At 43.7% G+C, this 288358-nt stretch overlaps 2 protein-coding genes, 2 long non-coding RNA genes and 2 other non-coding genes across 13 annotated transcripts; 3 read left to right on the plus strand and 3 right to left on the minus strand.

The window, feature by feature from the left end:
* The first annotated feature begins 27699 nt into the window (after window positions 1-27699).
* EZH2 (enhancer of zeste 2 polycomb repressive complex 2 subunit) lies at window positions 27700-83556 on the plus strand. 5 transcript variants are annotated; one of them, XM_070460402.1, is made up of 20 exons: window positions 27700-27797; window positions 50837-50960; window positions 51515-51643; window positions 62851-62967; window positions 66616-66736; window positions 67504-67644; window positions 68614-68716; window positions 69236-69414; window positions 74068-74159; window positions 75520-75760; window positions 76366-76535; window positions 77085-77179; window positions 77864-77904; window positions 78250-78375; window positions 79056-79234; window positions 80371-80466; window positions 81044-81125; window positions 82098-82178; window positions 82306-82390; window positions 83231-83556. In XM_070460402.1, the coding sequence occupies exons 2-20, from the start codon at window positions 50844-50846 to the stop codon at window positions 83289-83291; spliced, it is 2256 nt and encodes a 751-aa protein (XP_070316503.1). In that variant the 5' UTR covers window positions 27700-27797; window positions 50837-50843; the 3' UTR covers window positions 83292-83556. The 5 variants fall into 5 exon arrangements, with proteins under 5 accessions (XP_070316503.1, XP_070316560.1, XP_020751385.1 ...); XM_070460459.1 differs by lacking the exon at window positions 27700-27797 and adding an exon at window positions 38887-39131; XM_020895726.2 differs by lacking the exon at window positions 27700-27797 and having other exon boundaries at window positions 69236-69399.
* On the minus strand, window positions 64139-64210 carry TRNAR-GCG (transfer RNA arginine (anticodon GCG)). Its single transcript has one exon. It is a non-coding gene; the product is annotated as a tRNA-Arg (tRNA).
* On the minus strand, window positions 82029-87741 carry LOC110138582 (uncharacterized). Its single transcript, XR_011485368.1, has 3 exons — window positions 85852-87741; window positions 83210-85758; window positions 82029-82680 (listed from the first exon to the last, which is right to left on the minus strand). It is a non-coding gene; the product is annotated as an uncharacterized lncRNA (long non-coding RNA).
* A 1006-nt stretch (window positions 87742-88747) lies between these two features.
* Window positions 88748-179000, minus strand: CUL1 (cullin 1). 4 transcript variants are annotated; one of them, XM_070460847.1, is made up of 22 exons: window positions 178933-179000; window positions 142611-142912; window positions 121949-122123; window positions 120121-120288; window positions 117255-117305; window positions 116952-117042; window positions 116047-116210; window positions 112528-112690; window positions 111526-111656; window positions 102504-102611; window positions 102316-102422; window positions 100789-100837; window positions 100296-100427; window positions 98618-98735; window positions 97236-97312; window positions 96662-96793; window positions 94892-94984; window positions 91543-91590; window positions 91381-91463; window positions 90762-90867; window positions 90125-90238; window positions 88748-89312 (listed from the first exon to the last, which is right to left on the minus strand). In XM_070460847.1, the coding sequence occupies exons 2-22, from the start codon at window positions 142748-142750 to the stop codon at window positions 89232-89234; spliced, it is 2331 nt and encodes a 776-aa protein (XP_070316948.1). In that variant the 5' UTR covers window positions 142751-142912; window positions 178933-179000; the 3' UTR covers window positions 88748-89231. The 4 variants fall into 4 exon arrangements, with proteins under 4 accessions (XP_070316948.1, XP_020751389.1, XP_070316817.1 ...); XM_020895730.2 differs by lacking the exon at window positions 178933-179000 and adding an exon at window positions 178706-178795; XM_070460716.1 differs by lacking the exon at window positions 178933-179000 and adding an exon at window positions 178412-178500.
* LOC110138585 (uncharacterized) lies at window positions 177615-192419 on the plus strand. Its single transcript, XR_002314228.2, has 5 exons — window positions 177615-177872; window positions 187307-187494; window positions 187631-187660; window positions 188027-188192; window positions 190537-192419. It is a non-coding gene; the product is annotated as an uncharacterized lncRNA (long non-coding RNA).
* Window positions 192420-192700: 281 nt separating this feature from the next.
* TRNAG-CCC (transfer RNA glycine (anticodon CCC)) lies at window positions 192701-192773 on the plus strand. Its single transcript has one exon. It is a non-coding gene; the product is annotated as a tRNA-Gly (tRNA).
* The last annotated feature ends 95585 nt before the right edge of the window (window positions 192774-288358 follow it).

The following is a 288358-nucleotide window of genomic DNA, read 5'->3' on the forward strand; positions in this document are numbered from 1 at the left end:
TCATCGGGTGACTTCTGGGCTGAAGACTTGCCCGGGAGTTCCCAGAGAACTGTTTCCATGTCTTCAAGAGGGACACCCTCCCTTCCTCATATAGGAAACATGTGGTCTGGGTGGCTCTGAATCATGCCACTCTGGCCCATCCCCAGGACAGTTCCATGGACCCAAATCTAGACCTGCTGCCGTCTTACTTACCCAGACGTCCTGAGGACCTCTGACCTTGCCCTTATGCCCCAACCCCGTACCGAGACTGTTCATGACAGGGCACACGTTTGATTAGGAAAGCCACCTAGTTTTAAAATGTGACTCTGTTTGGGCTGCAACCGCGACTTCAATTTGTAGATTTCAGCATGGCTGTGCTGTCAAGCAGTGTTCAGGTTTATTAACTTTATATGCACAGGAGTCTTTGAAATTGTTAGTTCATATGTATGGAAATAAATTTTCATGAAATGGACCCCAAGCTCTGTTACATGGGACATCTTTAATAACTAGAGTAAAATAGATTTTAAATGACATGCTAGAATGGCAGGTTTCCACTATAAGTTTGTGTTTACAAAGGAGGAGAGAGAAAGTATAGATGAAAAAAAAAAAGAAAAAGAAAAGGAAGTAGATGTCAAGTCTCTGTACTTGGGGTTACATTCCGGGAGATATTTCATTCCTGGTTTCCTTGAATCCCATCCTTTTCCCCACCCTTAGGAAGCCCTGTAAAGGTTGGGGTTATTTATCTCAACTCGAAGACAACTTGGGACAGCCGGGGTGGAGCTGGAAGGAAATGATAAAGAGGCTGAAGGAAGGTTGAATTGCAGGCAGCCTTCACGGAGCATCTGCTTCAGATCAGGGGTCTCAGCCTTGGAGGAAATAGGATCTTGCGGCCACTGGGCTGAAACCGGAGCCCACACCCCGCTCCATGGGACTGAGGCTGTGGGGGCTGATCCGTGGACCAGGGGGAAGAACTGATGATCCCTAAGATCATGTCGACAGCTGTCTGCTGGAAAATAAGACAGCTCAGAGCGCTCTTTCCTTCTTTGAGTTAATTCCTCCATCTGCCCTGGGCCACGACTCTACAGGAGATATTTCATAACTGCTTACAGAATGATTCAGGTCTCCACAAAATCAAAACTAGTGCAAAGCACAGGATCCCACAGAGACCAAGAGGAACTGTGGAGAATGTCTGCTGTTAGAGAGGAAATGTGCTAAGTTGAACCAGGAGCTTAGATTTTTTTTTTTTTTTTAAGAAAAAGCATAAAGTTGCACATGATACCACTTTATTGCACTGACAAAAAAGGAAATAAAATGGAAGAGCCAATTCTTTCACGTGGAGAAGTCAGGAGAAAGAAAAAAAAATTACCTTTCCTCTACACTTTTCTGTTAGAAAAGTCTCTTTATGTACCCTTTTCTCTGGCTACGCATGCCTAAGAAATTTTTTTTATTGCAGTATAGTTGATTTACAATGCTGTGTTAGTTTCAGGTGTATGGAGTGCCTAAGAATTCTGAATCACCATTCTGTTATGATCAGATATTGATCTCACACTGGTACCAGGTATGACTCCAAAGTAAGGATACTGATTCCACAAGCCATGCAGGGAAATCAGTGTTCTTATTTTATAATCAAAGCAGATACAGGCAATATATGCATATTGCAAACCATCATGTCGTATAAAACCAATACAATGTTATGTGTCAATTACATCTCATTTCAAAAAGCTGATTCAGTTTTCTGTGTTTCTAAAGTATCAGATGTGATGTAGGGCATCATTAGTGATCTCTCATTTTTTCAAAATCTTTTAAAAAATTATTATTGAAGTATGGTTGATTTACAGTGTTGTGTTAGTTTCAGGTGTACAACAAAGTGATTCAGTTACATATATATTCTTTTTCAGATTAGTTTCCATTATAAGTTATTATAAGATATTGAGTATAGTTCCCTGTGCTATATAGTAGGACTTTGATGTTTAATCTATTTTTTAAATTTATAATGTTTTTATTGGGCTTTTCTTACTACAAAACTATTTCTTTCTTTCTTTTTGTTTTTTGTACTTGACCCTGATCATTGCAATCAGAGAGATCTCTGGTTTTTACTTGTTGGAACAGGGAGGCAGGACTTAACAACTGATCCGGAACTTTGTATTTTCAAAATAGTTCATGCTTCTAAAAGTCATCATGTATTATTTAATGACTTAGTAACATTATTCATGCCTCTCCTCCATGACCCAAATGGGATTATCACCAGACTGTCTCTGATTGTAGGTTCTCAGCAGCAGGAACCGGAACCATGCAGTTCCCTGTGTGTAATATTTTGCACGGAGATGCTTGATAATGATCATGCTTTGAAGTATGAACTCAGTTTTTAAAGTTTGGTCTCTTTATTTTCAATACAATGGGCCATGAAAAGAGTAAAAATTTACTTTTTCTTGTTATTTATTTATCTTCATTTCATTTTTTGGCTGTAGTGTGTGTTTGTGGCTTCGTGCAGGCTTTCTCTAGTTGCAGCGAGTGGGGGCTGCTCGGGCTTCTCACTGCCGTTGCTTCCCTTGTGTGGAGCACAGGCTCTAGGGACACAGGCTTCAGTAGTATTGGTGCCTGGGCTTAGCTGCTCCGTGGCATGTGGAACTTCCTGGACCAGGGATCGAACCGGCGTCCCCTGCATTGCAAGGTGAATTCTTAAGCACTGGACCACCAGGGAAGCCCTTGTTACGGCATCTTAGACATTGTCAGGTTTCCTCCATCGCAGGCTTATTTACAGAGAGATGAGGTACTGCTGTGTTCAGAACTGACAGCCATTACCCTCACAATACAACGTACTTGAGACAGCAGAGTGGAACCCAGGAGCTGTGTGATGAAAGGTTGAGTTGACTGTGGGTTGCTTTCTTAAATGAGTCACCCATGGCGAGCCTCAGGGGCTCTGGACATGCCCTGAAATGCCCTATTTGGGAATTCTGAGAGTAGGGAGTAGTGAGTCTGTTGCTCACTCAGTTGCTCAGAAGAGTTCAGGCTGCCCTGCCAAAAAAAGTAAAGGTAAAACCACATTTCCATGTCTTCTGCTTCCCTGCTCCCATCAGGTCAAGAAGACGAGGGATATAAGGACAGGGAGACCATGTGCAGATGCTGTCTGCTCCTGCTTCTTAATGCCAGTAGAACCCTGGCTGCACTCAGGGTGACAGTGGACCCAGCGTGAGAGGGTGACTCATGACATTGTATACCAGTCAGGACAGTCCCATCCTCTTGCCTTAGACTGTCAACTGCCCAGCCTCCCTTAGAGGGGGTGTTGTTAGCACTCTCTAATGAGGTCCGTTTCTTGATGGTGAGAAGAATCAACAACCATTCTGAACAGTTATTGCTTTTTTTTTTTTGGCTGTGCCTTGCAACTTTTGGGATCTTAGTTCCCCAACCAGGGCTGGAACCCTTGGCAGTGAGAGCATGAAGTCCTAACCACTGGATCGCCAGGGAATTCCCAGTTCTTGCTTTCTTTGTACATGAGAAAGTAGTGACTGACTCACCTCCCTCCCCTTTCTTTTTGCCTTGACCTTGCATGTGATAGTTGGAACTGCTGCAGCCATCTTGTAACCCTGAGGTGACATGCATGGGGATAATAGGCCAATATGCAAAATGGAAAGGCAGAAAGAGTCTGCATCTCTAATGTCTAATGACAGTGGCAAGCTGGCAGGCCAATCTTGATATGGACCATGTTTGAGTTTCTTGTTAAGTAAACATAAACATTCTAAGGGCTTCCCACATAGCTCAGTCGGTAAAGCATCTGCCTGCAATGCGGGAGGCCTGGGTTCAATTCCTGGGTCTGGAAGATCCCTTGGAGAAGGAAATGGCAACCCACTCCAGTATTCTTGCCTGGAGAATCTCATGGATGGAGGAGCCTGGCGGGCTACAGTTCATGGGATTGCAAGAGTAGGACACAACTTAATACTATCTTTCTTTTCTTTCTAAACATTCTAATGGTTTCAGCTATAGTTATTGGAGGATTTCTGCCATCTTAGTGTATACAGTGAATAATCTTTTCAGCTTAAAATTAATTGATTCTGTTTGTTCAAAAATATCCTGCTTATAGCTAGATGACGTTTTCATTGGATGACAATAACCCTATTATTATACTAACCTTCTAAATATGCATTCGGGAAACATATGGAAAAATCAGGAGTGAAAAAAGAGATCCTCTGAACTTAAGCAGTATTCTTCCTTAAATAAAGAATAGTGGGTTTTACCTTATTTCTGGTTAGTAATACCATGATCAATGAACAGAAATCATTATATAGGCAAAGAGAGTACATTTCTACTTCCAAAGTGGGAATTAATTTTTTTAAACTTTTGTTTATTTTTGGCTGTGCTGGGTCTTTGCTGCTGTGCGCAGTCTTTCTCTGGTTGTGCCGACTCGCTACTGTTTATTGCGGTGTGCAGGCTTCTCATTGTGGTGGCTTCTCGTTGCGGATCACAGGCTTTAGGGTGCAGCCTCAGTCGTTGTGGCGCCCGGGCTGAGCTCCCCCGTGGCATGTGGGGTCTTCCCCAGTCAGGGATTGAACCAGTGTCCCCCACTTTGGGAGGTGGATTCTTAACCACTGGACCACCAGGGAAGTCTCAGGAATTAATTTGAAGTACTCAGGCTTTTTTTATTCTAGACATTTCTGTATCAGTAAGTATTTGTGCTATTTCATCACATAGCTCACATACCAACATAAAAGACAAATCTACTAATTAAGGTTTGCATTTTTGTTCTATTTATTTATTTTTACACTCCGTTAAAGCCATTTCAACATATAAAAGTCCCTTAGGAAATTTGAGGAAGGAAAAAGCCACTGAATTTAGTTAGCACATTCTTCTCCAGGGAAGTTAGTCACATGTATTAATATTTCTATGCCGTTTATATAAACTTATATGTTACCTCATATATATCTGTATACACACACACACACACACACACACACACATATATATATATACACACACGTGTGTGGGGTGGCATATTTTTAAAGTGCTTTATTGGTCATTCACCAGAGGTGGAGGCTTCGCAGTTTATCAGATAGCTTTAGCTGTGTAACAAGCCCCTCCAAGAGTCAATGGTTTAAACAGCAATGGTGTTGTCACCTAGGTGTCTGGTCAGTTGGAGTGGCCTATGGTTGACTGCGTCTTTCTTCAAGCTGAAGGTTGGATGCAGGTCTGCTCCACATTTCTTGGACCAGTAGGCTGGCTGGGACATGTTTTTCTTGTGGTGATGACAAAAGCGTGAGAAGCAAGAGGGCCAGCCCAGATGTATGTTTCAAGTCTTTGCTTGTATCACATCCATTAACATGCCATTGGCCAAAGTGAGTCAGAGGGCCAAACCCAATTTCCGTGGGGTGGGAGATGGGCTTCACTACCAGCTGGGAGGGGACACTGCAAAGTCACATCTGAGGTCACAGGAAGGGGGTGGGGAAGAATCGAAAACAATGACGGGAAGAGAGTTGGTAATAAAGGACCAGCTTCTGACACTGTCCTGACAGTTCCGAGAACCCACAGAGCTAAGAATTAAAGGAAGACTCTTAGGAAACAGAGATGTGTGGTAGTCCTATGGTGAAATTCCTCATACTGAACATGTTTACATTATTCTTGGAAAGATGACCTCACAAGACTTTTTAAAAGATCACCATCCCTTTCTACCCTATCTATGTGAGAAGGTGGATGTTGACTGAATTTATTGTGGCGAACATTTCCTGGTACATGTAAATCAAACCATCATGCAGTATACCTTAAACCTAATATAGTAATGTGGGCTTCCCTGGGGGTGCTAGTGGTAAAGAACCCGACAGCCAATGCAGGAGACATGAGTTAGATCCCTGGGTTGGGAAGATCCCCTGGAGGGGGACATGGAAACCCACTCCTACTCTTGCCTGGAGAATCTTATGGACAGAGGAGCCCGGTGGACTACAGTCCATGGGGTCGTAAAAAGTCAGATGTGACAAGTGACTTAGCAGGTGCCCATATAGTGAAGTGAAAGTGAAAGTCGCTCAGTCGTGTCCAACTCTTTGCGACCCCATGGACTATGCAGTACATGGAATTCTCCAGGTCAGAATACTGGAGTGGGTAGCCTTTCCCTTCTCCAGGTCTCCTGCATTGCAGGCAGATTCTTTACCAGCTGAGCCACAGGGGAAGCCCATGCTATATAGTAATGTATGTCAATTACTCCTCAGTAAAAATAAGAAAAAAAAATCACCATCCACCATTATCATATTCATGCACCTTTGTAGAGCTAACCTAGTATTTCTGTGAATATAGAAGTTATTCATATATTTTTTTAAATATTTATGTATTTATTTGACTGCCCTGGGTCTTAGATGTGGCATGTGGGATCTTAGTTCCCTGACCAGAGATTGAACCCTAGCCCTTGGTAGTGAAAGCACTGCATCCTAACTACTTGACCCAGAGGGAATTCCCATTTGTGGATTTTTTTAATGATGGCTATTCTGACCAGTGTGAGGTGGTACCTCATTTTAGTTTTGATTTGCCTTTCTCTAGTATTAGTGACATTGAGCATCTTTTCACGTGCCTGTTGGCCATCTGTATGTCTTCTTTGGAGAAATGTCTATTTAGGTCTTGTGCCCATTTTTTGATTGGGTTGTTTGTTTTTTGATTGTTGAGTTGTAGGAACTGTTTGTATATGTCGGAGATTAAGTCCTCGGTCACATCAACTGCAAATACTTTCTCCCAGTCCATAGGCTGTCTTTTCATTTTGTTTATATTTTCCTTTCCAAGCTGTACAAAAGCTTGTAAGTTTGATTAGTTCCCATTTGTTTATTTTTGCTTTCATTTCTATTGTCTTGGGAGACTGACCTAAGAAAACATTGGTTCAGTTTAAGTCAGAGAATGTTTTGCCTATTATCATTTCTAGGAATTTTATGGTTTCATGATGTTTATTTTTAAGTCTTTAAGACACTTGAATTTATTTTTGTGTATTGTGTGAAGATGTGTTCTAATTTCATTAATTTGTATGCAGTTGTCTAGCTTTCCCAATACCACTTGCTGAAGAGACTTTTTCTATTGTATATTTTTGTCTCCTTTGTCAAAGATAAATTGACCATTAACTGAGTAGGTTTATTTCTGGGCTCTCTATTCTCTTCCATTGACCCATGTGTCTGTTTTTGGGCCAATATCACACTGTTTTGATTACTGTAGTTTTGTAGTATTGTCTGAAGTCTGGGAGGGTTATACCTCCTGCTTTGTTCTTTTTCCTCAGCATTGCTTTGGCAATTCTGGGTCCAATTTTAGGATAATTTGTTCTAGTTTTATGAAAAATGTCATGGATAATTTGATACAGATTGAGTTAAATCTACAGACTGTTTTGGATAGTATGACCATTCTAACAATACTTCTTCCAATCAAAGATCATGGGTTATCTTTCCATTTCTTTCAGTCACTAAAGGTAATTTATTTCATTATTATTGCTTATTGTCTTCATATGCTGGAATTGTATAGCGATTGTATTTACAAGATCCATGATGTGTAATGGCCAGTATTTATAACAATAACTTAAATAGTAGTCATGTTCCTCACATGCATTCTTTCATTTGTATCTTCACAGTAAACCTGTGAAGTAGGAACTTTTCATCATGCCTGTCTCACAGATAAGGAAGCTGAGTCCTGGGTTAAGCAACCTACCTGAAAAAAAAAAAAAAAAAGAAAAGAAACTGTTAATCATTCAGTCATGTCCAACTCTTTGCAACCCCATGGACTGTAGCCCGCCAGGCTCCTCTGTTCATGGGGTTCTCCAGGCAAGAATACCGGAGTGAGTAGCCATTCTCTGCTGCAGGGGATCTTCCCAACCCAGGGATCAAACCCGGGTCTCCTGAATTGCAGGCAGATTCTTTACTGTCTGAGCCCCCAGGGAAGCCCCCGATCTGCTGAAGGTCACAGCTAACGCAGCCAGGAATCAAACCTAGTTAGTCTCACTTAAGACTTGCCTGCTTAACAGGACACAGGCTGCTCCTTGTGCCCCCCAGGAAGACACTGCCGAGCTGAGGCTGTCAGAGTCCAGTTTGGCACGCGAAGCCACTGCACCCAAACCACCACCATGAAATATACATACTGCAGAATAAAACAAATTATGTGTCTCTACTACATTTTCATGTGTCATAATTCAGAAAGTATCTTACCTAGATTGCTTTTGAGTGCAGCATCCTGAGGATTTGGGTTGACTGTTAGCAGAAGAATGCATATTACAGAATGAACGTGAATTTTTGAACACTCTTAGTTCCCTCATTGACCAGAGCACCAATTTGTCTGGCATCACTGGCTTCTCACACCAGTGTGGTCTGGGCCAGCGATGCCCCCAGTGGACTAGCAGCCCAAAGCCTTGCTCCCTGTGACCTGCTGCCCCTGCCCGGCAGGTGCCGGACTATGCCCCTCATTTACCTGTGGACAGCTGCCTGCAGGTGGCTCTTCATGTCCCCGCTGTCACCTGTAAGTCTTTCTTTTCCTCTCCTTGATTCTTTGTGTTCTGCCTTCTTTTTGGAAATCTGCTGTTAATTCAGCACATGGAGCAACTGGAGGACCCTCCCCAGAATTCAGGTCCATGGGGAGCCTTTTTCTGTGTCTGAATTTAACTCTTCCACATTCAATCTCATTCTTTGCTCATCTATCTGAACAAAGTGAATCTGAGCTTTTAAGTGCTTTCAGCAATCACTTATGTCTCATTTTCTTTTAAGTTCTATGAATTAATTCCTTTTAAAAGGGTATTACTAAGAAAAATACTTTGATATGAGTGGGAGAAAGTAAAGCACATTCCTTAAACCCAGGAGTGCTTTCATGTGACTCATGCCAACAGTCACTCCTTTAGCCAGCATTTATTTTTGCTTCTTTAACAAGAGTGGCATGATCTTGGGGATGCTTTGGAGATGGGTAAAGGCAAGGGGAGGGTGATCAAGGCCCTTAGCAGGGTGAGGTTCAAATGATTTTATAACCAAGATGGCTGGAGTGCTGACCATTCAACGTGGTGGTTCATTCAGCGTGACCATTCATCAACAGCCTATGTGGCCATATTGGTGTCGCCTCGAGACCAGATGTGCCCCTTTCCCGTTCACACCAGCGGTGGCACTCAGGTCCGTCACCCCAGCTCTGGATCCAAACTTCTGGGAGGTGCTTTTGTAAACAGAAGCTGCCATCCAAGGAAAAGATTTGTCATCATGTAGGAAATTCCGTTTCTGAAGGCAGTTTCAAAAGAAAATTTCCAAAGAGATTTTGAGCGGTGACTGGGTTAAGTTATTCCTTCTTCAAGGGTACTGCTGGTTGAGAACACAGAAATTCTGGCATGTTTATTCAAAGACAAGGATTGTTATTTTGTCATACTTCCTGGTGACTGATATACTTAATGGTGGCTTCCAAGAAGTGACTGTCACGTTGATGAAATATCAAGTCAGATGACAGACTGCCTGACTTATTTGGGGAACCTTAGTCTGGAGAGAAGGGGAGAGTATGGTTAGATTAGAAAAGGTGGTGTACCGTGATCACATTATAAAGGAGAAGGAGTTGAATTTGGAAAGAGAAACCAAGCAGCTCCGTGACACTAAGGGGACAGCCCGTGCCGTTGGCTTTCAGCGTGTCGGCTGCAAGTTGACGGAGTCTGCAGGAAGAGAGACAGAAACCCAGAGCAGAATTGGGAAGATCTCCACTGTAACTCACTGCTTCTCTGACTCTCCACGCCTGCAATGTTCCTGTCATTGTGGATTTGCAAAACACAGCCTGGTAAAGAAGACACTGGAAACCTGGGGTTGGCTCCAGAGTTTGTGAACATAATACAGATTTTCCCCAAGGAGACTGTACCTTTTTGTAGCAATTTATTTCAATCTTAACATAAAAAGGAAATGTAAAACTGCTCTTTGTTCTAAAATGCTCACTACTAAGGGACACATTAAATAATTATAGCATCTCTATAACACAGAACATGAAGCAAGCATTAAAAACCAGGTTTTCAGCAAAGCAATAGTATACAGTGTTCCATACAAACATAAACGTGGAAATGACAAAGGCCAAATTCAAATTGAGGTGTTACTTCTGGAGAGAGAATAGGGAAAATGGGGTTCAGGACCTGCAAATGGAGTTTATTTTTAGGAAACATTTTTATTTTAATTTTTTTTTTAGGCTGTGGGCAGCATGTGGGATCTTAGTTCCCGGACCAGGGATCAAACCCATGGCCCCTGCCCTGGAAGTGCAGTGTCTTAACCACTTGACTGCCAGGGAAGTCCCTGAATGGAGTTAATAATCTGTAATGTTTATTTCTGAAGCTGGTGGGTGGATGGGTCCGTGGAGTTTCACTGCGTTAGTCTGCATGCTTTTTGTATGCTTAATTATTTCATAATTAAAAATAATATTTCAGATTCTAATCATATGACATGGTCATGATAAAACATTAAATGAAGAAATCAACAGAAAAAGGAAATCAATAGGATATAAAATATATACACAGTATGATCTCAATTTTGTTTTAAAGTAATAGCTATACAGATACATATATATGTGTATCTATATGTATATATGCACATGTATATGAATAAAATAAAAGAGACTATCTCTGGTGATATCTCTCATCTTGAGAGGTATATATTTTTTATATCTGAACATTTTATAATAATATCTTTTATAATCTCAGAAGGGCTATTTTAAAATATTATGGTCTCTAATTATATGGTCTCTAATTAGTCAAGAAGTGCATTGTACAGTTTTGCTTTTTACAATTACAGAATAGGGGCTTCCCTGGTGGTCCAGTGGCTAAGACTCCACACTCCCAATACAGGGGCCCGGGTTCAATCCCTAGTTGGGGAACTAGATCCCACATGCTGCAACTAAGAGTTTGCATGTTCCAACTGAAGATCCTGTAGGCTGCAACTAAGACCTAACGCAGCCAAAAAAAAAAAAAAAAAAGAATACATGAATGCAGTCTTATTGTAAAGAGTCTGGCCAGCCACGACAACAGAGCTGAGGGTGACGCTCCCTCCTCAGCCGTGACAGTTTTGTGTGCATCCTTCTTTGTATATATGTACGTATGTGCATATCATGCTCATAGTGTGAAATGTGATCATACTATACCTACTGTTTTATGATTTACCTTTTTCATTTCATACTGCATCTTGGGAGACTTTTTTTTTTGATCTTTATAGGATTCATTCAGGCAAGTCACTAAACACAAACATTAAGAACAACAGACAGCAGGGCTGTCAATATGTATGATCCTATTACCATTTTCTTAATTGTTTGGGGTTCATTTTTTGTAGGCGTTTTCCTTCTCTTGTTTTCTGCCTAGAAGAGTTCCTTTAGCATTTGCTGTAAAGCTGGTTTGGTGGTGCTGAATTCTGTTAACTTTTACTTGTTTGTGAAGCTTTTGATTTCTCCTTCAAATCTGAAGGAGACACTTGGTGGGTGGAGTATTCTTGGTTGTAGGTTCTTCCCTTTCATCACTTTAAATATATTATGCCATTCCCATCTGGCTTGTAGAGTTTCTGTTGAGAAATCAGCTGATAACCTTATGGGAGTTCTCTTGTATGTTATTTGTTGTTTTTGTTGCTTTTTCATATTTTATCTTCATCTTTACTTTTTGTCGGTTGGATTACCATGTCTCTTGGTGTGTTCTTCCTTGGGTTTATCCTATTTGGGACTTTCTGTGCTTCTTGGACTTGGTTGACTATTCCCCTTCCCATGTTAGGGGAGTTTTCAGTTATTATCTCTTTAAATATTTTCTTGGGCTCTCTCTCTCTCTCGCTTCTCTTTCTGCGACCCCTATAATGAGAATGTGGGTGTGTTTAACGTTGTCCCAGAGGTCTCTTAGGCTGTCTTCGTTGTTTTCATTCTTTGACGGTGGTGAAGAATCCATCATGTAATGCAAGGGATACAGGTTTGATCCCTGGTCCAGGAAGATCCCACTTGCTGGGGAGCAACTAAGCCCATGTGCCACAATTAGTGAGCCCGTGCTCCAGAGCCCACAAGGGGCAACTCCTGAAGCCTGAGTGCCTAGAGACTACTCCAAGTAAGGGACGCCACTGCAACGAGAAGCCTGCACACTATGATGAAGAATAGCCGCTGCCCTCTGCAACTAGAGAAACCCCATGTGCAGCAACAAAGGCCCACCACAGCCAAAAAATAAGTAAGCAAATCTAAAAAAAAAACAGACAGCGACAATAACAAATGCTGGAAAGAAGGGTAATCTGATTTCCAGGGTTGCCACTTTTTTAATTTTGTCTTTTATTTTCATTTTTATAGGATCTGGGAGAATTTAAAATATCAGTATATGGGGGTTTACTCATATTTCTACTCCAAGAAATTTAAAAGTAAATTTAATTCTATTCACTTAATGATATTCATCTTACTATCTGCATATTATTTATAGTATATGAAAATAAATACATATTTATAGTATACCTCTCATAATTCATTTAACTAAATTACTTATGATAGACATTAAGTCATTCCTTAAAATTTTCTATTATAAACAATGTTTCACTGATGATCCTTATCTTTAGGTGTGCAAACATGAATTTTTCTAAGAAAGATCCCTAGAAACAGGTCTCTAGTCAGAGGGTACACATGTATTTAATGACAAATACTGCCACACTGCCTTCCTGAAAGGTTTTGTTACTTAGTACTCCCGACACATGTAAGTCCTATTTCCTCAGATCTTTGTATTTCACCAACAGCATGTCTTGAAAAACACAAGTTTATCAAGAACGTTTCACAGATTTCTTGAATGAGCGTGTATACCTTTTAAGAGAAAAAATGTTTTTAAATTAAATAGAAATGTTGCCTTTCAAGACTGAGAGCAAATGCAGCAAAATGGTAAAAGTGGTTCTTTTTGGAAGACAGGCTGTGGGCAATTTTCATTTCTTTTGGGTCTGCAAAAAAGGCAGTAATTTAAAAACAATGATGCTAACATTCAAACATAAATGTTATAGAAAATAACAGTGAGTGAGAGAGAGGCAGATGCAATAAGTCCCTGTCCAGTTAGCCACTGGATAGAACAGAATTGGTTTGTTTATACTAACAAGTGATGCTAGCTTGGTATTCAGTATACAAAAACAGTTATCTGGAACAGACATTAGAGTGGATTCTTGCAAATGCTATTAAAACACATATAATCATTATGCTCTGAGAGTAGAAATGACAATACCGTAGAAAAAACTTACCTTACCGCTTTCTGCTAGTTGCTGTTGTTCAGTCGCTAAGTCAAGTCCGACTCTTTGTGACCCCATGAACGGCAGCACACCAGGCTTTCCTGTTCTTTTGCTATCTCCCAGAATTTGCTCGAACTCATGTCCATTAAGTTGATGATGTCATCCAACCATCTCATCCTCTGTTGTCCCCTTCTCCTCCTGCCCTCAATCATTCCCAGCATCAGGGTCTTCTCCAGTGAACCAGCTCTTCGCATCAGGTGGCCAAAGTATTTTCTGCTGGAATCCAGCCTAATTTAAAAGGACATTGTCTTGTAAAACAATATGATATGAAAAATAAGAAAATTATGGATATAATGAATGTCTTTACTGAGAAGTTTCTGCCAGTGTACACTGTGATACATTATTTTCTTTTATATTTATAAGATAATAAACTATTAAGCAATTGGTCATTCTCTTAAGGTTATCCTAGAATAGTATTTGTATGAAAGTGTTCAAAAAATAAATTGTGAGGTCAATTTTCTAGTGCAGTATTCCAAGTTCAGTGATACTTTTTGCAAATGCTTCATAGGTGGTGTGAGTGTGAAAACACTGCAGAATGAACCCGCTCTGTCAAGGATTTATTGCCCTTGGTTTAAAATGGTTGAGTTTTGAAACATATGGTTCCCAGATGAAGCTTTATTTCTGCTACTATTTTTCTTCCTAGAAGATGATACACCAGTTTGATAAATTTCATCAGTGGGAAAATATTTTCTCCTCAAGTTAGGGATGAATTTCTGCAGTTGGAAACATTTCTTATATTAAAGATACTGATTTGGAACATGCTCTTCTTTGAATAGTAGGAGTAAGTCTTCAGTCAACAGTCATTAGAACATGGAGAATTGCAAAGCAACATGTCAGAAGGTTGCCGAAATCTTGTAGAAAACCAGCGCTTCAAAACAATAGAGGAACTGCCTTCCTTGGATGTATGTTAGCACATATGTTTCCAACAGAACTGTCCATCTGTCTGCAGGGGCTGGAGGGGATGAAGGGTGTGGGGAACCTTGCAGCTCAAACCTACTAAGAAGGTGCAAGAGGTTGAGGAGGGCACCGCCGTGGACTTGGAACAGTGGAAGAAATCAGGTGTAGGATCTTGTTGTTGAGAAGACTGACTAGCCAAAGGGTTGGTGCTCATCCACCCCCAGACTCAGGAAATCACGAGCCTGATCCTGACTGCAGGGTTCTAGTCACACACACTGCCTCTGAGATCCTAGATAATGATGCCTTTAGAGGCCAAGAGTATTAACTTCCTGCCACCCAGTCAGATCCCCTGGAGGAGGGCATGGCTACCCACTACAGTCTTCTTACCTGGAGAGTCCCATGGACAGAGGAGCCTGGTGGGCTACGGTCCATGGGGTTGCAACGAGTCGAACCTGACTGAAGCGACTTAGCACACACACCCCCTGTCCCCACCTGTCGTGGGAATGGGCTGCTGAAAGGACCCAGGTCACTATGCTCTTGGGAGCAGGAGGTCTGGGTTGCCTCATTGCCAACCTGATCTTCTCTTGGCATTGCTGACTCCGCTCTTCATCCCTTTATACTTTCATCCTTCCTTCTCTCCCTCCCTTACTTTCCTCTTGCTTGCTTGCTTCTTTCTTTTTTTTAAATGATCCTTTTGCTTTCTTGAGGAATCCTTCTGTGTGTCCCTCCCCTCCCTCCACTGGCTATATTCCTGCAGGGCATGGACGAAAGCAAACATTAAGTAAATGTATTTTGAATGAATAAATTAATGGTCATGTGTGACTCAGACTTTTAAACATTTATGCAAACATTTTAAACTCTTTTATGTTTGTCTAATTATGCTGTATTTTTACATAATGAGTTCTTTAGCTTGTTACTTACCAAATGAAGTCATTCTTAATTGTTTTCATTATATGTTATAGAGAATGCAGGCAGTACTTTTTAATTGAAACATCTTGGGATTCAGTGAAAAAACCTGAATTCACTCTATGCAGATTGTATATGTTTTCAGAGAATCTGAACACTTGATTCACTTCTCAGTGTTTGAGCTTTTAGCCTAAACTGTTCTGATGCTGTCTTTAAAAAATTTTTTTATCATGTATTTATTTGACTGCACTGGGTCTTAGTTGTAGCATGTGGGATCTTTAGTTGCAGCATGTGGGATCTATTTCCCCAACCAGGAACTGAACTTGGGTCCTTGCATTGGGAGTGCAGAGTCTTAGCCCCTGGACCACCAGAGGGGTCTCTGATGCGGTCCTTTTTTCAGCAGAACTTCTTCTTTTCCCTTTCCAACCCCCATCTCCCTCTCAATCCTTTTAGGTACAGTAGTTGAAAATGCTTCTAGTATTTTCTTTTGTGGACACCTCAACGTTTTTAAGTCTGATGCCAGGACAACTAATGTTTTACTGCCTTTTGGGACTTAAAAGCCCTTATTTTCAAGCAACTGATTCCTCCGGACAACTTTCCACAGGTCTTTGACCAATGGATCACAGGTCTTCTTTATTAATGCATAGAGGATTTATTTTATCTCTAAATAAGTCATCTGGAACTTTCCACCTGAGCAAATATCCTTTTTCTAGAAGTAGGATCTTTTGGTGAGAAGGGTGCCTAAGCAAGTTCTCCTGAGTAATCACCACTTCCTTCTTAAAAAAAAAAAAAAGCAAACTTAGAGAAGTGATTTACATACCATAAAGTTCACCCTTTGAAACTGTACAATTCAGTGGTTTTTAGTGTATTTACAGTGTTCTGTTTACACCACCACCATAATCTAATTTTAGAACATTTCCATCGTCCCTCAGAAAACCTTGTATAATTTAGCAGTCACTCCTCTTCCCCCATCCTCTCCTCCCCTTCCAGGCCCAGGCAATGACTACTCTACCTTCTGTCTCTGTATATTTGCACATTCTAGACATTTTATATAAATGGTCCCATACGATTGTGGCCTCTTGTGTCTAGTTTCTTCCCCTTACCATAATGTTTTTGAGGTTCACCCATGTTGTAGCATGTATTAGTATTTCATTCCCTATTACTGCTGAATAATATTCCACTATGTGGATATACCACATTTGCTTTATCCTTTCATCAGTTGATGGAAATTTGGGTTGTTTCTATTTTGGGGCTATTATGAACAATGTTGCTATGAATGTTCATATACAAGGTTTTGTGTGGCTATATGTTTTCATTCCTCTTGGCTGAAATGAAAATTACGCTCCTAGGGGTGTAATTGCTGGCTCATAGGGTAACACTTTCTGATTTACATTTTGCAAAGCTGACAGATTGTTTTCCAAATGGCTGCACCATTTTACACTGTACCAGCAATGTCTGAGGGTTCCGATTTCTCTACCTCCTTGCTAGCACTTGTTATTGTCTTTTTAAATTTTTTTATCTTTACCATACTAGTGGGTGAGAAGTGGTGTCTCATTGTGGTTTTGATTTGCATTTCCTTAATGACTGATGATATTAACCATTTTTTCATGTGCTGTTAGCCACTCACATGTCTTCTTTGGAGAAATGGCTATTCAAATCCTCTATTTGTCTTGGCTTCCCTTGTAGCTCAGTCGGTAAAGAATCTGCCTGCAGTGCAAGAGACCTGGGTTCGATCCCTGGGTCAGAAAGAGCCCCTGGAGAAGGAAATGGCAACCTATTTCAGTATCCTTGCCTGAAAAATCCCATAGGAGGAGAAAACCCCATAGACCGAGGAGCCTGGTGGGCTGAAGTTCATGGGGTCGCAAAGATTCGGGCATGACTGAGCAACTAACACTTCATTTGTCTTTCTATTATTTGTACCATTTGGGATATTTGGTTTTTTTTTTTATTGTTGAGTTGTTAGAGTTCTTCATATATTATGGGTACACCTCTTCCTTCTTCATCAACTGTTTTCACCTGGCTTTGGGGACATGACACTGATTTTCCTCCATCTTTGTTTACTCTCCTCAGTCTTCTTTGCTGGCTCTTTCTCTTCTCCTTGATTTTAAGGAAAACTTATTATTGAAAGATAACATATAAATAGAAATGGCTTAAATAATTTTCACCAAGGGAAATGCACCTGTTTACCCAGTACCCAAATCAAAGAGTAGAACATCCTGAGCACCCAGAAGTGACCCTCCCATTCTCTGTAGTCACTAGCTCACCAGGGATGACCAGTTGTCCTGACTTCTAACATCATGGGTATGTTTTACTCATTAAGGAATTTCAAATAAACAAAATCATATGGTACAAATTCTTTTTAATGGCTTATTCACTTGTATGTACTTGGAGATTGTTTGTTTACATTGTTGTACGGTAGTCCATTCTGTAAACTGACCACAATTTATTCATTCCACTGTTCATGGACGTTTAGATGTTTCTGATTTGTGCCTATTAGTACTGGCACTTTTTTAGCGTGTTTTTTATATAATTTTATTTACTGATTTATTTTTGGCTGTGCTTGCTCTTCATTGCTATGTGCAGGCTTTCTCTAGTTGTGGCAAGCAGAGGCCACTGTCTGATTACGATGCGCAGACTTCTTGTGGTGACCTCTGTTGTTGAGGAGAATGGGTTCTAGGTTGCTCGGGCTTTAGTAGTTACGGCATGTGGGCTCAGTAATTACGGCTCCCGGGCTCTAGAGCAGAGGCTCAATAGTTGTGGCACACGGGCTTAGTTGTTCTGCAGCATGTGGAATCTTCCCAGATCAGGGTTGAACCCGTGTCTCCTACAAAGGCAGGTGGATTCTTTACCACTGAGCCACCAGGGAAACCCTTGAATATTCTTGTGTGCGTGTTTTGGTAAATATACATACAGATGTACCTACCTGATAGATGTAGACCTTGGAGTAGAATGCTATTTATTGAGTATTCAATGTTTGTTCAAACTTTGCAGCTACTAACTCTCAATTTTTCAAAGTGGTTGTACCAATTTATAGTCCTATAGTCCTGATTCAGTGTATAAGGATTTTGGTGGTTTCACATCCTTGCTAACACTTGGTATCGTCTGTATTTCTTTTTGTTTTAGCTATTCTGGTATGTCTGTAGTGGTATTACATTATGGTTTTATTTCCATTTCTCTGGTAAGTAGTGAAATTGAGTACCTTTTTATACTTATTAGACATTTGTACATTTACTCTTTCAGAGTGCTAGTGTAAGGTGGGTTGTGTTTGATCACATTCTAACATTTTGTCTTCTTTTTCAAATTGTCTTGTAGGAGTTCTTTATATGATCTATTGATAAGGCTTTCGTCAGATACGAGTATAGTGGATCTATTATTTGGCCTGCCTTTTGAATATCTTAATGTTGTCTTCTGAAGAACAGAAGTTCTTGATTATAATATAGTTCACTTTATCATTTTTTTAATTATGATGAGTACTTTCTGCATCTTGTTTAAGCACTTTATGCCTACTTCAAGATCATAACAATGTTTCTCTGAGTTTTCTTCCACATTTAAATCAGTAACCCATCTGGTGAGAGGTAGAGGCCAAGATTTTTCCCCCTGAGGATATCCACGACCAACTGTTGAAAAGACTTGCCCTTCTCCACTGCAGTGCTGGACACCTCTGTTATAAATCAGGCAACCTTTAGATATGGGTCTATTTCTGGATGTTTGTGTTGTTCCTCACAGGTCCATTTGTCCATCTTTGTGTTAATATCACTGGCTTGATTACCATAGCTTTGAAAAGCTAGGTTTTGATATCTGGCAGTGAAGTCTCCAGGCTTCATTCTTCTTCTTCAAGACTGTCTTGGCTCTTCTCAGCCTTTTGCATTTCACATATATTTTAGAATCAGCTTGGCAAGTTACACACAGAGACACAAACACACTCACACCCCCATAAACCTTCCTGGGATTCTGATTGGCACTGTGTTGAATCTAGGCAGTTTCTTAAGTCACAGAAATGACATTCTATTTACTTAGGTCTTGTAAAAGTTCTCCTCAATATAATTTTGTAATATTCAGTATATAGGTTTGGTGCATTTTCATCAGATTTATTATTAGGTGTTTGTTTTTCAAAAGGTAAATGGTTTTATTTTAAGGGTTTAATTTCCTCTTTGTTTATTGTTGGTATATAGAAATTGATTTTTGTAAACTAACCTTGTATCCAGTGACCTTGCTAACTTCACTCATTAATTCTAATATCTGAAGATTATTTTGGAGTATCTATGTATACAATCATGTGATCAGTTTTGTTTTTTCCTTTTTAGCTCTTATCCCTTGCTAAAACCATGTTCTCTTTCCTATTATATATTTTAGTCTTTATTGATCATTTCTCTTGTTATAGTCCAAAGTCAATGGTAAGTAAGAGTTATCAGTTCTCAACTTCCCCAAATCCTCAGTCCTCGTTTGTAGGAGAAATTTCATATTTGTAAAATGATATTTTACCCAGGGGTCATTTGTAGTCATATTTTGGCCAAGTGTTCCTCAGTTTCATACTTGGATTCCTTTACAACTCTCAGATAATTTCTCAGTTCAGTTCAGTTTAGTCGCTTAGTCGTGTGTGACTCTTTGCGACCCCATGGACTACAGCACGCCAGGTTTCCCTGCCCATCACCAACTCCCGGAGCATGCTCAAACTCGTGTCCATCGAGTCGGTGATGCCATCCAACCATTTCATCCTCTGTCGTCCCCTTCTCCTTCTGCCTTCAACCTTTCCCAGCATCAGGGTCTTTTCAATGAGTCAGTTCTTCGCATCAGGTGGCCAAAGTACTGGAGCTTCAGCTTCAGCATCAGTCCTTCCAATGAATATTCAGGACTGATTTCCTTGAAGATTGACTGGTTTGATCTCCTTGCTGTCCAAGGGACTCTCAACAGTCTTCTCCAACATCACAGTTCAAAAGCATCAATTCTTTAACACTCAGCTTTCTTTATGTTCCAACTCTCACATCCATACATGATTATGGGAAAAACCATAGCTTTGACTAGATGGACCTTTGTTGGCAAAGTAATGTCCCTGCTTTTTAATATGCTGTCAGGTTGGTCATAGCTTTCCTTCCAAGGAGCAAGTGTGTTTTAATTTCATGACTGCAGTCACTATCTGCAGTGATTTTGGAGCCCAAGAAAATAAAGTTTGTCACTGTTTCCATTGTTTCCCCATCTATTTGCCATGAGATGATGGGACGGGATGCCATGATCTTAGTTTTTTGAATGTTGAGTTTTAAGCCAGCTTTTTCACTCTCCTCTTTCACTTTCATCCAGAGTCTCCTTAGTTCCTCTTTGCTTTCTGCTGTAAGAGTGGTGTCATCTGCATATCTGAGGTTATTGATCCTTCTCTCAGCAATCTTGATTCCGGTTTGTGCTTCCTCCAGCCTGGCATTTTGCATGATGTACTCTGCATATAAGTTAAATAAGCAGGGTGACAATGTACAGACTTGATGTATTCCTTTCCTGCTTTGGAACCAGTCCATTGTTCCATATCTGGTTCTAACTGTTGCTTCTTGACTTGCATACAGATTTCTCAGGAGACAGGTCAGGTAGTCTGGTATTCCCATCTCTATAAGAATTTTCCACAGTTCGTTGTGATCCACACAGTCAAAGGCTTTGGTGCAGTCAATAAAGCAGAAGTAGATGTTTTTCTGGAATTCTCTTGCTTTTTCTATGATCCAAAGGATGTTGGCAAATTGATCTTTGATTCCTCTGCCTTTTCTAAATCCAACGTGTACATCTGGAAGTTCATGCACTGTTGAAGCCTCACTTGGAGAATTTTGAGCATTATTTTGCTAGTGTGTGAGCTAAATGCAATTGTGCGGTAGTCTGAACAGTCTTTGGCATTGCCTTTTTTTGGGATTGGAAGGAAAACTGACCTTTTCCAGTCCTGCAGCCACTGCTGAGTTTTCCAAATTTGCTGGCATATTGAGTGTAGCACTTTAACAGCATCATCTTTTAGGATTTGAAATAATTTCTAGATAATTTCTAGATATCCTAAATGTTTAAATCTATATTAATCTATCCATTTGACTTGATCAACTTTCTCTTATAAATGTCAAAGTAAAATGGTAACAGCTGATCAATTTAGCTGAATTTGTGTTTGAGATATTGAGTAGTATCAATACAATATGGCTGGAATTAAGGGTGGTAGAGGTATGAGAGAGAAAATTGATGTGACAGCTTGTTTCAGGCAGAGCAAGAAATGAGAGAGAGAGAGAGAAGGAGGTGGGGGGGGGGTGGTCCTAATTATAGAAGTGACATCCCATTACTCTTGTGGCCATATTCTATTAATTAGAAGTGAATCAGCCAGTGGGTCCAGCCACACTCAAGGGGAGATTACACAAGGGTGTGAACACCAAGAGGCCGTAATGCCTGGGAGCATTTTAGAGGCTGCCTACCACTTCCCCCTCTGGCTTTCTAGAGGTGACTATTTCAGCCTTGTTCTGCAAAGGTCAGGCTCATTTAAATCATGACCAAATTATGCTATAATTTTTAATTAAGCTAGCCCTCTGTGCCACACTTTCCCCAGCCTCAGCCCCGGGTGTTTTCCAGCCTGCAGTACAAGGCCACTCTTGTTCTCTATTAGAGGTCATCTTTCTGAGGCCTCCAGTTGCTGCCCCTCTGTTGACAAGCTTAAATCTCTCACACAGATTTTATATCCCGTGGCTTTTCATTTGTTCTCCAAAAACTTTTAGTTTTTTCACTTTTGCTCTGTATTCTCTATGTCTAAAACCAAAATAATCAGTTTTCTACTTCTGTCAGGGCTGAGACATTAAGACCAAGAAGGGAGAACTGATAAAAATGTGATGCTGGAATATAATGGTCTAAAGATAGTTTTTTTCCCCCTAACAAACTGCATACTCATATACATACTGCCTCTTCTCAGTCAGGTCATTACCCATGGGTGTCTGTTGCAGTCATATGAAAACACGCACCAAATTCACTAAATCCACCCACATACCTGCATTTGCAACCATGTAGTTTGCCTTCTCTCCTGGCCATGACCTAGCAGAGGCCAAGTCCTCCACTCAGGCTCCAGGACTGATCTCCTTTCACCTGGTCTGGACTCCATCTCTTCTAACACCCCAGGATGTTGCTCCAGCAATACGCCGTCTTTCCTGAATCATCAGTTTTCTCATCTTCACTAGATCTCTCATCAGAATACCAATGTGGTATTTCTCTTAAAGATTTTAAAATCTTTCAATCCCACTTACTGTTCTAGCTCTATTTCCTCTCCTTTTTTTTTTTTTTAAGTAAAGTCCTTGAGAGGGTTGGCTACAATTGTTATGTCCAATTTTCACTCGCTACGAAATCCACTCCAACCAGTCTACTGAAAGTGTGCTCTCAGCATCACCAGTGGCCTCCATGTTGTTAAATCTGAGGGTTAAGTCTCAGACATCTTACTTAGCATGCGGTGGTTACTCTCCTCTCTCAGACACCGAGGCTTCCAGGCTGCCGCACTTTCCCACTTGACTGGTTGTTCCCTCTGTCTTCACTGGTGTCTCCTCATCACCACAAACGTCACAGTAGAACAAGACCTTCAACTTTTCTGTCTGCCTTTAGTCTCTTGATTTTAAACGCCATTTATATGCTGGTGATCCCTAAACTTACATTCCTAGGCGCAGCCTCGCCCCTAACTCCAGACTCCTGTAATGAAAAACAATTTTTTAATAACAGAAATGGTATAGGGGCTTTCCTGGTGGTACAGTGGTTAGGAATATGCTTTCCAATGCAGGGGACACAGGGCTGACTGATGATCAGGGAACTGAGATTCCCACAATGCCACGGGGCAACTAAGTCTGGGAGCCACAACTACAAAGTCCATGTGCAGCAGCAAAGTCCTAGGGCAGCAACCCGCCCCCACCCCACCCTCCGCCCCCTGCCAAAATGCTATAAAGATGACTCCAGAGTGGGAACATCTGAGTCTAACAGATGCTGAAAGAACTTATCAGGCTCCCCTCATCTGACTAAACCAAGAGCTTCATGAGAGTCAGCTACATGCCCTCCCCGCCCCCCCCCCCCCTTTCCCCAGCAAGTCTCCCATCAGGGAAGTGACTTACTTCAGGCACTGGGACATTCCAGAAGAAAAAAAAAAAAATCATTTAAACAAGCCTCATCAGAACCTCCATCCTTGGAAGACTTACCCCTCCCCTGTGCCCGTGCCCTTTGTTAAGCTGGTATATAAACCTTTACCTTGTGCCGTTTGGGGAACTACTCTCTCTGTAGAAGTTCTCCTGCAGGCATATTAAAAATTTATCCTGTTAATCTGCCATCAATTAATTTGCTGGCACTGGTAACCCGGTCCTAAATTGGTAGAGGACAAGTGTTTCCTCCCATCCGTAACTCACCACCTACTTGATATCTCAATTTGGTTGAAAACAGGCATCTCAGACTCACTCTGTCCCAAACTGAACTCTGATCTTCAAATCTCTACTCGCTCCCACTGGCTGTTCTTTCCAGACACACCCGGGATCTACCACTTCTCACCAGCTCCCCGTCACCACTTTCTTTCCCAGTCACAATCTTTTCTTGCCTGGGTTATGACAACAGACCCCTGACTGTTCTCTCTGATCTGGCCCTGCTCCGCTCCGGGCTGCTTTCAGCACAGCAGACAGAGGCTCTCGTTTGAATGATCAGATCACGTTTCTGCTCCCCATCCTGTCGCTGAAGTCCAGTCCTCACAGTGTCCACAGGCCCGAGAAGAGCTGCCTGTGCTCCCTCACCTTCTGCTTGATTCCCTCCATCCCCCCAGAACACCAGGCAGTCGCCCACGTCAGGGCCAGGTACCTGCCATCCCCTCTCCTTTGAACATCTTTATCAGGAAGTGCTCCTTCACCTCCAAGTTTTCCTGTTTTCAGTCTTCTTCTTTTATAAATGTTGACTCTGACCATTTTAAGTATTTATTTACTTATTTATTTTGGCCATGCCACGAGACACTCGGAATCTCAGTTCCTCGACCAGGGATCGAACCCGTGTCCCCTGCAGTGGATCTGCAGAGTCCTAAGCACTAAACCAAGGAAGTCCCCAAGTTTTTCTTCAAATGTCATCTTCTCAGTGAGACCTTCCCTGACTAAGTAGTTTTAAAATGGCAGCATTTACACTCACTCCTGGGAAAGATTGAGGGCGGGAGGAGAAGGGGACGGTTGGATGGTTGGATGGCATCACTGACTCAGTGAACATGGGTTTGGGTAAACTCTGGGAGCTGGTGATGGACAGGGAGGCCTGGCGTGCTGCGGTTCACAGGGTCACCAAGAGTCGGACATGACTGAGCAACTGAACTGAACACTCACTTCTCTCCTTTCACACTGTTTTTCTCCATTGTACTTGCCACCACCTCATATCCTGTATAATTTATGGCTTGTTTCTCTCCACCAAGGCAGGGACTTTTGTTTTGCTCACATTGTATTTCTAGACCCCGGAACAGTGCTTTCACGTAGTAAGCCCTCCATATTTGGGTGCAAGGTGAACAAATGAATGTGTGAGAAGTAGATCCCATTTGTGGGCTTGAAAGGGAAGTTCTGTGATGCCAATAAACCTTAATTTTGCACTTGACCTTCTCCTGTCCTTCCCCCTGGAAAACCCTGGTGATATACTGAGTGCAATGGTGGGCCCTGGGAGAAGAGCAGTGAATAAGGTAGATCTATATCCTGACTTCAGAGTTTGATTCTCCACCTTTTGGTTTTATCCTGTAATAGTGAATCTCTCTTTTACAGAGGACATGATGACCTGTCATTAGGAGCATAACTGTCCTCTGAGCATCTTCACAGAGGTAAAAATGCTTGGTGACTCTTACTGCTCATATCTACCTTTGTGTTCAACCTGGTTTTCTGCTTCACCTAGGTCCCTTTAGTAATTTGGGGTTCACACCCAATAATTGGGGGTTCACACATGCTTTCTTGCTTTCCCAGCTTGGAAATCTTTAATTTTTCTTAATATCAAAAATGAAATACTTCTTCCTCCCAATCTTCCTGTATTTGTGAATATACAAAGTTGAGTTGCACAATAACATATGTCCTCCATATATAATGAGGTCTTTTGGCAATGTTTTCAATGTATCCTCTTTTTTTGCCACACTGTAACCTAAAACATCTTGCTTAACTGGACAATGTTATCCCTGAATTAAGACTATTGTAGTCCACTGGCACCCCCACTTCCTGCTCCAGGTCAGCCGTCGTATTATATTTAACATAAATATGTATTGTAAATATAAATTCTACAATATTGGCTCTCTTAATTTGCTCTCTCACTCTTTGCCAACTGGAGTTCTCAGCTCTAATTATACTCCATGTAATCCTGAGGAGTACATGCTTGTTCTCAAGTGCCCTCACTACCCCATCAATCTAAATCTTATGCTTTCTTTACAGTCTTGGCTAAAATATCCTTTCCTGAGGTATTTTTTTTGGCGGGGGGTGGGGGGGACATCTTGATCCAACATCATTTCTTGATTCTAAATGCCTTAGCAACTCACATGAGATTTCATGATATGCTGTGTTTGTATATTGCTTGGATTTGCTTATAATCTCTGCTAATGTAATTTCCTTTTTCTTTAAAAAAATGCCCACATTGTTTTAACATAAAAGGTAAAATCAGTAATTTGATAAGTGATTTAGGCATAAAGTTAACTTTTGAGATGTAAATGGTTAAGCAATTGTAAATTAATGGTCTAGATGGAAGTCTTGTACCATGGACTATGAATGTCCGGTATAAGACAGGTGGAATTGTTACATTACCTTATAGTTACATCCCAGATGCATAGGGCTTCCCAGGTGGCTCAGTGGTTAAGAATCCACCTGCCAATGGCTGAGAGGCAGGAGACTCAGGTTCAATCCCTGGGTCAGGAAGATACACTGGAGGAGGAGATGGCAACCCACTCCAGTATTCTTGCCGGGGAAATCCCATGGACAGCCTGGTGGGCTACAGTCCATAGGGTGGGCAGAATCCGATACGACTGAGCACACACATGGACAGCCTGGTGGGCTACAGTCCATAGGGTGGGCAGAATCCGATACGACTGAGCACACACGCACTCAGATGCATAACTTGCTTTTGCTCTATTATCATTTATTCATGCTTTTATTTGGGCACATGATTGTTTTCTGTCTTTTGATTTACTCACTCCAGTATTCTTGCCTGGAGAATTCCATGGACAGAGGAGCACGGCAAGCTACAGTCCATGGGATCGCAGAGTCGGACACTACTGTGCGACTTTTAAGTTTCATACTTTAATATGTGAGGAACGGAATGGTGACTTAGGAAAAGGCGGTAGATCAATGGGTTAAATGACTGTTCTAATCTCTAGGAACACAAAGCGAGCGAATAGTTATTAAGAATCTTAGTCATTTAAAAATTAAATAAAATACTAAAAGCATGATTCCGTTAGACTTTTAACTCAAGCTCATAAGTGACCGTCTTCCCCGCTCCACACGTGAACTCTCAATATGGAATCTCAGTTTATGTGGGTGAGGGGGTTACTCTGCCCAATAGCTGCATCCTATTAAAAAAAAATCGGGATAACCTTAACTTCACTGCCAGATAAATCAAAAGGGGCGACTATATCCTAAGTGAAATATTCCTAACTCCGCTGGGTCGAGACAGGCTCACCCCATGATCTTTTTTTTTAATACCTGAAAAATGCTGGAATCGTAATACTTTGTATAGAAGTTAGCGCGAGGGACGTGAACGGCACGCATCCTTGATAAATGAATTTTCAACGCTGACACGTGCTTGGCACTACAAGCACTGGAAAGGGTCTGAACAAGGCGCTCTGAATGAGGAATTTGAAATAATCGTGACTTCTCTCTTTCCCAGGGTTTCTAAGGCTATGGGCACTGCGGGATCCACTAGCCAAAGTCCAGCGGGACGTGGGACCCGAGTCGGGCCAAGCGGCCGAGGGGCGGCAGCAGACAAAAGTAGCGGGCAGGGCGCTCCGCTCGGCTCGGGGGACGGCGCACCGGCCCTGCCGCAGCGCGGGAGGCTCGCTGCTCCTCGCCTGAGACTAGCCCGGCTGGAGCTGGGGCCGTAGAGGGCGTCTGGCCCGCAGACGGGGCGCTGCGGGCCCTCACGTCCGGCGCCTCCCGCCCGCCGGCCGGCCAGCCGGCCGGGGCCTCCGCTGCGCGCGCGTTGAAAAAGAGCGCGGCGGTTGAAACCGTTACCACCCCCGAGTTTTGAACTGGTTCAAACTTGGCTTTCGGCCCCGCCCCGCCCCTCCGGCCCGGGAACACCGAGGCGGCGGTTCCCGCCAAGCGCCGCGAGCGCGCCGTCCCGCCCTCCGGCCGGTTCCCGCCACCCCGCCTTCCCGCCCGCGGTTCGGGGAATCGGGCTCTGGAGGCCCTTCTTCCTCGAGCGCCGGACCCGCCGCCTTCCTGAGAGGCGCCGGGCGTTCGGCGAAAAGAACAAAGAGCCGGCGCGGCGCTTCCACTCGGGCGGCAGCGTCCCTCGGCGCCTGCCCGCCCGCGCGCACGCGCCGCCGGCCCGGCCCGGCCGAGTCCCGCGGGCGCCTCTGCGTGGGGCTGGCTCGGCGCCTCCGAGCCCGGCGGGCCCTGTGATTGGACGGGAGCCCGCCTCGCGTCCCGCCAATCGGGGCGGCGCTTGGTTGGACGGGGGGGCCAAATAAAAGCGATGGCGATTGGGCTGCCCGGTTTGGCGCTCGGTCCGGGAGCGTCCGACACCCACTGGGACGCAGAAGGCGGTGGAGCCCCGGCGGCGGCGGCGGAGGCGGCGGCGGCGGCGCGCGGGGGCGGCGCGCGGGAGCGGCGCGGGCTGGGGCGCGGGGCTCAGGTAACGCGCCGCTGTCGGGCCGGCCGGTCGGCCGGGCTCCGGAGCTCGGCGTGGGGCGGCGGCGGCGGGACATCCCCGCTGCCGCTCAGCCGGTCCGGATAATTCCCCCCACCCCCGAGCGGGCTTTCCCGGGGTTTCTCTGGGACTCGTGGGGGGTAAGAAGAGACCGCCCCTCACCCCCTTCGGAAGGGGCTGTGGGTCCGGGCCGACCCGCGCGACCCCCGCGGGCGAGCTGTGTGGGAGCCAGAGAAACCTGAGGCGGGAGCCCGGGCGGGCGCCGAGCGGAGGGTGGGGGGTGGTCCCCTCGCGCGCCAGCCCCTCCCGAGGCGCCGGGGCCGGGCTGGGGGCGCTCCGGTGCCCGGGGCGGGCCGGCCGCCCGAGCCCCGGTCTCCTTTGTGTGGAGCGGCGCGGTGGCGGGAGCGCCCGGGTGGGACGGGACGCACACAAGTTGATGGGACCTCGGCGCCGAGTGCGCACTCACAGACAAAGAACGGACTGTGTCTCGGGGGAGCTCGGCGCGAGTCAGGGGCAGTGACACCGGGGCCTGACAGCGGGCGGGAGAGGGGGCGTGGGGAGCGGGCGGGCGGGCTCGGCCCCACGCCCCCTCCCCGCTAGCGCGCAGGCTCGGCCCGGGGCCGCGGGGGCCGGGACGGCGCGCGGAGACCGGACTCGGGCGGCCGCGCTTGCTGACATTTCCGCGGAAAGCCGCCCCGGAGCCCCGCGTCCCCGAGCCCCGCTCGGACCAGGCGGTCCCCGGCCGCCTCCGTCTTCTCGGCGGGGCTCTTGGTTAAGTTTAAGGCAAGGGTTGCGCTGTTCTCCCCGCTTCCCCGACCTCCCCGGTTTTGTTAGTTACGGAGGTCTTTCTGTCGAGTTCCCGCGTCCTTGTGGGTCCCCCACCCCCATCTCCGACCCCCCAAAGTCGGTGCCGCAGGGTCACTTTGTGAAGAACGGGAGGGATGGAGAAGCGCGGTATTTTGGAAAACTTCGTGAACTCACGCCTGGTGAATCCCCACTTTCTGAAGAAATCATCATCTTACGAAAAAAACCCCAAAAAACTGTCCAGGCTGTTTTGGCCAACTCGTGTGATACAATTGATACTGGCGACAGGTGCTAACGAAATCAGCTGTCATTTAGTGAAGAGCGATTGTTCCCCAAATCCCTAGGGGATGAACGGGGAAGAGATGGTAGAAAGAGTCGGTCCAAAGAAAACGCTTATGCTAAACGTGTGTTTGGATGGTATGGTTAGCAGTTTCTCATTAATTGGTCTTGTTTTCCGTGAACAATAGCTTTGTTGAGTCAGAAAAGACTGGCTGCAGAAATGTTTGTTGCCTAAGAAATCGAACGTGTGCTGTCCGCAGTTAAGCTAAACTTCCTTTGTTTGTCGCACAGGATCTGTAAAATTTTAATTCATTTGGAAATAAAGATGTCTTTGGTATTTAAAAATGTTTTAAATGCTTCAGGGTTTGCTTGCTGGGTTTTAAAGGTCGTTGTCAGCTTAATTTTGTGGCGTTTCAGTGTCACATAAAACAACATTTAAAACAACAGTTTAAAAAAGCTTTTAAAAAACACTAATGCTAACACAGGTGAATGTAGTCTATACTTCTAGGGGGGTTTGAGATGGAGCGGGTGGGATACTAACCCTTAGATCACCAGGGAGCTGGGGGCGGGGGGTGGTTGTGGAGTTTATTTTCTATTACTCTTTATTCATGACCATTAGCAACTATTTTATGTTTGGAGATAAAATGTAGAGCAAGTGTGTAAACCTAACTATTGATCATTTTATTTGCAAGAAAACGAAAGTATTCAAGATACATTTTAATTTCCTTTTCCTATTCCCTAAAGTTAGGAATAGATGGGGTTTTAGTCTTAGATATAAAGAATCCTATTCTCTTTTTGGAGATGTGTTAGAGAATGTAATGTTTAAAGTCCTGGAAACGCTTAGGAAAATGGCATTTTAAATAGTAATTTTTGTGAAAAGTGAACGTATTCAAATGAACGAAATTTAGAAACACTTAGGCACTCTTCTTATTTGCATTGTTTTATCTGTTGATTTAATGTGCAGCCTTCTATCTTACGGTTTCAAAAAAATGGAGACAAAGAAATGCGGTCTAAAAGTATTACACATTTTGCAGTGTTCGACATCACTGAACTGACATTCCAGGTGCTGTTCCTAAGTATTGTCTACATTTATATTAGTTGTTGGTAATTATATGTTAAAAAGTCCTGTTGATAATCTTGCCCATTGTTATGAGATGAGCTAGTTATGCAGATTTTGGCAGAAATTTGAATCTTTTAGGATACAGAATTCCAGTTTTTCCCATCTTGTGTACATTATATTTGATAATTACTGTCTTTGTACTTGCCATAAGATTTTGTTTGAAAAGTTTTTTGGGGGAATTGGTTTTAAATTCTTTGTGTTTGAATTGAGAATGTATTTAGTTTAAATAGCAGTAATAAAAAACCACACTTGTTGATTTAGTGTAGTCAAAGAAAAAAGCTCAAATCCGCTTATACCAGCTTTGCCTTGCATGCATACATAAAAGTGGTTATCTTTGTGTTGACCGCTAAAAATGTGTAGGCAGATATCCCCAGGTTACATGGGGTTTTCCAGGATATCCCCCATCCTTTGAGCTGGCATGATCCAGGAGTCTGAATTAGTTTCTCGCTTGGCCTAAAGAAGTGATTAAGAAAGTTGATCTGCTTTTAAAAAACTAACAGCAAGGAAAAGTCCTCTGACGATCTAATGCATTCTGGGGTCGGTTGGAAATGATTTATGGATCTGCCTTGCAGTCTTTATGTCTGTACAGATGAAGAAAACATTTTCTGTGAATGATGAAGAAATTCTACGTGGGCAGGTGAAATGTGCAGTTTGGGGAGAGCAGGAGAGGAACAGCTTATTAGGTTCGGAGAAAGCTTCACCTGCTGGAGGCCCTCCGTGTCTCTGAAGGGCTTGGTTGGTACCTTTGCTGTAGCCTGTATCCAGTTGCAGTCACTTGCTGGTGCCTCCCCCCCTTCACTCTGAAGTGCCTTCAGGCAGGGGCTCTCTCTCAGTTTTCTCTGCTCACCTGAGTTGCTAGAGAGCAGGGATTAATAGTTGAATGAATAAAGGAAATCCTGAAAATGTAGGGAAATGTTGTGACAAAGCAACTTGCAAAGCGAACAGGATATATTCATGTTGTGAAGACCTTTGGAAGGTATTTTTCTCCCTGACTGGCAGTGGTTACAATGAAAAATAGTTATCAAGGTGTACAAGTTCCATGGTCTCTCCTAGTTATTAACACTCTAAGATACTGAAAATTGGATATGCTTTAGATGTGACTGTTGGTTTTCGTATTTGATATTTCAGGCAGCCAGAGAGAAGCTTGATGGATCATCTGGATATACCTGGCATATAGTGTCTGCTTAATTTGTGTTGAAATTGATCGAGTTGTACCGAAATTTAGGGGACGAATACATCTTTTAATCAAAAGGGGTTTAGTTACCATTAATGAATTCTTGGTTGGAATAACTTGAGCTAGGTTTTGAAGCTAAACCTGAAGAAAGTAGTGTTAGTGTAATTACAGATTATTTATTGGGATGCTCTTCATCATTCTTTTAAGATGATAAATGTAGTTGTAAATCCAATAATATCTCAAAAAGCATAGCTGATAAATATGTTAGATGGTTGTACTGTTTTTGTCTTGCCATTGCCCTGCTATGTGGTGCAAAAATATGATAAAACGAAGTGAAAAAAAAGACATTAATATTAAAGAGCCTACTGTTTGCCAGATGCTTCATTCGTTTGCTTGGTTTGTTTTTTATTTGTGGTAACATTCACATCAGATGCTTTGTTTTTGATTCTTGTGAAAACCACCTTGCACCCATCATCAGAGGTTTGGATAAACTGAAACATGTCATATACATGCAATGGAATGTTCAACTATTGAAGGAATGACATATTGACACATACTATAGCACAGGTGAAACTTGAAAATGTTATGTTAAGGAGAAGACGCCAGACACAGAAGGAAACAATTTTATGATTCCATTTATAGGAGGGAGCTAGAACAGGCAAATTCACAGAGACAGAAGGTGGAACAAGAGGTTACCAGGGACTAAAAGGGAGAGGGGAATGGGAAGTTAGTGTTTAATTGGGACAGAGCTGCTATTTGGAAGGTGAAAAAAGCTCTGGACATGGAAGGTCAATGTTTTGATTGTGTTTAATGCCACTGAATTATGTGTTTAAAAATGGTTAACATGATAAATTTTATGTATATTTTACAATTAAAAGAACTTTAACAACAACAGCACACTCTGCAAACATTTACAGATAAGTAAGCTTTGGTGTAGAGGGTTAAGAATTTGCCCAGGATTATCAGCTAGGAATTTGCAGGCAGGATCCAAACTTAGATTCTGTTTGGCTCCTATTATCAGCTTCATGTTATCTACTTGTCTTCTGGATGATTGAAGAGGCATGGGTTCCAAGAAGAATGAGTTTATTTGAATCAATCAGAAAATTATATTTAAAAGTAGATAAATTGTAGTTCAGATTGAACTGAACTGAATTGTAGTTTTATGGGATCTATGCTCCAGACTAAGAGATGTCTTTGTGGATTTTTTTTTTCCAGCCAGAATTGTAATAGTGTGCACTCTAGGGGGAGGACACGGGAGCTTTGAGTGTGGTCTTTGAGTCACATTGTCCTTGAAGTGTAAGTTCCCTGTCTGTAAATTGGTGTCTTAATGATAAGCATTCATTCCATAAGGTTGTGGAGAGGATTAAATAAATTAATACATGCGAAGCTCTTGGAACTACACCTGGCACAAATTGTTTAATAAGTGATTCTTAGTAACTGTGCCGGTATTGTTTTTTAAAGACTAGATGTACTTTCTCATTCATGGAACTAAACACTTCCCAAACTTAAATATCTGTATATAAAGAAAATGGTGCCACATATGATTTATCTGTTTACTTCTAAACAGTACTGTCTGCTGTTTAAAAAAACAGACAATATGTATTCAATTTAAAATACTGAAATAATTTAGATGTTTATAAAGTGAAATTTTCTTCATCCCTGTAACCCCATTCTGTCTCCCTTAACAGTTTGCCGTGTATTTGTCCCAAACTTTCCAGTGTGTTCATGCGAATATATTGGTTTGGCCAAAAAGTTCCTTCAGTTTAAAAAGTGAAAATAAAGACACATCTTTCATTTTCACCATGGACTTTTTTGAACAATATATTCACCATTTTGTTCTACTGCGTTTTGCTATTTTCAAGCAGCTTCATAGTTCTGTTTCCCCTAATCTTTTTTATCTTTTTGAATAAAGAACTGTTCCAGGTGCCTTTTATTGTCTTCCAGGGAATTGCAATTTTTTCCCTTAAAAGAATTTTGTGAAGACGGAAATAAATGGAAATACATAGGTGCAATGTCTGATGAATATGGTGGATGAATCAGAACTTCCCACCCAAGCTGTAACAGTCTTTGCCTGGTCATCAAAGAAACGTGCGGTCTTGGGTTATCCTGACGGGAGGTTATGGTTTGCTGTTGACTAATTCCAGACGCTTTCTGTGGAACGCTGCTTGCAGTTGTTCTGATTGGGAGCAGTGGGTGCGCGCATACTTATCCTTAAGTGGTGTCAGACTCCTTGCGACCCTGTGGACTGCAGCCCATGAGGCTCCTCCGTCCATGGAATTTTTCAGGCAGGAATACTGGAGTGGGTGGCCATTTCCTCCCCCAAGGGATCTTCCCGACCCAGGAATTGAAGTTGATTCTCCTGCATCTCCTGCATCTGCAGGTGATTACCACTGAGCCACCTGGGAGCAGTACTTGTTGGAATTAATCAGTTGGTTTTCTGAAAGAAGCTCATCATAGAGGACTCCTGATCCCACCATATATACAACTTCACCCTTTTTGGATGAAGATCGGCCTTTGGTGTGGTTGGTGGTGGTTCATTTTGCTTGCCCCATGATCTCTTCTGTTCCACTTTATTGTATAGTATCTAACCCCCGTCACAATTTGTTTTAAAAATGGAACGTTTTCGTTCTGTTTCAGTGGAGAGTTACAAATGGAAATATGGTAATGGGTCCCATTCCCCCCCCCCCCCCCCCCCCCCGCCCCCGCCCCCTTAAGTGGAACTCAAACATCATAGGGATTAACATAACCGAGCTGGCACAAGTGATTTTCAGTGCTTGATTTGGGTATTTTGAGACTATTGACTGTCTCTCGAGTGGTATAACGTTGATCTAAGACATTAGAGCATCGTCCAGTGCGAAATCTCTAGCAGGAAACTTTGAAAATTCCTTTTGATACGTTCAGTCACAGCACCATCTCGATACACTGCACAAATCTATTTTTGTGTTTCAAGTTGGGTTTTTGCCTTTCTTAACGTAATAAAGCATAGTTTGCTGAAAATATTCCTTTTGTCTTCCATCTTCAGTTTTAAAATGGCTACATAAAAATTCACCAATTTTGAGACTTTCCTGGCTCTTCAGTGGTTGAGACTTTTTCCTTCCAGTGCAGAGGATGCAGGTCGGGGAGCTAAGATCCTACATGCCTCTGGGCCAAAAAAAAAACAAATCATAAAACAGAAGCAATATTGTAACAAATTCAATAAAGACTTTAAGAAATGGTCCACACAAAAAAATCTTTTATTAAAAAATTGACCAGTTTTGATAAGTTTTTTTAAACGCACACTGTTAACGAGAGCTGTCACAATACAATCTAACAAAATTGTTTCGAATGAAGTGAAGAACCACTAAGCGCACTGCTAGAGCCAGAATGGGCTTTTTGGTCAACCCAATATTTATACGTGTATTTAGGTATTTTACAAAAGCAGGATTAAGTTGTTTTGATATAAAATAATTATTTTAGGTCAGTACAGAGGTCTGTTTCATTTTAAAAAGCTGGTCGTTCTTTAAAGCTTGCTCTGTGGTTGACACGGTTTTAAGTGCTTTCGTTTATTTTACACGGACACTAATGACAAGAGATGGCGGGATTGTGTTCCTAGTCAGTGGTAGGTCACCGATTTGAATTTAGGCCTTTGGGCTTCAAAGCCCTGATTTCTCAGCCTGGGGGTGGGGGGTGGGGGTGGTGTGTGTGTGTGTGTGTGTGTGTGTACAGCGAGCACTTGTTTTTTGTTTTCATAAGGCCCCTTGAGCTACCAGTGATTTTAGCATTTCTTAAGAGTTGTAAAACAACAACAAAACCCCCCAAAGAATATGCAAGGCAACTGGCTGTGGTCTGCCAAGCCTCGAGTGCTTAACCACCTGGCTCTGCAGAAGTGTACTGCCCTTTGCTCCAAGCTCTCAGGCTGTTAGGTGGAATACGTCTTGTGCCGGCTTCTGTGTTGTCAGTCAGTGAACCAGCTGTCTGTGTGGGTTCTGTGCTCGCCCTCTGAGTGGGGGGACATCCTTATGGAGCTTTGAACCTCTGCACGTCAAGATAATGCACATTTCAGGTTTTTATAGGTGTTGCCCAGTTGCTTTCTAGAGAGGTGTCTGTTTTTGGGGGGTACAGAATCAGCTTTACTGAAGTGTAGCTTATATACCTTAAGATCCCTCCATGTGAAGGGTGCAGTGGAGGAGTTCTGCCAGCTGTAAGCATCTGTGTGGCTGTCACCCCAACCGCGATGTAACCTGGCTGCCATCGCGGAGCTCTTCACGCTCCGTTCCCGTCATCCTCTCAGCTGCTGATCAGATTTCTCCTGTTGCGGATTTCATGTGAGTGGAAGTATGCAAGGTATACTCTTCTGTGACTGGCTTCTTTGATCCAGCATGTTCTCGAGGTTTATCTGTGTTGCTTGTTTCAGGAGTCATTATTTCTCAGTTGTAGTCCATGTGTGAACATCCTATGCATTTTTTCACTTCATTGCTTGCTGAATGGGCTGGTCCCTTTTGGCTCTTGTTATAGTAAATCCTCTGTGACCATTTGGGCAATCTTTTTGTGGATGGATCTTTTCCTTTCTCTTGGGTAGACTTGTAGTTGGACTGTGGGGTCACTGGGTAAATACTGATTTAACTACGTGAGAAACTGCCAGGCCATCTCCACAAGCGATTGTGCCATCCTGCGTGGAATCGGGGTGGTGGTGTCTGCCTGGGACCTGTGGTTCCGCTCCGTCTTCACTGATGTCTGTTGTTTAAGTCACTGGCATCTAATGAGTGCTGAGTGTCCTTTTGTGGTTTTGATGTACATTTCCCAAGTGTTCACGGTGCTGGATATCTTTTTACATGCTTATCGGCTATTTGTGTGTACTTTTCTGTCAAACCTTTTGCCCATTTTAAAAATTGGCGTCTCTCTATTCTGGGTACACTGTCTCTGTCAAATGTATATATTGGAAATGTTTTCTCCTTAATTTTCTCCAATTTTTTCCTCCAAATGTTTTCTCCAAATTTTCCTACTTGATTTTGTGTATTTTTGATAATATATAGATTAAGTTAAGTAATAACACTAGAAGCATAATGTTTAAATTCAGTAAAATTGTGTGAAAACAAATTTGTTCTTAATTCACAAGTCATTTAGTTCTTGGTATAACAAAATGTCATGTTTGTAGAAACATGAACATGAAAAGGATATTTATCTTGATGGTGTTAGGTGTGTGAGTTATGTGGCATGGAGAATTTTAAAATTTGAAAGTGATAATATTTAGTAATTCTTTAAATTTTCGTTTGGAGTAGTTTGGACCTTTTCATTTTTTAGTGAGTTAACAATTTGCTTTTATTTTTTTCTTCAGAGGATAAATGGGGATATTAAAAGTGATTTTGATCTTAGTATCTGGTTATGTAGAAGTGATAATAAAATTGTCAAGCTTGGTCTACCTGTTTTGATAGTGAAGTAGTTTTTTGTTGTTATATAATCAAATGGTTTTTCAGATTATATATACTTGATTTGTTCACTGCTTTATTTCTGCAAAATATCAGTTCTTTTGCTCAAAACCTGATTTACTCCCACAGTAATTTTTAGTTTTTCTTCACTATACAAAATAATGTCTTTTTGACACTCTTTAAAAGCTTACTAGAAACATCTTGAAATGCTATGTATGAATTTAGTGTGCATAAATGCAACAGAGGGATAAAGACCATCCTGAGATGGTCTCTTCTTTAATAAAGAAAAAAAAGTGCCAGGGCTTCTTCTGGGTGTTGTACACCACTGCAGGTGGGTTGTTTTCCATGGCTGTCGATTCCGTGAGAAACTCCTGAAGCGAGTGTTCCAGGCTATCTCGGAAACAGCCTAAGCTCTCTCAACCAGTCACACAGTGAACTAGCTGTTTTCTCAAGAGTTTTCTTGTACTTCTCCCCTGTTGAGCTCAGCTGGTCTTCTTCCTTGTCTCCAGGAAGGCTCACGTGGAGTCTGCTCTGTCCTCTTTCTGGAATCCCTTCCGTACCATTGTAGCATCTCAAGCTGCTGTTGAGCCTTTCTCTCTCTCCCTCTCCCCTTCACGTGAAGCTCTGGTCTCCTCATCTACATGGGAGAGGTTAGAAAAAAGTCTTGTACATAGCAGGTAGAAATAACATTTTGTGAAATTGATTTAGGACCAATAAAATTGAAAATAGCAGCAACTCAGTAAATAATTATTTAAATAGCACTCTACCCTTTAAAGCAGAGCCTTCAGAAGTCTGTCTCAAAAGTGAGTTTTGTTCTCCTTCACTGTGTATATCACCCAGTGAACTTTGCTACCTGCTGTCAGGTACTATTATGCAACTTTAATTTATAAATATGATATACCCTTGATTAAAGTTAGCTTGAGAAACATGGAAATAAGTGAGGAATATAAAATAATGATTCTGCAAATTTACCTCAGGATGGTCTTTATCCCTCTGTTGCATTTATGCACACTAAATTCATACATAGCATATCAAGATGTTTCTAGTAAGCTTTAAAAAAGTGTCAAAAAGACATCATGACTGTTTTATCCGTTTTAGTACCTTGGCTTTTGATACTCAAGACCTAAGTGCTTTGTAAGCCAAACACAAAAAATGACAAAAACTAGTTGATTTCCTTTAAACATTGAAAGAATCTCAATCATCATTAAAGCAGCTCTTGTGTGTTTTTGATGCTGGTGCCTGTAGTGAAGTTTCACTATACACTGTTCACAGGCTCGTGAATAGCTATCGTGTGCTTCCAAGTCATGCTACTAGCTACTGTTTACTTCGAGCTTGCTCAGTGCCTGATATCCTTGCAATTATAAACCAATCTTTTTACTTTTGAAATTTATTGAAAATCATACATTGTAATTATTCTAAAAAAATATATATAGCATTTGCTGAATGAGAAGATAGGTACCTGTTCTTTGAATATTATAAAAGATTCTATTAGGATGAATTTAATCATCTTTTAACAGTATGATGATCATCTAAAAGTAGTTGTGTTTCCTTGGCAAGTAGCTTTCGTGGATCTCCACTGCTTAGTGACTGAGATGAGCAAACCAACTGAGCAGCTTGTGATTTTTAGGACCTACCACTTGCCTTTTTCATAGGTTAAGAAATAGGAACTTGGTGGAGGTAAATAACTTGCCTGAATTCATACAACAAGGACAGAGGTCCCTTAGAGAATAGGGTTTTGCTGCTTCTAGGCTTCTTAGCTCAAATACTGATGTGCTAGGTGCTTTGCTACTGTAGGCACTTATGTCTGTTTCTCTGGAGACTGAGAAATACTGGACGTGAGTTCATATTACCTTCACAGGTGATTGTGATGCTTTCTAGCTGGCATTTGAGTTGTTCTGTGTACTTCTCCCATTCCTAAAATATCTAATGCTAATTATAAGCTGGTTCCCTGGTAGCTCAGAGGGTGAAGAATCTGCCTACAGTGCAAGAGACCCAGGTTCAATTCCTGGGTCAGGAAGATTCCCCTGGAGGGAGGAGGGCATGGCAACCCACTCCAGTATTCTTGCCTGGAGAATCCCCATGGACAGAGGAGCCTGGTGTGGGTTACAGTTCATGGGGTGGAAAGAGCTGGATCCGACTTTGTGACTAAGCACAGCACATGATGTTATAGTGATAAAATAATTAAATAGACAATTTACTTTGGTAACAAATACTGGAAATATCATTGGGTATAAATAATACTTGAAGGGTTAGGCATTTTCTAGTACTTCAGCAGTATATTTATATTTATCATAAACCTTAAGTATGGGAAACTCATGAAAAGACTTAGAGCTCATCATGACCCCTATCTCTTTTACTTCCATGTTGGCCCGAAACTACTACATTTTTAAGCAAGAGAATGAATTTCAGGGTGGAGATGAACCCCAGGAGTTTCTGAAGGGTCTCTGAGGAGTCTTGTCCATGATCTAAAGAAATGGCACTGACAGACATTTTTATCCCCTTGTGGTGGACACGAACCCCAGTGCTGAGATCTCCAGGTAAGGGTTACTTGATTGTAGAGTGCCTGGAAATTCTGAGAGAGTCTGTAAATACTTGGGGATTAGTAGCTTGAACTGCCAAGTCCATTTTATGATACTGTCTTCAGAATATGGAGGAAACTGGGGGACTTTTTCCTGGTGGTCCAGTGGTTAAGGCTCTGTGCTTTCACTGCAGGGGGCACAGGTTCGATCCTTGGTCAGGGAACTAAGACCCTTCCTGCTGTGTGGTGCAGCCAAAAAAAAGAAGAATATAGAGGGAATTTTGTTTGGGGATTAAGACATAAAGTCAGTGTCTCAGGTGACAATAGTATGTTGGCAGAATTGCCAGTGGAGAGTTTCTAGGAAGGTATTCTCTTCAGGCCCCAGAGCAGCCCGTCTTCCCTCCAGTGTGAGGACAGATCACTGTTCGTCTGTGGAGCACAGGTGCTGGTTTGCACGGATGGGCTCGTGCTGTGTGGATGCACGGGCGCCCTGCGCGGCTGACTAGTGTCAAGGCCTTGCAGAGTCTGGGAGAGTCCCGCCCCCCGCCTAATGCACACCAGGATAACTTAGCTAAAGTGGGTTTCTGTGAAAACTTTCCCCAACGTGTGTTGTTAAATGTGTACTGGATGTTGGCTTATTTGAGACATGAATTTAGAATAGACTTCCTCTAAGGAAGTATTAAAAGGAGTTTTGAAGAAATAAGTATCCCATGTCCCATTCTTGAATTACAGTGAGTTGTGTATCAGTTTTAATTTCTGGCGCATCAGTTTTTGTTCTGTTTCCTCTCCAGCAGTGTCTCGGTAAACTGAATAGTACCTAAGAGAATGAAGGGATTTTTAGCTCATTAAAAACAGATTTTGTACAGTTTTCAAAGAGAACTTCACCCTTTAGATGTCAGTTTAGCTCATCAATCTGTATTATCTGTTGTCCAAGCAAACTGTTTAAGACCTTTATGATAGTTCAGTTTTCCACCTGGTGTAAATTTATATTCCATTTCTTTTCTAAGACATGTCTGTGAATGGATAGGATTTTCGAATAACATAGGAATGCTGGTCTGTAGACTCCCGGGTTTAGTTTACTCTTCTGCTGACAGGAAGATGATCTGACTTTTGTAGAAAATACATTACTGCAGAGTCTACTTACTTTTGCTGAAGCAATTCAGTTAATGTTTTCAATCATTCACCTAAGATTGCTACATTACTGTAGTTTTCCTGTGCCTTTTTAGCTGGGCTCCAACCAGGGCTACAAATGTGATCTGAATTTTTAGTTTCCCTTATCACTAGTCATGGCACATTTGGTTCCTAAAAACATATTGATACAAATGCTGTTGATAATACTTTTGCACCTGTAGTTGTATGTACTGGTGATTGTGTGACTATGATCTGTTGAAGTTTAGGCACTAAGGTGCCTGTTGTATCTTGCAAACTTGTGTCTCTTACAGGGTTTGGCACTTTCAGAATGTTTTATAAATTGATTTTGATTGGTGGATAGTACCTCTATTCCTGGTTTACCCAAGTCCTTCAAAATGAAGTTTCAGAAATTTCTTTTTTGTAAATTTTCACAAGTCTTTTGGGCGGACTGTTTGGATGCAGCAGTAGTGAGCTTGTGTATTTTTGTTGCTTTTTTCTCCCTTTTAAATAAAAACAGAGGCATGCTAGAAAGTGAAAAGGGACAAGATATTTACTTTTATCTTTCTCTTACATGGGTAGGGCAAAGTGCAAGTGAGTGTGGGGGTTGGTCAGAGGGTAGGGGAAGCAGAGCAGGGGGTTGGAAGAGAAACGGTGATGAGGGATGATACCTTCCTGCGAGGTGAAGGGCAGGACAGATGGATGAGAGCAAGCAATCTGTTTAAGACAAGTTTTGTTAATGTTAGTCCCTTAATTTGGCACAGATGTATGGCAGCCTTTCCCTTGTATTCTATAGTTGACAGTTACAGTGAAGTATCCCTCATTAAATATTTTTAACATAGATTTGAAAATTTTGTATTTATTTTTGGCAGTGCTGGGTCTTCGCTAGTTGTGGCAGGCAGGGGCTACGCTCGCTGTGGTGTGGAGGCTTCTCTCATTTCAGAGCACAGGCTGCAGGGCGTGTGGGCTCAGTAGTTGTGGCATGTGGACTTAGCTGCCCCGTGCGTGGCATGTGCGACCTTCCTGGACTAGGGATCAAGCCCGTGTCCCCTGTATGGACAGGCGGATTCTTGGCCACTGAGTCACCAGGGAAGCTCTCACAGAGATTTTTCCTTTGCCTTTTTTTAAAATTACAAAATGGTGATTTCTAGGCTTTCATTCTTACAAACTTGTCTTTTAGGAAATATAATTTGAGTATATGGCAGCTCCAGGCTCTCTGCTAGGCAAATGAAAAGCTGGGGTACTGTTGGGATTTCTGAGTCACATGGTCTGGATATGCTTGTTGTCCAAGTGTGCTCTGTGGCCGCAGGGAGTGGGGCTTCCCTGGTGGTCCGGGGGCTGAGACTGCCCTCCCAGTGCAGGGGATCAGGGGGCCAGATCCCACATGCAGCAACTAAGACCTCCATCCAGCCAAATAGATACTTTTAAAACAGAATTTTGATAGTAATTTAAGATGTTACAGGTTGACGTCTGCTCCGGTGGCGGAACAGCAGTGGTGGATAAGGACTGTTGGCACTGCAGCACTTGGAGTTTAAAAAAATGTGTTTTTGAGAGTGTCCTCGATGAAGTGAAAACAGTTACTAGTTTTATATGCTCTTGATCCTGAGTGCACATATCTTAATATTCTGTGCTACAGGACAGGAATGTGCATATAGGGCTTCGATGCTGCCCGAGTCCGACGGTCTCTGGGAGCCACACTGACGTGATGGAGTTCCAGGCTGCACCAGCTGCTTTTTTCACGCGGAGCCATTTTCACTTGAAAGAGGGGTTTACAGACAGTGATTATTCCAGCTTGGGTATGGGGCAGACGTTTTTCAACAAAGTGAGCCTGTCACTTGACGGAGAACAACTGACCATTATTTGTTGCCAGTGGCGATGTTTGAGTTTTCGAGCAAAAATTAGAACTTTTAGAAAATTTGGTATGTCATGGTGAGGTTGACAGCTTTTCCAATAAATACTTAAAGACTTTTCTGATGACATCAGTGGATTTAACAAATAATGATTTTTTGAAATATGTGGACTTACGGAAAATCTGCATAACTCAGTGGACCAGTGTTTTTCAAATTGAGGAAATGATATTATAAAGGCACGAAATGGGTTAAAGATGCAGTCAAAGGAGACAGACCAGTGAATTTTAATGTAGCAGAATAGGAACGTTTATTGATACAATTTTAGATCCCTCATTGCAACTAATGTTTTAAGCAACAACCGCTGCTTACCGAAGGATAGGGGTTGTCTTGAGGAAAAGCAGCTATGAGGCTGCATCACAAGCTGCTCCAGTCACTTTTCTCTTAAAACAGTTCTGGAGGAATGTCCGAGCATGAGATTGCCCATGAGCTCAGAAGCCATGCAGACACCCTTCCCTGCTGTAGCTCAGTATTTGTTTGGGAAGGGATTTTCTTCAACCAAAACAGCATGTTGGAGCAGATTGAATGCAGAAGCAGATATGGGAATCCAGCTGTTTTCTATTAAGACAGATATTTAAAGAATTGGCAAAAATGTAAAACAGTACCCCTCATTAATTTTTTAAAAAAGGAAAATAGTTTTTTAAAAATAAAATGTCTTACATTAACATTTTATAATAACATTACATGTTATTTTTATATTATCATGTGACAGACTTGCTATTGTTTTTTTTAAATATGTTTTAAAACTTTCTCATTTTAAATTTCTAATATGAAAAATATCAGTATATACACCTTGTATAAACTCAAGGGGTCCTAAGACCCTTTTAGCTTGTGAACGGTGTCATGTTTTCTTAGAACGTCTGCCTGCGCTTCGTGCTGGTTGATTGCTGTGAGTAATTAATGTCTCAGTCTGGACCTACGTTGGGATTCTTAGTGGCTGCAGTGGCTAACTTAGGGCTTCTTAACCTCTTTTGCTCAGTTTCTCCTCTGCATGAGTGCATCAGGTTTTTAAATGTTAGAATGTCTCTTGCTGTCTGTTTTCTCCATTCACACTACTACCAACCCAGTCAGAAGTTTTTATCACTTTATTCCTAAATTACTTCAGTAACCTAGTTTCTAATATATTTTTCAACCTTGAATGTTGAATGCAACTGTTGGGTTTAGCTTTGACTTTAGCTTTATTTATATGCTCCCTAAAAATGTACAGATATAAACATCTTATGGTATCACCAGAGCAAACTGACAGGTTAAATAGATGCATATTTAATGATGCTGTTTTGTTAACATGAATAGCCAATCTATTTCTTTAATTTGGCTTAATAATGCTAACAAAGAGAGCATGTATGTGTTATAAAATGCTGTTAACTTTTAGTCTTTGTTTGTTCAGGATAATTGACCTAGTGGTTAACCTGAGCTGTGACACCTAGCAATCCTTGAATGCCAGCTTTAATGCCACTTGGAAATTCTGTAAAGCTGTGTTGATCACTGGAGCATTGTGGAGTTACTGAAGCCTGCTTTGGATAGATACGGAATCAGTTATTTTTGGAGTCTTTACTGGAAAGTATTATTGCATATTTTACGAGTGGGTTGGTGGGAACAGAATGCAGGTTGGTGAGCTCTCTGCGTCCTGTGGGCCTGTGCCCCGCACCGGGTGCTGAGCCTCAGCAGGCTTCTTTGTTTGTTAGCCCTAGCGGACCTGGCTCACCTTACTTTCCTGTTTGGTTGTTGTTTTTTTCCACAGCCCTCAACACCATCTCACATACTAAACATTTTTCTTTGTTTTTGTTTTGTTTCCATCCCAATAGGCTAAGTTCTGTAAGGTCATAGGTTTTTGTCTGTTATTTATTTCTGAGCCTTCCATTCCTACACGGGTACCTAGAATGTGCTAGATGTTCAGTAAATATTGAATAACTCGGTGAATGTGTATTAACACTTCTCTGTTAAAACCCCGAACTCACATGCTGTTTTCTGTGATAGGTGTTTACTGCTGTCTCCCAGCTGGGTCAGAGACATGCTTCTCTGTTCATCCTGAACAGGACTATTTGTACATGACACCTGAATTGTATAGAACTGTTTGATTTCTTTGATCAGTATGTGTGCAATCAGTGGAACAATTACTTTCCTTGGTTCAGAGTCTGTATTTTTATTAATATAGCCTATAATATAGCCGATAGCCTGTATTATCTTTTTAAGTAGACACCATCTTATAAACTCATGTGGAGATTCCCCCCCTCCCTTATATTACTCAAGTAATGTCTGAGTTTTTAAATAGTAGAGTTAGATGTGGGAATTTCCCCCTCAAATTCCATCTGTGTATATTTTTTGTTTTTTCCTATTTAACATTTTACATAGCATTTTAATTTTTAATATATTTCTGTTCAGTTTATCATTTAAAAAAGGTGCTTTAGAATGAAAGCCTTTAGGTTGTTGTATAACTTAATTTTCTTCTTTAAAAAAGAAATTTTATTTTGGAATAATTTTAGATTTCTGTAATCATGGTATATTTGTCAAAAATTAAGAAACCATTACTACATTGCCGTTACCTAACCTGGAGACTCTATTTGGATATCACCAGGTGTCTTACTTAGTTCTTACTCTGCCGCAGGACACCAGGTTGTATTCAGCTGTCTCCTCAGTCTCTTCCGATCAGTATCAATTTCTCAGTCTTTCCCTGTTACCATAACCTAACTTATTGGTCAGGTGTTTGGTGGAAATATTCTTCAGTTTGGGTTGATACATTTTTAAGCAGCAACTGAAGTGACAGGTTGTGAGGTTAGGGGGAAGATATGAGTGTCTTCTGTATGTGTACCTGTATGTGGCAGGTGTCATGGGGTGCAGGCAGAGGGTGAGCTAATAACCCTGACGGGGGTGTCGCTGGTTTCTGCACTGGGACCCTGCCCACCCCAATTTTGGAATTCCGTGTAAGGAAGACTTGCCCCTCCACCCCCATTTGCTTATTTAGCTTTCACTTCCTTCGCTCATAGACTCATGGATACAACTAGGTTGTAATACTGTTGTGGTTTCCTTTGCAGCTAAAACCCCTGCAGCTCTGGCCCCTGGGAGTCCTTCAGTCTGGTTCCTGCCTTTCCTCCTCAGAGTACTCCCTTCCTTTCTGCTGCAGGCCTTCCTTCTGGTTTCCTAGTCCCAGCCCTCGAACGGCCGTCTCCTCAGAGCCCGGCTTCCTTATGCCGGAAAATGGGATCCAGGGGAAGAAGACGTGGGGTCCTCTCCTGGGCTCCATGGCCTGGGAAAGGCCCCGCCCGCCAGCTCACCCGGGGATGCTCTGCCTCTCTTGGAGTTCCCGCGGCTGTCCCTGGTTCTGGTCCATCACCGCCTCTTCCTTATTTGGCCCTGGTTCCCCATGAGGAAATTGAGCTAGAGGACAGTGCTTCTGCCCAGTTCTTTTCGTCCTCAGCCTTCTGTCCGGTTGAAACACAGATTTCCACAGTTTCCTAGGTGGGCTCCTTTAGCCCGCCTGTTTCCATGGGCCTATCTCCTGAGGTTTCAATTCACTTGGATTCGCTGTGTGGTCTGCATTCCTTCCTGAGATCCCTGGAATCCCGTTCTGTTCTTCTTTACTTGCCTACAGCCTCCCATGTGAGAAAGTGACTCTTCACACCCATCTGTCGTGTGACTTTTTCTCTGGGTGTTGTATCCCCCTCTCCCTCTACCTGTGGGTGATGGTGGCAGGACCTCCCTGGTGCCGTGCCTACTCTGATGGGCGCTGGGCAGTGCCTGACCTGAGCGGGCTTCTCAGGACAGCCCTGTGACCTGGATGCTCCTCACGGCGTGAGGACAGGGAGGCACCAAGATATGTGGGAACCTGGCCAGGTTCTCACACAGCTGGTTCTGGGAGAGCTGGGTCCAGCCCAGGGAGACTGGCTTTGCAGGCCGTGCGCGCACCTCTGTTTAAGTTGTGGGTGGGACATGGAGAGTGTGCGGCCCACGTCTGTGCCCTGCGCCCATAACTGGTGCTGTTACTCACCAGGGCACCCTTCTGCCCAGCGGGGGCGGGCGGTGACATGTAGTGGTGTCTGCTCGTCTTCATGAATCCCCCGAATGGGGCGCAGGCAGCAGCCCCGTGTGCCTGCCTCCTTGGACGCCTTGCTCCCGGTCTGCTGCTCGTGGGGGTGTTTTCTGTGAAGCTCTTCAGGCATATGACCTACTTCCCTTTGGTAATTTTATCTCTTACCAAGAGTTAACATCTCTAAGTTTAAGTTCTCCTAATCCTAACCTACAAAATCTTATTTACCATTAATTTACTTTTGAATTTATTAAAACAGTGGTTTTTAACTTAAAAAAGATAAATAGGTAAGTGAGACTATATTACTATATTACCTATATTACTTTGAGCTGCCCTCAAAAGTGTTTTAAATATAAAAGCACTATTAAAGATTGGTGATTTTTCAAACTTGGCAATTTTCTTTAGGGAAGGGCATTGAGAGTATTGCAGTTGTAGTACTTAAGTGTTGTTGAGTTTGGATTTCACCTTCCTCAGTTGAGTCTTCAGTTAGGAGTCAAAGTTCATACAATTAGTTGAGAAGGATAAGTAGTACACATAATTTATAATTTTCTTTAGATAAGTAGAAGCATAACTCAGCAACTGAGTAGATGGCAAATGCCTTGATGCAGCAAATCCTTTAGGAATGAAAAACCTGTTAAAGAAGGGCATCAAGGGCACCGAAAATGCCTAGGGAACCTTTTTCTTTCCTTCTTTTTTTTTTTTTAAATTCCTCAGCTGAGTAAGGAGGGGCGGGAATGTTACCTTAGGTAATAAAGGCCCCTCACAAGTGGCTGAGGGCTGGACCTGATAGACAAGAATGAGATTCCTGGGCTGTGTGGCCTAGTCACTGCAGGTGGAGGTGTGTCTTTGGTGTCTAAACCGGAGGACAGGGGCGGAGTAGGTCTGCTCCTGGGCCCGCTGCTATGGACCCTGAGGACATGGGGCCAGAACCTGTCTTCTGTTCATTCATGTAGTACTAAGACTATACCTCAGATCCCTTCTGTGTCTCATGTGGCAGAAAGCCTAATCCAAAACAATTGCGGTTTGGTTGATTCATAAAATAGACTCTGAACTATGTATAATCTTACTTTAGTTTCTTTAATCTCTGTATTTGTAGTCCTGACAGGCTGTATGACATTGTATTAAGGTGTGGATGGTCCCCTGCCATACCCTGGTTTGTCTTTTGAATTAAAGCATATAACTTGTTTTGGTTTCATTGTATACAGGTGGACTTGAGCTATATCTGCTTTGAATAAGAGAAGCTGTTTTTTTTTTCTGGAATAAAAATCATATTTGTGTCATTTCATCTATGAGACTAAACAGATCTTTTGAGTGAGAAATTTAAAAACTGGATTTCTCCCACATCCCCATCCATTTAGTAGCAAGTCATTTTAGTGAAATTTCCTTTCTGCTAATCCACGAGTACTCCGAGCGCTATCTTAGTTCTTACTGGGCTGAGATGTGGTGGGAGGGAGTCAGAAGGACTCATTTGTCTGCTTTCAGGGTGGGAAGGGGCTGGGGGAGCTCGAATTTGAGGGCTTGAAGGCTTCTGCCTGCCGGCCTAGAGGTGGGTGGGCCTGCCGGGATTGGGTGTCTGCAGCCAGCTGTGGGGGGTGCTGGTACCCAGTTTGTTTGGATGAGGTGTCTCAGGCAGGAGCAGCTTCCTTAAGGGAATCCTGGAGGCTCCGGGTTTTACGCTCAGGATCTCTTCATTTGCTGTGGGGCAGGAGGACCACAGGGCCCTGACCGCCCCTGAGACTCGGCTTCTCCCAGGTTTCTCATGATGGGGTGTCTCCCCCTCCCTTCCTGTGCTCAGCATGGCAGCCCCCTTCCTTTCATGCCTCGTGGCACCGCGGCTCGTGATCCGCACATGTTAGTAGACCTGTGTTTTGGTTTTATTGTTTGTTTTAAAATCTGTTTGTCAGGCATACAGCCAGGCCCTGGGGTTTTACAAAGAAGAAAAACTGTTCTTGAGATGGAGGAACCTCCAGTGGGGGTGAAGTGGGGTGAAGAACATGAAAATGTGATTTTAATGTGTTGTCAGTGCTGAGGGAGGGAGCTTGTTTTATGTAAAACCTCCCTCTAATGGTCCCTTAAGTTTTGTTAATTTTTTCATGGATCTGCCTGTTTATCCCTATACTTTTGAGGAGCAGTCTGTATACTTTTATTTGTTATCCTAATTCAGAGGTCATGAACCTTATATTTGGATAATTTCCCCTAAATGAATCATGATTTTCTTTTCCTGTCTATTGTGCATATTTACCAGATCATTCTGTGGCTTAAAAACCTTCATTTTCATTATTTGGGAGAGCTTTGTGAAATTTATAAACGTGGAAACATATCCACACATGCCCTCTTACGGAGAGGTTGGTCTCAAATCAGCTTTGAAGTGTCCTGTTGTTGATTGTGAGACTTGGTAGTTTAGTTACAGCTTTGGTTCTGTCTCGACAGACTCTGGAAGATATTCCAGGGTTGAAAACATGAAGTGCTAACTGATGATGCCTTTTCACCACGACAGAAAAAAAATGCACCTTAAAGACTGTAGTGATAACCGTGCTGGACATCAGTGAGGACAGGAGCCATGCTCCCAGAGCAGGTTCATCGGACTCGGCGCCACCACCGCCTCCAGGGACCAAGAATTTGTGGTGGTGGTGGTGGTGATGAGTTTATGAGCTAATGAAGAGGTGATAATCCCTTTTTACCTGATATTTCCCCCTTTTGGGTAGGCCTCTGAAGTGCCAAATATCTGAAAATGATTTGCATAGAATCACCTGAGCCCATCTGTTGTCTTAACCACAGATATGAAAGCAAAAAATTGCCACAGAGTCACTTTTTAAATAGAGCTCTAGCTTCTCCCAGACTCGGGCGTCCTTTGGCCCGGCCTCACCTTCTTCCTCACTTCTTCCTGGGGTTCTTCACTTCTGCCAAGCTGGGGTCGGCTGTGGCGGTTAGTCTCCTCAGCTCCCGGGACTGTTCCACTCAGCACCCCAGGCAAGGGCGCACTTTGAACCTTTTACTGGACTCACCCTATCTCTGATCTCACTCAGCTGTCTTTATCTGAAGTTGTGAAATCTCTTCATTCTTCTCATGCTCTCAGTTCTTGTGGTTGGGCTCTTCACCTGTTTGTGTTTGCAGGGTCTGCCGGCGACCCCTGGCTCCTGCTCTTAGCCTGCTCGGGGTGCCTTTGTTCGCAGGTTCTGCCGGCGACCCCTGGCGCCTGCTCTTAGCCTGCTCGCTGTGCTCTTGAAGTCGCCTCAGCTGTGAAGGTCGAGTTGTCACTTTTCTGCCCTCCTCCTACCCCTCCTTACTTGCCCTCAACCCCAGTACTTTTGCGTGTTTCTCTCATATTATAAAGTCTGTTCTTTCAGGCTTTCCTAGGTGGGCTATAAGCTCCACAAGGCAGGTTCTGTGTTCCATTCATCTTTGTATGTTCATCGTCCAGCTCTTACTGGTCACTTCTCACTTGCTGTCTTTGCTCCTCTTTCAGCCTGAATCACCCACCATTGGCGCTGTCTGTCGTGGCCTGGTGGTGGAATATCCCTCCAGAAAGTTCCACTGGCCTCTGGACTCCTTTCCTTTCTGATTCCTCTGCTTTGGCATTTCTCTCTGTGCCTGAGGGCTGTATGTAAACAGGTGCCTGAAACTCTGCGCAGTCACTCAGGCCAGAAAGCCGTCCTGCGCAGACTGGAATCCTTGCCTTGCTCTCCTCTCCGGTGTGCTGCACAGGCCTGGCTCCCCCGGCCACACCTCTGCCTTTCGCGCTCGTGCAGCCCCTGTCACTGCTGCAGCCAGCTGGCCCCTCCGCAGTGACGTCTCCTTCCCCTTGACTTAGAACCCCCCATGACTCCTCCGTGCCCAGAGAAAGTAAGGCCCAGATCCCCAGCGCGGCCCCTTTGCGCCATCCGACAGAGGACTATCCTCCTCATCTTTTGAAGATGCAAGTACAATTCTAGCACTTTGAGAAAATGTTCTAGAAGAGGACACTTGTTAGATTCTGTAGTGTGAATTGGACACCTGGTGGACCGCAGGCTGAGCCCGTGCTGCACATAACGGGCTTCCAGCGCCTCTGAGTCCCTGCCTTCTCTGGGAGGCCGCATGGGAGCAAAGGTGGCCACAGGTAAAACCACAGACTTGCATCGCCGTGTTGAAGGTGAGAAGCATGGTTGAAAGTGCATATAGGGGGAATACTTTAATTTGTACCTGTATCATATATTGTTCTGTATATTTTCTACCTTTAGTGCTGTATGCAGATTTTACTTCTTTTTTGAATTTATTTTCCACTCATTTATTTGTGCCTATATCAGCTAATTTAATGATGAAAAACTTAGAACATGTGTCTACATTTTTATTTCACTCCACAAGTGTGAATCTCATAGCTCCTTACTGTATATAATTAACTCCAGTAATGGGTCTTGTTTTGGTTGAATGACTGCAGTTTAGGAGTGGAGTATCTTTGTATATAAAAATGCCTTTGAAAAGTTATGTTAAATAAAAATTTATACCTGGAATGAAATGTTTTTAAGGACTTCACAACCCAGAACAAATGAGCACCCTCCTTGCAAATACCAAGAGCGTAATTATGTGTCATTTCTTTAGTTGGTGGTTAGTTTGCTGGGGGTTAAAACATAAGTGATCATATTCAGGCTGGTCAGATCAGCAATTTTAATATGAAACCATTGCTTTTAGAATAATCATGGGCCAGACTGGGAAGAAATCTGAGAAGGGACCAGTGTGTTGGCGGAAGCGCGTAAAGTCAGAGTACATGCGCCTGCGGCAGCTCAAGAGATTCAGGCGCGCTGACGAAGTCAAGGTACCCTCTGCCTCCTGGGAGCACGCGGTACAGCCCCTCAAGATAAGTTTTAGTTTGAGAGGGAAAATGGCCTTTTTACTGTAAGAGAAATGGAAACTTGGAAGTTGAGGTCCTTGGTCTGTCTTAACTAACATAAAAATTGTACCATGCGCATAGTGAAATCATAAGTTTTTAGTCTAATTCAGCCTACTTGGCAGTCACCATCTTTTCAGTATAGCTTTGTGCACTGCATGGCAAGACCTAGGATCCAAGCATAAAGGGGTGTTTCATGGTACTGTGTTCCTGAAGTCTTTGTAATTAAAAAAGATATGTACACAATTGACAAAGGACAAAAATGATTTCTTGTTCCCCTTCTACTCTCAGTAAAATAATAGATGTTGTGTTTTTGTATTATTTGAATGTGGGAAGCCACATTTTAGTGTAAAATCTGTATGCTTTTGAAGGAATGTCCCTGGTACTTTTGACAAATCATGCAATTTTAACCTTCATTAGAGATGTTACAAATTTTCTAACAATGAACAATTTCTTTTCTTTTCCCCATTTTTTTTAAAAAGAGTATGTTTAGTTCCAATCGTCAGAAAATTTTGGAAAGAACAGAAATCTTAAACCAAGAGTGGAAACAGCGAAGAATCCAGCCTGTGCATATCCTGACTTCTGTGAGCTCATTGCGCGGGACCAGGGAGGTTGGTGAACTCATGCGCTGTTCAAGTTATCAGTGCATTTTGGTTTTTGCTGTTGGAATGTTGGTTGGTTATTGAGAGGGAACCATTGACCTCGGATGTCCCTTGTTTTATTGCTGTTTCTCTTTAATGTGCAACTGCTAATGGCTTCTAGTTATTCCTGTAACAGAGCTCTGGTGTTTAGAATTCTAATTTCACTGTTATTAGATAGATCCCTAGACTTTATAAGACTAGTCATTAAAAAAGAACTTAAAATACTCTTAAATGTCCTCATCAGATCAAAAGTTAGAGCACGGCTTTCTGACCCACCCTTTTCTTTTTTTCTCCCCCTTCTTATGAGTTAGCCATGCTGGAAGAAATGTTTCTTTTTCATGCATACTCATGGAGTTAACAAGCATTTTATTATACATTTTGTTTAAATTCTAAGGCTCACTGGGAATTTTAAAACTTGGGGTTGAGAGGTCAGAATTTCATTTGTTAATAGCATTTTTTTTGATGAATGAAGTAGATCTTAATCACTCCAAAAAATTACTGTTTTCCAAGGAAGGCAGTAAATCTATGGTAGGTTTATAATGAAGTAACACATTAAAATGTAGTAGTAGCAAGATGAAGAGAAAATGGCAGAAACTTAAACAGTATGAACCAGTCAGTAGGATTTTGGTTAAGGTGTTTCAACTTAAGTGCCAGTTTTATACAGGAAGACATGGCATATGATAAGAAATGCTACCTGAACGGGCATGGAAGCAGAGAGGGAAGAAAGTGAGATGAAATTTAAATTACACCACGGAGTAGATGATTGTTGACCTAGGTGTCTAAACATGGGATGCATTTAAACAATGGAATGAATTTGTTCTAAAATGATGTTTTCAGCGAGTAGACATTTTTAATATGGTATTATGATAATTAAGCACTAATTTGCTGTCATATGAGGCCTGTTGAGGTCATGTGATGGACTGGCTTCAAGGACTGGTCATTGCTACAGATATGGTCCTAGAAGTGGTTTTAGTGATGATGTTCATGGTCTTGATGGTGAAAAATGGCTTGGGATGATTCTTAGTTATTTATAAATTTTGTCGGGTGACAGCTCTTTAAGCTCTAATTTGCAGTTGTATAAAATGTATTATATGAAAAAAAGTATTAACACCTTCCAGTCACATGGAACAGGTCAGGACCTACACATTGAGGTAAATGACTTATTAATATGTACTTATTAATGTACATATGTAAATAAAATGTACTAAATATTTCATAACTAAAGGTGAAAGAGATTCCTTTCTGTGCTGGTTAGAACATTCTCAAAAGGGATCAGGATGTAGCCTCTCACTAGTTCTTTTGCAAGTTTTGTCTGGTGATGTTCTGAAAGTTTTGAAGTGAAGGAAAAAGAAACCTCTGTTTTTTTCTCCCCAGAGAGAAAAATCTTAGAAATTTGAAGAAATAAAGTAGGAAACGCATGGAACACTTGTTTTTGCCACCCATTACAAATCTCAAAATGCTGCCAAAAGCCCGGCCTGCCTTTATAGTAAAAGCCGCAGCAGTGGTGATTTCTGGCAGGGCACTAGGTCTGTTGCGTTTGATCACTGTGATGGCTGCGTTACCCCTTTTCCATTCCTGGGTGAGGAAACGTAACTTAGAGGGCTTAAAGTCAGTTTCCTTGCTCTAGTGATCTGATGTGGGCCTGAAAGAGTACTCTTTGCTCAGACACATTAAGAAATTATTGAAGTTTGTTATTTATGTACAGCTGGAATTGCTCATGATACAATTTTTGGTGTTAATTAAAGAGTATATTATTCAAATGAATATTTACTAATTGAATTTTGCTTTTAATTTTGTTAGTTGAGATAAAAGTCATTGAATGTTAAGATAACTATTAACTTTCTATTGAGCTTATGGGACAAATGGTAAGAAGAAATTAGTATTTTGATAAAAACAAGTGGTTTTTAAACTTAGTACTCCATACAGGTTGAGAAGAAATATTTTCACAAAATAGGAAGGAAAAGGAGGAAAGAAACCCCTAGCCTCAGGGTTCAAGGTTTGTTGCCTGGAGCTCTGACCCGGTCAGGCTCGCTTGTTTTTGAGTGTCTCTTGACAGCTGATTCTGCTTCAAATGATTCGTCTTATACTCCTCCTAGCCCCCCACCCCCTTTAAAACCATCATCACTGACTTTTGGAAGCTAAAGATTTATATAGTTTGTGATAAGCTTTTTGGTGTTATCATAGTAAATAATAGAACTTTAGGGCTGGAAAGGACTTTAATGATCTCTGTCTAGTCTCCTTACTTTTCAGATAAGACTATCTCTGTTTAGTTTTCCTTCAGTTTGAGCATTTCCAAAATAGATCAGTTTCTTTTTTATGCTTTGAAAGTTGGAGTCAACTAGGTCAGAAGCAGGGAGAAAATAGGTAAGTTAGCCTATTTTGCAAAGACTTTCTTTGCAGTAGGCTTGAAGGCTTGGCAGAATTTGGGACTGCCCTGTTGACCCAGACACCTGAAAAATCTGTTTCTTTGAACATTTGTTAAGTGCTGTTGTGACACTGCTTTAATTTAGTCCTTATCTTTATAAACTCATCCTTTATAAAAGGGCTGTCTTCAGTTTAAGTTCTTGGAGCATGATGATGATTCACTGACAGTTTTCAGTCATTCACTCAAATACTTTATTCCCTTTTGTACTTATAGAAGGTAGGTGATACACTCAGTTTTAAAATGACCAATTTTATCTAGGTTATTTTAGTAAAGAAAATCTGACAAGGTTACTTTCTGATCTGATGAAGTGACTTGGGTTCAAGGAGCCCTGCAGTTGACCTGCAGCCACATCTTTAGTCTGCTGTTTCCTTCGCGAGTGCTTTTAGGAGACTTGCAGCTACTTAGTTTGTGGTGTTGAAGTTGCAGAACCTAAACTGTTGCCCATGGGATTTTAGTACAGAGAATGTCTGTTTTTTCTTTTAGAAAATACTCTTGACTTCTTGAAGATAGTGACTATAATATATATACTTTACATTTATTTCCTTTGCGCTTCAGTTTATCTTTTTTTAAGGAGCGCTCAGTTTAAAAATGTTATTAAATGATACTTAGAGGCCAAGGGATATACACCATATTGCTGTAACATGTGGCTGTTTATCAAAAACTTCTTTCTTGGTAACATCATTACTTTGTCTTATCAATCGGTAAAGAACTTTATCTTCTGTAAGCCTGTATGTTAGTGGCCTTGATCTGTAGTGTGTCTGTTTTTCCAGTTTTAATGAAGAAGCTGGTTGAGTTACTCTTGTAGTTCTTACTAATGCATTTCTTTTTGTACGTTTTCCGTTTCTTGCTAAAAACCACAAGGCGCTTTTCCTCTTCACTGATTCTTCATATCAAGATTTTTTTTTACTTGTACAAATTGTGACTGAAAGGGAGGCTTTCTCAAATGATGTCCGTCTTCTGGGCAACTGGTGTGATTGGTGTAGTAGTTTAAAAATATCCTGCCAATATGCATTTTTAGATTTCCAGGAGAATGTAGTGTTCTTGTAAGAATTCTGTGTCTTGTTTACTAATGAAAGGAGTGGGGCTTCTTCAGAATGTTTAACATACAAGGAGCATCAGAAGGACCCCCAGGTTCTCACATTCGTGGAGAACTAAAAGTCTACTGGACTTTTCAGTACATATAGGTTTGCTCTTCCTAGTGATATCTTAGAATTTTAAGTTCATCACCTATCACTTGATATTCGCAAATGAATTTTTTTTGTAGGGGGAGGCTTCTGTTCCAATGCAGGGCATGTGAGTTCTTTCATGAGTCTGCAGTTTGGGCTTGTTTTTTATTGAAGGGGAAGAAAAAGCTTGTTTACCTGTAAACACTTGACTGCATCATTTATTGACATGGTCATGTACTTTTGTCAGTTGATTGTAAATAGAAATTACTATATACAAAGAGAAATAATATGCTAGTGTACCCAGTATGTACTGGCATCTTCTTTACTCCTCACTCCAGCACAGTCGCGTGCTTTCTATCCTTAGTGAATTTGAGCATTAGAGGACCAGTGTGTCCTGCTCAGCATTTGAGCACGTGTGGCAAGGAGCTGGGCCCTTTTTCTCATGTCTTAGAGAGAGGTGAGGGGTGCTCCCATGTGAGTGTCTTGACTCTCAGCTTGAGCATATCCGTCCTTTCTTGGTTCCTCAAGGAACTGGTTTCTAGTTGCTTTCTGCTGCTGTCTCTCTTAACCCTTAGTTGGTTGAGTCTTGTATTAACTCTGCCAGTCCTTCCTGCCCGTGTAACTTTTTCAAATCATGGCAGCCTTCACTTTCTTTCTGGCTTTCTTTCAGTGGAACTAGATGGAACGTTACTTCAGTAACCATAAGGAGGTGTTATTTTTCTTTTGAAAGGAAGCTCATATAAGCATTTTATGCTTTTCCAAAAAGACCATTTAAAAAAAAGAAAGATCACGTATGTTGTTTGAGTTTCTGTTTTATTATTGTATATTAAAGATATATCATACACTTACGTTTGAGTTCATATTTGAAACTTAAGATGATATATCTTAACTTTAAAAGTGAACTTTTCAAAAATATCAAATGTTTATTTTGTGATCTTAAATAAACTAGCAGAAGTTGTGTTTAATTAGCAGAAGTTGTGTTTAATTTGCTGTTTTTCTGTAAGAGCACTGTGTATACAGTTTGGGTTTTAAAAATTGTTAAATTGACTGTTACAGAGATCAAAGTCTCTTCTCAAAATGCAAAACCAAATTTTGACAGTTGTCTTAAAAACAAACAGAATGAACCAAAGCCCAAAGAAATGCTTGTCTAGTCTACAGTGTTAAAAACTGTTTATTGCTCTGAAGAAATAACACTTTTTAGGCCTAGAACTTCTGTCATAATTTAGCTTGATATTATGGATTGACAAATCCACTGCTTAGGATTCTGTTTTGTTTGCTCTTACTACATTTTGTAAGAGTATATAATTTGAGTACCTTTTGGGAGGGGTGGGTAGATTTCATGAGCTACCTTGGCAATTGATAAGGTACTTTCTTACCAGCTAATGTGAATATCTGTGTGTTGTTAGTTGCTCAGTTGTGTCCGACTCTTTGTGACCCCATGGATTGTAGCCTACCAGAGTTCTGTCCATGGAATTATCTATCTCCTGGGAATATCTGTGGGTTAGTGAAATTTTGTAAAAATCTTTTTCTTAATTAGAAGATCATTATATTAACTGTAAAAATTCAAGTAACAGAAATATATGAAACAGGAGGCAAAGGACCCTGTACTTTAACCCTTGTGATTTTGATTCTTTCAGATTTCTTTTTCTGTAACATGTTAGTAATAATGATGATGTATTTTATTAAGAAAAAATTATTCCCAGATAAAATACGTCTGCCACTTGGGGCCGTCACTTTATAGTTCCTCATCAGTGCGAGTGCTTGGTCCTGTGGCTTTGCCATAATTGATTGCCCTGTTCATAACTGATGAACACTTAGGTCTTTATTTTTTCCTTTTGCAGTTAGCATTTCTGTGAGTATTCTTCTTACACATCTTTTGAGTAAGTTTGTAGGAAAAGTTTCTAGAAACGTTTTACTAGGTCAAGAGGATATGTGTATATAACATTTTAATAGATGTTAACAAATTGATCCCACAAAGTTTTTTGTTTACACTCTTCACCAACTCATAATAGCAGGGCTTTCTCTGTTTTCCCAATGTAAAATGTTAACCTTTGTCAGTGTGATAGGTAAAACACTACTGCAGTTTGCTTGCCTTCCTTTTTTCAGCAAAACTAAGTATCTGTTGTTTGTTTGTATTTCTTTTATGAGTTGGCTGTTATGGGCTCGGATCTTTTAAAATTGGGTTGAACTTTATCTTACGATTTTTAAGGACTTTATATTATAAATACTATTTATAATCATCTGTTCTGCACATCTTTTTCTCCCCATTTTGATATTATTTCTGATATATTTTGGTTGTACAGAAGTTTTAAATGTGTATGTAGTTAATTAGAGTTTCTTCTTTTGATTTTTGTGTTTCTTTAAGGCTGACAAAGCCTTTCTTCACTTCAAGATGATAGATTACCCTTCTTTCCTTCTAGTTCTGTTTTCATTTTTGTGTTTTAACATCATTTACCCTATTAGGAGTTTCCTGTTGTATAAAGAGTAAGTGGGGAGTTTTCATTTTTGATTTTTTTCTGTTTAGCTCTGTTGTTTTAGCATCATTCACTAAATGATGAATCTTTGAGCAGCTGGGGAGAGTCATGCTTCTGTTTTGCAAAGATCAGCAGAATTGGCCTGTCTGGCGGTCACGGAGCAAGCTCAGCACCTGAGCGCAGAGCTCGCGCTTCTGAGACCGAGGTCCTGGGACTGTCCTGTCTCCACTTCAGCCCCTGCTGCCCCAGCTGATGGAAACCCGGCTTTATTCTTTGTTCTGCTTCTTAGTTTTTCTTTTCTTTCCTTTTTTTTTTTTTCAGTGATAGAAGTGATCTTTATTTACCTCTCATAGGACCCTTACTGAATTAGGTACTTGAGTTTGCCTCTCACGGACAAGCAGGACTCTGGTTACCTGCCTTACACGCTGTGTTGGGTGTTTCTGTGGTCCTGCCAACTTTTGTCCTGTGACTATTAATTGTTCTGCTTCTGATCTGTAGGATTTTAGCGGAACTGCAGATTAAGAGAGGACTATTTACCCTTACAACCCCCTTCAGACTCAGACCAGAGTTGGGTTTTTAACAGTTACTATACTAACTAGATCTATAGATCTGTGATCTCCTCACTCAGGAGCTCAGATGCAGGGAGGAGCTTTAAGGTCCCAATATCCTGCCATTGCCCTTCACAGGTAATGTGAAGGTAATTGTTGTTACCTGTCCTCTGTGAAATGCTATATATGCCCCTGTGTCCCGCCCAGAGGATGCTTGTAGGATGACATCTTTCTGTTCTCAAGTGAGCTCAGAGCAGGAGCCTCGTGTCGCTGGGCGGAGCTTCTCCTCTAGTCTGGGCGGCTCTGCAGTACACATATTCAGCACCAGAACAGGAAATAATTTACAGTCTGGTCTGAGCCACTCTTGTATTCCTTAGCTCCCACGACCTTGATTAGCTGCTTTTATTAACTAAAGGTCTTTATGTCAAGATCTCATCAGGATGTTCGATTTCTGACCACCCTTCCCGCCTCTAGCCACCCTTCTCCTAATCCTTCTAACCCCTGTTAGGAGCTCACTTCTACTGTGAGCTTTTCTTGACTCAAACTTGATACTTAACCTCATTCCAGTTTTCTCTTCAGTACTTCCTTCACATGAAAGCAGTCTGAAATTAAGTTATGTACACTATCATTTTCACCAGAGGGCTAGCTAATTTAAAACTTGGTATATCATCTTGTCTCTGCTGAAACCGTGAGGAATATGAGTAGTTTCAGAAATCACCCTCAGCTTTCCCCTGGAGTTGGGTGGCAGCCAATACTTTCTTTCCTGCACTTTAGATGTGAGACAGTCCTTATTGTTTTTGCTCGGAAAAGCTAAAGGATATTAGACAATATCAACAGTTCATTGTGTCTCTGGCTTGAATTGAGTGGACCAACCAGGATCCAAGAATATTTTTAACTTGGCTAACCGAGTGTACTTTTTTCCCCTTACTGTACGGAAGCTGGACTTAACCCTCCTCATGTAAAGACTGTTGAGAGTCCGGACGGCTGTGGCCATGCCCTTTGGGGTGTCCCGCTGTAAGAGGGGGAGTCATGCCTGCCGCCTAGGGTAGTGGTGAATCTTAAAGAAGGTAACTTTGGTAAAGTCTCTAGCACAGTGCTCGGCACGTAGTAGGGTGTGTTAATTTCTTTCCCTTCCCTGCAGGCCACTCACCTGCTCTTCCCTCTACGATTTTCCATAACACAGTTTTTACTTGGAACCAGCCTTCTGCCAAGAGTCTCAGTTTGGTTGTGTACTCCTACAACTACTATTTTTGGCTTGACTTCCCTCTCCAGCTCCCAGTGGTCCAGCCACACAGTCGCCTATTGTACCAGCTGGTTGATGTAAGTCTATCCATCCTCAGAGGAACCTGGTCACTTACCAGTAAGCTGTGTTTCTCTGAAAATGTAGCATCCTTGATAACTCATGTAGTCATTTTCTTTCTTTACCATCATTGATGGATTACCTGCAACAGCTTCCTTGTGTGATCCTCAAGTTGGACCTAGAATTAGAGAATTTCATTGGTTGATATATAGGTCTCCTAGTGAGTTCCTGAGCCCAAGGCTTTGATCAGGTAAAAGGCTGTGGAGACCCAGGAGGTCAAAGTCCTGTTCAGTCCTCTGAGTGATGTGAGACTTGATAACATAAACTGTCAAGGATGATACATTTTCAAAGAAAAAAAGTTACTGATAAGTAACTGGGATTTTTGAGTAACTTTCCTGTAAGTCAATGAATAAGAATTCCCAAACTTGTTTTACCAGCAAATGCTTTTGCATTTGAATATTATTTCATAAACGAAAGGGATATGGTTTTTAGTTAATAGTTAAAGAATGGGATAGAGTTTCTAGAGATAATGCATAGATAACGAGGTGGGTATAGACCTTCAAATTGTTACTTAGGTGTTCTCGTAGCTTTAAAAGAAATGGAAGTCGAAGTCTCCATCGGGGAAAAGGCAGCAAATGCAGTCGGTTCATTCCAGGAACATTTTTTGAGTGCCTACTCTTTTTTGAGACACTGTGCTGAGTATTGTTGCGAGGCAGACGTAGCACCACGCTCTGCCGCAGCCACTTTTGCCTTCAGAGAGCTTATTTCCAGCCCCTTGGTAACACTTAGGGCTGAGACTTGAGGTCTAGGTGATAGGGTGTGGCAGGTGTGGGGTGGGAGACAGTACCCAGTGCTGCAGCCTCTGCCATCTTATTTTCTGCGCTTCTCTAAGTTCTTTCTGTTCACGGAGACGTGACCTCGTTCAGTGGACTCAGCATCCTCATGACGCCGGGCAGACCGGCGGGGCGGGGCTCGTGCCCCCCCTGTCTGGTGGTTGAGTAGGACACGCAGCTCTCCCTCCTCCTCTGAGTGTGACCTTGGGTTTGCCAGAGTTGGAGAGGCAGCCGCTCCCCCTTGTCCCCCACGCTTTAAAGGGGACCAGTCTTCTGAATTAAAGTCACTGAATTAATTTGCCTCCACCACGTGTAAAACAAAATTCAAAAATTCCAATTTGTTTTGCAAGGACTGAAATTGTTTTGAACTTAAAACCTCTGGACAGTGTATATCACTTTATTCTGTAGTTTCAGCCATTCTTTGCCCCACTGTTAGCTGGTTAAGTAACTTAAGAAGGAATGAAGATGTGGTAGGAAGAGGGGAAGAGGAGGAGGTGGGGGAGAAGATGCTCGGCGTATAGCACCCATGGCATGAGCATCCCGGGAAGGGCTGGAGCGTACGGACGAGGCTCCCGGGTGTAGCAATCAGACTGAGGCTTCCATCCTGGCTTGGAAGTTGACTGTCTTTCTGACCAGGCAAGTTATTTAACTTCTTTGAACCTCAGTTGCCTCCTCATCGTGCAGTCGTGATGCTAAAGGCTAAGATGAGGAGTGGTTACGATAATGCATATGAAGCACTTAGCACAGTGCCTGCAACATAGTACGTGCTCAATAAATGTTAACTGCTCTTATTATTGGACGGATGCATGAGGAATTGTATCAGAGGCCAAGGGAGGAAACGGGGAAAGATTGCGGGTTCTGGAGCTTAGTCAACTGTTCACACTGTCTTACTTACTTGAGCCATGAGCTCTCTAGTGTCACCTTTGATCTTTGCCCTTTTGGAAAGCAAATTAATGGATTAACTACTGTCACAGTTTTTCCTAACTGTTCTATCTTTAAACCTTCCCTTCCACTGAGGAAGGAACTGTTTTTGCTCTGGGTGACTGTGACTATTGGAAGATTGTCCTCCTGGCCTGAGGACATGCTAAGGGCCAGGTGGGCCTGGAGGCCAAAGACTTCCACTCTGATTTCACCAAATCTAGCCCTGATATTTTTAAATCTTCTTTGATAAAAATGAAACATTTAATAATTATGTGTGTCTTATAGATATGACTTTTTTGGTTTCATTTTACTACTTCAATTCTACTTCTTTTTGCTCTGTTTTCATGGATTATTTGTCAAGGGCATTTTTGAGATGGCTCTGGAGACCTGACATCGGGTATTGGAGCTCCTTAAGAGAATCTGGATTCCTAGACAGGGTGAAGTGCTGTGGTCTTTGGACACAGATCTTTACCGTATTTCATCAAGTCAAAGATGCAAACTTCTAAACATTTTACATCTGAAACTGGCATGCATCTTAGAGTCACTATGATAAAGTATTGTGTTATAGTTTAATTGGCAACATTATTTTCTTAATGATACAGAATGGTGTATGGTGTGCTTTAAAATTCATGTCATTGTAAATTGGATGAAATACGGTATAATGTTTCAGGGGAATATATGCACTTAACTGGTATTAGAGATGTGGTATCCTGACAGTGTGTGTATTGGGTAAGAAGAGGGGCTCCAGAGTCAGACTTTCTGGGCTTAAATTCTAGCCCTGACTCGTGTATGACTTCGGGCCAGTTATGTATCCTTCCTGTCAGTTTTCTCACCTGTAAAATGGGCACTAAGAATAGTCCCCATCTTACAGCGCTGTGATGAGGACTGAATATGAGACATGTTAAGTGTTTAAAATAGTGCCTAGCACATAGAAAGTGCTTAATGACATTAGCTGTTGTTATTAATAATTTAGGGATTACACTTCTGCAGAATTGATTTGAATCCATTTTGTTGTGATTGAAACTCACATCTACTACCTTTTATATTAGTGTATCATCTGATGATATCAGCAGACACTTGACTTTTTAAAAAGGGAAGGTAAAGATAAAGGTGAACCTAACAAGTTTCTAAATTCTTACTTAGTAAGATTTATGTTATTGTCTCATGTGGTTGAGATGTAAGCAAAATTAAGCAGTGAGGTAGGAAATTTATGGTGAAAGCAAAGAGCAGTTAATCTGAGGCCAACATAAATATAATATTTGATTCTTACTGGTACTGGTAAATATGGGAGGTGTTGGAAGGTTTTGAAAATTTTCAAAATCTGAAGCTTTTTTGGTCACTAAGTAAAAGAGGAGAGAATGCTTTTTGGTTTTTACCAACTTACTGTCTCAGGTAAAGAAATTTACTTTTCAAAATGATGTAAGTAGGCAGCATCTCTTTATAATATGATGACTGAGGCTTCAGGTTGTCCTTTTATTCTTAGGAGTCAATTCTACTTTTTCTGTTCTAGTGTTCGGTGACCAGTGATTTGGATTTTCCAACACAAGTCATCCCATTAAAGACTCTGAATGCAGTTGCTTCAGTACCAATAATGTATTCTTGGTCTCCTCTACAGCAGAATTTCATGGTATGTAAATAATGTGTCTTTTTATTTGGTAATTACTTCTTTTAACCAAAGCATAATTTTCATGTCAAGGTAAGTCAAGATTTTGTTGTTCAGTCACTAAATTATGTCTGACTCTTTGCAACCCCATGAATTGCAGCACACCAGGCTTCCCTGTCCATCACCAACTTCTGGAGCTCGCTCAAACTCATGTCCTTTGAGGTGGTGACACCATCCAACCATCTCATCCTCTGTCGTCCCCCTTTCCTCCTGCCTTCAATCTTTCCCAGCATTAGGGTCTTTTCCAATGAGTCAGTTTCTCTGCATCAGGTGACCAAAGTATTGGAGTTTCAGCTTCAGCATCAGTCCTTCCAATGAATATTAGGACTGATTTCCTTCAGGATTGACTGGCTGGATCTCCTTGCAGTCCAAGGGACTCTCTCAAGAGTCTTCTCCAACACCATAGTTCAAAAGCATCAATTCTTCAGTGCTCAGCTTTCTTTATAGCCCAGCTCTCACATCCATTCACGACTACTGGAAAAACCATAGCTTTGATTAGACGGCAGAGTTTGTCTTTGTTGGCAAAGTAATGTCTCTGCTTTTTAATATGCTGTCTATGTTTGAAGCCTAGCTTGAAGGATTTTGAGCATGTTTTTGCTCACATGTGAAATGAGTGCAATTATACAGCGATGTGAACATTCTTTGGCACTGCCTTTCTTTGGGATTGGAATGAAAACCAACCTTTTCCAGTCCTGTGGCCACTGCTGAGTTTTCCAAATTTGCTGGCATTTTGAGTGTAGCACCGTAACAGATCATCTTTTAGGATTTTAAATAGCTCTGGTGGAATTCTATCACCTCCACTAGTTTTGTTTGTAGAAATACTTCAAGATAGTGTAAGTAAAAATAGCTGTTGAAATGGGAACACTTGGAGTAATTTTTTTAAACTGGTTAATATATGTATTTTTAAGCCTTTTCAGTGTTGATCTTGCTCTTAGTCCTTTTTAATTTTTTTTTTTTTTTGCTTTTATTTACTTCTTTTAAGTAACATTCTGCAAAGGGAAAGTGAAAGTGAAGTCACTCAGTCATGTCCGACTCTTTGCGACTCCATAGTCCGTAGCCTACCAGACTCCTCAATCCATGGAATTTTCCAGGCAAGAGTACTGGAGTGGGTTGCCATTTCCTTTTCCAGGGGATCTTCCCAACCCAGGGATTGAACCTGGGTCTCCCGCACCGCAGGCAGACACTTTACCGCCTGAGCCACCAGGGAAGCCCTCCAAAGGGAAAATATTAAGCAAAAACCATACCTGGGGTTTAAAATATATTTAAAAGATGAAGCTTATAGTTCTTGCTCTTAAAGATGTTAGTATCCTGTAATCTCAGTCTGACTTTGAGATTTTGTTAAGTGAGAGCTTATTATTTAGAACAATTTTAGGCAGCATGTTATTAAATGATAATTACACTATGAAATAGTCTCAGCATAAGGCTATTTTCCCACAGATAACACTGGCACAATAGCTTTTGTTATGAAATGCTAGTATTTAATTCTTTATGGAGGTAGGATGAAGGAGAGGATGGAACAAAAGAGAAGTTAAAGTATGCATTCTTGACTTGTTTTGTCAAATTAAAAATGCATAGTTTTATAGTTTACTTGCTATATAAAATAATAGGGCTGTTGAAATCTTGATGGAAGTCCTTGGTGAGCCTACTTTAGAGAATTGCCTGCTAGATTTTTCAATAAATAGGTGTTTATAACATCCTCAGTAACTTTTCTCAGTGGAGGCTTAAAGGTAAACTTGAGATTCTCTTTTGCCATTGCGTAGATTTGTGTATTTAAGGCTTTATTCAAAAACATTTGGTTTGAGAATCATGTTGCAAGAACTTCTGAGAGGGCTTATATTTTCACAGACTGAAATTCTGAAGGAATATAGTGTTTTAAACTTGGCAATAAATTTTTTTAACCATTTGAAAAAATTGAAGTATAGTCAGTTTATACTCTTGTGTTAGTTTTCAGTGCATAGCAAAGTGATTCCTTTCTGGATTGTTTTTCCTTATAGATTATTACAAGATATTGAGTATAGGTCCCTCTTGTTTTATGGATAGTAGTGTGTATCTATCAGCCCTCCAATCATAATTCATCTCCTCCTCCAAAGTTGTCAGTATTATTTATGAATCAGACATGGGTTTTGCTAGTGATGAAAGCCAGATTAGGCAGACTTTTCTTTTTTATGGCTAGGGTATGTCCTGCAGTGCAGAGGTTTTATGGATATAATTGTGAAGACAAAAAATAGCCAACTGTCATTTCATTTTGGCTTGTGTCCAAAATAATGAACTTTCCCAGTTTTAAATGGGGTTTAGTGCCGGTAAGGTGTGCTGGCAGCTAGACTCAGTAGCTGTATGTCAGGTTGACTCTGACTAGAACAGTGCATTAGCATGTACGTTTTCGTTTTACACCCCATGTGCACTTTTCCTCCCAGTTTGCCTTTGCTTTGTTGGTCAGAGGTACCATTATCTTTATGAACTCTGCACCTGCCCTAGATTTGTTATGTAGGAATTGTTTGAAAAATTCCCTGCTTTTTCCTATTTCCTGTGTGCTCCTACTTGGCAGCTCCTGTGTGTCCCGGCCTTTTCCCAGCCTGTTCCTCTGTATCAGTCATGGGTCAGCCTGAGGCACCACACACTTAAATAGTTGCCATTTCCTCTCTTCAATCTTAGCCAGTCTGTTCTGTTATCAGAATTTCTTTCTAAAATTCTGTTTTTAATCAATACCTTGTTCAAAGGCCTCTTCAGACTGAGACCTATCCTTGTTTTAAAATTAGTCTCCTTATTTAGGATATGAACTTCAGAAAGGTTGTGTCTTTATCTATAATTACTCTTTAACTATTTTATTGAAAGTTCTCTTCCCCCAAGAATATCAGCTTCCTGTCCCTTGTTTTCTTGAAGTCCTGTGTCCTCTCTGAACTTTTCTTTGACTAGCCCTTTCCTGCTCAGCCAGCACCCTCTTTCTTCCCTGGTATCTTCCAAACCTTGATATAAACTCATCTGTCATCTTTATTAGCACTATCAGGTTTGATATGTCTTGTTCATAGTGTTGAAGCATTTTGTTATTGTAGAATGTTCCTATTTTATGAATGAGAGTAAATCCTTTTGGCATAACCTGTAATGAACCATCTATATTTTACGTGCCTAGAATTTATTATGTTGACTGTCGATAAGTTGATCAAGTGAAGTTTGGAAATCCTCACTTAATTAGTTTTTTTCCTTTTGGGGCATTGTTATTTATGGTTGGCTTTGATAAGCTGTATTTGTCGACCCTGAGATGCTTTTAAATGTCTGAAGCAGGAACATGGCTTCAAATGGTTGATGGGCCACACCGTAACTTGTGGCGTGTTCCTGTCTTAGAGGGACATGAAGTGATGGTAAATTGTAGTAACTGATTTCATGATACAGTATTTTTTCTTAAGTTTTTTTCCTGTAAACAGTTTTCTCAGATATTGATGAGAAGCATCATTTATTTCTTTGTAGCTTTTAGAGTTGGCTATTATTTTAGATCTGGAGAACTGGGTATGGACATCTGCTTATGAAAAAATACTGTATTTCAGTTATGTTACATTTGCTTTTAAAAAACTTAGGATGTGTCTACTTTTTAAATATATTTATTTTTTTCACTTTTAGGTGGAAGATGAAACTGTTTTACATAACATTCCATACATGGGGGATGAAGTTTTAGACCAGGATGGGACTTTCATTGAAGAACTAATAAAAAATTATGATGGAAAAGTACACGGGGATAGAGGTGAGGCATGTGTTTATTCTCTTGGAAAAGGGGCCAGAGAATTGATATTTTGATTTGTTTTTTCAAACGTCAGTATGAAAAAGATTTTTTAAAAATTAAAACTGCTGGATTGGCCTAGGCTAAAATTTTCAGTATTTTCCCTATCTATTTTTAAATTGAAGGATTGTATTTGCCACTTGGAAATTATGCATAGCTGGTTATTAAAAAGCTGTCAATCACATGCAAATTAAATAGAATTGTTTCAATGTATATAGATTTTAAGATTCTTTAGCAATGAAATGGGTTAGGATTAGAGCCCTGCTTATGTAACATGGACTCCAAAAGGCCTTGTGATCAAAATGACTTTCTCTGCTAGGCCACCACAAGACCTGAAAGTCCTGTCATTAGAATCACAGCTTCGTGCTTTAACAGGAGAACTGTTAAAGTGCCTGGCAGGAGGGTGGTGTGTAATAGCCTCTCATCTCTTCACAAGTGGACAGCGCAATCTGGTGGATACGTTGTTCAGAAGGAGGTGAAGGCCGTATTTAGTTTCTAGAGAATTAGGCTGTGGTCTCCAGCACTGGAAATTTGTGAAAATGACTGGTGTTGAGGGTAAATTCTACTTCCAGCTTTGCCTTAGGCCAGTCCTGGAAATGACCTTTCTCCCAAATTTTATAATAATTATGGTGTTACAGTGCTGATTGATGTGCTGCAGTTGTTTCTTACAAATTAGAAAAAAGCATGGTATACTTTTATGTATATCTGATACTTGATTTGATGAATTTCAGAATGTGGGTTTATAAATGATGAAATTTTTGTGGAGCTGGTGAATGCTCTTGGTCAGTACAATGATGATGATGATGATGATGATGGAGATGATCCTGATGAAAGAGAAGAAAAACAGAAAGATCTAGAGGAGAGTCGAGAAGGTACATCTGTCTTGTTAGGTTTGTGTGTAGCCATAACAGCGTTTTTCAAAAAAATAGAGTACAGGTAAACTTCCCTTCTTTTTTCTTCTGTTAAATGTCACATCAGCGGTAGTATAATCAAAATTAAAATACTATTTGTAACATTTCATCCTACACGTGTGAGTCTTTTATTTCCTTGGCTAGCAAAGGAATGTACAGGTTTTGGGTTTCCCTGGACAATTATCATAATTACTGTAATATGTAACGTCAGTTTTTTACTATATGCAGGTCATACACTTGTCAATTTATATCACTTTATATGTGTATAGACATTTACTCTTCCTAATATTCCATATGGAATAAAGTGGATTTTATCCTCAGATCCACTTTATAGTTGAGATGGGTTTAGTGAGGTGAAGTAACTTAAGATCACAGCATTGGGAAGAAAGAGAACCCAGGAAGTTCTGTTTTGGAAACCAGCTCTGACTGACCCCAGGGCACATGCTGTAACTTGCACACTAATTACGGATCACCAGAGAAGTTAGAGGGTCCCGATTTAGAGCTGGGGTTGGAAGAGACTTGACAAAGCTCATTATGAAGTCAGCATAGAAGAATTTTTGGGGAAGTTGCAGTTTCAGAGAAGCATCCTGTCCTCAGAATCGGTGCCTTAGTGATCCTGTGGGCCCTCGTTTCACAGATGACACGTGCAGGGGGGTCAGTGACGGGACAGGGTCACAGCAGCAGGCAGTGCTGAGCTGGGATCAGAGCCTGGGTTTTTCTGCCTCCCGGTGCACTTGAAACTTTGCATATTTGATTTTGAGTTTTGTCTGACCTACCAGCATTCCAGATACTTGTAAAATAGGTTAGAAGTGAGAGAGACAGAGAATTGGTAATTTCTTGAGAAATCCGCATTGCTAAGTGTAGACAAAATGAAGCATTGGTGAGCTTGTTCACTTTCATTCTTTTTTCCTTTCTCATTTCCCTGTTTAGATAAAGAAAGCCGTCCACCTCGGAAATTTCCTTCTGATAAAATTTTTGAAGCTATTTCCTCAATGTTTCCAGATAAGGGCACAGCGGAAGAGCTAAAGGAAAAGTAAGGTTTGCTCTTTGGATACGGCCTTGCTGTGTGTGGCACGTGACTGGCCATTCTGGTTTTTAGAGCTGGAGCTGGTGAAGCCGCTGCTCTGCGCGTTCAGTGTTTGCGGGACACTCGGACTGATCCGTGTGTGTGTCCGTGGGACCCTGGGCTGCGTTTATCATAGATGGAAGTGTGCATGAGTGTGCACACACACAATTTATAGGAGTGCGTGTAAGAGGAAATTTCTCTGGACACCCATAGAAATTTTACTGCCATGACTGCTTTGTTTTAATGAATGTAATAACATTTTTCATGACAGATCTGAATAACATCTGTGAATGTTTCTTGATATACTATGTGTAATGTGTAATTGGCTCTTCATCTAAATAAAGATTGCTGTAGGCCAGACCCTTTTCTGTGTTTTAGGCAAGATAAAATATCCAAAGTAGTAAATAGAAAGCGTGTGGAAACTTCTGTGTTCAAGAATGTGGTTCTGGTTTCACCCTCACGTGCCTTTCTCTTGGTTGATGTCAGGTACAAAGAACTCACGGAGCAGCAGCTCCCGGGCGCACTTCCTCCTGAGTGCACCCCCAACATAGACGGGCCGAACGCCAAGTCTGTGCAGAGGGAGCAGAGCTTGCATTCGTTCCACACGCTTTTCTGTAGGCGCTGCTTTAAATACGACTGCTTCCTACATCGTAAGTGCGGTTACTGTACGTTTTCATTTTCTATCTTTGTTGTGGAATTGTGTGTTAAATCAACTTGGAAAGCGTTGTCATCTGTTACCACTAGGATCTGTCATTTAATCTTAACAGTTATGACTGAAAAATATGTTAGAATCAAAGTACTGGTATTTTTTAATTTGTTGCTTGAGGTTGCTCTGAAGTCTTTTTGCACATGTTAAGTTGGGACTACTGTCTCCCCTAACTTGGAATACAGGCCACTGATTTTTCCATAAATGCTAACATTATGGTGGTTTTGTAATAAAACTCACTGTGAACTAGCTGGTAGCCCAGAGCAACGTTCTCCATGCTGATGAACAGGTTTTGTCAAATAAGAAATTAACTAAAGGGAATTCCCTGGCGGTTCTGTAGTTAGGACTTGGCTTTCACTGCCAAGGGTAGTAAGATCACACAGCCTGCTAAAAAGGTGTTTATGTATCTATTCTTATCTGTTGAGTGTTAAGTCTGGTGTTTGGAGTGGGAGAGAGGGTCCTCTAAATAAGTTGGTTTTAAAAACACCTGCATTTGAATATAGTTAAAGCATTAAATGTTCTTAATGAAATTTATACATATGATACTCCTGTATTTTTCTGATTCTGCTGGAGAATGAGGTTTCTTAGTACATTTTCCAGGTTTAAGTACAATTTAAAGAGTACCAGTGACTTGGGAGGCATGCGTTGTGAGAATACATTTCATACCTCCTGGTTCCTAATAAGAAGGGTTTACTTAATACAGGTTAGCTTTTTCTGTATTAGACTTTTGAGCAGCTGGCCATCTGTGGCGTAACACCTTTGTCCATGTGCGAAGGTGGCTCATGTTGCTTTGTCCTTTTAGAGTTCCTGGGTCCACCTTTTGTAGTTTTTTCCCTCTGTCCAGTTGTACCTCGTAGTGTTAATTAGCCTGCCCAAGCAACTACATCTTGTCTCATTTTGAGTTTTTGCTCTATCTACTTTTTATAGCACAAAATTTGTTATGTGATGCGTATCTTGGCCTGGAAATGGTTGTGTGTGTGAAGTATGAGTGGTTTAGTTATCTTAAGTTAGAAAACCTTGAAGTAGACTTTGAGAATTATCATTGTATCTTCCACGTCCTCGCTGCTGTTATCTACACTCCTGACATAGTTTACATGGATGATGTGATAGTTCTAATAGTTGCAGAAGCCAGCTATTTGTTACCCCAGCCCTTGTAGGGTTATGAAATACCTCACTTGGACTTGGCAGCCTTGTCTTCACACAGCCCTTGAAGTGAAAGTCGCTCAGTCATGTTTGACTCTTTGTGATCCCCTGGACTATACAGTCCATGGAATTCTCCAGGCCAGAATACTGGAGTGGGTAGCCTTTCTCTTCTCCAGGGGATCTTCCCAATCCAGGGATCGAACCCATCTCCTGCATTGTAGGCGGATTCTTTACCAGCTGAGCCACAAGGGAAATTGTCTGGAATTGCGTTTAATTCCCCTTTACTTACTTACACATGGTCATTTTATAAAATATTGTCCAGTTCTTGCTTAAGAATACTGTAAATTGCATTCAGATGTCACTATAGGAAGAAACTTGGTGGGAGCCCTTCTTGGAATCGGTAGAATGTCCCCTCCAACTTGTTGGCGGCTGCAGCATTTGATAACCTTTTTGTACAAATGAGCCAAGGCAGGAGGACGCTCCTTTGAAACGTTATCACAGGAGTTATCTTCTTGTGCTCTTCCAGAGTGATTTGGATGAACGATGAGCCTGCTCATCGAGCCGTCATTCAGGCTGGGGAGAGGGCGAGACGGGGGCTGTGCTTACTGAGGCCGGCTCCCCTGGCCTGGCGGGTGTGCCGCGCGCCCCTCGGTCCTCCCAGTGAGGCCTATCAGTTCTGCCGGCGTTCATCGCTTTACACTGATGCTGACAGAAGATCACACACTGTGTGTTTTTCTTGGGTAAAAGAAGTCATTAAATAAATGACTAAACATACCCGTTAAATACAGCATTTTGTGCTTTTTGTTCTTTGTATGATAGGAATAACATACAGTCTTGAGGATTAAATTTATTACTATGTGCAAAATACTTCAAATAGTAGCACCTGGCTTGTGTTTTTAGCTATTATTTTTTCAGAATCCTTCACACTTGTGTATTTCAGAATAGCATTCAGAGCTGTCCAGGAAAGTCTCCCCCGTCCTCACTCCCTTGTAAGGGAACTGCTTCCACTTTTAGCTCTTCTGTGTCTTTCTGTAGTTTCTTCCAGCAGATATTGTACACACACATTCTTTTCCAGCCACCCTGTTCTGTTCACGTGGTGCTGTTGGACTCGGCTTTCCCGCTCTGGACTCAGGTTTGCAGATTTAATCCTGTCTGGACGGCTATGCCGTCCTCTCCTGTGTCAGATGCAGCCCCCGGAGGTCAGCACTTAGGGAACGGCGCACAGTGAATCGCCCCGCGTAGTGCGCCGGTGCGTTCTCTCACGGGCACAGGTTAGCCTGGCCCGCTGTGTGCAGGTCCTGCCCAACAGCCCGCCATATGGGGGTCTGCCAGTTTAAAGATCCATCAGCAGAGTGAGAGTGCTGGTTTCCCTAGAGCCCAGCGACCCGAGTGTGTTAAACAACAGGCTTTGATCTTATTGATTGAATCAGTAAAAATGATTTCTAGCACAATGTAATTTGCATTTCTCTATATGATTAAGAGATTTGTGTTTTGTTTTCTCTGAACTCTTTTTATCCTTTTGGCTTTGGTGGTCTTTTTGATATCTTGAAGTTCTTTATATACTCAGGGAATTAGTTTTTTTTGCGATGAGTTGCAGTGTTTTCTTTCCAGTTTGTTAAAAATCCTGTAGCAAACTTAAAAAACAAAAACACAAAACCTTTAGAAGTAGTTAAATCTATCATTTGGCTTTCCCTACTCCAAGATTTTAAAGGGAGTCTCACCTTTTTCCCTAGAACGTTTAGACTTTCTGAAAACATCTCTCCCTTTGATCCATTTGGTTTGCTCTGTTAGGATTTTGGCTCCAGCTCACCCCCATCTCCGGGACTGCTGTTTCCCACCGTTGTCAGCAGGTCCCTCTGGCGCTGCCCTGAGCTGCAGTCGGTCCTGGTCACCACAGGGGCTGGGCTCTGCTTCTGATCCGAGGGTCTTGTTCCTTGAGTCTGTCTGTTTGGTGGGTTTTATTCCGAGATCTCCTGGCCATTCTTGTTTTTCTATGTAAATTTTAGAATCAGTTTGTCTAAAGAGTCTAGGTGTGTTTATTGAAATCTTATTAAATTTATATTACCTAAGGTAAAACTCACATTTTAAAGTAAGGGTTCTATCTCACTGACTATCTGATGACTCTCCTTTTGTTCTTTCCTTTCAGATTTTCTTCCCGTAGCGCAAGTGAAATGATTGTTGCTGCTGTTTTTTGTTGTTTAGTTGCTAAGTCGTGTCCGATGCTTTTGCGACTCCGTGCACCGTCACTTAGTCCTGACTTAGTGACACCTTCTCTCTCAAGACCAGAGTGTGTGTGGGTGTACAGACACAGCTGTGTCTTCTTCTGTGAACTGTGGCAAAATATCAGTCTCTAAACCTAGCACGTACTGGAGGAGACATCCAGGCTCAAAGCCCGCACGTGCCTTTGGCTCATGATGACCTTATGTCTGGATTGATGTAACTCCTTCTCCTTACGTGACCTTCACCTTCCATGTGCTCAGCCTTTGTGTTGACATTTTAGGGGCCCTCACCCATGCCAGTCCAGGGTGAAATCAGTCATATGGTATCAGACTCTTATTCTGGGAAAAAGCAACTCACATACTTGACACGGGGACCTGAGCCTTGGATTTCCACTTTAAAAGCATAACTGTTTGTTTTTCCTTTCTCTTCCTTTCCTCATCAGTCTGTCGCCATTTCCCATTTAAGTTCTATGGATAGAAGTATGGCTTTTTACATATATATTTTGGAATAATTATTTCATGAATCTGTCACTTGTTTTTATCCACATTACTTTGCGTCGTGTGTGATGCTGGGTAGGGCTTTTCTGGTACTTGCCTTTGTGCTCTGAAGCCAGCGTCCCAGGTTGTCAGGTCCGGCTGCTGTGCTTTCATCCTTGGTTAGGGGACCAGTGTGCTGGAGTGTGAGTCTCTCTGGTATGTTATTTGGGCATCTTAAGTTTCAAACACTGTATCTTGCCAAAGCCATTTTATCTGACTACTGTTTTTCCCTGCAGAAAGTGCTGACTGCAGGCTCCCCCTGGGTTCTTGAATTGTGTGTGATTCATAGAAACTGACTTCCAAGGCTGTCCTCACTGTCTTTGAACCCAGGTTTTTAACAAGCGGTGTCCCAGTCTATTCCCTCATTTGACAAGCTAGGGGCTGACCTTTCTTTAGAAATCAATAAGTTGTAGGTGTCAGGATTCTTCTGGTGAAAAGAGGAAACTCATTTCTGTGTAGAGGATACATCAGTTATTTCTATGGAGACATTAAAGACTCAAGTAAATGTTTATAATTAGGGCTCAGGTGTTCTGGGGGAGAGCTGAGGAAAATACATGGTGAGTATTCAGTAAGAGCGTGACGGAAGTTCCACAGTGTCCACCACGTGTTAGCAGAAGTGTGATGATGTGTAATTGCCTTTTTCCTTTGGAATTGGAGGAATGAAAAAGTAACTGTTTTACTTCATGTTTGGCTGTTGTCTGTTTATTCTTCAGCTTTTCACGCCACACCCAACACTTACAAGCGGAAGAACACGGAGACGGCCCTCGACAACAAGCCTTGTGGCCCCCACTGTTATCAGCACTTGGTAAGCATGTGCGGGGGGTTCTGGAGGGAGTGGAGAAGTCTGAATTTTGAATTTTCGTGAGGTCTGTGAAGTCAGTGGTAAGCTGTCATTCCCGTACTGCTACTGGCCATACAATAGGCAAGGTTTCTCAGCCACGGTTCTCGGTAGCTCGTACCTACTGCACATCCTAGTCCTTTGTTATCTTGCATTATTCTTTACCAGTGTCAGTCTCTTCAGCAGTGTGTGCAGGACTTAGGATCCAAGACTCTGGTACCTTCCGCCAACCTTAGACAGGAAGCGCAGAGCAGCCGCCCAAACCCCAGAAGCACAGTGGTTTCTGAGCCTTGCTCAGAGCCATCACCCTCCTGTCAGCTGTAGACCTGCTGTAGTTCAGCGTGTTATATGTAGGTCCCAGAGATGAGGGGTGTGTGTGTGTTTTTTTTTTTTTTGTAATGATGGAGAGAAGGTAAGGGTTTAGGAAAATATGAGTTAGGAAAGTTGTTTTTTATGGGTACTATCTTATTTTTACCATTTCCCCTCTTTGAACCAAGCCACTCCTACCTAGGAACTAAGTGGGTATATATTGCCTGTTGGATTTTGGACAGAAGATTCATTGAATGGCACCTACAGAAGGTATCCTATTTTTAAGCAATTTGGTTTTTGTAGAATGAAGTATAAAACTGTTGGCTGCTTTCAAACTTCTCCCTTCTATTGCCACTAAAAATGGAATTCTTGAGCACTGTTGTACAGTATTCTTTACAAGGCAGCATTTTATTTGGCTCATCTAAAGTGTGTCTGTGGTCTGTAGTCCATGGTCCTACCATTGCTGTGTACTTTCCGAGACGGGGTTATCGTGCCTGGCAGCACAGACTGTGACCCTCACTGCCTCTCCCTCAGGGTCCTTCCTTGTCTTCCTGGGGCCGTGCATCCCTCACAGGAAGAAAGGGGCAGAAGAGGGACGGATGGCTCATGTGTGCGTCCTGTATTCTTGTATACTTCAGACGCGACCGTAGAGGAGCGAGTGTTGGCTTAAGAAGTCCTGAGACAGGAAAGGCTGACTTTAGATGCACACTAGGTGTGTGACTCCTCTTAAAGTTCACTTTTTTAAATAGACTGTGTTCCCTAAAGTATATTCTGTATCTTAACTCATAATCAGTTAATACAGAACTGTCTCGCCTGAGTTTGTAGAAGCCATACTTATCTTTTTCAAATCTTCAAACCATGGAAAGCAGATAGGAAAACGATTGTCTTTAGATGTGACTGCCTGTGAAAAGCAGACACTGATAAGTCTGACTAACATGCTTACCCAGTCCTTTTCTTCCTCCTCTGCCAGAACGCATTGTAGAACTTGACTCTGATGTCTCCACTCTTGCTGTTGTAGGAGGGAGCGAAGGAGTTCGCTGCGGCCCTCACTGCCGAGCGGATCAAGACCCCCCCGAAGCGCCCGGGGGGCCGCCGGAGAGGCCGGCTTCCCAACAACAGCAGCAGGCCCAGCACCCCCACCATCAACGTGCTGGAGTCGAAGGACACGGACAGTGACCGGGAGGCGGGGGCCGAGACGGGCGGGGAGAGCAACGACAAGGACGAGGAGGAGAAGAAGGACGAGACCTCCAGCTCCTCGGGTGAGGCTCCGGGCGGCCCCGGTGGGCGCTGCGCGGGGGCCGGGTGCTCTCCTGAGCCGCTGGTTTTCAGCGCGGTGAGACGCCCAGGAGCAGAGCCGGCGGCTCCCTCCTCTCGCCTGTCTTGCGGTCCGTCCGGGTTATTTGAAGGTTGATGATCCAGTGTGTTTTCACACTCTGGGTCGGTTTCCTTTTGCAAGTTTTCTCAGGCAGGGCATAAAGAACTTTGATCATTCAGGTGACCATTCTTGATGGTCTGCGGGTGGGTGGCGTTGGTTAGGAGAAAGCAGCCCAACTCCTGACTAGTGCGTTCTCGGCTGTCCTTTGAGCCGTTTGCATCCTACCGTGACCAGCAGCTGTGGAACCCCGTTTGCTTCCATTTTAGAAGGTTGTGTTAAGGGGAGCCTGATCTCATGTGTCCATGGGGAAAAGCTTCCTGATAGTTTCTAGCCTTCATGTATTCCCACATATGATTCACTTTCTGTTTGCTGAAGCACACCCAAGCTCTGCATCCTAACACTGTTCTCTGACTGCCATTCCATGCCTCCCTCCCTCCCTTTCTCCACTTGCCACTTCCTGAGCAGTGCCTATTAACTTTGGTTTTGTAGAAGCGAATTCTCGGTGTCAAACGCCAATAAAGATGAAGCCCAACACAGAGCCCCCCGAGAACGTGGAGTGGAGCGGCGCTGAGGCCTCTATGTTCAGGGTCCTCATCGGCACCTACTACGACAACTTCTGTGCCATCGCCAGGCTCATCGGCACCAAAACGTGTCGGCAGGTGAGCGTGGCTGGGAAAGGTAACGGCAGAGACCTTCAGACGGACAAGTGTGTGGTCACTGTCCAGCCTAGGAACGTTCCTGGTTATTAAGTTCCTGTTCATCTGAAAAGAACTTTTTTTTCCACTGAGAGGGAACTGAAAGAAATAAGTCTTGACTTTAGATGCTGCAGGTAGGTGGCAGTGGGTTTCAAAAACCCACAAGAATTTAGATGTAGCCTTGTGACTCTTGGGGCTTCCCTGGTGCCTCCGCTGGTAAAGAACCCACTTGCAGTGTGGGAGACCTGGGTTCAATCCCAGGGTTGGGAAGATCCCCTGGAGAAGGGCAAGGCTACCCATTCCAGTATTCTGGCCCAGAGAATTCCATGGACTGGATAGTCCAGGGGGTCGCAAAGAGCTGGACACGATTGAGCGACTTTGACTCGTGACTCTTAAACAGAGAGTGACCTCAGCAGCGCCAAGGGACAGCCGAGCAGAGCGTGTGTGTGAGTGAGCAGGAGACCCGTGTGCTCACAGACGGTCCTCACGGCCTGTGACTCTGCCTCCTGTCAGGTGTATGAGTTTCGAGTCAAAGAATCCAGTGTCATCGCGCCGGCCCCCGCTGAGGACGTGGACACCCCTCCCCGGAAGAAGAAGAGGAAACACCGGTGAGTATGCCGGGGGGAGGTCGGGGCTGGCCCGGCCGGCTTCCTCGGGCCGTTGCTGCCATTTTTCTGTGAGGCCCAGTGGCTGTCCGTAGGTTTGGTGTGTTGAGTCATAGTCAAGGTTCCATTTTCGTTTCGGAGAACTATTTGATAGCCTCTGCAGTAAAGGCACGAGCGTATGTGGTGTGTCTTGGGAGCCTGTGAGCTCCAGAGCCAGTTCCCGCTCCAGAGCCCGGGTGTGCCAAGTGTGTGGCATTGACTCAGGTACTCTTCACGGCCACCCCGCTGTCAGCCCGGCGGAGCAAGTGACGGTGCAGTGAAGGCGGCAGGCCGACCCCTGTCCACGGAGACGGAGAGTCCCTGGATGCACTGTTGAAACCCTTCCAGGGTTTTTAGAAGCATAGCTGGGTGTCGGGTAAGGGAACACTTAGATTATACCTCACAAATCGTCTGCGTGTTCATATTACATTTCTTTGATACGTAATTTAATAATTTAGCTTTAGTAGATACGTTTGCCTTGTTTGTTTGGGTTATTTCTGCCCAGATAGCTCAGTTGAAATGATTCGACTGGAAATTAGAGTGTGCGGTGTCAGTACCCTCTGCAGAGAGCGGACAGCGGCACGCGGCGGGCTGGCTGCTGCAGGACGCCCGGGTCACCAGGGTCTGTCATCTGCTTGTGTTTTGCAGGTTGTGGGCTGCACACTGCAGGAAGATCCAGCTGAAGAAGGGTCAGCATCTTCCCGTTCAGCGTCCTTGGGAACGCGCTGTCTCCTCCTCGTGTGTCTTAGAATAGTAACTGGGTTAGAGTTTGGGATGTTCAGATAGAGCTGACTCTGTGCCTTAAACCAGTTTAGATTGGAGGCCTTCTGGTGGCTAGAGAACTGGGAGCCTGACTGAGATGTGACGGTGCCCGGGGCCCCCTGGCTCTTGGCGGGCGGGGGGTGTGTAGACGGAGAGTGAGGTGGACATGGCGAGGACAGCCCTGAGCTCAGGTCACGGGGGGAACATGTGCCTGTTGGGCGTGTGGTCACCTCACAGCGTTCGGGACTGACGCGGTGCTCTTGTCTGTGCAGACGGCTCCTCCAACCACGTTTACAACTATCAACCCTGTGACCACCCGCGGCAGCCTTGCGACAGCTCGTGCCCTTGTGTGATAGCACAAAATTTTTGTGAAAAGTTTTGTCAGTGTAGTTCAGAGTGTAAGTACTTGTTGTCTTGATGTCATTGCGTGAGAATTAAATTGACTGTTGGTCAGGAATTTAAAACTAACTTCAGTCAACACCAGGGCATCATGGCAACCCCTGCGTTGTTTCCATTGGGAAGCTCGCTCCCACCACAAGCCTGTGTGGGGCCAAGGATCAGTGTCCAGCCCGCCTCCTGCTGAGGCAGGTAGGCGGGCAGGTGAGGCCAGCGTGCATTAAAAGAGCTTTGTACTGTCTTTGATCATTTAACTTTTAAATCATAGTAAAGTTGGCACAGAATGGAAGGCAAATCTAGAAATGGCTTCCCAAATACTTTCTGGACACTAGAGATTATTATGAGTTAGATGGGTTCGGTCTTCAGAGTGAAGGATGTAGTGGCATCCGGGTGAGGACGGTAACTGTGCACTGAAGCCTGGACACCAGGGAGGCCCCTAGAGCCCTGACTGAGAGCGGCTGGGGAGCCCGGGTGTCACGCGGTCCAGAGCCCGCCTCGCTGCGCGTAATCGCTGCACTGTAAGTACGCAGAGCGCCTCTCACACCAGTGGCGGCGTCCGCGTGGATGGCTCTGACGTCCCGCTCGCTTCCCCTCCCGTGCGACGACGGTGGGAGAGTGAGGGGCCGTGCAGGCTCGGTGAGGCCGCTGGGCCGTTCTCCCCTGACGGGGCGTCTCTCTGAAGGTCAGAACCGCTTTCCCGGCTGCCGCTGCAAAGCCCAGTGCAACACGAAGCAGTGCCCGTGCTATCTGGCCGTCCGCGAGTGCGACCCCGACCTCTGTCTCACCTGCGGCGCGGCCGACCACTGGGACAGCAAGAACGTGTCCTGCAAGAACTGCAGCATCCAGCGGGGCTCCAAGAAGGTAGGAGGGTGCTGCACGCAGGGCCTAGTCATCCCAACCGGGGGGTTGTTGCTGAGCGTAAGAAACGAACAGCACTGCTGGGTTAGTTGTCTCAGGTTTTTAGGGGAGGCGATGACAGTAAAATGACCCTGATGCTGGGAAAGGTTGAGGGCAGGAGGAGAAGGGGACGACAGGGGATGAGATGGTTGGATGGCATCACCGACTCGATGGACGTGGGTTTGCTGGTGCTGGACAGGGAGGCAGGCGTGCTGCGGTCCGTGGGGTCGCAGAGACATGACTGGGGGACGGAACTGACAGTGCAGGCCCTGGTCTGAGCGCTGTGTGCGTTAACTGCTTCGTCGTCCTGACCCCATGAATTAGGAATAATCACTAAACCCAGAGTTCTGAGATTCAGAAGGAGAAGAGCTGGGCTCCGAGCAGGCGTTCCTTTCTAGACATCTTTTCCCTCCTCAAACAGAAAACTGTGTAGATATCTTTTTCCCAATTAGGTTTCATTTGCTTAACAGTATCTTGCTGGTCAAGGAGGTACTTGGTTAACTGCCCTGACAGGCCCTGTAGGCCCGGTCAAGCACACCTTAGGAGCTTGGGGATCAGGGAGTCTCCTTTAAAGACATAAGAAATGTGGAATGAAAGCATGATAGTCAGCCTTGATGAAAAGGTAGGGCCTCGGGCTTCGTTCCCAAACAGTCTGTCTGTAAATTGACGGCGGTGATCACCTTGGCGCCAGCTGAGCCCAGAGTGCTGGCCCTGGGCTTCTGTGCTGTCGTGAGGAAGGGCTGTGGAACAGTGCTCTGGAAGGAGGGAGGGGTAGAGCGCTGACCCACCAGGAGGGGCGGCGACTGGGCCCGGGGCAGGTGGAGGGGGCGCAGGCGGCCTGCGTCAAGGCTGAAGGATGGCTGGCGACACACATGCGGACCAGCTCAGCGACACCGTTTTCCTCTGAGGCAGACATTTAGGCTCTGTACTGGGTTTACAAAAAAAAAAACAAAATGTGGCTTCTGCAGCTTGTTGGCCCCTCTGGTCATACAGGGGACGCTGACTCCCACACCCATCTGTGGCTGAATCACCTGGTTCATCCTGTGGTCTGATCTGTCCAGCCTCATTCTCCTTTGATTACGATTTTGTTTATTCTTTAGCATTTACTGCTGGCACCGTCTGATGTCGCAGGCTGGGGGATCTTCATCAAAGACCCTGTACAGAAAAATGAATTCATCTCGGAATACTGTGGAGAGGTAAGGCCGGGCCCCCCCAGTCAGTCACAGACAGCGGGATGTCCACTGTGTTCACGTGGTATCACCTGTAATATGCTTTGGACTGATTTTCATTGGGCAGGTCCACTGGGTTTGATTAGAAATGAATATAAAGTGCCTTTTCAGCTTAGACTTGTGGGTTTGGTTTGCTTGAAAGCTACATTGCTTCAGTCCTGGTCACATTCCACTTTTTATCACCCAGGAGAAAGAGGGGAGAACAAGAGCTTTATGACGACGAGTCTCTTCTGTTTAATCCGTAGCTTAACTGATAAACTAAAGCATCCTTTCTAGGTTGTTAATTTAGGGCAAACCCTGGGGCTGGCTGCATCTGGTACCAAGTAAAGAGACTCAGGTTACTCATATTCTCCAGGCAGTTACTTTAAAGCTGTGGAAGTTTTTCTAAGAGTCCTTAAAACCACCACTGTTCTCTGACAAAGAGAAACTGGCCAGTGACCCTCTCTTGAGTGTTGTGAAGGTCCTGAACGTTTCAGATGAGCTGGGTGTGTTCTGCCAGGCTCACCTGATCCTGAATCACCTCACCCCGTGTCTGTCTTTTCAGATTATTTCTCAAGATGAAGCAGACAGAAGAGGGAAAGTATATGACAAGTACATGTGCAGCTTTCTGTTCAACTTGAACAACGGTACGCTGGGGGGTCGGCGCCCCTCTGCTTCCCAGGCCGCACCTCAGGGGCTGAAGCAGCAGAGATGACATGAGCCGTCCCCGGCGTCAGCTGTTTGAAAGGGGCTGGGCTTAGGAATAGGCTGATTGCTGGAAGGCGTCCCTGGGGGCTCAGCTGGTAAAGAATCCACCTGGAGTGCAGGTGACCTGGGTTTGATCCCTGGGTCGGGAAGATCCCCTGGAGAAGGAAATGGTACCCACTCCAGTATTCTTGTCCAGAGCATTCCCTGGACAGAGGAGCCTGGTGGGCTACAGTCCATGGGGTTGCAAAGAGTTGGACACGACTGAGAGACTTTTACTTCCCCCCAGGTTTGCAGAGTGTAACTTGGGGAGTGGGTGGTCACGGGTTCTGTGTGCAGAGAGTGGTCACTGTCCAGAGAGGGGGGCCCGCGGTGGCCCGGGCTCTGAGCCATCCTTGGCTCCACAGCCTGGCTCTCCTGCGTCCCTCCTGCCTCAGATACCACTCGGCACCTCTCACCTGGGAGGGCCTGGAGCCCTGCCCTGTGAAGCACCTCCTCAGCTTCCCTGAGGGTCCCGAGGATGGACAGGGACACGTGCGTGCAGACCCTGATCCTAGGGGAGGACATCAGGGTAGCTGGGTCCCTGCTTCACACCCGTGCTACTCGGGGCGGGGGGGGGGGGGCGGGGTCTCGCCACTGAAACAGGTGGTCTTCATGTTCCATAACCAGTAACATGAAAAAAACTAATTTGAAGATATCTATGATGTTGGGAAGAATCTCTTTTTAACCTAGGGCAGCATTTTCTTCCAGAGGTCATTTCTTACCAGGTGAACTTGGTTGAATGATTTACTTGCTTTTGAAAGCAAACTCTAAAGAACAATAACCACTTATATTTTTACAGAATCATAATAACCTTGTATTTATTGACTTAAAACTAATTGTTTGCTAGGTTATGCTTATTTTTTTCTCTTTAGATTTTGTGGTGGATGCAACCCGCAAGGGTAACAAGATTCGTTTTGCAAATCACTCAGTAAATCCCAACTGCTATGCAAAAGGTAGGTGCTCCGAGGTGGGCAGAGTCCCCGCAGGGCGTCCTGAGTGGTTCTAGGCTCCTCTCCCGACTGTCAGCTCCTCTCCTGGGTCGTTCTCACCGATGTCTTGAACCCATGCCTCTCTTTGCAGTGATGATGGTCAACGGCGATCACAGGATAGGGATTTTTGCTAAGCGAGCCATCCAGACTGGTGAAGAGCTGTTTTTCGATTACAGGTTGGTTTCTAGTATCTGAGGGCTTTGGCTTTTCTTCCGGGACGCTGAGCTCTGGCCAGAGGCCGGCTTCCGTCGGGCTGGTGATTTGCCACAGGTGGTGCTGGGGGCTAGGGTGAACTGTTGGGTAATGGCGTTTTCAGGATAAAGTCATGCTTTCTGAACGTTCAAAAAATGCAGAAAGCTCCATTTTTACCTTCAGGGTCCATGCCTGCTGTCAGGGTGCTGAGCACAGGTTCCAGGGGATTGCTTATGCTGCTGGGCATCCGGCTAGCATTTTATACTGTCAAGTTCTGGGGAAAATTGACAAGTTATAGAATATTTAAATGTAGTCAGAGGAATGTTTAGTTGAACAAATCCTGTGGCTCACTATACATCTCATGGAGAAGCTTGGTATTTTGTGTAGAACTGTCTTAAACTGGGGCCTGTGTGGAGCTGTTTCCAACCCAGATCTTCCCAGGAGGAGCAGCCGGGGCACCTAGGGCTCACCCAAGGGCAAGAGTCTCAGGCATCTCTTCTGGCCTCTGTGCTGTCCTGGCTTCAAGGGGCCCGTGGCCGGCTCTGGCCCGCTCACTAAGGTGCTCTGCGCCCCCTGTGTTTGGCCTCAATACCAGCCCCCTGCGGGCCTGCCTTCCCAGGCCGTTGGTTTCAGGGGCAGAGGGCTGGCTGGGGAAGGGGTGTTATTGCCAGTTCTGTCCAGCTTGGCCCCTCTGTAGCTGAAATGTTTGCACCCCTTCTGCGAAGGCGCCTTTGTGCAGCCAGCAGTAGTGGGCTCGTGTGTGCCGTGCTGAGTGGGCTGGGTCTCACTCTGCGCTGGCTCACCTGTTCCTCCTGCTGTTTCAGATACAGCCAGGCCGACGCCCTGAAGTACGTGGGCATCGAAAGAGAAATGGAGATCCCTTGACGCGTGCTACCTCCTCCCCCCTCCTCTCGGAACAGCGGCCTTAGCTTCAGGAACCTCGAGTACTGTGGGCGATTTAGAAAAAGAAAATGCAGTTTGAAATTCTGAATTTGCAAAGTACTGTAAGAATAATTTATAGTAATGAGTTTAAAAAAATCAACTTTTTATTGCCTTCTCACCAGCTGCAAAGTGTTTTTGTACCAGTGAATTTTTGCAATAATGCAGTGTGGTACATTTTTCAACTTTGAATAAAGAATACTTGAACTTCTCCTTGTCATAGTCATCTGTTACACCCTCTCCAACTGGTTTTAGAAAAGGACTGAGTGATGGGAAAAACTTCACCCCTTTGGTTTGTCAGAAGCCATCCTGGGAATCTGGGTATAACACGTATTGCCTGTATTAGGCAAATTAATAAATACTATTGCAAACATGTTACCATACACCATACATACCGGCTAAGGAGACAAGGACACAGTAAGCGATCACTGCTCGCGTCCGAGACCCGGGTGGATGGGGCGTGTCCCCGGTGCTAAGAGGCCTGCAGGTTCCCGCCCTCTGAACCTCGTTCTCCAAAATGACAGAAGATTCCTGCGAACGATCTAGCGCTAAATCCCACTAGATACAGCCCTTCAGAAATGTGACGGGGACAACCAGACTACTTCTAAATCTTGATGGAATAAGACACCCTTAATGTCCCGGGAAGCTGCTCCTCAGGCTGGGCGGTGGTAGGAGCGCCCAGGACGGCAGCATTCACCAAGTTTTCATTGATTTATAACATGAATGGGACGCTCAGAACACCTTCCTTTCCAGTTATGCAAACATGCACAAGGCTGGTTTCTGCCGCCTCGACGCACAAGCCAGTGAGCTGAGTCCTGGGATACAGTTCATTCACCTTGGCCTGACAGTGAAAAAGACACTTGTGTGTCTCCTGTGTCCCCTCAGCTTCCCTGCAACCTGCTGAGACACCTGGTCTCCGCACTCCACCCAGGAGGCGTCGCTGACCAATTCGGGGAGAGTCACCCCCCGACTGCCACATCCCACCCTTGGCATGCGGCCCCCATGAAGCCCGTTTGTTCCCCGTCATGTGACCAGAGACCGAACTGCAGCAGACAGCAGCTGTCCCTGATGGAGGGCAGGGCTTGGGAGCACCGCCCTGTGTGTGCGCTTCGCACACCGTGGGCTTTCATTCCTCGACTAGCAGCGTACCTCCAGGAACCGGTCCACTGACCTCACGGATGCAGAGATCCTGACCAGAAATCCTGGGCTGCAGCCATGGCCACATCCCACGTGATCGAGAGCATCCTTAGCTTGTCAGCTTGACATTTTCTTTTACCTGGAATGGGGGGGAGAAAGGAGAGCTTGACACAAGGTGTTCAGTTCACACAGAACACCAAGTTTAAGTATGTGCTCTTTTCTCTTCCCCTTGCTCTCCCACCGAGGTAATAACCGACAGTGTGAGCCTGGCGGGTTTAGTTCCCCAACAGAACCAGGAAGGATGAGTGGAATGAGTTACCACATCAGGATATGGATGCAGTCACGGTTGCCATGGTTTAGGAAGGTCAGACCTTGTCCACTGAAAAGAGCCCGACAACAGGCTGCCCAGCTGGTCAGCATCTGTGGTCCCTAAGCCTTTCCCCAGTGGTCATGAAGACCCACACGTCTGACCACAGTCCTGACGTCCAAGTACAGGCAGCACCTCAGACTCCGACTAACTGCCGCAGGCTAACTTGAAGATGCCATCACACCGTTCTGCATGACAAAAGTTTCAACATTTTGCAGTTTATAAAAAAAAGTATTCCTCTACCTAGAAACTGCTTCCTAACTATCTCTCAGTATTGTCTGGGTCACTCAACCTCCAGACTTCAGTGTCCAGTCAATGACTCCAACTCTGGATTCCCACCTCTGCCCAAGGTGTTCAACTGCCCCACCACTGCCAAAAATCAACGCACAAATTGCGTCATTTGGATTTGTAGGTTGCAGGTAGGATCTTCCGGACCCAGGGATTGAACCCAGGTCTCCTGCATTGCAGGCAGATTCTTAACCATCTGAGCCACCAAGGAAGCCCACTTTCAGATTTGTCGGTAGGTCGTCAAGAAAGGTTTCAAACGTGGACATTTTGCAAGAACCTAAGTATTCCATTAGAGGGCTTCCCTGGTGGTTCAGCTGGTAAAGAACCCGCTTTCAATGCAGGAGACCCTGGTATGAGTCCTGGGTCGGAAATGTTCCCCTGGAGGAGGGCATGGCAACCCACTCCAGTATTGCCTGGAGAATCTCTATGGACAGAGGAGCCTGGTGCGCTACAGTCCACGGGATTGCAGAGTCAGACATGACTAAGTGTGCACATGCACACACACACACACACTCTGCTGGAAATTGCATGGGCTTTGGGCTCTTACCAGAATAAGCTCAAATCAACACTTGTGTCTCCATCCTCTGTTACAAATGATCCAGGGAGGGGTGTGTGTAGTACCTGGTATGAGAAGTGGTCCAACACATCTAAGTCACACAGCTTTTTGTATGTGAACCAAAGCTCCATAAAGAAGTTTTAGAAAACTGTCCTCACCTATCTTGACCAAGTCATCATTCTGCCTCTAAAGAGATGAGGTTCATGTGTATAGAATCAAATCACCCAGACAAGTTGTTGCCATTCCTAAAAAACAAAACAAAAAAAAGGTCTTCATTTTATTTTTTTTAAGATTTACATAAGGGGGATTTTCTTCAAATGAGTCAGCACATTTGATTTTTTTAGCTGGGTGTGGCAAAATCTTGTATTTCTTTTCAAAGGAAGATTAAGATACCTCAATGAATAGGTAGGCCATCTTAAAATACTCAGTAAAAATATTTTAAATTCAGGTGCCTCTCGACCCTTTATCTCCTGCTGTGGTGTCCCTGGCTGCCTCTTACAAAGGCGCTTGACCAGTGACGGCTGGCAGTCTGCCTCTAGGCAGGCGCGAGGCTTGACCCATGAGAACCCAGCCTGGGAGAGAGGGGGTCCTGGCCCTGGGCTCTACCTTACCTGCCCCATCCTAGGAGAGAGGAGATGGTTCCGTCAGGAGGCAGCACCATAGCGACTGTCCGGAACAGTTTTCTTTCAGTGGACCAATCCCTGTGGGTTATGCCAAGGCTGCCACCCACCACCCTCCCCCAGGGCGTGAACTTCCCAGAGGGCCTGGGCACTAGGCGCCCTTCAGAAGCTGGACGTCGGTCCCTAGGCAGATTCAGAAAGCTACTATTTAAGTTCGGAAAAATGCAGCTCACTGGATGCCGGGGAACTCGACCCTCATGGCTTGTATTTGGAGGCCTGGCCGTTCTTGTTAGGCTAGGATGTGGTTTGTGGAATGAAGGCACGAAGTCTGGAACTGTATTCCACACCCATTAAACAGGACTCACCCAGTGTGAGGGGGTCAGGGTGGGGGGCATGTAGAGGGGACCTCCCACCACCCACCTCCAGTCCGCCTTTGCTCACGGACGTCCTCGGTCTTCTCACCAAGGACACTCTTCGTCCTGGAGGAACTCGAGAGACGTCAGGAAAGTCTCATGAAGAGGTGCCTTCCCTCTTGAAGGGGAGGGTGGGATGAGTTGAGAGAGTAGCATCAGCACAGATACCCCACCGTGTGTGGGACAGCTGGCGGGAAGCTGCTGGACAACACTGGGAGCCCCACTGTGGCCTCTGTGACGACCCAGAGGTCCTCCCTGGAGGGGTCGGACAGGGGAGGGTTGGGGGGGAGCGCAAGAGGGAGGGGGTCTATATCTGATTCACTTTGTTGTGCAGCAGAAACGAACACAATATTGTAAAGCAATTATCCTTGAGTTAAAAAAAAAAAAAAGACCATGAAGCTCTTTATTATGTGATCTGGCAACCCCACTCCTGGGCATGTATCTGCAGAAAACCATAATCTGAAAATGTACCTGAATTCCAATGTCCACTGAAGCACTATTTAACAGTAGCTGGGACCGACATGAAGGCAACCTAAATGTCTATAAGTAAATGGATAAAGAAGTTGTGGTACCTAGACACAATGGAATATTATTCAGCCACATAAAAAAGAACAAAATAATGCCATTTGCAGCAACATGGACAGATTTAAAGATTGTCATGCTAAGTGAAGCCAGAAAAAGACACACTGTATCATATAGAATCATTCACATGTGGAAATCTTAAAAAAAGGTACAAATGAACGTATCTACAAAACAAAGAGTTAGAGATGTAGAAAACAAACTTACGGTGAGGATGGGGTGAGGTAGGGGAGGGATGAATTGGGAGACTGGGACATAGGCACACTGCCATCTATAACACCGATAACTAACAAGGGTCTCCTGTACAGCACAGGGAACTCAATACCCTGTCATCACCTGTATGGGGAAGAATCTAGAGTGGAAACAGGTGTAACTGAATCACTTTGCTGTATACCGAAGCTAAAACAACATTGTAAATCAACTGCACTCCAATAATTTTTTTAAAAAAGCAATTTACCTTCCTACTCTTGCTGGGACTCAGACCCAAGCGCAGCAAGCGGCTGCGGGGATTTACAGCGCGTCTGTCCCAGGGGCAGGTGGACTGTTGCCAGGAGAGGCAGAGCTGTGGTCTCAGCTCCCAGCCGGAGATTCGCAGGGCAGTTTCTAGGTGGTCCTTGGAGCCTCAGGACACTACAGGCTCTGCTGGTGGTGGGGGTTCCCCAGGGGTGGGGGTCCCCCGGGGGTGGGGGGTGGGGGGTGGCACTGTTTTTTGCCTGGTGTGTACACTGGAGCTCTTTATATGACTGTTAGAAAAAAGAAGATATACTAAAACAAATATGGAAACCGTTAGACAACTGCTTAAGTCTATTACTCAATAACCCGTTTAACTGTTAAATTGTAAAAAACTAACCTGTTAGGTGCCAGGTTGGTCCAAAAAAACTGGAAGGACGTAGTAGCTTGGGTGTCTTCCTCTGGCCCTGCTTTCAGAAGCAGGCCTCAGGGCAGGTAGAGATGGCACAGGTGTTGACAAGCATGTCCACGCCTCTGGTCTGGAGAGCCACGCGTGGTTTGTACGGACCAGGAAGCCCAAAGACTAAACCTGCCCGGGGCCTCTGCTCCCACCGCCCGTTCCATCTGTCTTCAGGCTGAGAAGTGACCGCACAGGGCTGCAAGCCAACCACCTGGACCACAGATGAGAAGTCAAAATGGGCCGGAGGCGAAAGGGAGGTGCTGGCGGTGGACGTGGCCCCTGAGCCCGACTGGGGACGAAGGCCCGTGACCAGCGGCCGCCCTTCCAGGGAGGCGGCCGGCTCAGCCCGGCGAGCACTACGAGGGTCCGCAGGGAGGCTCCTGGGCGTCGGTCGCTGGAGGCGGTCACGGGAATGACGGCCAACGCTCCAGGAGGAGAAGGCGAGCAAGGGCTTGGTCGGACAAAGCTTAACCGGTGTTCCCTCTCGGGAGGGCGGCCCTCGGGGCCTCAGGAAAACACCAGGGAAGGCCTGTTTGCACAATCATTATATCTTTTATTTACAGATAGAAATTAGTAAAACTTAAAACAAAAACCCAATGCGACTTGTACAGAAATCCTTTAATTTTCTTTATTTTCACACATTAAAAAATGAAACACACTATACAAATGGTTTTCTCATAGCAGATTACACGTGGGTCCCTTCAGACCCGCTCTCCAGGACTGCCGGCCTCCGAGGGGCCCCGGCCGGCAGCTGGGGCTCGCGTGGCCAATGGTTGATTCGGATGCAGACGCATGCAGCCCTCGGCGCGGGAGGTCCCCCACTCCGGTCTTAAATTAGGTTAAATGGCGTCGGTGTCCGTATGTACAGACGTGAAGTGTGGCGGTCCTGAGCAGCTCCGGGGCCCGTGCGCGGGGGCCTGGGCCTGGGGCCGGGCGGGCGTCCGGGGGCGCGGCCGCCACGCTCGGGGCTGCCGGGCCTGCAGCCGAGGGGCCGCGCCCGCGCTCAGACCCCCGGGTCAGGCCAGGTAGCTGTACGTGTCCTTCTCCCCGTCCACTCGCTCCAGATACTCCTTCTCGATCAGAATGTCGATGCATTTCTGGGCGTGGGTTCCGAGGAGGGAGAGGCCGTGAAGGGGAAGAAAAACACACTTACCGTCGGAACAGAGACGGATTCTCCCACCCCTCCCGGGGGTGGCGCCCCCGCGGGGCCGGCCCCGCAGGGGGCGCCGTCTGACTTCCCGCAGCGCCCCCCTCGCTCTGGGGCGCCTCACCCCAGGGTTTCCCACCGCCCCCCTCAACCTGCCAGTCTCGGGTCTCAGAAGGGGAAGGAGCCGCCCGGTTTCTGTGTGAAACGACCCTGGGGGTCGTCGTCCAGGGGCTGCAGGCCCCCCCAGGGGCCCCGAGAGGAGCCACGTCCGCAGGGACGAGCCTCCTGCCGGGCTAAGCACACGCAGGAGGCTCCCGGGCGGGCGCCGAAAACTCCCGGCCACTGTTCACTCCGAGCAGCTCAGCAAGCGGAATGCTGAGGATTTTCCACGTCTCAAAATGACCGTTTCAGAATTTGGCCTGTTTTCTTTTGTGGAAACCTATTTTACGTGGGCTTCCCTGGTGGCTCAGAGGTTAAAGCGTCTGCCCCCAATGCAGGAGACCGGGTTCAATCCCTGGGTCGGGAGGATCCCCTGGAGAAGGAAATAGTAACCCACTCCAGTATTCTTGCCTGGAGAATCCCAGGGATGGAGGAGCCTGGTAGGCTACAGTCCACAGGTCGCAAAGCGTCAGACATGACTGAGCGACTTCACTCTCACTTTTCATTTTACGTGACTAAGCCAAACTCCTCCGTGACAGTCACCGCCTCTTTTGTCTCCTGAGATAATAATCATCTGAATCCTGCTGCTGGGGGATCCTGTACCTTAATTACTGGGACCCGGGGCTTGAATCTTGAGGACAGCTGAGTCAGGACTTCTCCCAGTAACTGCTGGTGTTTGAGGACCTTCCTCATTTTCATAATTCTCACAATAGCCGCCTGTGTGACCGAGGAAAGAAAGAACTTGTTTTCCACAGCGTTAACCAGAACTTGTCTGTAATGAGGAGGAGCAACAAGCCTGCAGGGGCGCTCTGTGTGGAAGACCGGGTTCCGAACAGGGAACAAACACTGCAGGTCCGAGGACGCAGGGGGCCAATTCTATCTGCTGGTTTCGGCGCCAACACAACAAACATTAAAGTGTTTCGGTCTCGTGAGCAGCAATTTTAATAATTTACCCCAACTAGAACACACTTTTAAAATGAGGAAAAACTCAGACCTTAAAGCCACAGACGGCACCTTAGGCCCCCACAGGACGACCCGCCCCTCCCCCCCCCCCCCCCCCCCCCAGTTTCGTGAACGCACTGCTCTCATCTGTTTCATCGGTCATCTCACCTACTCCACCCAGAACCATCCATCATCCAGGCCACCTCTCCCAAGTCCCAGCAGCACACAGCCCAAGGGAAGTGCCCCCCAGCTGTGGGTGGCCTGCCTGCCGCGCGAGGGGCTGGGCCCCCAGGGTCACCTGGATCAGTAGTTTGCGATCTTCCTCGATGTTTTTGTGTGTGGTTTCCTGTTCCTGCTTCTGTTCTGTTTTCATTGGCACATTGATGTTAACCCTTAATTTTTTGCTGTCAAGAAAATCGAGGAGACCAATCACTATTGCTTTCAAAGACATGCAGTAAAGGCTGCTTTCTGTTTTCGGTCATAAAGAGGTGCTCTGTCCCCCCAGACAGAGGATGGAGAGCATGCCCGACGACTTCCCACCTCCCCAGGCCGTTTCCACGTCATCTCTGTGAAAGGCCCCCTAGTTCCCGACGGAGCGGGATCCTACTCTGCCAGCAACAGGACGGCTGTGTCCCAGGATATTCAGCTCCTTAACCTGCTCTCCCCAAACTCCGTCAAGTGAAATAACATCAAGACATGGGGGCATAGAGGGCTTCTGAGGTGAGTCCACCAAACGAAGAAAACCCCGAAAACTGAGTCAACTGGACAAGCACCCGGGATGGCCAGAGGAGGTCAAAGGCCCCCGCAGAGGCCTGAGCTGAGCTCACAGCCCTGTGTGCGGGGACACCCGGGTGCGCGCTTGGGGTCAGGGGCTAAGTCTGTGGCCTAGGACCACCTACTTAGCAGATTTTCCTTACTTTTTATAACCAAGATATAATTTTATTAAGGTATCTGGCTTCAATTCCACCTCATCAACATTTGCATTTTCATCTTCCAAGACCTGTAAGAAAACAACTGTTAGTACATCATCTCAGGAAACGGCTTTCTTCCAGCTTAACATACAAAGGACACAGACGTACCAGTAACTTGGACTTCAATAAAATCTGAAGGACTTGTGCCAGGATGTCCTGCATTAAAGAGAAAAAGAGAAAACGCATTTTTTTCTTTGTAGTAAGAACCACAGCCAATCCCAGAGTCCAATTTTGGGGAAAAATTAGTGACCTAAGTAGAATATGTCCAGAGGAAAAAGAGGGTAGTGCCCCTTGGCGGCTCCCCAAACCTACTCCGAAAAGTGCCCGCAACCCCATTCTGCTCTTGATCACCCAGTATCCAAACTGACAGCTCTACTAACAAAGACTAGAATGCATGTAAGACTGACTTCCTGGACTACATCTTCGTAGGGCGTCCTGGACCCTGAGCACTGAAAAGAATGGGCAGGAGCTTCACCGGCCTGGATGCGCCTTCTGTTCACGAACACGACAGGGGTGGCGCTGAGACCCTGCTGCTGACTCGGCTTTGGTGAATCTACGCCCCCGGGCCGCCTCTGCATGCAGACAGCGGGCGGCCTGTCCTGTCTCAGCTCTCCTTTAGCGCCCTGGCTTTGAGACCCCACGCAGTGGGACAGCTGCCGGGATGCTCACGCGCCCCCCTGCCCTTAGGGGAAGGCCATCCCGGCCTAGGCGAGCTGGAGAGGCCTCCGGTGTGCTGACCGGCGCACAGCCCAGAGCCGGATGAGTCTTCACAAGCCAGAGAGACTGAGCAGCCAACAGCCCTCGTGGAGGAGAGGGAAGTGGGGAGCAGTGGCCCCCTCCACCCTGGGGGGAGTCAGTGCCCCAAGAAGAGCTGGCTGAGGCTGGCGTGGAGGCTGAACAGTGGAGCGAGGGGCCACTCAGCTCCGAAAAGGGGGTTCCCCAGAGCGGAGGAGCCCTCCCCGCGGTCTGGGGGCAACCTGAGCCTCCACTGTAACTTTAGTCTCCTCCTTTTGGTGAGGAATGAGGAAGGAAAAAAAGAGACTCTTCACGTGCACAGAAGCAAATTCTTGTGTTATTAGAACTTGAAAATGTATTCTGGGCTAACTTGAAGCATGACGCAAAAATAAATGACTTTCCTAATTCACGTTCCATGAGGCCAATATTACCCTAACACCGAAACCAGACAAAGCTATCACAGGAAAATGGCAGACCAAGTTCCCTATGAATAAAGATGCAAAAATCTTCGAGAAAATTCCAGCAAACCAAACCCAGCAGCATATAAACAGTATTATATACCATGATCAAGTGGTACTTATCCCAAGAATGCAAGGGTGGTTCAACATTTAAAAAACCAATCAACATAACACACATTAATAGACAAAAGCACTTAGTCATTGCAATAGAGTAGCAAGAGCATTTAAACAAAGTCCAACACTTTCACGATGAAAACACTAAAAAACAAAACGCTGTAGAAATAGAAGGGAATGTCTTCAGTCTAGTAAATAGCATCTAAGAAGAACTCAGTGACACACTCAAGATTTCCCTCAAGGTCAGGAACGAGACAAGGACGCCCGTTCTCACCACTTCCACTCAGCACTACAGGAAGTTCTATCCACAGCAACCAAGCAACACAAATAAAGACACCCAAGGAGAAAAAGTAAGTACCAAAACTGTTTGTAGATGACATGACTGCATATTTAAAAAGTCCTAAAGAACCCACATAAAGAGTACCTGAATAAATGCATTCAGCAAGATTGCAGGACACAAGATCCAACAGGCGACTCTACATCTGTACACCAGCAATGAATTTACAATTTCGTTAACAACAGCATCAAACTTAATAAAATATGTAAAGGAGTAAATTACCCAAAGCATCACACTTAATACTTAGGAGTAAATTTAACCAAACAGGTGTAAAAAGGCTTGCATAATGAAAACTACGAAACACAGTTAAAAGAAATTACAGACAATCTGAATAAACGGAAAGACATCCATGTTCACAGAGTAGAAGACTTGATATTGTTAGGGTGGCAATTCTCCCAAAGCAACCTACAATCCCCATCACAATTCAACTGCCTATTTTGCAGAAACAGACAAGCTAATTCTGAAATTTATATGGAAGTACAAGGGACCCAGAACAGCTAACGCAAGCTTGATAAAGAACAAAGTTGGACGTCTCAATTCCAAAACTTACTACTGGCATAAGAAAAGTGGAAAAGAATTGAGGATCTAGAAATACATCCAGAACCAACTGATTTTTGACAAGGTTGCCTGCCAGTACCAACCAATAGGGGAAAAACATGTATAAAAATATCCAATCACTATGAGGTATACCTGAAACTAATGTATTAATTTATATTTCAATTATACTTCAATAAAAAGTCAACTGTACTTCAAGAAAAAACAGGGGAAGAACCATCTTTGACCTTGGATTAGGCAATGATTCCTTAGACGTTGACACCAAAAGCATAAGCAACAGAAGAAAAATAACGTGGGCTTCATCAAAATTAAAACCATGTGCGTGATAAAGAAAATGAAAACCCACAGAATAGAGGGAGTATCTGTAAATCATTTATCTGAAAAGGGTCTACTACATAGAATATATGAAGAATTCTTACAACTCAACAAAACGACAAATAACCCAATTAAAAGTGGGCATAAACATCATTAGGGACATGCAGATAACCACAATGAGGCACCACTTCATATCCACCAAACGGGTGCGTACCCTGCTGGCAAGGATGCAGAGAAAGTGGAACTCTCCCACTGCTGCTGAGGACACCAGCCGCGGGAGCCACTATGGGACAGCCTAGCAGTGCCTCCAAAAGATCAGTGTAAGTCACCACGACTGTAATTCCGCAGCTAGGTTTATACCCAGGAGAACTGAAAGTACGTCCATCCAAAGACCTACACACATGTTCAAAGTAGTGTTACTCATAATAACCAAAAAGTGGGAACAACCCAAATATCCATCAACTGATAAATGGATAGACACGATGTGGGTCCATCCATATACTGGAATATAGTTTTTCCATCACAAAAAGAGGACAAAGGTAGAGAGTAGCTATTGCTGATAGGTACTGGTTTCTTTTTACGTTGATGGAAATGTTTTGGATTTGAATGATGATGGTGGTTGTACAACCCCGTGAAAAACCACTGAGTAGTATAAAATGGTGAATTCTATGTTATGTGAAATGTAACTCAATAGCAGGAAGGATAACATTTGGTGAAAACTGAAGTTTAGTAAGGGACAGCTTAGCTGGAAAGAGGGCTGAGAACAAGCTAAATGAATGAGAGAAAAGCGTGCCATGTGGATGTGTGTGTGGCGGGGGGGGGGGGGGGGGAACATGTTACATTGAGTTTAAAGCTTTTAACACATCAAGTGTTGAGCCCCGGAAGAAGAGCATATTCAGGGTCATGGAGCCGCCCCCTCCCCAGGACACAGAGGCTGGAATACCATTTTGATCTGGGTGCTGTCCGTCAGCTGCTGCACGGCATAGGCGTCCTCCGTGTTGTACTGGAGCAAGATGGCCATCTGGAATGTGGATGCCTTCAGGGCCCCATGCGAAGGAAAGAGAGCAAAGAGCTAAATGCTGGGCAACTCCCAAAAGAACTTTCTTAAGAAACCAGTGCTCTGAATAGATGCAAAAAACAAAGCCAATCCATTAAGCGGGAATAACACACGTCTCACAATTCCACCACGATCCGCTTCTTCCTAAAAGACACCGCTCCCCACCTTTACAGACACTTGAGAATTCTGCACTTTCTTCCACATGTTTTGTCTATGTAAATACAGCTGATCCTTGAATGATGCAAACTGAATACTTAAGATGGGTATCTTTTTATGTAAATAATCTCAATAAAGTTTACATAATGTCTACTGATCAAAGGGGGGGGGCACCTGAAATCTTAGGTAATGAAGTCTGAACTCAGAGATTCTTCTATGTATACTTGGGAATAAAGAAAACAATTTCAATTGCATAGGGGATCCTTGACATGGGTTTGAACTGTGTGGGTCCATTTATTTGTGGATCTCGGCCCCCCCCTCAACAGTAAATAGGACAGTGCTACAGATTTGCGGTTTGTTGAATCTGAAGATGTAAGGGAACCGCTGGATGCGAGTTGCTGACTCTAAGTTTTGTGCAGATTTTTAACTGCCCGTGGGTCGGTGCCCCAAACTCCCACACTGCTCAAGGGTTGCTGCTGCTGCTGCTACGGCGCTTCAGTTGTGTCCGACTCTGTATAGAAATCCACATTCAAACTGATAAAGACCTCTGGACCTGGTGTAACGGAGTATCAGACACTTCAGTTTATCAGAGTAGAATTACTGAAAGTTTAATGAGCGGGCTGAGTCTGCAAAATGCAGTCAGAAGTTTCTTAACACTTACAGATTTATAATTGCTTCTATAAGCTTATAAGCACATGAGTGAACCCTCTTCAAGATGGAATCTTTAAGGGCAAGATCTTCACTGAAACTTTGGCTCTTATCAGCCGGGAGCTAGAGGTCCCTTTCGTCAGGCTGATGTTTGGCTTCTCAGCAATAAAACGGAAGCCAAGTGACCGTTATCATCATGTGGTGCTCAGCACCGCAGTGAGTGCTGAGGTTGCTATTAATATGAAACTGCCCCGTCAAAGGAAAAGAGCTATCATCATAATTAACTAAATAAAACTCCAGCTTTTAAAGCTACTATCTGAACACTCAGTGTGCATCAAGCAGAAGTGTGTCCATGACTCTCTGCGACCCCATGGACTGCAGCCCACCAGGCTCCTCTGTCCCTGGGCTTTCCCAGGCAAGAACGGGAAGCCCGGAGTGGGTTGCCGTCTCCTGCTCCAGCCTATCTTCCTGACTCAGGTGCTGAACCCGCATCTCTTACACTGGCAGGCAGATTCTTTACCGCTGAGCCACCAGGGAAGCCCTCAAACACGCGTTAAAACACCTTTAGTTTCATTCAGTCTTCACACTGCACACAAAGCCCAAGCATTAACACCCTCTTCCCTACTTTCGCGGAGGAGAAAAGTGAGGTTCAGCATTACTGAGTAACTTCTCTCTCAGCCACGAAGAACTCACCTCCCCGACTCACAAAATCCACGTTGTTTAACCTCAGTAGTATTTTGCAGAGGCTTAACTCTAGATTCTGTTGCACGTTATTGATGGATTTCTATAATTCATCTTTATCTTCATTTTGTATTTAAAAAAAAAAACCTCCAAAATAAAAAGTGATCTTACCTGCAAAGTGTATCTGTTTTTGAAGCAGTTTGTTACTAATTCTCCTTTTGACAGTTGATATAACCACGTCAATTTTCTGCCACTGTGACGGCTGGCATAAAAGGCTGTGAATCGCTGGTAACTCCGTTCCAGCTGCGTACAAAGTGGGGAGAGCACTCGTCAAACACATACCTCAACGCCTCCTACGGTCAGCATCTCTAAACACAGACACTGGCCTGAGTTTACAGGACAAAATGCTGACATAAAAGTGAAATACAAATATCGAGTGTTTATTATCTTGCAGAAGTCCATTAATTTACACACATTTGAAAGTATTAAAAAAAAAGTCTCTAGTTCAGGACAAGTAGGGACCACCACGATGTTCATCACAGAACTACAAGGTCCCCTTTCCGAGAGTAAACCCCCGCTGCTGAGTGGGACCAGGAGTGCCACCTCCTGACCCCACGCTGGCCAGTGCTCGAGGCTGCCTGGGCACGGCTCGGCTAGCAGGAAGGCCTGCGGGCACGCTGGCATGAAGGTGCCCCTTCTCACCCCTGCCCAACACCAAGGGAACAGAAGAGGAACCCATCCTTACCTCTGACGGCAAGGCAAACGTACAAGACTGCTGAAAGGGCCATGATCCGGAACTCAGTACTTGAATACTGAAATCCACTGGGGGAGGGGGAAAGTTCAGGAATAATTAGCCTTATAAACTGGAAAATGCCAACAGAGCAGGTGAACTTGAATTGCTTTTTATTGAAAGAAAAACACACTAAATGAAAATCCCGCTTTAATATAAAACTAAGGATGAAACACATTAAATTTCAACTAAATTTAGTAAAGGGTAAGAGTCAGTTGCTCAGTTGTGTCTGACTTTGCAGCCCCATGGACTGCAGCCCACCAGGCTCCTCTGTCCATGAGATTCTCCAGGCAAGAACACTGGAGTGGTTGCCATTCCCTCCTCCAGGGGATCTTCCCAACCCAGGGGTCTCCTGCATTGCAGGCGGACTCTTTACTTTCTGAGCCACCTGGTAAGTAAAGGGAAAAAGAGCCACAAATTCTCTCCCTGCAAAGAGAGAGTCTTTCACTTCTCATCTAACTCAGAATTATAACATGGCGCGCCTGTTTGGCTTCATCTGCTCTGGTTTTCTGCCACCAATAACCTCAGTCCACTCAGGGCACACCTGAGTCCCTCAGGCTGCATGGCCTGAGAGCCCCAAACTCAAGACAATGAGAAGCCCGAGTCAGCTGACTTCATTACGCCTCGCGTGGCACTGCTGACTCTGTACGCAGCACGAAGAGTCTGTGCATCTAGCACACGATCCATAAACTAGACCATCACGTCATCACCGCAGACGGCTGACAGCAAGTCTGCTGGCACCACGGTGAAGTTTTACAATGGAATGCTACTTTTGATTTGGGCAAAGCACAGCCTCATTTTTCATTTAAAAACAGAGAATCACCACTGACGATGTCAGCGAAACCTGCCACCGCCTGCAGTCAGACCCGGAAGGAGCCCAGCGGGCCTCTGTGTGTCCAGACGCCAGCCTGTCCTGACCCCCAACAGCAGGCAGGAGCCAGGCTAGACTGGTCATCTGCACAGCCAAGGCAGTTTCTTATAATGGGAGAAACTGCTAGAATGGAATCAAACCAAGGTGAAAAAACGTTAACTGAAACTTAAACTTAAGTGGTGCCCCGAGCTGGCGACCGGCCAGGGTGAGGCGGCCACGCCAGCCGTGGAAGGGCCAGGGCTCAGGGCCTGAACCCTCGGGGGGAACGCCAACCCCCTTCCCCAGCGGTCACCTCCTGTCATCACACAGGAGGCAGGAGGCGGGCAGTGCGTGGGGGGAGGACTTCCTGTGTGCCTGGCCCTGAATTTCTGATAAAGCTGCTGTCTCTCGCATTTGCTACAAAGAGCGCCGCCTCCTCCCAGAGCCCTGCCTGGTCAAGGAAGCTCGGGAACCCGGGGATACTCACAGTCCAGCGGCTCGGAGTTCGTCAGGTGCTTTTTGAACTGCTCGTTCAAATCTTTGCTTACACCAATGTCTTGAAACATCCGCTGAAGTTTAGAGGTATACTCAAAACCACAAGCTTGCTGAAATGAACCCAGACAACTGCCTTATTAACTTCTCCAGAGACAGAGATGTATACAGGGGAGTCTGATGGGGAGCATACACATGGCAGACGCTGAACGGCAATACTAAAGCTGCAACAGGATCCCACAGTATAAATATGCACTGATAAAAATCCATACGCTATCAAAACCTATACATCTGTAAACAGAACCGTTAGCAACTGTCACAGAACATAGTGGCTACAACTCGGGCAGGAAGAGCAAGGATTTCTGACAGTGCAGGAGAACGCCAAGATGACATGGCTTGTCTGTGCTCTCACCCGCTGCAGCGGACTGACCTGCCCACCCCTCCACCCCCATCCTATGCTGAAGTCCTAGGCTGATGGTACTCAGAGGTGGGGCCACGGGGAGATAAGGAAGTTTAGGAACGGTCCTGAGGGTGGACCTCTTTGCGGGAATTAGTGTGGCTTGGTCCTGAGAAGAGACCGAAGAGTTGGCTGGGCGCGGACGCGGCTGGACGTCCTCAGGGAAGTTGTGGGGAGAGCCCGCACTGGACCCTGAGCTGCCTGGACCTCGACCTGGGCTTCCCGACAGCCTCTGAGAACTGAGAACACTTCTCTCCTGTTTGAGCCACTCAGTTACGGTATTCTGTCACAGCAGCCCGCACCGAGGAACACTCACGTTAACTCATTTCTGGTCACAGTGAAATACGCCGTAAAACATGGACTAGCACCTGAGAGGCCAGGAGCAGTGGGAGCTGAATTAAGAAATAAATGCTCAATAGCCAGCTAACACTGATGCTTCCTGTCTTCCTGCAGACGTGGGGTTACTAACGGTTGACCAAGCCCAAAGAAATACAAAATGCCCCACTTGCTCAAGACCAACGAAACATACGAGCGGAGGCCACGCCACGTGGAGTGATTCCTGGTGGTGGGGGGGAGTGGGCGGGTCAGGGTTGGGGGCGTGCAGAGCAGCCTGTGTGTGTGTGTGCGTGTCTGTGTCTGGGAATCTGTGAGTGTGTGCACATGGGCACATGTATGAGTGTTGGGACAGCACAGGCAGTCCTATGATGGGGACCTGGACGCGTTTCGACAGTGGTGGTGGGGGGCCTGGACGCATCTTAACAACTGTTGGGGGGGCCTGGACGCGTCTCGACAAACGTGGTGGGGGGCCTGAGTGCGTCTCAACAACTGTTGGGGGGCCTGGACGCGTCTCGACAACTGTGGTGGGGGGCCTGGATGCGTCTCGACAACTGTGGTGGGGGGCCTGGATGCGTCTCTACAACTGTGGTGGGGGGCTTGAATGCATCTCAACAACTGTTGGGGGGGCCTGGATGCGTCTTGACAACTGTGGTGGGGGGCCTGAACGCGTCTTGACGACTGTTGGGGGGGCCTGGACGCGTCTCGACAACTGTGGTGGGGGGCCTGGATGTGTCTCGACAACTGCTGGGGGGCTCTCAGAGTGCAGCGGCAGAGCTCACACCTAGCCATCACAGCTGACAGCTCAGCCAGGCCGACAGCCTAGAGGGCCCAGGAGCCTCGGTGCCTGAGGCCACGCTCTCCGGGAGAAGCCGGCCTTTACCTTCAGCTTGGAGATCATGCTCGCCTCGGCGTCGTCGCTCGCACTGTTCTGGTGCACGAGCCTCTTGGCCAGCATCTTCGCGTAGAACTTCTGAAACACGTCCTTGTCCTCAATGTACTTGAAGACCACCATCTGGAAAGCGGCCAGAGGGCACACACACGCCTTACGACCAGAACCAGCCACAGGCCGAGAAGCAACACGTGGGTCTTCTTCTGTCCCACCCCGTATGCTGACATTTAGAATGACAGAAAATACTGCCCCCATAATCTTTAATACTGTCATCAACTCCTTAAATCACATTAAGTTGGTCTAGACTTATTACTAATGAGAAAGGTACAAATGCTAAAATTACTGACTCAGTACAGGAAGTAAAATCGGATTTAGAATAAAATAAGTGATTCTACTACTTTCCAGATGCCACATATACATAACCTTAAAGCCACCTGTCAGAGAAAAAGTTCCTGGAAACCAACGTAACTAGCCAGCACCTTACCACTTGGTTGAGCGTGTCTTCGAGTTCTGCTTCTTCTGGGTTCTTGGAACTGAAAATTTTTAAAAGGCACGGTGTTTTATTAATAAAACAAACCAGCAAATGTTTACTAAATAAGCACCTCTTTGCCAAACTACCATATCAGATGCGGTTCAAACAGTGAGTTCTTTTTCAGATCAGCATGTGGATGAAGGAAGGTTAGCTTTTCTAACCTGTGGCAATTTGGCAATCTTATATTCTATTTCATAAACTATTCTTCCAAATAATCATTCAGAATATCCACAATAAAAATTAAAAGTTTCCCAAAACATTCTGAATCAAGTTTTCCTTTAAGATAACCTATTTAAATGTAAGTAAATTAGCTTCACTTTTCTAATTGCTTTCCTCAATATGCTTTAACTTAACTCTGAAAAAATAAAAGGCCGTCCAATGGCCTAATAGTTAAAGGTAGTGAGAGGGTTGTTTAAACTGCCTCCCCAGTGCTCCGTTCCACTTGTCATTATGTCTACAAAACAAATGGCTGTCCTTTAACAACTGATTTGTTCACACTGGTCTATGAGCAAATATTAAATTGAAAAGTGATTTCAGGACAAAAATTTAAAGGTTTTACTCCAAGAGTCCTCGGTAAACAAGATCCCTATAAATTCTTCTGAAATGACCCAACCACATGAGACAAGGGCTCGGGCCTGGTGCACTGGGAAGACCCAGAGGGATCGGGTGGAGAGGGAGGTGGGAGGGGGGACCGGGATGGAGAATACATGTAAATCCATGGCTAATTCATTTCAATGTATGACAAAAACCACTGCAATGATGTAAAGTAATTTAAAAAAAAAATAAATAAATCTTTCTACCCATCTAAAAAAATAAATAAATAAAAAATAAATAAAATAAAAAAAATAAAAAATGAAATGACCCAACCAGCAAACAGGCTCTGAAGAGGTGCTCCTGCTTCGGAGCGGTTGGCTGGGAAGTGCCTGCTGCTCCCAGAAAGGCGGGGGCCGTGTCCCTCTCCTCAAAGGTTCCCTTGGTGCCCGCTCGCGTCTAGTCACTAACGCACGCTCATTAGAGCGGCACTTCGGAGCTCTCTGCCGCTCTGCGTCAGCGGCCTTAACGAAAGAACAGTCTATCAACAGACTAGATGAGACCGTTTCTGAAAAGACAATGGCTAAAACAGCAGCTGTGTGTTCTGCCAAACAAACTCAAGCCCTGCCAGAGTGCCTGTGTATTTAAAATACAGAAGTTTTTCATTTGACAGAGCCCCAAATTTTAGCCTTTTAGCTAGGAGGGTCACGCTCGCACCATCTACAATCACAGACATTAGAAACATAAGAAAAAATGTGAACTGGGCACGTAACACGTAACATGAAGCAACTTTCAGGAAGACAAAGAAGGTGTACTCGGCTTACAGTATTTCTCTCAAAAGGTACAAAAAAATTACAACGTAACACACGTAATAGAAATTTTAACTCCTCATCTAGAGGCTGAGATTTTAAGCAGGGTTACTAAGAGAATGCACAAAGGCACTAGTACCTCTTCTTCAACAGGGAGTCACAGTATCGAGCCAGCAACTCAGGGGATTTACTAGACGACTGAGCCATTTTGGTAACTGCGTTGTTGTTTATGAAGCGACCGCAAGCCTGCAGATCACAGAAACACAGTCAGAGACCAGTGTGCCGTCTGCTCAAGTCCCCAGTGGAGCCACAGGTCAGCACACCTACCTTGTCCAGCGCGGCCACGAAACCAGCATCATTGTTGAATGCCGACATCACCAGGGCATTATATTTTTTATGAACATCCAACACTGTCTGTACATACATTTTGGGGTCCTTGGGTAGAGGGAAAAGCAGACACGAGTTAGTTCCTGGGGACTAGACTGCATACTCATATGCTACTGGAAAATATTCCAAAAGATCTGCATCCTTCTTCAAAGATGCTAACAAATAAGATCAAGAAATAGTTCACATCCCGTCATCAAAACACATAGGACATGCTTATTATAGATGTAAGAAAAGAAAATATATTCTCTGCACTCGAAATGAAATACTAATTCCGAGCTACATGAAAAAGTGATTTTTCAAATTATTTGAAAATTCAAAGGAACCACACAAACTTTCAAAGTGACAGCTTTGTTTACTTTTGCTGTTGAAAACTTCATATTCTCAACTTCGTCTTGGCTGGGGAAACCCGTCAATAAGTTACTTAGAACTAGCTGAGCAGGCAATGCAAGAATGATGTAGGTTTGAGGTCTCAGGACACATGGGCAAGGGCAGGGGCGGGTCGCATGTGGCAGTGAGCGTCTGACTAGTACACCCATGAAATCTGAAGACGGATGAGGACAAGCAAAGAGAACTAGGGTGGAAAAGGCCAGGCCCGGAGACCGTCAGCGCACTGGGTGATCGGCGGGGTGGCCACCGGTAGCCTCTGGACAGAACAGAAAGGAGATGTGAGAGCCAGCCTCAGGGGAGGCTCTGGGAGTGCTGCAGAAGGCAGGCAGGAAGGATGGGCCGGAGGAGAGAGTCCGGGGTCATATGAAGACCAGAGTGGCCGACCCCGAGGGCTGGTCACGTGTCAGAGAGCAGACTGAACTGGCAGGCCTGACCCGTCACACTGCAGGGTCAGGGCTGTCGGCCTCCCCTCTTAGAGGCTAGGAAACAAAGTCACGGGCGGGCACCTGGCCAGCCTGATGCGGGCAGCCTGCTCCTGAGAGTCTCAGAGAGCAAAGGGCCCAGGGAGAGGCGGGGCGGGTGGCAGGCGGTGCTGCTGGACACGGGCTCAGCACGAGCGCGGGGCTCCGCGGCCAGCACGTCACTAACGGGAGGCGTCAATGGTTTGCCAGCGCTCCCCAATTCCTGACGGGCATTCTCCTCCAGTTCAGGAACAGGAATGAGAAACCAGAACTCCCCCAATTCCAATTATTCTGCGTTTCTGTGACACCTGACTTGATTTTGGGTCACCATTAAATCATTCTTCTGTGATAGGGTTATACCAGGAGGTTCAGAGGTTTTCTGTTTTTAAAGATATAATAAACATGCCAGGTCTATTATTATTATGAATAAAAGTACAGTGACAAGATTTTCATTTCAGTGACATGTAAAGTGGCCTCTACTGGGCAGATATTTGATAAAATGTTAAAAGGGAACCTAACACAAAAAACTGCCAAATAAAAATCGCTTTAAAATATTGAAAGTGGATGTCACATATATTTAATGTCTAAAAATTTTTCTATCTTAAAACTCAGAACACACACACACACACGAACACACACACAGCATTAACTGTCTCATTGTACAACTCTGCTCTTAGTTTTAGGAGAACGATTCCAGGTGTAGAACTTTCTTGAATTCTGTATTAATGGTCTGATTCCCAAGACTGTATCCAAAAGTACCTGTCAGTCGGCACATGTCTTACTTCAGATAAACTTATTTCTTTTAACAATGAAAATACTGTCCGCTTGGCTTAATTTTGGTTTTGCCATTGAAATTGATACTGCTTTTGCCAATTCAGATTTTAGATTTTTTTCTGACTTCATGTCAAATTATTTCTCATCATTTATACTGTTTTTCTCTTGGCATTGGTTCTTTTAAAGTATTTACAAAGATCTTTAACCTCCAACGAGTACCCAAACACTGGAAAATGCCAGCAAAAACTATTACACAGTAAGGTTAGCAGCATTACAAAGAATCACATGTCAAAACTGCCAATTTAAGGACTTAATTTGCTTCCAAACCTTGCCGTTTCTCGGAACGTCACTTACAGGATTGATATAAAGTGTATTATGAATATAAACAGATTAATATTTACTTTGTTTGCAAGATTGATTGCTTTTTAGGCGCAGAGGAGGACACACACACATTTATAACTGGGCACTGCCCAGGAGGAAGGCTGACCCACTGGACTGCCCCTCTGCCTCAGCCTGGTTCCCAGAGACGGCCTGAAGCCCGGAGTTCCCGCCTCAGCACCCCCGCCCTTGCTCTGCACCCTCATCGATGGAGTCCTCTGAACCGCAGAGCCTCTATGTCGATCACTGTGTTTACGGGAGAACTACATGTCTTCTTCATTTCTTCCGATTTTTCTCAGATCCAGGATTTGGAAAAAATATAAAAGTCCCAAGAAATGCCAGATATGAATTCTCCATGGAAAGACAGATCTCTAAAGGAACAGAAATCTTCAGACTCCAATTACAGATCCTTTTGGCTAACAGGAGAAGACCCAGCCAGGGTCTTCAGGCTGGTGAGGAGTGAGGGTGTGAATGAAGTGAAGTCGCTCAGTCGTGTCCGACTCTTTGCGACCCCGTGGATTGTAGCCTACCAGGCTCCTCCGTCCATGGGATTCTCCAGGCAAGAATACTGGAGTGGGTTGCCATTTCCTTCTCCAGGGGATCTTCCTGACCCAGGGATCCAACCCAGGTCTCCCACATTGGAGGCAGACGCCTTAACCTCTGAGCCACCCTAAGGGAAGACTGTGCTAAGGCACTGAGCCCTGGAGACTTGAATCAGCTTCTAAGATCCAGAGAGAAGCCAGCTCGGAGCCTGCCAAGGGCAGATGGAGACAGGGACACATGGGAGCAGCACAGAGGAGGGAGTTTAAGGAAGGAAGGAGCCATCGGCAGTGTCAGATGGAGGAGAAGACGTTCACAAGCTGAGTGATTTAGCAACCAGCAGGTACATGGTGATGTGCAGGAGCTGTTTCTGAGGGCCCCGGATGGCAGGGTCACAAAAGCAAGAGAGGTGAGGGCTGAGGAAACGTCGGCTGGATGAAATGCATGCTTTTTTAAGAACATAAAGCTGTGAATTTTGGATGTTAAAAAAAAAAAAAAGGAACACTTAGCAATCTGCATGATTACTCTTACTACACAAGAGTTCTCTGCATACATGAAACACGACACCGCTCAGGCTGGTCCCGGGGGGACCTCATCCAACTCCTCCGTGATCGGCATCTTTCTGCCGTGGCTGGCACATTCCTCTCCAGACCAGATGTGCCCACTCAGCTCACACAACCTGCCGTGGATGCAGGGGGATTCCTGAACTCTGCACATCAGAGCCGGCCTGACCGCCCCCTTGGTCCTGCCGCTCTCTGCACTGCTATTTACATTCCTTTTCTGTCAACGTTTTATTGTAGAAAAGATTCAGATATATTCAAAATCACAAAGAACCATAAAACCCGCCCCCTGTATTCACTGTCCCCCTTCAACCATCGTCTGACATGAACCCTGCCCATCACAGAGTCTAACTGCCTCACTCCTCCTCTGCGTCCCTGTCAGCAGCCAAGTCACTTCTACCTGAACCACTCTCGATAAGCCTAACTGGCATACTAACAGCTCTTCCTTTTAATCCATTTTTCACATGGTAGCAATTTCACTTAAAAAAAAATAAAGGAGAAAAGAAAGAAAATATTGTCAGTTTCAGGCTTATTGCACCGCTTAACCTGGTTTCCTCTTGTCCTTGGAATTAAGGCGTATCGCTGACCTAGCCTTCGGGGTCTCCCTGGGCTGGCCAGCCCGGGGCACCCTCTCAGGTTCACCTGCACCCCATCCCCTCTTCTGTCCCAGCAGACCTCTTGGTCTGTGTAGGAGCTCTGTGTGGGATCCCAGCTGCCAATCATGGATCCGTCTTTTCTCAGGGAACTTCCCTGAGCCCTGGACAGCAGGCCTCCCCCACCACACGATGGTCAGCATCCTGTGGGGTGCTGCGCAGGCCGCCCCCCTTGCCAGGCATGAGCTCAAACACCGAGAGGAGTTCACGCTCTCATCGGCCTGGGCCGGGAACCAGGCGCGGCCACTTCAGGGTGGGCGGATGCACAGCAAGGCTAAGCCAGAATTGAGCTCGGTGTGCGGGATAAAGTCCGATTTGGTAAGAGGAGGCTCCCTGATGGGTCTGCCTGTGGAGAAAGGACTGAGGTTCCCCCCTACAGGTGGAGGAGAGAAGGGAGCTTCCTGGTTACACGAGGACACAGTGAGTCTCCTCAGAACCTGGTGATCACAGACTAAAAATGGACATTTATTTGTGTATTTTTTTCCTTCAGAAAAAAAGGTTGTTCTCTTCATCTCATGGCAAGACAGAGTGGGCAAACTTAACTGCATGTTTCCTGGACCAATCTGCATTGTCACCATGCTGTCAGTTCTCTGTGATTAAAATGGTCAGTTGGATTTACTGTACAAAACTGCTTCCTTTCATCCTAAAACAGCTCCTTGGGCGCCTCTCTCTTTTCCCACATCAACTGCATCAAAACTAGTACGTGTGTTTTTTCTTTCTGTTTAAGTTTTATGATGGAAAATTTTCAACATATTCAAAATGATAAACAGTAAAATCAGACACCATAATCCATCGGCCAGCGTTCAGCAGTGCTGGTCGAGGACCTCCTCCCACCTGCTCTGTACTCTGAGAAGGCCTGACTGAGGCTGAGTGCTCCATCCCCCTGGACTAGATGAAGCCACACCCCGCTTCACACGCAAGGCTCCTGAGCAGGTGTGGCTCTGCATGTATCATTCTCTTCTCTCACCATCCACAGGAATGTTGAGTCAGGACTAAGTTATTATATTTGGGAATTTTACTCCAAAGAAAGGGAATCTTGGATATATCACTTAACCTTACATCTGCCAGAAGCACCCAGCACCATGTTACTCTGTTTATTCTGGGGTAAATTCATACACAATTCAGCTCTTATAATTACACCTAAGCCAACTTCTCAACCCAAACCACAGAACATTTTTTTACAAGTCTGATACGGCCTCAGACTCACCCCGTAGTCTTATACTGAAAAACATGCTTGTCAGAGCTCCCTGATTTTATGTCTGTTTTTAAAATTCTCCATTTTAAGTACTCCTCTTACAAGCACTATCACTCCCGATCCTGGAGTCAGCAGCCCCGGGCTGCTCCTGAAAATACCTTTCCATCTCGGGAGAACATTTTTTTTTTCTCCAAACCTGCAAATAAACATTGACAACTTTGTGCCCCAGTCTAGGTCTGCAGCCCCACCTCCCACTGTTAGACCGACAGCCCCGCTGGACATCAAAGTATCTACAAGCCCACTCTTGCTGGGTTATATTTCAGGTCCGGTTTTAGAGTGAAGTCACTCAGTCAAGATACGGTTTCAAAGAGGACTTTGTGCTTATCTGTTGCCACCTCTGCCCTGCAGACAGTACTGAAACATTCTCTATACCTGCCTCATGAAACCTTCTTTGTGGAGAACAATAGCACCCAGATTGCTGCAGAACAGAGCGCTAATTAAAAACTCAACATGAAACCAACTGCACCGTCAAGTATTCATCAGCAAGGACTTACAAGTCTGCACTGACTCTTTTCCTGAACTTCATTCTGCTATAAAATTTTGGTGTCAGGGGAAATTACAAAGCCATCCAGTAGCCTGATACAGTTTTATTTTGTATTTACGTTGTATGTGGATGACTTTCCACATAGCTGGTGCTCACTTTAGATGGGCCATTAGGAAAGGTATTACCAGTTCTGAATGCCGATAAGTGTCATTCCTCAGAGCTGCGGGCTTGTTCCTTATGACAGTACTGCCAACTTCTTTTCCAGAGAGCTTTCTGTACTGATGGAAAACACTGGAGGCAAACTCGTGACCCACCTCTATTGAGAGACCAGCCTTCACCACCTTACTGTACGCACTCTGAGCGCCATTCACTACTCTGCATTCAGCTTCGCCTGTGTTTCCAACCCTTATTTTGCTGCTGTTTCATTTATCCCACTGCCTTTTACATACTGGGTAAGCCCCTTGAACCCTGCTGGAATATCATGAAGGCCCAAGTGTACTGAGACCCTCTTCTGTGCAAGGCACGGTCCTGGGCAGAGGGCACGACGGTGGATAAAGCCACCTCTGCAGGAGACATTTACACAGACATCTAAAATGTAAGGCGTGTGAACGCCATGTAAAGAGTCCAACATGATGCTATTTCCAAGGGGTGGTCGAGAAAGGCTTTGGGGAAGGAATGGCATTTGAGGGTATTGGAAGATGAAGGTGTTTAATACAAGGGGCAAAAAAGAAGGCACACATCTAGGCAGAGAGAAGAACCAGGCAGGTCTTAGCACGTCACGTGTATGGTGGAGTGAAGACCCACGGCTGGTTCAGACTCAGTAGGAAATGACTCCATCTCAGGGGACGAATGCTGCCAGGGGCGAAGGGGGAGGGCAGGGGCCCCGAGCTCACAGCCCCCCTGCTGAGCTAAGGGTGGAGGAGGGCACGGAGTCTGAGAAGACAAGCTGAGACCTGAGGAGAGCACAGAGGCCAGGCACCTCACACAGGGACCCCTGGGCTCAGAGCCGGGCCACAGATCCTTGCAGAATAAAGGAAAATCATTTCAATTTTCTCTGCAGCATACCTTGGTCCTTTGAGTTACAGCAACAGCCACCATCATGCAGCTGGCTGCTGCGGTAGATAAAACCAAGAACCCAGCCGGCCACGCCATGGACTTTGATCTTTGTAAACGAACCTGAAGGTGTGGGCTCTGCTACCAGACTGCTCCCCTCAAGTCTCCTCCTGTATCTGACCATTCTCCTACAAACCGTCACCACACTGCCAGCAACTGAGCACATGTGTCGGGCCCTCTACCTAAGCGTAACGTGGAATGTGCTGGAATGTGCTGACTGACCCGGCCGCCCACTCCCTCCTTTCTGTCCAGAGGCCAGATGTGGGGTGACTCGCCTGTGAGACAAACCTGCCTTTTAAAACAATGATCTGATCCGCTGTTCAGCTCTAAAGCAGTTTAAGCCCATCCCTGAAGATTCCTTGGCGCACACGGTTTTGAAGCCTTCCAGGAGCCGCCACGCAGCACGCTGACGGCGCGGGCGGCCTGGCTGGGCACGCCTGCCCTCGTCACCAGCCTCTGAGGGCCGACAGCTCTCGTCCTCCGCTGGAATCTCCCGTGACCGCGGCGGGCCGGACCACACCGAGCTGCCTCAGCCTGAAGCCCTCATCCCCCGAGAGGAGCCCTGATCCCCAGCCTCGTCCTCGAGTGTTCCCCGGCCTGGGGGCGCGGCAGGTACAATTCGCAGCGCGTCTAAAAGCAGCATGTGTGCTCAGGCTCTCAGCCACACTTCATGGGGGGAGGACCGCCATTTCCTCTTTGGGTGAAGTGAGGGGGACCCCAGAGGGGAATTCCCTGGGCACCAGTTACCCAGGAACACATGGGATTCTCAAATCTATTTAACGATGAAAAATATGCCTTCAGAAAATTCTTAAGGACATTCTGATGTTTCTAACACATAAATATTATTTGACTCACATTACAAACTTAAAACCTGTAAAAATTTCAGCCTACATCAGATTTATTAGCAGTAAAACATGCTTTCCAGCCAAATGGATGGCTACCCTGCCCTTACAGCTAAACCGGGTTTTGAATTAATAACTATGAAAAGCTTACGTTACTGAAAAGATAACTTCATTAAGGTGGCCCCTTTTGAGTCTCATGTACGCGCACACATGCGCATGTGTGTGTACCTGTGTCTGTGTGTCAGGCTCTTCAACAAGAAATATTTAGAGTTTGGACATAAGAAAAATCATTATATAATTTTTACATAATTAAAAACAGTTGAACAGGACTGTATACCTGGTAAAAACGGCAATCCTCACTGCTAAGCACTGCGGGCTTTCAAGTAAGAAGCCCTTTGTAAGCATTAAATATTCTTTATTCACAAAACCTCTAGAAGATGGTCACCATCATTAGTCTTTCTTCCTAACTGCCACAGACAGGACAAGCGAGTGAGCAGTGCGGTCAGCGGTTAGTGAACAGCCAAGCTGGATCTGAGCCCAGACGGATTGTCCCCGGGGTCTGTGTGCAGGGGCCCCACAGCACTGCGAATCTCACTGCTGGGACCTCACCCTGAAACCTGGAGACCTCTTCCACAGCACTCTCCACCAAACCTGTCCCCTGCCATGTAAAAGTCTAAGGTGTGTTCACATTCTTCCCTCTGATAATCCACAGATGTGGCAACAAGTGATGCAGCAAGCCCCATAATGAAAGTGGAAAAGGGAGCCCCCAAAGATTAACAGGAAAATAAAGACTCGAAATACTTTACACCAAATACAGTAATATCAGGGACAAAAAGTTTTCTGACTGAGGCAGAAGAACCAACTGTGTTCCAGAAGCTTTTCTTCTCCATTAGCTGTCCCAAACACTACTGAAATTAAAAGCTCACAACAGGGACAAACCTGAGGCAACTAGCCTGTCTCTCAGAAACACATGATCTTCCCATGTAAAATCAACAACTGAATTATAGAAAACCCAGCAGAAATTCTCTGGGACCTCCTGGAGTGGGGGTGGCAGTGGGGATGGAGGTTGTATGAGAAATGCCGTACATTTCAGGGCCTTTCCAGAGCAAACAGCCCTGAGGTCTCCAAATGGAGTGCGGCACTCAGACCACAGTTCCCGACGGGGCAGCCTGTGGCCCTGGAGCAGAGCCGGGCTTCTGGGAGGCTTCAGCCTCTTCTTTCCACGGACTCATCCGCTCTCTTCTAGTGCATCGAAAGTTAATTTTGAGAAACAATGAAAGGAAAAAAAAGTCAAGACATAACATCTTTAATGCCTAAGAAGTGCCAGAGGAGAATTAATGGAGATATTTACTAAACAAAGACACTTGTGAAACTCCTACTTTAAAGAGCCAGTAGATGGTTCTCTATGAGAGTCCAGTGAAAATCTTGCCCACTAGACCTGTAGGTGGAGGCAGGACACCCGCCTGCGGTCCACGCATGGGAATGGTTAGGTCCATTCAGTTGAACAGTACTTACATTTAATGCAGCTTCTCCACACTTTTCAATTGCTGCAAGACCCTGATTATGAATGTGTGTCTCCAGGAGTTTTTTCAATTCTCCCAGGCCATCTTGGATTCTAGATACAAGATTATACATGCGACCCAAATCTGAAAGAAGAAGGAGCCACGTTTACACATCAAAACAAACTTTGCAAATCCATTCCACTAAGTATGTATTTATAGAGATGAAAGGTACAGTGAAATAAAACCGCCATGTTTTTAGACCTAATAATCAATTGCACTTAATTATACTCAAATACTTTATATTTAGCATATGTACATTTTGCCAAAAGTAACAATGAAGTCATGTGATTATGAGAGCATATTTCCCCCTTGCCAGGAGAAACTACTGATATTAACAGAGAAAAAAGCTGAACAGGAACTACAGGTGATGATTCAAGATTGAGAAACTGATTATGCCTAATACATAATAGGCACTCAAATATTATTTATAAGAATGAATACATTTAAGGAGTATTTATGAATATCCTCAATTATACAAACAATTCAGTCACAAAAGGGCCCCCACATTTGTCACTTAATATATGCATGGCACATGGCTGATTTATGAGCACCAAAGAAGAAAAGTCCTGCGTCTGAACATGAAATCTTCTACTGAGCTCCTCACACGTCTCAGGAAAACGAGGTAGGGGTATGGAAAATACTTCAGCAGAACAGCAGCTTTCTCATCTCTGAGAACTTCCAGCATAAAAGGCACATGCTCACATGCACAGAACAGTGGTAGCATCACTGAAAGCTAAAGTGTATGGAATAAGTCAGATTTCAAATCAAATTGAAAAGATGCTCTTCCTCCAAAGTCACACCCAAAACACACTATAGAGATCTGAGATCAACACACCACAAGGTACACACATACACAGCTTTCTTAAAGAGTGGCTGGTGCTGGTAATGCTAACTCTGAGTCCAGACCTTCACATGATTTCGCAATCACACATCTTGATAAACATCGGCGGCTCACCTTCATTCTTGTCGGCGTCCAGCAGGTTCTGGAACTCCGTGTGGAAGATCTCCAGGTGCTTCTCGATGAGCACCTGCTCGCACTTCCTGGCGAGCTCGTCCTGCGTGCTCTCGTGGAGGTACACCTGGACCCTGCGCTGCTCCTCCAGCAGACGGGCCTCCGCCTGCGGGAGCGAACTCGGGTCAGCCGTCCGCACGCACGTCTTTTTAGAACAAGAACAGTGACAGATCCAACTCACAATCCTGCCCTACCTGACACGAGGAAGAAAACAAGAGAAGGGAAGGGCCCTTTGGTTTGGGGTGGGGTGGGGAGGGAATGCTAGCCACAATTTACTGGCCCCTGGCATGTGGCTTCCTCTGTAACCTACATGTTTGTTTCCAAGTCCTCTTCAAATGACTTCTATGAGGTTATCATGATTAACCATCCACACGGCTTTACATCAATTTTCTTCCCACAGACATGTGCAGTTTCACACTTTTAGGGGGTAATACCCTTATCGATACTGTGCAATTTAAAACTTACAGACTGCTTATTCCTGGAACCTCTCATTCAGTACTGCCAGAGAGAGGCTGATTGCGGGTGACTGAAACTGTGAACAAGCAGGGACCCAGGCCGACCTCCTTCTTTTGCTTCGGTGCTGGTTTTGTTTTTTAAACAGCAACTGGAGGTCTGTGGTGACTCTGAGCTGTGCAAGGCTATCAGCACCATTTTTCCAAGAGCATCTGCTCACTCTGTGTATCTGTGCCACATTTTGGTTATTCTCAAAATATTTAAACTTTTTCCATTATTATTATTTATTAAGCTGACCTTTGGTCAGTGATCTTTGATGTTGCTATTATAATTTTGGCATCATTTAGCAATATAGTATTTTCAAAATAAGGAATGTACATTGGTTTTTTTCAGACATAATGCTATTCTCCACATTTCACAGACTACAGTAAAGTGTCATGACTGGGGAAACCAAAAACCCCAAAATCCTGGGTATGAAGTCATTAGGTTTTAGGAGGGACAGTGATTTACATTCTTTGTTGATTTGACGGTAAATAAGTTCATGATCACCATTGTACTTGGCAGATAATCACATCAGAGTACAAATTCAAAAGGACTGAATAAAATTAAGCAAACAAAGACTGTCTCTATTAATTCTATTAGGATCAGTATACAGGAAAAACAAAATGAAAAAATGGATCAAAAAGCAGTAAGCAAATTCATAACATATATTTTGTTTTTAAATCTTTAAAAAAAATGACATTAGAAACCTAGAAAGGTCAAATATTCTTTCGAGGCTCACCACAGACTCAATCACATGAGACAGTAAGATACACTGAAACTCATGCGGCTGAGGCTTGTTCACTGGTCGACGCCATCAGGAGAAGGGAAGCCAGAGATTCTCAATTGTTTCTTCTCAAGGACAACTCAAGAAAAAGGAACACAGTCCCCAGAGAATCTGTACATCTAGCCCAAACTGGCTGCTAAAAGGAAAGTAGTTCTTTAAAGTTGATGTTTTATCTCAATGCTATTCATGAGTTTTGTATTTTACTTCCTAATAAGTGTTCGAATATAAACATAATTTCTCAAGTTATTGAATAAAATGTTCCATATTTTATCCTGTATATTATCAGTGCATACTCATGGCCAAACATCAAAAATACATAATAATGATGATGATGATGATAAAGTATCACCATTTTCCAGATGAGAAGGAAACTGAGGAACAGACTTTAACTCCTTAGTAAATGGTGGTTAAAGTCACCCCTGGTAAATGGTGGACTGGGGATTTTCAATTAGACATATATCCCAGTTTGAGATGCAAATCTACATCTAGTGGTAATAGTAGCACTGTTCAGACGGTTAAATTCCAATTTTAAGCCCACAGAATCTCTACATGACAGATTTTTCAAATGGAATGGCTGCCATGTTTGCTAAGACCCAACCAGATTTGGGCCAAACCTTTAACCCAAGAAATCCCACCTAAGATAGCCAGGATGCAGGTAGCACACTCTCCCTTGAAGGCAGGGCTCAGACTGGGTTGAAACCGTAGGTCTACAGAGCGGATTTCCATGCACCAAAGCACTACCACCTTCCTCAGTGTGGACAGCAAGTAACTGCAATTTACTAAAAGTCCATGAAATGAAAAGGCCTGAACCACACTTGTGGATTTGTACCCTGATAACAGGCCATACTTTTAAAAAACATATACAGTTTTAAAAGACTCACCATATATAGTACAGTTCAATAAAAGATATGTTTATGAAAACTACACTGTAAAAATCAGTGCTTAGATTTAAAACTAACTGCTCAGGCAGCTGTTCCAACTCTCAATAAGCTGGTTAGCTTCCAGACTGGCACACAAAAGCTAATTTAACTTATAAATACACAAAGAACTATCACTTTCCCAAGTGTAATAGTTTTGCAGGGTTCCACTTCTGTTAGGTTTTGAAGGATCAGATATTTGTCTGTCAAGGACTTTCAACTTCAGACTTGTAAGGCCCACTTATAATTACTATCTCTTATGGGAAAATGTACTAGGAATGTCATGGACAAATTGAGAAGGACTTTCTCTATGTGGTTAGACAGGGGAGCTGTTGCTCTCCTTGACTTTTGGTGTCAGCACATGGAGAAAGTGACTCTGCTCTCCAAGTGAACAGAGAATAAAGGGAAAAGTGGGTGTCAGACACACAGCCCCAGACCCCCGGAAGTCTCCTTGCCTGTCTAGGTCAGGGGTTGGCAAACTACATCCTGGGGGCAAAATTCTGCTGGAAGGAAACTTGTATTGGAGCACAGTTTAGATGTTGCCGAGGCTGCTTTTGCGCCGCAATGCAGAGCTGAGCAGTTGCAAATGAGAACACATGCGCACAAGGTCTAAAGTATTTAGCATCTGGCCCTTCACAGAGTCTGCTGACCCGACTGAGGTCACTCCTCTGAGCTTAAGTCTGGGACGCCGGTATTTCCGAGAAGGGAAGTTAGAATAATTCTCGCAGAATTGCACTGTGACATCACTTAATGTAGAAGATTTATGATGCAGAGACCAATCCCCAATCTTCTCATCTAAGATTTTGATCCTGTTCTTTTGGAAGGACTTCTCCTCTAATACACACTGGAAGGTTGTGTTAAATAGATTTTTAGGAGATATCCCAGAAGCAAAAAGTAAAAAGCTTAAAGTTTGCGGATAAAAATTTGTTCCTTAAACGCTATTTTTTTCATTGATATAAGACCATGACTGCCATTCTAGGAGCATATACATTCTAGGAGAGAGTGTTTAAGACACGTACGTCATTCAACTGTAACAGTTACGTCCTCCACACAGTAAGGAGAACATGAGCCACGATTATTAAATCAATTTATACAAGCTCCCTAGTGAACTGGGAGAAACCATCTGCACCTGCTACAAACACTGCTGGTTACCAGTGCCCAAGAAATGACTTTGAAGGAAGCTGCACATAAAAGAATAAAAAGAGAAATTTATTTGAGCAGCGGTAACTTTTAACTTAAGCCTACTCTAAGTATGTTCAAGCTTACCTTTTTCATATATTCAGTAACCGGGTTCTGCTGCAAGAATTCGGTACTCTCTCTGGTATAAAATCTTTCTGTGTCAGCCAGAAACTGAGATTCAAAGGATTCTTTGTACACTGTTAGCGTAGGGCCCTTTGCAAAGGCGTCATCTTCATTCAGTCCCAGCTCCACTGGAAATAAACACGAACTATATTTCAACTGCCTCATTTTGGTTATATTTTAAGGAATATATATTTTACTTGAGGTGTAGCTTTTAGTTTAAGTTATGATGAAAAGGTAAGAATAAAATAGCAGGGCAAAAGGCAAACTTATATTCTGGTAGTTAAGTACATTTTGCATAAAAGAAAAAAAATCCAAGACACACAAAGGCAAGTGATTCTGACAGCCAGGCATGCTTCAAAGTTCTCATGAAGTTCAATAAGAGAACATCTTAATATTTCTAAAGCTTAAAAATAATAAGAATGCTTAATTGTAAACTTTCAAAGAAATACAATCTTACTTAAGTTTTAAAACACTTATTACTTTATTGGCTTCTCAATGGCAGTTGTTCAAGATGATACAGATTTCTGGTTATTATTCAGCTCCATCAATGACACTCTAAGCATACATAAGTGCTTAGTTATCAGTCTATACAGGTATATAGATCCAGTAATTCAGTGCGAAACCAGAAAAGAAAATAATTCAAATGTCAAATGTCTAGTCCGTCAAAATTTCCTTAAGGCATGAAGATAAACAATCTTTATAATGGGTAAAATCAAACATAATAACACTGACATAAACAGAATTATGAGTACGTTGATAAATGCTAACAACATTCTTGATAATACTATTTGAAAACAAATCTGTTGCATCACTGTTATCACTGCCACTGATACCAAAACTTTCACTAAATTAAAGGGAAAACTGCTTACCATAAGACTGTACAACTCCACTTATCAGTCTTGTATTGATGGTTTCACCATTTCTTTCTTTTTCAATAAGTTTTAAAACAGCATTTGTTACCTTTAGAACAGATGTAGGAAAGAGACATGTAGATTACAGACTATGGTATGCATCAGTATTATGTTACTACATAGCTCTTAAACATTTAAATCTGTCAAAGGCAAGATGAGAGGGACTCTGAGGACACTCTAAAGGAGCGAGGAAGACGATGGCTAAGGTATGACACCTGGAAGGGGTTTTAAAAGGAAAACACAACACACACAAATAGGTACCTGTTTATTCAGTGGCCTGAAAAGACAGTCTCTCCAAGTCACCAATGCAAGCTGAACGAAAAGAAAAAGCAACAGTATTAAATGGCTATACTTTTATGATGTTTTTTTCAAAGCTGTAGGAGACAGCCCAAATCCCAGATTATATGCATCAATATTTTTATTTATAAACTTGGTAAAAAATCATGATGAAATCAGAGAGCCATTCTCTTGAGTTAAAAACTTCTCTTTTTTCTTGTGTGCTCAATTGCGTCCAACTCTTTGTGACCCCATGGACTGTAGCCTGCCAGGCTCCTCTGTCTAAGAATCTTCCAGGCAAGAATACTGAAATGGGTTGCCACTTCCTACTCCAAAGGATCTTCCTGACCCAGGGGTCAAACCTGAGTCTCCTGTCTCTCCTGCATTGGCAGGCAGATTCTTTACCACTGTGCCACCTGGGAAACCTTCATTATACATAAAGTATTCATTTTACTTATGTGTGTGCATATGATACTTTTTTTTTTTAAAGTTTTTGGAACTTATAGAGGGTATGTCAGATGATTACTATAAAATGTTCCCCCCCCTCCAAGAGGGAAATATTAATTCATATATGGCTTTTAAACTGTTGAAGTATTATTCAGTTAAATTCAAACTTAAGGGAATTCAATACTCAATAACTGCTGAGACACTTATATAAATGCTATCAGTCTTATTTTTTCCCAAATTTAACCACAGATAAAACTAGGTTTATACATACAGTTCTGAAAAGATTCTATGTAAATTTCATTTACAAAATGAAAAATTTCTACCAAAAAAGGGCAACATGAAAGCAGTATTTAAGAGAAAATATCTTTAATAAGATATGAACACTGTATACCCAAGTCTTCTATTAGAATAAAAAGGTGATTTCAGAATTAGGAACTATGCTGTCAAAGAAGTTGCTGGGAAAGGAAGAGTCTTAGTTTGTCAGGAGAAATGCCCCCTGGGGGGCAAGGTTTGGGAAGTAACTCTTCAGGTGCACACCCTCCAACTCCCCAGGCCTCCTCGGTGCAGGAGGGAGGCAAGGAACACGCTGTGTGCTGCCATCAGCTCCTAGTGAAGACACTACACCTTCAAAAATAACTTTTTCCAAACATTTTTCTAACTTGAGACAGCATAAGACAGATGCGATTTAACTCTGGATAACTGGTCGCTTTGAAGGAAGAAAGGCAGATTAAGAGAGCAGGACCAAAGGTAAGCCAGAGGAAGTTCAGAGGGACAAATCAGGGGGAAAGTCTTGCTGCATCACTTCAATATGTGGATAATGAAATTAATTTATGTCCTCTGGTTGACTTGAAAGGAAACCAACAACCTTCTGTAACTGAAGAGAAAGAAAAAATTACTAGGAAAAAGGGAAAACTTTATAATTCATGACAAAGCATCCCCATCTCCTGGAGATTCTGGAAAATGCAACAAGAGATCACTGTGTAAGAACCGTCGCGTGTGTCGATTGGTATTTGAACTGTGAACTCAACAGCCTCCTGGAAGAGCATGCAGAGGAAGTACTGTTTCCAGACGGGTGTCCACTGGCCTTTGCTAAGAACTGTGGCTGCAGAGTGTACTTCCAAACTAACTACAGCATTTAAGGATGTAGAAACTATGAATTTTGAAAGTTAAAAAAAAAAAGTAGTCAAATTTTGAAAACAGTATTCAAAAAGTTTAAAGACCATAATGATTTGTAGGAGCCTGTGACATTACTATAGGGCATACATATGGTGCTTTCAGTCAGGGGGAAATCAAAATCATGCTGATTCCCACAGACAATTTTTCAGTCTCAAGAAGTTATTTTTAATGGAAAAGGTAAACTATGTGAGGCTCAAATGAACACTAAACCTAGAAAGCTTTGTTAAAGCTATGTAACAAAATCCTGTTAAACAGCAGTTAACAGTTCCGTACAGAAACTGAGCTATACAAGTGATAAAGACTTGCTATGCATCTGTGGTACATTGTATTTTTCTTTTAATCAAACGTGTAAAGCTGCAAAGCACTGCTATTACAGCATCATGCGTGGGTATGGAGACACTCATTATGCAATAGAACTGACATTCTAACACCATTCAAAAAAGGTACTGTCTGTGTATCTGAGCCCATTATGAACAGAGGGGCTGTCCTGGTGGTTTAAGTCCTCCCTCAGTTGGTTCTCAGACTAGAACGAGCATTAGAAGCACCTGGAGAGCCTGCTGCTAACACGCTGGCCAGTCCCACCTCCAGAGCGTCTAGTTAAGCAAGTCTTGCTTAAGGCCCCAATATTTGCCTTTCTAACAAGTTCCCAGGTCACAATGATGCTGAGGGTTTGGGGACCACACTTTGAAAACCAACGGGCCTTGGAAAAAGCTTCCTTGACTGAAGAAACATACTATGAAGGTGTTTTAACAATCCAGACTTTGCCTCTTCAGAATTCATTTTCCTGCAGTCTTTTAAAAACCCATCAATTTTGAACTGTGTCATTACTTCCTAAAGTGAGTGGGCAGAATGGAATTTCACATCACAGTTCGCTCCTGGAAGCAGCTTCCCTGACCCCAAAAGGCCACGAGGGCTGACTCTGGAGGCGCGGGCCCGCTGTGCCTGCAGGCTTGTTGTGCTAAGACGGGGCCAGCTCCAGGCTCAGCCCCACGGCCGGCTTTTTAAACCTGTACCTGCAGAAGCGTGCAGGCTGTATTTCAGAACTTCCAATTCCTCATCCTTCTCCTGTCTTGCCACAAAACATCCAAGGGCTGTTTTTTGATAAATTAAAACAAAGAAAATTAGCTTGCTAGTCTGAAAGCTGCTCACTATCTGCTTAGATCCCTTGCTGGAAAGGAAACATCGCCAAGAAAAACACACGCCTGAAAGGTGTGTGGTCAAATCTTACAGAATAGATTTCATAGATTCCCTTCCGTCCTTCGTCACATTCACGGCGAACCCAATGTCTGTTGAGGTAGGCACAGATCCCGTTGAGCACTTTGCTTGAAAACCGGTAGTCTTCCCACTGCTGAGTGTAGAACTTCAGCACACTCTCATCCATCAAATCTTCTCCGTCCTGGAAACAAGGCAACCAAAGCTTTAAGATGACTAATTCGTCGCATGATTAATTTATCAAGATAAGAGTTCACTGGAACAGATCTATTGCACTAAGATATACTGGTGCACGTGGTTTTAGACAGACAGGTTCTTTAAATTATTCTGTACACAAAACATACTCACTTACTACAAATTCTCACAAGAATGTAGCTCGTGAGGATTAGACTACAGAGAATTTTAACAAAAATTCTTTCATCTCAAACTGGAACTTTTTTCACAGTATTAAATATGCATATACATTTGTAAAAGACTGAACTTGTAGAATATGAGGGTAATTCCTTTATATTCACCAACAGGGATAGGTTAAGGAAATCCCTTATTTTTTTATAATTTCTCTGTTAAAAAGATATCTGATTAACAATTTAGATCATGGGGCCAGTACTATTCCATTTTCTAATGTATCTTCTTTCTTCATTAAATTTACTTAATTATAAAAATTACTTTTACTGAAATTTCTACAACTTAAACCACAAATCTTTATTCAAAGGAAACTAACTTGAAATTTTTTCTTAGGTATTAATGACATCTACAAATGACATCTTACCCTTTAAAAATGGGGCATTATATCATTAAAATGTGCTGCAGGAGAAGAGAAATCTGAGGGGCTTGGTGGGGGGTGGTGGTGGTAGGCAGCCCCTCCGTGAACTTGGGGCCTCGGGCCCTCCAGCTGGCAGAATAAAAAGCTACAGAACAAAGCTCCAGAAACACATGGGTGCACAAATGATCCAACAAGCCACATGGAAACCTGGCCATATCTTGATACAACCAAACTTGTGTTCATTTAGATTTAAATAACAAGGGATGAACCCAACACATAAAGCTAATCTCTTCTGGATGATAGCAGATGACCTTTTTTAAAAATGCAAAAAAAAAAAAAAAAATTGCTGACGGCAGGCCTATCAACACCTTTCACAACACAACACACTGTCACTTCGATACTAAAGAATAATGAATCCCAGTGTTCACTTTACAAAGTGTTGCAAATCAGAGCCAGGAGGACACAGTGGCTTCATCAAGACTGCTTGGGAATGTGAAAAAGATACTGTCTTGGTCACGATTGTGCTCACTCAACTCTGCTCTGTTAAATGATGCTAAAGTTTCCAGTTACCTTGCAAAATATATTAAGAAAAACAAATTTGGAGCATGCTGGAGTTTTTTGGACATTATTTGTGTAAATCAAAAATCTCTATACATACGTGTGCAAAAGATGTTGGAAAAATGTGATTACCAGAGGCTGGATAACCTTAGTCATTCATACACTTAATACAGAATATTACAGTGGGTTCAAAATACACATAGGTAACTTGAATTCATAATTATGTGCTTTAAATTAATAGGTTCATCGCTTTCTAACCACCAAACACCAAATGGTCAGTAATTTAAGGAAAGTACCACATTAGGGAAAGGTATCAGAAACTTCTGATCTAACAAGTTAACAGAATATGGCTTAGGAAGGTTTCATTTTCATAATGGGCAAACAACCTAAGAGCAGCACCTCTTCAGGCACAGACATGTCGGTGCCAAGAACAATGAGAAATTAACTCACAATCATTATTTCACTACTTTTTATCTTTTTACATTCTATCATAAACGTTCAGTATAAATGTAAAACATCTTACCTTAAGAAGATTTGTCAAGTAATTCTTCAGGAACTCTTTAAGCCGCTTGTACAACTCCAAGCCCACAAACTGAGCTCCCCCGGGCGTCTGCCCCTTTTTCGATTTAGAAGGAGGGACACCGGCCCCTCGAGCTTGGTTTGACTGGTGAACGCTCGTGCAGTAGTTATAAACGTGACTTGGAGAAAGGTCAAGGAAATCAACGTGCATCATCAATGTCAACAGTCATTAATACAAATACAGCTGCTTACAAGATACTGCAGTGCCAATGTTCCCATGTATCAACAGAAACCTGTTAGAACCAAAGTAAAGATCCCATTTATACTCCAATAAAGCAAAGAGTCAGCCAGCTATGAGGATGGCAGTTTCTGGAGGAAGCCACCAAGAGAATTCTGGACCTTCCCGATCATCTAATGCCATCACCTTGTGGGAAACTGTCCCCAGAGTGGATCAGAAAGTAAGAAAAGTGGCAAATGGTACAGAGAGAAAGTTGCAAGTAAAAAAAAAAAAAAAGCAATTATCTACTTCAAGAAAAACAAAAGGCTATGACCATAGTCTATTATGATGCTTAAGCTATGAATATTTCCAGAAGCATACGTTACAAATATAAAAATATCCAAAACCTTTAAAATGATTTGTAAGTGGATTTAACCAAACTACATGGCAAATAGATGGGGGAAACAATGGAAACAGTGACAGACTTTATTTTGGGGGGCTCCATAATCACTGCAGATGGTGACTGCAGCCATGAAATTAAAAGACGCTTGCTCCTTGGAAGAAAAGCTATGACCAACCTAGACAACATTTAAAAAACAGAGACACTACTTTGCCAACAAAGGTCCGTCTAGTCAGTTATGGTTTCTCCAGTAGTCACGTATGGATGTGAGAGTTGGACTATAAAGAAAGCTAAGTGCCAAAGAATTGATGCTTTTGAACTGTGGTGTTGGAGAAGACTCTTGAGAGTCCCTTGGACTGCAAGGAGATCCAACTAGTCCATCCTAAAGGAGATCAGTCCTGGGTGTTCATTGGAAGGACTGATGCTGAAGCTAATACTAATACTTTGGCCACCTGATGTGAAGAACTGACTCACTGGAAAAGACCCTGATGTTGGGAAAGACTGAAGGCAGGAGGATAAGGGGATGACAAAGGATGAGATGATTGGATGGCATTCATCAACTCAGACACAAGTTTGAGTAAGCTCCGGCAGTTGGTGATGGACAGGGAAGCCTGGCATGCTGCAGTCCACGGGGTCGAAAAGAGTCAGATACGACTGTGCAACTGAAATGAAATGAATGACACTCTGAAAATGAAAAATATTTAATAAAAGGCAGAAAACACAGTGGCTCAAGAGATGAAGTCCTCTATCATAGCTGAAATTCAGGGATGCCGAAGGCTGACCAATCACAGAGGAGCAGTCCCACGCACTATGGAGACAGATGGGGATGAGCTGTTTTGTCATAACCTTTACTACTGTTTCAGTTTACCTGCATGTACTCTGTGCATGTTAGTTGCTAAGTTGTGTCCGATTCTTTGCGACCCCAGGCACTGTAGCCTACCAGGCTCCTCTGTGCATGGGACTACCTTGGATAAAATTAAGACACCGATACTTATTCAGACAGAAAAACCATGAAACCAAATATTCTGGTGTGTTTAAGAATTTACTATATAAAGATTATTTCAAGTCAGTGGATAAAGATTATTGAATAAATGGCATTATAGCAAGGGGTGATTTAAAAATTTCATATTCCAAAATATATTACAAATAGATTAAGAATTAAAATATACAAACAGAAACTATAAAATAAAACAAATACACACAAATATTTTCTAGGGGAGAAGGCCTATTTCTAAGCAAAGTCATAAACACTTCATCTGAAATTCTGACACTATTTTAGTAAGAACTATCTTAAACTTACTATTTTTATTTTTTTTCATTTAAACTTACTATTTTTAATAAACTAAGGTAAATTAAAACAAGGTGAAAAAAATTCATCTCTAAAGAAACATAAGGATTCCAACTGAAAATCCAAAGGCTAGAAAAGAAACATGTGTTAGTAGTCCAGAGGCCAAAAACCCAAGAAACGCCTCAATCTCAGTAATAATCAAAGAAAGTGAAGTCAAAGTGTTGGTTGCTAAGCCGTGTCCAACTCTTTGCGACCTCATGGACCAAAACCTGCCAGGCTCCTCTGTCCGTGGGATTCTCCAGGCAAGAACACTGGAGTGGGCTGCACGCCCTCCTCCGGGGAACTGTGTCATAAAACACTAAGTCACTTGATTAGATATTTCAAATAGAGAATCACACGTTGTAACATACAACCAGCTGTCTCCAACTCACGACCCACCGCGCACAAACCTTACTGGGTGCCCACACTTGTGTCACTCATTCCATCCGAATCCCCATCGATGTTTTGGTTGAATGGAAGCGTGTAACTGACACGCGCTCCTCCCCAGTCCCACGCCTCCTCCCCCTCCCTAAGGGCAAATGTCTACGAATGTTTAGCATCGCTCTGAACGGTTCTTTCGCACTTCACCCTGTAACAACAGGGCTTCCCTGGTGGCTCCGATGATAAAGAAACGGCCTGCAACGAGGGGACCTGGGTTCGAGCCCTGGGTCAGGAAGATCCCCTGGAGGTGGGAATGGCAATCCACTCCAGTCTTCTTGCCTGGGGAATCCCAGGGACAGAGGGGCCTGGCAGGTACAGTCCATGGGGTCGCCAAGAGCTGGACAGGACTGAGCGAGTTTCATTTAACTAAACATGTAACAGTACATGCAATTATCTTACATGTTTTCAAATTTTACATTACAAAAAATTGTAACGAATCACACATTTGCTTCTGCCAGTTCTTTCTGACAACATGGTTTCGGGTAGCGGTGCCGTGGTAAAGAATCCACCTACCAAAGGAGGAGGTGCAAGAGAGTCAGGTTTGACCCCTGCGGTTGGGAAGACACCCTGGAGGAAGAAACGGCAACCCATTCTAGTATTCTTGCCTGGAGAATCCCAATGGGGATGCAAAGAGCGGGACACGACTGAGCACACACGCGACCAGCCCATGTGTAATATATACTGTATAGTAAAAAGTAATTTAACCCCTTCTGCTGTTGCTAGACTCCTGATGCTCTTTTGGCAGTTTCCAATTTTTTCCATATTTTACTGTATTTTCTTTTAAATCTGATTTTCACACCGGTTCCTAATCTACCTTGAGTAAAGCTGTACAATGTGAAGAAGAAAAGTGAGTGTACATTTCCCTGCAACATTTCACAAGAGGTTAAGTATACTGCCCAGTTCAGTCTTCTTTTAAAAAAATGCCTATTTAATGGTCCCTCTTTTAAAATATTCTTAATTCTACCAGAGGCTTGTCCACTCTTTTTAAGGAATGTATTAATTAAAATGTATTAATTTTCATCACTGTATTTATATTTCTATTCCTTTAAATTTACTTCTTCCTTTACATTTGCTTTCTATAAATCCTTGTTTGGCTGAGTAGCTTCGTCATTTTTCCTCTTCATTCTTTTTAATATAAGCAGCAGATTTTCTGCTCTTCACCCCTCTGGCTGCATCACCTAAGTCTGATATTTTCCTTAATCAGTTTTATTATTTATTTTTTTTTCCACTACTAGTTATCTTGACAGAGTTTAGAATTTAGATTTCAACAGTATTTTTTTTAACCTTAAAAAAAAAAACTTAATTTCATGCTAAAATTAATCAGAGAATATTACCTTTTGGGTGGTTTCTTTAAATATGATGAGACTTATAGGTGAATACATGATGATTTTCCTTACAAATGCCTGAGAAAATGTCCACTCTCTAAGCTGGACACAACGGCTTGTAACAGCAAGCTGGTCAGTTTTGTTTTTCAAATCGTCTATATTGTCAATGACTTGTCTGTTTATTAATTACTGAGAAAATTTTATTGAAATCCCTCTATTCAGTTATGGACGTGCCAATTAAGTCTCATAATTCTCTAAAATATCTGTCATATATTTTGAGGCCCTGTTAATAAGCATACAAAATTGGAATTATATTCCTGGTGACTTGTTCTTTTTTTATCATCCGCATTTATTCTTAACAACAGGGTCTTAAAAATCTATCATATCTGATGTTAACATGGGTTTTCTTATATTTTGCTTAGAATTTCTCTCAAGTACCTGTATTCCACCTTTTTATTTTCAACTTTTACGTATCTATGTTTTGGTTTATCTGCTGCAAATCACCACAGTAAAATTTACCTTTAAAAAAGAAACTTAAAAAAAAAAAAAGAAACTTTCAGTTTGGTTTTAAGCTTTTACTGTTTTTATACTGATATACGGATTAATTTCTACCATCTTATCTTGCGTTTTCTATTTTCATTATTTTTCTCTATGCTTCTTGTTTTCTCCCCTTCCCCCTTATACTGGATCACTAGTTTCTTTATTCTATGGTAGTTCTTTTATTATGTTGGAGTTATACATCATATCTGTATGACAGTAACTTAAAATCTGACATGCATAGTATTTTGCTTTCACCAATTCTGGTAAATTTTTGGATTATTTCCTCTTCAAATATTTCTAAGCCACGTTCAATTTTCTCCTGGAGGTTTCACCATGTATGTTGACCATTTTAATTTCAGTTCCATATCTCAATTTATGTCCATTACATCCATCACTTTATCTTTGTTCAAACTTTTCTAATTTTTTTGATCTACCTATCATATCAGGTTAAGTGGTTCTCTTTCAAAAGTGAAATATCTATCTAAATAACTTTATTTTACATTTGCGGAAGTTCCCCACTTCTTTAGAATTATGTCTTATTTCCATGGTGCTTTGACCCTTTATATTCTGGACTCTTTTATCACTAATTGTTTTCAATACACTTAAAAGTGCTCTCTAAAGGCCCTTCTGTTAGTTCTTGAGGCTCTAGTTCTGCTGTTTGTTCTACATGTTGACTTGTTCACGTGGACCAAGACTCTCACTTAAAACTTCTAACTCCCTTTCACATTTTACCTAGCACCCAGTTCTAGGTGTTTGGTTCCAGGGAACTTTCTAGGTTACCGAGATCAGCCTGATCTCTCTTTCTTGGCAATGTATCAATCTCTAGCTATTAGAGTAACAAGGTCTTAAAAGCAGACAAACAAGTGCGAGAACAGGGAGCATCTATTCACTGGGGTCAGAGCTCATACTGCCACATATTTTTCTGGACTAAAATGTGCAAATATTCAAAAATCTTCAAGTGCATTGTTTTTGATACAGTAATTATCCTCACAAGCATTTACTGAACAGAAATTATCATGGAAGTATACAATTCCTTTAGTTAGCAAACTATGACAGCATTGCTGAAGATGGTAAAAAAAAAAACTTGTAGCAACCTATTGTCAAACACAAAGAATTAGTTACATATTTGTTGGATCTACCTGTTGATATACTGTGCAGCTTTTAACACTGTCACAGGATATGGAATGGTTATAAAAACGGCAATATATGTACCAAAATCACATATTTGGAGTCAAATCCAAGACTCCACTCAGGATATGCATCATTAAGTAAATACTGCCATTAGGAAAATACTGCCAATTATAATCTGACACAATGCATTCTTAGGTGGAATTTTTATATTCACTTCCTGAAAGATCAGTGGTTTAGAGGTAAAAAGATGTATCACAACATTCTTATAAGCAAATAAAGAAACGTTAAATAAACCGGGTGACTCATTCTTAAAGGCTGTACACAGCCTCACTCCTCCGGGCCTGTGCGCCCTGAAGGCGATGCGTGTTTCCCACACAGCGCCCTCCTCTGGACACCGAGAGTGACAGCATCCGTTTTGTAAGTTTCGAACCTGAGGTTGCGTGGTATTACAAGGGTTTTCTCTTTTGGGACAGACTGTTCCTCTGGCCCTTAACGGTTTGCAGACTGAGAACAGGGCAGGCGGGGGGCTCGGGGGAGGGGGTGAAGCCTGCAGAGTGAGCAGGCCGTGACGGACACCGGCCCCGGGAGCGATGGGCTGGGCACATCCGGAGATCAGGACAGAAAGATGTGAAAAGGACAGTAAGTGGCAAGAACTTAACAACTCAGAAATGAGCGTTTCAGTATATGGTTCCTTTGGACATAGAGATAAAGTTTACCTATCTCTTTAGGTATCAGAGTACCATTCTTTTGTGAAAGCAGGGCTAGGGTATTTAAGAACTTCTAACCACAGAATTCTTTCTTCTTCACAAAGTATTCTCTGTGCAAAGAACACGCTCTCACCCCACTGTTATTTCCTTTTAGCCTCACCTCCTCAGAGGACCTTCAAGCAAGGCAAGAAACCCAAGGCCTCACAGAACAGAATGAAAGGCAAAATTTTAATTGGGGTGGCGGGGGTGGGAGTTGGGGAGCTCTTAAACGCTCTTTTAAAATTTCTACCTAGAGTTCAACTCCACTTTCATTGGCAAATTAGCATCACCCTCACCATTAACCATCCAGGCATGGAAAACACGAGGCAGTGCTAACTAGTATTCTTCAAAAATGAAGGCAAAATAAGGGTAATTTCAGATAAAATAAAATCAAGAGCCTTCATGTAGTATAGACTTAAATTCTAGGTACAGACGAATTCATACTAGGTTGAATCCTGGATCTTTAGAAAAGAATGAAGAGCGTCAGAAATAAAAAATAGCTGTGCAAATACAAAAGACTATTTTTCTTAACTCTTTAAAATACAAAGAATGATTTAAAACTAACATTTATAATATTGTCTTGGGGGTCTTTAAGACTTAAGGACACCAATCCTATAGATCAGGGCCCTACTTTATGACCTCATTTAATCTTAATTATTTCCCTAAAGGTCCCATCTAAATACTGCAAAACTGGGGTCCGGGCTTCAACATGTGAATTTTGGGGATAAGCTTCAGCCCGTGTGCCATACCTGATCACACTACACGGAACGTCCAGAGCTGACAGATCTACGGACGGAGAGACCAGCAGGGAGGCGGGGGACTGAGGGAGCGACGGCTCAGGGCCAGGGCTTCTCCCTGAGGTGCCGAGAACGCTCGAAAATGTGAAGCTCGGGTACACCTGTGAATGTGCTGAAAACAGCTGAAATCAACATTGTAAATGGGTGAACTGCATGGCATGTGAATTCTATCTCAATAAGACTGCTATTAAAATAATTCAACACAATACCAATCATAATCCAGCAATTTTTAGGGTAGAAAATGACAAACTGACAATAAAATTTATTACAGAGAAACACAAAGGAATTAGAATAGTCAAAAAACCCTGGGGTAGGAGAACAAAGTTGGAAGACATACTATCTGACTTCAAGAATTTTCATAATGCTAAGTAAGAAATTATAAAAAATGAAAAGAGCAACCAGTAATCCCACATGAATACAGATGCAGCCACACTTCACAAAATACAAACAAATCAAAGTAGTAATACATCATCCCTTTACACTGGACACATCTCAATGAAACAATTTTAGCAATAAAACCACATTTACATTGTCAGTTAGTTTTAACAAAGGCACCAAACTGCCCCTCTGGGGGAAACAAATGACACTGGAATAACTGCAAAGCCACATGGCAGAAAGAGCAACCTCCAGCCCTACCTCACACCACACACAAAAGTTAACTCAAGATGGATCACAGACCTAAACGGAAAAGCCCAAACCACAAAGCTTCAAGAGGAAAACACAGTATCTTTGTGATCCAGACAAAGGTTTCTCATAGGTCACAGAAGGTAACTGTAAAGGAAAATAAACAAATTAGGTTTCCTCAAAATAAAGTACCTGCTCATTCAAAAACACCATTAAGAAGAGGAATAGCAAGCCTCAGATTGGGAGGAAATAGCAAGACATGTCTGAGAAAACTCTGGCATCCTAAATATATAGAGAACTCCTACAACTCAATAATAAAAAGCATAGTAATCCCCCCCCAAAAATCCAAAAGACTCAGATACTTTACAAAAGACAACATACAAATGGTAAACTAGCATATGAAAATGACTCAACTTCATTAGTCATTGGGGAAATGCAAATAAAAACCTTGAGATACCATGACACACACCGCCAGAATGGCTAAAATGAAAGAGAATGACGTTCCAAGCAGGCGTTGGCAATACTGAGGGGCAACTAGAACTCACAAACATTGCTCACATGATTCCAAACTGATACAGCCGCTTTGGAAAAACAGTGGGTCAGTTTCTTACACTGCCAAAGACACCATTAATACACAACACAGCAACCCCACTGCTCTGTGTCGGTCCAAGGATATAAAAGCATTCTGCTCCCCAAAAGATCGCCACATAGATCGTTTTTTCCCCCTGCTATTGCCAAAAAAAATGGGAAACAGCCCAGGTATCTATCATTAGAAGAATGAATCAAGGAACTGAGGTATTCACACAATGGAATATTACTCAGCAAAAGGGAGAAAACTACTGCCCCTTAGCTAACACGGATAAATCTCCAAAACGCCCTGAATGAAAGCAGCCTTACACAAAGGGGAACATACTCTCTACTGCCCTCTGGACGAACTCCTGGGAACAGCCAAACTAATCTATGGTGGCTGCCGTGGGGGAGGCCAGGATGCACTGGGAAGCATCAAGGAACCTTCCACAGGATGAAGAAGATGTCCTCTATCTGGATAGGTTTTTGGGTTACTTAGGCAAATGTGCTAGTCAAAGCTTCTCTACTGGAAACTATAAGCAAATTTCAAACTCTAATGATGTACATGCTCAAGCATTTAGTGAGAAGTGTATTGATGTCTATAGCTTACTCTGAAATGCGCAAAATAAAATGGATGGATGGATATATGATTCAGGGTAGACAGATACGTGATTGAGCAAGTCCAGTAAAATGGGTCTTCACTGTAAAATTCTTTTGACTTCTTTGTTTGAAATTTTTTATGATAAAAGGTTGAAAACTCCAAGACAGAAAATAACATGTAAAAACCTTCAAAGCAAAACATAAAAAACCTAAACTTCTGATGCCATTTGTTGTTGCTGTTGTTGAGTTGCTAAGTCATATCCAACTCTTGTGACCCTAAGGGCTGTGGCCCACCAGGCTCCTCGGTCCATGGGATTTCTCAGGCAAGAATACTGGACTGGGTTGTCATTTCCTCCTCCAAGGGATCTTCCCGACACAGGGATCAAACCCACGTCTCCTGCACTGGCAGGCGGATTCTTTACCACAGAGCAACCAGAGAATCCCAATTAGCTAGACAATTAGAAGTGCTTTACTACCTAAAGCCAGAAGCAAAGCTACAAAGCCAGTCATTTACCTACTACTGAGCAAATGCCTATGTACCACTTTGGTCCTTTTATTATTTTTATTTATTAGACTTATTGTAACGGTACTCTTAACCATGTTGTGATAGACTGATGGCCTAAGACAGGCTGCTAGGCTCCAACTATTTCAATATTTGAGCTGCTAAGTGAAAGTGAAGTTGCTCAGTCGTATCCGACTCTTTGCAACCCCGTGGACTGTAGCCCACCAGGTTCCTCTGTTCATGGGATTCTCCAGGCAAGAATACTGGAGTGGGTTGCCATTTCCTTCTCCAATTTGAGCTGCTAAATTACATTCATTTTCCCTAACTGTGCCTCTTCACATGTATGTGTGTGCTCAGTCATGTCCGACTCTTGGCAACCCCATGGACTGCAGCCTGCCAGGCTCCTCTGTCCATGGAATTTTCTAGGCAAGAATATTGGAGTGGGTTGCCATGTCCTCCTCCGGGGGATCTTCCCTACCCAGGGATCAAACTTGAGTGTCCTGTGTCTCCTATATCGGCAGGCAGATTCTTTACTACTGAGCCACCAGGGAAGCCCTCTTCATAAGGACAAGCTCCTCTTGGTAACTGAAGGCTGGGTTTCATGCAACACTGCGCTTAGTCACCCGATCATGTCTGACTCTTCACAACCCCATGGACTGTAGCCCACCAGGCCCCTCTGTCCTTGAGGATTCTCCAGGCAAGAACACTGGAGTGGATTGCCATGCCCTCCTCCAGGGGATCTTCCCAACCCAGGGATCGAACCCAGGTCTCCTGCATTGCAGGCAGATTCCTTACCAGCTGAGCCACCAGGGAATTTTGGCAATAACTGCAACAGCTATCCCGTCTTCCAGCTCCAGTCTGAACTGACTGCTCTCTGCACCTCTGGGCAGCACTAATCCAGGAACTCTGTCCCGCTCTCACATTCAACCCACAGACTGCTGGGTCTCTCTTAATTCTATGTGTACAGAAACTTCATGGTTTTGTTTGTAGGATCCATCTTTCCATCCTTTATTATCTTCGGCACTAGTGATTTAACATCTTCACTTCTGGGAAGTTACTTTATACTCTTTATTAATACTATTATAAATTCAAAAACTCTTCTCTCCCTGTTTTTCTTTAGAATTTCTAATAGTCATATATTTATTGGGCCTCCTGGCTTACTTCTGTTTGCAAAGCTACCTGCCCTCATATCTTTCCTTTTAACGTCTTTCAGGGTCTTCTATTACTATTCTTTTTAAAACCCGAGTTGCGATTGCAAATGTGAGCTCTTTTCTCAGTGTCCTATTCCTAACTTACTGCCATGAGGAGATTCTCATCTCAGACGTTGCGACTAACATTCAAAAATGTTACTTTTAAAAACATTTTCTTCTTTTCCCTGTATTGTCGGTTTCTTCCTGTTCTCCTTTATTCTACGAGTATTCTGTTCTTTCACACACCACTAACGCTTAGTACTCAAAATGATAAGGCACTAAAAAACCAACTGGAAATACCACTGGCCTGAGGGAGGCTGGTGGGCCATAGCTCTGCACAGCTCACCTTTTGTGTTGACAAATGCATTTATTTTTCAGGTTGTTCAACTTTTCCAAAGAACTGTTCTGTCCCTAGCATCACCAGCAGCGTTCTGATACAGAGTGATGGACCAGTCACTTAAATGCTGACTTTCCATCACAGCCACGGTTGTTAGTTCCTATTCATCCCAACTTGTGCTAGGCCTCCTGTTCATAAATTTCTGTGATGTTCCCATTCAGTGCATCCTAAACAGAAGCAGTGAGTCTTCTGCCTGGGATACTGGCTCTCAGCTGTCAGGGGTTCTACACTTGAGGAGAGGGAAGTGACAGGCTCTTAGGTCTGCAGACTCTGAATCCATCCCTCCCCTCCCAGCACTGCCCAGTCTCACCCCTCCACCTTCTGCCAAACAGGAGCCTCCAGGTTCTGAGCTTCTCCGGTCCTACAGGGCCGGTGGTGCTGTCCCCAGACCCTCCTCTGGAACGCTCCCTCTAAAGTGAGGCTTCCTACACCCCAGTGATCAGTGCGGCGACTCAGTCTGCTTTGTGTTAAAGAAAAAGAACAAGCAAACAGTTAAATTTCTCATCTCATCTCGTCTCTCTGCCATTCTTTGTCCTCACCGATTTAAAATGATTTTATGATCATCATTTTAGTGATGCCACCAATGGGAAACTCAAAACAAATTTCACCTTCAGCCAGAAGCCCAGAAATATCTGCTCCTTTTGTTTCCTGTTTCCATCACCACTACCCTAGTTCAGAACTTACACAACATCGCACTTGGACTGCCAAGACCAAGCTGGTCTTCCTGTGCCTTTGATCTCTTTCAGGTATTAACTCCACTTGGCTTCCAGATTCCTCCTCCTAAAGTCACGGATTCTCAAGTCATATATCCATCTCTGTGGACCTATAATGCTTTCAAAAAATAACGGTAACAAACACATTTACCTGGTCTGCAATCTTCACCATGATCTGGAGTCGTCCTGTGTCAAAGCCGGTGAAACTAACTCTGGGGGCCAGTCTGACAGCATCTACTCCTGGCCAGCCTCGTGCCTTCTCGTGGTGCCACTTCCCACTTCACATCCATCTTTCTCCCTCAAGCAAAACTCTGCAAAGCTTTCTCCCTTTTCTCATTTTTTTCCTCCTTGTTTATACTCATCTTTTGAGGTTCACTTAGCTTCCACTAGTTCTTGAAGCCTTCCAACTGCAGTAGTGTCAGTATCTTCCTCCCTCCTCTGAGCATCTCCTCTGCAGTAATAGATGTCTGTACTGTCCATCGTCAAAGACTTTCAAATTAATGAAATGAGACTACTAAATACTGCATCACATACACACACACACCCTTCCACTGCTTTAAGGCATTTGAGATAGCTTATAATAGCTGAAACAAAGTGAAAGTCGTGCGGTTGAATTCTCCAGGCCAGAATACTGGAGTGGGTAGCTGTTCCCTTCTCCAGGGGATCTTCCTAAGCCAGGGGTCGAACCCAGTCTCCCGCATTGCAGGCAGATTCCCATCTGAGCCACCTGGGAAGCCCTATAATACTTGAAACACCACGGAAGAAAGAAAAATACAAGCCAGAATAGTATCTACAGAACATAAAAATAAAATAGAACACAAAATTAACAATAACTAAGTCAGAATCCTAAAATTAAACAGATGACCTAACTATGAATTATCCAAAATAAACATATTTTGCATCCAGACTGCTATGTGCCAAAATTAATTTTGGTTTCAGAGTATTTATCTTCAGCATGTCTAATAGCATTTATGTAACAGAACCAATGGCTAAGGCAACCCCACGGCTAATTAACATGCACATGCTATCAAAGGAATCAAGGAGAATGCGTTTTTCTATGGTCTCCAACGAAGATGCACGTTTCTAGAGTGACAGGAACAATTCTGCCTGGTGAAACACCAGCAGAAAACAGTATTGCATCAGGATGGGTCCTCATGCTCAGGGGAGGACTCAGAGCAAGTTCCCTGCAGGCCCGACGACCAGGGAGCCACCCCAGGTGCATGGTCACTGAAACCTGGGAACGGGGTTAAAGGGCGCTCCTAGGCTGCAGACAAACGCTCGTGTCTGTACACGCGTGTGCAGACACCGTGCAGACGGACAGGCATGGTCGACACCACCCTGGAGAGACTCATGGGCCGGGGTGGGGCGGAGGCGGCTGGGAGGATGTGTGCCTTTCACGTGCGCCCTGTTAAATGCCTAGGTTGACAACAGGAATATGTATCTAAAAATCAAAAATTACATAGCAGAAAGCCCCCACAGGGATCTACTCTCAAGCCCATGCAGTTTTTCCTATAAGTAAGTTTTAGGCCACAAAATGGGTAGTTGTGCCTGACTGTGGAAAGCTTCAGTCCAAAGCCCAGCTGGTCCTCATCTGAGAAGCTGGCCTGGGCACCCACGAGGAAACGGGGGCAATCACACAGAAGCTGCCTTCGGGAGTCAGTGGGTTGGCTGTTTTACACTAGGGCAGCGAGAGCTTGACAAGCACGTGCCGTGGACTTTTAAAACGTTGACCTTGTTTTTAAAAGGTTCGCTGGAAGGGTTCCTTTGGCGCCGCCGTCAGACTGGGACAGTGAGTGGGACCTGAGGCAGACACCTGGGGTCTCTGGCAACACTTGGCCATCAAGAGCAGAGCCTGGGCCTGCCTCTGAAACAGGCCTACAACTCTTCTGCATCCCACAACTGCTTCATCATTCGCCAAAACACACTCTTCGCGTGACTGGTAGGGACAAGTCACCCTGAAAGGGGTCAGGTGACAGGCGAAGCTTCAGGCAGACATCGCCTGGGTGCCCGCCCCGCCTCAGGCATCCAGGCCCTCTGTGTGACCACACGCCGTCCCTGGCTATGATGCCCAGGGTGCCTGGTAACACTTTATGACCGGGCAGCAGCGCCCCCTGTCTGTTACCACAGAGCACCAGCCTTACAGCATGAAGTCAGCACATCTGGGGAATCAATCTGTGACTTTCAGTTACTACCAAACTCAAGCCATTTTCCTTCTGAACAGAACCACTTTCTGCGACCCCTTCTTATCCAAGTGAACTTACAGTGGAAATTTGAGCAGCTGCCTGTATTAACATCATTTGGAAAGGTTCTGCACTAAAAGCTGTGTCCACAAATGTTCCAGCTGCACCCGCTGGCAGGAGCGGCAGGCCCGCCTCCCACCCTGCACTGTCGTCTGCAAAGTTATTAAAGAGCCAAGTTCTCTCTGGGCTGTGGCAGGTACAGCTCTGAAAGGGAATATCCCAGACGAAGCAAATAAATTTACATTTATTTCAAAGGCAAAAACTGCATACAGCAGCCTGTGATTAACCACAAAATTTGTTTTAACAAAGCTCAAAGTGCTCTGAGTATACACACCATGAATCAAATTTAGAAGAAAGCTCAACATACCATGTTTATACTAATAAAACTCCCAAAATTGCCTCCAGAGACAACTATGCAATATGATTACTGAGTTGGCTAAAAGGTTCACTCGGGTTTTTCTGTAACATCTTTATGGCCAACCCAATATAATTTCTATGGGTTTCCTCTGGAAGATAGATTTGGGTTCTCAATCCCCAAAGTTATTTTAACAGTACCGTGTCAGTAACGAAAGACAGAAGGAATTTTGCATGTCAGTGAAATAACTAGGACTTCTAGTTGCACAAGGGAAACCTGCAAAAACTAATCAACTGTATTTTAAAATGTATGTTCTATACTGAAAGCCTAGAAAGCACAGATGAGGTTTTAGAAAACCATCCATAAGCCCAATAACTATGGACAGACACTTCCCATGTTATGTAAAGCTTTTCAGAAGCACAGATGATGTCCTGGGGGTTCACATCACACAAACCACTTCATATCCTGCGTTCCCCGTTATTAGGGACATTGTTACATGTCAATGAATAATAATCTTCAGTGAATTTTTAATGGCTGTTTATGGCCATTTTATATCAAATCCCTAATGTTGAAGAACGAGGCTGTTTTCCGTAGTTTCCAAACATAAAATATTCTGAATCACTGACACATACAATTTGAACAAAACTGGAGGAGGAAATGACAACCCACTCCACTGTTCTTGCCTGGGAAACGCCGTGGACAAAGGAGCCTGGCGCGCTCCAGTCGGTGGGGTCGCTAAGAGTCGGACAGGACTTTAGTGACTCAGCGCATTTCCTTAGGACAGTTAAAAGTTAAAAATCAGTGGGCCAAAGTACCTTTTTGTGTCTGTATTTCTAAACTTCCCCAGAAAGATCACAACAAACTGATAACCACCTGACTGTGGCAACTCCAGCTTCCTTCACTCGGGCCAGCACTGGCTACGATCATTTCTCTAAAACGGCTGTCAACCTGATAGGTTTAAAATGTCTTAAATTCTTATTTCTTTAGCAATTAAGAGGTTGAAAATTCTCCTACAGGTTTACTGACCTTTTGCATTTCTTTGGTCTGTGAACCAGTTATATCCTCCAGAGCCTTATTCTAAAAATATGGATAAATGTATCTGTATGTGTGTGTGTGTATATATATATATATACACATATATACGAGAAGAGCTGCGTACATTTGGAAAAAAATACTTCTATACATTTAGGTTTATTTGATGAAAGCCATGCTTGTTAGGTGAGCAAAACCGGATTAATGTTACAACTCCGGAATAAAAAGTACAAGATGACAGATGTCCAAATACCTTCACTGGCTGCGTGGTTACCTCAAGATGGACTGGGACCATCATCAAGGCACTGTGAAAACAATTTGACATTCTTTCTGTCTGATCTGCTTTTCCATGAGCCCGAGTTTCTATACAGGACAGAGAATCCTGCGGCAGGCGGGCCAGGAGTGCGGCTGCTGCCTGGAACACCGGCCCCGCGGCCACAGCCGCCGCGGAGGAGCCGGCAGGAGGGAAGCCGGCGACCTAGAAGAGTGAGGCAGCGGGAACACGACGCCCCAGCTGGTGGGCGCTGAGCAGCGAGGGGACCGCATGCCCTGGGGGGCTCTCAGCTCTGCCAGGGGCCCGGGAGCCGCTCTGGGGAGGAGAGCGACCCCACCCCAGTGATGCGAACTGAGTTGCAGACCGTGGCTGTGCTGTTAAGTCACTTCAGTCGTGTCTGACTCTGTGTGACTCCACAGACGGCAGCCCACCCGGCTCCTCTGTCCCTGGGATTCTCCAGGCAAGAATACTGGAGTGGGTTGCCATTTCCTTCTCCAATGCATGAGTGCATGCTAAGTCGCTTGTCGTGTCCAACTCTGTGCGACCCCACAGACAGCAGCCCACCAGGCTCCTCTGTCCCTGGGATTCTCCAGGCAAGAATACTGGAGTGGGTTGCCATTTCCTTCTCCACGCAGACTGTGGGGACAGAGCTTAACTGAGAATTCTGAATATGCTTTTATTCCAACTTGTGGACAGGTAAGCAGCCCAGGCTAGGAAATAGGAATGTCATCCTTAATGTAACTGCCAGGGAAAAAAGGAACTTTGAAATCAGAATAAACTAACTCAGCTCTCAGCACCAAAGGGAGGAAAACAGACCCTGTCAAGTGTCTGAGAACGTCTGCAGGCAGAGAGGAAAAAGACAAAGACATCGACATAGAAGTTTAAACTGACTCCAAGGGAAGCTAAAATTATGATTCCATGTGAACAATGACTTCAGAAAGAAAAGAATGACTTGGAAGTGAGAAGCAGGAAGACCGGGGGCCTAGCAAAATCAACAAACTTAACCAGGTGGCCTGCCAGCTAGACGAGCCATGACCAGCTGCTCCTGGGTATGCCACGGGGGTCCCCCCATCACACCGCACCCCCTGCCCGAAGCCAGGACCCATGCCTGCTCTCTGAGCATGGAAACACAGTGGTGTCAAGAAGCTCAAATAGGAAGCTTCCCTGGTGGCTTAGTGGTAAAGAATCCACCTGCCAATGCAGGGAACACAGGTTCGATCCCTGGTCCGGGAAGATTCTGCATGCTTCAGGGCAGCTACTACTGAAACCCGAGCTCCCCAACAACACCGCACCTAGACAGCAGCCCCCGCACGGCACAACCAGGGAAAAAAGCCTATGCAGCAATGAAGACCCAGCACAGCCGTAAACTAATGAATTATTTTAAAAAAGAAAGGAAGAAACCGAATAGGTAACTTCACTACCCATTTCAAGTTCAAAAGAAAGGAAATCTACTATTATTTACCCACCAGCATAGAACGTACTCCTATATTTTATTCCAAAAAGAAAAAACAAAAAAAAAGTTGCTGCACTGTACTGTACATACCCAAGACGGAAAATCAGACTTGCTAACCGCCATTCAGTGGGGAGCCAGGGTGACAGGCTGAACTTTAAGGAGAAAAGAGAAGCCTTTCTGAATGGCTGGGAACAAAGTTATTAATAACTGAACTAGATCTTTCTGACTCAGGTGCCCTGGAACCTTATTCCCATCCCCCCCCTTTCCTCAAGTTGCCTTCTCTTCCTTTTGCTACTCTGAGTTGAGAAATCAAGAAAAACATTTATGCTGTATAATAACCCAACTTCTTGTTATAGCACCAGGGAGTGCCAGCGGTTGCTGAAGGCTCTAGGAACACTAGTTGCACTTCCAGAAGTTGGTTACTTTTCTCTAGAAAATGTGTCACGTGTTTCTCGAAGATAAACAGAGGGTAAAGATCTCGCTGTGAGCTGCTGTCTACAGTGACGATGGAGAAAGGACCCCTCCGCCTTCTCCCGGCCAGGCCTCCTCCACCGGCCCTGGTCTGACTGCAGCAGGGAGATGCAGGCTGCTCCTTCTCCCAAGGACCCAAAGTACCTCCCAGCCTGAAACACAACCTCACAAGCCAGCGTTAGAACATTCGTCACTGGAAACCAGCCCTGGGAGATTATATTAAAGGGCGATGCAGCCAAGCGGTTACATGGAGACTGAATGTACACCCAAAAGAGAAAGTTTTACAAACACTGTTACGTAAACTGAGGCTGAGATAGAACCGTGGTACGGCGACACAGTTTCCAAAAGCTGTGTGTAAATGACTGAAATGGAAGTGAAGATGCGTTCTAGAAAAATGTGCCAGATGACTTGAACTCCTCTATACTGGAAAATAACACTGATGTTAAAGAATGCACGTGAAGGAGGCAGCAGAATTTTATGATTTTCAGTAATTCAATTAAAAAACACAAGCAGACATTCTCTTTCATCTATATCCTAAAAGTTAATCTTTAAGGGTTGATCAGACTCTTTTGGAACTTCCTAAGGAAAATACCGAAAATATTTTGAGAACTATGGCTCATTCACATACAGAATCTGAAGGCCACAGAGTGGATACAGGCAGTTTCTAGAGTCAGGCTACTAAGAATTTCAGATGAGCGTCATCACTGCCCAGAGGTTGCTATAACAACTAGGCAAGTTACCCAAGCTTTGGGAGACTGTTTCCAACAGCACTGCACCAGGGTTACTACCACTAGCCCTCGTGGGTGACTGATATAAGCCTCCAACCAGATGTAGATGGTTCCCAGCATGGTGTCTGATACCCAGGACTCAAACGGCAGCTCTGATTTCACAAATACCTAAGGAATTAATGTCAAGTTCAGAATCTCCAATCTCTTTTTTGCGGGAGGAGAGGAGAAGTAGAAAAGAACAGTTTTATTGCTTTGCCAGCAAAGTGGGGCACGGTGGGCTCACGCCCTCAAAAACTGCATGTCCCAACCCAGGAGGGTTTGGTGAGCAGTTTCACAGCAACAGCTCAAGGGTGGCAGATTCTCCACTCCTAATAAATGCACTAAATAAATGAAACTATTATCTTCTCAGACAAAACTAGAAGAATCTTACTCAAGAGTTATTCCTGAAAAAAAAAAATTAAAATGGAAAGCATCAAAACGACAAACTATATTTATAGAATAAAAGAATTTAGTAATTGCAGCAAGCAGAGGAAGAGAAACAGTTCTAAGACCAAAACATTATACTGAACAAGGACCAATCTGGGCTGGTCAAAAATGAAAACTAATAAGCTCCCTGGAGACAAACTAGCAACTAAATTTTCATCATTTCTATTCTAGCGCTCCCCTGTTGTTGGCATGCAGAAATCCAACCAAGGGCCTTGTTTCATCACTGGAATCACCATCTTTAGCTCCAGGACTTAAAGAATTAAACAAAATAACCAACCAAAACAAAACAAAACAAAACAAAAACCACACCTCAAAAACCTCCACCACAAAACCTGTCACACCTAGCAAGCCACAACCTTCTTGAAGGGATCAATATCCTCTCATTTGTAAAGATTACAGCCTCCTTAAAAGTGTTTGACATGCCACATGACCCAATGATTCCACTCCTATACATACTCGTGTTTTTTAACACATCTGCACAAAACACAAAAACTCACACACAATATTTATAATATGGTTCCTAACAGCCAGATACCCATCACTGACGGATGAATAAACAAAATATGGAATATGCATCAAATTCAGCTGTAAAAAGGAATGATGTCCTGACACATGCTGCAACAAGAATGAGGCCTGGAAACATTATGCTAAGTGAAAGAAGCCAGCCACAAAAGGCCACACACTGTGTGATTCCATTTATGTAAAATGTCCAGAATAGGCAAATTCATAGAAACAGAAAGTAGGTTAGCAGTTGCCAGGAACTGGGGGGAGGACAGAATGGGAAGTGACTAGCAAGGGTGCAGTTAGTTGCTCTGGGGGGTGATGAAAAGCCTCTAAATTTAGACAGCGGTTACGGTTGCACAATGTGTGAGTACACCTAAAACTGCTGCACTGGACACTTAAAAAGGGTGAATTTTATGGGTATGTGAATTATAACTCAATAAAACAGCTATTTTTTTGGAGTATTCTACAGTGTAAGTATATATGTATTTATGAAAATTGGTCTATACCCACAATAAGTTTTCATTTTAGAGATAGACACATAGTTTCATACCTATTCAAATTAATGTTAAACTTTTTTTAAGACTGTAAAATATTAGCATAGTTGAGGGCCTCCTGGACTATCACATAACCAAGTTTGATAATCACTGATACACATTAAAGCTTTAAACTTAAATCTGCCCTGAACTAACAACTTTAAACTCCTAAAATGAGCAAATCAGTAGCAATCCGCCCTTTGGTGAGTGAGCTTCAACTGCAATTTCTGATATTTGAATGGACTCGAGAAATTCTACAAGTTAAGTAGTGCGCCTTGGTGTACACACACAGCCATCTCTTGGTACCTGTGGGGGTCAGGCTCCAGGGCCACCTCACCTTCCCATGCCAGAAGCTGTGGGCGCTCAAGTCTCTCATATAAAATGGCCAGTCCAGTTGGAGTTCTGCCTCCGTGGATCAGGAGGGCCCACTGCATACACCAGACAACACAACCTTCTAGCACACGGCAGTCCCTTGCACCTATCAGGGACCATACAGAGTGAAACACCTGGACACTGTATTGTAAAACAAGGCCACAAGAATGTAACTTTTGCTCCATGTGGTGACCCTTCTACATGGGAGTCACAAGCCTGTCCCATGAAGGACCAGATGGTAAATATTTTTGGCTTTGTGGACCAGACCACTGCTGACGCAAGCTCTTCTACCCTGACCCTCTGCATGAGGGCAGCCCCAGACAATGCAGAAACCAAAGCCCCCAGCGGTAAGCAGCGCCCTGCCACAGAACTTCCTGCCCTGGTCGAAGGGAACCTACTGCGCGCTTAGAACACGGGTACCACGACTAATGATTTCAAATGGAAACAGCCATGAGCCGCAAGAGGCTCCTGGGCTGAAGAGCACAGATTTAGACCACCAAGTAGCCACTCTCACCTCTGTTCATAAACGCAGACAGAGTAAACGAGTTAACTGTGAAGGCTAAAAACCAACCTTACTGATTCTATCATAGGATGAACTGCAGAGAGGACACATGATGTGAAATTTCTAACGAGCCACAGGTCGGCCCAGCAAAGGATCACAGCCCCAAGCGCACGGGCTGGGCTGGGCTTGCGGGGGATACGTGTAGAGCTCCATGTATCTGGACTTGGCCATGCTCTGCCTGGTGTACACCTGCTGGATGCCGGCTCTGAGGTCGTCCCAGATCTGGTCGAGGCCGATCTGCTTCAGTCCGTGCGGGTTCTGACTCCGGTTGGATGACATGGTGAGTAAGATTCTCAAGTCGTCCAGTGCAGCGATCCTTGGTCAAGGTTCAGCTAATTCTCCATCAGATGAAAATATACAGTTATCATTCCAAAGTTATTCACAGAGGCTCAGAAACGATGTCCTTTGAATGGAGAGAATGAAATCTCATCGCAGGCCAACCTGAAGAAGAAACAAAGGCAACTGATTAGGCGGGTGTAGTGTGAGAGGATGCTGGCCACATGCGGACAGCAACACTGGGTCTGCAGGCCCCGGCAGACACCTCTTACACTTTCATAGTACATGGTCTGTGTAATATGCGTACGTAGATGCTTAGTTCAAAATCATTATGTTTATTAGAGTGCGCCGAGAAGAGCTGGTAAAACTTATACACAAGCACAACTAACATGCTGTTCTGCTGGTCTTCAAAAGGCATCAAAACTTAAACTACATTACTTGACCTACATAACAGTTAGACAAACTCAAAGGAAAAAAGGCAAAGGAAACGTCCAGAAAGAGCAACACAAACAGCTAACAAAAAAGCCAAATGTTCAATCTCACCAGTTACCTGTGAATAAAAAAAAAAAATTCACTTAGCATCTGGCAAAATACAAATGGTGGTGAGGCTGAAAGTGAGGGGGAATGGTCGCTTCTTTTGCGGGGAGGAGGGGTGGTGGGCAGCTTGCGAGATCTTACTTCCTGCACCAGGGATTGAAATCTGGACCCCGACAGTGAAAGCACCAAGTCCTAACCACTGGACTGCCAGTGAATCCCCAGTCACTCCTTCTTAAGAAGGGAATTGGGCAAGAATTATCAACATTTAAAATGTACTCTGAATTTAGGGAGACCTGGGTTTGAAGCTTAGCTCCACACCTACAGATATATGGTCATGGGCAAGTAACTTCTCACTGCTCTAAGTCTCAATTTCCTAGTCTGCAGAATAGACGCAGGTCTATCCAACACACAGTAAACACTTAACAAGGGGCGAAGTGAAGTGAGGTGAAAGTCGCTCAGTCGTGTCCGACTCTTTGCAACTCCACGGACTATACAGCCCATGGAATTCTCTAGGCCAGAATACTGGAGTGGGTAGCCTTTCACTTCTCCAGGAGATCTTCTCCAACCCAGGAATCAAACCCAGGTCTCCCGCATTGCAGACAGATTCTTTATCAGCTGAGCCACCACGGAAGCCTGCGAATACTGAAGGAAGTAGCCTATCTCTTCTCTAGCGGATCTTCCCGACCCAGGAATCGAACCGGGGTCTCCTGCAATGCAGACAGATCCTTTACCAACGGAGCTATCAGGGTTGACAAGTGGTAATGGCTATTATCTCCAAGTGTATGAAGCGACTGCAAAATACAATTTATAATGCCTCAGGATTATGGATCCACAGATAAAGAATGTTAGCTCTCCAATATTGTGTTAAGTCAGTACTTTCCAATATAAAACATTACAGACATACTTCAAGGAATGTCTATGCATATCGCATCAAAATGCGGTGGTTTTTAAACAAGTACTTCTGGTGCAAAACTAGGAAACAGCGAATTACTTCAATGGCTCCAGGAGATAAACGCTGGGAGGTGCACGGTGCCTGGAGTGCTAAGAATGGGCGTCACAGCCCGCGAGGATTCGGTGCCCCCAGCGCCTCAGTGGCTGCACGGAGCCCTCTGCGGCTACGGCTCATTTAAGGACAGTGGCAGGCACACGAGTGGACAGTCCCGAACTTCTGAAGCCTAAATCAACTCTGATGTTTGCAGCCTAAGCTATGGGGCTTAACATTTTATGAAACCACAACATCATTCCTAATCTTAAAAACACTATGTCGTACATTCAAATAGGTACGTCCAAAAGTGAAACATAAAAATGTCCAACACAAGAACGAATCTTCTTAGTTTTAAGAAACCTGACACCTCAGCAACCACTTTGCAAATGTTTCCTGACTTCAATCTGCCTTTTCTCGACCTTGCGTGGTACATGCCATCACCCCACTTGAGAGGAACTGAGGTGTTCTGGATTCGTAGTGAGACTGAGGGGGCAGGGCACACAACCTTTAAAAGAATGACGCAGCCCAAGGACATGACACAAACTGGTTAGCAGCAGCTAGGTCCAGGACGGCGGGTGGCTGACCTCCACCAGACCTCGGGTCTCGGGGCACACGCACTGTGACACCTCAGCACACTACGTGACACATCCACAGGCACCAAGACAGCTCCACGACGACCAGAAAAGGCCAAAAAGTGGGCGGTGGCCCAGTTTCTGGAAATCCTTATCCTTTCTCCAAAATAGCTGAATTTCGCCTCCCACTGGGTCTTGGTGTGCACAAGATGTCACATGCTAGAAAGGTTAAGAGAACACACACTCTAGTCACAGCAAACACCCTCTTCCAACACCACAAAAGATGACTCTACACATGGACATCACCGGATGGTCAATACTGAAATCAGACTGATTTTATTTTTTGCAGCTGGAGATGGAGAAGCTCTATACAGTCAGCAAAAACAAGATCAGGAGTTGACTGTGGCTCAGATCATGAACTCCTTATTGCAAAATATAGACTTGAATTGAAGAAAGTAGAGAAAACTACTAGACCATTCAGGTAAGACCTAAATCAAATCCCTTACGATTATACAGCAGAAATGACAAAGAAATTAAAGGGATTAGATCTGATAGACAGAATGCCTGAAGAACTATGGATGATGATTGTGACACTGTATAGGAGGAGTGATCAAGACCATCCCCAAGAAAAAGAAATGCAAAAAGGCAAAATGGTTGTCTGAGGAGGCCTTACAAATAGCTGAGAAAAGAAGACAAAGGCAAATGACAAAAGAAGAGATACAACCATCTGAATGCAGAGTTCCAAAGAATAGCAAGGAAAGGTAAGAAAGCCTTCTTAAATGAACAATGCAAAGAAATAGAGGAAAACTATAGAATGGGAAAGACTAGAGATCTCATCAAGAAAATTAGAGATACCAAGGGAACTTTTCATACAAAGATGGGCACAATAATGGACAGAAACAGTATGGACCTGACAGAAGCAGATGATATTAAGAAGAGGTGGCAAGAATACACAGAAAAATAGACTCCTCTGGTGGTCCACTGGCTAAGACACTGAGCTCGGAATGCAGGGGGCCTAGGTTCAATCCCTGGCCGGGGAACTAGATCCCACATGCCACTAGAACCCAGAGCAGTCAAATAAAAAACTGAAAAAAAAAAAAAAAAAAAAAAAAAAACACACACACACACACACACACAGAAGAACTGTACAAAAATGGTCTTATAAATAACCTTGATGGTGTGATCATTCACCTAGAGCCAGACATCATGGAGTGTGAAGTCAAGTGGCCCTTAGGAAGTATTACTACAAACAAAGCTAGTAGAGGTAATGGAATTCCAGCTGAGCTATTTCAAATCCTAAAAGATGATGCTGTGAAAGTGCTGCACTCAATAGGCCAACAAATTTGGAAAACTCAGCAGTGGCTACAGGGCTGGAAAAGATCAGTTTTCATCTCAATCCCAAAGAAGGGCAGTGCCAAAGAATGTTCAAACTACCACACAATTGCACTAATTTCACATGCTAGCAAGGTAACACTCAAAATTCCTCAAAGTAGGCTTCAACAATATGTGAATCAAGAACTTCCAGATGTACAAGCCGGATTTCAAAAAGGCAGAGGAACCAGAGATCAAATTGCCAACATTCACTGGACCATAGAAAAAGCAAGAGAATTCCAGAAAAACATCTACTTCTACTTCATTAACTACGCTAAAGCCTTTGACTGTGTGAATCACAACAAACTGTGGAGAATTCTGAAAGAGATGGGGATACCAGACCACCTTACCCGCCTCCTGAGAAACCTGTATGTAGGTCAAGAAGCAACAGTTAGAACTGGACATGGAACAAACTGGTTCAAAATTGGGAAGGAAAGGAGTACATCAAGGCTGTCTACTGTCACCCTGCTTATTTAACTTATATGCAGAGTACATCATGCGAAATGCCAGACTGGATGAAGCTCAAGCTGGAATCAAGATTGCTGGGAGAAATATCAATAACCTCAGATATGCAGATGAACCCACCCTTATGGCAGAAAGCAAAGAGGAACTAAAGAGCCTCTTGATGAAGGTGAAAAAGCTGGCTTAAAACTCAACTTTCAAAAAACTGAATCATGGCATCCGGTCCCATCACTTCATAGCAAACAGACGGGGAAACAATGGAAACAGTGACAGATTTTATTTCTTGGGCTCCAAAATCACTGTGGACGGTGACTGCAGCCATGAAATTAAAAGACACTTCTTGGAAGGAAAGCTATGACCAACCTAGACAGCATATTAAAAAGCAGAGATATTACTTTGACAACAGAGATCCCTGTAGTCAAAGCTATGGTTTTTCCAGTAGTCATGTATGGATGTGAGAGTTGGACCATAAAGAAAGCTAAGCGCCACTGATGCTTTTGAACTGTGGTGTTACAGAAGACTCTTGAGAGTCCCCGGGACTGCAAGGAGATCAAATCAGTCAATCCTAAAGGAAATCAACCCTGAACGTTCATTGGAAGGACTGATGCTAAAGCTTTAATACTTTGGCTACCTGATGTGAAGAGCTGACTCATTGGAAAAGAGCCGGATACTGGGAAAGATTGAAGGCAGGAGGAGAAAGGGGTGACAGAGCATGAAATGGTTGGATGGCATCACCGACTTAACAGACATGAGTTTGAGCAAACTTTTGGAGGTAGTGAAGGACAGGGAAGCCTGGTGTGCTGGAGTCCATGGGGTCACAGAGTTGGACACGACTGAGAGACTCAACAAAAATAACAAGGCACTTGTCATCTGGCCTCACTTCCACCCCAGGGGCAAGTTTAATAAGGTACACTGAATAAAATGGTCAGTGATATTCCCCCACGTGACCTCCTTGTCCCCGTTCAACATCAGCACCCCAATGTGCTCTTTCTTTCTCCTACTGTACATCTGATTCCAGTTATGAGTCTTATTGTATCAGAGTAAGTTAAAATATCAAGTCTACTTTATTACACACATTTTCTGTCTAGTTCTACGCGTGGGAAATCTGGTGCCACAGCCAAATCTCAGCTCATGTGGTGAAAATTCAGCAAAGTATCTTACTTCTGCTTTTAGGTGCTTTATTGTTTTTTCCCTTTCAAATGAGTCATTCCCGTTTCCTAGTTGTCCTCACTGAGTATCCAAAATTTACACAGTTTACAAAAATCCACATGCCGTTACCGACTTAACTGAGAAGCTGAAAGACACTAACCTTATCTTATATTTTTAATACCCCCCCAGAGAGTCTCCCATTTATATATTTAACAGTTATCACTTATACTACAACAGAGAAAGCTAAAACTACATCTAAAAGGAAACGTTAAAAATAAGAACATCAGAGAAATGTCTTCAAAATCAGGCCGTGTGCTGACAGCAGCTGACCTGCTGGTCACAGGCTGGGCTCCCTGGAGCAAATGCCAGGACAGAGTTCGGGTGAACGGTGAGGTGGCCCCCACCCGGGAGGCAGCTGGGCGTCCAGCGCTGCCTGGAGTCACACGGGGCAGCACAGTCTGTGCTTCTGCTCCTGGGGGCTCAGTGCCCGCAAGTGCACCGGGCGGGGAGGTCAGGGAGGACCTTACAGCTGGAGGCCCTCTGGGAGTCCGGCCCCTCCCTGAAGGGGCAGGTGGGTGGGGTCCCAATGGATAGGGGATGCTCTGGTGATGGAATTCCCACCTTGGGGTGGGCTCAAGGGGCTGTGTTTGGATTTCATCTGCTTATGTATCCCTCCTGAATATTCAATGGAAGGACTGATGCTGAAGCTGAAACTCCAATACTTTGGCCACCTGATGGAAAGAGCTGACTCACTGGAAAAGACCCTGATGCTGGGAAAGATTGAAGGCGGGAGGAGAAGGGGACGAGAGAGGATGAGATGGTTGGATGGCATCACTGACTCGATGGACATGAGTTTGAGCAAGCTCCAGGAGTTGGTGATGGACAGGGAAGCCTGGCGTGCTGCCGACCATGGGGTCACAAAGAGTCGGACACGACTGAGCGACGGAACTGAACTGACTGGGTACATCCCTCAATGCTTGATAGTGAACTGTTTGGAATAAAAATTCAGTAACATGAGTGCCCATAAAAGATTGACTTATCTGCCAGTATGCAATTTTCAGGAATAAAACCACTTTACAAACCACCTGCCCTTCATCCCATAACCAGGCCATCAAAAACTATCAATAATCTCAGGCGGACCTCATGAAAACTCAGAGGCTGAAATGGTTTTGGGGTAAGGGATAAAAATACTTTCCTAATAATTCACATCCCACAGCAATAAAACTTGGGATGTCCAAAAAGCCAGGAGATACTAAAAACAAAAAACACAACTAAACCAAATATATACTTAGAAAGTCGGGCAAAAGCACTCCGTTACAGTGGCTCCTTGGCGTCACAGGGCTTCCAACCGTGGTCATGGATGTCTAGGAGGAACACTCAAGTTTTCAGACGGAGAAACTGCAGATTGGCTACTCTCACTGGACGCACAGGAAACCAAGGCACAAAATGCAACCAGCCCAGCGCAGGGGCCAGTGGGCAGAGCCTGCTGCCCCATCCCACCCCAGCCCTGGCCTCAGAAGCCTGGGCCAGTCACAGCACTGCTCACTTCACCCTTCCCTCTCCCAGCGAAGTTAAGATAAGGTGGGGGAGCTCAAAATAAAGATGTCTAAGAGGAGAAGGGAGGTTGGATATTCAAGGACTTGCCTCATGAAAGAGACTTGTTCCAAAGGGATACGAAAGCCATTGGAATCAGTATTGAAACAAGTGTTCTAACACTTCAAACTGTGAACTAATCAAACAGTCTATTTCTCAAGATTAATGGTGCATAAGATTTTTCTGTTGAATACAAGCATGAACTAACCAAACGACCTCCAAGAATCCTAAAAGCTATATCCTCTTTGATACTAGTAACTCAGTTTCATTAGTAAGGAAAGGGCTTTCTTAAAAGAGCACTTATGACAGATGTCTGTAGACACTAACCAGAGCATCAACTGAACAGATAGATCATCCAGCCAATCTGGGGAAATGATAGCTTTACTGAAGCTAAATATTTCACTTGCTACAAGAGTTCAGAGGCCTTAATAAGTGAACATGTCTTATGAATTCCTGTCATAAAAACAGTATAAAACATCTCCCACTCAAACTGACTTCGCTAGAGCATCTTTTTCCCTGAATACATCTCAGGTCTGGATTTTCAAGAAAACACTAATGTTTCAAGAAAACACAACATTAAAAAAAAAAAAAAAAAAAGGAAATCTGGGCTGATCCCTACAGAGACCTAACTTTCTTGGGATCAACCACGCATCGTTCTACAACTTTCTTCACTTAATGAGATAAACCTCACTCACTTAACGAAATATGCCTCACTGCTTTGGAAGCGTAAAATATTCCACTGTTCATCACACTAGCATCCAACTCAAGAGCTCCCAGGTGCTGACTTTTAACAGCTGTACTGCGGTACACGGGCAGCACAGAATCCTACGGATTCTTCTCTGGCGATGTGTGTATGACACTCAGGTGTACCTACATGATAAAGGGACCGTGGACCTGTCTATGAGGACAGGACATGACAGGGTGGAAGGACTGGCTCTCGGACCCGGGGAGGCTGAGGTGCTTGTGGCCCGTCCTTGGAGGCTGCACTGTGGAGGCTCCTCCCTGGCGGGCACGAGAGTGGGAACCAGCATCAATCACAGAGAGAGGCCCAACCTGAAGCCTGAGGAACATTCAGAGACAGATCAGATGGTGGGGAACCCACAGAGTCCGTACCTGCAAAGTCACAGCCACAAACAACAAGACCTATGCTGGAGGCCAGAAAGGGCACGGCTGTCTGGGCCTCACACAGTCGCTGCCATCACCTCTTGTATGATCCTTGGTAGATCACTTAACATCTATGAGGGTCCTGGCTGAAAGCGGCAACACGGTATGTGATGAATGTGACCTGTTATTTTCATCATAATGACAGTATCTGAAATGTAGCTTCTGACCTTAGTTCTATCTAAGACACTGGGGACCCAAGCAAGGCAGGTGTTACCATGGTTTTAACAGGAGGAATCAAACTGGAGTGGGTTGAGACAGACAGCAACAGACGTGAGATTAATCTCCAAAATACACAAACAGCTCATGCAGCTCAATATGAAAAAAACAAACAACCCAATAAAAAAATGAGAAGACCTAAATAGACATTAGACCTTTCTCTAAAGAATACACACAGATGGTCAACAAACACATAAAAAGATGCTCAATGTATCACTAATTACGAGAGAAATGCAAAACAAAACTACACACCTGACACTGGTCAGAATGGCCATCATCAAAAAATCTACAAACAGTAAGTGCTGGAGGGAATGTGGAGAGAAGGGAACCCTGCTTCGCTGCTGGTGGGAAGGTAAACTGGTACTGCCACTACGGAAAACAGTACCGGAGGTTACTTCAAAAACTAAAAGTAGAACTACCATATGACCCAGCACTCCCATTCCTGGGGGCATACCTGGAGACAACCAACATTCAAAAACATGTGAACCCCAACGTCCACTGCAGAACTATGTACAATATCCAGGACATGGAAGCGACCTAAATATCCGCCAACAGAGGAACGGATAAAGATGTGGTACATATACACAATGGAACATTACTCAGCCGTAAAAAGAAGTTAAACAGTGCCATTTGCAGACAGGTGGAAAAACCTAGAGACTGCCATACAGAGTGAAGTTAGAAAAGCAAATATAATATTTACATAATATAATATTGCTTATATGTGGAATACAGAAAAAACAGTACCGATGAACTTATTTGCAAAGCAGAGAGACACAGATCTAGAGAATACTTAGAGCGACCGAGATGAGAAAGGGGGAGCCGGATGGGCTGGGGGATTGGGGCTGACAGAAACACAGGACTATGCAGAAAACAGACAGCTGATGAGAACCTGCCGAAAGACACAGGGCACTCTCCTCGCTGCTCTGTGACCCGAGAGGGAAGGAAATCCCAGCAGAGGGGACACGTGTGTGTGTACACTGCGGGCAGTGGGCCACAGCGCGGACACACAAACTGCAGAGCAACTACTCTGCGATCACAACCTAAAAAGAAGCGCAGACCCTCCAGGCATTCCGGCCCTGAAGGCGTGAAGAGGCTGCCCGGGGACGCGTTCCTCGCGGGGAGGGCTGGACGCAGTGAGAGGCGGTGGCACCGGAAACCATCACCAGGAAGGGCGCTGGGCGCGGGGACGCCGGGCGGGCAGCACCCAGAGCCGGCGCGCCTTCACGGGAGCCCGGGGAGGGACGTAGGGGGTCCCGCAATGGCCCCAGAGCGGCTTTCGGAGCGCAGCCTCTGAGGAGGAGCCGGGGGCCCGAGGCTGGAGAAGCGTCCGAGGAGTTCCCGGGAACAGGATTCCAGAAGGTTGCACGAAGAACTGAGGCGGGGAGAGGAGGGAGGGCGGGCGGGGGCTGGGTGCCTGGGGACGGGGTGGGGCGTCAGCGATGGGGGGTTCGTCTCTGCTTTCAGGGGTGGCCTCCACTTTACCCGGCCGGCCGGGCCCCTGAACTGGAGAGGGCCATGCGTTTCACCGCGTCTCACCAGCTGGGCTGCCTGACTTCTCCGAACACCTTACTCCCCTGCCCGACCAGCCCTAAGTACAAAACAGACAGGAACATTAATTCAGACCTTAATGAACCTACATTGCTACTCTAGGGGAGGAGCCCACAGATTTAAAAGTAATAAAAGAACTCTGTCCCCTGCTCAGTTTCACCTCAAATATTAAAAAATAAATAAATAAATCCAGATACCACTTTTGTCTATTAAGGTGGTCCTAGTAGTTGCCTCTGTTCCTGTAAATTAAGACCAAACACACTTAGCAGATGCTTTTGCACAAGCCAGTGTAGAACAGTGTTCAATAAACAAAGCAAAAATAATTCAGATCAGAGTGGTAACAGGAATACATGACAGGGCAGAAAGACCACAACTGTGTTGACGGTTAGGTGACTGCTTTTGAAAAATGTAAAAAAAAAAAAAAAATCAAAACAAAGCATGGATTTAAGCTGTTACAGTATCTTTTAAAAATAGTCATTATTAGAGTTAATGAAAATACAGCCAAAATTCACTGTTAAAGAAAAAACAAGGCTAAATGTGGCTTTTCTAGTTTAATAACATTTTAAATCTGATTAAAATTTGAAATGATCCTGAGTATTACTTAGTAATTACTTATTTTCTAACAATTAGTTAAAAGTATACAGAGTCCCTTGCTTCCACCTGCAGTGCGGCACATAAGAAATGAAACAGATGGTAAAACAATGATTTACACCGAGAAGGTCTGCCTGTGCCCACCAAGAAATGCATGAAAGTTCACCAAAAGGAGAAGTCACAAATAAGCTGTCGGACAGCCGCACAGCACACCACACACAAGCTTGTCCACTCTGGCCGCTTCTTCCAACACGATGAATTTCCGAAAGAGTCCCGCGGGGAAAGCGACAGGGGAATACATATGAAATGATAGCATTTTATATTTGAGAGTAAAAACACACAGAACACAGGACAGAGGGTCCGGGCTTCACTGACAGCCTGGAATGCTGGCTCAGAGCTGTGTAAGGCGCCAGCCTCAGGGTTTACTGGCTCCTGTTTAAAAACCAAAACCCCCAAGCCTCACCAGATTAATACTCTTGTGGGTGAAATGATAGCATGGTTGGGATTTACCTTAAATATACTGCAGAAGAAAAAAAACAAACCAACAACTAAGTTCTTTGCATCAGGTGGCCAAAGTATTGCAGACTTCATCATAAGTCCTTCCAATGACTCAGAACTGATCTCCTTCAGGATGGACTGGTTGGATCTCCTCGCAGTCCAGGGGACTCTCAAGAGTCTTCTCCAACACCACAGTTCAAAAGCATCAATTCTTTGGCGCTTAGCTTTCTTTATCGTCCAACTCTCACATCCATACATGACCACTGGAAAAACCATAGCTTTAAGTTTATAGACCTCTGTTGGCAAAGTAATGTCTCTGCTTTTTAATATGCTGTCTAGGTCGGTAATAGCTTTTCTTCCAAGGAGCAAGCATCTTTTAATTTCATGGCTGCAGTCACCATCCGCAGTGACTTTGGAGCCAAAGAAAATGAAGTCTGTCACTGTGTCCATTTTTTCCCCATCGCTCTGCCATGAATGGAAGGGACCAGATGCCATGATCCTAGTTTTTTGAATGTTGACTTTTAAGCTAGGTTTTTCACTCTCCTCTTTCACCTCCATCAAGAGGCTCTTTAGTTCCTCTTTGCTTTCTGCCATAAGGGTGGGGTCATCTGCATATGTGAGGTTATTGATATCTCTTTCAGCAATCCTGATTCCAGCTTTTTATACAACATATGTGGTAGAAAAAGAAAGAGAAGCAAAAGGATGAGGCCTGGCAGGGAGGTGGTCAAGTTCAGGACACGGATGTAGGAGGGGATGGGACCAAAACACAGTACCTTCTCACTTACACCCCTGGAAATACTGTGCCATTTGATCATGATCTGGTTGGTGCATACCAAGCAATCTTAGTGCCACTTAGAACTGAGACTGGTAAACTCACCACCTGAGAAATTCTTAAATTCCATTAAGGATTTAAATGAATGCAACATCTGAACTGTGGTGTTGAGAAGACTCTTGAGAGTCCCTTGGACTGCAAGGAGATCCAACCAAGTCCATCCTAAAGGAAATCAGTCCTGACTGTTCACTGGAAGGACTGATGCTGAAGCTGAAACTCCAGTACTCTGGCCACCTGATGCGAAAAACTGACTCATTGGAAAAGACCCTGATGCTGGGAAAGATTGAAGGCGGGAGGAGAAGGGGACGACAGAGGATGAGATGGTTGGATGGCATTACCAGCGTGATGAACATGAGTTTGAGTAAAATCCAGGAGTTGGTGATGTACAGGGAAGCCTGGCGTGCTGCACTCCACAGGGCTGCAAAGAGTCGGACACGACTGAGCGGCTGAACTGAACTGAACATCTGAAGCCTGGGTTTGATGCGCACAGCTGGGATAAGGTAACTCGGAGCCTTCAGGCTGTAAACTTTGCATAGTAGTGGGCAGGATTTTACTCGACTTTTACACTCTCACTCTGATAATTCAGGAGTCACATGAGCCATCAGCACTCGAGGTGACGCTCCCCTCCCCTCCTGGTCCATGGCTGTGGGCCCTCTGTGTACTGGCCACGCCAATCTGCTCCTAACTCAACTCTCCCTCCTTCTCTCCTTTCCTGGACCTTCCAGAGGCCACACGCTCACGTGAATGAAATGGAACACCTCCCTCTCCACCTTTCTTTACCTTGGTGAACAGAAAGGTTTGGTTGTCCAATTCAAAATCCTGGAGGTGATGAAAGCACCCCCTCCTAGCTGCAGACCCATCTCCATTCACATATACCATCCCTCCCTCCCCAGTCCCTCCACCCTCACCTTAAATTAAGGGCCATTGCTTAGTCTCTTGACTGGTCCATGTTCCAACTAAGCCTCCCTCTGTATCCCCCTATCTTGGTAAGAGGTCAGCTTTGGTTTCTCCTGTTCTCACCCCTGATGCAAAGTCAGTTCCATCAACTCCCTCCTCCTCTCTTGAATCACCCACCTCTTATGATATCCCCAACAGCTCCTTAAGAGTCTGACAGTCATTATTATCTCACCTGGGTCACTAACGTCAGTCTCTTCCCTGGTCTCACCTGCTCCAATCCACCCCCCACCGTGGTGCCCAGACTGATTTCTAAAACACAAGCAGCCTCTCATTCTATTAAGTGAGTAATTCCATGACCACCGTCTACACTCTACCACACCCACGACCAGACAGGGTCCATGAGGTGGGACTGCTTGTTTCATGTCCGTTTACTCACAGTGTAAAGAAAGGACCCAGTATTCTCTTGTAGGCCTCACTGCTAGACCCTGTGCCACTAGGAGCTGTAATACTTTTTCCTCACTGAATCCTTACAATAACCATGTTCTCTGGATAGTACTATTTCCTACAAATGAGGACATTCAGGCGTCTGTGTGTGTGTGTGTGTGTATGTGTGCACACGCGCTCATTCGTGTCTTTGCAACCCCATGGACTGTAGACCACCAGGCTCCTCTGGCCATGGGATTTCAAGAATATTGGAGGAGGTTGCCATTTCCTCCTCCAAGGGATCTTCTTGACTCAGGGATCAAACCTCTGTCTCCTGCATTGCTGGCGGATTCTTTTACCACTGAGCCACCAGGGAAGCCCCACTCAGGCTTGGAGATGTTTGATAATTTGCCCAAAACCACTTTGGTAACAAGTGGCAAGGATTCATACCCAAATATTTGGATTCCAAAGCTGTGTTCTTTCCATCACTCACCCCTCCATGCTGTTTTCTTAGGAAGGCGGAGACTTCCTATCCCACCTCCTTAAGAAGTGTGCTGCTAGGACGTACTCTCTAATTTGAGATTACAACATGGCTTAACAGGAACCATGCAAAAACAAAAGTTAAAGCTTCAAGACATCAGTGTGTGATGACGGGCCCAAAGGACTGCAAACCAATAGGTCAAGGAAGATCTGGCCAATTCACGAGCTGGATATTTACTCATATTCACATTCCTATTTATTTGTATATTTATTTATTAGTATTTGAATATGAATTATTTAAATGTTTCACTTTTTAAATCAAAGTATTCTTAAAGATACCAGAACAAGGGTTAATATCTTGTAAATGTAGACCATCAATTTGTACATTCAATACTTAGGGTTCTATCTGTACATCACCAGGAAAGGCATTTACTACCTGACCTCCATTATTGAAATTTGTATACTTACTTATAAAATGTGTATTATTCCATTTCTATATAGAACTAAGGGCTTAATTACAATTAAGCTCAAACAATTACAGTTGACAAAAGCATAAAAAATTCCAATTAATATCCTAATAGATGTCTTTCTAGGAGCATTAGCTGAGTTTTGTCTCCACTTAGTCATTCAAAACCATTAAATCCACGGCTAGAAAGAGAATCTAAATACACACACAGATGGGAAATGGGTTCTGCTTTTTCTCAATCACTTCAGAGTCAAGTTCCCAAGGCCTGAATCATAAGTGCTCAAACTGTCTTGTTTATGTCTTTACTCAAAGCTAGTAATTAAGCATTTGGGCCATTTAAACACTAGGTTCAGTTAACACAAATTTACCACTGTGCTAAGTCATTCCAGTAGTGTCTAACTCTCTGTGACCCTGCGGACTGTAGCCCGCCAGGCGCCTCCGTTCACGGGATTCTCCAGGGAAGAATGCTGGAGTGTGCCGTTATGCCCTCCTCCAGGGGAACTTCCCCGCCCAGGGAGAGAACCCCCATCTCCTGTGACTCCTGCACTGCAGGCGGATTTTTTACCCACCACATGACCCAGCAATTCCACTACTAGGGATCTACCCCCCGCCAAAAAGGAAGATATATGTCCATCCAAAGACCTGTACACGAATGTTCACAGCACATTACGTATAAAAGCCAAAAAGTGGAACAACCCAAATGCCCACCAACAGGTGAACGGATAAGCAAGATATCCTATAGTCGTACAAAAGAATACACTTAGGAAATAAAGAATGCAGTACTGATACACACCACAGCACGCATGAACTTCAAACACATTAGCCTAAGTGAGTCAGTCAGTTCAGTTGCTCAGTCGTGTCCGACTCTTTGCAACCCCATGAACTGCAGCACGCCAGGCCTCCCTGTCCATCAGCAACTCCCAGAGTTTCCTCAAACTCATGTCCATTGAGTCAGTGATGCCATCCAACCATCTCATCCTCTGTCATCCCAGAAGAAAAGAACACATGTTACATGATCCCATTTATTACATGAAATGTACAGAACGGGTAAACAAGAGAGGCAGGAAGTGGACTCCTGCTTGTTGGGGGAGCCACTGGGTGGAGTGGAGAGTGACAGGAGACAGGCCTGACCCCAAAAGGATCCTTTGGGGTAAAGGAAATGTTCTAAAACTGGATTGTGGTGATGACTGCGCAACCCTAAGTTTACTAAATATTACTGAATTATACATTTAAAACAAGTGAATGTTATGAGAATTATACCTCAATAAAACTGTTAAGGAAAAAAAAGACAGCTTTAAAGCACAAATTGCTCTGGATCAAATTCAGGTCACTCACAGCAAGGAATGGATCTTCACCAAATGACCAGGTTCTGGATATGCAGGAGCCTTAAAGCAGTATTACTGGGTGTTCCACTGGAAAGAAAGCTTTAAGAACTGCCATCTAATATGTCACCAACAGAGGAGCTCAAGTTCTCCTGCAACATAAAATATTTAAAGACAGCTGAAGTACCAGAAGAGCTGTCACCAGGCAGAGACGTTCTACTGCCCCAGTGAAGACACAGTAAAACTGCAATACGAGTCTGGAGGGCCTGGAAGAGTCACTCCAGACTACTATGTCCAAGAAGGCTCTACGAGGTCTGCGCTTTGAATGCTTCTCAGGTGGGATCTGAGGGTTCTTGCCTGGGAAGAGCAGGAGGCAGAAAAGCAAAGGGCAGGAGGCTGAGTTTCTGGGGGCTCGGGCTAGAGCTTCCGAGAGAGGAGCGGGCGTCTGTAGTAAGAGGATGCGAGGCCTTTATTCTGAGTGGGCAACAGAGTCCTGCAAGGTTCTGGGGCAGGGATGTGATGTTAGAAACATTTGGCTGATAGCTCCGTGGAGCTGGGACGAAAGGCGGCCTCAGCGCGGTGAAATTAACTTAAAGATGCGCAGAGCGGAAGGGGCAGTGCCAGCGAGGAACACAGAGGGGAAGAGTTTCTCAGACTTGAACTTTGAGATCTCCAAAAACGCACCTCTAAATTCCAGAATCTGACAGACACTACATGACAAACATCAAAACAACGGAACTGATGCTGGTGGAGGTGTTCACTCTGCAGGCGGTAATCAGCCGTATCCAAAACACCGCCAGTGCACTGACCCGTCCACCCAGTCATCTCACTTCTAGCAATCTATCCCCCAATATAGAGTGGCCCCAAACGACAAGAAGTTGTAAACTCAAGTTTAGTCACCGCAGAAGACAGGAAATCAACCTGAAGCCCGCCCAGAGAGGCTGGGAGCACTGAATGACGGCTCGTCGGCGCACAGAGCATCCTTCTAACCTCAGACGGACCCTATCTCACTCCCCCAGTTAGTAGAGTAGGTGGCGGACCACAGGGGTTCTGGGACCACCTCTGACCACCATTTCACCACCAGGAAATCAGAAGTATTCTCCTTACTCCAGGACAGTTACTGCCAGTATCGTTTCTGCTCATCAATCAATCGGTGATGCCATCCAACTATCTCATCCTCTGTCATCCCCGTCTCCTTCTGCCTTCAATCTTTCCCAGATTCAGGGTCTTTTCCAGTGAGTCAGTTCTTTGCATCAGGTGGCTAAAGTATTGGAGTTTCAGCTTCAGCATCAGTCCTTTCAATGAGTATTCAGGACTGATTTCCTTTAGGAGGGACTGGTTGGATCTCCTTGCAGTCCAAGGGACTCTCAAGAGTCTTCTCCAACACCACAGTTCAAACACATCAATTCTTTGTCACTCAGCTTTCTTAACAAGGAGACAAATCCTTAGCGAGACTCCAAAACCAGGGAGCAGGACTAGTCAGACTCACTTAGAAGGGGAACTCTTGGTTCCCTCAATGCCAGTGCTAATTCTGCGAACTCAATTGAAGTTAAAGATCCAAATGCCAGCTTCTCAGAGTTGTTAAATAAGACATCATAAGTAAAAAGGCCTACTTCTATGGCTGGTTCCTAGTAGGAACTCCCCAATTGATGGTGATCTTCCTTCCTTCTTAAAAAATAACCATAGTAGGACATGATCATTAAAAACCCATCTAATTCATCTGATCTTAGTCAGAAAAATGATTAAAACCCATTAAATGCAAGGACACTTTTGGTATGTTGAACATTTTTCGTGTAATATTTGCAAAGCCTTCCTTAAAAATAAAAGCAAAGCAAAACTATAAAGTTCCCAGATCATGTGGGAGAAACCCCAGATGAGCTAGGGTAAAGGTGTGGCCTTTTAGACACAACACCAAAGGCAGGGTCCACGAAAGAAATCCCTGACCAGCTGCACTTCACTGAAGTGAAAAACGTCTGCTCTGAGCAAGACACTGTCAAAAGAACGAGAAGACGAGCCGCAGGCTGGGAGAGGATACTGGCAACAGACAGTTCTGATGAACAACTGTTAGCCAAAATACACAAAAATTCTTAGGACTCAGTAAGAAAACCATTTGGTTAAAAAATGGGCCAAAGGCTTCACCAGAGGAGAAATACAGATGGTAAACAAGCACATGAGAGGCTGCTCCACATAACATCATCACCAAGAAAACGCAAATTAAAATAATGAGACACCCTACACACCTACCGCATGCTGTCGCCTCAGCCGTGTCCGACTCTTTGTGACTGCATGGACTGCAGCCTGCCAGGCTCCTCTGTCCATGGGATTCTGCAGGCAAGAATGCTGGAGTGGGTGCCATTCCCCTCTCCAGGGGATCTTCCCGACCCAGGGATCCAACGCGAATGCCTCCTGTCTGCTGCACTGGCAGGAGCGTTCTTTTTCACTAGTGCCACGTGGGACGCCCACACACCTATCACAATGGCCAAAATTCGGAACAATGACTAAAACCAAATGCTGGTGAGGAAGAAGAGCAACAGGAACGCTCCTTCACTGCCGGTGGGAAAGCAATATGGTGCAGCCACTTTAGAAGGCACTTTGGGCTTCCAACAAAACTAAACACGCTCTGACCGTACATTTCAGCAGTTAATTGTGCTGCTTTGTATCTAAAGGAGTTGAAAACTAATGTCCACATGAAAACCCTCATACAGATGTTTATAGTGCCTTTCTTCATCGTTCATATAGTGCCTTTTTTCCAGTCAAAACCTGGAAGCAAGCAAAATATTCCTCAGGGGGTGAGTGGATAAATAAACTGTGGTCTCTCCAGACCATGGAATATTATTTAGCACTAAAAAGAAATGAACCATCAAGCCATGAGAAGACATGAAGGACCCTTAAAGGCACAAGACTAAGTGAAAGAAGCCATTCTGAGGAGGATACATAGACTATACATATTGTGACTCCAACTCTATGACCTTCTGGAAAAGGCAAATCTAAGGAGACAGTAAAAATTGCCCAGGTGGCTCAGTGGTAAAGAATCTGCCCAAACGCAGGAGAGGTGGGTCCAATCCCTGGGTCGGGAAGACACCCTGGAAAAGGAAATGGTAATCCAGTATTTATGCCTGGGAAATCCCATGGACAGAGGAGCCTGGTGGGCTGCAGTCCATAGGTTCGCAAAAAATCAGGCATGGCTGAGGGACTAAACCACACATCACAAGAAGTCGTCAGTGGCTGCCAGGAACTTGGTGGAGGGTGCGGGCAGGGAGAAAAATATGCAGAGCACAGAGGATTTTCAGGGCAATGTAACTATTCTGTGCGCTACTATAATGATGAATACATGTTATTATACACTTGTCCAAATTCATAAAACATACAACACCAAGAGTGAATCCTAATGTAAACTATGGACTTTGGGTGATTATGTGTTAATGTTGGTTTGCTTGTAACAAATATACCACTCTGGTGGGGGATGCTGATAATGGGGGAGTCTGTGTATGTGGGGGTAGGGGAGATACAGGAAATCTCTACACCTTCCTCTTAGTTTTGCTGGGAACCAACAGCTGCTTTAAAAAAAAAAAAAGTCTTAAAAAACAATAAAAAAAATGAAAGTAGAGGCTCACTTTTGATCTTTAAGTTTTGTTCATAAAATAACCTGCATTTTATAATCTAGAAAACCTGAGTAAACAAAAAGCTAATGCTGAATATTAAATACTATATTTGCTCATTTTTCTTAATTGAAAATCAGGCTTTTGCTAATTATTGCTATTTGAATAATGGATATATTAATAAGTGGATTTTAAATTTATACCTGTTACTGTAAAAATTGAAGTCGCTCAGTCGTGTCCGACTCTTTGCGACCCCGTGGACTGTAGCCTACCAGGCTCCTCTGTCCATGGGATTCTCCAGGCAAGAATACTGGAGTGGGTTGCCATTTCCTTCTCCAGGGGATCTTCCCGACCCAGGGATCGAACCCAGGTCTCCCGCATTGGAGGCAGACGCTTTAACCTCTGAGCGACCAGGGAAGACTGGCTCCAAGGCAGGGGTCTAATTCACAGCTGAATCCTCAGCACCAAACACAGTGAGTGCCCTGGCACATTGGAGGTGCTCCAGAAATACTGGGTAAATGGTGACTCCAAATATTTGGGAGGACTCATCTAAATCACTGATGATACTTTAAAAAACCTCCAAACCCACCCAGCTCTTCAGCATACAGAACTACAGAGAGGCAAGCTAGAACATGTTAATTACATGTCATTTCATTTTCTACCACCACAGTAACTGTACTGAGAAAAATGGGGGTGACCGGAGGCACACCATTCACATTATGTATAAAATTTAAGAGAAATTACTCAAATAGGCGATTAAAACTATAAAACTGATGGCATGGGAAGTGAAGACCACGCCCAGGACCCACCATTCTGGGGTAGGATGTGAGCAAACAAATTTAAAGCTTCATGGGTTTGTTCTATGAGATCTCCTACTTTCTAAAAACTAGCAGAAGCTTTGAAATTACTATGTCCTCAAACTTACACTAAACGAGGGAATATAGCTACCTGTCCTTGAGATCACTGCCCTTTTAATTATACAAATAAAGAAATATGCTAATTCAACTCAGTCCCCAGAACACACACACAATTTTATAACTATGAGAAATTTTGGATGTCATCAAGTAAGGAATTTTGTCCTAAGAACATCGTAGGAATCAGGACACAATTTTTATTTTTGGTACTTGAATAATTAATTAATAGGTCTTTTTAAATCCTAAAAATCCACACAAAAGCACTCAAAGCCTTAAGTATTGTTAAAACTGATTCTTAACTCAGTCGGTACATATATCCCTCCTACCCTGATGACTGTGTGACCTCCAGTGCACTGACACAAGCATGACTGGTATACACTTTAGGAAAACTTGAAGAAGTGAAGTCGCTCAGTCGTGTCCGACTCTTTGCGACCCCATGGACTGTAGCATAACAGGCTCCTCCATCCATGGGATCTTCCAGGCAAGAGTACTGGAGTGGGGTGCCAGTGCCTTCTCCAGGGGGTCTTCCCGACCCAGGGATGGAACCCAGGTCTCCCGCACTGTAGGTAGCTGCTTTACCATCTGAGGCCCCAGGGCAGCTTGACGATGCCCATAACCATCTGATAGTCAGCAGGCGCTATACAGACTGCAGCCCGCCCTGCTGCAGTCCATGGGGTCACAGAGAGTCGGACACAGCTGAGAGACGGGACCGAACTGACTATACAGACTGACTTGTCTGTCCACATAAACTAGTTTTAACTGTTAAGGACCGAGTTTCAGGACTCTCCATTTCAGCACAATGCTATCATAGGCATATTAATTCAGTGATCTAGCTTGCTGCTTGCATGTATTTCATTTTCAAGCATTTTCATTCACTTTAAAACAAGGGGAAAAAAGTATTACATATGATAATGATTATCCACACCATGCATGTTTTTCAAACTGAGGACTGCAATCCATTAATGTGTAGGCCGTGAAACCAGCTTAGTCAGTGATAACTGCAACTTTTCAAAAAAGTGAAAAAGAAAAGAGCTCATAGAACATAACAAGTATTACTCAGAGCATCTTTAATTCAGTTATGTCTGTGTATGTATAGAGTTAACCTACGAAATGTACTTCTTATTATAGAAACAATTCAAAAAGCACACGGTGACAAGACTCTTTGAGACAGTTAATACGAAAGTGCACGTGGACGTCCGAGGGGACATTTCTGGCTCTGTAACTTACAATCTATATGAGCTTGGGCAGATTCCTTAACTTATAATGCCTATAATGACCTGCAGTGATTACATTACCTATCTCACAAGGCAGTTGTGAGGCACAGATGAGTCACGCAAAGAAACTGTTAAGGGTACTAGACACAGTAAGCATCTGCTACTTTTCACGTTAACACTCCAACTTCAACATTGGAAAAGACCCTGATGCTGGGAAAGATTGAGGGTGGGAGGAGAAGGGGGTGACAGAGGATGAGACGGTTGGATGGCATCATCAATCCAATGGACCTGAGTTTCAGCAAACTCTGGGAGATAGTGAAGAACAGGGATGCCTGGTGTGCTGCAGTCTGTGGGGTCGCAAAGAGCTGGACACGACTTAGCGACTGAACAACAAAGGTTATCAGATGTCTTTGAAACCCCTAACACAGTATTTAAATAAAACAACAAAAACTCAGGGGGAAATATCAAACTTAGAGTGCTTATTTTTTAAGTCAAAATGAAGTAATGTTGCATGCAAACTGCACAATACTCTTGGACAACCAAACACCAGGGATATCTCCCCAAATTGTCACTAAAGTGGACCCACCATCAGAAAACAGGGAGCCTCGTGTTCTGATGGACCCGGGGATCCAGCCAGAGGCAGTTGCTCATAGTTCAGCTTTTCTTTGAAATCTCGTTCACTCTTAAAATTCAGCTGGTTCTTTGATTCCACCACCAAATGCACTTAAAAAAAAAAAAATGCTTTAAAAATACAAGCTGGCAAAGTGTTTCTGACCCCAGCTGGTGGGTGAGCTGCTGCTGGGAGGGATCCACTGAGTCTGCACCCCAGCCACCCCCTGCTGTTCTGGTGCCACAGCATCGTTGGGACCCAGACCAACACAGGCAGAAACACACAGCAGGCTGCCTTCCCTGCTGAGACGACCAGGACGCTGGCAGCACGGGCGACAGCTGCAGGCCACTGAGGGTGAAGTCTAGACGCCTTCGGCCGGGGAGGCAGCGTGGCACGTCACGACCAGGCGACACAGGTCTCTCCTCCTCCGTAAAGGATGCTACCACACAGACAGCCACTTTGGTCTCCATGAAACATTTCAATGCACAGGTCTCACAATCCTGTTCCGCTAACAGCCAGATTTCCCCACATGGCACACGGTTCGCCCTGTACTTGGCCAGCGCTGGGCCCTGAAATACCATCTGCTGAGTCAGCAGATTTTGAAAGTTACCACGTCACTAGGTGAACAAGATCATTCAGCTAATCCAGGTGTTTCATGCCTTTTCATTCCTTTTCTTTCCCCTACTCCAAATACATTAACCTTAAGTTCAAAACTCATGACCAGCAGCTCCCTCTAGCTAAGTGAATTTTCAAGACATTTTCCACTTCACTACAAATTGGTTCAAAAAGAATACACAGTCCCTCCTCTACACTTAATCTGATTTGGAGCTTTCACATTTGATTTGTTCTGAATACAGTTTACCCATTCCTTCACCTTCCTGAGATCCAAGAGATCTAGGGGCCTGGACAGTGCTCTGGCCACGAAGGGTGGTGAAGAGCCTGAGGCACCCACTGCTCCGAGGGGTCTGCACCCCACTCCATCCCATGCACATGTACAGTCAAAGCCGCCCAGTCGTGTTCAACTCTGTGTGACCCCATGGACTGTCGCCCACCAGGCTCCTCTGTCCTTCAGATTCTCCAGGCAAGAACAGGAGTGGATTGCCATGCCCTCCTCCAGGGGATCTTCCCAACCTAGGGATCCAACATGGGTCTCCAGCACTGCAGGCAGATTCTTTACTGTCTGAGCCTGACTTGATGATAACGTGTCCTGTTGAAAATATCCTTTCCAGCTATGACAACATCAAGTAGTCAGAGATTTATAAATACCCGGCAAAGGATAAGAGGAGATACATAACACACTAAAGTGCTGTGTTTAAACCTGGGCTTTGCACCTATCAAGGACAAACAGATTAAATTCAGTCTCTCAACTATCTGAGCAAGTCTTCTGAGTTCCTGAACACATCCCACTTGATAACCTTCAATAAAGGTTTTTTCCTTTTTTTGGTGGCAGGTGGGGGATTTTTAAAAAACCCTGCTCCGCAATCCGACTCAAAACAATCTGGCCATGTCTATAACAAAGGCAAAAATTTGGTAAAACCTGTAACAGCTTCACCTAAGAAAATGATTCTGAAACTGACTGAAGCTTCTGGCATTTTTTACTTGTGTTTGTTTTTAGTTGAACTGATCCTAGTCATATGTTTAAGTTGCAAAAACTTGTAGTCAATTTCCTTTATAATCTGCACTAACTTGTTTTTATGGTCAGTGTAGAAGTACTGGCTTTTTTTAAAGGTTACTGTTTTAGGGACAGAAGAGACAAAAGCAGATCCTTTCACTTCTACAGTAAGAATAAAGAGCCTCCTACATATTGAGATTGGTATTGAGCTCCACTACCTGTGATGGGGGTGGTACTGTTCTCTTTACAGTCAAGCTCAAGCTTAGCAGGGGAAGCCTCCGAGTAATGTCTGTCAAAATTCTTGATTTCACATAATTTACTGTGGTGTTGGAGAGGACTCTTGAGAGTCCCCTGGACCGCAAGGAGATTCAACCAGTCCATCCTAAAGATCCGTCCTTAACAGTCATTGGAAGGACTGATGCTGAAGCTGAAACTCCAATACTTTGGCCACCTGATGTGAAGAACTGACCCACTGGAAAAGACCCTGATGCTGGAAAAGACTGAAGGCAGGAGGAGACAGGGACGAAAGAGGATGAGATGGTTGGATGGCATTACCAACTCAATGGACATGAATCTGAGTAAACTCCGGGAGTTGGTGATGGACAGGGAAGCCTGGCGTGCTGCAGTTCAAGGGGTCACAAAGAGTCGAAAACAACTGAGCAACCGAACTGAACTTGTTATGTATTTTTTTCTCAAGCAAAGTTTTCAAGCTTATGCTTCAAATAGCTTATTTTTAAAACCATCAAATCATGTTCCCAATTGAAAATAAAGTATGTTTTAAAAAGAACATCAAAATCACAAAGTGCAGGTTTCCTCCAGTTTACCAAGTACTCACATATGTAAGAGAGGGAACTTTAGAGGACATGAGCTTCACAAAATGATACAAAAACTTTGCAAACATATCAACTTACTGCAAAGTACAAATGCAATGAACTATGGAGAAAGAAGCACATTTTAGGACTGATTTTTTCAGATCACACACCCTTAGTCTCTACTAGACAGTTAATAAAACACGCAAATCTTCCTCTGCATTTGGGGGAGGGGGGCGACCCTCTTTTTAATGTAGAACTACAGTTAGACACTGCTGCCAAGGAGTCATCTGAATGTGCTTTAAACTATTTTAAACTATGAAGGGAATCCACTGTCCTAGTTAGACACATACTCACCTAAAAAGCCGATGATGTTCACCTTACACCACATCCATACTTTCAGACGGTTTGTTGATTATAACACCTGTGAATTCTTTAATCACAGACATTTTCCACGAGTCAGTCTATCAAAAGAACATTTCTCATTTGTAATTTATTATAGGTTAAATCTCAAAATTAACAGAACTTCCCCAAACTGGTTTGCCCTACTGAAACTGCATTGTTTCATGGGTAGAAGGTGTGAAGAACCAGGACAAGACAAAGAGCCAGCCCCCACACCAGCCACTTCCGAGTGAGAAGAGCCGCAGATCCGCACTGGGCACACGTCTGACTTCGGGAATTTTCTGAGCGTCAGGTGAGAGACAGACAAGCGGAGAAGGGCTGGCGAGGATGGAGTGCAGGGCCTCCTCCAGCCGGTCATGGTGATGCCAACCTCTGCTGGGGACAGACCCTGTAGTCAGGGAGTCAGGACAAATCCTGAACACAGGCAAGGGAAGCTGGGGACAGACCCAAACAAGAAAGAGCTGAGGACAGAGCATGCTGAAGGAAGAACTAATAAGACATGGCAACCACTTAATGTGGACTATTCTCAGAGACAACGCTGTAAATTGAGACGCTGAATGTGGCTGGGGAGGCTGGGAGGGTAGGGAGGGCCACAGGGACACCCTGCGGGCAGTGAGAAAGCCTAGGGTGGGGGTGGGGGGCTGGGGGGGTGCGGTGGGCTCAGCCAGGAGGCAACCAGCTACCCTTGAAGTGCTCCAGCCAGAACATACCTGAAAAACCCCACAGCAAAGTGAACCAGATCAGAGAACCCAGCCAAAGAGCCATCTCCTCAAAGAGGATCTAACAAGCGAAGGCCAAGATGATTCAAGAAAAAATGATGCAATCCTGGTCCAGAAGCTTGGAGAACACTGCGTGTTATAGCCCTTCTTTAAAGGGGCCAAAAGTGCTCTGAAAAACACACCTGGTTTGGCATCCCATTCTCACCCTGGAAACCAGCGAGCGAGAAACGCAAAGGAACCCATTTAAATATCAGAAAACAAGCTCGGAGAACCTGACCTAGGAGAAGCCAAGTCTGTGTTTCAATGGACTGGAGAGCTTTGAAAACTCCGGCAGTTTATAAACTTTAACAAGTTCTGAAACATCTTTGTAGTTAATGTTACAAACCAGCATTTTCCAGGTTTAAAAAGTACTTTCAACCTATGTCACCTCCAAGAAAATGTGAACGACACAGGCTGAGATCCTGCTGTTTTTCCTCGGTAGTGAGGACGGATTAACGCTGGTCCATGTGCTTAAAAAAATTTTTTTTTAGACACTTCCTATAATAGCACTTCGGGTTTATATTTAGACAAGGAATAAAGTGAGGCAGAAACCATTTCTAGACAAGTACACGTCTAACTCTGGACTCGGGAGGATCCTGCTCTCCATGTTCCCCACCCCGCTCCTGAGAACCCTGGTGTTTTAAGACGCACAATGCTCTGCCTGAGAGCGAAGAGGCAAACACGGCGTTTACTCCACACCTGGCCTCCCCTCCACAGCAAGGCATGTCATTTCTCACATCTGATTCTAAAATCGGTATGTCTCTACAAAGCAACACATATTCTTTACCATGGTAGTAGGGTTTTCTTCCCTCAGATGCTATTATTAAACCAAGGTACAAAGGTCCATATAGTCAAGGCTATGGTCTTCTCAGTGGTATTGTGAGAGCGGGCTGTGGAGAAGGCAGACACCAAAGAATTGATGCCTTTGAACTGTGGTGCTGGAGAAGACTCCTGAAAGTCCCTTGGACTGCAAGGAGATCAAACCACTCAATCTTAAGGGAGATGAGCCCTGAATATTCACTGGAAGGACTGATGCTGAAGCTCCAGTATTTTGGTCATCTGATGCAAACAGCTGACTCATTGGAAAAGTCCCCGATACTGGGAAAGATTGAGGGCAGAAGGAAAAGAGGGCGTCAGAGGATGAGATGGCTGGACAACATCACCGATGCAATGAATATGAACTTGGGCAAACTCTGGGAGATGGTGAGGGACAGGGAGGCCTGGTGTGCTGCAGTCTGTGGGGTCGCAGAGTCAGACATAACTGGGCAACTGAATACCACCACCACCACCTCATATATGCACACAGAGCCTGTAAGATATGTATTTCCTATAAAATAGAAGTCTCCCTATTAGAGTAGCAACGTTCATTAGCATATTAAAAGCTCCTCAGTATCCAACCTAGCATTTCCTAAATGCATTTACTCACACATCTTCCCTTCTATAGACTTCCCAGGTGGCACTAGTGGTAAAGAACCTGCCTGCCAATGCAGGAGACACAGGTTCGATCCCTGGGTCGGAAAGATCCCCTGGAAGAGGGTATGGCAACCCACTCCAGTATTCTTGCCTGGAGAATCCCATGGACAGAGGAGCCTGGTGGGCTACCGTCCATGGGGTTGCAAAACAGTTGGACATGACTGAAGTGCACAAACACTTCACTTCCATTCCAATATCTTACATGTCACAGAACATAGATGGGCAAACACTGCTCTAAAATAAATGACTGAAAATGCAGGGAGTGGTAAAGCTGAGTTGCTTTATTATAAAAACAGGAACTGAACAGTGCATCAGAGTATCAAGTGATACGTGCATGATAGGCTTCACCATAAATGCCTGGCTAAATCGTCGACATCCACAAATACAGCACAACCCCCTGCCCGGGACAGAGGCACCGACACAACGGGACGCTTGCCAAGGGGCCGCTGAGGAACGCCTCCCGTGACACGGCCCCCAGGCCACGCCATCGCCAGCACTCTGCGTCCCCTGCGGGCAGGCAGTCCTCGCCCTCCGGTTTCGGGAGCCTCTAGCTGATGCAAGCAAAGTGAGTCGCTCAGTCGTGTCCGACTCTTTGCGGCCCCATGGACTGTAGCCCGCCAGGCTCCTCTGCCCATGGGGTTCTCCAGGCAAGAATACTGGAGTGGGTACCCGTTCCTTTATCCTGAGGATCTTCCCGACCCAGGGATCAAGTCTGGGTCTCCTGCATTGCAGACAAGATTCTTTACCCTCTGAACCATGACTGACTAGCAAACCATTCCTGAAATCAAGTGGGCAAGGCTACCTTTATCTTGGGAAGTGAAATAAAGACTTCTGTCCATAATAAGGTGTCTACTTGCAAGAAGCAGAAAGCTGGGGCAGGGGAGGTGGGGGGCAGTTTCAAAGCTGCCAGAGTGGGTTCAGCCCCAGTCTCTGGCACATTTTATGTGCTGAGGAAGAGCGGTTATTATCACATTGCAAGATGATCCGTTAAGACTGGAGTGGAGTGGTCAGAAGAAACCAGTCTCTGGCTTTTTTCTTCCCCACCCTCCCCCATACCAAAGCCCCTAGTTCCCAAAGTGGGGAAAGCGCCTCTGGCCCTTATGTCTGGAACACCACTTGGGGCTGAACTCTGCGTTCCCCGGTTTCTCAGCCTCATCCCCACTTCAAACCTTTCCCTCCAGTCCAACCAGAGCAGGCCTCCCTGCCTCCTGCAGGAGGGCCTGCAGGCTCTCTGGCCTCTCCCCCACATCCTGACTTTCAAATGCTTCCTCGGCATGCTTAATTAACTATGTTAGCTACTCGGGGCCACCTTTCTGTGAGCCTGTTCTCTCAGATGGCCAAGAGCATTCCTAGCTTGTGTCATTCAGAGTACATTTCTCAATCACTAATAACGTTTGAATATTCCAAGCCATGGCATGAAGTGTGTCAAGAAAACTTGTAGCAAATGCACCTTCTTAGGCATGATGACAATAGGTTTCAACACCCATCTACTACCGCTAGGAGTTGCGGAGTGCACAAAAAAGATAGGAAGGTCGCAGCATCGCTAAGAAAAAGAAACTTCCACACTAAAGACAATTCATTAGTACATAATCCAGTTACAACTCAACAACATTATAAAACATAAATGGATTTCCCGAGATTAACAGAGTTTCACGGAGGGCACGGAGTATGAGGGGATCCAGAGAAGCTGAAGGACTAAGACCGGAGGATGGAAGAGGGGCCCGGCAGGGAGAACCGCAGTCAGACACCTCGCCCTGAACCCTTCGCCCGCGGCAGCACACCCGCGGAGGGGCCTGCGGCAAGCAGAGCAGACACCCAGGCGACCCCGCGCGGGGCTGAGGAGCGCAGACATCCTGCTCAGAGCACGCTCACTGCTTCTACTGTCTCCTGTCTTCACAAGCGGAACCGCTGCATTATAAACATACGTGAACGGTAGAAAACTGGAGGAAAAAACACAAGCCAAAAGAATAAACTAAAAATAACCCATAATTCCACTACTCAGAGATAATCACTATCAACATTTCGGCTTATTATCTTTACTAAAAAAAAAAAAGTACACGCACACTAAAAAAAGAAAATTTTAGACATTACATATATTGTTTTATAGCATGCTGTGGTCTCACCGAATACAGAATTACAGAAATGCAAAGATCTATCTAAAAATGCTGAGATCATAACCCTTAACAGCAAAATGTGAAAACAAACGTTCAATAGGAAGGCATTAAATGGTGCACCAGTGGCAGAGTATTAACCCATCATTTTTTATATTTTCTTAAGACTGAATCCCTAAAAGTAGATTGGCTATTTATATTTCAAAGTGCATACACACACACACACACACACACACACACTCACACACACACATGGTTCTTGCAAAAAATTATTCTTTTTCAGGCAATGACTGGATGGACTCATTTCTTCATATCCTCACCAGAAGTGGCTTATTTTTCAACCTATGACAAAATTTAAAACAAACAGTATCTCATTGATTTGCTTTCCCAGGAGTACTACTAGTAAAGCTGAATTTTTGTTTCTTGACCCTTCTTTAAAAAAATGACCAGTTTGCTCATTTCCCCCTATAGTGGCAGAAATATTGGCCCCCATAGGGACGAGTATTTTTATCTTAGTTCTATAAGCCCTCTTGTTGTAGTAAGGAAAGCAAATTTACCTGAAAGGTACACTATTTCTTTCCGTTTGTCATTTGCTTTTTAATTTTATTTGTGGCATTTTAACATACAGAAGTTTAATTATTCTCAAGTAATCCATGGAGACTTTTCCTTCACGGTTGCTGCTTCTGGGGTTATATGCTGAGAGGACTCCTCCATCCTGAGATCAATTGCATTATCTTTTGGTACTTAAAAATCTGGGTTGTGGGGAGACACTTTAAAAGCATACAAGTTCAGATTAATCTCAAAAATATACAAGCAACTCCTCCAGCTCAACTCCAGAAAAATAAATGACCCAATCAAAAAATGGGCCAAAGAACTCAACAGACATTTCTCCAAGGAAGACATACAGATGGCAAAAAAAACACATGAAAAGATGTTCAACATCACTCATTATCAGAGAAATGCAAATCAAAACCACAATGAGGTACCATTACACACCAGTCAGGATGGCTGCTATCCAAAAGTCTACAAGCAATAAATGCTGGAGAGGGTGTGGAGAAAAGGGAACCCTCTTCCACTGTTGATGGGAATGCAAATTAGTACAGCCACTATGGAAAACAGTGTGGAGATTTCTTAAAAAGCTGGAAATAGAACTGCCATATGACCCAGCAATCCCACTTCTGGGCATACACACCGAGGAAACCAGATCTGAAAGAGACACGTGCACCCCAATGTTCATCGAAGCACTGTTTATAATAGCCAGGACATGGAAGCAACCTAGATGCCCATCAGCAGACGAATGGATGAGGAAGCTGTGGTACATATACACCATGGAATATTACTCAACCATTAAAAAGAATTCATTTGAATCAGTTCTAATGAGATGGATGAAACTGGAGCCCATTATACAGAGTGAAGTAAGCCAGAAAGATAAAGACCATTACAGTATACTAACACATATATATGGAATTTAGAAAGATGGTAACGATAACCCTATATGCAAAACAGAGAAGAGACTCAGATGTATAGAACAGACTTGTGGACTCTGTGGGATGTTTCAAGAGAACAGCATTGAAACATGTATATTATCTAGGGTGAAACAGATCACCAGCCCAGGTTGGATGCATGAGACAAGTGCTCGGGCCTGGTGCACTGGGAAGACGCAGAGGGATCGGGTGGAGAGGGAGGTGGGAGGGGGGACCGGGATGGGGAATACATGCAAATCCATGGCTAATTCATTTCAATGTATGACAAAAACCACTGCAATGTTGTAAGGTGATTAGCCTCCAACTAATGAAAATAAATAGAAAAAAAAAAAAAAAAGCACACAAGTTCTCCATCCTAAAATCACAACCGTTTTTATTATTTTAAATATTTTCGGCAGCACACACACACATGCACACATCTCATTCATCTCTTTTTCAAAGTATTCTCTGCCATAGGCCTTTTTTAAAAAAATCACAGTTTACTAGATTTGAACAGCCTTCAATGGTTTTATAAGGCCAGTGAGTCACATCTCACTCCCACAACAGTCCCAAAGTCCAGAGCTGTTCAGCTCTGTCCCACAAGTGTCCAATCACTCTCCTTTAACGTCCCCCAGTTACTAAAAGACTAAGAAGAATAAGCTCATTCTTGGGAGGCAACCCAGTTCTGCATAATGAATTCTGTCCTAATTATTAATAGGAAGATATCAATCTTGAAGAGCATTTCTACCTTGCTTCCTTCTCTTCCACCTTCATATAAATCAGAACACCTGGGTAAAAGCTGGAGCCCTGGAGTCACCGTCTCATTTTAACTCAGGCCTGGCCACCGAAGAATTGATGCTCTTGAGCTGTGGTGTTGGAGAAGACTCTTGAGAGTCCCTTGGACTGCAAGGAGATCCAACCAGTCCATCCTAAAGGAAATCAGTCCTGAATATTCAGTGGAAGGACTGATGAAGTTGAAACTCTAGTACTTTGGCTGGCTGACACAAATAACTGACTATTTGAAAAGACCCTGATGCTGGGAAAGATTGAGGGCAGGAGGAGAAGGGGACAACAGAGGATGAGATGGTTGGATGGCATCACCGGCTCAACGGACTTGAGTGTGAGTAAACTCTGGGAGTTGGTGATGGACAGGGAGGCCTGGTGTGCTGCAGTCCACGGGGTCACAAAGAGATGGACACAACTGAGTGAATGAACTGAACCGGCCACCGAGTAGGCCTGACCTTAACCACCCAAAGCCTTGGCTTCTTCCCCAAGAGGCTGTCAGAGGATTAAACAACAGCAGCTCTAACCCGAGGGGCTTGGTCAAGATGTGAAAGTATTAGTCATTACAGTCATTTCCAACTCTGCGACCCGGAGGACTGTAGCCCACCAGGCTCCTCTGTCCATGGGATTCTCCAGGCAAGAATACTGGAGAGGGCTGCCGTTTCCTTCTCCAGGGGATCTTCGCAACCCAGGGATTGAACCCGAGTCTCCTGCATGGCAGGTGGATTCTTTACCACCTGAGCCACCAGGGAAGCCCCGGGATGCGAAGTGGGGAGGATGTTTAGGAGCAAAGTGTGAGTTACTGGAGTTAACTCGTGCGCGTGCAAGAAGGCCACGTGCCTGTCACAAGGTCCCACGCCTACAAGAGGTCTGTCCAACCAAAGAAACCACAGGTCCAGGCCAAGGTGAGGTGCTTAGACAGTGACCGGGCGGGGCCTCAGGGAGCCCAGGAAAGGCTCCCCCCCCCCAGATGGCGTGTCAGGATCTGAGTGGAGCCTTTCCACAGGAGCAGGAGCCTGCTGGGTGACGCGAAGGGGACACGGTACTGGAGGCCGAAGGAGAGCCAGAGGGCAGCGGGGCCGCCACAACGGGGGGCCCAGCAAAGACTCCGCTCACCTGATCCAAGGGTCCCAAGGACCAAGCCTGGGCGTCACAACCCTGCTTTCAAACACGAAGAAGGTAATGCTTTATGGAGCAGTCCAAATGTTGTGAACATTAAAAGCTATGGCATTCCCATGGAATCCACACACTCTGAACGCCTGAAGAAAACTGAAGTCAACTGAAAACCATCTCACTTTATAAGGAAGTAAGAAGTTTTATACCTCTAGATCCAACGACATCCTACATCTTCTGTCTCAAGCAACACGTTTTATACTCAAGCGGAAAGAAATAAAGCACATGTATGTTTTTTCTAGAAGCTATATTCTTGTGCATAAAAAGTTTTAAAGCCACCAAACATCACAATAATCGTGTTTATAGTGTGCATTATTAATTGGACAGATTACAAAGCTTAAAATCCTTAGTTTAAAATCCTTAAGGTTTTATTTAAGTTTATTCCTCATCTCACATTCGTGTCTCAGTTTTGAAAGACAAATAAAGGAAAACAATTTGTTGAGAAATGACCCAATAGCACCCCACCAAAACAAGCACACACACAAAACACGATAAACTTCAAACTGGTCCTTAAAACATTACATTCTTTTCTCCAGGTGTAACTAAAAGCTCGAAATTCATTCTGAGTCTGGACTCAACTGCCGAGGCCCATGGCCTTGGAACCTATGCAGGGCTGAAACAGCAAAAAATAAAACACAAACACACTGCTTCAATTTTTGGCACCCTAAATTTGAAGGAGGGCAAGTAACTATTCTTCAGTCTAAAGCCTGTTCGTTTGAACTTTCCTTGCAGAAAGAAAGGCGTCCTATGCCTGCTGGGCAAACTGGGAGTGGACTTCTGATCAGAAGGCACTCAGGCACCCAAGAAAGGTCTCTCCTGTGACAAAGGTCACTGGGCCTCCAGGACCCAGAGTCAGAGCTCTCTCAACAGGGAAGAGGCTCAACCAACCAAAGGACTTCACCTCGAAGCTAAGGCGGCGACATTTAACCCCAGGCAAAGACCTCAATCTTGTTTTTAAAACACACACACACACACACACACACACACACACAAATTTTAAACATCTGTACTGAAAACTAGTTCTGAAGAAAAAGAAGGAAATTAAAGTTTCACAAGTTGCTTTCTTGGCACTTTCCTGAACTTTCAGAGCCGAAGAAAGCCTGAGCATTTTTCCGTCCAGCTCTCTGTTAGTTCCCGGGGATGTGGTAGGAACAGTTTATTAAAAAAGCTCACACTCTTACCCAATTTAAGTGCGGTGACTGCTTCTGTAGCCAAAATCCGAGGTGGTCAGACACTGGGTGTAAATCAGAATTATTCCAGATTTCTTCATTCAAAAAGCAAATGAAGTACCCATGACCAAGTTTTATGCTCCTCTGGGGATGCAAAAAATAAAGACTATGTCCTGCCTTCAAGGAATTCAGTCTGTAAAGTATGGGAAGTAAGGCTGCATTGACAACCCAGACTAAGGTAATTATCTCTAGAGGATAATAATCAGTAAGGGACAAAGGGGTCAACATGTCTGTAATATATGTATATTAGAGCTGTGAGTCGACAGAGCTATAACATCCAAGGAAACTGCAGGATATCACCAGGTATCAGCAGGCTGTCAGTCACCCATGTGCTGGGTGCACAGCAGGAAAGGGGGGCCTGCCTCCAAGGACCTGCATCAGTGGCCCTAAGAGCTCCTGTTGCAGTCAGTCAGTCGTGTCCGACTCTTTGCAACCACACGGACCGCAGCGCGCCAGGCTTCCCTGTCCTTCACTGGCTCCCAGAGTTTGCTCAAACTCATGTCCACTGAGTCGGTGATGAGAGGATAGCATGGACTGGTGAAAAGCCCTAATACTACAGCTAAAGGGTTTTTTTTTCCCCTTTTGTTAAAATAAGTTGAAAATAAAAAGAAGTTTTTAAAAGATGATTCCAATGACAAAAAAAGTTAAATATTTTTAGAGAGTATTTCAGCCAACCCTCTAGAGCTTAATGACCATTCTCTCTAGAAAACCTCCAAAAATGGGCATAATAGACTTAAAGCAAGCCAGTCTCCTGCAGCCTGTGTGCATGCCACAGAATTTGAAATGTGTTGCAACTATTTCAACTTACCAGGGAAAGCAACAGAACTTTTAAGTAAATTTTCCCCCAATACCCAAGGACACTTTTAGATCAAGAGAAGGTTAGGTGTAAATATTTTAGATAAAAAAATTTTTTTTTTTTTTTTTTTTTTTTGCTTCTTAAACAATGCTCTGTATTTTTTCTACACAATCCATAAACGTTGCAGGATTTCAGAAAACCAGGTAAGATAGGGTGGCCACAAAATGAATCGTTAAACTTATAACTGGCCATGCTTTTGCACACTGCTAAAGCTATGCTGAGGTCCAAAAGCTGGGGGTTTCAAGTAAAAGTGAATTTCATTCCCTTCAGTCACTCGAATAAGTGCATTTCCAAAACTGTGTGACCCCTGACTCCACTAACTTGGACTGTTTTAATGCCACTGCGCGAAGAGCAATTACACAGAGCAAATAAATACTTAACTGCAATTCTTCATTTGCACCCTCACCACCAACTCCAGCTGCGAACTGTGAGCAACGACAGTGATCCAATCCGAAAAGAGGATCCTATTTTTGGCAGAGAGCTCGCTAAAGGGAGAAAACCCTCAACTTTGGAAGATTAGGCTCAAGGAACGTTCACCATGCGTTTCTCCCCGGAACCACCAGCACTCGGCCTACAGCACACGGGGGGCCGGGAAGGGCGCGTGGGGCGACCCCTGCACGCGGCCGGCCGGCGCTCGGGTTACCTGCGGGGTCAGCGCGCTCCCGCCGGGTGCAGGGCCGGGGGCGCGCCGAGGCGGCGGCGCAGGCCCGACTCGCGGGCGCTCGGAGAGCGCCGCGGAGGGGGGCGGGGGGGGCGCTCCGTCCGATTCGGCCGCCGCACTCGCATCCCTGCGCGCCGCCCCGGGCCCGCTCCCCGAGGAGAACCGGGCAAAGGGTCGACTGTTACCCAATAATAGCGCCCTGCACGGTCGCAACAATGCGGGCGGGGAAACCCGGGAGCCGCGGGGCAGGGAACCGGAAAGCAGAGAGAGCCGGCTCCGCGGCTCCTCCGGCGCGCGAGCCCAGTACTTTACTTGAGAGCACGAGTCGGGGCAAGCGACGCTCGGGGGAGCGGTGGGTCCCCAGGGGGGCCGAGGGAAAGAGGGCGCGGGTCCGGGCGCCCAGTGATGGGGGGGAGGGTCGCCGATTGAGGAGAGGTAAGGCGCGCGCGCCCGACCGCCCCGGGGGCCGCTCACCGAGCCCGGCTCCGCGGCCCGAGCCGGGTCGCGCTGGGAAAGGGGCGGGCGCCACCAGGCCGCCGCCTCCGGCGCGATGAATCGGGCTTTTTTTTTTTTCCCCCAGTGCGTAGTCCGGGCCTGGGCCGCCCCGAGCCCGCGTCCGGGGCCGCGGCCCGGCCAGGCCCCAGCCGGCCGGGGTGACTCAGGGCCGGGCACGCGCGCGCGCTCGCTCCCCTCCCGCCCCCGGCGCCCTCTGCCCACGAGTGCCCCGGCCCCCGCCGCCATTCCGCCTGGTCGTGGCTCGGCGCCTCAGGCCTCTCGCCCGGCGCCTGAGCTCGGCCGCCGCGGCCCCAGTCACTGCGACACCGCGGCTCCGGGTCGGGCCTGCGCCGCCGCCGCCGCCTCCCCATAGCCCCGGCGCCGCCGACAACTCACCCGCATTTCCCGGCTGCCTAAATGGCTCCGGCGACGTCTCCACCTGGTCGCTGGGCCCGGCCCCGGTTAAATCCCCGTCCCGCCAAGGTCTCGCCGCGTCCCTCAGCCGCCGGGGCTGCCCCGCCTGGAGCTGCGTGCGACACGGCTCCCGCCTCCTCCTCCTCCGGGCCCGCCCGCCGGCCCTCCTCCCGCCGCTGCCGCCGCCGCCGCCGCCGCCGCCGCCGCCGCCGCCTGCACCACGCAACCTCCGCCCTCTCGCCTTCCCTCCGCCGCTCCCCGCCCTCCCGGCCTCACCGGCTCCGGCTCCCGCGGTGGAGAAGCTGGTGGGGGAGGGCCGGAACGCTCCGCCATCGGCGTCCGGGGCGGGGGAGCCGGGAAACCGTCGCCGCCATCTCCCCACCAGCCCCGAGGAGCGGGAGGGGCCCGGAAAGCTCCCGCCCGCCGTGCCCCGGCCCCGGGTTCTCCCCACCCCGCCCGCTGCCCCGCGCCGCCGAGGCCCCGCTCGCGGGGCTGCTCTCTACCTGAAAGGCCCGCGGGCCCCTGGCCGTGGACGCCGCGCCCTCCCCGGACGGGCGCACCGGATCCTCCTCCAGGTTTTACAGCCTCCCTGGCCTTGGGGGCCGCCTCTGAGGACCCGGCTTCCCGCCACTTTGGGCCGAACGAGGGTGGGGGTGGTGGTCACCTTCCTAGGTCGGGGCCCCAGCCTGAGGAGAAACCGGCCCGAAACACCCCGGAGCAGAGGGTCTCACACGCCCGCCCTCCCCCGCTTCTGCGCGTACACACACACCCTCAACCGACACGGATCACAACTACACCCGCTGGATCTACCTCCCCGGCCGGGAGGATAACCAAAAGCCATACCCCGACCGGCTGATAAAAGTCAGAGATGGGCGAGTGACCCTGAAAGGCTGGCGCAGCAGACTCCAGAGAAACGTGCCGTCCATTCTCGTCCATTCTCTTGAACCCCAGGACACCTGCGGCCTCGTGGATCGGCACCTCAAAGTCCCAGCTCCTCGGCGCCTGTCTGTCTGTCTCTCTCAAATCGGTTCGGAGATCAAATCAAATTAGTTTCCCTCGTTAAACTCTTTAACCCACTCTTTTTTAAACAAACGTCGACAAAGACTTACTTTACCATTAATCTCTGTAAAGATAAATGAAGAATGGAATTGAAGATCTTACATATATGGATGGGATGAGGTATGACTATTGAATAGGACTTTTCACCAGTGCTGTGGAGTCGTTCGTCGCATTCATCTGAAATTAACTCAAGTGGGTACCTGAAATACAAATTTTGGCAGCGTAGATGGCCACCTGGCTTCCTATGGAGGGGCGGGGGGCGACACAGGTGCGCAAGCTTGGACTTGGAGGGGCTTCTGCTCTAATACCATGGTCCATGAACAATTCAGCATGGAAAGATTTCAGGCTATCTGGGATAAAGACTTGATGAGTGTAACTTCCTGTTTTGCTCCAAAACTAAAACATTAAGTATCACCTCGGGTGGAAATGGTAGGCCCAGAGCCTGGGTCTACTCCCACAGCCCTCACTATTTCCTGAGGAATATGGGTGTCTCTTAGAAGAAATAGCTAAGAGATATTTGTATATGTGGTTCCTCCTATTGAAATGTGGCCTTTTGGCAACAACTCTTTATCTTTGAAAGTATGGCATTTGTTTGTACCTGTCACCAGAGTATGTGATCTCAGTCTGCTTAAGGACAGAGTATATGATCTCAGCCTATTTAAGGATTTTTAAATTAGTGCTTTATATCCTCAGTGGACATAAGCTGGAGCAGACTCCGGGAGATGGTGAAGGACAGAGAAGCCTGGCATGCTGCAGCCCATGCGGCTGCAAAGAGTTGGACAGGACTGAGCGACTGAACAGCAACAAATATCCTATGCTTCTAAAGACTCAAAAGCAGCTTAGATGTACTTAACTTTCTCATGGCACATGGGAGGACTGAGGTGAAAATGGAAGGCTTGTACACATATATGGGAGACTGCACATACATGGTTTCTCTGAGACCCTCACTTCCGTGTGCTTTCCCCAGAGGACAAGCTAGCTCATCTCTCGTTTCCCTAACCTGTCCTCTCCCATCTCATCATTCAATATGGTCGTTCTCTCTGTGACTCACCACATCTAACACTTGAACTGAATGGGTCAACTTTCCCTTTGCTGTTTGTTTCTTCCAACTTCTGTTTTTCCTTAATGGAAGGATTTAGTTCATCTCTACCTTCCTCTCCACTTCTCATTGCCTCAATCCCTGGTTCTTAACTTCTTCCAGCCTTTACTCTCCACTCATCTGCACTATTATTCCTAGCTTTAAGGCTACACCATTGACTTTTATGTCCACTTCATAACCAGGTTGCATCTGTACCACTTCTGCTCTGCACAGGTAACCTTGCCTCCTACCTAACCATTTATTCTCTTTCCACTCCAAAACTCCTTCCCCATCTTCTCCCCGATCTCAGCAAAACTGATGTTGTCCGCCTGTCAGATGACCCAGCATTTGGAGGGGTAATTAACTTATAGATGTTAGAATCAAAATTCAAAATAGTCTTGACTAGAATATTAGGTCAAAACTAGGATAAAATATAACTTTGCAAACCTAAAACAATATGATGAAGTTCAAAAAGCCCATGTTTTAAGTTTAAGCAGACCTCCGTTTATATTTAAACTCAAACTACCATCTTTTGTCTTGGTTAAGCCAACTTATATGGGGATTAAAATACTTACCTTATTAGGTTGTTGTGAAGAGTAATTCCTTCAGAGTCACAGCATACTTCCTGAAACAGTGTTAGTCCCTAATTCCTTCATTATCCCAGCATACTTCCTGAAACAGTGTTAATCCCTTTCTTTCCCTGTCTTCTGTATAGTTGAGATTTACTGACCGCCCTATTTGGTGGATAACTTGACATTTTCTAAGTCATCAGTTCAGTTCAGTTCAGTTGCTCAGTTGTGTCCGACTTTGCAACCCCGTGGTTTCAAAGTCGTATAGGCCTGAAAACAGTATATTGACCCGTGAACCTTGCATCCCAGAGCTAATCACCATCCTAAAGAAATCTTTTGTCTCTTTTGGCTCAGTCTGGGGACATACATTATCATCATCACACTCACTTTCCAAAGAAAAACTTAAGACTCCAATAGTAGCAGTTTGACCTGAATCACAGCTTAATAGGTGGCATAACCTGACACAGTGACTCCCAAGTGCAAGTCAGTCCATTCCTTTACTACGATGTTTCCCCACACCTATATTGTTCTTTTAACCTTCTGAATGGTTTTCCTGGTTCTCATCTCTGCTGTCCTTCCAGCCTGCACAGTGACTGAGCCCCACTGATTCATTCCCAACTGATGCCTTCATCATTGAATCTTTATCGTTTCAAACTTTTCAGTGGCTCCCCACTGTTTATAGGGTTCAGTCAAAACTCTGACCTCGTGCCTAAAGTGGACCATAATCTTGTCTTAACTTATTTTTCCAAATTTTTTCCAACCATTTCCCAGAAGGAACTCTCAACTTCATCCCATCCTATTAAACCTACTGTTGGCCCACAAATACCTGCCTTGAATCACCATTTGTGAACGCTTCCTTCCCTTTGTTCCTGAAACAAACAGAAATGGTCCCTCCTCCTTTCCTTCATCTGCAAATCACCCTCACTTTTTCATGTCCAGCTCACATCCACTTCCAGAAGCCTAATTTGTGGAAGCCTACTTTGTACCTTCTGCACAGGGTTTTGTGAATTCTTCCAATTGCCAACCTCTTACATGCGCCGTTAAAGGAGGTAGTCCTTGGTCAGGTGTTATTTCCACCAGGCCCCTCAGTATTGTGCCTGAAGAACAGGGAACAGTGTTCCAGAATAGCTGTTTACTAGTCAAATCTGAAAGGGTACCATGTCACTTGATGAGCCGTATGACCTATTGTTTCCAAGATGTGAGTAAGAAACTAGCCGTCCAGAGCAAATTAAACTCATTTAACAAGAGAGTTCCCAAACCTGTCTTTGCGTCAGAATCACCTGGGGATCTGAACACTGATTCCAGGGCTCATTCCAGACCTACGGAGTCAAAACTGGGTGGGAAGAGGGAAGGGATGAAATTTGAAACTGTCAGAGTTTATATCATGGCTTTACTACTTATTATCTGAGTAACTCTGAACAAGTTGCTTAACCTCTCTGTGCCTTCCCCTATGAACTGGGGATGATAATAGTACCTCATACGAGGTTGTTATGAACATAACAACTTAAACATGAACTTTCTTGCTGGTTGCTCAGCGGTAAAGAATCCGCTTGCAATGCAGGAGATAAGGTTCAATCCCTGGGTCGGGAAGATCCCCTGGAGGAGGAAGTGGCAACCCACTCCAGTGTCCTTGCCTGGGAAATCCCATGGGCGGAGGAGCCTGGTAGGTACAGTTCGTGGGGCTGCAAGAGTCAGACACGACTTAGGACTAAAGCACCACTGCCAGTGATGATGTTGCTGATCTAATTATCCAGGGCCAATCTGGTGGCCTGAGTTTGGGAACCACTGATTTAATGGACTACTCCTTCCTGTGTTAAAGTTTCAAATGTTATGATCTTAAAACTTCTGGTGTTAGCATTGTTGACGTATTACGTCTTGTTTTGAAATCATGTATTTCAAGGAAGAGGAGCTAAGTAAGCAGATTTTTCAATTAAATTTGCTTATTTAATGCAAATCATGAAGTATACTTTATGTATGCTTTAAAAAAACAAACTAGCTTCTCTTAGGAAAATAACTACCCATGTACTATGCTAAGTAGAGTAATCCAACCAGCTTAACATTCAAAGGAAGCAATCAAGAAAGATACGAAATAATACACGATTTCTTCTATTTTTTCTTCTATTTAGGATAATGAGTCGTAAGTTCTTTTTGAAGAAGTAGGTTTTTAATCTTCGGGTTCAATTCATTAGAAAAAATTCATAGCTCATGTTAGTCCACCAAATTCCAAACAATATTTTAATGATATTAAATGTAACTAGCCATAAAAATAGGAAGCAAAAATTTACTTAACCAAAGTCACAAAGTAACTATGAATGGGGAATACAGAATGGGTAGCCCCACCTTCTCAACTCTTGACTGATAAATGGCCTATACAAACAAATACACAAAGGCCTTATTTTTATTGTCTGGAATTCCACCAAAGAAAGATTCCTAGTATCCTCTCTTAAAGACTCACATAGCTCTGGGATGGTGGAATCCCATGGTGAATCAAAAGTGATTCACACATTAGCGCTGACTAGTTTAATCAGATGGATTCTTTCTCACCCGTGTAGGGTAACAGCTAAAGAAAGGAAGGTTTGGGACATATTAAGTTTTGGGGATAGACAGTGCTTTAGGGCAGGCTGAAGGCCTTGGGGTCAGGTTCTGGTGAGAAGAACCATAAGCAAAAGAAGGGACTGAGGAAAGGAGACTGAAGGACATATAAAGTCTAATCTGTTCAAGTCCAGATTTTGCACGTTGAGAAGGCCTAAGCCTCTTTTGAGGACCCTTAAGACAGAAAAAAAACTACTGTAAGACAGTCATGAATCAAATAGCCTTTAGAGTTTTGGGGACCTGAACACCATGGTAACATTCGATCAGGTTGGGCCATATGGAATTGCAACTCATTTTCTAATGATTCAACCTTGTGTCTGTGAGAAAATTATTGGGTTTCAGGAAATTGCCCTAAAATCTCTTCTTCCAGGAAACTTTTGTCTGACCTTACGCACACCAACCAAACCCCACACCCACATGGGGATCAGGTGCCTGCTTTTTGTGATTCTTTTATACCATATATTAATACTTACTGAAGAGTTTGTCTACATTGCATTATAATTTTCCTTTCTCTATTTCCCACTCTCTCATAGGTTATAAGCCTCTTGAATACAGAGAAGGTGTTTTTTATTACTATACATACAGTATTTATCATAGTTTCTGGTACATAATCTATTGAAAAAATAGTTAGAACCCAACTCATGGATTAGTGGGGATTGTTTACCCTATGAAACCCAGTGATGTCACTTTCCTGCTCAAAAGTCTTTAATGATTCCCTATATCCTGCAAAAAGAATGACAAACATGTCATTCCTAGTATTAAAACACCCTCCACACCTCAGCTTCAATGGACTTATTCCTCTCTGGTTTCTTACACATACCAAGCCAGATCCAAACTGGACTCCTGAACGGTCTCTGTGTGTTTCCTCTTCTAACCACACTTTCTGTATCAGTTATTCCCCAGTCACTGCTTACCTCCAGGTAGCACAGTGGTAAAGAATCCGCCTACCAGGCAGGAGACACAAGAGATGCAGGTCTGATCCTTGGTTCGGGACGATCGCCTGGAGGAGGAAATAAATGGTAACCCACTGCAGTATTCTTGCCTGGAAAAACCCGTGGACAGAGGAGCCTGGCGGGCTACAGTCCATGGCGTTGCAGAGTTGGACACGGCTGAGCCTAGCACAGCCAAGAGAATCACTGCTCACCCCAGTACAGTTCATTCTTCTGGGTCTACCTTAAATGGAATTTCCTCAGTGAAACCTTTCTTTTCCTCTGCATAATGTGAATTCCAACTCCATCACTCCTTCTCCCCCCTCCCCCCACGCACACACACTCGCTGGGTGAGCTTTTAGAAGACATTCTTACACAAGTTTGTGATACAGGACTGTATTCGTCAAGGTTCCCCAGAGAAACAGAAGCAATAGGAGATACGCCAAAGATACAGATGTATAGAAGCGGAACCACCAGGAGATATATATGTATAAAATTTGATGCCTCAGCTATATTTATTCTGCCCTCTTTTTCAACCTCCATGTCCACTGGTTCATCAAACCCTATCCAGGTAAGACCTGTCTTAGCTTTCATTTGCGCTGCCGCAATGGCCTTCTGCTGGTCTCGCTGCCTCCTCTCTCCTAACTCATCCTCCATGTCGCCATGGAGTTGTGTTCCCCACCACCACCCCAGAATATGATGCTGACTTCCTCAAGAAGCAGAAGAGCCTGGGCTCTGGGGCTATATGATCTGAGTTGGCCCCACCACTTAACGGCTGTTGGACCCTGCCAAAGCTATTTCACCGGTCTCTGCCTCAACTTCTTCACCTGTAAAATGGGAACAGTTCACACTGTATAGGATGGTTTTTAAAGGTGAGCTGTACACTGTTTATAATAGCCAGGACATGGAGGCAACCTACTTGCCCATCAGCAGACGAATGGATAAGGAAGCTATGGTACATACACACCATGGAAAATTACTCAGCCATTAAAAAGAATTCATTTGAATCAGTTCTAATGAGATGGATGAAACTGGAGCCCATTATACAGAGTGAAGTAAGCCAGAAAGATAAAGACCAATACAGTATACTAATGCATACATACGGAATTTTAAAAGATGGTAACAATAACCCTATATGCAAAACAGAAAAAGAGACACAGATGTACAGAACAGACTTTGGAACTCTGTGGGAAAAGGCGAGGGTGAGATGTTCTGAAAGAATAGCACTGAAACAAGTTATACAATCAAGGGTGAAACGGATCGCCAGCCCAGGTTGGATGCCTGAGACAAGTGCTCAGGGCTGGTGCACTGGGAAGACCCAGACGGATGGGATGGGGAGGGAGGCGGGAGGGGGGATCAGGATGGGGAACACATGTACACCCATGGCGGATTCAGGTCAATGTATGGCAAAAACCACTACAATACTGTAAAGTAATTAGCCTCCAACTAATAAAAATAAATGGAAAAATAAAATATTCTATTTTAAATATAAAAAAAATCAAGGTGGGCTGTAGCATTTCATGGTGTTGGATGCCTGACACACAGAAAGGCACATTATTGTCATTATTCAACAAAAATCTCTCAATGGTTTCACATCCCTAAGGAAGACATTCAATGATAATGTTCACAGCGTGATCTCTGCCTCCCTTCCCAGTATCCCTTCCAGCCACATCTCTTCCTGGACCTTGGGTTGCAGCCACAGTGACAACCCAAGGGGATCCCCCCAGGAAGTGTCGGGGCTCCTGGTTGAGACTTCTGTTGAGAATGTCCTCCTTACTATTTCTTTCTCCCTGAGTCATTCTCCGGACCCCTAATCCCATGTCATCTTCTCTCTGAAGTTTCCTCTGCCTCTTCTTACTCTACTCTATCCTCATATTTTTGCATGAATGCTGGCCAGAAGTCCGCTGAGAAATTGCCTTTCACCTTGAACTTTCTTTTTCGATTGCCAAAAATGGGGTTTCCAATTTAGAGCCACTATTCTTGTATGTAATGTAATACATGTAAAGTATATCTTGGATTATTCCAAGTTTTTATTGGCATAAATTGGAGAGGACATACTTGTTGTGAATGATGAAGTGTGTTTTCCAGGTCATACCACATTTGTGCCAAGAAAAACTTTATAGCCCTTCAACACTATTTGTTTATGATACATTTTTAAAGAAAAGCAATAGTATTTTGAGAATGTGTACAGAGAATTGAAGAAATTCCAATGACCTTAGAGCTAGGTTTTCTTGGTCTGGAAGGTCATTTGCTTTATGGCTCAACATTCACTTTGGGGGTAAAAAAGAAATGAACATCAAAGGAGACTGTAGGCCCAAGTTCTCAATGAACAGATAATAATCAAAAAAGATATTATACTACCATTTTGTGAGAGAAATTATTTTACTTCCCACTCCATTAGTTTTTTTCTGTGGAAGAGAAGTGAAGCAAGCTCTCTGAAATTTGCAGACTTTCTCTGACTGAAAAAAAAATGTATTTAACTTTTTAATTTAATTTTTAAAAATGTATGTAATTAAATTAAAAAATTCAGTTCAGACTTAGAATGTGGATAAGGAGCTCCTAGCTAGCTTTGAGAGCAGAATAAATTCAGGAACCAAACGGTTTTTTGTACAATGAGAGTTACATTTGATTTTTGCTGATAATGTCCCAGAAACTGAAGTCAATGACATCAGCCACTGTTGCACCCCAGCAGCCACAAGGCCATTGGCAGGTGTTCGGCTTTTCTATCAACGCCATCGCGTCCAAGTCTGCTGCTGTGAGCCTAAGCAGTTCAGTGTACCACGATGAGAACAAGAATTACACCCATCCTGCCCTCCCAGCTGCCCCATAACTTGGTAGGTGAGTAAGAGACAGAAGACAGGTGGGAAACCAGCTACTAAATATCCCAAGGAAGCCTTCAGACTTTCCTCCTGTGTGGGAAGCTAGTCCCTCTTTCTCATTCTTTTGTCAATGATATTTTCTTTCTCTCTTCCAGCCACCCTGGCCTTTTAAAGATTGGAACTAGGTAAATATCCAGCAATCTGGTTCCCTTATCATTGTTAAGTTTGCTGACTTACTTGCCTTTAAATTAGCCCACGCTACCTGGATGATGCAAACTGATTTCTATTCTGAACATGACAGCAAGACCAAGTGGAAGAAATGGGCAGTGGGGTAAAATTTACTTTGAACCACAGATGCTTAAGTTCCTGATAGAATTAGGCGAGGAGATGTAAAGAGCAGGTATAAACACACTCTAATGGTCAAAAATACTGTGATTGTTTGAAATCCTGGGGTATCGAGAGTTGGGAAAAATAAAGCATTGACTGTGATTGTTTCTTGAGCGAGCACTTCATAAACCATCTGCTAACTGATCTGCTTTCCCCTCTTGCAGCTACGATGCCACAGCTCAGACATGGGCCACAGGGTGGCTCTCATCTTGCACTGATGGGGTCAACCCCACTAGCTGCTGTAAGGAGCCTCTCCAGCTCCACCCTTGGTCTGAGAACGACTATGGGAAGAAGCAAGGAAGAGACACCGTGGGGAACAGACAGACTCAGGTACCCAGGCTTGGGCCTGACAGCAGACAGAAGAGGGGGCGCACACAGAAGGTGTCACACATAACTCCCTCTGGCTCCCCTGCAGCAGGAGCAGACTTGCATGATGGCCCCTGGCCAAACAATCCCATCTTTCTGGACATCCAGAGTTCACATCTATGAGCATTCTCTGCACCTCTTCCCAGAACCAGCATTTTCTAGCTGTGAGCTATTTGGGAACAGGGCTCTGTCTCCACTACACTGGTTTCCATAATTTGTCCCCAATCCCCTATCCAGGCTCACTCCCTGCTTTGCTCCTCCCATACCCTGGAATTTACACTGGGTCACTCATGGTATCAACATTCTTGCACTTTCCTTCCTTCTGGTAGTGGTGATGGTTTAGTCGCTAAGTTGTGTCCAACTCTTGAGACCCCATTATAGCCCACTAGCCTTCTCTGTCCATGGAATTTCCCAGGCAAGAATACTGGACTGGATTGCCATTTCCTTCTCCAGTGGATCTTCCCAACCCAGGGATCGAGCCCGGGTCTCCTGCACTGCAGGCAGATTCTTTACCATCTGAGCCACCAGGGAAGCCCATCCTTTCCTTTACTACAATGTTTTCCCACACCTGTATCATTCCTTTCACCTTCTCTGTCCACGGGATTCTCCAGGCAAGAATACTGGAGTGGGTTTCCATTTCCTTCTCCAAGGGATCTTCCCGAAACCAGGGGTTGAACCCGGGTCTCCTGCATTGTAGGCACATTGTTTACTGACTGAACCACCAGGGAAGTCCTTCTTTCCTTCTAGCTTTTGCTGATTCTATCTTAGATGCTTTTCTCACTCTTGGGTCCGTCTGTTACAATCCTACTGACTTGTCTTTTGATTCCTAGTTTGGTTCTTACTTCATCAGACTTTCCAGATTTCCTTGGCTGAAATTAATCTCATTGTCCTTTGTATTCTCATAGTACTTTGTTTGGACCTCTAAGGTAAGCACAGGTTCTTATGGTTTGTATCACTGCTGCATTCAATTCTAGGCTTCTTGTCTTTTCATCCTCTTGTCTTTCAAAAAGCAAATGGTTTTCATGTGGATGATATCCAGTTTATCAGATTTACTCTGTGCATGGTGCTTCTGAGGTCAAGTCGAGGAACCCTTCAGTCCTAGATCCTGAAGATTTTCTCCTGTGGTAAAATAAAGATTCTTGATCCTATGTTAGACACAGGGAAAAAGAAGTTAAATATAATGGAAATATTGTAGAAGAAAAATTATTATGTTCACATTAATTAGGATTTCTTGCTGTTTAGAGAGAAGAAATGGTTAAGGCTATATGCATGTGAAAAAACAGGTGCCTTTTTTGGGGCAATTTTTTAGCCAAAACATTTGAATATGGAATAGTTATTGCAGGAAAAGCATGATATCAAATCAGAACTCAATGAATACTTTTTAGTAACAGAAACTGGGGACTGAAATAGATGTCAAAAAAGAATGCAAAACAAATTGTTCTAAAAAGGATTTCTCAAGAATTTCTTTAGCCTGGATTTAAAGTTCTCAAACTTTTACCTTATATAAACACACTTAACACACAGGGAGTTCAATATGCTAATGAATAATGTTAAAACATTTCCAATTGCAACTATAATGGATAATCAGTATGTTACGGCGCTGCTCATTACATAAAGTATATTAAGATTATTTTCAATAAGCTTATCTGAAAGCAGCACTTTGTTGAGAGATGAATTTTCTGAGTATGTCAGTTTTTTATCCTGATTGATAGCCTTAAAGAAAATAATAAGATGCAAGGAGTTTTGCTTCTTTGTCTAATTTTAAAGTCAGTAATGATATAGGTTCTACCAAAATCAGCTGTCATTCTTTAAAACATGTTATTCACATAGGTAAAACTGTACAATAGTTTATGTGCTGTATCTCACTTCTCTCTACCCAGAGAGATGGCAACCTCTGAACTGTAGTCATCCCTGGAGGTAATATTCCATATGGTAGCTTTCATATATGTCCATAAAGGTTTTGTGCTCCTCCCGTTAAGTGAAAGTGAAAGTCGCTCAGTCATGTCCAACTCTTTGCAACCCCATGGAATTCTCTAGGCCAGAATACTGGAGTGGGTAGCCTTTCCCTTCTCCAGGGGATCTTCCCCACCCAGGGATCGAACCCAGGTCTCCCGCACTGCAGGCGGATCCGTTACCAGCTGAGCCTCCAGGGAAGCCCCCTCCCATTAAGAGGTGGGGTCAAATTCCTCTCCCCTGGAATGTGTGTTGAACTCAGTGACTCGCTTCTAATAAACAGATTAAGTGGGAAGTGATGATACGAGACCTGGCTGTGACAGATGCTGTGTTCTTTGTTCCCTCTTGTGGACAGCTGACTCTGTGGAGAGGCAGCTGCCATGCTGCAAGGAAATCTCCTTGAGTGAGAACCTGAGGCTTCCTGCCAACAGCCACGTGAGTTCAGCATCTCTGAAGGGCATCCTCCAACCCCAGTCAAGCCTTCAGATGACTGTAGCCTCAGCTGACCTCCTGACGGGAACCACATAACAGACCCTGAACCAGAGCCACTCAGCTAAGCCACTCTTAAATTCCTGCCCCACAGAAAATCTGACATATTTTTTGTTTATTATGGTGTGAGGTTAGGGTCAAGGTTTGTTTTTATTCCACAAGCATGTCCAACTTTGTGAGCACCATTCATTGAACAATTATCCTGTCTCCACTGAATTACCTTGGGGCCTTTGTCAAAGATCAGTTGGTCAGTGGGATTTACCCCAGGAATGCCAGAATAGGTCAACATAAGAACATCAATCAGTACACCACAGTGATAGAATGAAGGAAAAAAAAAACATGATCATCTCCTACACAACATCACATCATATACACAAGATGAGGAAAAGCATTTGGCAAATTCCAATACCTTATATATAAAAAAAAAACCTCATAAACTAGAAATAAACAGGATAAAGGCCATATATTACAAGCCCACAGCTAACATAGTCAGTGGGGTTTCCCTGGTGGCTCAGCGGTAAAGAATCCTCCTGCTACTGCAGGAGCCGCAGGAGATGCAGTTTCGAGCCCTGGGTTGGGAAGATCCCCTGAAGAAGGAAATGACAACCCACTCCAGTGTTCTTGCCTGGGAAATCCTACGGACAGAGGAGCCTGGGGGGCTATAGTCCATGGGGTCGCAAAGAGTGGGACATAACTTATCGACTAAACAACATAGTCAATGGTGAAACACTGAAAGCTTTTCTCCCAAGATCAAAAGCAAGACAAGGATGCCCACTCTCACCACTTCCATTCAACACAGTATTGGAAATTTTAACCAAGAGTAGTCAGACAATAAAGAGAAATAAAATACCTCCAAATTGGAAAGAAAGAAGTAAAGCTATCTCCCTTCAAGGACGGCATGGTGTTTTATGTAGAAACTCTAAGGAATCCACAAAAAAAGTTTAGAGCTAGCTAATAAATGAATTTGACAAACTTTAAGGATATAAAATCAACGTGCAAAAGTTAGGTGTACTTCAACATACTAGCAGTGAACAATCCGGAAAAGGAAATTCAGAAAACGTCAAGTCATAAATCCATGTTTATCCTTCTCCCAATATAACTCTGAATTAATTGATGGACCTTATGGAAAGATTTGCAATCAGGTAGTGTAAGTCCTTCAACTTTGTTCTTTCTGAAAATCATTCTGGTGATCTGAGACCTTTTATGTTTCCTTATAGATTTGAGAATCAGTTTGTCGATTTCTGTAAGAAAGCCTGCTGGGATATCTTTATCTCTTGAACCTGTTTCTCTCCATCTCAACCCCAGTTACCACCCTAACACACGACCGGGTGAACAAGAGTCTGTTAACTGGCATGCAGGCATGATCAGTCACTTCAGTTGTGTCTGACTCTTTGTGACCCCGTGGATTGTAGCCTTCCAGGCACCTCTGTTCAAGGCATTTCCCAGGCAAGAATACTGGAATGGGTTGCCATTTCGTCCTCTGGAGTATCGACCCAACCCAGGGATCAAACCTGTGTCTCCTGCATTGGCAGGCAGGTTCTTTACCACTGATTCACCTGTGAAGCCCTCTATTAACTGGGAGGAGGGATAAGTTAGGGGTTTGGGATTAATATATACTAATTAATATATATTAATTAATATACTAATATATAAACTAGATAATCAATAAGGACCTACTGTATAGCATAGGGAACTATCCTTTATATTCTGTAATAACCTATAAGGGAAAAGAATCTGAAAATATATAATATATATAGCTGAATCATTTTGCTGTATACCTGAAACTTACACAACATTGGAAATCAACTTTACGTCAATTAAAAAAAAAAAAAGACTACTAACTGGTCTCCCATCTCCACTTTGCCACTTTCTCAATCTGTTATTCACACTGCAATTGAACTGGTGTTCTTGAAACATGTATCTGATCATGCCACCATCTTCAAAGATATCCCATTATTCTCAGAATAAACACTAACCTCTTACATGCCCTATAAGCAGGGGTTGTATTCAAAGTAGTCTAAATAGGGACATCCCTGGTGGTCCAGTGGTTAAAACTCTGCACTCCCAATGCAGGGGGCCTTGGTTTAATCCCTGGCCAGGGAACTGGATCGCACATGGCACAACTAAGCATTCACAAAGAACAGTGAAAGGTCCTGCATGCTGCAACCAGAGATCGAAGATCCTGCGTGCTACAACTAAAAGACCTGGTGCAGTCAAAAAAAAAAAAAAAAAAAAAAAATCTAAATATTTAGCAACCAACACTGTGCAGTTACTGACCATCAGAACAGACGCCAGCATCTTGGAGCGGTACTCAGGAGCTTAGCGCAGGAGCTATTTACCATCCGCTTCAGAAGAGTGTTGGACTTACCTAGTGGCTCAGATGGTAAAGAATCTGCACAAAATGCGGGAGACCCGGGTTCGATCCCTGGGTCAGGAGGATCCCCTAGAGGAGGGAATGGCAACCCACTCCAGTATTCATGCCTGGAGAATCCCATGGACAGAGGAGCCTGGCGGGCCACAGTCCATGGGGTTTCAAAGAGTCAGACACGACAGCGACTAACACTGTCACACTTTTCAGAAGAGTGTTACACTGGAGCAGACTGGCTGAACACCAGGCCTGCTTCCAGGGCCTTCTGTGGCCTGGCGTCGACCCACTCTTCTGGTTTTATCTCCTGCCTTCCCTGCTCGAGTCACACTGTCTTCTTGGAGTTCCTTGAAAATACCTACCACACAGCCACCCAAGAGCCCCCAGGCATTGTTCCCTCAGAAAACATCCTTCTTCCCTCCCTCACTTAGCAAACTCTCACCCATGCTCCCTGTCGCGACTCTTCAACTCAGATTCCTCAGGAAGCTGCTCTGACTTCCCTGGAGAGGTGAGACTCCCCAGGAATCGTCCCTCATGGCACCATGTTCTTCCCTGTTCTTGAAGTCGTCACACTTGAAGTTATAAATATCTTTACCTGATTACTCAGGTAACCCTCTCTCCTAAGCTCCAAGAGGGCAGGGATCATGCCTTCTTTTCTCTACCATCATGTCCATAGCTCCAACCTAGTGCCTGGCACCTACTGGGTGCCAGGTGACCTATAAACATTTGTCAAAAAAATGAATTAAAAAGCCAACTCAGGGAATTCCGTGATGCTCCAGTGGTTAAGACTGTGTGCTTCCACTGCAGGAGGCACAGGTTTGATCCCTGGTTGGGAACTAAGATCCTGCATACTGGCAGCCAAAAACCTAACTCAGAGGAAAATAAATATCATAGGATATCATTCATATGCAGAATCCACAACAAAAGAGATACAAATGAGTTTATTTACAAAACATAACAGACTCACAGACATAGAAAACAAACTTATGGTGACCCAAGGGAAAAAAGGAGGAAGAATAAATTGGGAGTTTGGGATTAACAGATATACACTACTCTATATAAAACAGATAAACAATAAGGACCTGCTGGGACTTCCCTGGCAGTCCAGTGATTAAGAATCCACCTTCCAATGCTGGGGATGCAGGTTCGATCCCTGGTCAGGGAACTAAGATCCCACGTGCCTCAGGGCAACTAAGCCTGTGCACCACAACTAGAGAGAAGCCCACATGTCTCATGCAAGAGCCTGCATGCTGCAACTAAAACCCAACATGGCCAGATAAAGACACATGTAAAGACCAAACAAACAAACCCTAGAACCTACTGTATAGCACCGAAAACTATACTTAATATCTTGTAATAATGTAATAAAAAAGGATATGGAAAAGAATTTGCATATATATATATATATATATATATATATATATATAACTGAATCACTTTGCTATATACCTGGTCCTTGTAAATCAACTGCAGCCATGAAATTAAAAGAGGCTTACTCCTTGGAAGAAAAGCTATGACCAACCGAGACAGCATATTAAAAAGCAGAGACATTTCTTTGCCAACAAGGGTCCGTCTATTCAAAGCTATGGTTTTTCCAGGAGTCATGTATGGATGTGAGAGTTGGACCATAAAGAAAACTGAGCACTGAAGAATTGATGCTTTTAAACTGTGGTGTTGGAGAAGACTCTTGAGAGTCCCTTGGACTGCAAGGAGTTCCAACCAGTCCATCCTAAAGGAGATCAGTCCTGAGTGTTCCTTGGAAGGACTGATGCTGAGGCTAAAACACCAACATTTTGGCCACCTGATGTGAAGAACTGACTCACTCACTGGAAAAGACCCTGATGCTGGGAAAGATTGAAGGCGGGAGGAAAAAGGGACGACGGAGGATGAGATGGTTGGATGGCATCACTGACTCAATGGACATGAGTTTGAGTAAACTCCGGGAGTTGGTGATGGACAGGGAGGCCTGGCGTGTTGCAGTCCATGGGGTCACAAAGAGTTGAACATGACTGAGCAACTGAACTGAACTGACTGAACTGTAAATCAACTATGCTTCAACCAAGTAATAATAATAGTAATAAGAAAAGCCAAACTCAGTTCATCTCCTCTCAAACCTTTTCTTTCTGCGTTTCTCATTTTGGCTTATGGCATATCTACCTAGTTGCCATAGCAAAGGATTGGGAAGTCATCCTAGTTTCCTCCTTTATTCCATCATTAAGATGGATGTCATATCTTATTGGTTCTACCTTCTGAAATCTGTTGCTACCTCAGCTCATTTCTTGTTTGAACTGGAGCAGACTTCTCCATAGTTGTCTCATCTCCAGGTTTGAATTTCCTTGGTTCATTCTGCACTCTGAACCTGACCAGGTTAGTCCCCTGTGTAAAGTACTGCAGGGTCAAGTTCAGATTCTCTCCTGATCTAGTTCTTGCTCATTTCCAAGGCCAGTTGTCTGTGGTCATTCATGGTACATCCCACATGCTCTCATGTTCCTTTAGTGAGAATGAGCAACCCTGGATATAGTAGGGCCCAGGTTTCATCGACTCTATTTTTAGAACTCAGCATCATGTCTGGCTTGGAGAGTGAAATACACAAATGTTTGTGGTACTGAATGGAAATGAACAAGACTTATTTTTTGTCCTGGTGTGCCAGCTGTCACAACAGTGCAGTACGGTGAAGAAGGTTCACCGCAGAATGACAGTAGTCATGAAGAAATGGATTGAATTATATTTATAAACTTATACGCTACATCTTGCAAAGACGTCAAATGAGGATGATTATGATTTTAAAGTTTTGATTTAAAGGCATAGTGGTTCAACTGTGTCAGAGAGTCAGATATGCAAAAACACATTCTGTGAGTCCTTGGGTTATTGGGACTATTTGACTATGATTTAATAATATTGTGCTTCCCTGAGGGTGGGGTGGGGTGGGATGGGGGAGGCTTAGCAACATTTGTGAGTTTGACATAAACTTTCTTAAATTTCATATTTATACCACTTTTTCCCCCTGTTCCTTCAAATTATTGTCTTATCAGAAACAGTTGCTAACTTCTAATTACTTGTTTTTATTTGCTTCCCTGAGACATGGTGTTTGGAGTTAAAATTACACTTAGGTTTGAAGTGTGGCTTGAGCAGTCTATAGACAAGGATGTATGTGACTCAACAGGCTGTGGGAAGAAATGATGCTAACAGGTACCACAGCAGATGTAGTCTTCTTAAGGGGCCAAATTTCCATCTGTTGAAGGCAGCTGGCAAACCAAGACTGGGAAATAAAAACCAAGCAGAGAGGGCTTCAGATACATGGTATAAGTCTAATTTAAACTAGGAAACTTCATCCAGGAGCTGAGAAGCATAATTTGAAGAAGCAATTTTAGTGAGGGGTGGGGGAGAGTCTGGGGAGCCGCTGTAGTCGGAAGGCTGAATAAGACATTATAATTATAGCATTTGAGGCACTACGATTTTTCTAATAGGTAGTATGAACAGTTAAGATGATTAACTGATAATTATCTCTGTTTTCCTACCAGAAAAAATGACTTTGCCTCTAAAGGTATGTAAAATGGTGTCAACCGCTTCGGTGCTGATCCCCACCATTCAACTTGAAAATTCCATTTGGAATTAATATCCCACCTTAAACTCTCCCCCCAGAACTGAGTGATCTCTTAATAATTAATGCCACCTTATTTGAAGGGACCTTTGTGTAATTCTGTGAATGTATCAAGTTTGATCAGCTTTCCACTGTAGATAGTAAGCACAAGGGACTGGCTAAGAGAGAATTGTTAAGGTGGAGGCTGCCCTCGTGGCTCAACGGTAAAGAATCCGCCTGCCAATATAGGAGACATGGGTTCGATCCCTGGTCCGGGAAGATCCCACTCACATGCCCCAGAGCAACTAAGCCCATGTGCCACAACTACTGAGCCTGCGTTCTAGAGCCAGGGAACTACCACTGCTGAGCCCGTGTGTTGCCAACTACTGAAGCCCAAGTGCCCTAGGACCTGTGCTCCACATCAGGAGAGGCCACTGCAATGAGAAACCCATACACCGCAACTAGAGAGTAGCCCGCACAGCAGCGAAGACCCAGCACAGACAAAAATAATAAATAAAACCATTTTTTTAAAGAATTGTTACTGTGAATTCTTATTTACAGTGTAACCTCTTGGACCTAATCAGGTCCAATACAAAATTTGAGTTAATTCGGACAGGGCCCAATTTGTATTTTTACCGTGACACCATCTCTATAAAATATGTTTGAAACCAAGTTAGCATTTTTGATAAATTTTCCAAGTGAATAAGTTATTTGTCAGGCACCCTCAAGGGTTTAGAAGCACCATTTACACATAACTTACTATCCTGGTTACCAAAGTCAGTGTTGCCTTTTCATAAAACAAGATCTTTTTGTAAACAGCAAGTAGACAGTCCAGTTTTCCTATCCACTTTTATCAAACATACTCTATGTGTTTAATTTTTGTGCTTAGCATTGTTGGCAATAAGAATAAATGTTAAGGCGACAATAATACGCTTGGCAGGATAAAGATTTCCCCCACAATTATTTTTATAAGAAAATGAGAGCATATATAATCACAATGTAGACTGTATCATAGTTAAGTATTACAGAAATTCAGAGAGGTGAGATCAGTGCATTCTGGGTTAGTGAGGACCGGCTTTACAGAGGATGTTTGTCATATAGTGGGTGCTCAGTCACTTCAGTCGCATCCAACTCTTTGTGACCCCATGGATTGTAGCCCACCAGGTTCTCTGTCCATGAGGAGTCTCCAGGCAAGAATACTGGAGTGGGTTGCCATGCTCTCCTCCAGGGAGTCTTCTCAACCCAGGGATCGAACCCAGGTCTCCTGTGTCTCCTGCACTGGATGGTGGGTTCTTTACCACCTGGGAAGCCTCTTTTTCTGACAAATTACAATCCAGACTCCCACAAATTTCCAAAGGACTTTCCTGCATTTCATTTCAGTTGTTAACATCAACCTTTAAGGAAGATATAGACGGGAGCATTACACTGAGAAGTTCTTTTTCCAGCTGCTCTGCCCCGCCCAACCCCATCTCTGCAACAGTTCAGAGTCTTGGGTCTGCCCCCTGGCTCTGTCTTGCTCCAAACCACCAACCCTTAGGACTGAGGCTGCAGAACAACTCATGACCTAATACCTCCTGACATTATGAGGGTAAACACACATTAGATCTTTGGGCCTCCTTAATTCTCCAAGATTTTCTCTCAAAATATGTTTCTGACAAGAATTAAAATTTTTCTTTTGCATCTCAAGGTCCAATAGAGCCCACTTTCAACTTTCACTTGAAATCTTCTCTCTCATTTATTAACATATGAGACAGGCATCCTTCTTGCCTCAGCATCCGTTCTCCCTTATTCTGGGAATAGACAGCTTCACCTTTTGGAGCATTTGCATTGGTGTGCTAGAGCTGGCTCACAAGAACGAATCATCAAAGCTTCAAGAGGGTGGCTTGTCCACTGTCATAAACTGTCAATTTGCTATTTGTTGTTCAGTCACTCAGTTGTGTCTGATTCTTTGCGACCCAATGGACTGCAGCACACCAGGCTTCCCTGTCCTTCACTATCTCCTGGAGTTTGCTCAGACTCATGTCCTTGATTTGGTGACGCCATCTAACCATCTCATCCTCTGCCACCCCCTTCTCCTTTTGCCTTCAATCTTTGCCAGCATTAGGGTCTTTTCAAATGAGTTGGCTCTTCGCATCAGGTGGCCAAAGTATTGGTGCTTCAGTATCAGTGTGTCCAATGATTATTCAGGGTTGGTTTCCTTTAGGAAACCATCACTACTTAACATTAGATTTTATAACTTTCTGATTAAATAAAAACAAAGGTCATGCATACTCAAGACATGTCACTTCCTAATTATTTTACTATATGTTATTATTATTGATGGCCTTGAGGTCACTTACATTTATTTTCTCTGTAGGGCAGAAACATTATGTCCTGGGTGCTCCTGCATCTCTCTTCCCAACTCTTCGTTCAGGGACCACTTGGGCAGCTTGAAATCTGCTCTGGTGAGAGTGTCTGCTCTCTCACCGTGCAAATCGGCAAACAGTACAAATGAAGACCCCCTGCCTCCCACCCTCAGGGCTCATCATTAAACATTTTACAGAGCACTGCTGGGCATCCCCCACTGTACCCATCTCTCCCCATCCTGGTTCACATGGCTCAAGTCATGTGAGCATCTGCTCCAACCCCAGCAGTGGAAACATGCTGCAAACAGTGAGTGACAGTAACACCTCTGGGGTCCCTGCATTAGCAGGATGTAAGTTAGTAGCTGGTGACAGAATGCCTCTTTGTCATCACAAACATAGAGACTGCTGGGGGAGGAAGCTAGCACAGATGACAGCAAAATGGAAAGACAGAAATGGACGATATTCTTAGACATTTAATCTAGTTCCCTGTGCTATATAGTAAATCCTCATTGCTTATATATATTTAAAATTTGGGGGGCACGCCGTGAATGTGGGATCTTAGTTTCCTGACCAGGGATTGAACCTGAGCCCCTGCACTGGAAGTGCAGAGTCTTAACCACTGGATTGCCAGGGAAGTCCCTAGAAAAAGATTCTTAACGACATCATCTTTCAACATCAAAATCTGCCTGGTCTGATACTATGATAGCCTAGACTTCTCAGTTATAGGAATCGATCATTTCTCTCCTATTTTTTTCACCTGAGTCATTCTGAACTGACTCTCTATCCCTTTAAAGAGCAGTTTTCCACAGTGAAAATAATTTCTCAGAATCACTCCAGGATTGTTTCTGAGCCCTCATGGACAATAAGAGAGTAACAAAGTCATATCTGATGATGGGTTGATGCTGGGAGTGAATGCAGACTCATTCCAAGAGATTTTCCTGGCAGAGCACATGATTCAAATTCCTGTGTTAGCAAAATCACTAAGTGAATAGACTTCTCTGATTGCCCTTGGATGACTGAATCTCTGAATGGCAGATCTGTGAATCCTGAAGCCCACTGTGTTGATGACCAGGCTTTGGCTGTGACTGTCCTAACCCTTTTCCGCACGCCACAAAAGGAGGTGGTCCGTGTTCTCCAGGGATGTTCTCCGTGCTGTGAAAACCCATCACATAACACTAGTCAAACTCAGGGTCCTCAAATGGTTACAAGACTCCAGGCTGGAAGAATATGCCCAATTTGTGAGAAGAGCCCTGTATTAGAAATCAAGGTTTTGCTTTCAAATTCAGATGTTCCCACAGTTTTGGACAAAATGCTTCCCTTCTCTGGGTCTCAGCTTCCTCTTCCGGAGAGTTGAGGGGTTGCTGCAATGACCCCACCCAAATCTACGATGAGTTCGGTCACAGGTAAGCTCCTCACCTGTAATACATGGGGCATTTACTATTTTAATCCTGGACAGTTCCTTTTGTACTGCTGGGATCTTTTCCATGAGTTAGTGAGCCTTCAAGTTTGGCTTCACGATTCTGGCTTTGATTTATTATAAGAGACTATTCAACACAATCCCCTTGGAATGCTCTGGCCGAGAGTGTCTTTGGGTCTCCCATTATATTTTTTCTTTTTAAACCTTACATACATATATTTGTTTGTTCTTTAGTTGTTTATTTGTTGCACTCAGAGAAGGCAATGGCACCTTGCTCCAGTACTCTTGCCTGGAAAATCCCAGGGACAGAGGAGCCTGGTAGGCTGCAGTCCATGGGGTTGCTAAGAATCGGACATGACTGAGCGACTTCACTTTCACTTTTCACTTTATGCATTGGAGAAGGAAATGGCAACCCACTCCTGTGCTCTTGCCTGGAGAATCCCAGGGACGGCGGAGCCTGGTGGGCACTGTCTATGGGGTCACACAGAGTCGGACACGACTGAAGCGACTCAGCAGCAGCAGCAGGAGCAGCATTTGTTGCACTATGTGGGTTCTTAGTTCCCTGACAAGGGATTGAACTTGCACCTGCTGCAGTGGAAGCATGAAGTCTTAACCTCTGGACCATCAAGGAAGTCCCTCCCTTACCTTCTTAGAGTGTGACTGTAGGTAGATGGTGATATTAGGTATCTATAGATAACTGCTATATCAAATATACACATCCTGGGCTTCCCTGGTGGTCCAGTGGTTAAGAATCCGGCTTGCAATGGAGGGGACACTGGTTTGATCCCTGGTGCAGGAAGATTCCACAAGTCAAGGGGCAACCAAACCTGTGTGCCACAACTGCTAAGCCTCAGCACCATAGAGCTTGCGCACTGCAACTAGAGTGTGGGCCCCGCCTGCTGAAACCAGAGGAAGCCCGCTCACAACAACGAAGACCCAGAGTAGTCACAGATAAATAAATAAAAATATACTTATCCTGTGTCAAATATGTTGCATCATTATGAAAAATAAAATTACTTTCAAAAAAAGAAAGGCAATTGCACTGGTATCATCCGTGGTCCCAGTTCCTGTGGTTCTGCATTAAACCTTCATCTTCCCAGTGTTCTCTCATTCTCAAACATTTTCTGATCAAATTAGAAAAAGCAAAACTATGTAGATAAATGGCCACATTTTAGAAGGGCTCTTATTTTCATTTTTGAAAGCATGAGAGACAGCGGTAAGGCCAGGAGGTGACAAAAGGCGTAAATGACAAGTGACTTTTCACTGTAAGAAGACGCGGGCCACTGGGACCCAGAGAGACATTTACCGCGGAGGAGGGGCAATTTTGTAGAGTTCATGCCCCAGCTTCTAGCTCTTGCATCACCAGCCTGTGATCAGAGGTGCTAATTAAATTAATAAAAAGGCATTTTGCTAAAACATGTGTTGCACACCCGCTGTGTCACCAGGCACAGGTGTCTTGCCTGTCGTGATGGAACAGCTTTTCCACTAGACAATGAAGATGCAAAGTCAAAAACCAGCAAGAGGGGAACGTCGAATGGGAGCCAATATCTCCTTGATTTCCCACCACCAGTGTGTGTTAATTTGCAGTGACACGCATTCAAAAGCCCATGTTTTGCATCTGACATTCTCAATTACTTAGGGCGTGGCAACTTTGCTTAATAGCTGTTATAATGACAAGAAATAACATCCTGTCCTCACCCAATTAAGGATGAGGATGATAAACCGAGAAATTACAGCTTATAAAAATAAAACCTTAGATGCCTACAATGGGCACCGCCATCTCTCCATCATGATGCTCTTACTGAATGGTCTGGAGAACACTTACTTGGAATCATTTTCAGAAGTTGGAGTATCATCTCTCTTGACTTGAACGCAGACCCATGTGTGTTTTGCTTGGGGAAGATGAATTTTAAAAATCTTTTTAATATCTAAAAGAAGATGTATGTACATGTATAACTTAATCACTTTGCTGTACGCCAGAAGCTAACACCGCATTGTACATCAACTACACTTCAATAAAAAAAGAAAGTAAATTCAGAGGTAGAAAATAATCAGGTCAAAATGAATTTCAGGCTCATGTCACCTGGAAAATATTCAGTACTACACTGATAACTGGTATTGAAGGTGGCTTAAGCTTATTGGTTTGATTAATACAGACATGTTTTAGAGTCATAAATGATAAGTATAATACTTCTGTGGTACCGAGGCTTACCAGAGATCAAACAAGACCTTATTATATCTGCAACAAATGTGTCAGCAAGAAAAGCAACTTGAAGTGGAAAAAAGACCTTTTGAGGAAAGTAAGATGAATGTTTTCAGTAAAAGAAAATGAGAGGAATAACAAAAAATAGTGTTGTACATGATCAGAATTTTCTCAGACTAGATGAAATTAAGTTGGATAAATGGATTTTGTTGGGAGTGGGATGGGGCCAGACTGGATTTGGCTTCTCCTCCAAAATTTTCTTGAAATGTTTCTTTTAATAACATAGTATGAGTTTCTTTGCGTTTAAGTGACCTGTATTTGCTTTTGAGGTCTTTTATAACATCTGTTAAGGAATAAGTATCGTCTTACAGTGAACTATGATCTTATTTGACTAAGTGTTTTAAAACTTTTTGACAAACATCCCAAATATCAACTTTTAATTAAAGTTCTTTGGACTTTCAGCTAACTTTGGGATGTCAGAGGGCCCCTGAGGCATCTCAGAGAAATATTTAACTAGTATTATTTAGTATCGGAGAAGGCAATGGCACCCCACTCCAGGTACTCTTGCCTGGAGAATCCCATGGACGGAGGAGCCTGGTAGGCTGCAGTCCATGGGGTCGCGAAGAGTCAGACATGACTGAGGGACTTCACTTTCACTTTCCACTTTTCTGCATTGGAGAAGGAAATGGCAACCCACTCCAGTGTTCCTGCCTGGAGAATCCCAGGGACAGGGTCGCACAGAGTCGGACACAACTGAAGTGACTTAGCAGTAGCAGCAGCATTATTTAGTATGTTAAATTGCATAGAGAGCATTACCATATAAATAATAAACTTATTTAAAAATATACTGTATGGATGAATGCTATTGATATAATTCTAAGAATTATATAAAGTTTCTAAAATTTGGATAGTGTTGTTTACTCACTAACTCATGTCTGATTCTTTGCGATCTCATGGCGACTCCATGGATTGCAGCCTGGCAAGCTCCCCTGTGGTGCTGGAGAAGACTCTCAAGAGTCACTTAGACAGCAAGGAGATCAAACCAGTCAATTCTAAAGGAAATCAACCCTGAACATTCACTGGAAGGACTGATGCTGAAGCTGAAGCTCCTATACTTCGGCCACCTGATGCGAAGAGCCAAGTGACATCGGAAAAGACCCTGACGCTGGGTTAAGGTTGAGGGCAGAAGGAGAAGAGGGTGACAGAGGATGAAATGGTTGGATGGCATCACTGAGTTTGAGCAAACTCTGGGAGATGGTGAAGGACAGGGAGGCCTGTTGTGGTGCAGTCCGGGGGGTCACAAAAGACTGAGTGACTGAACAAGAACAGCAGGCTCCCCTGCCCTTCACCGTCTCCCTGAGTTTGTTCAAATCAATGTCCATTGAGTTGGTGATGCTATCTAATCATCTCATTTTCTGCTGCCCCTTTCTCCTGTTGCCTTCAATCTTTCCCAGCTTCAGGGTCTTTTCCAATGAGTCAGCTCTTCAATATGCCCTGGTATAAGGCTATGGTTCTAGTTATCTTAAAATGTTGTATGTCACAACAGTAACCAAGCATCTTTATCGAGTAATCAGATATTTAACTGTGTCTTTTAAGTCTTTCGTCAATCATAGATAGTTATTTTTGTACTCTGATGCTGTTACAAGAAGTGCTTCATTAGGAAGATTCATAGGAAAGCTAAGGAAGCAGTTATAACCGTTCCACAAGATGATGGCTCATTTGGGGATTCCAGCCCACACAGATTAAAACAAGGAGATGTCTTGCTCCTGGAGCCCTTGGATCAGGCATCCAGAGATTTAACTCCCAGACAGGTGGGTTGATGTCCCTACTCAGCCTTAAAACAGCTACAGAAGACCGACCATCACCACTAAGCTTCCTATAAGATTATGGGAGTAAAATCTCTGAATGGGGAACGTGACAGGAGGGAAGGGTGCGGGGCACAAATGTTAAAAGCATATAGACATAAAATATGGGCTTACCAGGTGGCACAGTGGTAAAGACTCTGCCTGCCAAAGCACGAGACACAAGAGACAAAGTTTTGATTTCTGGGTCGGGAAGCTCCCCTGGAGAAGGAAATAGCAACCTACTCCAGTATCTTGCCTGGAAAATTCCATGGAGAGAGGAGCTTGGCAAGCTATAATCCATGGGGTTGCAAAGAGTCAGACATGACTGAGCACATAGCATACAGACATAAAATAGAGACATAAAAGTACACAGACATAGCCAAAGGACATGACATAAACTGATTAGAACCAAATAGGTCCAAGGTGGTGGAGGAGTTGACTTCCACTAGGCCTTGAGTCTCAGTATACGCTCACTGAAACATACCAGCAAGCTAAGTGACACGTCTACCAGCTCCGTGCCAGTTCCAAGGCTGACCAAAGATCAAAAAGTAGGTTGTGGCCCAGTTCATGGAAATCCCCACTCTTCCCTGAAATGGTTGGAATAATCCTCTTACTTATTAGCCTATGAAATTACCCAGCCCATAAAAACTAACCACGCCATATATTTCAGGGCACTCTCTCCTGAGATGGCTGATATGCTGCCTATGTTTTTCTCTCTAAATAAATCCACTTCTTATCTATCAAAAAAAAAAAAAAAGATGTATGTACATGTGTAACTGGATCACTGCACACCCAAAACTAACACAACACTGTAAATCAACTATGTACATGTTAGTCCCTCAATCATGTCTGGCTTTTTGCGACCCTATGCACTGTAGCCCGCTAGGGTCCTCTGTCCACAGAATTCTTCAGGCAGGAATACTGGAGTGGGTAGTTAGTCCCTTCTCCAGGGGATCTTCCTGACCCAGGGATTAAACCTGGGTCTCCTGCATTGCAAGCAGATTCTTTACTGTCTGAGCCAGCAGGAAAGGCCAACTTTAATTTAAAAAAATAAAATAAATTTCAAAAAAAGACAGACAGACATAGAAAACAAACTTATGATTACCCAGTGGGGAAAAGGATAGGGAGGAGTAAATTAGGAGTTTGGGATTAGTAAATTCAAACTGTTATATCTAGGATGTATAAGCAACAAGTTCTGACCATATAGCACAGGGAACTATATTCAATATTCTAACAAACCATAATGGAAAAGAATCTATAAAAGAGTATGTGTGCATATGTATGTGTGTATGTATATATATATATATATGTAACTGAATCTCTGCTTTATACCAGAAACTAACACAACATTGTAAATCAACTATACTTCAATTAAAAATAAATTAAAAAATTTTAACTTTAGCTACATTTTATGTTTAAAATGGTCATGCTCCATATATTAGGATTAGATTCTATGAGAGACAAAAACCCTAAGTAAGAATTTCTTTCTCTCTCATCTAGAAATCTGGGCCAAATGTCCAAGTTCAGAATACTGTTCCATGGTGTCAGGACCAGTAACCTTGGTGCTCGCTCTGCTGTGCGTGGCCTCTGTGTTCAACCTTTTCTCGTGGTTTAAGATGAAATCATGCCCAACTTGCACTTACATCTTATTGCAACCCTTAGACATCAGACATAACTGCAGCGTGGTAGAAAAATAAAGTCTCTATTCCAAGCAGCCACATGCCGAGGTTAAAACTGCATGATCTAGTATTATAGAACAAGGGTTGGCAAACTTCTCTTTCTGTCGAGGGCCAGATAGTAAATATTTCAGGCTTTCTGAGCTACATGATCTCTGTTTCAACGACTTAACTCTGCCATTGCAGTGGGAAGGCAGCCACAGACAATACGGATATGAATGCTCATGGCTGTATGCCAATTAAACTTTATTTACAAGGACAGGTGGCTGGCTGGATTTGACCTACAAGCTGACTCCTGTTAGCAGATGGGTAAAACAGATGCTGGAGATAACTAGTACTTCTACACCAGGTGATAGAACTATTAGGGATATTAACTTTGGTACCGTCCTTCTGCACCCTCTCCACCTATTTTAATACAGTTAGTGGCCAGCAACATTGCCAATAATTAATTAAAATCAGCAAAAAAAATATATAGTGGATGGAAATTTGTTTAAGGCTCTCTTTGAAAGGCTAGTTAGTGAATTTCAGCTATGTTTTTGTCATGCTGATGCTTCTTTTACTTTGGCAAAAACTCTTGTTCCTCACCTTGGTAAAAGAATGATTTTCTCAATCCAGTGCTTGGGAGGTACATGATTCCAAGACTTGAGTACTATGAAGGGAATGCAGGGGAGACACTGAGAAAATGATGATGGCTTTCCTCTCTTCTCGGCAGGGTGGGACAAGCCCAGGATTTCATTTAGTTATGTCTTACTCTAAGATCTTTTTTTCCTTCCTGGTGGTCAGGGGAGAAGAGGCATGAGATTATGCTAGGTAGTTCTCACTTGAGCAAAATAAACCCTGTAGGAGTGTGACCAAAACTGATAGTGGTAATGACTTTTATCAGTCATTTTTACTTACTATTTCATTAACTATTTATCTTTTTCCCCGAATGCAAAGGTAGCACATGGTTTAATAAGTCAAACAGAGATCAATATTGAATTGACAGTCTTCCACAATATCCCCTGCCAAGTTTCTCCCAGACTTTTTTATATGCCTGTCCTAACAGTTCCAGGAATGCCAGGTTACACTCATTTCTGTCACTTTCGCCACTCCTGAAGTGAGGAAAGCTGTTCTACACACCACTCCCTTGGTTCCTTTTCCTCCACTTAAGATCTCATTAGTAGAGGAATAGTAAGCTCCAGGATCTTCTCTTTTCATAATGCTGACTACTGTTGAAGTTACTTTTTGTTGTTGTTTAGTCATTGCTCGGTCATGTCTGACTCTTTGTGACCCCATAGACTAGCCTGCCAGATTCATCTGTCCTCCATTATCTCCCAGAGTTTGCTCAAATTCATGTCTGTTGAGTCAGTTATGCCATCCAACCATCTCATCCTCTGTCGTCCCCTTCTCCTCCTGCCTTCAATCTTTCCCAGCATCAGCGTCTTTTCCAATGAGTCGGTTCTTCGCATCAGGTGGCCAAAGTACTGAAGCTTCAGCTTCAGTCCTTCCAATGAATATTCAAGGTTGATTTCCTTTAGGATCGACTGGTTTGATCTCCTTTTGGTTTGAAGCTACTTTTCACATCTCCCAGAGTCCTAATTTTGTATTCAGTACAAAAGATATTTATCTTTAAACTGGTCAGACATTTTTACCACATGAATTAGAAACTAGAAGAATGGTAGCCTTATAGTTTCCCATTTATGAATGATAACCTAGCAAGTTAGAACAGAATGGGAGAGTTAAGATGAAGCTTAGAGATAATTTAGTCCAAATCTCTTCACTGACTGAGGGGAACTAAGGTTCACAGAAGGAAAGTGATGTGCCCTGGATTGCACAGCTAATTAATAATAAAATTCAGTAGAAACCTGGGTCTTCTGCTTCACAGAACATTCTACCCTCCTTGCTGGTGGGCTGAACTCTCAGTGGGAGTGTAGCCCTTCCTGCAGGTTGCGGGCAGGCGGACACAGCCTGCTGCCTGAGGGGCACTGGCCGGTAAGAGGTTAAGATGTATGGCTTCTCCATTTCTTCCCGCAATGGTAATAAATAAGCTGCTTCTGTCCTCAGAGTGGTGGCTGCATGGAGATCCGTTGGGGACACATGAGCGTATACTAGGCAAGATGGACCTAGGATGTCTGGGCCTGTCTTTGTAGTATTCTCAGGATGCTTGGGCCTGTCTTTGTAGTACTCTCAGGTGCCTCTAGGTTTTTAGGGTGGTCTGAAAGAATTATCCTCAAATCGAGTGAATTTTAACTCACCTTGGCTCTAGTAGGACAGTTTTTGGGAATGTTTCAACTTTAGACCAAACAAAAAGGTTACCAACATTTCCCAAAAGGTTGGAGATCACCAAAAAAAATTCAGGGCTTCCCTAGTGTCTCAGCGGTAAAGAATCCGCCTCCCAGTGCAGCAGACCCGAGTTCAATCCCTGACCCAGGAAGGTCCCACATGCCGCGGAGCAACTAAGCCCGTGGGCCACAACTGCTGGGCCTGTGCTTTAGAGCCTGGGAGCTGCGACGACTGAAGCCTGCATGCCCTAGAACCAGCGCTCCGCAACAAGAGAAGCCACGGCAATGAGAAGCCCGTCACCACAACTAAAGGGTGCTCCCCGCTCGCCACGACTTGAGAAAAGCCTGTGCAACAATGAAGGCCCAGCACAGCCAAAAATAAATAAACAAAATTATATATTAAAAAAATTCAAATGAATATGTATGGTGGTATTGTTAGGGACATAAATACTTAGTAGCTCCTAGCATGTGTATTAATTTCCAGGGTCATCTTCACAAATGGGTAAAATTTTCATAGATTCATATGAACATATGGATATATATTCATATTATGTACACACAATATACATATGTAAGACACACATGCATTATGTACATACACATAATATACATACATAATACATATAGAATATACTTATATGTGTATATATATATAAATGCATTCACACATGTTATTATGTAATGTTATTTATTTGTGCCTATATTGCATGTATATATTGTGCAACATGCATAATGTGCATATGTGTATACGTGCGTGCGTGCTTGCTAAGTTGCTTCAGTCCTGTCCAACTCTTTGTGACCCTATGGACTGTAGCTGCCAGGACTGTAGCCTGCTAGGCTCCTCTGTCCAAGGGATTCTCCAGGCAAGTGGGTTGCCGTGCCCTTCTCCAGGGGATCTTCCTGACCCAGGGATCAAACCCACGTGTTTTATGTCTCCTGCACTGGCAGGCAGGTTCTCTACCACTAGTGCCCTACATGTATATATATACATCCATATATTCATATTGATCTACAGAAATTTTACCCATTTATGACGATGACCCTGAAAATTAAGTAATAAACATATTAGGACATGCTAAGTATTTATGTATATACATACACATACATACACATGTACACATATAAACACACAATATACATTTATAGTAATGGATTATATACATATATATGCTAACTCTTCTTTCTCCATATATGAATATATTGTGAGAGCCCTCTCCCTCCACATCTGTATATATGGATATACTTTACACTTTTTTCTTTTTTAAAAAAAATATTCCATTTATTTGTTTGGTCGCATCAGGTCTTAGTTGCAGCATGTGGGGTCTAGTTCCCCAACCAGGAATCGAAACCAGGCCCCCTGCATGGATGCACAGAGTCTTAGCCAGTGGACCACTAGGAAAGTCCTCACTTTTCTCTTTACTATTCCTTTTTATTTTCCCTCCAAGAAGACGGAGGGAAGAGAGAAGAGGGGAAGAATTAAAGAGAACAGAATGGGGTGACAAAAAGAAGTGCAAACACTAATATGAAAAGAATGAATGCTTAAATCATAATAATTAGTGACACATGCCCTTTTTGACTCTCATCTGTTCTAGCCTAAGGAAAGAAATTTTAAAAGAACATTCTAAAATGGAAGAAACCCTCTTTTTCTACTTTCTAAAACCAATGAAGGCTATGTCATATCCCAAGCCATTATAGCAAAAGCATTAGGAAGGACCATTTCAAGTTAAATCTGTAATTAATTTACTAACTACTCACTTGAACCTCATATATAACTTTAAGTAGAATGGGTTGTCAAGCTTGATTAAGGTCATTATTTTGGGTTAAACTAGCCCACAGGCATTTCTTATGTCAGAGCTCTTTCCATAAAAAGAACAACTAAGGTTTCTCCAAGGTTAAGGGCCTCTGGAGCCTTTTCCATGAAGATATATTACAGCAGAGAGGATAGAATGTATAGAAGTCTTCTAGGGAGATTATACAAGGTTTCTCAAGGTGAGAGGTCTTTGAACAAGAACAGATTATGTTATTTTAAGAAGATTTGTGGGGTGTCCAATTTCCAAAATGAATTGTAATATTTCCTGCTACCTAGAAAACTGATACCTGTGGTGAGAAAATGATAGCCTTGGCATCAATGAGTTCATTTAACAAATATTTATGGAGATGGTCCCATATGCCAGATACTCTTCTAGGTTCTTGGGATCCAGCAGCGAACAGAATGAGATCCCTGCTCCCGAAGACCTCATACTCTAGTGTGAAGGCAGGGGAAAAAAAAAAGCCACATATGATTTCATGGATTTTGTATATAGATATAATTATGTCAGTATGGTTACATATATAATTCTATATACATGAAACACAAATTTACATCTTCAGCTCTGTGTTCCCAATTTGTATAACTGGCGACCTGCTGAATATCTTTGGGCTTCCCTGGTAGCTCCAGTTAGTAAAGAATCCGCCTACAATGGGAGAAACCTGGGTTCGATCCCTGGGTCGGGAAGATCCCCTGGAAGATGACATGGCAGCCCAGTCCAGTACTCTTGCCTGAAGAATCCCCATGGACAGGGGAGCCGAGTGGGCTATAGTCCATGGGGTCACAAAGAATCGGACATGCGACTGAGCACACAGCAGCACAACCTAGATTATAATCAGAGTCAAGGAGGTAGATACAGCTGCCTCGGTACAATGTTTAGGGTGTTTGGAGAAGATAGCTTAGCACCCCCAAAGAACAGACACAGAAAACTTGAAGAGACTGACGGGGACTTCCCTAGTGGTCCAGCAGTTTAGGAATCCGCCTTACAAGGAAGGGAACACGGGCTTGATTCTTGGTTGGGGAACTAAGATCCCACATGCTGGGGGGCAAGTAAGCCCACACGCCACAACTAGACAACCCATGCACCACCATCACCACCACAAGGCCCTGTGTGACACAACTAAGACTTGATGCAGCTAAATAAATAAGTAAAAGTAAATATTAAAAGAAAGTAAAAGGCTGACAGGACGTGGATTGAGAAGTGTGAGGAAAGCAGAGACATGGGCTGAGCAAGGACTAAGAGGCTCTTCCAGAGCAGGAGGGACTGAACCTCATCACGCCATCTCAGGGGGGAGGGCTGCACGCTCTGTTGGGTCTGACCGTGAGGATGTCCCTGGTGGAAACCGCTGGAGTTGATGAGAGTAACAGCCAGATGGTGCTGGTCAATGAGACGGTGACTGAGGATAACTCAAGAAGGGAGAAGGGAGGTAGGTGGTTGCGGAAAAAGAACACAGGGAACAGGGACTGAGGAAGCTTGATTTTTAAAGAAAGGAACTATCTGTGCGCATCTCCCACATGCTGATGATAAGGAAGTTCAGAAAAAGAAGGGAGAGATGGAGCAGAGACAGGACAAAGCGAGGAATGTGTTCTTAGAGCAGAAATGGGTGGGAGAGTTGACTTCAGACTGGGGGAGGTGGGTGGGTGGAGGGGCAGGGAGGGTGTGGATGCTGAAGTTTATGTGGGTTTGGTGGTGGGAGATTGTTGGGCTGCCTACTCCATGGTTGTGCAAACCCCACAGCTGCCCAGACTCAAGAGTGAAGAGCCTAGAGACAGCAACAGAGACATCAGTGGTTTCCTGCACAGGGGATCTTATACAATGGGCCCTGGAGCGACACTCCACCTTGTGTGGCAGATGGAGAGCAGGACATGGCAACAGTCTTTCCTCCTCAGGAGAGAGGGAGGCTACCATTTATAAGGATAGGCTCACCAGTCACCAGGGACTAATGAAGTCCTATAATTAAGAGGATTGGGTAGTCATGTGAGTGAGGCTGGGACTGGTAGAGCAGGGCCTGTAGAGAAACCAAGAGAACAGCTGTCCTAAATGGTCTAATCATACAGGGATCAAGGGTTTCGTGTTACAGGAATTCATTTTAGTAGGACTGCATGTAAAGGGGAGATGTTGTGTGGCCAGAAGTTTGAGGAGAGTAGAAACACTGAGATAATGAGAGTGGAGACTGTGAGGGTGGATCAGGGCAGGATTCACAGGTTGCTGAGAGCACTGAAGAACCTGATAGGGTCTGGCAGCCATGAACTTATGGTGGCACCAGTCTGTGAGGCTGTCTGGTGTTCTCAAGCAGAGTTTGGCAGCCTAGTGTACCAAGAGCCCAGAAACCTTGGCTCAGTCAAAGTTGAGGTGTTTCCAGGTGGCTGGGGAGGGTGAACTATGGAGACACTGGAGCAAGAGAGTTGAGGGGCTGCAAGAGACTGGGTGAAGGGGCAGGTCGTGGGGGCTCAGCTGAATGGGAAATGGGGAGAAGGCAGGGGTAGATTCCTATCTGGCTCTCACTTTGACTCTCTTACTTTGGGCCATTTGCCACATATCTCTGGGCTTCAGTTTTTTCCCACTTATACGAGAGGGTGTTGGCTCACTCGACTAATATCCCTTCCAGTTCTAAAACTCTGTGGTTCAATTTTCCAAAAATGTAAGTATTCTCTGACCATGAGTGACAGACCCTGCCAACTCCTTTCAATCACTGGGGTCAAACAACCTTCTGTATGCCAGAGAAACAAATTCCATTGATGTTTCCAGACCACTGATGCAACTCTTTCATTTTCTCGTGAAAATATGAAAAACATTTGGGGCCCTCCCCATAAAGCAAAAATAATTGTCTTCTTGCCATAGGCTATCCAACCCTGTTGTACACTTCTGAACCTATACTTGATCAGTTCAATCAGCTTAACAACATATTTATTGAGTACTGACTCTGGGTAAGTTACTGAGACAGCAATGGCACGGGATGGGAAGGTAACAGAGCTTCAGTCACTGTTCTGTTATAGTCTAGTCAGAAGGATTAGACTGAAACAAAAATAAATGTTTGGGGGTATAAATATTCATATTCAATTCAGGGAAGAAAGGACAATTTCTTTAGTTTTCCTTAACTTGATTTCTGTTCTGAGCCTACTTTTTACCAAGTTGAAATAAACTCCGTGAGGCTTTCACCATTTTTTGGTCACAATAATTCTCAGGGCTTACATAATCCTAAGGCACCAGGAGGGGCTGTCTTTATGGTCCTCCAGGTCATCTGTCAGCAGATAGATCCACAGGCCCCATAGTCCTGCATCACCAGTTCATGCCGGCAGCCTCAGGGACATGCTCATTTGCTTGGCATGGTCCCTTTAGAACATTTTGATTTTCTACTACTCCAGGCCTTTCTAGGCTGCCTAGTAATCAGCGTGCCCCTTCCCAGCATGCTTAAACACACCACCATGGTCTCTCTGTGTCTCCCCCAAATTCACGTGTTGAAATTCTAACCCCCGGGGTGATGGTGTTAGGAGGTAGGGTCTTTAAGTCATGAGGGAAGAGCTCTCATGAACAGGATTAGTGCCCTTATAAAACAGACCATTGAGAGATCCCACACCCCTTCCACCATGTAAGGACCATATAAGAGGAGTCTGGGCTCTTATCAGGTACTAGATCTATCAGTACTTGGACACCCCAGCTTCCAGAACTGTCAGCAATAAGTTCCTATTGTTTATAAGCCACCCAGTCTATGGTATTTTGCTATAGCAGCCTGAATTGAGTAAGACACACACCATTCATTCATTCTTTCTTTTTTCATTCATTTTCTTACTCTGTGTCCCCAAGGTTCTATGTGAGACACAATATAAAATGCCTCTTCTCTCTAGAATCAATTGACATGTTGGTTCTCCTCATTTGGTCCCCCTGCCATCTTTACTTTTAGCCCTGAGATCCTTCTGATATGGGAAGACTAAGTGTGGGGGGGGGGGTTGGGGGGGGGGATCTTACTATGTTTTTACTGTGAGACATTTATGTTATACTGGAAACCTTTTTCTCTCGCTTTTCTGCTTTATCACATTCTTTTAAGGAAATGAACACAGAATGGATTATCTGCTTGCATGTGGAGAAGAGAAAGGGGGAAAAAGAGAAATGTGGGGGAAAAAATCTGGAAGCTAATTTCATACAAGGCAGAAATAGGGTGCATTATGAGAGGTACAAACTTTGTGCTCTGAGGATTAAACTATATCAATAGGGATATCTGGTTGAACATGAAGATGAGATTGATGAGATTGTTTGGGTGGGCCTTAATCCAATACAACTGGTGTCCTTACAAGAAGAGGAGCACCTTAGTACATATGGCAAGCGCTAACCTCTATAAAAAAAAGAAATTGATAGTAGCACAATAATAGTGAGAGACTTTAACATGCCACTTACATCAAAGGACAGATCATCCAGAAAGAAAATCAATAAGGAAACACAGGCCTTAAATGACATGTTAGACCAGATGGACATAACTGATACTTACAGAGCATTCCATCCCAAAGTAGCAGAATACACATTCTTCTCAAGTGTACCTGGAACATTCTCCAGGATAGATCACATACTGGGCCACAAAGCAAGCATCAGTAAATTTAAGAAAATTGAAATCATATCAAGTATCTTTCCTGAGTACAATGCTATGAGATTAGAGATCAACTATAAGGAAAGAAAAACTGTAAAAAAAAAAAGGACGTGTGGAGGCTAACCAATATGTTACTAAACAACCAGCAGATCATTGAAGAAATCAAAGAGGAAATCACAAAATGCCTAGGGATAAATGATAATGAAAACACAATGATCCAAAACCTATGGGATGAGGCAAAAGCAGCTCTAAGAGGGAAATTTATAGCAATAAAATCTTATCTCAGGAAGAGATTAGGACACAGACATGCAGAGGGAGGACCATATGAAGACATAGGGAGAAGATGGCCACTTACAAGCCAAGAAAAGAGGCCTCAGAAGAAACCAACCCTGCCAGCATGCGAATCTTGGATTTCCAGGCTTCAGAAATGTGAGAAAATAAATATCTGTTGTTCAAGTCACTTGGTCTGCAGTACTTTGTTACAACAGACCTGTCAAACTAATAAAGAATTTTTATTTCTCATTTTGGAAGCCCTGGCTACCTGTGGAAACTTTGTAAAGAGGGAACTTACATACTGAGATTTATTCTGCAGGAAAATAGGTCTAACAGTGGTATATAAGTGAGGGGAATGGGTAGAGTCTGGAGGCTGGGAGACTAGTTAGAAGGCTACCACAAATGCTTGAGAAAGGTAGAGGATGATATTAGCTTGGATAGTGAAGAAGAGATGGTGACTATGATGGAAATAGGATTCACTAGGTTGGTCATGAACTGAATGCTAGGAAAACCGAGTTAAAGATGTCTTAGATTTTTTTCTAACCAGTTCCCTAGGAGAATGGGTCATAAAAGAGGATTTCTGATAATGAATGAGGAAAATCCAATTCAAATAAACTTAAGGAACAATGGAATTTAGTAGCTGTTATAAATGTGACGTCTGGGGGAGGGGTGGTGTACCCTCAGGTGGTTGATGAGGAAACTGAGGCCCCAAGAGGGCCATGACTTGTACGAGTTCCCCATGGGGTCTTATAGAAGAATGAGCATGGTCAACCAAAGCCTTGACTCTGGGCTGGTATTCAGCGCTAGGTCTGCTGTCTGGTGTCAGCCTGCAGCTTCCTCTACACCAAGAGGCACTCTCAGATGCTTCTGGTGCTCCAGCGCATACTGTCACTCAGTTATGTCTGACTCTTTGTGAGCCCAAGGACTTTAGCTCACCAGGCTCTTCTATCCATGGGATTTTTCAGGCAAGAATACTGGAGTGGGCTGCTGTTTCCTCCTGCAGGGGATCTTTCCTGCCCAGGGTTCAAACCCGCATCTCCTGTGTCTCTTGCATTGGCAGGTGGATTCTTTACCACTGTGCCACATGGGAAGCCCCCAGCAAATGAGTGAAGCTGTCCCCATTAACAGGGACCCCCTATTACTCAGCTCAGCTAATCACTGCCACGTGGGACAAGGGGTGGGAATTGTCCAGATAGGATTTTCTGAGAGAAGCTGGTATCTGAATTTTCATGTTGGCAGCTAACTTAAAAACATAAAAACACTGTGTGAGCAAAACAGGCTTGTGGTTGGGCTGCCAGTTTATGACTTTGGCTCTACACCTTGGGGGTAGGAAAAAAAAAGAGGCCAAGATGTGGAGGAGAGATGATACAAACAGCCTTCACCTCCAACTTACTTTCACCAGAGACACTGGTGGGAAAATGGCTTCTGTGATCCTGAAAATCTGGACACCTCTAGTAAGACAGGACAGAGTGTGGGACTTTTAAAGCCATCCATGATCTAGATTTTAAATCTCCTCTTATCTTTTATATACATCTGGAAAAATTTTTAGTTATGACAATTCTTTCCTTTTTGGTGAAAATACTATAAAACATGGATATATATATATATATAGATATAGATATAGATATATATAGTGAAAAGACTATGTAATCTGGATTAAAATAGTATAGGACAAGCTGAAAAAAAGATTTTGCCAATTTTGCAGTCATATCTTTCCTTCAATCTTTTTTGTTTTTTCCTGCTATGTGCAAGGAAATGAGTTCTACCTTGGAGGGTATAAGAAATGAACAAGGATCAGATGTGTCCATGCTCTTGAAGTTTATAACTGAGGAATCAGAATGTCATTGGTTCTTACAGTCTCCCAACCATCATGTGTTCCTTGTACCACATTATTATTGAGGACAAAGTAAAATAGGACATGTTCGTGGACTCAGAGTTTAATGTAGAGAGAGATGTAAACAAATAATGACAAATAATTACATATGTAAACAAATAATAGGCTTGTGTATGTGTTATAACAACAGAATGATCAAGAAACTATAGAGGGGACTTCCCTGGTGGTCCAGTGGTTAAGATTTCATGCTCCTGATGTAGGGTTCTGGGTTCAATCCCAGGTCAGGGAACTAGATTCTACATACTGCCACACCTAGAAGATCCCACATGCTGCAACTAAGACCTGGTGCAGTCAAAGAAACAGATAAATAGGGAAATAAATTAATTATAAAAGAAGGAAACTATAGAGGAACAGAGGAGAATGACCTAAATCTGTCTGTATGAGCCAGGATAGGTTTCATGGAGGAGGTAACATTTACGATGCGTTCTTAAGGATGACTGAGGATTTGCAAAACAGATTAAGGGTGGATAGGCTTTCTAGGCAGGGGGCACAGCATGTTCAAAATGCAGGCACGAAGGAACATCACATGTTTAGGGTGTGATGAGTGAGAAATCAGATGTGGCAAGTTCCTTGGGAAACTACAAGCAAAGGGCTTCATGATTCTCATTTACATCATGATTCTATTGTTCTGTGTAAAATGAGTCAGGGCAGGGGAATGTTTTGGGCATGCCAGACATTCAGGTAGCTTGGGACTTGCCTTATACACTCTACACATGAGAATTTTATTGGAATTCTTACTGGAAAGAAGCCATTTATGTCATCATATCTTGGGAGAACAGTAGCTTCTACAAATTACTTCAAAGTATTTATTTCACTTCTGGTATCTAGAGTCAAGAGACCAAATATTTAAAAATGAGCATTACTAGTTACCATAATCCATAAAAAAAAACTGTCCTATATTACTGTGGAATTAGTGGTTCTTTTTCCTTAGATGGCAGGGTTATGGTTTAAATGGGGATTTAATGGTAAGATCTATTATCTACTTACATTGAATTTTGTCATTCAGGAGATTATTGAATATGTATAACACACATAGGTAGCTATGGGCTTCCCTGGTTGCTCATATGGTAAAGAATTTGCCTGCAATGCAGGAGACCTGGGTTTGATCCTTGTATTAGGAAAGATCTCCTGGAGAAGGGAATGGCTACCCACTCCAGTATTCTTTCCTGGAGAATCCCATTGACAGAGGAGCCTGGCAGGTTACAGTCCATGGGATTGCAAAGAGTCAGACACGACTGTTGTTAACACTTTCACACACCCTACTAGGTAGCTATATGAGCCTGTAAAGACAAGAGGATGCTTTTTACATCTGGTTTGTATAATCAGTATCAGTACCCTTAATTCACAGTGAAAAAGAAAAACACCAATCAAAGGAAAGGTACAGTTCCTTCCTCAGCAGAGATGCTCAGACAGTATCACAGTCCAAGGAAAATGTCTTGGTCCATTCCCTGAGACATCATGATGAGCTCCTGGGACCTCCCACCCATGAAGGTCACAGGTTGGAGTTTAGCCAACGTAATTTTTGCTTCTTTTACACGAGTATAGTTATCATGAACTATATATTAAATATATGTGGGTTTCCAGCCAATTTTTGTTAAGAGACAAAGTGTTTCAGAGCATTTTATCTGTGGCATTTGACTTTAACATTATTAGATATTTACAAATAAAGACAATTACATACTAAGTAGAATGTAAAATCCATTGAATTGATTTACTATCATAGCTTAAAAAAACGAACTTTTGTGAATGTGAGCTGGCAACTGCCAACGCCAGGGTGATCATCTCATCTTCGTTGCAGCCCTGAGGGTCCTGACTCCCAGGGCCCCAGACCATGAGGTAATTCTGCCCACTGAAACCAGCACGCCCAGTCCAGGCTCAGATCTGCATGCTGACCCATGTTCTGAAAGCAACTTGAAGGACTTAGTATCTGGCTGGAGCAGAGCTGGCTGGTGGCATGGGGATTGCCTGAAAATCAACGACCCAGGGTTGTGACAAGTGATAAAACACTAAGGTTGTACTGTCACAAATCTGACTACAAGTGATGGGGAATACGAGAAAGACAGAAAATGTAGGCAGGAAGGAAGCAGTGCCAACAGGCTGGAGAGAAACTTAGGAAAGCTTGGCTCACTAGCTCACAAGCCTTGATGTTGTTTCTCTCCTCACTGCTCCTCCACATGCCTATGTTCAGGGAAAATCCAGATAAAAATCCTCATGTGCAGCATTTTAATCTTCCTTTTTTTTTTTAAAAAAAATGTACTATGTCCTTAAGTGAGCTTTCCTTACCACTTTTTAATGAAAAATTTCAAACATGCAGAAAAGTTGCAAAAATTTTACAGTAAACACCTAGACACCCACCACCTGTATTGCACAAAGACCATTTTACTATACACTTGCTTTATCACATATTTTTCATCTCTCCAGCAACATTCAGAAAACTAAGATCATGGCATCTGGTTCCATCACTTCATGGCAAATAGATGGGGAAACAGTGGAAACAGTGGCTGACTATTTTTTTGGGCTCCAAAACCACTGCAGATGGTGATTGCAGCCATGAAATTAAAAGATGTTTACTCCTTGGAAGGAAAATTATGACCAACCTAGACAGCATATTACAAAGTAGAGACATCACTTTGTCAACAAAGGCCCGTCTAGTCAAGGATATGGTTTTTACAGTAGTCATGTATGGATGTGAGAGTTGGGCTATAAAGAAAGCAGAGTGCAGAATTGATGCTTTTGAACTGTGGTGTTGGAGAAGACTCTTGACAGTCCCTTGGACTGCAAGGAGATCCAACCAGTCCATCCTAAAGGAAATCAGTCCTGGGTGTTCATTGGAAGGACTGATGTTGAAGCTAAAACTCTAATATTTTGGCCACCTGATGCGGAGAGCTGACTCATTTGAAAAGACCCTGATGCTGGGAAAGATTGAGGGCAGGAGGAGAAGGGGATGACAGAGGATGAGATGGTTGGATGGCATCACTGACTCAATGGACATGAATTTGGGTAAACTCCGGGAGTTGGTGATGAACAGGGAGGCCTGGTGTACTGCAGTTCATGGGGTCACAAAGAGTCGGACACGACTGAGCGTGAACTGAACTGATCTATCAATTCATCTTATTTTTATACATTTCAAAGCAAATTGCCATATTCCTTCCCCCAAGCACTTTTGCATGCATAACATTAACTTAGACTCTAGTATTGTTTTCTTTCTCTTGAGATAAAATTTATACTTAATGAAATGCACAGATCTTCAGTACATTTTTCCACGAGTTTTGACAAATACATACACCTATGTAATGCAAACCCTTGGCAAGACATACAGCAGAACATTACATCAAAAAGTTCCCTTCAAGTCTCTTCCCCACCACTGTCATGCCTCCCCCACAAAAGCAGGCAATTACTCTTCTGATTTTTTTTCCACTACTGATTAGTTTTGTCTGTTCTAGAGCTTCATATGAGTGGAATCATAGAGTACACATTCTTTGGGGTCTAGTTTCCTTTGTTCTGTATAATATCTGCCAGATTCATCCTTGTTCATGTGAATATCAGCATCCCACTGAACATCTATATCATAGTTTGTTTGTTCCTTCTCCTATTAATGGACACCTGGTCTGTTTTCAGATTTTGAATATCATATATAAAGCTGCTATGGACATTCTTGTACAAATCTTTTTGTGGACATTTCTCGCTTTTCTGGGGTAAATAGGAATAGAATCCCCAGCATTATTTTAACTGGTTTAGTTTAGTACTAGGTGGTGTAATCATCCACCTCAGCACATCCCATGTCTCTATCCCTCCATCCATCTGATTTTCTCTCCTTTTCTCCTTCCTATTTTCCTGATCGCCTTCTCCTACCTCTTGTCTCTTTTCCTGATAGGGTATAATATTTTATTACCATTTTTTCATTGTCCTAAAAATTCTTCCAGAGGGAGGCAGCATAATGTTGATTGAAAAGCCCCAGTTTTTTGGGCTATATTCAAAATACACCCCTGCCACTACTTAGCATGGCAAGTCACTACCTTTCTGGGCTCATGGATCATTTATTCAAGAGGTTGGAAGAGGTGACTCTGAAGTCCCATTTCCAGATCTATTGTTCAGTGAATCCATGATGAATCTATTGTTCTGTGAACCCCTGTTTCTAAGACAAAAATAGGGCAGAGAGCCAAGAGAAAAGGAGGGCAGAAGATGAAGATATCAGGGTAGAGGTGGAGAAGGGGAAATAGAAAAATAAGCCTCTTTCCTGCTTCTTGACCAGGAAAATAGTGGCACGTTCTCTGGGATCAGGACAGTCCATCCTGTAACCAGGTTTCTCTTCTTACTCCTAGTTTTGGGGTTAGGCACGCCACCTGATGAAGAGTTTCCTCTCCTGCCGGAAGCTCCCATCGTCTCTGTTTCCCCATTAATCTGTTTGTTCTGTGCTCCAGGGAAGCCCACTACCTTTTGAGATGGCAGCGTGCGTGTGTATTCGCTCAGTCATGTTGAACTCTTTGCAGCCCTTTGGCCTGTAGCCCGCCAGGCTCCCCTGTCCATGGGATTCTCCACGTGTCTCCTGCATTGCAGGTGGATTTTTTACCAGCTAAGCCATCAGGGAAGCTCTTTGAGATGGCATGATATGCTAATTTATGCCAATGAACCAATGAAGAAACCAAAAAAGGTCCTTTCTTGCCCCGGTAAAATTTGCAATTTAACCTAGGCTTTGTGGATGCGACGGCACTCATTTTTATCATATAATTCAAAGTTAGGAGATGTAGGTCCAAGAAGTGAGGTGACACCATGTCAGCCTTTGGGGAGTTCCTCTTGAGCACAAGAGGCTGGGCATTTGAGATCCAACCATACAAACTATGTGACCTGAATTTTATTGTGTGGCCTCAATTCCAAAAGCTACATCTGACTGCTCTCAAATGTACCCCTACGCTTAACAGAACACATATTCCAACCTCTGGCTCACAAACTCTTTTTCCGGGCGTGCTGATTGATACCATTTTCAGGATGTGTGCTCTTGTGGGCAGTCTCTGCTGGTTAATAATTAGCACATATGTTATCTCACAAAGGAAGAGTTACAGCCCCCGGTACTGGATTTACAGAAAGGTTAAGTAAAGGGACAAACTACTAATACAAGAGGGAGATAATGTAATTTTTTTAAAAAGGGAGATAATATAGAATGAAAGAGAGGGGAAAGATGGGACAATTGTGAATAGGAGATAGAAAAACAAAGGGGGATGTGTACAAAGAAAACAGAAATCCCTTAGAAGACAACATTTTATTATTATTATTTTTATTAAAAACATCCTGGGCTAATACTATTTAAAATCGCTTTACCCAAAACCAGAAGATCCAAGAGTGAAATGTAAATCTTGGGCCATAGCGCCCTCTGGCATACCTAGCTGCAAGTACAGTTCTGCACATTCAAACCCCTTCTGTATTTTGATGCACTCAAAAGGTACTCATATTTCACAACAAACACAAATTAATTATAGCTCAAAAAAGAGCAGAGCTAGGCTTTCATTTAAGCTCCAAGCAATCATATTAGTGATTATTTTTTCTGTTTCTAATACACACCAATTAAGCTCATTGAGTTACTAATTAAGTTACTTCACTCAGAGATAAGGGAATCATAACATGCATAGAGATGGCATGAGCTCTAGCTTTTATGTAATTATCTTTCTGAGGTTGGGGCTCTTTAGTTTCCTATGTTATGGAATTGAATCTGAAGAGTCACTTACAGAAAAAGAAAAAAGGCTTTCAGACAGTTCTAATAGTCGTCCTTCTCAGACACAGCTAAGAGCAATGTGACTTTAAGACCCAGAGGCAGGCACCTGTGGGAACTGGAGCGCACACAGGCTTTGAAAAGAGGCCCCATCACAACGGGAAGTTATGCTGTTCCCTCTTCTTGTCATCTAAAACCTAACTCCCCACTCCAGGAATAGTGAGGAGCCACCTGACCTTTTGTGGTTCAGTCACTAAGTCATGTCTGACTCTGCAGCCCCATGGACTGCAGCACGCCAGGTTCCCCTGTCCTTCACTGTCTCCCAGAGTTTGCTCAGACTCACAGCCATTGAGTCAGTGATGCCATCCATCCATCTCATCCTCTGTCATCCCCTTCTCCTCCTGCCCTCAGTCCTTCCTAGCATCAGGGGCTTTTACAATGAGTTGGCTCTTGGCATCGGGTGGCCAAAGTATTGAAGCTTCAGCATCAGTCCTTGCAATTAATATTCAGGGTTGATTTCCTTTAGGATGGACTGGTTGGACCTCCTTGCAGACCAAGGGACTCTCAAGAGTCTCCTCCAACACCACAGTTCAAAAGCATCATCAATTCTTTGGTGCTCAGCTTTCTTTATGGGCCAACTCTCACATCCATACATGAGTACTGGAAAAACCATAGCATTGACTATATACTTGATGTTTAACTCCTTAGAAAACAAGCCTTCAGAAGACATGGTGAGCAAATAGAGGCTCTAACTTTGCAAACTGAAGAGATTATGATGAGTCAGGATCTGGGTATGAGGAGAGGAAGGGGAAGAGGGCAGAGCATGTTGTTTGAGAATCCAAACAAGCGAGGCCCCCAGACTGGGCGGCAGGCTGTGCAGCTGCACAGGGCGGTTAAGAGAATCTCAAAAAGTGGGAAACACCTGCCGCTGCGGCCTTTCAACTCCAGCCTGGGTTCGGGGAGAACCACTTCCCCGACTATGCTCCACCATTATCACACTTAGCTCACATCTTTGCTGAACCCTGAGGATGTCTACCCAGAAATCTGTCTGAAGAAGGGCTTTATAAATTTATTTTTTTTAAAGGGAAGTTTTCCAGTTTTAAAAGACTGACAGCTATGAACTAGTCACATTTCTGACATGGGCTGCCCCTGGGAGGAGCTGGCCGCCTCTAGCCAGGAGCAGGGCCCAGAGAGGGACACGGCTGTAAATCTTCAGTGGCTGGCCTTTCCAGTAGCACTGGTTCTATCCTCTCTGCTTGTTTGTTTGATTTTCATATTCATTTGTTTGATTGTGCTGGGTCTTACTTGTGGCACATGAGACCTTCAATATTCGTTATGGCATGTGGAATCTCTTTTATTTTTAAGTGGAGGATAACTGCTTTACAGAGTTGTGTGGGCTTCTGCCCTACATCAGTGTGAATCAGCCACAGGTACGGGAGGCAGGGTCAACAGGGAGGGGACATTTTATGGGATCTTTTACTTGCAGCAAGTGGAATTTCTAGTTGTGACATGTGGCATTTTCTGTCTCAAAAACAACAGAATGATCTCTGTTCATTTCCAAGGCAAACCATTCAACATCACAGTAATCCAAGTCTATACCTCAACCAGTAATGCTGAAGAAGCTGAAGTTGAATGGTTCTGTGAAGACCTACAAGACCTTCTAGAACTAACACCCCCAAAAGATGTCCTTCTCATCATAGGGGACTGGAATGCAAAAGTAGGAAGTCAAGAGATACCTGGAGTAACAGGCAAATTTGCCCTTGGAGTACAAAAGGAAACAGGGCAAAGGATAACAGAGTTCTGCCAAGAGAACTCACTGGTCATAGCAAACACCCTCTTCCAACAACACAAGAGAAGAGTCTACACATGGACATCACCAGATGATCAATACTGAAATCAGATTAATTATATTCTTTGCAGCCAAAGATGAAGAAGCTCTATACAGTCAGCAAAAAACAAGACCGGGAGCTGACTGTGGCTCAGTTCATGAACTCCTTATTGCAAAATTCAAACTTAAATTGAAGAAAGTAGGGAAAACCACTAAACCATTCAGGTACGACCTAAATCAAATCCCTTACGATTATACAGTAGAAGTGACAAACAGATTCAAGGGATTAGAACTGATAGACAGAGGGCCTGAAGAACTATGGACGGAGGTTCGTGACATTGTACAGGAGGCAGTGATCAAAACCATCCCCAAGAAGAAGAAATGCAAAAAGGCAAAATGGTTGTCTGAGGAGGCATTACAAATACCTGGGAAGAAAAAGGCAAAGGAGAAAAGGAAAGATATTCCCATTTGAATGCAGAGTTTCAAAGAATAGCAAGGAGAGATAAGCAACAGCAAGGAGATTCCTCAGCAATCAATGCAAAGAAATAGAGGAAAACAACAGAATGGGAAAGACTAGAGATCTCTTCAAGAAAATTAGAGATACCAAGGGAACATTTCATGAAAAGATGGGCACAATAAAGGAGAGAAGTGGTATGGACCTAACAGAAGCAAAAGATACTAAGAAGAGGTGGCAAGAATACACAGCAGAACTATACAAAAAAGATCTTCATGACCCAGATAACCATGATGGTGTGATCACTCACCTAGAGTCAGACGTCCTGGAATGTGAAGTCAAGTGGGCCTTAGGAAGCATCACTATGAACAAAGCTAGTGGAGGTGACAGAATTCCAGTTGAGCTATTTCAAATCCTAAAAGAGGACACTGTGAAAGTGCTGCACTCAATATGCCAGCAAATTTGGAAAACACAGCAGTGGCCATAGGACTGGAAAATGTCAGTTTTCATTCCAATCTCAAAGAAAGGCAATGTCAAAGAATATTCAAACTACCACACAATTGCACTTATCTCACACACTAGTAAAGTAATGCTCAAAATTCTCCAAGCTCAGCTTCAACAGTACGTGAACTACAAACTTCCAGATGTTCAAGCTGGATTAAGAAAAGGCAGAGGAATTAGAGATCAAATTGCCAACATCCGTTGGATCATCGAAAAAGCAAGAGAGTTCCAGAAAAACATCTACTTCTGCTTTGACTATGCCAAAGCCTTTGACTTTGTGGATCACAACAAACTGTGGAAAATTTTTCAAGAGATGGGAATACCAGACCACCTTACCTGCCACTTGAGAAATCTGTATTCAGGTCAAGAAGCAACAGTTAGGACCAGACATGGAAAAACAGACTGGTTCCAAATTGGGAAAGGAGTATGTCAAGGCTGTATATTGTCACCCTGCTTATTTAACTTATATGAAGAGAACATCATGTGGAATGCCAGGATGGATGAAGCACAAGCTGGAATCAAGATTGCTGGGAGAAACATCAATAACCTCAGATATGCAGATGACACCACCTTTATAGCAGAAAGCAAACAGGATCTAAAGAGCCTCTTGATGAAAGTGAACGAGGAGAGTGAAAAAGCTGGCTTAAAACTCAACATTCAAAAAAGTAAGATCATGGTATCCGTTCCCATCACTTCATGGCAAATAGATGGGAAAACAATGGAAACAGTGACAGATGTTATTTTATTGCCTCCAAAGTCACCACAGATGGTGACTGCGGCTAGGAAATTAAAAGACACTTGCTCCTTGGAAGAAAAGTTATGACGAACCTAGGCAGCATATTAAAAAGCAGAGACATTACCTTACCAACAAAGGTCTGTTTAGTCATGTAGTCTGTCTACTACTACTTGCAGTAGTCATGTATGGATCTGAGAGTTGGACCATAACAAAGGTTGAGCGCTGAAGAATTGATGCTTTCTAACTGGTGCTAGAGAAGACTCTTGAGAGTCCCTTGGACTGCAAGGGGATAAAACCAGTCAATCCTGAATATTCATGGGAAGGACTGATGCTGAAGCTGAAGCTCCAATTCTTTGGCCATGTGATGCAAAGAACAGATTCATTGGAAAAGACTCTGATGCTGGGAAAGATTGAAGGCAGGAGGAGAAGGGGACGACAGAGGATGAGATGGTTGGACGGCATCACCGACTCAATGGACATGAGTTTGAGTAAGCTCCTGGAGTTGGTGATGGATAGGGAAGTCTGGTGTGCTGCAGTCCATGGGATCGCAAAGAGTCGGACACGACTGAGTGACTGAACCGAACTGAACTGAACTGTGGCACGTGAGATCTAGTTCCATGACCAGGGATCGAACCTGGGCTTCCTGCATTGGGAGCACGGAATCTTAGCCATTGTGTCACCAGGGAAGTGCCAAGCCAGTGGCTTCTTGGTCATGGGGGAGTCTCATTGGTTCTCATGGTCATTTGCATTTCCTTTGCTGTCAAGTGGATCCCTAGATTCTATTTTGTTTGGAGAGATTTTATTTCAGAGGATTAAGCCCTCTAAATCCTTGAATAGTAGTGCTATCCTGAGGCACTGAGGGCTGGGGAGGAACATCCATTCCATCTTGCCTGGAATCCCAGGCAAGATGAATTTCTCTTTCCAGGGGGAAATGGTCCAGTGTGGTCAACCTGTTACCAAGTGGCTGGTCTCTTCAAAGGCTAGTGCCACACCAGGGCTGGCAGATTGGCCTTCCAGGACGGCAGCAGCTGACTCAGCCGGGGTGAGTGGGCTCCATGAATGTGCAGGACTCATATTGGTTCTCTGACCTTCATATAAGAGTTGGCTTAGTGACAAAGCTGTTGGGTGTATCAGCAGTTCCTTTCTATTGTTTATTTTATTACTCCTGTTTAATTTAGTATTCTATCCTACAAATTAATCTATCTGTTCATCTGTGGACAGACATTTAGGTAGTTTGCTTTGGGGAAACCATCACGAACATCCACGTACAGGTCTTTTTGTGGGAATGAGGCTTGGGATCTGTATCGTGAGTTCAGTTCAGTTCAGTCGCTCAGTTGTGTCCGACTCTTTGAGACCCCATGGACTGCAGCAAGCCAGGCTTCCTTGTCCATCACCAACTTCTGGAGCTTACTTAAACTCATGTCCATCGAGTCAGTGATGCCATCCAACCATCTCATCCTCTGTTGTCCCCTTCTCCTCCAAGTGACTCTCAGGTACACTAAAGTTTGATCATTTGCCTGTTAGGATGAATCCTGACTTTATGCTGAGGCAACTGAAGGAGATCTAGCCCCACCTGGGGAGTCTGATTCAGTACCCATATTTTGGTGTGAGTCTGGACCCCAATGTAACTAACTTTTGTGCCTGAAACTGAATGTCTACCTTGAAGGTAGTAGTAGTGTTAGTCGCTCAGTCATGTCTGACTCTTTGCAACTCCATGGTCTGTAGCCCGCCAGGCTCCTCTGTCCATGGGATTCTCCAGGCAAGAATAAAGGAGTGGTAACAACTCCCTTCTCCAGGGATCTTCTTGACCCAGGGATCAAATCTGGGTCTCCTGCATTGCAGGCGGATTCTTTACTGTCTGAGCCGCCAGGGACTCACCATAATATGGGATTTAGATGCTGGATTTGATGTTGAGTTTCTTGGTGATCAAAATAAAAACCTGTTATGTTCTGTTCCAGAATTCTCATTGTTTCAGAAGAAAAGAAATGACACCAGTATCTTGGGAGAAGCAAAGCAGGTCCTAATCCTTCGCCTCAAGGAAACCTCTCCCTGACTGACATGGTAGACAAGTCCTCAGTAACAGCCCTGAGTAGAGGCAGCCATGGCGGTCAGCGGGGTGGACAACTTATTAAAGCCTGTAGCTTTGAAGCCAGCCAGACCTGAGTTTGAAATTGTAACTTAAATTGCTTCCCTGGTGGCTTAGACAGTAAAGAATCTGCCTGCAATGCAGGAGACCTGGGTTTGATCCCTAGATTGGGAAGGTCGCCTGGAGAAGGGAACGGCAGCCCACTCCAGTATTCTTATCTGGAGAATTCCATGGACACAGGAACCTGGCGGGGCTACAGTCCATGGGGTCGCAAAGTGTTGGACACGGCTGAGTGACTAACATTTCAACATTTCATTACATTGCTTTTACTAGGTGGATAATCTCTAGCAAGTTATTCTTCTTGAGCTCTGACCACTAATTATTTTTTTAACACTGTGTAAACAATCAGTCTCCATTATAAATGGCTCTAGACACGTGTAAGTATAGAATGAAATGGAAAGCTCTCCTCTTCCCACTCTTCTTCCACTTCCCCCATTCTGCTCCCTCTGCCTTAGGTAACCACCATCAACTGTGGATGCATGTCCTGTCCAGCCTTTCGTAAGCACATTGTACTTTACATGAATGCATTATTCTGCAAATTGCATTTTTCACTGAGCAAAATATCTTGGAGGTAAGAATGGGTTTATCTCAGGATAAACAAGATGAAAAAACAACATATTTGCAAACAAGGTCATCAACAAGGGCTCAGTCTCTAAAATATACAAACAGCTCACACAACTCAATATCAGAAATACCAAACAGTCCAATAAAAAAATGGGCAGAATACAGTCACTATGGAGAACAGTATGGAGGTTCTTTAAAAAACTAAAAGTAGAGCTACCATATGATCCAGCAATCCCATTCCTGGACATACATCTGGAAAAGACAAAAATGCTAATTTGAAAAAATACATGTACCCCAGTGTTCATAACAGAACTATTTACAATAGCTAAGTCATGGAAGCAACCTAAATGTCCATCAACAGATGAATGGATCAAAAAGATGTGGTGTATACATACAATGAAATATTAGCTCCAAAGAAGAAAAAAAAAAAAATGAAATATTGCCCTTTGCAGCAACATGAATGGACCTAGACATCATCCTAAATGAAGTAAGTTGGATAAAGACAAATATTACATGATATCACTTGTATGTGGACTCTAAAATATAATATAAATGAATTTATTTATAAAACAAAGAGACTTACTGACATAGAAAACAAACACGGTTACAGAGGGGGAAGATGGAGGAGGGATAAAGTAGGAGCGTGGGATTAACAGCTGCACATCATTACATATAAAATAGACGAGGAACAAGGACTTACAGTACAGCACAGGGAACTATCTTGCAATCCCTGGTGTCTCAGTTGGTAAAGAGTTTGCCTGCAATGCAGGAGACCTGGGTTCAATCCCTGGGTCAGGAAGATACCCTGGAGAAGGAAAAGGCTACCCACTCCAGCACTCCTGCCTGGGAAATCCCATGGAGGAGCCTGGTGGGCTACAGTCTGTAGGGTCGCAAGAGATGGACACGACTTAGTGACTAAACCTATCTACCTAATAACCTATAATAGAAAAGAATCAGAAAAAATGTGACTGAATCACTTTGCTGCACACTTGAAACTGACAGTATTATAAATCAACTATACTTCAATAAAAAGAATGGGTTTACCTCATTCATTTTTAAGGTTGTTTAATATTCCATAATACGGATATATCATAATTTATTTAACCACTTCTCTTTGATGACTCATAGATTTGTTCTTTTCTCCTTCTCTCCCCCCCACCTTCCCGCTCTTTCTTCCTGCTCCTTTGCTAATATAAACACTGCTGTACTGAACAGCAAACGTGTCTTCAGGGTAGATTCTAAAGGAGAGTTAACTGGGTCAAAAGATACGTACATACACTTAAAATTTGGATTCATACTGCCAAATGCCCTCCCAAACAGCTTTACTAATTTATACTTGAGGCAAGTTGCTTAATTTCTGTGCTTTGTTTCCTCAACTACAGAAATTAAATATGATAAAACCTAGCATGTGAGACTGGTGAGGTGATTCAGTGAGAAAACAAATGTAAAAAGAGTGCTGGGGCGGGGGGCGGGGAAGAAAAAACGAGTGGTGGGAACATAGGTGGCTGTCATCATTTTTATTCCTTCAGTTCAGTTCAGTCAGTTCAGTTGCTCAGTCAGACATCTGACGTTTTTCGATCCCATGGACCGCAGCACGCCAGGCCTCCCTGTCCATCACCAACTCCCAGAGCTTACTCAAACTCATGTCCATTGAGTCGGTGATGCCATCCAACCATCTCATCCTCTGTGGTCCCCTTCTTCTCCCACCTTCTATCTTTCCCAGCATCAGGGTCTTTTCAAATGAGTCAGCTCTTCACATCAAGTGGCCAAACTATTGGAGTTTCAGCTTCAGCCTCAGCCCTTCCAGTGAATACTCAGGACTGATCTCCTTTAGGATGGACTGGTTGGATCTCCTAGCAGTCCACGGGACTCTCAAGAGTCTTCACCAACGGCACAGTTCAAAAGCACCAATTATTTACCACTCAGCTTTCTCTATAATCCAACTCTTACATCCATACAGACTACTGGAAAAACCATAGCCTTGACTAGATGGACCTTTGTAGGCAAAGTAACGTCTCTGCTTTTTAATATGCTGTCTAGGTTGGTTATAACTTTTCTTCCAAGGAGTAAGCATCTTTTAGTTTCATGGCTGCAGTCACCATCTGAAGTGATTTTGGAGCCCCCCAAAAATAAAGTCTGACACTGTTTCCATTGTTTCCCCATCTATTTGCCATGAAGTGATGGGACCGGATGCCATGATCTTAGTTTTTTGAATGTTGAGTTTCAAGACAGCTTTTTCACTCTCCTCTTTCACTTTCACCAAGAGGCTCTTTAGTTCTTCTTCACTTTATGCCATAAAGGTGGTGTCATCTGTATATCTGAGGTTATTGATATTTCTCCTGGCAATCTTGATTCCAGCTTATGCTTCATTCAGTCCGGCATTTTTCATGATGTATTCTGCATATAATTTAAATAAGCAAGGTGACAATATACAGCCTTGACGTACTCCTTTCCTGATTTGGAACCAGTCTGTTGTATCATGTTCAGTTCTAACTGTTGCTTCTGACCTGCATACAGGTTTCTCAGGAGGCAAGTAGGGTGGTCTAGTATTCCCATTTGTTGAAGAATTTTCCACAGTTTGTTGTGACCCACAAAGTCAAATGCTTTGCTGTAGTCAATAAAGCAGAAGTAGATGTTTTTCTGGAACTTTCTTGTTGTTTTGATGATCCAACAGATGTTGGCAATTTGATCTCTGATTCCTCTGTCTTTTCTAAATCCAGCTTGAACATCTGGAAGTTCGTGGTTTATGTACTATTGAAACCTGGCTCAGAGAATTTTGAGGATTACTTTGATAAAGTGTGAGATGAGGGCAATTGTGTGGTGGTTTGAACATTCTTTGGCATTGCCTTTCTTTGGCATTGGAATGAAAACTGACCTTTTCCAGTCCTGTGGCCACTGCTGTGTTTTCCAAATTTGCTGGCAAATTGCGTGCAACACTCTTACAGCATCATCTGTTAGGATTTGAAATAGCTCAACTAGAAAAACAATCTATTCTACCATTATTAATAAAATGAAAAAAACTATTACTTAATAGTTACGATATTCGTGGAGACCAAATGTAGTCACAACTTTCCTCATGGCATGTCTTCACAGTTTGTAAATTTCAGAGACTAAAATTTTGAGGTGATTACTCTAAAAAAATTTCTCCAAATCATGGTGGCATGATTTTTATTGTTATGCTAGAGCATCACTTAATAAGCCTATCTCAGGATTATCTGACTCTCGGCAAGTATCATTTTATTTAAGTTACTATTTACCAATGAATAAAGCCCAGGCATTTTACTACAAAAATTAGAAGTTATATGTAAAAAAAGAAAAAAGTTAAAAATAGCTTTTTGTCCAAGAACAATGCAAACAATTTCTGCTTATGAGAGAAAGTAAAAGTGAGGTCGCTCAGTTGTGTCCGACTCTTTGTGACCCCATGGACTATAGCTTCCCAGACTCCTCCATCCATGGGATTTTCCAGGCAAGAGTACTGGAGTGGGTTGCCATTTCCTCCTCCAGGGGATCTTCCCAACCCAGGGATCGAATCCAGGTCTCCCACCTTGCAGGCAGACCCTTTACTATCTGAGCTACCAGGGAAGCCACAAGAAAAAATAACCCTAAAGATGATAGCTTATTGCCTTGTAGGTACTGAGTTTTGCATCTAAACTGATAATTTTATTCTATTCTTATTTTCTTTACTATAGGTACATCTGGGCTTCCCTGGTGGCTCAAGTATTCTTGCCTGGAGAATCCCATGGAAAGAGGAGCCTGGCGAACTACAGTCCGTGGGGTTGCAAAGAGTTAGACATGACTGAGGAACTAAGCACATAGGTACATCTGTTTCTTGACTTGGCCTTGGAATCATTTTGTCATTCTGGTGGTTCCCTCATGACTGAGCTAAATATGGCTTTGATGTAAGCTCTCTGCGTGTGTGTTTTCAGTATTCTGAGAGCCATCCTCTGCCAGCCATTCCTCATGCCGAGCAGGGCTATGGGGCTCCTAGGCACAAAGCCTTTCTGTGTCTACCATTTCTTTGATGACAGGAAACAGCCTTCATCTGGCCTCCATGACCTTGGTGGGTTAGTCACTAAGTCTTGTCTGTCTCTTGGGACCCCATGGAATGTAGCCTGCAAGGCTCCTCTGTCCATGGGATTTCCCAGGCAAGAATACTGGAGGGGGTTGCTATTCCCTTCTCCAGGGGATCTTCTGGACCCAGGGATTGAACCTGTGTCTCCTGCATTGTAGGCAGACTCCTGCATTGCAGGCAGATTCTTTACTGTTTTTTTTACTGACTGAGCTACAAGGGAAGCCAGCATCCCTGAGGTAAGATTGAGAAACTCATCAAGATTAGGAGACCTGAAACCCTGCACACACCCTAATCCTGTCGGCAACCCCACCCTTTTGAAACTCTGAAAAAAAGAATGCAAGACTGTTAGCGCTTTGATTCTTTTTTTGGGGGGGTTTTGTCATACATTGACATGAATCAGTGGAGTTACATGTATTCCCCTCCCTACTGCTTTGATTCTTATCACACCTGGATGCCTGACATGAGACCTCTCCCTGTTTCCCAGGGAGGGGGCACAGTTCTGGAACCTACTGTGTTCTGCCTTTGCCTGGCAGAGAAATCAAGCCACTCTTTATTTCTCCTCGCTAACTCTGTCTTCACATTTCTGTTCTGGCATCGTGAACAGAGAGCCAAGATTCTGGAAGCACTCCTTGCAGCGGGGTCCTGTCCTGGGGGCCTTCGTTTGTTTGTCTTCTTTTCTGTTGCTTCTGAAGCTTTTAGGTCTGGGGAATAATTAAGCACAGTACTCAAGTAAGGAGGGAAATCCCCCTGTATCTGTCCTCCAATCCTCAGCTTAGATCTCATCTCCTTTGGAAATCTTCCATTCTCCTTCCATCTTATCTTAACACCCTGTAATTTCCTCTTGCAGTGTATTCATCTCACTGTTTTTGGAATTGCTTATTGGCTGTCTCTGAATTTCTGGGGAGCACAGACTAGATTATAACGTTTAAAGTTTTTTTTTTTCTGGCCGCACCACGCACCTTGGCAGAATCTCAGTTCCTTGACCAGGGATTGAACCTGGGCCCACAGCAATGAAAGCCAAGAACCCTAACCACTAGACCACCAGGGAACTTCCTTGTTAACTTAAAAAAATGAATTATTTATTTCCATTTGGCTGTGCTGGGTCTTTGATGCTGTGCGAAGGCTTTCTGCAGCTATGACAAGCGGGGGGATGCTCTCGGGCTTGTCACTGGGGAGCCTTCTCTTGTTGCAGAGCTCAGGCTCTAGACTGTGGGCTCGGTAATTGCCGTGTATAGACTCAGTTGCTCCTTGGCATGTGGTGTCCTCTCGGACCACAGATCGAACCTGCATCCCCTGTATTGGAAAGTGGATTCTTAACCACTGGACCACCAGGGAAACCCTCCTTTGTTTAACCTTTTAGCTCCAGTCTTCACTGCAGTGCCTGGCTGTAGGTTCTCAATAAATACCCTAATGAATGGATTACTGGGTGAATATTACATCTGTCTTTGTATTTCAAGGGTTCTGCGGTCTGCTTGCACGTGACTTACCTTTCTAACATCAGTGACGTCAGTCTTTAGCTTGTGTGTTTCTTGCAGGTCTTCCTTGGGGTGCCTGCTGGTGCGCAACCAAGGCTCCATCTTCTGCTCACTGCTTTTGTTTCCTTCTCTGATAGTTTCAGAGTGCTGTTCCTTTAAGATCAGCAGAAGCCTCCTTGTAGAGAAGAGGCCCTGATACTGAACACATCTGTGCTGATCTAGCCACACTTATTTTACATGTTCCTTCGTCTCTTTTGATTTGCCTGCTCATCTATCCTTGCCTGATGTGTCCTTATATTTGCCCCCAGGACGCTGGGTTTGGCTTGTCCTGGTTTGAACTTGGTGTCTCTGGCTATTGACTCATGTTCTGACCTCCACCCAGCCCCATTTCTGCTCTTCAGAACCAGGCTTTGGCACCTCCAAGGACCTGACCTCAGCTCAACCTGCCTCTGGCCCTCTTTCTCCCGCCTGACACCAACAACTGGAAGGAACCTGGTCCTTCTGCAAAGAGCTCCATAGAGTTGAGTGGTTTACCCAAAATAAAGCTTGCATTATGGGGGAGACCAAACAGGTACCCAGTGTTTTAGAAGGGAGCATTTGAACTTAATGTTGGCGTTGTTTTCGTGGTACATCACTTCTGTTTCTGCTTTTGTTATGAAGTATGTTTTGCCAATAGGGAATGGAATATTCCAGAAATAAGAAAAAAAAAAAAAAAAAAAAACCCTGGTTGCCTGTCAGTAATTAAACTAAAACTCTGCTTTATTTTTAGTTCCTTTTCCAACTTCCTGTACAAAGAGGGGAAAACTTCAGAGTTTGGAAAAAAATTTAGACCCTGCCTGCTTACCGATAATGTTGCGTTCTCTTCTGTTGACTGTATATGTTCTTTCCGTATATTATTCCACAATGTTTTAACAAATACTTGATAAAAATATTTGCGGGAATTACAGCAAACCTGCCTTTAGATGACTGGAAAGTTGCTATTTTAAAACTAGTAAAGCTCATCTCTAGCATTTTACTGACATGTGATAACTGAACACAACCCTATAAGGTCTTCCTGGGGCAGACCCCTCCCCAATATCCTCTGCTCTGGCTCCCCTTGAAGGAGACAACAGGATCTGTCCACATTTCCTGAGTTGTTTTACAGATGCTGAATTCCTACCAAAGGAAAAGTAACTAATTACTTGATGACTATGAGCCCCCAGACCTCCTGGCACCTAAGGACTGATACGTAATCCCCTAAGACATCACCCTGTTACCTCCCCAGCAACCAGGCAGAGAACTGTGCACGAGCTGGCCACGTACCCTGGCATGCACACTGGCCCTCCTCTCCCACACTTTGCCATTAAAAAGTCAGGGGAATTCGGGGTCTGAGAGCTTGAGCCACCTATTCTTGTATTGACGTCTTACAGTAAATGCCACATTTCCCTTCACCGCAACCTGGTGTCAACAGGTTGGGCTTTATGGCACACGGGCGAGCAACCCATGCCTGGTTCTGTAACAATGGTGTTCAGCACGGTTGTTTCTTAAAAAGCAAACCTCCAGGGAATGCATTTTGCAAGATGAAATCAGCTCCCTACACAGGAAAGCCTCTTCATGCTTGTTCATAACTTTTTAGATAAAGTGGTTCTTTTCAGATATCAGATTTTTTTCTTTTTCAATCTCTAAGGGAAACATCACATGAACTGTTACACCCCATCAGCCGATCGCTGTCCTCCCATCGGATCCAGGCCAGGTGAAGAAGCTGCCTGCCAGAGCACTTGTGACTGCCCTCAGCCTGTGATGGGCTGTCAGAGGTTTGTGGCTCACAGCGTGCTGATGGGAACAGCAGAGCTGTTGGCCTAGCCCAAATAACCACAGAAAAGAACAGATTTTAGACAGGCAGTTTTACGGTTTCCCTGTGGTTATTTTGCCAACTTTCAGCCAATTTCTCTAGCACTGAGCATAAAAGACAAACGATCCTTCTTTCAAAATGTTCTGAATATATAGGTCATTCCGTTTCTTTTCCTTATCTTTAATCTGATGGGTATTGATTTACCTCTCCACACTAACCCACTCAATTTACATTTAAATAAAGCTTTCTAATTAATTGCATATAGAAAGCTATTTAGGAAGACAGAGTTGGTAAAAAATGTGTTGTCTTTTTTCTTCATCTCTCTAAAGAGGGAGCTGACCAGCTCCTACAAAAAGGCTGTAAAATGTTTTTCATTCTAGCCATAGCCAGGTTTGCTGTGTTCCCAAAACCCTCAAATGCAGCACACCTATTGTAAATATTTTGTTTTAGTGGTTTTTATTTAAAAATCCTGAATCACATTTTCTAGAGTAAAAAGGAAAACTCTTTTGGAGAGATTTGGCATTTTTCATTGATTTTATTTCTGTCCCATTTGGCTGTGTTTTCACTGCTACACCATCTGTCAATAAACCAACAGCTCCACCAGCGGAGTGAAAACCAGAGAGCTCTGCATGGCTGCAGGAGCGAGCTTGTTTGTCGAGGGACTCAGGTTTTGGAGACAGAGCTTCTCAATGCAGATAATCCCCAGGTTTTCTTTCTTTATTTTTCCCCAGGGATGGATGACTTTTAAAAAATCCACAGGCCCAGATGCAGGGCCAGAGTTACAAAATCACCAAATTTTGACATCTGACTCTTCAATCTTGAGTCTTTCTAAGGCTTTATTTCACTTGCTATCTAAAACATAGAATCTTCCCATACTCAACAGTAATGTATTATACACTTAAAAAATGGTTATGTGGATAGATCTCATGTCAAATGCTCTCACGATAAAATAAAAAAAAAGTCTTTTGAAATATTTCATTAATGCAAGTTGTTGCTGTCACTTTGGAAGACAGTATGGAGGTTCCTCAAGAAACCATGATTCAGCAGTCCCTCTCCTGGGCACATATTCAGACAAAGCTATAAATCAAAAAGCTATACACCCCCCTGTGTTCATAGCAGCACTGTTCACAGTAGCCAAGGCATGGAAACAACCTAAATGCATCAACAGAGGAATGGATAAAAATGTGGAACATATATACAGTGGGATATTACTCAGCCACAAACAGGATGACATAGTACCATTTGCAGCAACATGGATGGACCAAAGATTATCACACTAAGTCAGTCAGAAAAAGAAAGACAAATACAGTATGATATCACTTATATGTGGAATCTAAAACATGATAAATGAACTCATCTATCAATAGACTCACAGGTAAACAGAACAGACTTGTGGTTTCCAATAAGGGGTGGGGGGTGGGAGAGGGACGGATTGGGAGTTTAGGATTAGCAGATGCAAACTATTATACAGAGAATGGATAAACAACAAGGTCCTACTTAATATCACAGGGAACTATATTCAATATCCTGTGCTAAGCCATAATGGACAGTGAAAGTGTTAGTCACTCAGTCCTGTCTGACTCTTTGTGACTCCATGGATTATAGCCCAGCAGGCTCCTTTGTCCATGGAATTCTCCAGGCAAGAATACTGGAGTGGGTTGCCATTTCCTTCTCCAGGGGATCTTCCCCACCCAGGGATTGAACCTGGGTTTTTCACGTTGCAAGCAGACTCTTTACCAACTGAGCCATCAGGGAAGCTTCATAATGGAAAAGAATATAAAAAATAACGTATGCAATTAAAAAACAATGTAATAATGTATGTAATATAAAAAATAATATATATAATTGGGGCTTTCCTGGTGGCTCCAGTGGCAAAGAATCTGCCTGCAATGCAGGAGACACAGGTGTGATCCCTGGGTCAGGAAGACCCCCTAGAGGAGTGCATGGCAACCCACTCCAGTACACTTGCCTGGAAAATTCCATGGACAGAGGAGACTGGTAGGCTGTAGTCCACAGGGTCACAAAGAGTTGGATACGGCTGAAGTGACTGAGCACGCATGTATAACTGAAATTACTTTACTCTATAGCAGAAATTAACATAACATTGCAAATCAATTAGCTATACTTCAATTTTAAAGTCTTTTAAAATATTTTGTTTAATTACTTAAAAAACTATTTAATTAAATCTTTAATAAATTTTGAATATTCTAAGACAAATAATATTGGAATAAATAACCTTTTATTGCTGTACTAATATAGTCTAGTAATATACTATATAATATACTAATGTGAGAATATTATAAGATAAATTCCTATAAGTGGAATTTCTTGAATATTTTTAATTTTGATAGATACCACTAAATCGCCCTCCACAGGGGTTTTACCAATTTATTTTTCTACCAGCAAGGTATGAGAAGGTCTTAGTAACCTAAGTGTGTTACCAAACTCTTTGATTGATTTTAGCCAAACTGATTCGTGCAAGTGATATTTCAGTGACACTTTCAATGGCGTTTGTATTTTATGAGAAAGGCTGCGTGTCTTTTATAAGTTTTAAAGTCACGGCATCTTGCTTTTGGTAAACTGTCCTGTTCCTGTTACCAAGCTGAACTTGGATCTTTTCACCCATGCGCTGAAAAGCCAATCTACTGACCCCAGGCTGTGGGGAACGAAAGTGCAGCATTTACTGCAGGTGCCAAGCAAGGAGTCCAGAGCAGCTAGTGCTCAAAAAACCCCTCCCTGATGGGTTTCAACAAAGGTTTTTGAAGGCCAGGTGAGGGAGGGGTTTGTGATCAGCTCGTGCACAGTTCTGAATGGTTGATGGTGAGGTAACAGAGTGGTGTCAAAGGGATTAACATTATCAGTCCTTAGGCACCAGTAAGCCTGAGGGCTATGTGCTCAGGGTCATCAAGTAGTTAATTTCTTCTATATGGTGGTGACTTTAGTGGGACTTGGTGGAGAGGTCTGACAGAATGTGGTCCACTGGAGAAGGGAATGGCAAACCACTTCAGTATTCTTGCCTTGAGAACCCCATGAACAGTATGAGAAGGCAAAATGATAGGATACCGAAAGAGAAACTCCCCAGGTCGGTAGGTGCCAATATGCTACTGGAGATCAGTGGAGAAATAACTCCAGAAAGAATGAAGGGATGGAGCCAAAGCAAAAACAAGACCCAGTTGTGGATGTGACTGGTGATAGAAGCAAGGTCCGATGCTGTAAAGAGCAATATTGCATAGGAACCCAGAATGTTAGGTCCATGAATCAAGGCAAATTGAAAGTGGTCAAACAGGAGATGGCAAGAGTGAATGTCGACATTTTAGGAATCAGCGAACTAAAATGGACTGGAACGGGTGAATTTAACTCAGATGACCATTATATCTACTACTGTGGGCAGGAATCCCTTAGAAGAAATGGAATAGCCATCATAGTCAACAAAACAGTCCGAAATGTAGTACTTGGATGCAATCTCAAAAACAACAGAATGATCTCTGTTTGTTTCCAAGGCAAACCATTCAATATCACGGTAATCCAAGCCTATGGCCCAACCAGTAACGCTGAAGAAGCCGAAGTTGAACGGTTCTATGAAGAACTACAAGACCTTTTAGTACTAACACCCAAAAAAGGTGTCCTTTTCATTATAGGGGACTGGAATGCTAAAGTAGGAAGTCAAGAAACACCTGGAGTAACAGGCAAATTTGGCATTGGAGTATGGAATGAAGCAGGGCAAAGGCAAATAGAGTTTTGCCAAGAGAACGCACTGGTCATAGCAAACACCCTCTTCAAACAACACAAGAGAAGACTCTACACATGGACATCACCAGATGAACAACACTGAAATCAGATTGATTATATTCTTTGCAGCCAAAGATGGAGAAGCTCTATACAGTCAGCAAAAACAAGACCTGGAGCTGACTGTGGCTCAGATCAGAAACTCCTTATTGCCAAATTCAGACTTAAACTGAAGAGACTAGGGATAACCACTAGACCATTCAGGTATGACCTAAATCAAATCCCTTATGACTATACACTGGAACTGAGAAATAGATTTAAGGGACTAGATCTGATAGAGTGCCTGATGAACTATGGACGGAGGTTTGTGACATTGTACAGGAGACAGTGATCAAGACTGTCCCCATGGAAAAGAAATTAAAAAAGGCAAAATGATTGTCTGAGGAGGCCTTACAAATAGCTGTGAAAAGAAGAGAAGCAAAAAGTAAAGGAGAAAAGGAAAGATATTTCCATTTGAATGCAGAGTTCCAAAGAATAGCCATAAGATAAGAAAGCCTTCCTCAGTGATCAATGCAAAGAAATAGAGAAAACAACAGAATGGGAAAGACTAGAGATCTCTTCAATAAAATTAGAGATACCAAGGGAAAATTTCATGCAAAAATGGGCTCAATAAAGGACAGAAATGGTACGGACCTAACAGAAGCAGAAGATATTAAGAAGAGGTGGCAAGAATACACAGAAGAACTGCACAAAAAAGATCTTCATGACCCAGATAATCACAATGGTGTGATCACTCACCTAGAGCCAGACATCCTGGAATGTGAAGTCAAGTGGGCCTTAGAAAGCATCACTATTAACAAAGCTAGTGGATGTGATAGAATTCCAGTTGAGCTATTTCAAATCCTGAAAGACGATGCTGTGAAAGTGCTGCACTCAATATGTCAGCAAATTTGGAAAACTGAGCAGTGGCCACAGGACTGGAAAAGGTCAGTTTTCATTCCAATCCCAAAGAAAGACAATCCCAAAGAATGTTTAAACTACCGCACAATTGCACTCATCTCACATGCTAGTAAAGTAATGCTCAAAATTCTCCAAGCCAGGGTTCAGAATACGTGAACCGAGAACTTCCAGATGTTGAAGCTGGTTTTAGAAAAGGCAGAGGAACCAGAGATCAAATTGCCAATATCTGCTGGATCATCGAAAAAGCAAGAGAGTTCCAGAAAAACATCTATTTCTGCTTTATTGACTACGCCAAAGCCTTCGACTGTGTGGATCACAATTAACTGTGGAAAACTCTGAAGGAGATGGGAATACCAGACCACCTGACCTGCCTCTTGAGAAACCTGTATGCAGTTCAGGAAGCAACAGTTAGAACTGGACATGGAACAACAGACTGGTTCCAAATAGGAAAAGGAGTACGTCAAGGCTGTATATTGTCAACCTACTTATTTAACTTATATGCAGAGTTCATCATGAGAAACGCTGGGCTGGAAGAAGCACAAGCTGGAATTAAGATTGCTGGGAGAAATATCAATAACCTCAGATATGCAGATGACACCACCCTTATGTCAGAAAGTGAAGAGGAACTAAAAAGCTTCTTGATGAAAGTGAAAGAGGAGAGTGAAAAAGTTGGCTTAAAGCTCAACATTCAGAAAACTAAGATCACAGCATCTGGTCCCATCATCTTATGGGAACTAGATGGGGAGACAGTGGAAACAGTGTCAGACTTTATTTTTGGGGGGCTCCAAAATCACTGCAGATGGTGACTGCAGCCATGAAATTAAAAGATGCTTACTCCTTGGAAGGAAAGTTATGACCAACCTAGATAACATATTAAAAAGCAGAGACATTACTTTGCCAACAAAGGTCTGTCTGGTCAAGGCTATGATTTTTCCAGTGGTCATGTATGGATGTGAGAGTTGAACTGTGAAGAAAGCTGAGTGCTGAAAAATTGATGCTTTTGAACTGTGGTGTTGGAGAAGACTCTTGACAGTACCTTAGACTGCAAGGAGATCCAACCAGTCCATCCTAAAGGAGATCAGTCCTGGGTGTTCATTGGAAGGACTGATGCTGAAGCTGAAGCTCCAGTACTTTGGCCATCTCATGAGAAGAGTTGACTCATTGGAAAAGACCCTGATGCTGGGAGGGATTGGGGGCAGGAGGAGAAGGGGATGACAGAGGATGAGATGGCTGGATGGCATCACTGACTCGATGGGCATGAGTTTGAGTAAACTCTGGGAGTTTGTGATGGACAGGGAGGCCTGGTTTGCTGTGATTCATGGGGTCGCAAAGAGTCAGACATGACTGAGCGACTGAACTGAACTGAACTTAGCATCTGTAAAAACAACTGAGGAAATGTGCATCAGATACTGTCGTCTGAGTACTTCCGAGAGGAGCTACAGCAGGGGGCATGAAGGAGGGGTCTGTCCCAGGAAGGCCCCATAGGGTCCTGCTCGGATACGTTCCTATACTCTTTTATTGAGTTACTGATTAAAAAGTTATTTTGTAGTAGCTCATTATATATTTACACATTTAGCTCTTAGTCTGTGATATAATAGAAAATGTTTTCCTTCATTTCTTGTTTGTGTTTTGATGTGGTTTATTTTTTATGTTAAAATGTTTTTTAAATATGAATTTATAAATCTTTTATTTTATGATGTCTGGATTTTGTGTCATAGTTGGAATGTTTTCCCCTACACCAAAGTTATGAAAAAATGCTCCTAAGTTTTCAATTCTTTTTATTTTTCCCATTTTATTCCTCCCTCCCTCGTCCTCTCTCTTCCTTCCTCTCACTCCTTCCCTCTCTCTTTTCTTTCCTCCCTTTCTCCCCCACTTTTTTCTTCTTCTTTTTCTCTCCCTACCAAACAGGGTTCCAGGAATGAAATAAGTCCAGAGTGGGTGTTTGGCCAAGCTGGGAACCAGAAATCACAGGAATGAAGCTTGGAGATCATGACTAGAGAAATAATGGAGAGCATTAAGTCTAATCATTGGTGTGAGGACAAAAATGGAAGAAGCAGCAGAAAGTGAAGTAGCTACAAAAGATGTAAGTAGAATCAGGGGCAAGACAAGGTCAAGGGGAGTGATTCAGAACCCAGTCTGTGAATGCTGCATTCGTTCTCAACAAACAAAAACCTAGTGCATGTCATAAGCATCCATGAGAGCTTCAGTGGGCTCTCCAGGGCTGGACAACTTGTTAACACCAAGTCTAAAGAAGCTGGGGTGAGGCTGGGTGCACACAACTCAGAAACAGTGGAGAGTGCCTTGAGTTATGGTCAGTCGTGTTTTCTTTAACAGACTATAGGTACATCTGTTTCTTGACTCTGCCTTGGAATCATTTTGTCATTCTGATGATTCCTTCATGAATCAGCTAAATAAAACTTAGTTCTTAGTGTGATGGGGCTATGGATAAGCCTTGTGACCATTATTTTGAATTTTGATTTAATCTCTTTCTGCTCTATTTCCAGTGAACTATTTTTAAAGAGAGCACGGGGCCAGGTGATGCAAGTCAATTTTATGGGCTCCCTACCCTGTATACCCTATAAAAAAAAAAGAAAGAAAGTCGCTCAGTCGTGTCCTACTCTTTGCGACCCCATGAACTGTAGCCTACCAGGCTCCTCCATCCATGGGATCTTCCAGGCAAGAATACTGGAGTGGGCTGCTATTTCCTTCTCCAGGGGATCTTCCCAACCCAGAGATTGAACCCAGGTCTCCTGCACTGTAGGCAGACGCTTTATCATCTGAGCCACTGAGGAAGCCGACCCACAAATGTTCTCACTGCTATTGTCAGGGTGACCTGTGACCTTCCTGCTAGACCCTCACCCCTCCCACATTCACTGATTTTTCAAAAATTTATCTTTTTACTGAGGGGACATTCACATAACATAAAAGTTAACCAATTTTAAATGACCAACTGAGAAGCATTTAGTACATGACAACCTCCACCTCTATTCAGTTCCAAAACATTGCCATCACCCCGAGAAGACAGCTCATACCCGTTAAACAATTGCTACTCTGTTCTTCTCCTCTCCCTTCTCCCCAACCAGTAATCTGCTTTAGTCTCTATGGATTTACCTCTTCTGTATTTTCACATTCATGGATTCACACAATATGAGACCATCTGTGACTGGCTTCTTTCCCTTAGCACAGCGGTTTTGAGGTACATCTGCAATGTAGCATGTGTCAGTGCTTCCTTCCTTTTATGGCTGAGTAATATTCCACTGCATGTATAGACCACATTTCATTTATCGTTTATCTGTTGGTGAACATTTGGGCTATTTTCACCTTCTGGCTATTGTGACTAGTGCTGCTGTGAATATGTGTGCACAAGTCTTTTGAGTCTTTGCTTTCAGTTCTTTCAGGTGTATACCTTGGAGTGGAATTACCGGGTCCTATGACTTCTACAGCAAGGAGATCCAACCAGTCCATCCTAAAGGAAATCAGTCCTGAATATTCATTGGAAGGACTGATGCTGAAGCTGAAACTTCAATACTTTGGCCACCTGATGTGAAGAACTGACTCATTGGAAAAGACCCTGATGCTGGGAAAGATTGAAGGTGGGAGGAGAAGGGGACGACAGAGGATGAGGTGGTTGGAGGCATCACTGACTCAATGGACATGAGTGTGAGTAAACTCCGGGAGTTGGTGATGGACAGGGAGGCCTGGTGTGCTACAGTCCATGGGTTGCAAAGAGTTGGACACGGCTGAGCGACTGAAATGACTGATGGCAATTCTATGAATTTACTGATTTAAAAACTTTTGTGAATGCTGCATTCATTTTATTTTTCATTGAAGAACTGAGACTTCATCTTGTTAAGAATTCAAATAGAACCAAAGGAGATCCAGAGAAAGGAAGTCTCTTTCCCACTCTGATGGCAGGCTCTCTCCGCAGGAGTCATCTCTGGTTCCCAGAGGTTAAGAGTTCCCTGTGTATCCGTCCATGCATTTTCTATGTGTGTACAAATAGATCCACCATTCCATTTTACATGAATGGGAGTGATGCAGTCTGTTCTCCTTTTGAGTACAGCTTCCTCATGGGTGGTCACCCAGATGGTGGGGGTGCTGGCTTGCTGGTGCTGAGTTAATCTCTTCTCCCATCCCTCTTTCCATCTGTTTCCTAGCCTGGGCTTGATGCTGCTTGCTCAGCCGGGTCTGCACAGCTCCGCCCTGCCCTCCTTTCTGCCCTCCGGGCATGTAGCAGCAGGCTTGGGGAGAGTAATCAGGCTGTGGAATGTCAGGACCCAAGAAGCACAATATTCATTAATGTCATTGAACATACTGTGCTCATTTGACCTACAAAGTAGGTCAGGCTTTGTAGTTGACAGGCTGATGGGTAAACGAGGGAGGTGGTGTATGGTTAGAAAAGCCTCCTTTTCCTAAGAGTCTGAAGGAGTTTACCCCAAATGACTCTCAGCTTGTTAACTCTGCGGGCAGGGGACATGCCCGGTGGTCCAGTGGTTAAGACTCTGTGCTTCCAATGCAGCGGGTACAAATTCAACCCCTGTTCAGTGAACTAAGATTCTACACGCTGCATGGTGCAGCCCTAAAACAACAGAAACAGCAAAACTTGTGGGCGGGACTCTGTGTTTGATCATGTCTCCTGGATAATACCTTTCAATATAATAGGTGATCGGCACACGTCTGCTGTATGACTGAAACGAGTTTTCTTTTGAATACAAAAAACCTCAAAAGCACATATTTCACTTTTAGATATAAAGGTCCACATAGTCCAATACTGATGAGAAATCATGGAACTGATGAGGTGTAGAATACTGAGTGTCACAGCCAAAGTTCACAGGTTAAATATCAGAACATCTTTATTCACAACAATGGCTAACGTCATATATTACAATGTGATGAAAACTGAGTGGGAGAAACCCATAGACCAAAGCATCTTGTTCACCAACAGGTTCAAAGTGGAATTAACTTTCTCCCTCTGCAAAACTGGTCCTGTATCTTTATTCTCCTCTTTGGTTAAGCGTATCAGCATTCTCACAACATCCTGGAGAGATCCCAGACTCTTCTGGTCTTATCTCCATATCCGATTGGTCACCAAGCAACTCCTACTGAATATCTTCAGGGTCCTTGAATTTGTCAATTTTCCCCTCATTACTACTCCACTCCTGGTACATGATAATACAATTTTTTTTTCTTTTTGACTGTGAACAAATTTCTAGAAAAGTCTCTCCCTGACTCTGGTTTTGCTTTAATCTAGTTTGGTCCATCATAAAGCTCTAATAAATCTAAACCCCCAACCTTAAAGGACCCCAAGGCTCTCATTATGGCAGGATGGCTACACAGCATGTTTTACTGAAGTTAGCTCAGACACACCAGATATTGTGAATAATAAACAAGTAAAATACAGTGTGGAAACCCTCAGGCCCCTTTATAACTGAGGAGGACTCCACAGAGCTTTCCTGGGACAGACCACTGCCTCCTTGCCCTTGGCCTGCCTCTTGTTTGCAGAAAAGTTGTCGTCTCTCAGGTCTCTTCTGAGTCACAAAAGGATGGCTCAAGAATTCATGATTGAACCAAAAGAAAGAAAATGGCTTCTGAACAAAGATCAAATCCTGGACACTCTCAGAAAAGAACAATTTAATGAATAAACAGGGCTTCCCTGGTGATCCAGTGGTTTAAGAATCTGCCTTGCAATGCAAGAGACACTGGTTTGATCCCTGGTTTAGGAAGATCCAACAGGCCACAGAGTAACAAAACCCCTACTCCACAAACTACCGAACCAGTGCTCTAGAGCCTGCAAGCCTCAACTATTGAGCCTAAGCGCTGCAACTGCTGAAACTGATTTGCTAGAGCCTGTGCTCCGCAACGAGAGGAGCCACCACAATGAGAAGTCTGCACCTGACAATGAAGACTAGCCCCTTTCCTTGTAACTAGAGAAAGCCTGCATGCAGCAGTGAAGACCCACCACAGTCAAATACAAAATAAATAATCTTAAAAAAAAAAAAAGAATAAACAGAGGGTATTACTGTTTTGGCCGCACCTTCCTTCACCACACCACTGGCGTCAGTAGACTGGCTTTACTGTGTGTGGGTACGTGAATCCAAGTGTGATTTTATAAACATAAAAAATTGAATTCATGATTGAAGGGATGTGAACATGTAGGACAAAGATAGCAGCTGGGCCAGGAGAGCTAGTAAGAATTTAAAGTCAATCAGCCATATGGCAGTCACAGAATCTTTAGTTTCTACCTGAAGTACCTAGATAACAGTATCCGGTGCACATTTCCCTAGTTGTTTTACAGAAGCTAAAACCTCCACACCAAATGGAAAAAGTTAATTTTTTGATAATCATGAGCACATAGCCCCCCAGATCTACTATAGTCTGGGGACTGATAATGTTAACCGCTGTTTCCATCCTGTCACTCCACCATCAAGCAATCAGAGAACTGTGCACAAGCTGATTATACACCCCGTGACTTCCCTCCCTCACCTTGCCTTTAAAATGCCTCCGTGAAACCCATTGTGGAGTTCAGATTTTTGAGCGTTAGCTATCCCAGACTCCTTGTCTGGCACCCACAATAAAGGCTGCACTGTCCTTCACCACAGTCTGGTATGAGTAGATTGGCTTTACTGTGTGTAGGTGAGTGAACCCAAGTTTGATTCAGTAGCACCATCACTGGGGACACACTTAGCAAGTGACGGTCAGGGATATATCCCTGCCTTGATCCTTGGGACCTTCTCTCCCTGAATACCTGATCCCTCATCATTCTGGGGTGCTCTCAGGAGGCCACACCAGTGCACACCTGCCACACTGATTCCTGTTGAATGGACTCAGGGCCATGATTAGACAATTCTTACTTCTGTGTTACTGTTCAAAGTCAGACTTCAGATTGTCAAGTTTTCACAAACTGTTAATTTCCCTAATTCCAGCTATTTCTCTTTTGTTTTGCAAGAGGATATTGTTCAATCCACAAATATTTTTAGATGTGACTCTTCAATTCTGCAAAATTCTTATGAATACTAGGCAGGGATCTGGAGCTTACATACTTCATGTCCACTTAGCAACGTGTGGGTTACAAGGACTTAGGTCATCTCAGACAGATTTAGCTTTTTCCCAGAACATAAACAACACAGTTTAAAACACTATCTCTACCAGCTCCCATTAGAATCAAAGAAAATCAGTTTCACTTACTTCATCTAAATGTTTATTAATATATTAAGCCTATTTGCTTAGAACTTTAGAATTTTCCATGAAAAGATTCCACGGGATCTCAAAGATGTAGAGTGATGCAGGCAACAATTATTCTAGAGCAATTTCATTGCTTTATTACCACTATGAGTATTTTGAAATTTTAGGTAGGTTAAGGTAGGTGTTATGAATGCTCAAGTTGGTGGATTATTTTTCTGAGTTGGGAATTCCCCAGAGATACACTAGTTGGAAGCTCTAATTTGATGGAGGCATCTATATGTGCTGAGTGATTTCCCCAAGGCCTCAAGGCCCCTGGCTTCCTGGAGTGTCCTCTTTCTACAGCACAAAGGTAGCTAGGGAACAGCATCTGCATAAACAAATTTAGATATATATCTCTTCATTATTGAGTTCCTCTTTTGTTAAAGTTGCTATATATCCTTTTAATAACATTAGTTATAAATACAGTAGAGAAGAAGGGAAGGATTTTAATGAGGTGCCCTGGGAGGTTGGTAAAAGGTGTTTTCTTTTATCCTCATATAAAACACTATGGCAGAAAAGCTTGTGATCCAAATGAACCTAACTACAAAACAAACAGGCTCACAGACATAGAAAAGAGACTTTTAGTTGCCAGGGTGGTAGGGGAAGGATGGACTAGGAGTTAGGAGTTTGGGTTTAGCAGATTCAAACTGGTATATACAGAATGGATAAACAACAAGGTCCTATTGAATAGCAAACGGAACTCTATTCAGTATCCTGTGATAAACCATAACGGAAGGGAATATAAAAAAATAATATATATATTTTGTTGTTGCTGTTTAGTCGCCAAGTCATGTCCGAATCTTTTGTGACCCCATGGACTGTAGCCTAGCAGCCTCCTCTGTCCGTGAGATTTCCCAATCAAGAATACTGGAGTGGGTTGCCATTTCCTTCTCCAGGGGATATTCCCAACCCAGGGATTGAACCTATGTCTCTTGTGTTGGCAGGCAGATTCTTTACCACGGAGCCACCAAGGAAGCCATGTGTGTGTGTGTGTGTGTGTGTCTGAATCACTTTGCTGTATCTCAGAAAGTAACACAACATGGCAAATAAATTACACTTTAATAAAAAAAAATAAAGCTTGTGATCAGTTCTATTTCATGCCGGATATTCAGAGAATAATGACTATCAGGCATGCTAGAAAATGCAAGCCCTCCAAGTGAAATCTTTGGGAAGATTTCAGAGGATCCCTGAGGGTTTTCTTAAGCATGTAAGTTCTAAGACCCTACAGAATTTATGTTCAGGTATGAATTATTCACTTTCCTCCCAGGATTCTAAGAGACACTTAGAAGAGCTGGGTAATTGGCAGACAGATTACATTATATCCACAGACACATGCAATAATCACCACTGTCAACTTCGGAAATTTTTCATCTGCCTAATAGAAGCCCTGTCCCCATCAGCAGTCACTCCCACTCTCCTTCCCAGTGTCCCTAGACCACCACTAATCTACTTTCTATATCTATGGATTTGTCTATCCTGGACATTGCATATAAAGGAAATTACATGGTATGTGATCTTTTGGGACTGAATCCTTTTTTACTGAGCATAAAGTTTTCAAGGTTCATTCACTTACAGCACTGTTCATTCATTTACAGCCTTCATTCAGTATCAGCACTCCATTCCTTTTTTGTTTGATAATACTTCATCATATGGACATAACACACTTTATCCATTCATTTATTTTTTGATGGACATTTGTGTTGTTTCCACTTTTTGACTATTTTGAATAATGCTGTTATGAACATTAATGTGCAACATTTTGTGCAGACACATATTTTCATTTCTCTTGAGTATATACCAGTAAGTGGAATTACTGGATCATATGCTCACATTATGTCTAATGTTTTGAGGAAGTGTCAAGGTAGCTAGAGTCCCATTCTATATTCCCGCCAGCAGTTCATGAGGGTTCCAGTTTCTCCACATCTTTGCCAATACTTGTTGTTATTGCCATCCTAGTGGGTGTAGAGTGGTATCTCACTGTGGCTTTAATTTGCAGATCCCAAAGGCTAATAATTTGATTATCTCTTCATGTTCTTCTTAGCGATTATGTCTCTCTTTAGAGAAATGTTTATTCATATGTTTTGTCCATTTAAAAATGGGGTTATTAGCTCTTCTCAAGGAGTTGTAAGAATTCTTTATATATTCTAGATCCAAGTCTCTTATCAGATAGATGACTCACAAACATTTTCTCCCATTCTGTGGGTTGTCTTTCCACTTTCTCAATGATTCTCTTTGCAGCACAGAAGACTTTAACTTTGATGAAATCCAGTTTTTAATCTCTTTTTTTTCTTTTGTCACTTGTGCAGTTCCAACAGTTTGAAAGATAAACTAGTTCCTCAGGACAGAGGTAAAAGAATTACTTACAACTTACAGGCCTGATGGGAAATTTATTATTAATGGGACACAATGAAGATGAGGAAATAAGACACTTAGAACCAAGAAGTGAGAAAACAGCAGACAAAAGAGCTTTTTAAAGAGTCACTGGTTAACTTCAGCTGTTGATCATGGTCTTGGCAGGAAGAAGATGGGGTATTCAGAAGAGTTTAATGAAGGAAGCTTGTTGACAGTGTCTAGGGAAACCAACAAGAGATGATGGAGCGCCCAGGGCAGAGGTGCTGGGAGGCTGCTGTCACAGCTTAGTGATCGGGACGGGAGCAGTTACTGGGAGCCAGCTACAGGGAGGGCAGCCCGAGGGAAGCCATGACTTTTAGCAAAGGAATGCAGCCACTGCCAACCCACCGGGAGGTGAGGAGGAGGCTGGAGGAACACTATCTCCAGCTCTCTGCTCTCCCACTCTGTAACCTTCGCTGTTGTTCAGTTGCTGAGTCGTGTCTGACTCTTTGTGACCCCATGGACTGCAGCACGGCAGGCTTCCCTGTCCTTCCTTGTCCTTCATCTCCTGGAGCTTGCTCAAACTCATGTCCATTGAGTTGGTGACGCCATCCAACCATCTCATCCTCTGTCATCCCCTTCTCTTCCTGCCCTCAATCTTTTCCAGCACTGGGGTCTTTTCTAATGAGTCAACTCTTTGCATCAGGTGGCCAAAGTATTGGAGCTTCAGCTTCAGCATCAGTCCTTCCAATGAATATTCAGGGTTAATTTCCTTTAGGGTTGACTGGTTTGATCTCTTTGCTGTCCAAAGAACTCTTAAGAGACTTCTCCAGCACCACAGTTTGAGAGCATCAGTTCTTCAGCACTCAGTTTGTTTTATGATCCAACTATCACATGCATATATGACTACTAGAAAAACCATAGCCTTGACTACACAGACCATTGTCATCAAAGTGCTGTCTCTGCTTTTTCACATGTAATCTCTCGCCTGTGCCCTTTAAGGTGAACCCAGGTAAAATCCAGAAGCACCTAGTGGACATGCTCTGGGGGCCAGAGAACTGTTAGAGCAACCACTGTCTGAAACTGGCCGTCCAGGCCAGGCATGATAGTAACCATTTGCATGAGTTATCTTATAACAGGAGATCCAGGTAAGCAACGAGGAACTAATAAGCTACCACCAATGGGAAGAATTCAGGAAAGGTAAAAGGAGAGAAGAGACACCAGTCCATTTGTCCTGTCATCCTCCTAGAATCTTCCTCGCTGGAATCCATCTTGGCTGAGTGACATTTGCATCACAAGGAAGGACAAGGAGTCAGAATGATGGGCTACAGACAGTCTGGAAACTAACCCTATCACCATAAAGCCCGAGACTGAGTCACATGGCAGAGCAGTCCTCCTGGGTCCCATTACCTTCCTGCTCTCCTTCCCAATAAAATCTCTTGCTTTGCCAGATGTGTCTCCTTGGATAATTCATTTCTTAGTCTTAGGCAAGAGTCCACTCTCAGGCCCTTGGTGCAGAAACATTTTCATTGACCTCTGCACACACACAGCTCCTCAACTAATATTTGATGAGCGACTGGATTGAGGATGAGGAATTATCCAGGATTCTTGGACTCTGCTCTTAGCCTCTTTCTGTTTTTAATGCAGCCACTTCATGGTCCTATTTATCAAAGGCTCTGCTTCTAGGTAGGGACGTCACTGGTGGCTGATTCAGCATTTCTCCCTTATTCCTCTTAACACAGGCCTACTCTACTAAAGTCTCCCTACTCCCACCCACAGCCCAGGATCATAGGGGACCCTTGCCCCGGGCTAGATAATGATATTGTATTCCCTTTTGTTAGGAATCAGTTTAGGGAGGGACATGTGACCAAGTTCTGGCTACAGAGCCTTGAAGGGAAATTGTTTGTGATGTCCAGGAAAGTCCTTCCTCCCTCTTGAGATAGAAGCTCCTGTCATTATTGGGAGCCACTTTACACCCAAGAGGAGAAGAACCAGCTTCAAGACAATGTCAGGTAGATCACAAGGCAGGGATCTGAAAAGAACAGGGCCTTTACTGACATCATAGCCGGTAACCTGAAACCTGTTCTATCTTGGAACTTCTCCTTCTCCTGATTAAACATGTGTCCCTGTTTGGGAGGACCTCTGAGCTGGGTTTTCTGTTACTCTTTATCTGAAAGCAGGCACATACACTCTGCCATTGTTTCCCTTTTCAATTCTGTTATAGGAGCCAAAATATAATTGGATAGCCCTCTGAATGCTTGGACTCGCTCTGCCCCCAGGAATGTAAGAATGGTTTATACCCAAGAGACTCTGTCAAGCTTGAACATCATACATCACTTCAGAGTAGCTGGTGTTCTGGACACTGGAAGTTTGGTCTGTATTCATCCCAGGATCCTGTTTATGTGCTGCCTCTTGGCTATTACATTGGACCTTGATTTTTTTTTTTTTTAATAGCTTCTCCAAAATATTAAAGATGTTTTCTTTTTCACACACACACACAGAAACTCTTAGCTTCTTCAGGGTAAAAATGAGCCTTAAGCACCCCGCCCCCCACCCTTTTCTTTTATCAGGCATGTGAGATCTTAGTTCCCCAACCAGGGATCAAACCCACACCTGCTGCGTTAGAAGCATGGAGTGCTAACCACTGGCCTGCCAGGGCAGTTCCAAGCCTTAAGCCCTTAAGCTCTGAACCCAGGATAGATCAATGATAGCATTTGCCAAAGCAAAGCCATGCTTACCCCAGGGCCCTTATAGTACCCCAGGACTACTAGCAGGATTTGATGCTTCACAATAGACAGGAATGGGGCTATTTATACTACAAATTGACAGGTCAACTTCACGGATAGATTTATTTTGCCTTTTCTTACAATTTAGATGAAAAGTCAAAACCAGCTCTTGTGTAACTTTAAGTCCAGGTATGCTACAGGGAAAAGCCAATTTTGACTCCCTGTTGGATCTGTTTCTTTGAGTTTAACCTTTGCTTTTCATTGCTTTTGTTGTTTTAATCATACATAATGGCCTGCCCCAGGGAACCCTGCCCATTTACCTGACTGTTGGACTAAAGCGCCTTTGTTAGAGACACTGACCCCACCCACTTGTGAATGGCTGCAGAAAAGAAGAAATTAACACATTCCTCCTATTTTTAGACTTTCCTGATAGCTCAGTTGGTAAATAATCTGCCTGTAATGCAGGAAACCCTGGTTCGATCCCTGCCTGCATCAGGAAGATCCCCTGGAGAGGGAATGGCTGCCCACTCCAGTATTCTGGCCTGGAGAATTCCATAGACAGAGGAGACTGCTAGGCTGCAGTCCATGGGGTCGCAAAGAGTTGGACTCAGCTGAGTGACTTTCACTTTGAACAAAAGGAAGGAGATCTGGGGGCTTCCCTTGTGACTCAGCTGGTAAAGAATCCACTTGCATTAGGAGAGACCTGGCTTCGATCCCTGGGTTGGGAAGATCCCCTGGAGAAGGGAAAGGCTGCCCACTCCAGTATTCTTGCCTGGAGAAGTCCATGGACTGTGTAGTCCATGGGGGTCACAAAGAGTTGAACACGACTGAGTGAATTTCACATGCTCACACTCCTATTTTGCAAGATGAATGGCTATTTTACTTGGCTTCCTCATCTCCTCTCCCTCGCTGTTCTATAAAAGAAACTGGCATTCAGACCCTGATAAGATGGGTTATTTTGATGGGTTTCCCTTGTGGCTCATTGGTAAAGAATCTGCCTGCCAATGCAGGAGGCATGAATTTGATCCCTGGTCTGGAAAGATTCCACATGCCAAGGAGCAACTAAGCCCATGAGCCACAACGACTGAACCTGTGCTCTAGAGCCTGGAAGCCACAACGACTGGGCCCACAAGCTGCAACTACTGAGCCCAAGTACTCTAGAGCCCATGCTCTGCAACAAGAGAAGTCACCACAATGAGAAACCTGCTGCCGTAACTAGAGAAAGCCCACGAAGAAACAAAGACCCAGCACAGACAAAAGTGAATTAAAAAAAAATTTTTTTTAAAGATGGTTATTTTGAGACATTAGTCTGTGATCTTTTCAGTCAGTCATTTTTCCAAATCAAGTTGCATTCTTTGCCTCAACGCCTAATCTCTGGTTTTATGGGCTGTTGTGTGGTGAGCAGAGTGAGTTTGAACTCAGTGACAAAGTTATTATTCAGTTTAGTTCAGTTCAGTTGCTCAGTGGTATCCGACTCTTTGTGATCCCATGGATTGCAGCATGTCAGGCCTCCCTGTCTATCACCAACTCTCAGAGTTTACTCAAACTCATGTCCATTGAGTCAGTGATGCCATCCAACCATCTCATCCTCTGTTGTCCCCTTCTCCTCCTGCCTTCAATCTTTCCCAGCATCAGGGTCTTTTCAGATGAGTCAGTTTTTTTGCATCAGGTGGCCAAAGTATTGGAGTTTCAGCTTCAGCATCAGTCCTTCCAATGAATATTCAGGACTGATTTCCTTTAGGATGGACTGGTTTGGATATTCTTGCAGTCCATCATATCTAGAAAAGCACTAAATCCCTTTATGGTGACATCAGATCCTCCTGACTAACAGAAAACCTTTTGTTAAATGAGTGCTAATCAAGGAAGGGAGGGGATACAAGGAAGGGAGGAAATACAGAAACAAGGCAGGAGCAGTCAAGAAACACTAGTGCAACCTTGGGGCAGGGTCTTAGTTTCTCCTCAAGTTCAGTTCAGTTCAGTTCAGTCACTCAGTCATGTCCGACTCTTTGCAACCCCTTGGACTGCAGCAGACCAGGCATCCCTGTCCATCACCAACTCCTGGAGCCTACTCCAACTCATGTCTATTGAGTTCCTCCTCAAGGAATATACATAACAATATCTTTAAATTCTTCTGCAGAACTAAGGCCTTCACCCAGATGTTGGGTGGTAACTTCAGATTGAACACAAGATTCCTCCAGCATCACCCTGTTACCTTACTACCAACCAATCAGAAGAAAGTCACACATCCTGCAGCCTTCACCCCAGATTTTTGCCTAAAGAAACTTACCTCCCCCAATAATTAGGGAGATTGGAGTTTTTGAGCACAAGTCACCCACCTCCTTGCTTGGCCCTGCAATAAACCTTCCTAATGATTTGGTTTATTTGGCTTCACTGAGTGTTGGGCACACAAATTTTACTCAATAGCAAAAGTATGTATTGTCAACTACAAGTGGCCACTTGCCAAGATATTGCCAGTGACTGAACAACAAGGGCATTTGCCGTCTGCCTCGGAGGAGACTGAACTCTGCCGCTGCAGCTGTTCCCGAGGGAGTTCAGGGTGGAGTGAGACACTCTGTGCTCCAGGGAATCTGGCGGGACAGGTCCTTAGATAGTCGGATATTTTTAGGAACTGACTTTATGATCCCAATCCTTTTATCTCCTCATATCTAGAAAAGCACTAAATCCCTTCATGGTGACATTAGATCCTCCCGACTAGCAGAAAATCTTTTGTTAAATGAGTGCTTAATGGTTATTGAATTCTCCCTTCACCAAAACCTTACATATTGACCTTGCCCCACTGCCTCTTTGGAGCAGTCTCTCAGCTATTTGAGGTTGCTGACTCCATTTTGCTCCAAATAAAACTTAACTCGCAACTCTGAAGTTGGGCATCTTATTTAGTTGACAGTATTGTGTAGCTCCATACCAGCCTGAATGATTCAGAATTTTGGGGGGAGGAATATTTTTAACCAGCACCCCAGATAATTTTTTACAAATTCTCATCTTCAGAAACACTGGTCTAGATTTCAAGTTTCTTGAGACAGGATCCATGTCATTTATTTTTGTTTCTTTCTAATGCCCACCATGAGGAAGTGTTTGAGAAATGGGTTTTGGAGGAATGGATTTAAGTGACTGCCTCAAAATGTGGCTTTAAAACCCCTACTGTCCTGTCCTTGCCTATGTCCAGAGCAAACCTTACTCTCTGTTCATAACCTTCTGTATCTTGGGATTTGTGATAGTGGGAGTAGATAGTAGTAGCAATTTGAAGGCTCCAGTAGCAAGAGTTCATTCCAAATATTTCTCTAGAGTGAATGTGGCCGGGTTTCCTGCCTTTGTAAGGCTGGATCTCTAGCCATCCTATTCTTCTGATGACCTACCCAGTAACATTTCTTTTTTTTTTTTTTTTTAAAACTGATCTTTCTTTTTTAAAAAATACTTTCTTTTTTATTTAGGTGCACTGGGTCTTAGTTGCGACACATGGGGTATTTAACTGTGGCATGTAGACAGACTCCAGGAGTTGGTGATGGACAGGGAGGCCTGGCGTGCTGCAGTCCATGGGGTCATGGAGAGTAGGACACGACTGAGTGACTGAACTGAACTGAACTGAACTGATGTAGGATACAGTTTCCTGACCAGGGACTGGACCCAGGCCCCTTGCATTGAAAGTGTGAAGTCTTAGCCACTGGGCCACTAGAGAAGTCTCTGTTCTTGTTTAGTCACTCAGTTGTATCTGACTTTTTGCGACCCCATGGACTGTAGCCTGCCAGGTTCCCCTGTCTGTGGGATCTCCCGGGCAAGAATACTGGAGTGGGGTGCCATGTCCTTTACATGAGTCTCTTCTGTCTCCTGCATTGGCGGGCAGATTCTTGACCACTAAGCCTCTGGGGAAGTTCCTATCTAGTAATGTAACAGGAGGGAAAAATGACCCACCCAGAGGTGCCAAGACAGCCCCAAGGCACTGTCAAAAGAGTGGGTGGTGGCCCAAACCCTGGAAACCTTCATCCCCTTCGAAAAACTAGTTGGACTCATTCTCCCACTCATTAGCATATGAGATTACCCAGCCTTATAAAAACTAACCACACTGCACTCGCCCTCTGTGATGGCCCACACTCTATCTGTGGAGCATACATTTCTCTGAATTTGAATAAATCCACGTCTTACCTATCACTTTGTCTCCCACTGAATTCTTTCTGTGATGCTACTGTGGGTTTTGGCTGAGTTTGAGTCCCAGCACTAGACTGGGACTAGACTAGATTGGGTTCAAGTCCCAATCTGTGGTAAACGGTTTCAGCAACATTTCAACAATGTCCTTTTCTACGTAAGTTAGCCAGGGCAGTACTGACTGCTACTGCTACTGACAGTACTCCTGTCTAGCCAGGAGACAGGATATATACAGATCATTTGAACATGAAAAAGTGAATATAAAAGTCAATTAGGTAAATATGTGCTCATCATAAAACTATAAAAGAGTAAAATGAGAACTTCAAAGGGTCATGGAGGTAGCGACGACAGCTACCCCTTTCAGAGTTGCAGCACATGGGCTCAGTACTGAGTACTGAGTACTGAGTACTTGCAGCTCCTGAACCCTAGAGCATACTCTCAATAGTTGTGGGGCGCGGTTGGCTGCTCCGTGGCATGTGGGATCTTCTTGGATCAGGGATCGAATCCAAACTTTTTACTGTTAGATAAATTTGGATTCCCACTGTGATCTTCTAGTAACTTCGTGTGGAGGTTGCCTGCCTACTTCTGTTCATTTTGGTTTTTCTTGATCGGCAATAGCACAAGCATCTATGGGGTGAGTGAGGAGTTGTGTTACTAGGTTTTTGAATACAAGAAGGTGCTCTGTTGGTTCAGCAAAATGCAGATCTCATTTTTTGGTGCCAAAAAACGGTAGTATATCTTCCAGTTGCATGACTCCCTTGTTTCTGTGAGAATTTTAATTTCCAGTGCTTATTTTCTTTTTTTCTTCACTTCTTCAAAAGATGCCTCCCCCTTCCAAGTCTTCCTCCTCACTCAGAACTGGTACACTCTCAAGCTGATCCTCCAACCCTCCACTTTCAAGCATCTCTCTTTTGATTATTTTGTAGCCAAGTCTACCTGGGCTCAGAGCTGTTCTGAGAGGTCCCACATCCTGAGGCAGACGCTTTCCTCCTGGCTGTGATGTTTTCACTGGGGTGTTCTGCCACCACTAGGAATCCCGTTTCACTCTCCTCATTCTGTCGTTTTCACTGGACTCGGCTCCACTGTGGGCTCTACAGCTGGGTCTACTGTTTCTGTATGTTCATTTCCTTCCTGAAGTGTGAATTGACATTTGTAGTGTTCTAGTTACAATGTAGATGTGCCTTTTTGGACTGTTTCACTTGCTCTTCTTTTTGATGTTTTTACTGTATTTATTTGTTATTCCACATTTCCCTTCCAGTTTTATTGAGAAATAATTGGCATACATCATGGTATAAGTTTAAGGCATACAGCATGATGGTTTGATTTACATGTTTTGTGAAATGATTACCACTTCAGATTCACCTAGCATCCGTCTTCTCATATAGATACAAGAAAAACAGAAAAAAGGGTAAAAAAATTCCTCCTTGTGATGAGAACTCTTAGGATTAACTCTCTTATTGATCTTTACACCTTTTGAAGACTGTATGGAGAATTTCATATTTAGGGAGCAGCCATCATCCTAGGGGGTTTCCCAGGTGCCTCAGTTGTAAAGAATCTGCCTACCAATGCAGGAGACAAAGGTTCCATCTCTGGGTTGGAAAGATCCCCTGGAGGAGGAAATGGCAACCCACTCCAGCATCCTTGCCTGGAGAATTCCATGTACAGAGAAGCCTAGCAGGCTACAGTTCACGGGGTTGCAGAGAGTTGGACATGACTTAGTGGCTGAGCATGCATCCATGCAGCTATCATCTTATAGGAATCTGGAAAGGATGCCTCCTTAAATTTTTTTATTCTTTTCTAATGTGACTGGTAAATAGACATGTAATTGAATTCATGTATTTGTTTTGTATCCAACAGCCTTGCTAAATAAATGTTGGCATTCATACAACAGTTTAGATTATTGTAGAATTTCCAGGTGGACACACATATCAATGAGTCAGGACAGTTCTGTTCTTTCCTTTTCAACCCCTTGTAACTCTTAGTTTCCTTTCTGGCCTTACTATATCAGCTGAATCGTTAGCACAACTGTTAACAGAGGTGTTGATAGCAGGCATCTTGTCTTATCAATTATTATCCATTGTTAGGGTTCTTTGCCATTAAATAGAATAGTTGCTAAAACTGATAACAATAATCAAAGAAATTTCTATCTTCTCATTTAAAAAAGAATTCAATGGTGAAAGTGTTGAATTTTATAAACCTTTTTCTATATCAACTGACAAAATTATATGATTTTAATCTTAGTCAAATAATGCTCCAAAGAGAGGTAAATATAGCTTTTCTAACGCTAAACCACTCTAGCATTCCAGGGTCAAACTTCACTTGGTCATGATGTATTATTCTTTTTTAAAACACATTTTAGAAAAATAAAATACATTTTTGACTTGTTTTGGTAATATTTTATTTAGAATGTTTACATCTATATTAAAAAAATAAAATGCCTATGATTTTTATTTCTTGTAGTGCTCTTGTTTGCTTTTGGTATCAAGATTATAAGGGTTCAAAGAATGAGTTCTCTTTTTCTACTCTCCAGAGGAGTTTATGTAAAATAGAATTTTTTGTTCCTTGAAACTTTTGCAGAATTTGCACATAAAATCATCTGGATATTGAGTTCAGCAACATGGCAGTGACACACCTTGACTTTGTGTTTTGAGATTAAAAATTTAAACAATGGATTTGATTTATTTAACATTTATGAGACTCTTTAGGTTTTCTACTTCTTGAGCCAATTTTGGAAATGCAAATTTTTTTTAGGAATTTGTCTAGGTCAAATGATAAACCATAAAGGATGTCATGCTATAGTTCAAAGGATTAATATCAAACATAGTGTTTTCTAACCATATTTCAATAAAATTAAAAAGTAGTAACAACCTAGTTGAAAAATAAATAATGTGCTTCTAAAGAATTATGGATTTTAATAGGATTTGGATGTTATAAAAAGTAAAGAAATATGTAGAATTAGGCTATGATGAAAATACTACCTGTCAAACTTCCTGGGAAACTGCCAAAACAGAATTCAGAGGAAATTTTTTAGCTCAGAATAAATTTTTAGCAAGGCTGTTGGATACAAAATAAATACATGAATTCAATTACATGTCTATTTACCAGTCATGTTAGAGCCCCCAAAATGATCTTAAATGAAGTCAAAGAAATGGAGAAAACAGCAACACAAAGGAGATCAACACAAAATCCAAAGTTTGTCCTTTGAAAAGATTAATAAGGTAGAAGTCTGGCAACTGAGATTGAGAAAACACAAAAGAAGATGAAAACAGACAGGATAAAGACCTAAAATGGGGAGAGACTTCCCTGATGGTCCAGGGGCTAAGACTTTGCACTCCCAATGCAGAGGGCCTGGGTTCAACCCCGGGTCAGGAAACTATATCCCACAGTTTGCACCTAAGATCCTATAGGCCAGGCTTCCCTGGTGGTCCAGTGGTTAAGAATCTGCCTGTCCATGCAGAGGACACGCGTTCGATCCCTGGTCTGGGAAGATTACACTTAACTGAAATGTTTTAAAATGTATGTAAGAAAGATTTTGGGCTTCCCTGACGGCTCAGATGGTAAAGAATTCACCTGCAATGAGGGAGAACTGGGTTCAATTCCTGGGTTGGGAAGATCCCCTGGAAGAGGGCATGGCAACCCACTCCAGTATTCTTGCCTGAAGAACCCCCATGGACAGAGGAGTCTGGTGGGCTACAGTCCATGGGGTTGCAAAGAGTCAGACAGGACTGAGAGACTAAGCGCACACACACAGGGAAGATTATAGTTTTAAGTTTGGTTAGATATGTTTTGAAAAAAAATTATTTTATAGCATCACAGCAATTATGTCTTTGGTATTTACCGAAATGAACTGAAAAATTATGTCCACACAAAAACCTGCATGTGGCTGTCCATAGAAGCTTTATTCATAGTTGTCAAAACTTCTAGAGGGAGATGGCCAAGATGGCAGAGTTGGAAGACCTTGAGTTCATCTCCTCCCATGGGCATAACTGCCAATACTTGGAAGTAACCAAGAAGTCCCAGGTGATAGATAAATTAGTAGGTGATGGATAAATAAACTGTGGTACATCGGAAAATGAAATTAAAAGATGCTTGCTCCTTGGAAGAAAAGCTATGATCAACTTAGATAGCATTACTGCCTAAGTAATTAGAGACATTACTTTGCCAACAAAGTTCTGTCTAGTCAAAGTTATGGTTTTTCCAGTAGTCATGGATGGATGTGAGAGTTGGACTATAAAGAAAGCTGAGCACTGAAGAATTGATGCTTTTGAACTGTGGTGTTGGAGAAGACGCTTGAGAGTCCCTTGTGACAGCAAGGAGATCCAACCAGTCCATCCTAAAGGAAATCAGTCCTGCATGTTCATTGGAAGGACTGATGTTGAAGCTGAAACTCCAATACTCTGGCCACCTGATGCAAAGAACTGACTCATTGGAAAAGACCCTGATGCTGGGAAAGATTGAAGGTGGGAGGAGGAGGGGACGACAGAGGATGAGACGGTTGGATGGCATCACTGATTCAATGAACATGAGTGAGCAAACTCTGGGAGTTGGTGATGGATAGGGAAGCCTGGTGTGCTGCAGTCCATGGGGTCACAAAGAGTTGGACATGACTGAGCGACTGAACTGAACTGAACTGAGCATCAGACAATGAGATATTACTCATCACTGAAAAGAAATGATCAAGACATGAAAAGACACGGAAGATACTTAAAGGCATATTATAAAGTGGAAAAAGCCAATCTGAAAAGGCTACATGCTGTGTGATTCCAACTATTTGACATTCTGGAGAAGGCAAAATTATGGAGACAATATGAAGGTCAGTGGTTGCCAGTGGTCAGTGTGATAGGCAGAGCACAGAAGATTTTCAGGGCAGTGAAACTCTTCTATATGATGCTATGCTGGTGGTTACACGTCATTGCATATTTGTTGAAACCACAGAATGAACAGCTCAAGAGTGAACCCTGATGTAAACCATGGACTGTGGGTGATAATGACCTGTCAGTGTAGGTTCGCAGACTGTAACAAACGCGCCTCTCTTATGCGGGATGTTGACAGTCAAGGAGGGTCTGTACATGTAGGAACCCTACACTTCCTGTTCAATTTTGCTGTGAACCTGAGACGGCTGTTAAAAAATAAAGTTTTTGAACTAAAATATATATTTTAAAAGTTCACATTCCTGTAAAGAGGTGAATTCTTTTTTCAAACTCGATTATGCCAACCACAGAATAGAGACTGTGACTCTGGAATATTTAATGTTAGTGTAAGATTTGAGAAAAACTTCAAGTTGCATATGGCCTACTGTAATTTTGCAGTTGCTAATTCTTGCTAATATTCTTCGTAATCTGTGATAAGACGAAATTCCAATGGTCATGACCTGGTTAAGCCCAAGCATCATTGCCATGCTAGCATGTCTAAACAGGTTGAAGACTAAGACAAAGCAATCAAGAAGGTTGTGGATTAAAAAAAAAAACCCAACCAACCAATCAACCAAACAACCAAAGTGACCTGGTGAACGTTCACTAACACCAAATTTGGAAGCCTGGTACTCGACAACACATGCCTGGGGCTTCCTGATCTCCTCCTGTTATAATCCCCCTCAGTGCCCCCATCCCCAGGGCCAAGCAGCATCTGGACCGGGTCACGCCTCCGCATGCCCTGAGGCTGCACGTAGGCTGCGCTTGCCAACCAGGTTCCCGAACCGTAGTGTTCACATAGATGTCATTCTTCTTATGAACACAAGACAAATGATCCATGGTGATCGTACCAAATCTTAATCTCTAAGTACATACATGACACTTTCAATTCCACCACCCCATTTTCCCTCATCCGAGTGGATGGATTATAATCATCTCACTACAAATTCATATCCACCTTCTGCAGAGCAAATCAAGCCATAACTGTGCTGCTTTGTCTTAGGTGTCAGCTCAACTCACTCCTGTCGGTCTTTCCTCCTACTTCCTTTCCAGCAGACACCTCTTCTGGCCTGTCCCTTTCCACTCGGTTCCAGCTTGGCCTTGCCCACCTTATTTCTTCCCCAAGTAGGCATTTCCCCTGATCCTGGCTTCATGGAGAGTCTTCTCCATAGGTATCAGACCCGGAGTCAGATGAAAAGTACTCTGAATTATCTTGACTTTAAAATTACATGTTAATAAATGTAATTAAAGAATCTTACTATAAAAATAGCATACATATTATATATTTATGTCTATTCATGTATATATACATATACTTTTATACATATATTTATATACATGAAAGTTGCTCAGTTGTGTCCGACTCTTTGTGACCCCATGGACTATACAGCCCATGGAATTCTCCAGGCCAGAATACTGGAGTGGTAGCCTTTCCCTTCTCCAGGGGATCTTCCCGACCCAGGATCTTCTGCATTGCAGGCAGATTCTTTACCAACCGAGCTATCAGGGAAGCCCATATATTTATATACTTATATATTTATATGTATGTATATGAATATATATTTATATACTCATATATATTTATATGTATTTTTTATTTTTTTTAGTTCTACCACTTTACTGCTACCACCCCATCCCCCTCCACCCTTGTACACAAGTCATGTAACCCCATGGACTGCAGCCCACCAGGCTCCTCTGTCCATGGACTTTTCCAGGCAAGAATACTGCAGTGGGTTGCCATTTCCTTGTCCATATATGTATGTGAATAAATATATAAAATATATTTATATTCTCTTCCTGAAAAAATTCAGACTATTCTGAACTTTGGAAAAATCACATGGCCCCCATAGTGCCATCCAGAGACTACTATTGCTGAGTTGTTGCAGTTCCTTAGTCACTAAGTTGTCAGACTCTTTTGTGACCCCATGGACTGTAGCCTGCTAGGATCCTCTGTCCATGGGACTCTTCTGGAGTGGGTTGCCATTTCCTTCTCCAGGGGATCTTCCCAACCCAGGGGTCGAACCCACATCTCCTGCATCTCCTGCAAGGGCAGGTGGATTCTTTACTGCTGTGCCTCCTGGGAAGCTGTGTGTATGTATTCTAGTGATTTAATAGATTTAAATCAGCCCTACCCCAGCCACTTCTAGCTTTCTTCAAAAGAAGGGAGTGGGAAATGATAATCTTTTCTCATCTTCTTTTAAACACATTTATGTTTTTAACTGTCATTCATACTCATTGTTCAAAGACTGATTTCACTGGTTCACATCAAAATAACCCTGGCTTGTAAGTGTTTTCATCTTCCTCCTTTTTTTTCTTTGTTTATTGTCTTTTGATGCTGAAGTCTTCCCCGATTTGGGAGCAGACCCATCACCCAGCACCTGCAGCTGAGCCCGAACCCTCTTTTTGACTCTTCCGTTCATGCAGCTGTTCCCAGGGAAAGGTCTGTCAGCCCCGTTCTGCCCTCCAACAACCGGCCCAGAAGATACCCTGAGCTTGAGGCATGTACCGGTTTGGGACATAGGCCACAGTCGGAGTGTGGGCTCTCGGAAGGAGCCTGTGTCAAGAAAACGGGAAGAAGGCAAACTGGTGGCAGGAAGCTAGAAGAGGAAGCTTGTGGTCCTCGTGGACCTGGACACTTGAAAAATGAAAGTGAAAGCGTTAGTCGCCCAGTGTCCACCTCTGCGACCCCATGGACTGTAGCCTGCCAAGCCGGCCAGGCTCTTCCACCCGTGGGATTTTTCCAGGCAAGAATACTAGAGTGTGTTGACATTTCCTTCTCCAGGGGATCTTCCTGACCCAGGGATGGAACCTGGGCCTTCCGCACGGCAGGCAGACTCTTTACCATCTGAGCCACCAGGGAAGCCAGACACTTGAGACCAAGACAAATCCCAAGAGAGGGCTCCTCCTTCTACCAAAGATGCACACAGAACAGGAGAGAGTGGTCAGGGGAGTCAGGCAGAGCAGAGGCTGTGGGTGAGCTGGTGTCAGAGGTCAAATGCAAGCAAGAGGTCAAAGGTCTGAGTCTTTCTAGAGAGGGACGGAGGAACTCAGGCTGTGATTCTGAGATCAGGTGCACGATGCGCCTAAGGAAGGTGTTTGATGATGCACCGAAGGGCTACCCCTGGAGGAGGAAGTGGCACCCCACTCTGGTATTCTTGCCTGGGAAATCCCATGGACAGAGGAGCCTCGTGGGCTCCCTGGGGGTCACAGAGGGACACAACCTAGCAAGTAAACAATAACAACAAAAGGCCACCGGACGGAGGCTTCCTACCCACGTCTCTCGAGGGCAGGACCCCATCTGCGAGTCAAGCCCAGGCTCCCCGGCAGAGAAGAACACACGGCAGCACTCCTCTTCCCACCTTAGTGGGTAGAAAGAGACAAGCTTTATGCTGGAAACATTCAAGCCTACATGACTCCAGGGTTAAGCCGAAGACCACTCAGGGGGCTGCCCTGTGAGGACCGTTTTTCACAAAGGAGCTTCCCCATCTCTCAGGGTAGCCAGGGAACCAGCCGCTCTCTCTCTCAAATGTTCTGCACCCAGGTGCTCAGACACACAACAGACACCACACACTTTTGTTGGATGAGTAAATAAGTGGATTTGCAGGAGTTGATATGATTGACTAAAATGACCATCCACGCATCTTAGAGTCACAAACTCCTCTTCCATCTCCCCACAGCAACAACAGGGCCCAGATCTCACTCTTCACTGGAAATGACCCAAAGGGCTACTGCCCTCTCACCCAGGCAGAGACCCCATCCCTGCCTTTCCCTCCCTGGGCAAGAACTCTCGACATTGACAGCAAGGGCTTGGAAATTCCCAGGAACACTTTTCGGGGCCAAGGCTTGCGATCTCCCGTTTGCATTTCGGAAAAGTAACCTTCGTCCCTAGAGGCTCTCGAGGAGGAAGGGCGATCGTTCACCACCAAATAAGGAAATCAAGTCCTACCTTTCCCCGGAGGCAGTTGGAGGATGCCACAGTCCTAACCACCAGACTGGCAAGACCAGTGAGGGTGAGGTCACAGCTAAGTATCAAGTGCCTGGAGCAAACTGGAGGTGGTAGAGGGGCCATCGGTGGCCCGTGAATGAGCAGCCCCTCCACGCTCATTATTTCCCTCTGCTCTTGCCTCCTCCTATCAGACTCCTAAATTTGAGTTTGCAGAAAGTCAGCCCGAGCAGGACCTCCGGGTAATGTAGATGACGCCACCTGCAACTCCTAGGAACTCAGAGAAACAGGAGGATTAATATTATTATTGAAAATGTAATTAGGGGCCTTCATTGTGAAGTAATAATGAATTGTCTCACCCTTGCCATATGGCCAGAACTGATTAACACCAAGAAGGAAGTGATCTAAAACCCGGAGAATCAGAATTCACGTCTCCGATCGTAATGAGAAACTTCTGTGTTTTGAAAGGAAACGTGCTTGGGAGTTGACTAAACCACAAAGCAAAAATATTGGGGAAACCATTCTGAAAACTCTTATTTAAACTAGGTGAGTTATGTTTTCAGTGTAGGACCACATCACAAATGCAGAAATAAGATTGACAGATAGGGATGGCTATTTCATTGAATAACTTTCCCTCTTATCATTATGAGGAACTAATGAAAGAGCCTCCAGCTAGACTGACAGAGTCATACATCACCACGGATGGATTCAGCCCATTGACTGAGTATTTCTTCAGAAGTTACTGGTTGGACTGCTCTTTGGCGGCAGAGGGATTATGCATTGTGACTTAGGATACATCCCTTAGGATTAGTCAGGATAGTAGAAATGTTAGAATTTCCGGGCAGTGCCAACTGGGTTAGCGCGACAAGCTATGCCTGGAAAGAGGCAGGCCTGTTGAGAAGACAGTGTTCCTGTGGAAGGGAGTTTGCAGGTGCGCCTTGGGGAATTACAGGAGGCCTAATTAGCATATGCCCTAATTAGCACGTATGCCCTTGATTAGCATTCGTGTCCTGGGGACATCTGGGGAAACAGAAAGATGCAGAGTTAGTATTTTCTTTTTTTTTTCTCCACCAGAATACCTTAGATTACTTTGTATATTGATCAGAGAAAGTTTAATGGGCTCACACTAACTGAGGGTGAGAGGGCAGTATTTTTTTTCAGCAAATCCCTCCCTGGCGAGGTGGCAAGGGTCATGATTACTGGCAGCAGAGCTGGTAGTGCTGGTAAAGGCTGGAGTTCCAAGAATTTTAAATGGAAGCTTGAACCTGCAACTCTCAACGCCACTTCAGTTTTGCCTCTTTGCTTCTCTTTGGCCACCAGGGAAATGGACAAACCTTATAGTATTCATTCCTAAACTACCTCTAAAATGTTCTCATCTTAAATTTGGGGCACCTAACTTTTGATCAAGACCCATGGACCTAAATGAAAGTAAATCAGAGAATTCCCAGGGTGGCCAAAGTTCCCCCTGGACAGAGTTCCTCCTGCTGGCTTTGGATGGAGGAGTGAGACAGCTGGTCACCCCAGGCATGAACACAGCTAATGTACAAGCCTAACTGTTGTTTTTTTAATGACCCAAGTTAGGTTCAGAGAGTACCTGCGTTGCTGTGATTAGTACATCGATCAACATTAAAATTTCCTCATGCCATAAGCCAGAGGGGAGTGGTGACCCTTTATGGAAAAATCAGGATCTTTCTGTAGAATCAATATCTGGATGTCTCTTCTACGGCTGAACTTGCATTAAGGGCTCTGCCCCTCACTCTCTGGACACTGTGTATACTTAAATGATCTAACTCCTGTGACATGCAGTCTCATCAGCCAGGCTCCATCTGGGGACATTATAAAGAACTCAAACCTGGTTTGGTCACGAAACCCTGTTGGAGAACTTCATCCTGAAATCCACAAAGAGATCCTGCAACCCTATCATCTACAATGTCTGGAAATTTCCATCTTGTGACCTACTTATGGGAAGTAATATATATATACATATATATAGCTACCAATGGGAACCATCGTGTTTCTCTTTCATAGCATACGATATCAGATAATTACATTTTTCTGTGAAAATAACTGCTTTTACTAAGTGTGTTATTAAACTAATAAAGCATCAATACTAACTCTTACTAATTTAGGCCAAAAGAACGTATTTCAAAGGTGCCATAGAATCATTAATTGTTGATAAATAACACTTAATATCACCCTGGTTTTCCCTATTCTCCTTTAAAGTGAAACCTCAAACTCTCCCTTTCATAGACAAAACTTTGTAATTTGAAAGAGTCCAGGACTTTCCAATAAGGGAATGCCTTAAAATGAAACTGCAGTTTTGGCTTTTCTTAGAGTAAAAAGCTTGCAAAACTTTCTCAAAGAGAAAAGGCCCTTGATTTCCTTCTCAGCCCCTCCAGATAGCTGCCCTAAACTCTGCTCCCTGGGCCCCTTCTGAGCATGTGTCTCATCTTTTGCAGGAAGAGTGACTCCCAACCCTGGCCCCGCCCACCTCCCTTTCCCAGCAGGCTCACAGCTCAGCCACCCAGGGAGCCCAAGCTTTGAGGTTAAAAAGGATCCTTGCCTCTCCAGTTTCTTCCAGGACTACTGATCCGATGAGTTCTTGGGAATCGGGGGCCTGGTAAGGGCACTGTGGCTTACCTGAGTGCTGAGAACTCCAAGGCCTCCTGAAAACCTCAACTTTCATAAAAAGGAGGCAATAACAGAATCAGTGCCTGGGTGTGTGTGGCACAGATGATGGGGGGCTGGGGGGGCGGTTTAGACCTGAAGATTCTCTACTGTGCATTGTCTCTGGTACTTCTTGGGGCTTCGCTGTTTTCAGTATCTACCCGGATGAAGTCAGGGTATCATAGCTGAGGGACTTTCCTGGCCGTCCAGTGGTTAAGACTTCACCTTCCCATTCAGGGAGTGATGGTTTGTTTCCTGGTCAGGGAGCCACGATCCCACATGCCTCACAGCTAAAAACAACCCCCCCCCCCCCCTCCCCCACCAAACCCAAAGTATCATAGCTGAGCTATTTGAAGTAAAATCAAGACAAAATACATTTAGGAAAAACCTTTACTTTTTAATCACTTGAAATGCTTCCTATTCTCATTGATCATACACACCTTTGATCTTGGTCACTAAGTTTCTACTGATGAATTAAAGAGAGTCTAGGAAACGATTTCAGAAGCAAGTTCTCAGCAGTTTCCCTTAGACACGGATCCTTGTTATAGAAACGTCCACATATAAGCATAAAGCTGCTGGGGTTATTTCTGACCCTTTCCTTGTGGAACTGGGGGCCGTGAGGAGGGCAGCAGCATTGTGGAAGGGTGCTTGGGCTCTGCCGTGTTAGGGTTAAACCCTCCGTGGACTGCACTGCCCCGAGCAGTCCTGTGCTATTCTGGGCTTAGGCCGTGGGGATCTCCTGGGGGCTGACAGCAGCTGTCTTGGGGCTCTGGGGGACGGGTCCTGCAAGGAGGGGCTAGGCAGCTGCTGCGCTTTTTCTTTCTTGTATCTTTGAGGGCCTCTTCATCCTGAAAGCAACCATTTGTAGCCGCGATTTTAAAGGATCTCTGTATTGCAATTCCTTTCTATTATCCTCAAAGGTAGCGGCCATCTGTTGTTGTGCCTTCCGAATATTCTGGTAATAGCGCCTCCATTTCCTTCTGGCAATTGAATTCCGCATATATTGCATGAGTTTCACACAGGTTGGCCTCATCCCAAGGCTATATGGGTTTTTTACAGAGCTGACCAATGGGAGCACTGGGCACTCCTGGCCACAGTGATTGGCTCATGGATGAGCATATGACCCAAGCTGGGCCAATCAGAGCCAGCCCTCGAACTCACCAGGACTGCTGAGAAAAAGTCATCCTCTTAATACCAGGATGGGCAAGCGTGGAGCTGCTGGGGGTCCCCTCCAGGTGGAGGTTAAGTTCCACAGAGGCAAACAGAGCCAAGAAAAAGATTTTGATTCCTGAGGACATTTTTTGAATCTTTGAATCCAGCCACACCCAAACTAAAAATACGCCTGCGCTTTTTCAGTTACAAGAAGCAGTAACTCCCTTTTTGGCTTGTCAGTTTTAATTAGGGTTTCTGACATTTGCTCATAAAGATATCTTGTTAAATGTTCAACCCTTGTCTCAGCTTTCTGTGGGAAATTCAGGAGGATTGGATGCCTGTGCTCGGAGTAAAGTGCATTGTGGGAGAATAGTAAAAGCTTAAGGAAGTGGGTACAGATTTGACAGGAAATAATCCTCAGGGGGAGGACGTGGACAGACATAGTCCAAAGCCAGATCACTGCTGAAGCCAGCAAGCTTTAAATAGGACAGATTTGTGGAACACGTCATCATTCTTCGTAGATAGATGCTCAGAGATACCTGGGAATGGAAACCTAATAAAAGGCACTAGGTGTTATAATGACTTAGGCATTAAAAATCATGTTATCTCATTCCCGTTACATTCAATATATATACAGATAGGGAGGCCAGGCCACATTTGGGTCACGTGGCTAAGCATGGAACATTTTGCTGGGGAAGAACAAACATTGTTAGCTAGGGAGAGTCAGAAAAGTCCCAAGTTTCCCCGAGGGGTTTCAGGTTGGAGACCGAAACCTTTGTGCTGTGAGCTCAGTCGTAGCTTACTTTTTGCAACCCTGAGGACTGTAACCTGCCAGGCTCCGCAGTCCATGGGATTTCCCAGGCAAGAATACTGGAATGGGTTGCCATTTCCTCCTCCAGGGGATCTTCCTGACCCAGGAACCAAACCTGCTTCTCCTGCATTGGCAGGCAGAGTCTTTACCACTGCGCCACCTGGGAAGCCACCTGGAGACAGGTTCTGAATCCAAAAACATTGTAGGAACACTCCATAAATTCAGACTACCTAGGAGGACTAGAAGGAGAGCTGAGATCAGTTAAAATACTTGGAGGTGAGATCCAGCCGTGTTAGGGCTATGATCGTCATTTTTATTTCTTACTCTTACGTTGTGAATCTGGACCACCTCGGAGTGATTGTGGGTGAGAGGCAGAAGGTCCTGGCGACCCTTTGTGTCATGGTCAGATGCAGGATGTTTCGGAAGTGATGAGGTCCACCTAGAGGGACAGATTTAGGTAGACATGTGGGCTTCTTAGTCTTCCTTATACCCTTTGTTTCTTCTTATCTTTGGTCAAGCATAACTTCTTCTCTGCATAAAAACTACATTGAATGTTGTTTAAAAAATGCTTCCCTTTGAAGTATAAGGGATCTAGGTGAATGAGTTTTGCTGGCCGGGAGCAGAGAGGGCAGCATGTCAAGGCCATGGTGAAGGTTTCTGCATAAAATGAAGATGGTTTTTACCAGCCTGGGCCCCAGGGACTTCAGCACGAGGACCTGGCACCCTAGGGAGAAAATGGATGGGAGACAGGAGGTGGGGGTTCCAGCTGTTTATCCAAGGGAGGGAGGCTTTTAATATCCTTGAAGTCCTTCTAATAGGAACTGAAAGTGTTATATTTTGTACAATTTCCAGGTGGTTTGTGAGCAGCTGTGTTCCACGTATGAGAGTCTATGTAATACATGTGTTCCTTCAGATGGTGTGAGATATAACAACAGAGTTATATTTCTATTTTCTCTGTATCAGTAAACTCAATAGAGAATGGTTGCAAATGAGATACATAGAAAGAATAAAAGAGAAAAAGGGTAGCCTGGGGAGTAAGTTCAAATCTGCTTTCAGAAAGTGACACAATAAGGTTTTATCAACAAGATGAAGTGAAACCCAGGGACTTTAGAAAGTCCCCATTATTTTAGCAAAGTCCCCATTTGGGGAAGGGAATTGAGTTTCAAGAAACTGAAACTTACGTGATTGCTTAAAATCCAGCTAAGGGACATGAACTTCAAAAACTCTGTTGACCTGGCAAGTACATGATGTCCTTTGTTGAATTCTGTGGTAGTAGTTTCTGGTACATTTTGTTAGGCGCTCTTAGGAGCTATGCCCCTAGTGGTTGGGGCTTCCCAGTTGGCACTAGTGGTGAAGAATCTGCCTGTCAAGCAGGGGACACAAGAGATTTGGGTTTGGTCCCTGGTTTGGGAAGATCCCCTGCAGTAGGAAATGGCAACCCACTCCAGAATTCTTGCCTGGAAAATTCCAAGAACAGAAGAGCCTGGCAGGCTACAGTACAATGGAGTCACAAAGAGCTGGACATGACTGAGTATGCATGCAACACACACACACACACACACACACACACACACACACACACCTTAACAGTCTGGAGTTTCTTTGGTCCTGAGTTTTCAACCAATTAACCATAGCTGCTCAAAAGCATCATTCCTCTAGGAAGGCATTTAAAATAAGTAGAGAGAGAAGATATGGTATGTGTATGTATATATATATGTGTATGTGTCTATACACACACACATATACATACAATGGAATATTACTCAGCCATAAAAAAGAATGAAATTATGCCAGTTTCAGCAACATGTATGGACATAGGGATTATCAAATTAAGTGAAGTGAAACAGAGACAAATATCATATGATATGGCTTATATGTGGAATCTAAAAAAGTGATACAAATGAATCTGCAAAGTAGAAACAGACACACAGACCTAGAAAATAAACTTATGGTTAACAAAGGGGAACAGGGAGGGAGGGATAAATTAGGACTTTGGGATGCAAATATACACACTGCTATATTTAAAATAGATAAGCAACAAGGATTTATTGTATAACACAGGGAACTATATTCGACATCTTATAACAACCTATAATGGAAAATAACCTGAAAAAATATAACTGAATCACTTGCTGTACACACAATACACACAATATAATTGTAAGTAAATTATATTCAATAAAAAGTAAGAGATGAAGAAAATCGTGTTTTTAAAATATGTTTATACAAGTGTGGTAACAGTTTGAATTCTTTGAGTATTCTCTGATTTTTAACATGATTGAAACTTTTAAGAAAACTGGATTTTCTGAAAATTATAACTCTGATATGAGAATTATAAAAGTCATGTAAGCGCTCAGAGAGTTTATGCTTTGGTGGGAGATGTTGTCAGGGCTGCTCCCCGAGCCATCCTCTCGGATCTGTTCACCATTTTCAGGCAAACGGGTCCCCGGGATTTTCCTTCTGACAGTTGGGACCTGCATGTTGGAGGGCTGCCATCAAGCTGTCAGTTTTGAGTGGGTTCCAGAGCGAGAGAGGGCTTTGCAGTGGTCCAGGCTTGGAACAAGTGGCCCTGTTACTGGGGCCATATGGCTTGGTAGGTCCTGTGATGCCACATCAAGGCACTGCCTCTGGCAAGCCCCATGGGTCTTAGGATGGCTCCCTGGGATACCGAAGTGATGCCATGCCCCCTGCAGAAGAACTCTACACCCCTGGGAAAAGCTCCTTTTATGCTGAAGGGCACTGAGCATCTGACCAAGAGATATCAACTAATATGTGATCAGAGCTGCTGACCATGAATTGGGTGCTGGGGTACTGTCAGTCCTACCAAGTTATAAAGCTGAGAGAACATAACTGTAATCCTTGATGAAGTGAAAGTGGCACCCAGGACAGAGCCTGAGCATGTCAAGGGGGCACAAGTAAGTTACACAAAAAGTGGTCCAGACTTTGTCACTTACCACTCTTGCATCTTCTCTTCTCCCAAGCATATACCTATGGCCCCACACGGGCTCTCTATGACCAACTCTTGGAGGAAAAACTCTGGGTCTGCTTCATGGAAGGTTGTCTTGATAACTTGGGGCTGCAGCCATGGGCCTGCCACAGTACAACCTCACTCAGAAGCGGCCCTGCAATCAGTGGTGACTGGAAATCCTCTCTATCCAGAGTTTCCACTTCATGAGGAGAGACAAGTAGGAGTATACATGGGTTCCTGAGTACTGGCGGAGGGGTGTCTGGTTTGGCCTTGGAAGTTTATCTGCAAAGAGGTTTGGGGAAGAGGAATGTAGATAGACCTCTGGGAGAGATCACTATGTCAACACCCACTAGAGAGCGTCTGCTCCAGAGGAGGCTCAGACAAGCAGATAAACAATATGACTCATCCGGTGGATGTCAGTCAGCCTCAGTCCTCGCCACCCCAGGACTGATGAACGGAGTAGCTTTGGTGGCAGAGATGGAGGCTGTGCGTGGACCCAACATGGAACTGGACCCTCTCACCAAGGCTATTTTAGCTGCTGCTCTGCCTGTTAGCAGGCTTCTCAGGTGGCAAATGCAGGAGACGCAAGAGATGCAGGTTCGATCCCTGGGTTGGGAAGATGCCCTGGAGAAGGGCATGGCAACCCACGCTGGTATTCTTACCTGGAGAAGCCCATGAACAGAGGAGCCTGGCAGGCTACAGTCCATGGGGTCACAAAGAGTCAGACATGACTGAGCATGCACGCACACTGCTTGTTAGCTGCAGAGGCGAATTCTGGGCTGCAGGAATTCTGAATTCCCTCGAGACCAATCAGCCACTTGGTGGTAAGCTGATTACATCAGATATTTTCTACCCTGGGAAGATGTGGCAATGATTTCTTTGTCCTGACAACAAAGAAATACCTATCCAGTATTTGGTTTACGTCTCCTGCCTACAGCGTCTCAGTCAACATCACCATCTGAGGGCACACACCGCCTAGTTTACTGACATGCGATCTTGTGCCACACTGCCCCACAACAAGGGGGTCACTTTACAGCTAAGGACGTGCAACAGCAGACCCGAGGTTCCCACAGGCATGCACCACTGTGTCACCAGCCTCTTCTCAAACCTCTTTTCCACAATCATCCAGCCTTGGTCCTTCTTCGGTCCTGAACATCCAGTCAAGTCCTCGTGCACTCTTATCTTCTTCTTAGGGCATTTTTCCCACAAAATGAAAAAGCCCTGTCCACTGGGAGGATTTCCCCTCACCACTAATTTTTTCTTTCCTTTTTAAAAAAATCCCTCTGGTTGCACCACAAGGGATGTGGGATCTTAGTTCCCCAACCAGGGATTGAATCTATGCCCCCAGTAGTGGGAGCGCAGGGTCTTAACCACTGGGCCACTAGGGAAGTCCCTCACCACTAGTTTCCAATGTCACCCCTGAGTTGGGGTGTAGAGCAGGGGTGGTCTGTTTTCAGCTAAACTCATCCACAAACCAGGGCCAGCTCCTGACCCAAAAGAACATTAAGGCTGTCCTCTCAAAACCCAGCTAAGACACCTGCTCTGAGATGTCACCGCGTGTGGATGGCGTACCCAGAATACAGCATATACCTTGGATCCAACAGCCATTATGTGTGCACCGTCCCGGGGAGGGAGGGTAACAGGTCTGGGAACCTGGGGTGGAGATAAGAGTGGTCCTTCCCACCAGCACTCTCAGTGACCCCCTTGGGGGATTCGTCCTTCCTGGATTTGCAGTCCTGGGTCTGGTGGGCTGGTCTGTGTGATGCTCTTCTCAGGGGATGCCAGGACGTCTCCCTTGTACCTAAACCTATGAGTGTCCGCTGGTCAGGTCATTTTGGTGTCCTCCTGCCAGGGGAGCAGGCAAAGAAGGACTTATAAATATACTGACAGGGCGTCAGCCTGTATGCTCATTGCTACATACTGGGGCAGAGAGGAGTATGTCTAGAATCCACTAGAGCATCTCTTCATGCTCTAGATTTTTAACTGTGATGAGGCAGTCATAGCCACTGTGGTGTGAGAAGGACGCGGTAACCCGGGACTCAGGCTCCCCAGAGATGACAGTCTCGGACACCCCATCAAACAAACGCTGGCCTACCGCAAGGGGAATATCACAGAGCAGCGGAGGGAGCAAGTCATCAGCTACAGCCCGAGGGCCAGCCAGCAGTGACTCGCTCCATCAGCCCTCCTCGTGAAGTCTTTGCTTCCAGAAATGGTGAGCGGCCAACGCCCTGCAGGATTACTGAGCTCGTGGGAGGCATAGAGGGATCTGAGTGGTGTGAGGGGTGGACAGTGTTCTGCCCACGTGCGTTAGGAGCTATCAGCTTGATCCCGCCTCCCCTCTGGGACCCGCATCTCTGTCTGAGGCTGAGCTTCCCGCATCTCTTTAGGCTGCCAGAGCTGGCGTGCTGAGAACTTCCATCCCACCAGGTACAGCTGGCATAAGAACTCAGCATTTTTGCCATTAACTGGGACAACTCCAGAGTGTGTCCTCCAGAGTGCCTGTGTGGGTCCGAGTCAAAGTTACTCGACCTGCCGATTGGCACCTTTGTGTGGCCTTATTTTCTTTCTCTCCCTATTTCTTCATTTTTCTCCCAATTTTCTCCTAATAAATCACTTTAACACGAATTCTTGTCTCACAATGTGCTACAGGTGAACCCAGTCTAAGACATTTTCTTCCCTATTTGAAGTCTTTGAGAGAAGCAGTGCATTAAATTTATAATTAGAGTTTGAAATGTCTAAGGGAATTTAATTAATCTTCCAAGTAAGGTGAAATGTTTAAAGATGATTTGGTCAGTTGGGTTCACTGAAATCCTAATAAAGGAGCAAACCAAAATGACTGTTATTTTTCATACAAATGTGCTAGATTTATATTTAAAATAGCAAGATCTAGAAATGGAGCTTAATTTTCAAAGAATTAGGTTTCTAACTTACACTTTTAATGAATTTAACTTGAGGATGACAAAATATACTCAGGAATTCATTTCTAGGCTGAAGAGTCCTTTTTGGGCAGTAGAAGCTTGCTAGACTGAAGAAAATATTGAATGAATAAACTGAAGGCCTACCTTTACATTTATAAATATCTGTAGCTGCATTCTTCTCTATAAATGTGTTATCAAATGTATCCAGGAAGGTGTGTAAGATTCTCAAGTCAATATCAAAATGTCAACTCCAAGCTAAAAATTAAAAACACTCATAAATTATCACAGATACTCATTTACCAAACTAGACACCTAATTACAATTATGCTTGTCAACGCATACAAAATAAGTAGTTCAACATAAAAATGAATCTATAAAAAGGTGCATCAATAATCATAAATGCAGGATATCATTACACCCCCATTTTGGTAATCATCAGTAGTAACTACAATTTTAAAATCTGAAATTCCACCTTGAAACTTAAAGGTGGGATAAATACAGTCTAGTGGAATATATTCTAGGTGTCTTTTTCATAGGACAGTGTTCAGTCTTGCCGAAGTAAATGAGAACAGAATTCAGAAAATGGAATGAGGTGGTATTTATTTGATTACAATGACAAATAGTGGTTATTCTGGCTGCATTTTCCTAACTTGCATGAAACATAGATTAAAACACTTAGTGTTTTAAGAGACACAAAGATTGTTGACAAGAATTTAGGGTTTAAATGCTTATCACTAGTAAATTAGTTTTGCTGTCTGATGACCACATTAGTTTTCTCATAGTTTAAGGCAGAGCTACTCTTATTTTCTCAGGTTTTTGATTTTATAACAAAGTGAGTACTGGATATGGATATTCTTACAGGCATGTCTTTCTCCAGGCAGGCAAAGGAGAATGCTTTGGGGAGAAACACTGAAAGTAAACAGTTTTTTTTTTTTCACACAAAATCACATATGTTGTATATGTTAAATTTTTTTATGTAGTCATTTGTAAGTACTGGAAGAATAGACCTGATAAACAAAAGACATGCAATCATAAATTATAATAAGTTGGTGCAATGGTAAAGAATCTGCCTGCCAGTGTAGGAAACGTGGTAGGAACAGTGGGTGCGATCCCTGGGTTGGGAAGTTCCCTTGAAGAAGGAAATGGCAACCCACTCCAGTATTCTTGCCTGGAAAATCTCACGGATGGTGAAGCCTGGCAGGCTACAGTTCATGGGGTTGCAAAGAGTCGGACACGACTGAGCATGCATGCACACCACACCAAGAATCATAATGTAACCAGACATATAAACCATATTTGAAATACTTCTGCAACAAATTTTAACTCAGTTCAAAAAATATTTTATGAGCATACATTATGGTTTAAAAATTGAATAAACATGGATAAGACCTTTAAAGGTCTATATCATAAAAGAGAGTAGAGTGGGTTAGAATGAAAAAAGAACTGGAAGTTACTAGAGTGAAACAGTAATCTTCCACTAAGAGAAGCAAAAAAAAAAAAAAAAAAAAATAGAGAATGTGTAAGAGGGAGGGAAAGGAATCTGAGAGAAGTTTCCAAATTTATTTAGCAGAACTTGTGAATATAGAAAGCCATAACATGAAGATACCATGACTTCATTTTCAGAAATGTTCTTAGATTCTTTCACAATGACTGGGTTGCTAGTTAAATTGGTTGATGTTCTCCAGACTGTGGGTTGTCTTTTTGGTTCAGACACGTGTGAGAAAGACAACTTCCCAGTTGTTTTGGTTTTGTGTGTGCTTTTGGTTTTTGGTTTATCTCTCCTAGCAGTCATGAAGCTAGTCTTCTCTATTGTGTTTCTAAAGCTTATAGTTTTTCTCTTAATATTTGTGTCTTTAATTCCTTTGGAACTGATTTTTGTATATGCACTTCATTTTTTAATAGAGGTTCCATAGCCCCAGTACCATTTGTTGGGACTTGAAGATTTTACTTTCTTTGTGAATGAGTTTTGAGAAATATTTCTTTTTTTCTAGAAATACTAACTCTGGAAAAGTTTATTGGCATACAATTGTTCATAACAGCATCCCCTGTCTGTTGTATCTTCTTCCTTTTTAAGCATCTTCAGCAACTTCTTTTTCATTCCTGATTTTGGTTATTGGGACTTTTTCTCTTTCTTTCCTTCATTGGTTACCTTTATAATTTTTATGAAGAATTCACTTACTTCTCACTGATACCCTCTATTGTTTGTTTTTTAAGTTTTTCATTAATTTCTACCTCCCCTCCACCTACTTCATTGAGTTTGTTTTGCTATTCTTCTTCTTCTTCTTTTTTTTTCTTTTTATTAGTTGGAGGCTAATTATTTCACAATATTGTAGTGGTTTTTGTCATACATTGACAAGAATCAGCCATGGAATTCCATGTATTCCCCATCCCGGTCCCCCCTCCCACCTCCCTCTCCACCCGATCCCTCTGGGTCTTCCCAGTGCACCAGGCCCGAGCACTTGTCTCATGCATCCAACCTGGACTGGTGATCTGTTTCACCCTAGATAATATACATGTTTCGATGCTGTTCTCTTGAAACATCCCACCCTCGCCTTCTCCCACAGAGTCCAAAAGTCTGTTCTATACATCTGAGTCTCTTTTTCTGTTTTGCATATAGGGTTATCATTACCATCTTTCTAAATTCCATATATATGTGTTAGTATACTGTCATGGTCTTTATCTTTCTGGCTTACTTCACTCTGTATAATGGGCTCCAGTTTCACCCATCTCATTAGAACTGATTCAAATGAATTCTTTTTAACGGCTGAGTAATATTCCATGGTGTAAATGTACCACAGCTTCCTCATCCATTCGTCTGCTGATGGGTGCTATTCTTTTTCTAATGCACTGAGGTGAATGTGTTGTGTATTACCTTTTAGCTGTTGTAATTTTCAGTATCTGCACTTAAGGCTGTATACATTTCTAAGTACTACTTCAGCTTCATCACATAAGGTTTGATGATAAGATCTCTCATACTAATTGCAGCTCATTCTGTTACTCCTTATAGTTCGGCAATATTTGAGTTATATATTTAAGGCTAAATCTTACAGGCATATGAGTTAAAAAATTTTACCTTCTTAGTAGTTGAATCTTTTGTTATTGCGCTGTGGCTCTTTTCTATAGTATTGCCTTTTGCCTTTTGTGTCTGTACAGACACCATCTTTCTTTTCACTAGCATTTACATGGTACACTTTTAAAAATCTTTTTACTTCCAACTTTTCTGTATTATTATTGGATGAGTCTTTTATAAACAGCAGAGTTGGATTTAAATTTTTAAACCCGGTTTGACAATGTTTTTCTTTTATATGGAGACATTAATCCATTTGATTTAACAAATTACTTACATATTTGGGTTAAAATACGTCATTTCATTTTGAGCTTTCCATCTGTCCTGCTTTATCTTTTCTTTCTTTTACTTGCTTTATTTTAGAATTATATAGCATTTTTCAACATCTAATTATTTCCTAATTCTAGCTTTGAAATTGTTCTACCTGTTTCTATTCTTTTGCTGGTTACCTAAGAAATTTTTACCCGTAATTTATTATCAAATTCTAAATATTTTAAAATTTTTATTTATTTTATATTTTTTGGTTGTGCTGTGTCTTCATTGCTGCATGCTGGCTTTCTCTGGTTGCAGCAAGCAGGCGCTATTCATCATTGAGGTGCATGGGCTTCTCATTGTGGAGGCTTTTCTTGTTGGGGAGCATAGGCTCTAGGCTCAAGGGCTTCAGTAGTCTGAACATGCGGGCAGGCTCAGTAGTTGTGGCACACAGATTTAGTTGTTCTGCGGCATGTGGAATCTTCCTGGATCAGGGATCGAACTGGCGTCTCTTGCATTGGCAGGGGAATTCTTATCCACTGTACCACCAGGGAAGTCCTTGAATTCTAAATTAATCTGTAATTTTACCCTGATTTTGGAGATGATGAGAACTTTAGAACGGTTTAAATTCATTAGTATTCCTGACGCACACATTATCATGCATTTCTGTTCTTTTTGGCTCTGCCATGTGTATTTCTGTTCTTTTCGAAACTTCACTAGACCTTGTTATTACTCATTTACATAGGATTATTTAGTTACTATTCATGTACATTAATTGCAGGTTTATTTCTCTTTGTTCTCTATTCCTTCTTGCATTTCAGACCATCTGTCTTGAATCCCTTTTCCCCTGCTGAAGTATGTTCTTTAGTAGATCTCTTAGTGAGAGTCCAGGGAGAGACAAATGCTGATGGTTGAGTTAATCAGGATACACCACCAGATGTGGGGAGTGGATAAGGACCCCGAGTTCTCCGTGATGCACTATTTCTCACTCCACCCATGGCTGGAGTAATAGTCTCTAACACTTGCATTTTCCCAGAATCTGAGACAGCATGGCCTTGGGTTAGCTCAGCTCTGCTTATTGATGTGGCTGTAGTCATTCACCTGAAGAACAACTCGAATGTGTATTTCTGCTCCTCTGAGATGGATACATCGCTGACTGCTGAGAGTGTGTTCTCACTGGCTGAAATTAATGGCTCAGCCATAAAGAATCTGCCTGCAATGCAGAAGACTCAGGAGACTGGGGTTCAATCCCTGGGTCAGGAAGATCCCCTGGAGGAGGAAATGGCAATCCACTCTAGTATTCACACCTGAAAAATCCCATGGACAGAGGAGCTGGGTGGGCTCCAGTCTTTGGGGGTCACAAAAGAGTCGGGTATGACTGAGAACTGAACAGCCATACAAGAAGTTACTACAGGTAGGATGAGAGTATACAGATTCACTGGTCTCAATGATGTTAGTTTCTGAGATATGCTTTTTTAAAATTTTTATTTTTCAAAAATTTATTTATTTTAAAATTGAAGGGTAATTGCTTTACAGAATTTCGTTGGTTTCTGCCAAACCATCAGCGTGAATCAGTCATAGGTATACATGTGTCTCCTTCCTCTTGAACCTCCCTCCCATCTCCCTCCCCATCCCGCCTCTCTAGGTTGTTACGGAGCCCCTGTTTGAGTTCTCTGAGTCATTTTGTTTGGCAGAATGGGACACATATTCAATTTCTATTTTTTAGTATAGGAAAAAATGTTTGTCGTCATTTTGGTCAATTAATAAAGAGTGAAAGGGTAAGATGCACTAGGTTCCCAGTTATGCCTGAAAAAAAATTGAAGTAAAATTTATTTCATCGTACTGGATCAGGGGGTTTTCCCCATTACCATGTAGAATTAGGAGGTGAAACAACAAAAGCCGCAAAGCAGTTGGAGACCAGTTTTCAGCAAGTGCCATGAGGTAAGCTGCAAAGAACTTTGAATTAGGTCAGCACAAACAATAGTGGGTTATTCAAGTCCTTGCCTCAGGAAGGTCATGAACAAAGTGCGTATTTGTGATGATGTTTGTCTCACCAACAGCCAACTCCCAGGTGTCTAAGGCTACAAAGCTACCTCATTGTCGTCTTGGGTCATCTAACTTCAGGATTCTCCGTGACATTTTAAATTGCTCATTTCAGAGCAGACCAAATGGAGTTTGGTATTCAAATACACTGTGAATTTTAGAACATGATAAGCAGAAAATATGAATGAATTCAAAGTGCATTTAGAAAAAAGTCTGCTATGGTCGTGATTTGTTGTTAAGGAGATGTTTTCATAGAGTATTAGAACCGGAGGGGCTCAGAGAAACAGTCATGTGCCATGTTTGGGACCTATTTATGTTAAAAATTATTGTATATGTATTTATGATACCTACATTATATTAAGATTACTTTTATTAAGTTAAAATCCAGTTTAATTGAATGTCTGGTATTTTTCTTTGCTAAACTGGCAATCCTACCATAAAAATTTTTCCCAGGCAGCAAGATCTCACTCTGGAGAAAAACTGTGTAGAATATTGTCAGAAAGTCTGTCTGATATCTTACAATATTTAAATATATTCAGAAAAGAAATTAATGAAAAAAATTTTAAAAACTAGTTCTGTGTTATTTAATTAAATTGGAAATAAGAGAAAAAAAAGGAGCATTCTTTCAATGTCATTTTGGAGCATTGTTTAACAGGTCTTCTTAAAAAAAACAAAACAAAACAAAACAGGTCTTCTTAAGGATTATTTCACTACTTAGGACAATATACTTGTTTGTCTTGCTATCTGTTCATGAGTAAAGGGCCAGAGTCTATAGAATTATATGTTATCTTGAGATATCTGTCTGGAAAACATGTGAATAATTTCAGTGTAGCAGAAAAGATAACTGAGAGGTTATTGCTTTATTGCCTCGTAGGACATTAACCAGTTCTGTATAACCTTGAACTGTTATCCTAACATTCTTTTTTTCAAGGCCTCTAAATACTCACTTCCTCAAATGTTCCTTGAACCAACTTTGCCATCCAGCTGGTTCTCTCTTTAAGAAGAGAAGAATTCTTGGGCATGCTTTCATTTTCTATTTATGCCTGAATCATGTTTTAAAGTTTATGACAATTAGCTTTGATGCCTTTGCATAAGAAAGGGCAGTCCTGCCATGCACTGTACATTGTGACTTTTTCTGCATAAGCCAAGGTGCATGGAGCAGAAAGCCAGATCTGAGGAGGTGAAATCCAGTTTCCTTCACCTGCAGAAGAAATCAGCCAGTGAAAAAGTAGTCAGGACCTAAGTATACACCCTGAATTGGAATGTCTGATGGTCAAAGTCAATAGCAATGGATGATTTAAACCTTCTATCTTCCCATACACAATGACAATATATTATACTTATGATAAAATACTTGAATAGTGCTTCCCAGGTGTTGCTAATGGTAAAGAACCCATCAGTCAATGCAAGAGATGTGTAAGAGATGTGGCTTCGATCCCTGGGTTGGGAAGATACCCTGGAGAAGAGCATGGCAACCCACTCCAGTATTCTTGCCTGGAGAATTCCATGGACAAAGGAGCCTGGTGGGTTACAGTCCACAGGGTCACAAACAGTCAGGCACAACTAATGTAACTTAGCACACACACATGCATGATAAAAAATAATTAAAAATATAACTGAAGAAAACCTTCTAAAAACTGTTTTCAAGGCTTGGATTTTTAAACTATGAAGCACCAGTATTCAAGAGATAAAAGCTTTAAAACTGTAGGGGAAACCAGAGTGATAATAATCTGTGATTAATCTGTGATTAGTAATAGTTGATTGTGTTTTATAAGGTACCTGAATATACTTAAGTATATATATTTCTTGACATTTTTCTCTAAAATAGTTGTTACTACTGGTAAAGCAAAATTTCTTTCTGTTAATTTTGGGCTATTGATTTTTTTCCTAGAACGCATAATTGAATGGAATTTTGACCTCTCCTATAGTGTTATCCACCTCTGAGAAAGCTTAACAAATTAGATCACAAAGTCCATAAGAAGAGAAACTTGTTCAACTGTTGGGAATCATCAAAATCTTAAATATTTCCTAAATTTGAAGAAAACAGCCTTGGAAAGGGCAATCAGGAAGAGAAGTCAGATTATAACTCATGGAAGAAAAAGACTGAGAGTGAGATGATCTGGACTTCCCTGGTGATCTAGTGGCTAAGACTCTGTGCTCCCAATGCAGGGTGCCAGGATTCAATCCCTGGTCAGGTAACTAGATCCCACATGTTGCAACTGAGAATTCATAAGCTGTAAGTAAGAGTTCATAAGCTGCAACTAAGATCTGATACAGCTGAATATATGGATAGATTAGAAAACAGCAACAACAACAGGAGTGCAACCCTGTGAGGTCTGGAGTTAGTTCTATCTGCAAGTAAGCGTGTGAATGTGGCACATTTTCCTCCCTGGCCTCTAGTTTTCTCCTCTGTGAATTAGATGCTGACAGTAGTAACAGCAACTAACACTTAACAGTCCTTACTTCAAATGTGTTAATGTGTGAGTGTGGTCTATATAGGAGCCTTTATGAGACATTTCACTCACACTGACTTGGTGTTGTAGACTGAATTGATACACTCCCACCCCAAATTCATATGTTGAAACCTAATCCCCAATATGCTGGTACTAGGAGGTGAGGCCTTTGGGAGATACTGAGGTCACCAGGGTGGAGCCCTAATGAAAGGGATTAGTGCCCTTGTCAAACAGACCCAGCTGGGCTCAGGCTGCACCTTGAGAAAGCCGGGAGGTAGCAGGAGTGTGAAGGGGAGAGAGACCGAAGGCAGCTTGGTTCCTGGAACCTAGTGGGTAGGAAAAAATCTTTGGCATTATTTTATAGACAAATCTTTAAGGCTTGAGTTTGCTGGTTACACATATAGAAAAACCATTTGCATTCATTTCTGTTGTTCAGTCACTAAGTCATGTCCAACTCTGTAACCCCATGGACTGCAGCATGCCAGGCTCCTCTGTCCTCCACTATCTCCCACAGTTTGCTCAAATTCATGTCCACTGAGTCAGTGATACTATCCAACCATCTTGTCCTCTGTCATCCCCTTCTCCTCTTGTCCTCAATCTTTCCCAGCATCAGGGCCTTTTCCAGTGAGTCAGCTCTTTGCTTCATATGGCCAAAGTATTGGAGCTTCACCTTCATTTCTGTAGGAGGGGTACTATTCATCTTTGGGTGCTTAGCCAGTATGTTCCTCTCTGGGGTCAAATGTTTTGTGTTTTGCTGAAACCCAGAGTTGCTTCGTTATTTTGTTCCTCTTCCTGGATCTTGTGCGGGTAGTGTCCGATGCTCTGATTTTAGGGATATGTTACTGCCATGTTATTTTACCCCCAAGATATCACATTTGACAACTAAAAGGCAGAGAATAGAATGTTCCTTCATCACTGAGAATCCATAATCCCTGAGGCTTAAAGTTACTCAACAATACTTTCATTCCCCAGAAGAAAGCTCACTGAAAATTAAATAAATAGTTCTAAAATTTCTTAGTTTACATAAGTGGTAAAATGTCTCCTCCTGTTTCCCCCAACTTAAAGGGGATAAAGGGACAAGTTTTTAAGCAAAAAAAAATTTTTTTCCATTTCAAAGATGTAGAGACCTTAATATGGGCTTCATAATGGCCAAAAAATATTAGCTACCTGGGAGCAGCCTTTACTGCTGGGAGGAAATTATGGGTTTACAGTTTGTTCTGTTGCCAACATCATTCTTTCTAGTTTTGTCTATGGCCTAAACTGTGAGAGAAAATAATTGGGAATGCTATGATGAAAATAATAGTGATTCCTCTTGTTGCTATGGTGACAAGAATACACTGAATCCATTACTCTGGAAAAAAAAAAAAAAAAACTGCCTGAAAGTGTACTTCAGCATTCCGCAGTGGGTGTATTTGTTAAGAATTTTAATCCGTCATCTTCCATCAAAATGGCACAGTACTCAGAGAAATATTTCACACCTGTACTTTTAGCTGGTTTTGATTGGTTTAAAAGAAAACAGTGGAGAATAAATAGTCATGATTATATTGAAAATGTGAGTAATTTTTTCTAAGAGTATTTTGCCAGGTACACACCTAAAAAGCACATTACAGGTTTGTTTCCACGTGAGCTTTGGATGAGTTTTCAGGTAATCAGTAGAACACAGGAATCAAAAGGTCCAGAAACCTCAGGGCACGGCTTCCCTCCGTTCTCACTCTCTCTCCTCCTGGGAGCTATGAATCCCTGCAACGGTGTGTTTAACGACTCCTCCCGTCAGAAAAGCTTTTATACGCTCATCTGTTCGGGCTCCAGATGCTTTGTACCCATTTCCACTTGTGGCGCTCTCTGATGAAAAGTGAGGATTAACTATGCAGCCTTTTCTAGCTTAGAAAAGCTAGAAAATAGGCTGCTTTGGAACTTCCCTGTTCTGACGGATTTCTAACAGGTCAGTATTGCTTTAGGGATTCCCGGGCGGGGCAGGGGTAAAGATTCTGCTTGCCAATGCAGGAGATTCAAGACACTCAGGTTTGATCGCTGGGTCAGGAAGAGCCCCTGGAGGACGAAATGGCAATCCCCTCCGGTATTCTTGCCTGGAAAGTTCCATGGACAGAGGAGCCTGGAGGGTTATAGTCCAAGAGTTGGACACAATCGCGCGAATGAGCACAACACATAGCACACACATTGCTTTGAGTCTCCGGTACAGATAAGAAGGACATAAGGGGGAAAATATATTCTCACGCATTTAACTCAGGCTTTAAAATTGTTTTCGTTGATTTATTTTTGACAGTGTTGGGTCTCTGTTGCTGCACGGGCTTTCTCTAGTTGTGGTGAGCAGGGCCTACTTGCTGGTTGCGGTACACGGGCTTCTCATTGTGTTGGCTTGCTATGTTGTGGAGCGTGGGCTCCAGGTACGTGGCCTTCAACAGTTTGTGCATGAGCTGAGTAGTTGCAGGGCACAGGCTCCAGAGTGTGCGCACAGTAGTTATGGTATATGGGCTTAGGTACTCCATGGCATGTGGGATCTTAGTCCCCACATCAGGGATCAAGCCTGTGTCCCCTGCATTGGCAGGAGGATTCTTAACTATTCAACCACCAGTTGTTGTTGTTCAGTTGTGTCCGACTCTTTGCAACCCATGGGAAATCCCTTAACTCAGACTTTACTTGTTCCTAGGCTCTTTAGTTTTTGTTGCTACTGGAGGAATATTATCTCTTTTCAAGAAGAAGTTCTGTTTCATCAGCTCTACAGAAGGATGGGTTTCCTTAGTTTCTAGACTGAGGACACTGTCTCCGCTTCTTCCTCATTTTGTGCTATATTATTGTCTTGGGCTTCCCAGGTGGTGCTAGTGGTAAAGAACCTGCCTGCCAACACAGGAGACTTAAGAGATGAGGGTTCGATCCCTGGGTCGGGAAGATCCCCTGAGGGGAGGAGGGTATGGCAACCCACCCCAGTATTCTTGCCTGGAGAATCCCGCGGACAGAGGACCCTGTCCACAGCCAAAGCGACTTAGCATGCATCGACTGGCCCAAAACACTTCTATTTAGATGATTCCAAAATGAAGTCAACTCTGACACTCTTTTTCTGTTTTTCCCAAGAAAGGAAGGTTAACCACAATATGTTTTTGAGGCATTCTGAGATTTATTTCCTTGGAGTTGGCCATGGTGATTAACTCAGATCACTGAAGTCAGTGTTAGCAGACATAACAAATCCCTCTCCAGAAAGGGAGCCCACCCTTGGGAGTAGTAAAGGCACAAACTCTTCACCTTTAGACTTTTTAAACAGCTGAAACAGAGAAGAAGCATGTTTTCAGACGTGCCAACCCAATCAATTTTTGGTAACTTTCTCAGATCTGGAAAACTGAGCAAAAATCAAGGGGGAAGTTTATGCACTGTACATATTCACCTTTTGAAGGACACAGCTTCAGAGTGTTTCTTTTCATGTCTTTTTCTCTCAAGGGAGGCCCTGTTTTGGGGAGGGCCATTCACAGGTCCTCTGTCTCCTGCATGCCACTTGGCTATTGATGGGCTCTCTTTTGCTGTGTCTTGATGAGGGCTCTTTGGGGTGGCAAGGAAACCTGCCCTGTCCTGCCACACTACCCATTAGAAGACAGTCTAGGGGGAGCTGCGGTGGGGGGTGGGGGAGGGATGGGGGAGTGCGTTCAGAGAGCAAGACTGACCTGCTTTCTCCAGGACAAGTAGGATGATTCCAAGCTGTTTTTAAGTCTGGCTGGGCACTGAAAGGGCCTGGTCTTCTACGGAAGGGCTCAGCTGAGACCTTGCTGGGGAGGCGGTTTACTGTCAGCCAGAGGCTACTGCTGGGCAGAGAGCTTCC

This window comes from Odocoileus virginianus, chromosome 1 (genome assembly GCF_023699985.2).
Source record: "Odocoileus virginianus isolate 20LAN1187 ecotype Illinois chromosome 1, Ovbor_1.2, whole genome shotgun sequence".
Classification (NCBI taxonomy): Eukaryota; Metazoa; Chordata; class Mammalia; order Artiodactyla; family Cervidae; genus Odocoileus; species Odocoileus virginianus.

What these genes read in the sequence shown, in the direction of transcription:
- EZH2 (XM_070460402.1), top strand. Translation starts at nt 50,844, where the DNA reads ATGGGCCAGACTGGGAAGAAATCTGAGAAGGGACCAGTGTGTTGGCGG. An exon ending in GGCGCGCTGACGAAGTCAAG is followed by an intron (nt 50,961 to 51,514) that starts GTACCCTCTGCC and finishes TTTTTTAAAAAG; the next exon opens with AGTATGTTTAGTTCCAATCG. An exon ending in GAAGATCCAGCTGAAGAAGG is followed by an intron (nt 77,905 to 78,249) that starts GTCAGCATCTTC and finishes TTGTCTGTGCAG; the next exon opens with ACGGCTCCTCCAACCACGTT.
- CUL1 (XM_070460847.1), bottom strand. Translation starts at nt 142,750, where the DNA reads ATGTCATCCAACCGGAGTCAGAACCCGCACGGACTGAAGCAGATCGGC. An exon ending in GACTCCCTGTTGAAGAAGAG is followed by an intron (nt 100,838 to 102,315) that starts GTACTAGTGCCT and finishes AAAAATTTTCAG; the next exon opens with TTCCAAGAACCCAGAAGAAG. An exon ending in AAGACACGCTCAACCAAGTG is followed by an intron (nt 100,428 to 100,788) that starts GTAAGGTGCTGG and finishes GCCGCTTTCCAG; the next exon opens with ATGGTGGTCTTCAAGTACAT.